Source organism: Hyperoodon ampullatus, assembly GCF_949752795.1.
Source record: "Hyperoodon ampullatus genome assembly, chromosome: 7".
Taxonomy (NCBI): Eukaryota; Metazoa; Chordata; class Mammalia; order Artiodactyla; family Ziphiidae; genus Hyperoodon; species Hyperoodon ampullatus.
Window position 1 is genome coordinate 105,544,579 of NC_136920.1, and position 288,358 is coordinate 105,832,936.

Consider the following 288,358-nt stretch of genomic DNA (forward strand, 5'->3'; position numbering starts at 1 on the left):
TCCTCTATTGAATTTTTCAGTTCAGTTAGTGTATTCTTCAGCTCTCTGATTTCTGTTTGGTACGTTCTTATATTTTCTACCTTCTTTGAAATTCTCACTTTGTTTAAACATTGTTCTCCTGATCTGTGAGCATCTTTTTTTTTTTTTTGTGGTACGCGGGCCTCTCACCGCTGTGGCCTCTCCCGCTGCAGAGCACAGGCTCCGGACGTGCAGGCTCAGTGGCCATGGCTCACAGGCCCAGCCGCTCCATGGCATGCGGGATCCCCCCGGACCGGGGCACGAACCCGTGTCCCCTGCATCGGCAGACTCCCAACCACTGCGCCACCAGGGAAGCCCTGTGAGCATCTTTATGACCATTATTTTTAATTCTTTATTAGGTAAATCACTTATCTGTTTCATTGAGATCTGTTTCTAAAGTTTTATCTCATTCTTTTGTTTGAAACATTCCCATTTCTTCATTTTCCTTGACTCTCTGTGTTGGTTTCTGTACCTTAGATAAAAGAGCCACCTCTCTCTGTCTTGACAAAGTGATCTTAGGTAAGAGAACCTTATACATCAGCCTGACCAGAGCTCTTTATCTCTTCAACATTTGTGATTTTCCATGCTGCCTTCTTTGTTCTTAGTGGCTCCCAAAGAGGAAGGCTGCAGTCTGTACCTAGATGCAAGCTGATTGAAAGCTGTACTTGTAGGCAGCAACTGGGAAAGTATGTAGTTAGGGCCCTCTCATGGAGAAAACTAGGAGATGGGCTTTTTTTCATGTTGCTTCTGCACTGGGCCCAGGTGTACCCTTGGGGGGTGTGGGCAGGGCTGCTATACCCATTAATGACTGATTCTTTGCTATAGTTCTGTGGCACCCATAAGTATAAAACCTGCTGGCTATCACAGCCAGGTGATCCAGGGGTCTCTCCCTTTGGTGGCAGCTGCAAAAGCTGGGGCACCAGATGTGTATAAGCTCCTTTTAGTGAGATATTGGTGATGTGTACTGGGCTCAAGTGAGAACATAGAGGTGGTATCTGCTGGCTTCCCCAATCTCCAGGGAGGATGCCAATCAGCTCCTAAATGCATGCTAAATTCTCATGTCATCCTTCATAAAAGCCACTTCTTCTATGACCCTCTTTGGTTTCTCTATAACTTCATTTTGTGTAATCTTCTTTACACGGAATAGTTCTTGTCCTATTTTAAAACTTTCTGCCTTGATGTCTAATAATTTGTGATATACACCAGCCATCTTTGACTTTGTAATTGGGTGGTTCTAATTGGGTTCTTCTAAGCTTTTATCTTCTAATTTAAAATGTGGACCTCCTTTTTACATTCCAATGGCATTTCCCTTTATTTAGCATATATATATATATATTTTAACCCGTTTCACCACTATCTTCCCTTGCTCCCTAGTCAGTCCTTAATCATTTTTTAAAAATTTAACTTTCACATTCCCAAATTCTTGATTATTCTTTCCATGTGCTGATAAACCTTTGTCATTTTTGGAGGAAACATCACAATGCTACATTTTCTAAGCTTTTGCATGCCTAGACACTCCTTCTAGTATCTTTATCACTCTTACTCCATTAAAAATATGTAGATGTGGGCTTCCCTGGTGGCGCAGTGGTTGAGAGTCTGCCTGCCGATGCAGGGGACACGGGTTCGTGCCCTGGTCCAGGAAGATCCCACATGCCGCGGAGTGGCTGGGCCCGTGAGCCATGGCCGCTGAGCCTGCGCGACCGGAGCCTGTGCTCCGCAACAGGAGAGGCCACAACAGTGAGAGGCCCACATACCGCAAAAAAAAAAAAAAAAATTAATTAAAAAAATAAATAAAAAATAAAAATATGTAGATGTTTGTCACTTGTCTTCTGACAGTTATAGAAATAAGGACTCAGGTTACCAATTTTTCTACCTAGCTGTTTGAAGAATTGTTTCCTTTACTGTCTTTTCCATAGAACATTAGTGTGATTCTGTTAATTCTGTTAATGAAATAAGGCCTTCTAAATCTGCACACTTAGTAAAAATCTGAGTTTTTCTCTTATATTGTAATTATTCCTTCAGAGTACCTTTTTTTTTCTTTTTAATAAATACCATTTACTTGGTTCTATGTCTTTTCTTTTTCTCTCTTCATTTTCTCCCAGATTTAAGTTTTCCAGATGTTTTCCAGACGACTGACTTTTGGATTCATTGTTAATTCTGCTTATCTTCAGTGAAGTATTCTAAATATTTGCGGTTGGATTTTTTTTTTCCCCATGTATTTTACCCAGTTCCTATTACAGTTAGGGCAGATACTTATCTGAGACTGAGAAGCCAAACATACTGAGTTAAGAACTTGGGCTCTGGAGTAAGACTGCCTGGAACTGAATCCATCTCAGCTACTCACGAGGTATTTGACCTTGAGAATTTATTCTACCACTCCACGCCTCAATTTCCTTATTTTTATAGGAGGGATAATAATGGTACCTACCCTATTGAGTTTTTGTGAGGATTAAAGGAGTTAATACAAATAAAGCCTCTAGGACAGTACTTAGCACATATGAGCTGCAAAAGGGAGCTGTAATTACTATACAGATTTTTTTGAAAGTAGTCTTTGAATCTTAAGAACAATTTTTTCCATATTATCTTTTTTTTTCCTTCAAAGATAAGGATTCACTGAATAATTCACTGAATTATTTGCCAGGAGACATATGTAATACCACTTTTCTGTCCCCTCTACTCCCCAACTATTGTCAACATCAACTTAAACAGGTTTCCCTTCTCAGAACTGCAGCTGAGGTTCGTGTGCATAGCCCCTGCCTACAGTGTGTTTTTTCTAGATGAGATGCAACTCAAGATACTTGTGCTGCATCTTCTGCTTAGGAACAGGCATTGTGGCATAATGAAAGTGGCGATCTCTTCCCTTCAGAAATCCATTCAGTTGAGCAGTTTAGTTTCCACCTTCTTTCCCACTCTCTGTGCTACTGTAGTAATTCAGAGCAAAAACCCTAACCCCCACCCCCAAACAAATTCTGAATGATGAGGTTATGAGAAAATGCACCCACTTCAGACCTGAGCACATGGGTTCCTCCTGTTTCTAGCAACACTACAGTCTTTGGCTTCTTGACTAATGATATGAGGCATTCCTAGTTTGCACAGAATAACTGCTCTTACTTTGAAGGGTCTATTAAATCTAAATTAGTGACAGATAACATTCACTTAATCTTTAACAGTCCTCAAAAATGTAAATTAAGATTTATTCTCTAAAATGGAAGCTTCTAGCTACTTATAAGTCAGTAATATTGCACAGTGGTATTTTAAACAGTACAGCCTTATAACAAAAATGTGTTCAAGATTAGAAACAATGTAAAGTAGAAGAAAAAATTACTGTGTAATCTCAAAAGGTTTAGGGATTTGATTTTTTATCTTATTTTTTTAAAAAGAGTTGAAAATAATAAAAAGTGAAACAGATTATTTTCATACAGGCTGACCCAGGGTAATCAGTCACCCTGATTACAGCAGGCCTTTCTGGCTACATAGGGTTGTTGCTTTAGACAACAAAAGTTGTCTACAGCTTTTGGATCAGCATGGCAGAAGCACCTCCTCCTCCGTTGCAAATACTGGCAAGACCATATTCTCCTTGCTTCAAGGCATGAGCCAAATGGACGACAATCCTGGCTCCAGACATCCTAGGATTAAGAAAGCATTTTGGTACTTTAATGGTTTATAGACTGTATGAATAACCAAATTAGCTATTACTTATAGCTGAATTTAACTACTTTAACTTGGGAGACTCGTTTCAAGAAGGGTTACGGCCTTTTTTTTTTTTTTGGCCGCACTGAGCGGCACGCAGGGCCTTAGTTTCCCAACCAGGGATCGAACCCATGCCCCCTGTAGTGGAAGCGTGGAGTCCTAACCACTGGACCACCAGGAAAGCCCCAAGAATGGTTACAGCTTTTTGAAAAGCCCAAGCATAGATTTTACTCTTAAATTATCTTCTTCAACATAAAACAATATTATTTTTCAAGGAACAGATGTGATAGATCTGTGTTCAATGGGGATCCTATCAGAAATGGTATTTGCCTTATGAAGAATGGGTGGGAAGAAAAACTGTTAAACCAAGAGTAACAAGAATTATCATGAAGCAGTTTAAGTTTTGATTGATAGGAATATACAAAGGTAGCCATTAACCTAGATATATTTTTCTTTATAATTTTACCTACCCAATTGGATGTCCAAGAGAAACAGCTCCTCCATTGATATTCACTTTTTGGGGATCAATCTCTAGCATTTTAATGTTTGCTAGTACGACCACACTAAAGGCTTCATTTATTTCCCACATTGTAATATCTTCTTTTTTCAATCCTGCATCTTTAAGAACCTAAATTTTTTAAAAATACAGAGTATGTTCAGGTAGTTAAGTCAAAAGTTATTTTCATTATCTTCTTGAAATTCTGCAATTTTCGTTTATATTTCCCTTTGATGTAATACATAAATATAGAGTTTCTTAGTTTCCAGGAGGAAGGGCCCTTTTATTTTCTGATTTTAATTTCTCATCTTTTGTTTTTGTTTTTGATTTTTTGGGGGGTGCTGCACGGCATGCAGGATCTTAGTTCCCTGACCAAGGATCGAACCCGTGCCCCCTGCAGTGGAAGTGTGGAATCCTAACCACTGGACTGCCAGGGAATGCTCTAATTTCTCATCTTATTGCATTGTAATCAAAGACTTGTTTGCATTATGGTATTTCTATTTTGGAGAGAGAAAACTTGATTTTCTTGAACATTCCATGGATAACTGAAAAACACGTACTCTATTTAGGGGTACATAGTTGACAAATATTCTTAAGATCTACTTTACTGATTATATGTTGCTTAGTTCTAGATTCTTTATCTATCAAATGAAAGAGGTATACTAGTCTCATACTAATTTTTCATTGTATCCCCTAGAGTTTCTGCTTTATAAACATTGCTGTGGGGTTATCTGGGGCACAGTTATTCAGAGCTATCGTATTTTCATTGTAAATGATTTATTTAAAGTCTTATTATATGATCTCTTGTTTTGATAGTTCCTCAGCTATTGCAGGAGGGTGTTTATCTTTAGAAATTTTTTTGTTCTGAGCAACAATAATATTAACATGAAACTTTTGTTCCTCCTTGCTCTCTTCCTCCAGCAGGCTCAGGTAGCTTTCTAAGCTGTACAGCCCAAACACCTTCCTCTAGTTCCAATGCCATGAGACAAAACATGGTACCTAAGTGTAGCCACTTTTCTAGCTCTCAGAATCTAGCTGAGAAATGTTTATCACCCTTCCTTTCCAATGTGATGCACATTCACTTTCAGAAGCTGTATAACTGTGTTGCTTTCTGAGATCTGCCACCTCTGGACAGATCATCACTCCCTGTTGTTTCTGATCCTTCTCTATCCTTATTCCCCACTGATTTTTTTTTTTTTTTTTACATCTGGGTGCCACCCTCAGACATTTTCTCTCAGGGTGAGGCCCTCTACTTCTGAAAGGGAACATTTGCTGGAGTCTTCTGAGATCCCTTAACCCCTAAACCAACACAACACTGTCTCCTTTCCTGGGACCCCTTAGTAACTTCCCACAAAGACTCAGACTGACAACTGGAGCAGATAGGTCCTCTCCATCTCCAGTTTTACTCTAAGACCAGCTTCCAGGAGTTCCCTTTCAGGATGAAGACTGCTCCTTCTAGTAATGAATATTTGCTTTGAATACTAGAACCCTGGACCCTCAGCATTCCCTTCTTTTCTCTGCTGCACCAACCTCCCACTTTGCGGTTGCCATTCCAGGTATGTGAGTTCCCACACAAGGAATTCAATCGTGTAGTTTTTATCTGCTCCACTGAAAATATAGTTTGTGGGTTGCCCCTTTACTTTTGTTGTTGTTATCCTTGTTGCTCTCTAATTGTTTTCGAGAGAAGTGAGAAGATTTGAAACTAAGCTACCTCTATGCTTTGGTGGATGAATAACATGTAAAATCTAAAACATGCAACCTTGGTATAAGCAAAACCAGAAATTGGCACAATGAGTTATGGTCTGTTATTTTGTTCTCACCTTAGGTACAGCATATGCAGGTGCAACTGGAAAATCAATAGGTTCTACAGCAGCATCAGCAAATGCTTTATTAAAAAAAAAATAGGTCGTTAAAATCTTTTTACAAGCACCCAAAGCTATATCTAACAACTCATATAATATGCAAAAATGCAAGTTTCCTAAACCTTGTAGTGTATTTAAATGTATTTGTGCCTTTTCTAAGATTCTACACTTTACAAGATTATACCAGTCATCTAAGCCATTGACTTTCACAGATAGGGAGTTAGGGGGAACTGCCTCCAGGGACACTGACATTATCTAGAGATATTTTTGGTTGTTGCACAGGTGGAATGCCACTTATTGTAGTATCTAGTGGGTAGAAGCCAAGCTGCTAAACATCTTACAATGCATAGAATAGCCCCTACAACACAGTTATTTGTTGTGAAATGTCAATGGTGCTGAGGTTAAGAAACCATGATCTAAACAAAACGGTATCTGTTTAACTCCTTATGAAGAAGGCAAGGCAGATTTTACAGCTAAAAAGTCTTAAGGAGACTGAGGACATGCCAAGACCACACAATTAATAATTAATGCCAGTACAATTAGATTTTTTGTATCTCTATACTCCTAAGCCCATAGTCTTTTTACTCTACTTGGCTACCTTTCCCCACAGTGCCAGGGGAAAACGTGTACCCTGTAGTCTCCCACACATCATCCAGGATAGGGAAAGATTTTTACAAGCTTTCTCTTATACAAATCAAATCCTAACGAAAATATTGAAGGAGGTTCTATCTCAATTAAAACATGTACTAGTTAAATTCTGTCACAAAGTACAACCTACAGACAGAAATAGCCAACTTCAATATTACGTATAATATTACTGGCAAAGAACCTCAATTTCAGGAAGAATATAGGGGTTTAGGAATAAACAAGTTCAGAACATTTTCTACCTGCTATTCTTGCCAGTGGTTTAACACTGAGCCTCTTGGCTGCATCTGCAGTCATCAGAACCATAGCAGCTGCTCCATCATTCAGTGTGCTGGCATTGGCAGCTGTTACTGTACCTGAAAGTATCAATGAGCATGACGTCAGAACATTCTTTCACAATGAATTCGTTTGGATCAATTTAACAAATTTCTGCAGAATACTGCCTGGGTTGCTAGATGCATGAAGATATGGATGGAGATAATTTCTGCCCTCAGGAAAATACACATAATTATATGTGTATGTGTATAACACAATTAATGTCAGTATGCCTTTTTATGTTAGATTTTTTAAAATATATTTTTATTTATTTATTTGGCTTCGCTAGGTCTTGGTTGCTGCCCCGTGTGGGATCTTCGCTGTGGCATGTGGGATCTAGTTCCGAGACCAGGGATCAAACCCGGGCCCCCTGCATTGGGAGCATGGAGTCTTAACACTGGACCACCAAGGGAAGTCCCCTTACGTTAGTTTTTTGTAACAGTTTATTCAAAGCTACCTCAAAAGGCATGTGTGATGGCACTGGGTAAATGCTGGTTCATAATTCCTCAAAGATAAGGACCACTTCATATTTTTCCTAACAAACACTAAGTATTTGCTTATTCACAGTAGAGCAGGCACTCATTATATATTTTGCAAATCAGTGTCAAAATCAGATATTTCTTCTTCTCTACAATCACTTGAAGTTAAATGAATACTAAAAGTCACTAAACTGTACATTTTAAACAGGAGAATTTTATGCTATGCAAATTATATGTCAATTAAGCTGTTTTCTTTTAAATACCAATGAAGACCCTAAAATAGACTGCTGCTAAAATTATAAAAATATACTTTTGCAATATAAATTTTTTTTTTCTTTTTTTGGCCGAGCTGTGAGGCTTGTGGGATCTTAGTTCCCCGACTAGGGATCAAACCCGTGCCCCTGCTGCGGAAGCACGGAGTCCTAACCACTGGACCATCGGGGAATTCCCTGCAATATAAATTTTTATATGATGCTTTAATAAAAAAGATTAATCCATTCCTATAGTTAGTATTGAGAAATTCAATCAAAAAAGGGGAAAAAGTTATTTCAGATTATTATCGCAGCTGTATACAGCCAATTTTAAAAGCAGAACTGACCTTTTTTCCTCAAAGGATTTAGTAACCTGGGATCCTATTTACACTAACATTCAACATTTATTTGTTGAGAACCAGGCACTAGAGATACAACAATGAAAAACAGCTAACAGCTTAGTCCTCCAGAGGCTTACAGATATTTAACATAATATGTAGACTTGACTTTCATATCACGGAAAACTTTCAAGATGAAGTGCATATGAAAAACTGTTCTACATCATTCTACAACCTGTTCCAGAGGCTTTATATATTGAAAGTATTAACTGTTTATATAAAATAAATAACTAATAAAAACCTACTGTATAGCACAGGGAACTCTACCTCAATACTCTGTAATGACCTATATGGGAATAGAATCTAAAAACGAGTGGATATATGTATATGCATAACTGATTCACTTTGCTGTACCGCAGTAACCAACAACATTGTAAATCAACTACACTCCAATAAAAATTAATAAAAAAACGTTCAAAGAGACACACAAAGAAAATATTAACTGTTAAGCAATTTTAAATATACTTTGGATAAATATCATATGTTTTGTTAACTTCACTTGAGCCTGATACATTGAAAATGTTAAATACCATCTAGTTTTCTAGAATTTTTAAAAATCCTTAGGCAGTTCCAAGACTAGATATGGTACACTGACTCTTTTTTCTTATGCTTCATTTCTTAATACTAACCATTTTCTTTTTGGAAAACCGTCTTCAGCTTTGGAACTCTGCTAAAATCAACACGTTTATATTCTTCATCTTCTTTCACCACTACATCTGGTTTACCTAAAACAAAAATCTTTTAAATTAAGTGATCTTAGCAGTGAAGATAATAATTAGTTGCTCAGTAAGAAATGGTACACAAGGTGCCTGGTAGTCTGTGCTTCCCTGTATGCCCACATACCTTAAACCATCCCAAGTAAATTCCACTCAAGAATCTACCATCAATAATTTCTGTTAGTGTCTTAAAGAAGAGTTTATTAAGTAGCCTGATGCAATTTAAGTCTTCTATTTAGCCACATCCCATTCTCTTCTCTCAGCCTCCTTCTATGATCACAGACCTCATTCTTCTAACCCCAGGGGTAGATGTCCAACCTAGGCTGGATAAGTTTTGGTACTCCATCATTCTCATCACAGTAATTATTGCTAGAATCGAAATGTAACCTAAACCAAGTTAATTGAGTCTTTACTGTGGATTTATTTTGCTGCAATTGGTGAGGAGGTCTCTTTCCTTTGTGACTGAGAGCCCTACAGATGTGACCCTGGAGATGGAGGCAGCACCACAGGAAGGCTGAGACAATAAAGAACAAAAGCAGCACGGAAAAGCCGAGACAGCACGTCCTAATGGTACTGACTACCCACTTCCAATCCCTGAAGTTCCCAGAGCTGACTGGTTGCTGCCATACATCTTTCAGTTCTGGGACGAATCCCCAAGTGGCCTTCTAATAAATCCCCCCTTTTCACTTAACTTAGTGTGTTGTCTGTTGCTTATATTAGAAAGAATGATATTAGAAATTAAATTATATTATATTAGAAATTAAATATTACCTCTGAATTAGCAACATTTCCCTTTAATAACCATAAGCAGCAGTGTCAGCGTCCTCAGTTGAAATGAACAAAGATAAAAATGGATAAATGCTGGGTAAATGCTGGTTCATAATTCCTCAAAGATAAGGACCACTTCATATTTTTTAATATGAAATTTTTTAAACATAAAATATTTAGCAACACGTAAAGTCTACTAAAAATTAAAATCTATTTATCCTTCAACCTTTTACTGTAATTGTGACAGGAACAACTTCATTTCCAAATTTTCCATCTTCCCATGCTGCTTTACTTCTGGTATAGGAGTTAATAGCGTAAGTATCCTGTTCATCTCGTGCAATATTCAGCTTCTTTGCAGTATTTTCTGCACAGTTGCCCTGATAGAAGTTGGAAGTTTTAAAAAACTAATTAACTTTGCATAACATAAAATAGTGGTTAGTAGTTAAATTTAGTTTCTTAAAATATACTTCTTTCTGTACTAGGTAACTTTTTTACTCATGTCTCATCCTCAAATACTTGAATTAGCCCAGAAGTTGCTATTTTGAAGACAAATAATTAAACACCTATGGAATCCATTATTAAATGTCAGAAAATGTCCTATTTCAGTGTGGGGCAATTTATTCAACAGTTGAACCAAGTTGATGCAATGAGCTTAGAAGAACATTTTCCTAAAATGAATGGCTCAATCAACATTTATATCCTTCAGTTCAGTTTCTGCGATATATATATTGGACTTTCCTGGTGGTGCAGTGGTTACGAATCCACCTGCCAATGCAGGGGACATGGGTTTGATCCCTGGTCCAGGAAGATCCCACATGCTGTGGAGCAACTAAGACCATGCACCACAACTACTGAGCCTGTGCTCTAGAGCCCGTGAGCCACAACTAATGAAGCCCGCGGACCTAGAGCCTATGCTCCACAACAAGAGAAGCCACCGCAATGAGAAGCACGCACACTGCAATGAAGAGTAGCCCCCGCTCGCCACAACTAGAGAAAGCCCACATGCAGCAACAAAGACCCAACACAGCCAAAACTAAATAAATAAATAAAATAAAAATCAATTAATTAAATTAAATATATATATTTTTAAAATCAAGCAGTATTTTATATACATGGCATTTCTCCATTACAAAGCAATAATTACCATATGAATTTTATTGTAGACATCAGTTAGCCCATCTTTTACAATCAAATCTTCAAGCTTTATGCCACCATATGGTGTTGCTCCTCTGTTCATTACGTAGGGAACATTGGACATGCTCTCCATCCCACCTGCCACCATCACATCCTGCTCAGCAACACACAAAAACCCAATGTCAATTCAAGTGGTACTGTTGACTTCTGAACAACACCAGGATTAGGAACGTCAACGCTCCACACACTTGAAAATCTATGTATAACTTCACAGTCGGCCCTCCCTATCCATGGTTCTACATCCACAGATTCAACTGTAGTACGTGTTTATTGAAAAAACTTTGCACATTAAGTGGACCCAGGCAGTTCAAATCCATGTTCAAGGGTCAACTGTAGTTGCAAACCCATTATACCCTTTACACAGCTACAACAAACAAGTATTCTCCATGGACTTTATTAAACATTTGCTACACAGTCACTATAAGAAGTACCCTCTTGACACTGGTAAAAGGAAATGGTCTGAAACGTGTAATGATAATTAAGATCAGAATCAGACATTAATAAGAATGCCAGGAATCTTTAATGTAGAACCGTCTTCTGAAATTCTTCTAACCCTTCATTTCACTGACACTGACAAAAATGTAATCTCAGTTCTTGGAAATAATCTTACTTCCTTGATTGTGATCCTCCCAATCAACTCTTCCCAGATAGCTATAGTAATTTTCTACTTGATCATCTGATATGCAGCCTGTCCTTCCACCCAAGTGTCATCTACACTCATCTGAGTCATTCTGGCTAGACTGTAAGTCTGGTCATTCCACTTCTTACAGGACTCACCAGCATAGCACATAAGGCCCTTTACAATCTGTCTTTCGTTCCCTTTCCAGTCTCATGCCTGGACCTACACCTGAGGTCATACAGAACTGTTTAAATATCTTCAAAGAGATTTCCCTGGCGGTCCAGTGGTTAAGACGCTGCACTTCCACTGCAGGGGGCACGGGTTCAATCCCTGGTCGGGGTACTAAGATCCCACATGTCGCGCAGTGCAGCCAAAAAGAAAAAAAGAAAATCAAGTCTTCAAAGATACTGTGCTAATTCACACCACCTTTGAACTTCTGACCTATCCACCAACATGTAAAACACCTACATTTCCTTTAAAACTAATCAAAACACAGCCACTTCATGCCTTCCCTGACCACATATTTGTATCCCTTTTTGGAACAGTTTCCCTTCCTTCTTCTGTGTCCCCCAATTACTGTGCATTGCTTTTATTAATAATATCACACTGTACTGTAGCTATATTTATGTGTCAAATCTTCTCATTAAACTAAGCTCCTGTGAGGCCAGAAACCCTTGTCATATCTATTTTTATGTCATTAGTGCCTGGCATATATAGTAGAAGTTTAATAAATCAACTAACCTGTAATTACAGATTAACAAAAGAAATTCATTTGCATTATAAGGGCTAATTTTTAAAAATAGTTTAATATAAAACATTAATGTAAATATAAAATCAAAGCCAATATTATATTCTCACAGTCTTTAATCAAGAATAAAGACACAGGGGGCTTCCCTGGTGGCGCAGTGGTTGAGGGTCCACCTACCCATGCGGGGGACGCGGGTTTGTGCCCCGGTCTGGGAGGATCCCGCATGCCGCGGAGCGGCTGGGCCCATGGGCCGTGGCCGCTAGGCCTGCACGTCCAGAGCCTGTGCTCCGCGGCGGGGGAGGCCATAGTGGTGAGGGTCCCGCGTGCCGCAAAAAAAAAAAAAAAAAGAATAAAGACACAGGCTTCCCTGGTGGCGCAGCGGTTGAGAGTCCACCTGCCGATGCAGGGGACACGGGTTCGTGCCCCAGTCCGGGAAGATCCCACATGGCGCGGAGTGGCTGGGCCCGTGAGCCATGGCCGCTGATCAGGCCTGCGCGTCCGTTGCTCCACAACGGGAGAGGACACAACAGTGAGAGGCCCCCGTACCGCAAAAAAAAAAAAAAAGAATAAAGACAAACAGAAGTTCTATACCAAAGAAACCTAAATATTTTGCCTGTTTTCAAATAATGGAGAGTCTCAAATAGTTCTCATATAAGTTTTATTCTGTTATCCTGAAATACTGAGTATTTTCTGGGGATGATGGCAATAATAAGTGACAGAAATTAAGTTATCAATTATTCTACAGAATATAATAAAATTGACCGTTTTCGAAAATCAGGTAATATTCAAAATAAGGCAATTCCTAGTATTCCTCTAAGTCAGATAATTTTATACATGCACAAATGAATCAAAGAACACTAACTGAAAGCATTTGCTAGAGAACCACAAAAAAATCAACTGAGACAAAATTTTCCTTGTCATTCAAACCGTTCTGAAACATCTAAACAGTCTCATGACCGTTTGACAAGGGTTTGGTAATACCTGATGTCAGTGTTACCTTGTGTATAGGCAAACAAGCTCTCATAAGCTTTGGAAAATATGTAACTGTGGTATAACTTTCATGGAAAGCATTTGAAAATATCAAAATTTTAAAATCTCTGACTCCAAAATTCTCCTCTTAGGAATTTTTCCAAAAGACAGACTTGCACATGATGACATTTTTAAATGTTTTGTTCACCAATCTCCAGTGAATGTCCACATAGTAGATCTTCAGCTAATGATGGGCAAAACCAGGATTTGAAATTAGTCTGGCTCCAGACTTTTTGTTCTTAACCACTACACTATACTGCTTAGTACAGTGAATTAACAAGAATTGATTTAAGTATTTATAAGTACACAAAGGTATATGCATAGGGGTACTCTCTGCAGCATTATTTAAAATAGTAAAGAACTGGAGACAACCTAGATGTCCATTCAATAAGGACCCATAAGTATATTATAGTTGTTCAGTTCAATAGAGTACTATCTTATGTGCTGATACAGAACGATCTCCAAGACATTACATGGGGCACTGAGTCTAAGAAACTTCTCCAAAGTTTCTCTGCTCTTAGGTGGCAGAATACACAAAAAAGTGATGAATAAGTCAGAGATTCAAAGTGGGGCAAGAAGAAAGAAGATTTTTCATTTTATACTTTTCTATACCATCTCAGTTTTTAGCATGTGTATAAGGTATCACTCTTTTTTTCTCTTTGGCTTGCCTTACAACTGGAAACAAAGCAAGGGAGGAGTAAAAGCAAGGGTATGCATAATTATGATTTTTGTACATGTAAGAAATAATCTGCAAACACTTCACAACTGATTTTTACCTTGGTGTGTTATACCCTGATAGGCTGGAATGCACTAGACAGGGATAGGGACACCTGTTTTCTAATTTTACCCCTGTAACTGTGTTTGTAGTCCTCTCAACCTCTTTCCTCAACTGAAAAAAAGGCTTGGATCTGATAAACTCTTAGGGCTACGTGTCCAGGTCTAGCCTCCTAACATCCAGCATATGTTTGCTGAGCAGCCTATCTCTTGCTCAGTCTCAGGTAAAGACAAGATCAAAATCATCAAGGCCAATAGAAAGCCTGCACAATTTTACAGCTGAACCTGAACATAAGGAACTATAAATTAGTCATCAATTTTGGGCTCAATCAATGATTTGATTCCCAGGGTCAGCACCTTATTCTCATTTATGATAAAAACCCTCTCATTCTAGCACAGACAAAACTTACGGTGTCTTAAATCAACCAGAATCTCTAAGTAAAGGGGCACCCAAAGACTAAAACATCCTGGCTGAAAACTACTTTTTAATACCAGACACTTGAGCTATCATTTTGACCTCTACTTCAAATGGAATTGGCAAATCCAGACACTCCTGAGTGTCTGAAACAACACAGCAACTGCACTTATGAGAAAGAATCTCACTTCTAGAGTATGAATATGCTTAGATTTGTAGTGTTTTTTAGCACTGCATATTATTTTAGCTATAAAATGGAAAAGAAGGTACTTCTTACCTGATGTCCACACATAAGATTCTGAGAGGCCAACATGATAGCTTTCATTCCTGAGGCACAAACTTTGTTTACAGTGGTACATGGAGTAGAAATAGGTAAGCCTAAAACCAATATAAATCATACTTTTGAAAAACAAAGATATTCTTCAAATAAACTGTAATAAAACAGAGCATGTTAAACTATAATCCGCAACATTTCTTCTGCCAATATAAGTCTATTATGCATTTAACGTTTTATTTAAGCTGAAATGACCTCCATTTTGCCATGTCAAACATTTAAGTGTAAAAGCAAAAATGTAGTCCTAATACCTGCACCCAGTACTGCTTGCCTTGTAGGGGCTTGTCCTTCACCTCCTTGTAGAACATTACCCATGTATGCTTCTTTCACTTCTTCTTTTGGAATCCCTTTTTTAAAAAATCACAAAGACATTTCCATATTTTATTCAATTTAATAATTAGTAATTACCTAGTAAAGTACATGACATTATATAGCAGGAATGGTTTCTTTTTCTTGTCCGTTTTGAGCTTCATTCGTAACACTCTAGTACAAGGACTTCTTTTCAAGGGAATTCAGAAATGTAGGCATTAATTCGTTTCTAAGTGTTACGTATATAGAAAGTGCAAAATAAATATTTGTTCCATTGAATCACTACCCCTCAACACAAAAAGTAAAGCAACTACTAACCTGCCTTTTCAATGGCTCCCTGAATTGCAATGGAACCAAGTTTAGTGGCTGGCAGAGAGGAAAGGCTGCCTAGAAAGGATCCAATGGGTGTTCTTGCAGCACTTACTATGACCACTTCCTGGCAAGACAGAAGATGGTAAAAATTATTATATTTAAATATTTTACCCACATCATCTTTCATAAATAAACAATTCATAGATATATTATCCAAGAAACAGACTTTTTATGAATGACTAATTACCCATCAAAGATGAAAATAATATTAGAACAGCACTAAAATCAGTTCAATGCTGGTACTTTATGATTTAAGACCTAATAGAAAACCTAAGAAAAACCAGTTCTAAAATAGGCATAGACCAGAAGCTTAAGGTTCAATTCTATTCCTTAGTCAAAATTTAAGAAATGATCAGTTTACCCTTGTTAACTGCATAAAAAGCCCTAATTAAAGGGCTTCCTTACTGAAGGGAAACTCTGGTCTAGGGTCAAGACCTGTATGTTAGTGGGGGCCATACCACTTAACTAGGACGCAGCCAGAGCCATAATTTCTTAAACTATTAATAAGACAATATAAAATTTAAGAAAAAGATAAAAGCTCTCTTAAATATTGCAAAACACTATTTTAACAATTCTCTCCTTACGCTTGCCTTCTACATGCTCTTAGATAAATACATACATACATACATACATAAATTCTCATAGATAATAAGAGAACCATTCCCTAGATTCTGGTCGAAGGCTATTACTAAGTCTTTTTAGGAACCGTTATGAAACAAAAGGAGGACCCCTCAGGAAGCACTAGGTGACCAGGTGATGGTCCTTCCTGTCTAATCCCCAGTCTCCTTCAGCACCTTTCTTCTAGTATCTTCCATGTGGCCTCTGCAATGTACCAACCAACACAATATAATGGGGGCTCCCAAAAGTAAAGGAAGAACATTGCCTAGTTTTAGAGATGGTTGTTTACCATAGACAATGATTGGGGAAGAAGCAGAAATTATGCAGGGCGCTAGACTGAAATTTTTTATGGTAATTTGGGAGTTTGACTTAATATTTCAATAATTAGCTATTCCTAACCACTGAATCATCCCAAGCTGACCCTCATCTATACATGCTTTAGAATATGCATTTTTAATAGACTACATTTCCTTTAAATTCTTGAAATTTTAAAGCACAATTTAAATTTATACTTACATTCAAAGTGGGTTTTGATACATAACTTCGTTCCACATATCTTATTTCCTGTAATATAAATATTTGTTATGATGTAAAAAATATTAATCTACATCACTTTATACTTCTCACTAATGGGATTATGATAATTTCTTTTTGCTGCATTATACTTTAATTTCCAAATTTTCCTGTTCGCATATATCACTGTTACAATTTTTAAAATTACTACTTTTGTAATATTCTCATCTGATTAACTGTTCATTGGAAATGTATGTTTTACCTTCTGATTAATTTATCATCTTAAAATTTCTAAGCCTTTTTAAGTATAAGCTTTATAAAATGTGATTTTAAGTTAAATCTAAGTTCTAAATTAAGTAAGCCCAAATTGGGCTGCTGCTTATATAACCTACTTACACTGAAGGATTCTAGCATATTATCTGTGACCCAGCTCTGAATTAAAATTTCCTACTTGTAGTAAACATGCCAGTCATTGCCTCTCCAGCTACACCCCTTTCTCCAAAGGGTCTGGAAGGGACGGCCCTAAGTACCTACAGGGTGATTCCCATCCTCCTCCCATTGGCCAGAGCTGACAGGACCACAAATTGAATGGACTTTGAACCAAGCTAGCACTCTGAGAGACCCGATCAACTGAATGATGATGGGCACTTGAAGTGAAAGGCCCAAGGGGCTGGAGTTAGTCAGCAACACCATGTAAAAGCAGAGGTTACAGCAAAGAGAAAAGCCACAAGTAAGCAGAGAAGCAAAGGAATGGAACATATACACTCAGAAAAGGAAGAAAAGACCATGTCACACTACAAGAGACAAAAGAAGATAACATAGTTAGTGATTTTCCAGTTAGGGTTCCAGCAAGGCCAGCTTTACTTTATTTCCTAACCTTGGATGTCCAAGAGCTTGCCTATTGTATATCTTCAAAAAAGCCCCTTTCTACTTAGCTAGTGTGAAATGGGATGTTGTTCCTTGCAATCAAAGGGCCTTTTCTAAACCACTTTAAAGTCTCTGGTTCTGTTTAGTTGAAGGTTCCCTGGTTTCTCCACTTTGCCCTGGATCCCATTCCAGTTGCCTTTTCAAAGATGCCACATCTTCCGTTATCCCTTCCCTCTCCCCAACATCATTCATCCCCTTTACTCCTGGATTATTCTGTAAGCATAGTAATAAGCTTCCTCCCACCTGAAAGAATTAAAAACAAACCTCTTAACCCAGACTCCCATTGAGCTTTCACCTCATTTCTTAGTTCCTCTGTACAAGAGAAGTTCTCCAACAAGTTACCTACAATTTGTTTCCTTGTCCTCACCTCCTATTTACTGTCCAACCCCACCCAATCTGGCTTTCATCTATCCTGTTGTTGTCTCTGAGCAAGATCAACAATGTCTGGATAGCAAAATCCAATAAAGACTTCACTATACTCATCTCATCCTCTCAGCAACCTGGGACTCACTTTTCTCCTTGGGGAAACACGCACAGTGGTTAAGAGCCTGGGCTTACAAGCTGAGTATTCTTGAGCATTAAGTTTTCTAAAATACTTTCCACAAGTTGTGAGAATCAAATGAGGTAATATGTGTAAACCACTACACAAACCCTCCCTTTTCTTGGCTTCCATTTTAACACAATCTTATAGTCTCCCTCTTATCTCTCTAGTTATTTTTCTCAGTCTTCTTTGCTGTTTCATCCTCCCTTTCCCAACCTCTTAAGTGCTGGAATGTCCCAGGGCTTTGTTCCAGGCCCCTTTTAATTTTCCATCTTCACTGTCTCCTTAATCATATCTAGCCCCATAGCTTTAAACAGCAACTATGTCCTGGTGATTTCCAAATTTCTATCTCCGGCCTTGACCTCCAGACTCATATATCCAAGTGCCAACTTGATAGCCTGAATTTAATGTCCAACTCATGTCTCTCAATTTCCACCCTAGAACACTAGTTGTTTTTTTTTTTTTTAATGGTGGGAGTGTGGTTTATTAAGCTGTGCCTTAGTACAGGTTCTGAGGTTTTCCCATAGTGTTTTTAATGTACAAAATGTTCTGCCAATTTCTTTCTTTTTTTAAAAATAAATTTATTTATTTATTTTTGGCCGCGTTGGGTCTTGGTTGCTGCACGCGGGTTTTCTCTAGTTGTGTCAAGAGGGGGCTTCCCTTCGTTGCAGTACATGGGCTTCTCCTTGTGGTGGCTTCTCTTGTTGCGGAGTACGGGCTCTAGGCGCATGGGCCTCAGTAGTTGTGGCACGCGGGCTCAGTAGCTGTGGCTCGCAGGCTCTAGAGCTCTGGCTCAGTAGTTGTGGCACATGCGCTTAGTTGCTCTGCGGCATGTGGGATCTTCCCAGACCAGGGATCAAACCCATGTCCCCTTCATGGGCAGGTGTATTATTAACCACTGTGCCACCAGGGAAATCCCCTGCCAATTTTCTTAAGCAATGACACTAGGAAGTTGACAGCTAAGTGGATGTTGTACACAGCTCATCATCTGCATGTGGCCAACAGCCACTGCCAGACACAGCACCTTCTTCATCTGGAACTTGATCGTGGACTTCACTTCATCAACTCTGGCCACCATGTTCTCATTGTGGGTCATCACAGAAGGGAACTTGCCAGCCTTATTCAGGCATGGGTCCAGGATTTGTGGGATCTTCTTGATCAGAGACTCTGAAGCCAAAAAGGCATCATGCTTCTTGACCAGTTTCTTATTCTTGTTGAGCTTCCTTAGCACCTTGATGCCAATGTGGGGTATATCCACAGCCTTGGCCTCATCACAGTGCTGCTGGTCCCCCAGAACACATATGGAGAACTTGGGGCAGGGGGTGGACTTAAGCCCAGAGCATCCACACTCACCAACAGCTAGTCTGGCTTCTCAAACTAGCTGGCAGGCTCAGCCAAGGCCTCCCCACACCTCCCCTCTTGTTTGTTTGTTTGTTTGTTTGTTTATTATTTCTTGGCTGTGTTGGGTCTTCATTGCTGTGCGCGGGCTTTCTCTAGTTGTGGCGAGCAGGGGCTACTCTTCGTTGCATTGCACGTGCTTCTCATTGAGGTGGCTTCTCTTGTTGTGGAGCACAGGCTCTAGGCACGCAGGCTTCAGTAATTGTGGCACATGGGCTTAGCTGCTCTGCAGCTTGTGGGATCTTCCAGGACCAGGGCTCAAACCGGCGTCCCCTGCACTGGCAGGTGGATTCTTAACCACTGTGCCACCAGGGAAGTCCCTCCCCTCTTGTTTTAAGACCCAGTGTGGGGGGTCTGTCCAGCCATACCTGCCTGGAGCAGGGGGTCTGAACTACCCGGGCACTTCAGTGCCACATGTGCCTGGCCATCTCAACCTCAACCAGAGCCTGAAGGGAGGAGACGGGCACAGGGACGCTGAGGGCTCGGTGGGATAAGAATGGTGCCAACCTGGCAGTGCCCAAGAAGCGTTTGTCCTTCTGAGGGTCACAGTTGTTCAGGCTGATCTGAAGCTCCACCATCTCCAAAAACTTCCGGGGCTTGTGCTGGTTCCCATGCAGGACTTCCCGTACCGCCTCATAGAGGGTGTCACAGGAGACTTTGCTGCTCATGGTGCCTCACGCTGTGATAACCGGAAAAGTAGAACACTAGTTTCTTTCCAGCTTTTCCCTCCTCCAGACATCACATCACAATCTGCCCAGGTGCTAAGTCAAAATCTTAGGACTCACCCTCCATCTCTGCCTAATACCTAGAGATACTCTATCACAGGTACTGTCAATACTGTGTCTAAAATATACCTAAATTCTTCCACTTTGCTTCATCTGCACTAATGCCACCTAGTCCCAGCCACCATCTCTTGCCACTGTAACAGCCTTTTACTTCATTTCCTGCATCCCCAACTTCCCTTCTTCAGTCCATATGGTTTTTAAAATGTAAATCAGGGAGTTCCCTGGTGGTCCGATGGTTAGGATTTGGTGCTTTCACTACAGTGGCCCAGGTTTAATCCTTGGTGGGGAACTGAGATCCCACAAGCTGCCTGGCGCGGCCAAAAAAAAAAAACACAAAAAAACACCCCCCCCCCACAACACACACACACAAATGTAAATCAGATCACATAGCTCCCCTGATTAAAATCCTTTGATGGGGCTTCCCTGGTGGTGCAGTGGTTGAGAGTCCGCCTGCCGATGCAGGGGACGCGGGTTCGTGCCCCGGTCCGGGAGGATCCCACATGCCGCGGAGCGGCTGGGCCCGTGAGCCATGGCTGCTGAGCCTGTGCGTCCGGAGCCTGTGCTCCACAACGGGAGAGGCCACAACAGTGAGAGGCCCGCATATCGCAAAAACAAAACAAAACAAAAAAAATCGTTTGATGGCTTTCCATTGTTCTTAGAATGATATCCACAGTCTTTCCGTTATCCTACAAGTTCCTGGCTCCTGGAACTGGAGCTCCTGATGATCTGCATGGTATGATCTGCCTCCTAATGTTCTTTCCTTTTTCTGCGTCCCCTGCATCGGCAGGCAGACTCTCAACCACTGCACCACCAGGGAAGCCCCTGTCTTCTTTTCTAATGTTCTTTCCAAACTCATGCCACTCTTGCTCTGTGCCAGGCTGACTCTTTAATATTCAGTTTCTCAGCTCCAGTGACATCTGGAGGCAGATCATACCATCTGGTGGCGCAGTGGTTAAGAATCCGCCTGCCAATGCAGGGGACATGGGTTCGAGCCCTGGTCCAAGAAGAGCCCACGTGCCGCGGAGCTACTAAGCCCACGTGCCACAACTACTGAGCCTGCACTCTAGAGCCTGTGAGCCACAACTAACTGAACCTGCGTGCTGCAACTACTGAAGCCCACGCGCCTAGAGCCCATGCTCCGCAACAAGAGAAACCACAGCAATAAGAAGCCCACACACCGCAACGAAGAGTGGCCCCCGCTTGCTGCAACTAGAGAAAACCCATGCGCAGCCACGAAGACCCAACACGGCCAAAATAAATAAATTAAGAAAAAGAGTCAGCCTGGGGAAGATCTAGGGAAAAGAGCATTTGATGCATTGGGAAGAACTAGGACAAAGGCCTTGAAGTAGAAACAAACTTGGCCCAGAAACAAACGGCACAAGCTAAGTATAGAAGGTGGAACAGCATAGCGGGAGCCACATACTCAGGAGAACACAGTCTGAGCTGAGACTAAGGAAGCAAGCAGGGACCAAAGAGGCCATGAGGACTCTGGATTCTATGTGCAATGAGAAGCCACTGAAGGCTCTTCTATTATAAAAAGACCACTCTGGCTGAAGTATAGAGAACTGATTGTAGGAGCAGGAGTAGAAAAAGGGAAGGAGAACAGGCAAGAGCTCATGTGGCTAGTGCTAGGGAGGTCATAGGAGGGGTGGATACAAACAGATGTACATGGAATATGTTTTAGATATAGAACCAGCCAATGGGTGGGTATTAGTATTCTTATTTTACAGGTACGGAAACTAAAGCACAGGCAGGTCAAGTAACCTGCCCAGAGTCACAGAGCCAATATGGGGCAGACCTGGGATTTCAAATCCAAGCAGCCTCACTCTATTATACATATAGTTTACATATTATACATATATATACATATTATATATTATGCATATTATATATTTGTTATACATATTATATATATTTTTTAAATAGTAATAAAATTTAGGAAGCTGAGGCAACTGCTCTTTCCAAAGTACTGCACTATTTTTGAATAACTAATGATTTGCTTATGATATTCTTCACTAATCAAGCGTGTCATCAGTGATACTAAGTTTTCATTATTTCTGTTCACAGGAGACAAATTCATGAAAACTATCCATATGCCAAAATAACTGTAAAAATCAGTAAAATGAATTAGAAATTGAGCCATTATCAAGGAAACATTTTGAGAAAACAGATTAATCATTTAAAAAATTTTTCAACTTCTTAGACGATTTAGCAGTTAGTACTCAAAATACCTTGTATTTATGCATATTATTGTCTGTATGAGGAAGCAAAGTTCCCTTACATAAAACTGATATCCCAAGTCTGTATTTCTTCAGGCCTTTATAAAGTTCTCCAAGTATTAAACAGTTATGCTAATTTCAATCAACACTTTTCATTTTATGTATATGTTCATTTTATGTATTTCATTTATACAATTCCTTTGTTAAAATCTTATATAAACACTGTTATATTAAATTTTTACATTGTTGAATGCTCCCTCTGTTATGGGTTGAATTGTGTGCCCCACCCAAAAGAAGTCCTAACTCCCAGGAACTTAGAATGTAACTTTATTTGTAAATATGGTCCTTACAGAAATAATCAAGTCAAAATAAGTTCATTAGGGTGGGCCCTTATCCAGTATGACTGATGTCCTTATAAGAAGGGGAAATTTGAACACAGAGACAGACGCAGGGAAGGGAAGTGAAGACACAGGAAAATTGCCACGTGCAGATAGAGGACTGGAGTGATGCATCTACAAACCAAGGAACTCAGATTGCCAGCAAACCACAAGAAGCTCAGACGAGGCACTTGATTTCGGACTTTCTAGCCTCCAGAACTATGCAACATATCTGTTGTTTTAAGCTGCCTGATATGTGGTATTTTCTTACAATGGCCCAAGGAAACTAATACACCCTCCTTCTTGGAAATCTCCCCTCCCTTGGCTTTCAGGTGACACTACATTCCTCTGGTTTTCTTCCAGAACACCGTCCTCTCTTTTCATTCACCTTCGCGGGTTCCCACTTGTCTGCCTGTCCTGAAATACTGTGTCTCCCAAAGGCCCTGTACAAAGCCCTCTTCTCTCCTCTGTCTACACACCTGCTGTAGCTGGGCTCATCAATGCCTGTGGAACTCCTCTCTCAGCCATTCACAGCCAATCAGTCATTAAGTTCAACAGATTCTATCTCCATGCTATCTCTTGAATCTATCCATTTCTCTCGGTGTTTACTGCCAATCAGATCACTATCACCACTTACTTGCTTACCAACACATTCTGTTCTTTTTTTCTGTATAAGAAAGGCCTGAGAACTGAGGTTCAAAACTCCACAGGATGAAAGGGAATGGGAAGGGAATGCAAAAACCATGAGTATACATCAGGATTCAACCAGGAAAATAAAACCATTCTATGTGAAACAGAATTTAATGCAGAGAATTAAATGCACAGGTGAGGGACTTCCCTGGTGGTACAGTGGTTAAGAATCCACCTGCCAACGCAGGGGACACAGCCTGGATCCCTGGTCCGGGAAGATCCTACATGCCGCGGAGCAACTAAGCCCGTGAGCCACAACTACCGAGCCTGCGCTCTAAAGCCCGCGAGCCACAACTACTGAAGCCCGCACGCCTGGAGCCCGTGCTCCTCAACAAGAGAAGCCACTGCAATGAGAAGCCCACGCACTGCAACGAAGAATAGCCCCCGCTCGACACAACTAGAGAAAGCCCACACGCAGCAACGAGGACCCAACACAGCCATAAATAAATAAATAAATAAATAAATAAATAAATAAATAAATAAATAATTTTTAAAATAAATAAATGTACAGGTGACAGAAGAGCTGAGAACAGGAGACAGCAGCACAGAGATTAGCAACAGGAAGCCACTAGCATGCTCAGGCTGTTAAGACAAAGGGAAGAAGCAGGGTTACCAAAGCCAAGGGGTCAGGGTCACCTGGCAGAAGCAAGAAGCAAAGGACTGGCAGACATTGTCAGAAACACAATCTAAGGCAGAGAGGAAAAACATAATTATCCTGACTTCTCCCTTCTTATCTCCCAATCTTCCACCAGTTTCTGAACCCAGCCAGAAGCCAGATGATGCTGGCACCTGCAAGGGTCAGCCTCACAGCAATACAGAAAGAGAACAGGAGATGAATCTGGGAACAAATAGGCTCAGAACTGGCACAATGCAGGATTTTTTTTTTTTTTTTTAAGTCTGAGTATTAAAGGAAAATCATCTTGGTTCAAAATAGCAAGACAGGACTTTAAAGGAGGGAATGGTCACAAGTGTCAAATATAGTATAAAGAAAAGTCAAGAAGAAGAAAAAATACAGGAAAAGAAAATCACTGGTATTCTTCTGTTGAGCAGTACAGAAATCTAACTGCAGAAGTTTAAGGAGAAGTGGATGTAAACGAAGGTGATGAGGAGGACTACTCTTGACCATAAGAAAAAAGCAATTCCAGCTGGAAAGCAACAAGCTCTGATAAAGTCCATAAAGGTTTCTTGACCGTAAGGGAGACCTGTGTGTATCTGAAGGCAAAAGAGAAAAGGCCAGTTTAATGGGTTAGAGATCAAGTTCCATTACACAAAATGGCACTGAATATTGAAAGCCTGTTAAAACAAACGGATTTCCATGGTTCATTAAATGACCACTTAATTCAAGTAACAACCAATACAACTAATTCCTAGAGTTCAATTAAATGAACACCACAAATCATATGCTACATAACCTACAACTTCATTTTTCTCATCAGCAACAATTGTGTTTGATTTTAAGCTCCCACTTAAACTATAAATTAAGAGGGTTCTGCACTTGGTTTATGTTTTGTTTTGTTTTTTACAAAATTAAAGTACTTATTTCACCTAATTCACTAGTAAATGTTGGTTGAAACTCAGGATGACCCAAGTACATTTTCGTGATTTCCAACATACTAACAAATATGCTAAGAACTCATGTTTCCTGGAAACCCACTCCTCCTGACTTTTTTATTATCTCAGTCACCCAGGATTAATTTTAGACTCTTCCTTTTCCCTTGGCTCCCACCCTCACTCTGCATTTGTCAAGTTCTACACTTATTCTTTCACAATCTCTTGCACAGTGCTCCTCCCTTTCAGCTCCTACTGCCAGCAGACCAGTTCAAGTTACATCACACCTAACAGACAATAGTTTTTTCCCCACTTCAATGCTCCTATACCTCTAATTATGACAAGAGCAAAAATATCAACGGTTCTCACTGACTTAAGTCAAATCCAAACTCTTACAAACTCTTACAATATGACTGGATTTCAAACTTTTTTTTTTTTTTTTTTTTTTTTGCGGTATGCGGGCCTCTCACTGTTGTGGCCTCTCCCGTTGCGGAGCACAGGCTCCGGACGCGCAGGCTCAGCGGCCATGGCTCACGGGCCCAGCCGCTGCGCGGCATGTGGGATCTTCCTGGACCGGGGCACGAACCCGTGTCCCCTGCATCGGCAGGCGGACTCTCAACCACTGCGCCACCAGGGAAGCCCTGGATTTCAAACTTTATTGCTCCAACCAAACTGGAAAAGTCACGCTTCACCAACCACACCCTGAACTTCTCTACCTACTCCTTAGCTTTTGCCAGACCCTAAACATGTGGTGCAAGCTAGCTTGCTTTGATGTACGGAAAATAGTAAATTCTTCCAGGGTGTCGCTCCTGTGTTCCCCAAACACAACAGCCAGAGGAGAAACACGGCTCTGGACGCCCTTAATACGTAAGCATTACTCATCAAGAAAGTGAGTAGCCATTTATTTCCCTGATAGGTTTGAAGTTGCTCCGAGTCGGTATATCTTTTTATTATCACCCTGTAAGCCCATCATGATTACCTATTGCATGAAATCAAAATCTCTTGACAATAACGCTCACAAACATGTTTTAAAGAAAAGCTCGAAACCAGTTTTACGGGCCTTCCCTACCCGTCGGGCAAGGTCAGAACCAAGCCCGCGCCTTTCTGCCTGTCAAAATACCTGCCCCACTTGACACACTGGAAAGCAATTATCACGATCCGGGAGAGCTCTGAGAATGGAAACGCCCTGTACGAGCCGGCAAGTCTGAGCGCGTGGCTTTCGGGGCGTGGGTCCCTCCGGGGGCTTCCTCAGGCCTGCACTTAGGGCTCCTTCCGGCCGCGAGGCCGCAGGCAGAAGACTTCCGAGGCGAGTCCCGAGTCCCAGTCCCTCTCACCTGCATCTGCCTCCGAAGCAGGGGGCTGCGCGCGCGGGCGCCACCGCGCAGAAGGGCGGCCAGCACAGCCATAGTGGCCGAGCGCGGAGCGGACAGTTACCAGCGGAGAGATGTGATCGCGAGAGGCGGGTCCCTGACCCTGCTTCAAGCGCCGACCCGGCCGCCCCCTCCAATAGCAGCCTCGGGCCGCGACGGCCGGCGGCCATTGGCCAGCAGCAGAGGAGGGGAGGGGCGGAGCCTGGCGCTGGGAAGCCCGAGCGGCGCGTGGCAGGAGGCGCTGGTTTAGAAGCCAGCTGATAAAGTGCCAGGTTCCCTTTCCACTACTCTGACCTTCTGAGACCAGTGGTTTATGTGTAATCTGGGCCTTTTCTGTTCACTGGGCCTGCTTCTCTCACTTAATACCCACAAAGCACAAAGGAAATTCATGAAAATATTTTCAAGCAATCCAGTTAGCTTTTCATTTATGATGAGATAATTTTGCAATTGTTTCTTAGTAGGAGGAAGAAGAGGAATAGGAAACATTAATGCCTAACTTTGAACAATTAATAAAATTATATTAACCTTCACAAAAACTCCATGAATTAGGTGCTATTATTATCCACCCCTTAACTAATGAGATAACTGAGCTACAAAGAAGTTAACTTATTTTTCCATGATTGCATGGAAAGTTGTAGAGCTGGGTTCTGAACTGATAGCATTACATGGCATTGCTTTCCTGTACCTATTTCCAGAGAATGATGTAAGTGTTAGGTATGGTATTCTCACGTTTTGGAAACCCACTGCTTAATTTTGGATCTTCAGCTGGAGAGAGCAAATTTTTGTGACTTTGTAACATTGTTTTCGTTTATATTTATTTTATTTTTTAATTTTTTTCTATTTCTTTACTTTTGCTTGTTGTTGTTGTTTTGGCTTTTTTTTTTTTGCCCAAGTGGCTTGTGGGATTTTGTTCCCCAACAGATATTGAACCCAGGCCCACAGCAGTGAAAGTCCGGAGTCCTAACCACTGGACCACCAGGGAATTCCCTATACTTACTTTATACAGAAGATAGGAGTGACAACATACAAAGTGAGCACTTTAACCCTACTTACTCCAAGCCAAACCCAGGTTTTTCCTAAAGTAAAATCCCCACCCTTAATTATGTTTTGTAACAAGTGGGAGATTGTATTTTTCAAAGTTGGCCACACCAAAAGTTAGTGAAGTCTCAGCAGGACTTCAAAGCTTGTAATTGCCCAGCCTCAAGATGGAAAAAATCCAGAGTTAGCGACAGAGACATCAATGGTTTATTGGATAGGGGATCTTACTTACACCCAAAGCAAAAGGGTCCTGGAGAGACACACCATTGTTGGCAGCAGATGGCAGGCTGGCAGTGGCAACAGTCTTCCCTACCGGAAGAAGAGGGAATTGTTACGGGGGAATTGATATCAGGTTGCCTCGTTCAGTTACCAGGGAAACCAGCAGAGGACCACAACCCTCACTGCCCCTTTGATAAACCATCTTTGTGGAGCTGTTCTGATTTAAAGATTACAACACTCACTAGCTGGGGCCAGGGCAGGTATGTAGGCATTTACTGATCAGGCTCTATGATTAAGAGGGAAGGTCAGTCAGGTGAATAGGGTATAGGTGAAGCAGGGTCTGGTTGAGGGATGTACAGAGAGCAAGAGAACAGCCATCTTGGGTGGTCTAATCAAACAATTAGCCTACTCTACAAGCTCTTCTTTCAATATGACTCATGCGGGCTTCCCTGGTGGCGCAGTGGTTGGGAGTCCGCCTGCCGACGCAGGAGACACGGGTTCGTGCCCTGGTCTGGGAAGATCCCACATGCCGCGGAGCAGCTGGGCCCATGGGCCATGGCTGCTGAGCCTGCACGTCTGAAGCCTGTGCTCCGCAACGGCAGAGGCCGCAACAGTGAGAGGCCCGCGTACCGCAAAACAAAACAAAACAAACAGTATTACTCATGCTCACTCCTCCAACCAGAGGTGGGGTCGGTGTTCCCTCCCCTTGAATCCCTTGAAATCCCTTGAATCCGGGGAGGGAATACTGACTGCCCTGACCATGGAGTATCACAGAAGTGAGGTATGTGACCTCCCAGGCTAGGTCTAGCCAGAAATATGGATTTAAAAAAGCTCTCTGATGATTTCCAGTCCCAGCCTTCAACCTTCCAGCTGAGACCCCAGCCATCATGGAGCAGAGACCAGCCATCCCTTCCTGTGCCCTGTCTGAATTCGTGATCCACAGAAAACGAGAGAAAATAAATGGCTATTGTTGTTTTAAGCCACTATGTTTTGGGGTCATTTTTACATAGCAATAGATAAATACAGCATCCCTATCTTTACTTTCCCAATCACCCTAGGTTGGTCCCTTAGAGTGGTGTGTAATACCTTCACCTACCAGATCCTCTATAATCAATAGGTCACCAAGTCCTGCCTACTTCCTTTGAACGTCACACTCAAGCCTTCTCTCTTGCTGACCCTACTAGGGCCCTAGGGCTGACCCTAGGCCAAGCACAAACCTTTTTGTACCTACTGCTTTAATGGTTGTGAAAGGAAATCATTACAATGTGTACCAGCGCTGAAATTGTGTTTGTGTGTGTGTTTGTGCATGTGTGTGAAATGTACAAGATATATCAGATCTTTATCTGAAAAAGTTGAATTTTAAAGAAATAACAGAAAATTAAACAGCTAGTCTGGCCTAATAAACAGAGGCCAAGGCTAATAACTACACTAGGTGAACAAACAGCAAAAGATGACTAGTTATAATAATAGCTCCTTACATAGTTCTTAGTATGGGGCATTTCTTTCACTGTTTAGTTCTTTTAATCCTCACAAAAACCCAATGAATTAGGGAGCTTTGTTACTCATATTTTATAGATGAGGAAACTTAGATTCCATAAATTGTCCAAGGTCACAGAGCAAGTAATTAGTGTCAGAGCTACAATTTGAACCCAGGCTGTCTGGTTGCCAGAACTAGGCTCTTAACCTCTACACTAGTTTTGCCTTAGGAGAGACTTGCCTTAGAAGCACAGAGGTTAGCTTTGGACAATTCTGCTGTCAAAAGCACTATCAGGAAATATTGCCACTATGTTGGACAGGATGACTTCTAGAGAAGTTCAAAGAGACTTAGGGGCAGTTGGGAGAGAAGGAGAGCAAATTTACTCCTGAGCTACAGCAGGAGTAAAACTAAAATTCAGAAAAATAAGAAGGCCAAAATGTAGTTAATAATTTAAGAATCTAGGAATTTGAAAAGTCACTTTTTTTTAAAGAAAATAGGGAAATTAACTGCAACAAGAATAATTGTAGCACTTGAGTGGCTTACACTTAGACTCCTAAATAAATAAAATCTAATTCTGATCTTTATTTACATTTATCCAAAAAATTTAATTAGGAATCCATTCAGGATTAAAGCATAGAATTGGGAGTTAGGGCAAAAAGGTAATTGTTGATGGTATTAAATAGATGAAATTACCCAAAGAGTCTACAGAGAAAGAAACTTGGGGAACACCTGCATTTAGGTGGAGGAAGAGGACTCACCAAAGTAGATGGAGCAAGAATTATAAAAAGGTAGCAGAGAATCAGATTATGCTGTGAGCTGTGTCATGCTGCACCCTCCACCTCCACTTCTTTATACATCTGTGATAATCCCCATTCACACCCTGGATGTGAAGCCATAACCACCCTGAGGGGAAGCAGAACCAAAGCAAACAGACAACAGGACACTAAACTTTTTATTCCAGAATTCTAAAGTCACAGTTCAGGTAGAAGACAACAAATATTTGAAATCCATTTTTCCTACCCCTACCCAATACTAGTTAAGTAGAACTCAGGGGAGAAAGGCTAGAGCTGGAGAGGAAACCAGAGGATCAGCCTCTGAGGAGTGTCCCTGATCTCTGTCTCTTCCTGCAGCCCAGCCACAGGGGAACGTGACATTAGTAGAATCATCCCCTCTACACACAAACACACACAGGATAAATTCAGTGGTATGACGGAGAGTAGATCTCAGTTCCCTGATTCAAACCAGCTTGTCTGAAAAGGTAGCCCACATGAGCACTCGAGGTTAAATGGAAGATTGCTTAGGGTGCTTGGATATGAGGAGCCTAAGGCAGCCTCACAGAAAGTCCCCATGACCCAAAGAGCCCCCCATACAGCTAAATGGGTGATTTTCCTGTTATAGCTGTGAAGAGTACAGAAGTTAGCTGAACTGGAGCTGGTGATCCTCAAGAGGCTCCACTGTTGGGAAACTGGGCCTCACCATACAAGTCATAGAGGCGTTACCACGCTGGATATCAGGCAGACCAGGACGATATGATACCCAGGATAGAAGGGGTGAAGGGAATAATCCTGAAAGTGACAAACCTTTAACTTAAAATTTATGAAAAGATAACTGAATTTGACTGAGTTTAGGTGAAAATGACTAGATTAAAATTCCTTCCACGAGATAGAAATGAAGTGTTTGAATAAAAAAAAAATTAAGTCCAGTTTAGAGAGAATTTAAAACTTTTTTTTTTTGCATATCTGAATTTGTAGCTTCAAGTTATCATTCCTATCACATTAGATAACACAGTGTCTGGACATAGAGTCATTAACAAAGACTACATCTTTCGAAATGTACCTCATCTTAGATTCTAAGTTAACTACATTTGTTAGAGACCTAGCCAATAAGTGTAAGTGGAGTCTTATGTCTTGCAAAGTATACTATCAGTATTGATAAAATAAGCTTTTTGGCCTCTTCCTCTTTATAAATGTCCATAACTATAGTCATAAGCCCCAGAGTGCTTTTCTAAAAGTATAAGTTAGTTTTAGGAACATTAGAATAATATTTTCATAGTAGAGAACAAAGTGGAAAACAAACAAGTTTCTTAAGAGTTTAGAAAAAATGTATGTATTAGATTCACAATACAAGGATATTTGTTATTCACTTCTAATTAAATTCTTCTATAACAAGTAACTTCTATCATAGTTAGTCTATTGGAATAACTCGTTGTACTAGGTTGACTAGTGTCCCCCACAAATCCTGCCTGTGAATGACTTTATTTGGAAATAGGGTTTTTGCAGATGTAATCAAGATGAGGCCATACTGAATTAGGGTGGGCCCTAAACTAAATACAATGACTGGTGTCCTTATAACAAGAAAGGACACACACAGTGACAGGGCCATGTGGAGGAGGCAGAGACTGGAGTGATGCACCTACAAAAAATGAACCACCAAGGAATTCCAACAACCACCAGAAGCTAGGAGAGAAGCATGGAGTAGATTCTCCCTTAGACCCTACAGAAGGTACCAACCCTGCCAACACCTGGATTTCAGACTTCTAGCCTCCAGAACTGTGAGAGAATAAATTTGTTTGTGGTACTTTGTTATGGCAGCTATAGGAAACTAATATACTCATCCTGAGTCACATTACATGTCAGTTCCTTATGTTTTCTAATTATATACCCCACAAAACATCTCCTTTCTTGAAATCCTGGTAAGGACAGTGTCAAGAGCTTCTTTAGCAGACATTTAGAAATGTTTGTACCCCATTGTTGAAATAATTTTCCAAGCCCAGGGTGAAGCTCCTCCTGCCTAGGGTGCCATGTCAGCAAACTGAAACTTAGAGAATTTTCATGTCCCTGTAAATGCTTCACTTGACCAGAAATAGAGTATATCAAACCAGCCAATCCCCAAATGCCAAGAATTTTTAATAACTTCTTTGTTCTAAGTAAGGTCAGATATGCAACCTCAGACAATTAACTTAAGCCAAATACTCTTTCCTTATTCCCTGATTTACCTGTTAGCCTTATAAGGAAATCCCTGACCTCCAAGCCAATCGTGCTGTTTCCACTTTGCCACTTCTAAAGCTCTATAAAACTTGCTCTTGCCCCAAATCCCTCAGCAAGAGTACTCCACTGCTTGTGAGGCACTGTACTCCCCCAAGTCCATGGGGAGTACAAGTTTCCCCTTGAATAAAGGATATCAAACTCGTTATTAAATTGTCCTATTTTTGTCATTTGACAACAGGTATTCAACAAGAAAATGATTACAAGAGGAAGATGGTGCAACAGAAGAGAGTTCCTAAAAATAACTTTCATATGATATATCTTGGGGTTTAGAACCAAAAGAAGATATCTTAGGAAGTTCTTAGTAAGTGTAAGACAAAAGTCCTACTTGCCCCAAGAATGACTTTTGGGCTTGTTACATGTTCCTCCACCTTTAGGAGGTCTGCTCAACAGTGGCTCCCAAGCCTTTCAATTCAATTTTACAAGTAGTGGGCCCCTAACTGAGCAAGGAACTGCACTAAAAAATGTGGGAATTTTTTTAAATGATGAAAGTCCTTTTCCTGCTTTTATGTTTTAGATTTGGAGTGGCTCCTCAGCCACAGGCTAAAAGGAATGACCCAATTCACATCTGCTGCTGTCTTAGGCCTCAGACATTGAGGTATGAGCTCAATTAAGAGAAAAATTAGAGCTAGGCCAGTGGTCCAGAAATGCCACAGATTTAAAGCAAACATAATCTTACTGACCACTACTTATCACTCAGTACATTTAGTCTACTTCCAAACGTAGGCTAAGAAGCAACCCAACAGCTAGTCCCTACCTACTTCACCTAGTATAAGCATTACTATGAAATGTTATTCATTCAGTGAACACAGAAGGCGAACAAAGGTCAGATTCTAGAGATAATACATAACTAGAATCAATAATGTGGTGTGGGGAGGGGGTCAATAGACAGTCAAATGGAGGTTGCTAACCTGGAAGATGAAGGTAGTTATTAAGTGGAGCAAGTCTGTGATGGATGATGAGATGTTCAAGAAATAACTGGAAATACATGTTGATCTTGCAAGCAGTTGCAGACAGTCCCGAGCATCAACATGCAGATGGTGGTTGAAGCCACAGAGGTGGATAAAATTACCCAGGCAGAGTATGTAACTCAGCAAGAGTAGAAATGGAGATGAAATTCTGGGATGTGCAGGCAGAAGAGCCAGAGAATGAGACTGAGAAAACTAAGAGAGATAAGTGTGGGACCAGGAAAGAATGGTATCTTTGAAGTCAAGAGATGAACCAAATTCAATAACCAGGAGTGTTCAAGGTGCAAATGCTGTAGGAGGTCAAGTAAGAGGAAGATTGAAAATGAGCTTCTGATTAAGCAATAGGAGGTCACTGATGACTTTGGCAAGAGGACCAGTGGGGACATAAGCCAATGAGTACTAAGTAGAAGACATAGAGACAGACTGTGGACTATTCTTTCAAGATGTTTAGCAGAAAATGGAGGAAGGAGGAAAACAAGGTCATAACTTGACCAAGGTAGGGGAAGGCATTTTTTTAAGAACGGCGGATACTTGAATGTTTGTAAGCCAGTGGTTCTCAAACTTTAGTGCATCAGCATCACCTGGAAGGCTTATTAAAATTCAGATCGCTGAGACCCCTCCCCCAAGACTTTCTGAATCAGTAGGTCTGGGGTGGAGCTCAAAAACTTGCATTTCCAACAAGTTCTCGAGTGATGATAATGCTGCTGGTCTGTGGACCAAAACTTTGAGAACCCCTGTTGGAGGCTAAGGAGGAAATAACTAATAAAAGGATGTTTGGAAGATATAGGAAATGTAGGTATTCTGGAGCAAAACACGGAAGCAGAAGGAATTCAGTGAAAAGATAAAAAACAACAGTTGGCCTCGAGTAAGAAGTGAGGCAGCCCTTCCTCTGAGATAGGTAGGCAGATGAAAATGGGCACTGTTAGAGGTAAAGTTTAGAGGTAGAGAAAGCAAGTTATGAAAGTGCATGCTTGAAAGTCTTATTTTATTTTCTCTGCTTATATTCCCAAAGTAAGGTCATCTGCTGAGAATGGAGGAGGTAAGGCAGAGTAGGGGGAAAGAAAATTACACACTTAGCAGCCATAGGAAAAGGGCCTTGTAAAGGTAGTCCCAAGCCCCACCCTTTCTTAGAGGTATGGTAACTGTGGTCTCTTAACAGGAGTGTTAATTTTCAAACCTGGCTTGTTGCAAAGTTGGCTCTTTCCTCTTTGCCTTCCTGGTTCCCACTGCTACCCTTCAACCATCAACCACTGTCAAAGTAGTATCAGTCTGCTTCAACAACCACAATAATAAAATACTGTATTTATCATTAATGAAAATAGCAAACCCCAATAACACCCAGGGAAGTCTCCTGTCATTCTTTAGATAAAAACAGCCAAAAACTAGTATAGATCTAAGTTTGAATCAGCACTTGTGACATTAGGCTGCTACTTACTCTCTTTACTCACTGTGGGATCTCACTATCAAAGATTTTTAATCTTGAGTGTTGGAATACTTAAAATTTATACACAGACTTGTTTGTATCTTTATATGCATGTCATTTTCTTTAACCAGATGCTCATAAGTCTGTAACTCCTCAACAGTCTAAGACCCCTGTTCCAGACTATCCATTGGTTAAAATAGAAGTTTAGTGACATGCAAAGTCCATATTTGATTTTACAGTCTAGAATAGGCAATTAGAAAATAAACTCTTCCCATTTAAAACAAAGTATTAAACTCTACTCTGTTCTCAGGCACACACACCTCATTCATTCAATCCACACGTGAATGCCTTCTGTGTGCCAGACACGTTTCTTTTTGCATTCAGTTTTAGCAGGACTGGATTCAACCTTGGATATTTAGGGGATTCTCTTTGAGAAAAATAATACAAATCACAAATACAAAACTCTTAGGGCCCCTCCCAGCGCCTGGGGAGCCATGGGCAAGTAAGGGGCCCAGGAGCTTCTCCCCGTTTCTATGCCTAACCTGTTTCTAGGTTCTGGGGAATCTTAAACTGAGGCCACACTTTTCTCTGCCTTCATTTCCAAGTCAATTTCCCCCCACCTCCAAGTCCCAGAAAGTCCAAGGTTGATTTTAGGGTCATTATGAAGTGCTAAAGACTGAATGTCTGTCTCTCTCCAAAAATCCTATGTTGAAACCTAATCCCCAATGTGATGTTATTGGGAGGTGGGGCCTTTACTTTGGGAGGTAATTAGGTCATGAGAGTGGAGCCCTTGTGAATGGGATTAGTGCCTTTATAAAGGAGACCCAGAGCTCTCTAAACCCTCTTTCTGCCATGTGAGGACACAGTGAGAAGTCAGCAGTCTGCAACCTGAAAGAGGTTCCTCACCAGAATCAACCATGCTGGCACTCTGATCTCAGACTCTGAGCCTGCAGAACTATGAGAAATAAATTTCTGTTGGTTTGTAAATCATGCAGTCTATGGTACTTTGTTACAACCACCAAGACTAAGACACAGTCCATCTTTGTAACCTTATTACAACTATCTCTAGCTCTGAAATTAAATATTCACTAACTTCCAAAAATATACAAAACATGAAATAATCTGTTTTATATTTTTTACTTTTCTGATATAAAATTTAAATTTTGGTTATGACATGACCTATCTAAACGGATGAATGAATGCATTAATCACTTTCAGGTTTGAAAATTTTGACCTCTTCCAGGCATGATAGCCCTATGCCATCATCAATGGAAAAGCTACATTCCTGTTAGCTTTCATTTTGAACTAGATTTTGAAATTTAAAAGAAATAAGTGGGTTACTTTTCATATTTCTGATTCCTAAGGCTGGCTAAGATTTACTATTTCACAATTAAATATATAAATATACCTATTATAAAAATTTTAACTAAACTCTTAGAAACTATTTTACAGTAGAACATCAACATTTTCTTGATAGGTGAAAGCTTTTATATTACATTTTTATTTTGCAAGAAAATAAATTATACAACTTAAAAAATAAAATCCAAAAATTAAGCAGTTCATCAAAATATTTCAGCCTACTGCATACAGAAACTGCTACCATTTAAATTGTACAGCATTATCATCTCAGTATGTAGTGGCACACATTCAAAATTGTATATACGAGGATAGATTACAACTTAGGAACTCAAATTTGTTCAACACTCCAGACAACATATATAGTGTAGATGACAGGAAAGCTCTCATTGTAATGTTTATTTCACAAACATGACATTGGAAGAGTTTATAAGATAGCATCCCAGTCATTTACATGAAAATAGAAAAAACAAGCTTGAGTTTAAGATAGCAAATCTTTCTGGAAAACTAGCAAAACTTTCACCCAAATTGAATTTTTAAAATTTGCCCTTTGAGCAGGGCCAGTGACATCCTACTGCAAATAATACAAAATACTTTTAAACTACTCCAGTCATAGTTTGTATTAAATTTAATAAAAGGTAAAAATAAGAAAGCTAACATTTCATTTTTGGAAATTTTAACATTTATGCATAAAATAAGAGAAAGAGACTTAAATAAAGTTTGCCAGAATGCAGGGACCCCTCCAATAAATGTAAAAATTGGAAGACTTCAGAATTTATTTCAAGATACTCATTAAATCATTAGAACAGTAATACTCTAAATATTTAACTCATTGTAAGCATTAAAGTTGTTCTGTATTTTCACTTTGTATGTTTTGTTTCATATCTACTTACTCTGGCAATGAGATGGCAATAAAGGTTAACATTTTCAAGATGGCTCCACCTTTACACTAGAAAATGAATGTTCAAATCTTAACCTCTGAAGTGTCCTATTGCCATACTGCTCATGAAAAAAATATATGCATATATATGTATATATTTTTCCCCTTAACTATGTCAGAGTTCATCCCTGCTCAGATAGCACTAATTTTAAGTGCACATTAGAGAAAAGGGACTTAGTAATAAAGGATACTAACTGTGATTCTGTATCTTGAGCAAATTGCTGGTAGTTTCTTTTCCAGATCCTTTTTTTTTTTTAATTAGCAAATCTGTTGTCAAAATATATTTAAAGAAAATTCAACAATGGTATAGGCACCTTGTCAACTAAATGGTTTTCATAAACACCAAAAAGTAGTCAGATAAACTTCTGTATACATAATGAACAAAATGATGAAAACTGTAAGTCTACAGTATTTGTTGCTGTTCTAGTCCCCAAAATACAATTAGGACATAATTATCAATTTAAAAATTTATAAAATTTAATAGAAAACTTTGCTATGGATTTAGAGTTACCCACTTTTGCATTAAATTTACCTTTATAAATCAAAACATCATGGCTCTCATTCTTAAATGACTAAAAAAAGATTAGAAATTCCAAAAAAAAGTTCTGAGAACTATTCTGGTTTAAAACAACAACAAATCTTAAACTTTAAGAAATGGCCTGTAATTTTTCTTTCCATTGCTTCCTCCTTTGGCGCTCCTGTATCGGATAAGCAAATATGCCAATACCAAACTACTTGTTAAACATAAGGACCACAATTATTACCAAATTATCAGTTTTTAAAAATTTTGAAGTTATCCATTGTTAACAGTCATCTAATCAGAGAAAACAGTGAGCGCTAATTTAGTTTAATCTTCACAATATACTTGGTCTAATAACTGACATATGCTACCTTAGAGCTCAAATGTAAGATTTTAAATTAGAAACAGAATTCCAATTTCTTATGAGTTTCAGAATAGGCCTTTGACTATAGCCAGCAAAACCTTAAATGTTTTAAATTTGCTGTCCTTCCTTTCAGCAGGCAGCTCACAAAGTCTCTTGGGATTGGGGACAGATTCCATGAAATGCTCTTGAAAGCACTCTGTAATAATACTGTATGCCTTTCAACACTCTGGCACTCCATTTCCTACTATCATCAAAATAATTTAAAATATTACTTAATATCAAATAAAATATAAAATAATTCGCAAGAAAATTTGAAATGTGCACCACAATGAATAAAATCCATGTTGAGCCATTCTTTCCCAATGGGGAGTAAGTTTTTCTCTTTTAAGTTGTTCATGTCCTCAAGTCCTAAAATCTCCATTATTCTGGGTATTCAGTTGCCAGCAACTAGTAAGTTGCTATTTTGGATTGACTAAAAGGAACAAGATAAGTGTTGCCTTCTGAACATTTTTTAAATGTTTATTTTTAAAATATATAAATATATATGTACATATATTTGGCAAGTTTACTGCTCATATTAAGATTGCAACAATTTGCTTATGCTTTTCAGGTCTATGTTGTGGTTTTTCTCTTCCTCCTAGGTGACTGATACTTAATTATTACTTTTTAAAACAGAATGTCTTCCTTTCCAGAAACCTGAGGTTATAAATCCCTAATCATGAGACTTTAAAATTTCAAAATATTTCTATGCTACAGATTAAGAGGTCAGTTACATAACTGTATTATATTAAAGCAGGAGATTTCTGTCTTGTTTTTAATAAATTTGAATATGGCATAATAAATATTAAGTATATAAATATTAAGTGTCTTGGTAAACACTTAATATGCTTGTTTTGCTGTTTTGACTCTGCAATCGACGAACCTATCTCCATACATTTTTTTAAACAACTAAAATAATAATATGAGCTTCACTTTTTCAAAACAAGCTCTCTTAGCCATGTAAGATTTTTAAAACTCCTCATCATTTAACAATAAACAACTAAGACAGTAGTCTCCTGCTTAAAGAAAGCCAACATTTTTTAGTTGGAAAAATTTAATACCATTTTTAAGTCACCACTAAAATCCAGTTGCTATACTGAAGCAGTGTTTGAACATATAATTTGATACTATTATAAACTTATCTTTTCACCTATATCTGCCCTGTCCCAATGTTGTGTAGACCAGCTCACTCTTTTGATCAAAAGAAACCAAGAGTGCTATTTCTAGTTTTAATTGCATTTTTTAAAACAAAACGTAACAGCATTTTTCAGCACACAAACATCTGAAGATCCTTCCTTGTGCAAGTACATTTTTGTAAGAGAGGAAAAAAAGAAAAAAAAAAGCAACAAGAACCCCACTTTCACCCTTCCCAACTGTATTTCTTCCGGTGGGTATAAATCAGATTTTTAAAAGTTCATAATGGGCTCTTCATGAATGCAAGTTTCTCCACAAAACGGCATGCTGTTAAAACAGAGTGTGCAACATGAAGGGAATGCCACCATGCTAACTAATGTGATTGGCAAAATGTTGTTTTGTTAGGTAAGGCAGAGATTTTCATATTTATGTAATCAAAGTCCAAATAAACCTTCCTCTAGCACAAACTGCAAGAACTTTCTGCCCAAGCACTCCAAAATTTTGGTTCTTAATACTGTCCATGATATTCAAAATTATGCCATATATATGAAAGTGTTGATATCAGATTCATCTCTTCTGATGTATTTGTGCTCTATTAGCCATTCTATTTGCTCTTTTATCATTTTCTTTTGTGGCAAGAACATGTTTTTCAAAATTTCTACTAATTCAGTCTGCAGCTGAGCATTACTAATTTTCTTTCTCATCTTCATTATTTGTATGATAGCTTCCTAAAAGAAAAAATAAAATATTAAATTATTTTAAGTAAAACAAAACAAAAGATGACTTTTAATGTATTTTATCCTCTATCCAATACCTATCCAAATGATTAGCAATCACTAGATTAATCTTGAGACCAGTTTTTTTCACTCTGAAAAATAAAATCTGCATATTATGGAGATTTTAAAAAATGAGGAAAAACAAAATTACCCATAACTTCTCTGATGAAAAGAAAATCACACCTAAGGTTTTGGTGTATTTCCTTTCATTCCTTCGTATCCACACTATGTACATTTAAAAAGCTTATTTTACCTGTGAACACAATATGTATATAACCTGATATTGTGTTAAGAATCAACTATCAACTAAGATACAACAAACCCCTTACACATACTTTTCCCCTTGTATTCACAGTTACTTCTTTGTATAGCAGTAGAGGCCAGTTGCTGTCTGTTTCAAAAATTAATAATTACTATTCTTTATAAATTTATCAGATTAATAAACTGTATTTGTTATAAGTATCTTCAGTTTGTATTGACTCAATTAAATGGTTTAACTTCCTGTAGGAGTAAGCACTTTTCATCTAAATCAATTTTATCAATAGCTTCCTTGATGATTTCTTCAATTACTATTATTCTTTTAATAAGGAAAATTAGAAAATTACTACATAGCTTCTCTTTTGCCTTTTCCAGTACAAGGTGTCTGCTTAGTCAACAAAAGGCATTCATCTGCCTTAATGGAGGTTAGAATTCATTATAAAAGAAATGTGAAAACAAAAAAAGGAATCAATATTTGCTTTTTAACATTGAAAATGGAGTTTGGCTACAAGGCAATAGGCTTGGGAGTCAGGCACTACTCAGTGTGAGAAAAGTATACCTTCAACTTCCCCTGTACAGATATGAGGATTCCTACACTGCCACTAGGAGGTCAGGTGAATTACTCCCAATGTCAGTATGTCCAGATCCAGACTCTTGATCACAGGGGTTTATGTTAAGGGTCCAGAGAGAAAGAAAGAAGATGGAAAAAGTCTGTCCCCCTACAGGCGCTTGTACATTACAGAAACCAGTAAGTAGGAGAGGAACAACTGTAAATATTCCAATTTCTCCTGTTCTAGCTTTGGTAGTGGTGAAGATGGCTGTGTTAGAGATGTTAAGAGAAAAACAGAGGGGTTCTTGCCCTGGTCCCACTTAACAGGTTGGAGGTCACTTGAAAAGTGGAATGATATGATGGAAGTAATTTGCACTCCTGAATTTCTCTCCGTTCCCATATGATGCAGATAGAGTTTAGAGCCAATGGACCTGCCACAGGGCCTTCAGTGTCAGGAGAGGGTGATCCTGTAACAGCAGATGATAACAGTGTGCCATGTAGGCCAAGGGCCGCAAAGAAGATGTAGCAGAGGCTCAGAGGGCTCAAGAGCTCAGTAAGAGCAGAGGACAGGCAGCCAGAACAGGAAAGAGGCCACGTGGTCCTTACCAACTAGAAAAAGAATAAACCATAGTTCATCTGCTACAGACATCAGCAATAGATAGCAATAGAAAGTCAAATTCCCATAGGTGACAGATAAAGCACTCTAGAGCTGACAGATAAAGCACTCTAGAGCTGACAAGACCAAAAACCCAGAACACTGTTACAACTGTACAGATAGGACAATCCCTTCACTGTCACTATGAAGTCAAGTGAATTTCTCTCAACCTCAATACATGCAGATGCCATCTGTGAAAACAGCAAAGAACAGGGATGGGTGGAGTAGAATCAGGGAGAAATAAGAAAGTCTGAGCATTACCTAAAGGGATAGCTTGGATTAGCAGATTGAGCATAATTATGAATCAGTTTTAGACAAAACAAAAAAACTTCATTTTCTTTGCACATCTTATAGTATGACTATACCTGCCCATTCCACTTCATATCTCAACTCTAATCCATCTGTATTTATCCTGGTGTAGCCATAAACTAAGACTATACCATGCTTTTTCCTCCCAGAAGTAAAATTTTCCAAAATCTCTTATTGAATAATACATTCTCTTTTCATGGGCCATGGAAATCATTTCCTTTATTGCAAAGTTCATCTACACTTATATAGGAAGTTTAATTCTGAGCTGTTTTCTTCTATTAATCTGTATGTTATGCTATTTTATTTTTGTAGATATTTTAATATTTGGCAAGGCAAGTTCCACCACCATTAACTCCTTATTTTTTTAAGGTTCTCAATTACTTTCATCTATTTGTTCTTTCTTATAAAACTGAGAATCAATTTTTAAAATTCCAAAAACATTCTTAGTTGAATTTTTGTATGAAATTCAGTAGACTTGTTACTAGTATGGGAAGTTATTCAGCCTTATCATTAAAAAATATGGTATGTCGGACTTCCCTGGTGGCACAGTGGTTAAGAATCCATGTGCCAATGCAGGGGACACAGGTTTGATCCCTGGTCCAGGAAGATCCCACACGCCATGGAGCAACTAAGCCTGTGCACCAAAACTACTGAGCCTGCGCTCTAGAGCCTGTGAGCCACAATTACTGAGCCCACGCGCCGCAACTATTGAAGCCCGTGCACTCTATGACCCACGTGCCGCAACTAGTGAGCCCGCGTGCTGCAGCTCCTGAAGCCCGTGCGCCTAAAGCCTGTGCTCCACAAGAGAAGCCACCACAATGAGAAGCCCGCACCCTGCAACAAAGAGTAGCCCCTGCTCACCGCAACTAGAGAAAGCCCACACGCAGCAACAAAGACCCAAAGCAGTCAAAAAAACCAAAAAAAACCAAAAAAAACAAACGAATGTTATTTCATGTTAACAAGAAGCCAGAGGGCTTCCCTGGTGGCGCAGTGGTTGAGAGTCCACCTGCCGACGCAGGGGACACGGGTTCGTGCCCCAGTCTGGGAAGATCCCACATGCCGCAGAGCGGCTGGGCCTGTGAGCCATGGCCGCTGAGCCTGCGCGTCCAGAGCCTGTGCTCCGCAATGGGAGAGGCCATAGCAGTGAGAGGCCCGCGTACTGCAAAAAAAAAAAAAAAAAAAAAAAAGAAGCCAGACACAAAGAGTACACTGTCTGATTCCATGTGTATGAAGACCAAGAACAGGCAAAACAAAGCAATGGTGATAGGAATCAGGTGGGTTGAAGGGGGAGACTGGTTGAATGGAGACATGGGGAAATTACTGGAGTGATAGAAATGTTCTGTATTTTAATTGAGGTGATGGTCACACAGGTATACACATTTAGCAAAACACACTGAAAACTATGAAATATGTATTCTATTGCATGTAAGTTATACCTCAATTAAAAAATTTAGTAAGAAAAAAAGGAACATGATCCTTCTGTTTATTCAAATCTCCTTTCGAATCTCTCAGGCGAAGGCCCCTCTCTTCATACAGGTCCAACACACTGTTTTTTAAAGAAATGCCTGTGAATTCTATGGTTTCTTCTTTTATTTTCTTAAATTTATTTATTTGTTTATTGCTAAATAGAAAAGCATTTGATTTTTATTTATCTTTTCTCTGTTCCTTTATCATATTATATGATCTACAAGAAGTGAAAAATTTTAATCTTTTCTTCTTTTTTGTTTCATGCTTGATTGCATTGGCCAATAGTTTCAAACAATATTAAATGAAAACAGTAAAAGTGGGACAACTTGGTTTTAATAAGACTATTTCTAAAGTTAAAACAGTCATACATTAGTTTGCAATAGGTATTCTTTATCATGTTCAGAAGGTATAATCCTAGTTTTAAAATACGTTTTTTAAAGTGTCCCTAATTTCCCATTACAATGGAATTAGAAGTGTTAAAATTAAATTTTAAATACTCAATCCTAGAATTGTACTTGTTGCTGATATACATTTATTCTCTTTGGCATGCAGTCAGAGAAGCATAACCTAAAACCAAGGTTTTTACCCAACCAATAGAACCTACCAGAGACCACCAAGTCATATAGACATCTCTTTGAGCAACTAAGAGAATGTTACTAATACAATTTTTAAATTTCAGTAAATTGAAAATTAGCTCTTCTGTACAAAAAGTGTGAGTACCTACATTCCTTTAATTTTAAAAAAAGATTTGAAGATTAAAAAACAACAACGTTTTTCAAAATTTAGACATTCTGTCTTAATATTACAAACCTGGGTTCTCAGTATTCTTAGTTGAACTATTCCTTCATTCTCTTCTTCCCTCATCCTTTCTGTAGTGAGCTGCAAGCGGCCAATCAAGTTGATTTTACCCCTTTTCTGAACTTTTGCATTTTTTCTATAAAAAACATTAAATCAAATATTTTACAGTGAAAGGCTTTTTAAACATCATATTATAGCAACAATGTCTAAGAGAAAATATTTAGAAATAGTCTAAAAATTAATATCTAACACTGTTTAAGGGAAAAGTAACAAATAACCAACATGTAGCTTTATTAAAATGAACCCTATGATTTCCCTCAAACATGATAAAAACTCTATTAATAAGTGTGACTATGCTCCCTGTAATAACAAAGTTAATATAATTTATATTGCCATGAAAGTGATTAGATAATTGAAGATATGTGGGTTGTAATTCAACATTATCTTCTAATTGGATCTAAAGGAAACAGTACTCCATGTGGATAAAGCTGCTTTAGAGTGCAAAAGGATGTTTACTTTAAAGATAAAAAGCAATATAGTATGTCAGACACCAAAATGTATCATGAAAAATACGTAAAGAAATAATAAACATCTCTAGTTCATTAATATGTTTAATAACCAACTAAATGGCATAAATCTAAAGTGATGACAGCATACAGATGTTTTAAATATCATGTAAGGAAAATTATTTTGCTAAAAATAAAACATTAAAATTCAAACAAGGTATTTTTATTTTAGATCAATCAACATAAACCTTACATTAAACTGAACTCCTGGTTCACTGAGAAGAGGGTACCTTCTGTAAAGTCTTTGGGTGAGTTGACTTGAGGTTCATACAATAATACTTGCCGTTTGAGCTTTGGGAAAGCTACTAAAGACTATGAAGAATAAAGAGAAAACAATTAGCTTCTATAAACACTATGGAATACCAAGATCAATTCTACAACATGACCAATATAGGTGAGAAAAAATTATGAGCACAAATTCATAATTCAAAATTTTATTTGGTACTTCCATGAATGTAACAATGTAAATGCATAATGAGGAGAAAAGAGTTGGTTATGAGGAAGCAATAAATGCTCTCTTTACAATAAGATAACAAAAAAAACACAACAACAAACTAGAGGGATTGGTCATATATGACCACAGCAAACATCATTGCCGGTTATAAACCAGCTGTTTCTCTCTAGGTAATAATTTATTTTGGAACTTTTAACAGGCATATGGAGTAGGGGATAAAATGTAGTTTTGAACAGGAGGCTAATAAGTACATTTTACAGGGCCTCAAAAGGACCAAAGTCTTCTTATTCTTAGAATTTTGGTTATCATAAAACTCTTTGAACACATTTTCAATATGAAATCTTTGGTCATGCTCTTCACAGGCAAAATTTAAACACCAACTCAATCTCTTTCTTTCTCTCTCTCTTGCCACTCTCTGTCTTAGTAACTTGCTTATTTTCAATTTTTTTTCCATAAATACCTCACTAGTATATTTTTCTTGCTTAAAAGTCATTTGAGTGTTATGAATTCATAAATTTATTATAACACAAGCCAACACATGTTTCCTGCTTTGTGAGAGGATGCAATGTTAAAAACAAAAAACATAAAAACAAACCAACCCATAAAGTCCTTCTAAGCTCAGCATCAGGGAGTTCAGTTGCAAGTTTTAGATTTTCAAAGCTGATTTTCTCTCTGGGTCTTTGGTTCCACGCAAACAATACAGCCAGCTGAAATGTTGTTACCTCCAAATCATATTGACCTACTTCATTCTTAAACGTTATCTATAATAGATAAAATAGTTAAAAAAATAACAATCTCTTCATGATGATTACCATCTATCTACTATAATATCTCTTATATGAGATTATATACAAAAAGACTGCGAGTTGTCTTTCAATATCCATTCTTCCTTTCTTACATGGTAATAAAAATTTTAGCAGACTTTAATGACTGTCCAGAATAAAGGCTCACCTCCCAGCTTTCCTGAGCAAAAATGTGGCCATGTGACTAAGGTCTGGCCAATGAGATTTGAGTGGAAATAATGGGGGAAACTTCTAGAAGTTGCCATTCAAGGAAGCTATACCCTCACATCTTTCCCTTCCTGTTGGGCTGGAAGACAGACATAGGGAGAGGATCATACTGGATTGTGCAGGCAAGGGAATACCTTAAGGATGGTGCTGTAACCAGAAGTCTATGTCCCTAACAACTTCATGGAACAGATCTACTATATCTGCTCAAACTTTCACTTGTGAGAGAAGGAAAGATCTATCTTGTTTAAACAAATCTTATTTGGAGTCCTGCTACTTTCAGCCAAACCAACATCTGAACTAACACACAATCTACTTACAATTCCATTTGACATGAGATGATGCCAATGTAATTTTCTACCACTATGGTTTTTTTTATAGAATTCTTCTACTTCGGGTATCAAATCCTCCAGTTCAGTAGGAAGTGAGACAAAGACTTTTTCAGAGCTTCTTGACCAGGCACCAGCATTCAGAATTTTTATATTAACTGAATCAGCTATAGGAAAGTATATCAGAAAATATAAAGCAAATAATCTTGACAATGGGTAATATTCAAAATACATACTCAGAGGATAAGCTTTGGTGAAAAATAAGACTCTAAAGATTTTGTTAAAAGTGTCTTTCTGTTTCAAAATAAGAATTAGTAAATCTAAATTCTGCTTTGTAGGATATTTTCAAGGAATGTGGACTTTGAAACATCTTTGTCTCTATTACTGCTTAGTTTTATTTTTAATTTACAAGAAAACAAAGATATTCTTTTGTAAAATGTTTAAAAAATGTATGTAATTATAAAATAATACCTGGTAAAGCCAATTTATTATTTTTGTGCATTTCCTTAAAAGCTTGGTTCAAATCTTCAGATACTTTAATGTCCTGAAACATTCTAGCAAGCTTGTTTACATAATCTGCTGGCATACCAACTTCCTATGAAAACCAAAGACAGAAGAAGTAATAAATAATAAATAATATGATATACTATTAGGAAAAATTTTAATGGAAAACTAAGTTTTAGATCCTTTAATACAAAATTCTTCTTCTCTCTTATATTTATAGAATGTTTATAATCTAATACCTATTAAATTTGATTCTTAGAACCTAAGCAGAATATACAGGCAATCCTGGCTTTCTGTGCATGATTCCAATATGCATGAATTTCAGTTACCACACTACAGTTAAAAGAACACCAGTACCCCAACAACACTGTTCAACTTTCAATTACCATTATATATTAAACGTGAGTTATGCATAAAGCACAAATTTCACTTCTAGCTCCTCAATCTACAAATCACTAACAAATAACAGAGCAAATCATATCAGTGACCAATCACAATATTTCTTTCAAAATCTGTTAGTCATCTGTTTATTCAATTCACCCCCAGACAGCAAAGCATGTAGCTTTGTTGCATCCATGTCTTCCACTGATAAATCCACATGACATTTTACAAAAACAGATAATTGAAAGAGGTAATTGGTCAAGAAAGATGATAAAAGTACACCAAAAAAAAAAAAAAAAAAAAGAAGAAGAAGAAGAAGAAAAGGAAAGGAAAGAAAAGGAAGGGAGGGAGGGAGGCAGGAAGGAAGGAAGGAAGGAAGGAAGGAATGTTGGAAATGAAAATAAAATAGAACATAATGTTGGAAATGAAAATAAAATAGAACATAAATGGAGTTTCTGAAGAAACAGCTAACTGTGGTTGTAATGTTTGTTGATAACGTCAATGCTGAAGAGTCTAAACATGCAGGTACAAGGAACTTAATGAAGGCAAATTATCGACATAAATGAGAAAAGTGGTAGTGACAAAAAAATTAAGAAGAACTGATGCCAGCAAAAACTTTCACGACTTTGAAAGACCAAGAGACAAAAGTTTGGAAGCTGATTCAAACTTACAGAGTATGAGAACTCTTCAAAGTATACAAAAGGTGCTCACTAAGTAACTTGTAAGTTACATGACAAGAAGTCAAGTACTAGTCAAACTACTCTTCATTTTAGTAACAGTGTTATTGAGATATAAATCACGTACCTCAAAATTTGCCCTTTTAAAGTGCACAATTAATCAGGTTTCAGTACATTTACAGAGTTATGCAACCATCACCACTATCTAACTTTAGAACATTTTCATCATCCCCAAAAGAAACTCCATACTCACTAGCAGTCACTCCCCATGTTCCCCCACTCCTCCATTCCTGAAAACCATTAATTTATTTTTTGTCTCTACAGATTTGGCTACTGTGGACACTTTGTATTAGGGAATCATATAGTATGTGGTCTAACTGGCTTCTTTGCTTATTAGCATAATATTTTCAAAGTACATCTATATTGCATATATCAGCACTTCATTTATTTTTATTACCAAAAATATTCCATTATATGAATAAACCATATTTTATCTATTTATCAGCTGACTGACCTTCTGGGTTATTTTCACTATTCAGCTATTATGAATAATGCTGCTGTGAACATTCAGGTACAATTTTTTGTGTGCTCATTATGTTTTCACTTCTCTTGAGTGGAATTACCTAGGAGTAGAATTGCCGGGTCAACTCTATGTTTAACTTTTTGAGGAACCGCCAGTTTTCCAAAGTGGCTGCACCATTTTATATTCCTACCAGCAATGCATGAGGGTTCCAATTTCTCCTCTTCCTCACCAACATATGTTATCGTCTGAATTTTCAGCTATCCCAGTGGTTTTAATTTGCATTTCCCTAATAACTAATGATGTTGAGCATCTTTGCATACACTTATTGGACATTTATATATCTTTTGTGAAGAAATGTCTATTCTAATTCTTTGCCCATTTTTAACTGAGTTGTCTTTATTGTTGAGTTGTAAGAGTTCTTTATATATTCTAGATACAATATCAGACATGTGAATTGCAATAGCAGTTTTTTCAAAGAAATACAACCCTTTAAATCTGAAAGTTTATGTTTTAAATTACAGTGTACTAAATACATATTAATTTTACTAATTTTTTCTTTCTCCTATATACTTAGATAATAAGAGGTTTTTAATATTTTGACAAAAACTTTGAAGTCACAAAGCAGTAATTTTTCCCAGTGATTTTTAATATTAAGAGCACCTGAACAGTAATTTTTACTATCCCACACTACCAGGCAAAACAGGGCTATCTGCAAATCTTTAATTTGAAATACACATATAAATGAAAAAAATATATAAAATACATATAATTATATATAATAGATGTTTTATTATCATATATTAATGCAATATTATATATAACACCATATATATAAATGAAAGACATTCATTTATGTTATACTAATATAACTCAAATTCCATTAAAATGGACTGAAAGGAACAGACGTAAAATATTTTAACATGGGAATTTAGCCATAATTAGCATTGATTAACCTAAATAAGCCATCACCTTTTACCTATTGGTTCTTTTTCCTTAATAGATGTATTTATTTACAAACATCTCTATGGCTAAATATTTAGTACTAAAAACATCTTAAAAATGAAACGATTTGTCCGTTAGTTAAGGTCAGTTCAAATGAGAGCAGAGATACAAAAGAGTGAAACAACAGAAGCAAAGCAAGAGCAAAGGTGCTTCACCAGAAGTCTTTATTAAGAAAATATACTTTATTTTATATAATTGATGCTATATTCTTCTAAAACGTTCCATATTTCTTCAATATTAACAATATCAGCAAAATGCATTACTTTAGCACACATATGAACCATGTGCTATTTTAAGAAAACCAAATATTTTTTAAAATTTTACTTACTCTTAGCCACTCTACCATATTCTCTTCAATTTCACTATCAGCAGAGATGTCTAATATAAGACGTCGTGTCAAATGAGCTTTGTGATATCTCATAAAAACGTCTTTGTTTTGTACATATTTAAGTACCAAGAGCTGTACAGAAAAAAAAAGTTACTTTCAATTTACATACACTCTTAGCCATCCCTCTCATTTAGACCTTTCTACATCCCCAACTGTCAAAATTCAGAAATTTATATAAGCAAATACAGACAGAGGCTTACTAAGTTGCCCATCTCTGAAAAATAACTAGTCCTGAAATACAATACTTTAATACTTTAGAAGTTAGCAAATTTGAGACTGTAACCAAATAACCTTTTAGTTCTTAGAAACATTAATTTTTGAGATTTTATATAAAATGTGATAAAACTTTACATGAAAATCAATGGTTCTTCCCCATTTTTTTCTTCTACATTTCTTCTTCACTTTATTCTGACAATAATCTTCTCTCTAACCACCCCCTACCCCCCCCCCCCCCCGCTTTGCTGGCTGCACCATGCAGCTTATGGGATCTTAGTTCCCTGACCAGGGATTGAACCTTGGCCCAGCAGTGAAAGCAGTCTTAACCACTGGACTGCCATGGAATTCCCCCCTCTAACCCTCTTTGTCTATACTTTCTCTATATCTTTACTTACTAATTTTTTCCTCTTTGATGTGATGTCCTTGGCTTATATCATATTACAATAACAAGCAGAGACAAATAAATATGAAAGCAACTAACTTTTTATCTACACTCATTTATCCCTGGCTATCTATTTTGGGCTCTCACAAAAAGAGACAAGTGAAAAACTCCCGGTCTCTCAAATATTACTCTAAATACCACCAGCTAGCTCCATTTTCCCATTTTTTGTCCTTTAATACAAGCTAGAATTTAACTGACTTTTAAAAATAATCAAGAAAGGGGAAGAATTAAATACTATTTCCCTTTCTGGCAGCTACAGAATAAAAAATTTCAGTAAGAAAAATAACTGCTCTATAGAGATCTTGCACTCGTAAAATTTCATAATATATTAGTTGCTTAGAGATATACGTTAAAAAAAAAAAACTGAGGCTATCACAGAAAGCCTTATAAGCAAAACACAAATTCAAAGATAATTTAAAAATTTCAAGTTAAAAAATTTTATGTACCACTTCTTTAAGCTTTGCTTCAATCTCTTCAGAGGTTAGTTTTTTGCTTAATGGCGTTTTTCTTAGCAACATGTCACAGTAATTGGCAAGCAGCTCAGGGCATTTTGATTCAGGCTGAGTTTTTAATCCCACCCTAAAAAACAAATTAAAAGCAGTTGATGAAAATGACTGAATCTACAAATATTTTTTCTAAAGCCAATTTTTCACAGATTTCTTATGTTGTATAGATCCAATGAGACTAGGGTAAGCAAGTCTACATCTAGGGTGCATAGTTTAAGGAGGCACTCACTCTTAGGTTCCCATAAGTGCACTTGGAGAACACTGAGAGTGAGACCTCCTTGTACTTTGTAACCTATGTGCCACCTTTCCTCACTCTAGTGGCAGCTTTGCCAATGATCTTTAAAAGATTTTATTAACATGCTTCTAAAATAGTTTTGAAAAACTGTGTAAATCCTTGCATATTTATAAGTTAACATTTAAAACTTTTTTTTTTAAAGCACTCAGTGTTCGAATTATTTGCAAGATGTCACACAAGTAGCATTCTCCCGTTTTTCACGATCTGATTCAGAACATCAATCAATATATGTTAAAACTGTTACCTCACTCTTTGAGACATATCCAATGTAACCTAAATTTCAGTGATATGATATATATCATCCTTCATTAAAAACAACTGCAAACAAACTTTCCTTAACCAATGAACTTACATCTCTATTTCACTTTCCTAACAAAACTTTAAATGAGTGTATCGTATTTTATGTTTGAAAGTCTTTCATTTATTCTTTATCCTACTTCTCTAAACTATATATGTAAATAAATTTAAATTCAACATTTTAAAACTTCTTATGTATAGATAAAATTCAACTGTTATCAGAAATGAGTTGTCCAAATTATTATAAGTACACGACTTAACAAAACAACATAATTATATTGTATGTGTGTATAAAACATATGCATATGCAAAATTTTGTCTATGAAGTGGATGAAACTTTTTCCCCTCCCAATTATGAATGCAGGAAATCATCAATTTTACTTCTACTTTTTGTATTTATAAATTTATGTCTTTTCCCTAAAAAATCTTATTCACATTAAGTTAATAGATAGGACTAGAAGAAGTTTTTCTTACAATGTTACTCAATTCATTGAGCACCTCCTGAGTTATTTGCTAAAAAAACACATACTGATCTAACAAAAAAAGTTATTTTTTAATAATGGATCAAATTAGCCATCAACTGTGTTGAAAGCAAATAATTAGAAACCATTTTGCAAAAGGATATAATATCTAGTCATTAGAAATTCATTTTCTGTACAATACCAATATTTCAAAATATTCCTTTCCTACACAACTTGGAGGCATTTTACAATTCAAGGCACATACCATAGTAAGAATAAAGAGAGATATGCCTTTCTTTACAAAATAGGGAGGAGTAATTCTGGAAAGGAAAAGGGAAAGGAGAAACTGCAATACTTCCACCAGAGGGCTCAATTTCAGAAAAAAGTAGATGTGGAAGTTGAGGATTTAGAAAGTGATTTCCTTAAAAGTATCTACACTGGCATACTCTTGGGAATTCTTTCTGTATCTCTCGAGGTAGATACAGCAAGTCTAAAGACCACTAACTTACTTCATAAGAATCTATCCATGTCCTCCAATCTATTCACATTGCCAATGCCTACCTTCTGTATGAACTGCTGTAATAACTGCAGTGGTCTATCTCCCTTCCTCCAATTCAACAGGTTGAGAAGACAGTTTTCAGTCTTTTATTGTTGTTTCTTTGGTATTGTGTCATTCCCCCGATCTCTGGCTTTTTGTGTTTTGTTTTGTTTTTTGCCAGTTTTTAGCTGTTTTACTATGATGTACCTAGGAATGGTTTAATTTGTAGTTATCATGCTTGAGATTCAAAGAGTTGCTTGAATACAGAAATTGGCATCTTTTGGCAATTTGGAAAAATTTTGGTCAATAGCTCATGCCTCCTTTTCTTTTCTCTATGATTCCAATTACTTATCGCTATAGATATTTTACCTTTTCTCAGGTAAAAATTTCCACCTATTTGTCTATTAATATGTATTACTTACTCATTATTATTCATGATCTATTTAAGATTACTGAGATATAATCCACACACCAATTTACCCATTTGAAGTGTGCAATTCAATGTTTCTTTAAAGTATATTCACAAGGTTGTACAACTATCATCAAAATAAAATTTTAAACATTTTCATTACCCCCAAAACAAACCCCATACTCATTAGTAGTCAAATCTCATTTTCCAGCTATCCTTCCCTCCCAGTCCCTAGTTATAACTAATCTACTTTCTGTTTCTATGGATTTCCTTATTCCGGATATCTCATATAAACGGAAGCATAAAATATGTGACCTTTTGTGACTGGTATCTCTTACTTAGCATAATGTTTTTATGATTCATCTGGATCATAGCACATATCCATTCATTCCTTAAAAAAAACTTATCCTTTAATCATGGTCAAAAGATTTAGCATATTAGCCATTTTAAATGTACAATTCAGTGGCCTTAAGTATATTCACAATGTTCTGCAAATATCACACTATCTATGTCCAGAACTTTTTCATTATCCCTATACTCATTAAACAATAACCTTCCATTCCCTCCTATCCCCAGTTCCTGGTAACATCTATTCTACTTTTCTGTATCAATAAATTTGCCTATCCTAGATACTTCATGTAAGTGTAATCATAAAAAATTTGTCCTTTTGTGTCTGGCTTATTTCACATCTCAAAGTTTCACTCATGCTGTAGCATGTATCAGAATTTCTTTCCTTTTATGACTAAATAAAATTCCATTGCCTAGATATACTGCATTTTGTTTATCCATCATCAGATAATGGACATTTGGGTTGTTTCCATTTTTTGGCTATTAAGAATAATGCTGCTATGAACATTTATGTACAAGTTTTTGAGTAGATATATGTTTTCATTTCTTTTGGGTATATACCCAGGAGTGGAGCTGGGTCACATGTTAACTTCATGTTTAACTTCTTGAGGAACTACAAAACTGTTACACAGTAGCTATGTACCAACTATAATGATCCCAATCTCTCTCTGCATCTTCACCAACACTTGTTAATGTCTTTTTAATTTTAGCCATCCTAGTGGGCGTTGAGTGATATATCACTGTGGTTAAGCTATTAATCTTAATTATTTTAAAGTCCTTATCTGCTAACTCCAATAGTGGGATCACCTGAGAGTCTGCTTCTGAAATTATTTTTCTCTTAGTTGACCATAAATTTCTCGGCCATCACAGGACGAGTAATGTACTGAATACTACGCACTGCATATAAAAGAATCATGAAGGGGGACAGGGATAAATTAGGAGTTTGGGATTAACATATACACATTATTATATATAAAAGAGATCACCAACAAGGACCTACTGTAGAGCACAGGGAACGAAACTCAATATTTTATAATAACCTACAGGAAAAAAGAATCTGAAAAAAATATACATGTATAACTTAATCACTTTGCTGTACACCTGAAATTAACACCACATTGTAAATTAACTATAGTTCAATTAAAAAAAAAAAAAGAATCACAGAGGCACCAGACAATGTCTATCTTCCGTTAAGAATGTGTGTTCACCCTTTGTTCTGCTATGGCAGAGGTTGATCACTTTAATCCAATCAAAGTATTTTGGTTCAAGGATGGGTTGTAGTTTTGGTAAGAATCAGTCTACCTCTGGTTACCCACTGAATCAAAGGAATGTCCCTCCTGGGCTTCCTCTTGAGAGCCTAGTGAGTTTTGTCATTCCAGTACTGTGTGACCACCAAAAGCTCTACTGTCCCCCAGCAGTACTGCTCAGCCTGAGCGAAACCTAGATTCTCAGTTACTTTTTTTCAGGGAAACACAGCTACAAAGCATCAGCTAACTTCTGAAAGGTTCTCTCTCATTTCTATAACTTCCAAATATTTTGTTCTAGTTGCTTCTGTAGCTCTTTAATAAAATTAAAATGACTATTTCCTAAATTTACCTGATTTTCCTGATTGTTCTCAGTGGAAGCACTGGCTCACCAAGAATTACTATATTCCTCCTCAGGAGTGAGTCTCCCAAATAACCTGGATGATACTAGCAGCTTTATTCTTCTAGAACATTACCTCTACCACCTCCAATAGCCACAACACTCATGTTCTGCTGCCTGAATCATCTAATAATACTCATTTTATTCCACAGAAATTTTCTACTTAATCTGGAGCTAAAGACAGACAGGACCTGGTCACCTTAGAATAAAAAAAATAAAGAGAAAGTAATCCCCACTTCTGGGAATTTAGACTGTAGAAACAGATATAAAATGGCAAATGTACAATATTATTCACTGGAGCACTATTATTAGTAATAGCAAAGTATCAGAAAATACTTAGTAGAAATAAAGGATCAATTAAATAAGCTATGGTATATGTACCAGACATAACATCATGCTGCTATTAAGAATAACAAAGTTATGAAAAAAACTCCAGCTAACATACTAATCAGGAATAAGACAAGGATGTCAACATTCACCACTAATGTTCATCACTATGCTAGAAGTTCTATCTAGAGCTAGAAGTTCTAGTTAGAGCAATTAGGCAAGAAAAATAAAGACATCCAAATTGGAAAGAAGAAAGTAAAAGTATCTCTATTCACAGATGTCATGACCTTCTATATACAAAGTATTAAAGAATGCACAGAAAAGCTACTAGAGCCAATGACTGAATTTATTAGCAAAGTTGCAGGGTACAAGATCAACACACAAGAATCAGTTGTGTTTTCATACGCCAGCAATGAACAATCCAAAAGGAAATTATATAAACAATTTCATTTATAATAACATCCAAAAGAAAAACATACCTAGAAATAAACTTAACCAAGGACATGAAAGCCCAAGCAGAGTAAAAGAGTCATCCTTGAAGGGTTGCAGCTTTGCATGGGGTGTCACAGCCACTAGAAAGGCCTGGCATCCAGGCATCAAAGACCAAACAGGTAAGGGGTGTGTTGACATGAAGGAGTGGCCATGTATGGAGTATGAGAGAAGAGACCAAATAGGTAAGGAGGGTGTCCATGCAAGGAGAAGGCACAACGGGAGGCATTAAGGCTCCAGTTGGATGAGGAAGGCATTCATGTAGGGGGTGGCCCAGTCTGGGGAGTCAGAGCCTCAGCAGGGTGAGGAATGCATCCACAAAGAAACAAGGCCAGGTATTGTAGTTGTAAATGCGTATGTGTACCTTTAGCTTGTCCACTGAGAGGCTCTAGGAGCAGTGACACCACAATAGCAATGAATACACCTAGCACCAGATTTTGTCCACTAAATACCAACGTCCACTAAAAGCAACTAGAGCTTTGTGAAAAAATGGCTAACCCTGAGACTAGGCAAGGGAAAGTACAAAATGAATCTGGAAATCTTCACATCCCAAAAAGAAATAAGAATTTACTATTAAAAGAACCCAGAAACCAGCTCCCATTAGTGAAATCTAGGATAATCTAAAAATCAAAACAAAGAATAAAAGTAAATTATGGGAGTTCCCTGGTGGTCTAGTGGTTAGGATTTGGTGCTTTCACTGCTGTGGTCCGGGTTCGATCCCTGGTCAGGGAACTGAGATCCTGTAATCCATCCAGCACAGCAACCCACCACCCCCACCAAAAAAAAAAAGTAAATTATAACCCATTGAATAAAAATAGTAAACTATGAGTTCATACTGAGATGATAAATCAATGTACAAATTGAAAATTTAATGAGCAATGATGGGATCTTTACATAGTTTTAAAGTACCTGTCAAAAAATATTTAATTACAAAAAGAAAAGGAATGAGTGAAGTCTGGCATACACCAACTTAATCAGGTAATCAAACTAAACTAAATCAGTACTGGGATAAATAAAAATCATGCACCCTCCCTCAGATAAGATGAAATGAGGGAAGCCCTTGGTGGTCCAGGGGTTATGACTCCATGCTTTCACTGCTACAGGCCCAGGTTCAATCCCTGGTCAGAGAACTAGGATCCAGCAAGCCATGTGGCATGGCCAAAAAAAAGATTCAATGAGAATAATAAACTTTCACTTCTGCCAAAGATGCAAACCTGAATCCAATCATAGAAAACATCAGATTAACTCACACTAAGGGACATCCTACAAAATAATTGGACTGTAATCTTCAAAATGTCAAGGTAATGAGAGTCAAAAGAGAGACAGTTCCACACCAAAGAAAAAGGAATATAAGAACTAAATGCAACACATGATTCTGCAATGGATCCTTCTGCTATAAAAAAAAAAATACAACATGGTCAATAAATTTAAAGGGATCTGAGGAGTAGATGGTTATTATGCATCAAAGACTATTTTCAGACTTTGATAGTTGTATTGTGATTATATTTGTAGAAAATATACACTAGTGTACTTGGAATAATGAGCAACTTACTCTCAAATGGTTCCAGAAAAAAATGTTTTAATGTATTTCCAAAGAGAAAAGGATAATAAACTTACAACTATATGTACGTTATTTCAACAACTGAGAAGAAAAGATTCCTTGTAAAGCACCACTTGACCAAAACTACAACTAGATTAAATTTAAAATTTTGAAAAGCCTGTGTCTATTAAAGAAATCGAACTTGTGATCAGTACCTGCCCACAGAGAAAACTCCCAACCCAAATGGTTTTACTAATGGATTCTACCAAACATTTAAGGAAGAAGTAATGTCAATTAAAATAATTCTTTTAAAACATACAAAAGGAGGGAATAACTCTCAATACTTTTTGAGGCCAGCATAATCCTGAAACCCTTTTCTGGTTGAAAAGGACAAATATCAAAAAAATGAAAATTGTACAAGGCACAAAGGCCAGAAAGAAAGTGGTAAATCCACAAATATAGACCAAAAAAATTTAACAAAACACTGGCAAATTAAATCCAGGAATATATAAAAAGAATAATACAACACGACCAAGTAGAATTTATCCCAAGAATTCAACCTTGGTTAAATGTTTTCTTAAAAAAATCAATGTATCCTGAAGAAGAAAAATGGAACTGAAGGAATCAGGATCCCTGACTTCAGACTATATTACAAAGCTACAGTCAACAAAACAGTCTGGTACTGGCACGAAAACAGAAATATAGATCCATGGAGCAGGATAAAAGCCCAGAAATAAACCCATGCACCTTTGGTCAATTAATCTATGACAAAGGAGGCAAGAATATACAATGGAGGAAAGACAGTCTCTTCAATAAATGGTGCTGGGAAAACTGGACAGCTACATGTAAAAAAATGAAATTAGAACACTCTCTAACACCATACACAAAAACAAACTCAAAATGGATTAAAGACCTAAATGTAAGACTGGACACTATAAAACTCTTAGAGGAAAACATAGACAGAACACTGTTTGACATAAATTGCAGCAATATCTTTTTTGGATCTACCTTCTAGAGTAATGAAAATAAAAACAAAAATAAACAAATGGGACCTAATTAAACATAAAAACTTTTGCATAGCAAAGGAAACCATAAACAAAATGAAAAGACAATCCACAGAATGGGAGAAAATATTTGCAAATGAAGTGACTTGACAAGGGATTAATCTCTAAAATATACAAACAGCTCATGAAGCTCAATATCAAAAAAAACAAACAACCCAATCAAAAAATGGGCAGAAGGTCTAAACAGACATTTCTCCAAAAAAGACATACAGATGGCCAAAAAACACATGAAAAAATGCTCAACGTTGCTAATTATTAGAGAAATGCAAATCAAAAATACAATGTCACCAGTTAGAATGGCCATCATCCAAAAGTCTACAATACAAAAATACAAAATACAAATACAAAAATACAATACACCAGTCAGAATGGCCATCATCCAAAAGTCTACAAACAATAAATACTGGAGAGGGTGTGGAGAAAAGGGAACCCTCTTGAACTGTTGGTGGGAATGTAAATTGATACAACCACTACGGAGAACAGTACGGAGGTTCCTTGAAAAACTAAAAATAGAGCTACCACATGACCCAGCAATCCCACTCCTGGGCACATGTCCAGAGAAAACCATAATTTGAAAAGATACATGCACCCCCATGTTCATTGCAGCACTATTTACAATAGCCAGGACATGGAAGAAACCTAAATGTCCATCAAAAGAGGAATGGATAAAGAAGATGTGGTACATATATACAATGGAATATTACTCAACCATAAAAAAGAATGAAATAATGTCATTTGCAGCAACATGGATGGACCTAGAAAGTATATTAAGTGAAGTAAGTCAGACAAATATTATATGATATCACTTATATGTGAAATCTAAAAAAATTAAACTTATTTACAAAACAAAGAGACTCACAGACTTCAAAAACAAACTTATGGTTATGAAAGGGGAAATGTGTGTGTGGGGGGAATAAATCAGGTGTTTGGGATTAACATATACACACTACCATATATAAAAAAAATAATCAACAGGACCCACTTTATAGCACAGGGAACTCTACTCAATATTCTGTAATAACCTAAATGGGAAAAAAGTCTGAAGAAGAATGGATATATGTATATGTATAACTTAATCACTTTGCTGTTCACCTGAAACTAACACAACATTGTAAATCAACTATACTCCAATATAAAATAAAAATTAAAAAGCAGAACTGAGGTTTCCCTCAGGTTTCTTTCTGAGAAGAAATTCTGCCCAAAGATGTATAATCAATTCCTGTCCAAGAATTTCCAGCCTGCTAGCCTGCCCTACAAACTTTGGATTTGCCAGCCCCCACAATTACATAAGCCAATTCCTTTAAATAAATCTCTCTTCTATCTCCCCACTCCCCTCCTCCAAATCAATGTATTTCACCACATCAAAAGAATAAGGAACAAAAACCTTCTGGTCATTTCAACACAGAAGAAGCATTTAATAAGTCAACACCCATTCATTATCAAACTTTCAGCAAATTAGGAATTTAAAAAAACCCAATTAAAGCCATCTATGAAAAACCCTCACCTAACTTTGTACTTAATGACAAAATATTAAGGCTTTTCCCCTAAGCTTGCCAAAAAAGGCAAAGATGCCCACTCTCACTACTTCTGTTCAACACTGTACTTATGATCCTAGCCAGTGCATCAATCCAGAAAAAGAAATAACTGGTATAAAGATGAGAAAGGAAGAAATAAAGCTGCCTTATTCAAAGATTACATGATTTTTTTACATAGAAAATCTTAAGAAATCTAAACAAGAACTACTAGAACTAATAACTTTAACAAGGTAACAGGAGGTAAGATCAATATATAAAAATCAACCATATTTTTATATACTAGCAAAATACCAGAATATCAAAAGCACTCAAGGAAAAAAAAGAACAAAGTTATACCAGCTGACTTAAAGATTTACTGCAGAACTATATTAATCATGGCTGTAATGGCCAAAGGATACCCATTTAATTCAATGGAATAGAACAGAAAGTCCAGAAAAACATACATATTTTTAAGTCACTTGATTTTTTTTTTTTTTTGCGGTACACGGGCCTCTCACTGTTGTGGCCTCTCCCATTGCAGAGCACAGGCTCCGGACGCGCAGGCTCAGTGGCCATGGCTCACAGGCCCAGCCGCTCCACGGCATGTGGGATCTTCCTGGACCGGGGCATGAACCCGTGTCCCCTGCATTGGCAGGCGGACTCTCAACCACTGCGCCACCAGGGAAGCCCAAGTCACTTGATTTTTCACATAAGACACCAAAGCAACCCAGTGGGGAATGGGAAGTATTTCCAACAAATAGTGATGAAACCACCTGCTATCCATACAGAAAAGAAAAAAATGAAATTTAATCCCTAACTTACACTATATGCAAATATCAATTTAAGGTGGCTCTTAAATGTAAATATGAAAGCTAAAAATTATAAAGCTTCTAGAAGAAAACAGAAGGTTATCTTCTTGTTCTAGTGTCAGAGGTAGACAAAGGTTTCCTAGACAAAACATAGAAAGCAAAATCCACAAAAGATAAGCATATGTCTTACAAAGGACCTACATACAGAATATATAAGAACTCACAGCTCACTAATAAAAAGGAACAACCCAACAGAAAAAAAAACAGGCAAAAAATCTGAACACTTTTTAAAGAAAATAAGAGTACCAAAAATACCAAAAAAGTGTTCAATATCAATAGACATGAGGAAAATGGGAATCAAAACTATACTGAGATAATACTACATATATCCAGAATGACTAAAATTAAAATGACAACACTAAACACTGGCGAGAACGAGTATTAAGTGGTATTCTTATACTTTGCTGGTGGGAGTGTAAAACAGTACAACCACTTTAGAAACCAAACCACTGTGATACAAAAAACATGGATAAATCTTAAAAACACTATGCTGAGTTGAAAAAAGCTGTACACAAGAAGTACATATTGTATGAATTCCATTTATATGTAGTCCTAGATCAGGCAAAACTAACCTATGTTGGGCTTCCCTGGTGGCGCAGTGGTTGAGGGTCCGCCTGCCAATGCAGGGGACACGGGTTCGTGCCCCAGTCCGGGAAGATCCCACATGCCACGGAGTGGCTGGGCCCGTGAGCCATGGCCGCTGGGTGTGCGCGCCCGGAGCCTGTGCTCCGCGGCGGGAGAGGCCACGGCGGTAAGAGGCCCGCGTACCGCAAAAAAAAAAAAAAAAAAACAAACAAAAAAAAAACTAACCTATGTTGAAATAATCAGAACAATAGTTGCCTTCTGGAAGGAGGTGGGACTGATTGGGAATGGACATGAGGTAATTCTCAAGGATGATGAAGATATTGTGTATCTTAATAGGGATGCAGGCATTTGTCAAATCTGACAAAATTATATACCTAAGATTTATGGATATGACTGTAGGTAAATTTTATCTCAAAACAAACACAAAATTCAATTAATGACTGCATGCTAAAGTGTTTAGGGAGCGAAGTTTACTGATGCTTGCAACTTCTTTTGAAATGCATTTAAAAGTTGACTGATGGATGTATAGGGAGATACATATAAATAAATATACATATAAATATACATATACATATAAATAAAGCAACAGAGTGACTTTACTCTTCAGTTTGAAAATTTTCATTAAAAATGCTGGGAGTAGAGTAGAATAAGTAAGACCTTTATGTATTCATATGAAGAGATCTCCAAGATGTAGTGTTATATGTTTCATATTTATAAAGAGCACACAATAAATGCCCTTCTAAACAATGCCAATAAAACTGTATGACCCAGGTGTCTTCCACTGTGACAGCACTCAAATAACTTACACGGTTCAAAAAAATACAAAATGAAAATGATTGAAAAAAAAAAAACAACAAAGCCCTGAACAATTACGTTTCCTTCTTGAGAAATGCTATTTTCGAATATTTTAGCATTGTGTATAAAATTTATTTAAGATTAAGAAAGAAGATTTTTCCAATTAACCTTTAGCACTACTTAGTACAACTCTGAAGATACTATAACTAGCTCAGATTAATTAATATTTCATTAACTTTTCATTTTCAGATTTTCTGTAATAGTAGTAGCACAAATAAATCTATCTTACTTGAGATGAGATCTCACCAATGAGAGATCAACTAAAAAAATATATAAAAATTTACATTAAAATTGATTTCCCTTAAAATCATTATGGCGAATAGAGTCATATTCTATGCTTTTGTAGGTTATAAAATAACTTTGGTGAATAACGAGGAGGGAAAAACAAGAAGAGATTCAAAAAGATTAAGAACAAAACGTTTTTTCACTTAAAAAAATAAGTTCAACATTCTTTGGTCATAAGAGGAGATAATATAAAATTTAAAATCAAGACAGAATTTTTAATAATCAAAGGCAGAAAAAATCATAAAAGTTAAAAAAATGAAAAACAAACCTGATAGGATTAGGGAAACAGGGCACTTTGCATATCCAATAACATATAATACACTCCAAAAAATTTAAGAATTTTAGTGTAAGAATTTTAAACATATGATTTAAAAGACTTACCCTTTCTGCTTCAAAGGTAATTCAAGTTTAAATATGGTAGCATCGTTAACAACTGCTTTATATGCCTGCAAATAATATAAAATAAGATATAAACATTATTTTTATACTTAAAATAGATAATTATAATTCTAAAAATACATAAAATACAAATTAGTTTTTATTTTTAATGATGTATCTGGCCTGATAGAATTTTTCAAGTCAATGATTTCAACATGCTCTTTCTCATGTTATGATTATCACTGTTCTCAAGTGAGGTCTTAATGCTGCCTGACAACTGTAACATTTTCTCTTGTCCACACATTCTCCTAGAAAACATTTTCATACCACCTCCTTTCTCTTCAAACCTCCAGTATTTCCTCTCCCATGCAAACTCTCACCTGATGATGTGGTTTCCTAATTCATTGAGAAAACCGAAGTAATCAGAATTCCCTCCTTTTTCTCCTGTATCATCAATTTCCCCCCCTCCATTATTTCTACAGCCTCAATATGCATACATATTATTCTTTAAATCTTAAAAATTCTCTCTTGGCTTTGTCCACCTTCAGCTACTGCCCCATATTTCTCTCCCTCTCTTTAAGCTAAACTCCTAGAAGAATTATCTAACTCACTGTTGCTAATTTCTCTACTACCATTCTTATCTGAAACTGTTCTAAACAGGCTTTCACACTACTACTCCAACTGATCATTCTTGTCAAAGTCACTCACAACCTCCATGTTGCTGAAGACAATGGTTAAGCCCCATCTTATCTGACCTATCAGCAGCATTTTAAAACAGCAGATCCTGCCCTCCTCCTGGAAAGTGCTTTTTCCACTTGTTTTCTAGCACAGCACTCTCCTGGTCATTCCATTCATTCTCCTCTCTCCTCAGGAAAGATGGCTGGTTCCTTATCGTTCTGATAACTAACTTTAAAATGCCCCAGACCAGTCCTTGGATCTCTTCTCTCTGCTATCTTCACTCTTACTTTGGAGATCATAGCCACTGTCAATGCTTTAAAAACCATCTATATGCTGAAGCTCCCAGATTTATTTTTGCAGGCCCGTCCCCTCCCTTAAGCTCCAGATTTGATGTTGCCATATGGATGTTTAATAAGCATTTCAAAGTTAACTTGTCCAGAACTGAGTTCCTAATCTCTCTTCAACCATCTCCCCAAAACCTGCTTCTCCCAAAGTCTTCATCTTCCCTCATCTCAGCAAGCATATACTTCTAATTGATCAGAACAAAAATCTGAGTGTCATCCTTGACTGATCTCTTTCTATCACATTCCACATCTGATTCCATTAGCAAGTCCTGTATAGCCTATTTTTACAATATAATCAAAATCCAACCACTTTTGACTACCTTCACCTACTATCGTTCTGGGCAGAGCTTCCGTCATTACTTAACTGAATTACTTAAATAGATTCTTAACCCATTTCCTTGCTTCCTCTCTTGCCCCCTTCAGTCTATTCTTTTTGCAGCAGGCAGGTGATCCTGATAAAATGTAAGTCAGATCCTGTCATTTGGTTCAAGATCTTTCTATGATTTTCTATCCTACTCAGAGTAGAAATGAAACTCCTTACCATGGCTCAGTCTTACATGATCTGGCCTCCTGTTATCTCTGACTACTTATCTCTGATTTCCTACTATTCTCCCCCTCACTCAATCCACTCTGGCCACAATGATCTCTTTCTTCTCTGGTTCTGGAACATGACAGGTATAATCCTGCCTTAGAGCCTTTGCATTTGCTCTCCCCTCAGGCTAGAGTATTATTCCCTCAGAGAGCCACATGACATATTCCTTAATCAACTTCAATCTTGATTTGAATGTCACCTCATATAAAGCCTTTGCAGGCCACTCAATTTAATATTTCAAATGACCTCATTACCTCCATACTCCCTTAACCCTTTTCCTACTTTATCTACCTATGTACCTACCTACCTACCTACCTACCTTTCTTTCTACCCATTTATTTACCTAAAGGTAGACAGACAGTAATTTTTTTTTTTTTTTTTTTTTTTTTTTTTTGCGGTACGCAGGCCTCTCACTGTTGTGGCCTCTCCCGTTGCGGAGCACAGGCTCCGGACGCGCAGGCTCATGGGCCATGGCTCACGGGCGCAGCCGCTCCGCGGCATGTGGGATCCTCCCAGACCGGGGCACGAACCCGTGTCCCCTGCATCGGCAGGCGGACTCTCAACCACTGCACCACCAGGGAAGCCCCCAGACAGTAATTTTTTAAAAATGCTACTGGAGAAAGTTGATTGTGTTTTTAGAGTCTAGAAAATAATTTCACTTGGGAAGTAAGGAAAGGTAGTTGAAGAGGGGGAAAAACTAATGGTAATTCTAGTGATAGGTTTATGATATTTAAAAAGATACGGGGCTTCCCTGGTGGTGCAGTGGTTAAGAATCCGCCTGCCAATGCAGAGGACATGGGTTCGAGCCCTGCTCCGGGAAGATCTCACATGCCACGGAGCAACTAAGCCCGTGCACCACAACTACTGAGCCTGTGCTCTACAGCCCGTGAGCCACAACTACTGAGCCCTCGCGCCACAACTACTGAAGCCCACACGTCTAGAGCCCATGCTCCGCAACAAAAGAAGCCAGCTCAAGGAGAAGCCAGTGCACCAAAATGAAGAGTGGCCTCCGCTCACCGCAACTAGAGAAAGCCCACGTGCAGCAATGAAGACCCAACGCAGCCAAAATTAAATAAATAAATAATAAAATAAAATAAATAAATTATTTTAAAATAATAAAATGATAATGACTCTAAGGATAATACTGTTTCATTATCATTATCCTAGACTATAATGATAGGAAAGAAGGTATGGAAAGAAAGGATAAACGTGATACAACTCTCACAAGAGCCCTGTGAAAGGAAACAGGGCAGAGAAATCAATTCTGCTTGGGATAGGATATGGGGGGAGGCCGAGTATCAAGGAAATTCCAGGAGAAGTATACTTTGAGCTGAGTCTTAAAGGAAGGATGAATAAGAATTCAATACTCAATAATATTCAAAAACAGCAAAACATTCTTGAAAAATTAAGAAAGCAACTTTCTAGCTAAATTCTGGTTCACAAGCATACCCAATGCTTACAAAAGCATATAAGAAACCAAATATAATATGGTTGTCCTCCACTGATGAAAAATCAGAGTTGCTAGGTTTTTTAGTTTGTAATTTAATAGCATAATGATGCAAGTTTCTTATTAACATTAAATTATGACAAGTGTTAACATACAGGAATATATACCTTGTCTCTTGCAGTAAGAAATCGTGGATCATCTTGAAAAGCTTCTTTGACAAGTCTACTAAATCTATTAAACAGTGTAAGTAACTGCTCAACATATTTCTCAGAGTCCTAAAAATAAAGTATTGTATATTAAGTTGAGTTAAAAAAACACAAAAAATGAGAAAATATAAACATAATTTTTATAACAAACTATAGCTTTAAAATTTGGGAACTTTTCTGAAATATTTTTTTCTTATTAAGAAAGGTGTTCCAACATTACTGTTTTGCCATCAATTTAAAATACCCAAGTTTAAATACCCTATCCTGCATTTACAAAATAACTTTGATATATATCTATCATTGTCACTGAGGAGAACTTACAGTAGTAATAGTTTCAGCAGCTGCTACCATATCTGCCAGGCCTGCACTGATGATATGTTCCTCCAAGTCTTTCAACATTGGCTCTATTCCATTAGGAACTTTGTCCATTAATGAAAACATCAAATGTAATTCTGAAACGATAGAACACACCCATGTAATCATTTCATCCATCAGAACAGACTATCTCTTTGATTTGTATCATGGATCTAGAATGCCTATGATAATAAGAGTGTGGGGAAATATTAGCTGGAAGTTGATAGCTTTAATAGTATTCTGTGGGTGCAATTAGCTTAGGAGTTGTTATAGTAAGTACTATAACTTCCTGATCTACCATCTCAGTCTGACAAATATTATTTTTAAAAGAAACTCTAATTAAAGTGATCACACACTGCAAAACCCAACTCCTCTTAAAAGGTGAGTCATTTGACCTTCAATGCAATGGAATATATTTATTCTAAGAAATACAAAAGTTTACACAGAAAATTAGTTACATTTCATAAAGTAGATGCAATGTTAAATACACAATACACAGTCACATCACTAAGGGGTAAAATAATGTCCTCAGATTGTTCAGAGTAACAAGGTAATATAAAACTGTATTCATAAAGAATTTTTCAGTTTGCAAAAAGCACTTTCTCCTATTATCCCATTTAACTGACCTTCACAATAATCTTACCTCACAGAATGGTTACCACTAAATAAATCCTTTTGAAGGGAGTCCACCTTGGATCAGACATAACTCTTAGTTTGGCATACAGAAATTCAAATTATTTCCTTTATGCCAAATGAGAAACTTGCTTTTACTCCAAAATACTTCTGAGGAGTGTATAGACTTAAGTGAACTGAAATACGTACTTGAAAGACAACTAGAGATTAAATAGAACCTTGCAATTTTATGCAATGAAATCTAGAGAGTAATACATCAAAATGTTAAAAGTGGTTGTCTCTGAGTAGTAAGGATATGGGTAATTTTTACTGTATTCTTTTTGGTATTAATGTACTTGCTACCTCCCAAAACAGAACTTTATCATATTTAAGTAATAAAAAAATAACATTTAAGTAATAAAAAATACACTTCAGAAATCTTAAATTATAAGATATCTAGGGGGAGAGGGATGAAGATTACCAACATAGAGTGTTTTATTACTTTTTTAAAATATTTGCCACAAGGTTCCACACAAAAGTCAAAATACCTAGTTCTATCCTATACCATATGTTTACCATTTAAATTAGCCTTTAAAAGCAGTGTCCTACTTTTGAGAACAAATTGAAATTCGCATGTGAGCGCACACAAACATACTGATACCTAAGGGGGAGAAATGCTTAAAACATAAGTTTATAAAGAAGATTTTCTTTACAGTGTTTCTAACTATGCTAAATATTTTTATCATTTTCTTTATGCAGTTTGCCATAACAAAAATACCTATGTATAAAAGAATGATCTAACAGCAATTTATTAAAAGTGATGTGCTTCAAAGATATCCTCTTAAAAGAGTATGAGAACTTTATGTGATGTTTTACCTACTTTCAGTTTCATTTCGCTTGATCATGCCTTGGCACTCTGCTAAGATAGTCTCTTTAAAGGATGTCACCAGGGCATTTACACAGCATTCCATGAGCTGAAATACATCAAAAATTGGTCAAGGCTATTATAAGCAACAGTAAGGCACAAATCTATTCCACTCCATTTTGCTTCATAGTCCCACAAAACCACAATGTTCAACAATAGCAAAAAACTAAGAATACTGAAAGTAGATTTTACTTACCTTTACTAGAGGATGTTGAAGATGGATACTCTATTTTAGTTTACCAAAGCATACTTCCCCCTAAGGAAAAGGCTATAGAACTTAGGTTCTCTTTAGAAATTTTAATGAAAGTCCCCAACAAGGGAAGGAAAAAAAACTTTTTAATCTACAAAACAAACTGAAAAACTAAACTTTAATGAACTCTTATCTGGAGAGAACCTGTATTGGAATTAGATTCTAAAATGCTAGAAGTATGAACATCCATTCAACACATAGTAGGTTTCATTGCTGTGAGCACCAAAGAAGTGTTAGGATACAAAGAAGAATAAGCTATAACCTCTGCTTTGGAGAAGATCACTGTCTTATTGAGGGTGGGGAGGGAAGCAAACTTCAATAAATACAACTCAGTTAAGTGACAAAACACACACAAACAGAAACAAAGGAACTACTATTTTTTTCTGGGTAGTTAAAAAGGTCTCATCCACAAGATGAAATCTAAATTGGATCTTGAAAAGTAAGTACAAATCTTAAAATGGATTGGGTATTCTAAGAAAAAAAAGCTGAATATGAAGAGACAGTGGGAGAGAAAGCTAGAAAGGTAGACTGGAGCCAGATTATGAATGAAAATCTATGGTTTGGAATTTTACTCTATAGGTAGGGAAGGTTTTAAACAGAAGGTAAATGTAATGAGCTTCTAGTCCCCCACCAAGTCATTTTTAAAAGGTCAGTCTAATGTCAGCAAGGTAGGTGGTACTGAGTGGTGGTAGGGAGACTGGCAAACATGGCTGTTCAAAGATTCCAAGTAAGATGGTCAGGGTCTAATGTTCTGGCTGGCTCCACTCCATCACTGCTCCTTTGTGTCATATATTTACTCTCCTTGCAGGTATCAAAATGAACAGGTTGTGATTACTAACACAAGGTACACTAAGGCTGATATCTCTCTTCTGAAAAACAGATCATCTGTCTGTATTAAGGAAGGGAATTGTGTGTGCCTTAAAAGTTCTTTGCTAAAAATTCCTCTTGGAATTGACATAATGTTGTTAAATTACTGAAGTTAAATTTAGGTAATGGAGATTCATTATGTCGCTGTTTCCACTTTTTAAAATGTTAAAAAATTTCCATAATAAAAGGGGTTTTTTTTCAGGTCCCTCCCTCTATGAGAATTACACTAATGACTTTAAAGTCCATGTATGTCAATTTCTCTCCTAAGAAAAACAACACACATATGAAGTGGTTGAGAAATTTCTGCCAAGGTGGGAAGCTCTGCCCCAGTTACTGAGTAATCTCATTCTATACCAGCTCTGGAATATGCACAATGGAACACTCCCACCTTCGACAGAGAATAGGTAAATCTAATTATATACAACTAATGAAGAAGAAAGAGAAAGTGCAATCAGATTAAGCTCTGTTTTCTAAAATAAGCTCTATTTTCTGTTTTCTAAAATAATCTGTTTTCTGTTTCACTGAAAATTTACACTTGAACATAATCTAGTTCAGGAGTAGTCCAAATTTTGCAGGCTCCAAAAATCGTGTGTCATGTGTTTCAAACTGTTGTGAAATGTTTTAATGGCTGTGACCAGCTTGGTTTTTTTTTTTTTTTAATATAGAACAGAAAAAAAAAATCAGAGTGAATCACATATAAAAACAACGAATATTATTTCATAACATTGTTTCAGATATGAGCAAATAAACAAAGCATATATTAAGTCACAATAAAAAATGTATTTCTTATTGTGGGTTACAATGAGGATTTAAAGGAGACTAGGGAGGCTAGGTGTCCAGTGGTTAGGACTCGGGCTCTTACTGCCATGGGTCTCGGTTCAATCCCTGGTCAGAGAACCAAGATCCTGCAAGCCACGTGGTGCGACCAAAAAAATAATATAACATAACATAACATAACATAAACGAGAGGCTAAATTGACAAGAGAGTTGAAGTAAACTGAGCAGAATTTGGTAACTGCTTAGATGAAAGGAGTTAGGGATATAAAGGTTACTGAAACACTTTCTTGCTTGAAAGGTTAAACAAATTATTATAATAACAAATATCTTTTAATGAGCACCTACTCTGTACGAAGCATTGTGCTAAATGCTTTACATACATTATCTGATTAACCAATATGTCATTTAACTCAAGAAAACCTTATGAAGCAGATACTTAACATATGAGGAAACAAGCTTACAGAGGCTAAGTAACTTACAAATGTTACACAATTAGTTCATAAGGTCTTGAGCTGTAATATGAGGCCAGGTATGTGACTCCAAGCCTACAACTTTTGATACTATATTAAGAGAGCAAGTATATACTTAGTAATGGCTATGTGCTCAGAAATGAGTTAAGTGTTGTAAAGAATAGAGAAGATAAAACATGGTTTATACACTCAATGCTCTTACAATCCAGTTGGGGATATGTAACTATAGTATATCTAAAATGTGTGCATACTTCATACATAACAGAGGTATATGAAAAGTTCAATTTCACCAATAAAGCAAAGAGATGGAAATAAACACATTATTACTACACTATAAATAAACTTCACAAGGACAGAGACTGTGTTCCATCCAGCTATATATTCATGGACTCAACACATTTGGTGCTTGATAAATAACACAACAAAGTAGCCTATAATATGCTACTAAATCAAGTTGTAGAAACAATTGGTACAGTGGGAATTCGAATAACAGGAAATGGATGAAGGCTAGAGTATTTGGGGAGACTCACAAGATGGGCTTTAAGAATTCCGAAGGATTTGAATAGGCAGAAAAGAAGAAAAGTAAAACATTACTTAAAAAGAATGAATCCAAGAAAAAAACAAATAGAATGAGGTATATGAATAAGGAAATATTCCTTATTGGGTAGAATGACTCTTACTGGACAGTATTAAGTTAGAAAAATAAGTTATGGCCAAATTATGAAGGGCCTTGAAAATCAGAGATAGGAAATCAAGATACTGTGGTTTTTTGAATAAAGAAGTAAAATAATGAAAGAGTAGCCTCAACTCACAAAAGAAGAAATACAAATGGTCCATAATAAGAATAAAGTAGTGGAAAATCCAATTTTCTTAATGATAGGAACTAGCAGATGGATATTCCCTTGAATTAAACTATTAATGTCAATCCTAAAAAAATAAAGATGCCCAGCCTCATTAGCAATTTTTTTTGGGGGGGCTGCGCCATGCAGCATGTGGGATCTTAGTTCCCCAACCAGCAATCGAACACGCCCCCCGTGCATTGGAAGCGCAGTCTTAACCACTGGACTGCCAGGGAAGTCCCCTAGTAATTTGGGAAATTGGCAAAATTAATAGACTGCCAATATGCCTGTTTATCTTTGCTGATCTGGGTTTTTTAATAGAAAAAACCCAGATCAGCAAAGATAAACAGGCATATTGTTAATGGGAATCAGAATTACAACATTTCTGAAAATCAGTTTGGTGTTATATAGCAATCTGTAAAAGGTGCATACCCTTTGCTTCAGCAATCTCATTTCCAGGAAATTCCATTCCAAGAGAATGCCACATGTAAGAAAGATGTATGCATAAAGATGTTAAAAATATATCAGGATATAAGATATAAAGATATAAGCATGTAAATACATTCCAGGAAGTACTATTAAAAAAACATAATAATAACAAATAATAATGAAAATTCCCATCATTAGAGAAGTAGTTAGGTATATAATAGTACATATATATGATGAAATATATACAGGCATTAAAAATAATGTTATAATATAGAAGTATTTAGAGTAAAAATGTACATCATAACTTCTTTAAATGCAAGAGGAAAGGAAGCAAGAGAGAAAAGAAAGAAAAGATGGAATTCCCTGGCAGTCCAGTGGTTAGGACTTGACATTTTCACTGCCAGGGCCCGGGTTCAATCCCTAATCAGGGAACTAAGATCCTGCAAGCTGCACAGCTCGGCCAAAAAAAAAAAAATTTTTTTTTAAATTTAAATAAAGAAAGAAAAGAAGGAAAGGGAAGGAAAGGAAAAGAAAGGATAGGAGAGGAGGAAAGGGAAAAAAGGAAAGAAAAGAAGAAAAGGATCAACCAAGCAAGTATGACAAAATGATGATCACTGTTGAATCTGCTGGCTAGGTTTGGAGGGTAGGGTTCATTACACTATTTTCTCTACTTCTGAAAATATTTGAAAAGTTTCATAACAAATATTTTTTTAAAAAATAAAGAGAAGGGCTTCCCTGGTGGCGCAGTGGTTGAGAGTCCGCCTGCTGTTGCAGGGAGCACGGGTTCGTGCCCCGGTCCGGGAAGATCCCTCACGCTGTGGAGCGGCTGGGCCCGTGAGCCATGGCTGCTGAGCCTGTGAGTCCGGAGCCTGTGCTCCGCAACAGGAGAGGCCACAACAGTGAGAGGCCCGCGTACCGCAAAAAAAAAAAAAAAAAAAAAAGAGAGAATCATGGTATAGATCCCTGTGTATTGAAAATCCTTTAGAAAACTATTTTATGTAGGCAAAAAGAAGTAAGGGAGGTTGCTTGATAGAGTTCCCTCCTTATCTCCAAAGAGTCTTGTCTTAACAAAAGGGTCAGTTCCTTGAGGGCAGGAACCATGTTATTCCTCTTTTGTATTTTTCTCCCCATCATTTACCAAAGTTCTACATACAGAGTCAACCCTGAATATATACTTGTTATTTGAAAAATACATCTTGAATGGAAAGGATAGTGATAAACCATCTCTCTCACCTTGTATTCCCTTTCTGTCTCCTTTTGCTAGCTTCCGTGAAGAAAAAAACTTTTTGCCATATGTCATCAACTCCTGTATTTTGCCTGAGATGAGCACAACTTCTAAATCCAAAGCAATCTCCCCAGAGGTCTGCAAGGTGAAACACTTTAACTATCAATGTGCTTGATGTTTTACCTTCCTTTATAGCAAAACTCTTCAAAGATGATGCCTGCCATAAAACACAGCAGGCACTCAGTATTTGTTGAATGAATGAATGCATAGCTCTGTGAAGATGAGAAAGGTGGGATACATAGGCTAACTGATGTACTAGAGTCTATTTTTAGTGGTATTCGATTTGCACAATTAATGCTACTTCACTGAAGTTTAATAAAAACAATAGGAACAGTTCTGATTTTTGTTAGTTATGTAATTTCCTATAAGTAATAGTTTGCTTTTGCCTTAGCTATAAAATAGGAGTTGAATTAAAAATCATCCTAGATTACTCCACCTTTTCTACTTTATCATTATCAGTTCTCTAACCATACAAGGATATGTGTATGTATTCAAGAATTCATTAATTCCATGTGTGGTAGGCTATTCTCAAAATTAACTTCTCTTGTTTTTTTTTTTTAAAGGTTTTTGTAAACCTTTATAACCAGTGTTTCTTGCTTCATTTCTCAACTAGTTACACAAGTAACTCTCTACATAGACCAATGGAGTCAGTTAGACTCACCCTGACTTTTTAAATACCACCCTTAATATACTTAAATACTGAAGGTTAACAAGTACTTTACTTACTTTAATGTTAACAACTTATGACTTGTGACCTTGTTGCTAATTCCATTCTTTATCAATATTTTGCACAGGTAGCAAAATAGTGTCTATCTGTCTGAGAATCAGTAAGCAACTTCTGTAAACCACAGCCCTAACAGTAAAAACTACCATGCCAGGCACAGCACTTAAATGTTTTGATATAGTAGTTCATTAAACACAAGTGGGTATTACCCCACTTTACAGTTGGGGAAACAAGGATTACAAAGGTTGAAGAACTTGCCAAAGGGCATACAGCTGGTAAAATGACAATGGAATTCAAATCCTCATCTTCTTCCAACATGTATGTCCCTAACCAGTGTAATACACTGCTTCCCTATCAGAGCTCTGGTCAATGAGAAGAAATGAAGACTTGCCATCACCATTTCACTCTCTATTCCATTATTCCACTGTATAAACAATCCATTTTATTCTAGTGTTACTTTGAAGATAGGAACCCATTTTATCTTCTTATCCCCACTAGCACAAGGCCTGACATAGTTTAGGTGCATAATAAATAATAAATGACTGCCTTCAGGTAAAACCAAGCTATACAGGACTATCACCTAAAATACTAATAGCCACAGAAAAAAAATTTTAAGTAATTTAAAAATATATTTTTTCTCATTCTTTTCTTACTGTTACCTGTCACTTTTCTGTCAATAATGCCTCTTCAAGCAGCACAGCTCTGAAGCCTCTTACCCGGTTTTACTAATATACCGTGCTCATCTGCTAGAGGCCCATCCAGTGATAATCAAGATCATTAGAATTGTGTTGGGGCTAAGCTGGATCTGGGTGGGGCTAAGTTCTTCTCCTGTAAGTAAAAGTTGAAGACTGGGCCTGTCAGACATCTAATGCAATGCAGCTGCTCAGAACTCTTGGCATAACTTTTTAAGTTCTCCACTGAACTTCAAGTAGCTAAAGGTGCTAAAAGGGTTATCTTCTGGATGAGTCAAGTATTACTATATCATACCTACTACAAACACACTGACAACTCAAGCATGCTTGCATATGTGTACAAAGACACACACACAAAGCATTTGATCCAAGTTTGGGCACTCAACCCAAGCTACGCCAATTAGAATTAGGCTAATTAAAACCGGTGGGACAAGACTCCTCTCAGGTCACAAACTGGAGGGACAAACTGGCAGCATTCATGGTCCTGACTTCAATTTAACACAGGTTCACTGGTGACTCAGATACCATGAGCAGTATCACTATAGATGATATAAATTTCCAACAGTGAAAAAAATTTAAGATTCCAAACAAAAAATATATTTTCATTGCTCAATTTACACAATAATATACTTAGAAAATGAAGTGTATTACTAATATCATGCAAAAATGTTTTGGTTTAAAAGTAAAATGAAATTGAATTCTAGACTCAGATATCTTAGTGTAAACAAGATTTTCATTTACATGAGTGGCTAGGGGACCACTGAATATTATTTTGGGGATATGGGCTAATTCTTATTTATGTGGGACAGTCTGAGCACTGTGAGATATGTAGCATTCTTGCACTCCATTCACTAAAAATCAATCATTGTGACAACCAAAAAAAAAAAAAAAAAAAAACCTCCACAAATTTCTATAACACTAGCTGGAGGTAGATACTATCTTCAGTGAAAATCTCTGGCCTAGAGATTTCAGTTCAAAATATCAATATATTAGCCTATCTAAACAACTCACAGCATAACTCACTTTTCTTTGATTCATCTCTATTAGAATCTGCTGTACTGACGACAAGCAAATCCAAATGAAAGTTGAATTAGGATAAATCTATAAAGCATCCTAAAAATATTGTGATTAATGCAGCCAAAAGTAAAATAAATTAAAAATGACTATCTTAAAAATATATATTGTGATTATATGCTAAACCAAACATTTAAACGTTTTATGTATAAAACCCAGAAATATCTTGAGAGTAACTTTTTTTTTTTTTTAAGATGTTGGGGGTAGGAGTTTATTAATTTTATTTTATTTATTTTTGCTGTGTTGGGTCTTCGTTTCTGTGCGAGGGCTATCTCTGGTTGTGGCAAGCGGGGGCCACTCTTCATCGCGGTGCACGGGCCTCTCACTATCGCGGCCTCTCTTGTTGCGGAGCACAGGCTCCAGACGCGCAGGCTCAGTAGTTGTGGCTCACGGGCCTAGTTGCTCCGTGGCATGTGGGATCCTCCCAGACCAGGGCGCAAACCCGTGTCCCCTGCATTAGCAGGCAGACTCTCAACCACTGTGCCACCAGGGAAGCCCGAGAGTAACTTTTATTGGCTATATAGTATATGTCAAAATCCCTTTGGGGTATAAATTTTTATCCATTAAAAATGGGACTTCGGGGGCTTCCCCGGTGGCGCAGTGGTTGAGAGTCTGCCTGCTGATGCAGGGGACACGGGTTCGTGCCCCGGTCCGGGAAGATCCCACATGCCGCGGAGCGGCTGGGCCCGAGAGCCATGGCCGCTGAGCCTGCGCGTCCGGAGCCTGTGCTCCGCAATGGGAGAGGCCACAGCAGTGAGAGGCCCGCGTACTGCAAAAAAAAAAAAAAAAAAAGGGACTTTGGGACTTCCCTGGAGGTCCAGTTGTTAAGACTCCACACTTCCACTGCAGCGGGCATGGGTTCAACCCCTGGTTGGGGAACTAGGATCCCACATGCTGCACAGCGTGGCCAAAAAAAAAAAAAAAAAAGGCAGGGGGACTTTCTGTTCTATCCTAAAATGAAAGAATGCTATTATGTTAGGAACTCTGTTAATGTGATTTCCTGAATTAGTTCAGCGGAGGAGAATGCCACATGATCATCTCCATTGATGCTTCCCAAATAATAAAGGCATTCTTCACAATATTCTTTATTTTTTTACATTTTATTTTGATTTCAGCCTTACATAAAAGTTGTAAAAATAGCAGAGTGCCTATACATCCATCACCCTATTTCCCACAATGGTAACTTTTTACGTAACTACAGCACAACTATCAAAACTAGGAAAATAATATTTGTACAGTATTAATTAACTACAGACCTTATCTGAAATTCACCAGTCTTTCCTATTCCAGGATGCTATCTACAAACCCAGATTACATTTTGTTGTTAGTTTTCCTAGTCTCCTCCAATCTGCGACAATTTCTTGGTCCATGTGTGTGTGTTACGATCTGGACACATTTATTTAATTTTTATTGGCATATAGTTGCTTTACAATGTTCTGTTAGTTTCTACTATACAGCAAAATGAATCAGCTATACATATACATATATTCCTTCTTTTTTGGATTTCCTTCCCATTTAGGCTACCACAGTGCATTAAGTAGAGTTCCCTGTATTATACAATATGTTCTCATTAGTCATCTATTTTATACACAGTATCAATAGTGTATATGTCAATCCCAATCTCCCAGTTCCTCCCATCCTCCTCTTTCCCTCTTGGTATCCATACATTAGTTCTCTACCTCTGTGTCTCTATTTCTGCTTTGCAAATAGATTTCATCTACACCATTTTTCTAGATTCCACATATGTGTGTTAATATACGATATTTGTTTTTCTGACTTCACTCTGTACGACAGTCTCGAGGTCCATTCACGTCTCTACAAATGATCCAATTACATTCCTTTTTATGGCTGAGTAATATTCCATTGTATACACGTACCACTAATTCTTTACCCGTTCCTCTGTTAATGGACATTTAGGTTGCTTCCATGTCCTGGCTATTGTAAATAGTGCTGCTGTGAACACAGGGGTGCATGTGTCTTTTTGAATTATGGTTTTCTCTGGGTATATGCCCAGTAGTGGGATTGCTGGGTCATATGATAGTTCTATTCTTAGTTTTTTAAGGAAGCTTCATACTGTTTTCCACTTACATGGCTGTATCAATTTACATTCCTACCAACAGTGCATGAGGGGTCCCTTTTCTCCACACACTCTCCAGCATTTGCTTGTAGATTTTTTGATGATGGCCATTCTGACCTGTATGAGGTGATACCTCATCGTAGCTTTGATTTGCATTTCTCTACTAATTCGTGATGTTAAGCATCTTTCCACAGGCCACCTGTATGTTTTTTGGAGAAATTTCTATTTAGGTCTGCCGCCCATTTTTTGATTAGGTCGTTTTTTTGATATTGAGCTGCATGAGCTGCTTGTATATTTTGGAGATTAATCCTTTGTCAGCTTTGTTTGCAAATATTTTCTCCCATTCTGAGGGTTGTCTCTGTCTTGTTTATGGTTTCCTTTGTTGTGCAAAAGCTTTTAATTAGGTCCCATTTGTTTATTTTTATTTTTATTTTATTTATTTTTTTTTTTGCGGTACACGGGCCTCTCACTGTTGTGGCCTCTCCCATTGCGGAGCACAGGCTCCGGATGCGCAGAATTAACGGCCATGGCTCACGGGCCCAGTCGTTCTGAGGCATGTGGGATCTTCCCGGACCGGGGCATGAACCCGCGTCCCCTGCACCGGCAGGTGGACTCTCAACCACTGCGCCACCAGGGAAGCCCCCATTTGTTTATTTTTGTTTTTATTTCCATTACTCTAGGAGGTGGGTCAAAAAAGATCTCACTGCGATTTATGTCAGAGTGTTCTGCCTATGTTTTCCTTTAAGAGTTTTATAGTGTCTGGCTTTACATTTAGGTCTTTAATCCATTTTGAGTTTATTTTTGTGTGTGGTGTTAGGGAATGTTCTAATTTCATTCCTTTACATGTCCAGTTTTCCCAGCACCACTTATTGAAGAGGGTGTCTTTTCTCCACTGTATTATATATTTTTGCCTCCTTTACCATAGATTAGGTGACCATAGGTGCGTGGGTTTATATCTGGGCTTATATCCCGCTCCATGGATCTATATTTCTGTTTTTGTGCCAGTTACATACTGTCTTGATTACTGTAGCTCTGCAGTATAGTCTGAGGTCAGGGAGCCTGATTTCTCCAGCTCCGTTTTTTGTTCTCAAGATTGCTTTGGCTATTCAGGGTCTTTTGTGTTTCCACACAAATTGTAAAATTTTTTGTTCTAGTTCTGTGAAAAATGCCATTGGTAATTTGATAGGGATTGCACTGAATCTGTAGATTGCTTTGGGTAGTATAGTCATTTTCACAATATTAATTCTTCCAATCCAAGAACTTGGTGTATCTCGCCATCTGTTTGTGTCATTTTGGTTTCTTTCATCAGTATCCTACAGTTTTCTGCGTACAGGTCTTTTGCCTCCTTAGGTAGGATCTTGACACTTTTAAAGAATAGTAGCCAGTTATTTTGTAGACTGCCCCCAAAATAGGGATTGTCTAAAATTTTCTCATTAGAATAAGAGTACTAATTTTTGACAAGAATACAACAGAAATGATTTTGTACTCTTCTTAGTATATCATATCAAGGGGTACATAATATCAATATGTCCTATTACTGGTTATGTTAACCTTGATCACTTGATTAAGATAAGGGTTTTTTGGGTTTCTCCATCCTAGTAACTATTTTTCCCTTACCAAATATCTTGAGGAAGATACTCTGAAACTGTCAATTCTACCTCAAACCTTTGGCCACTGATTTTAGTATCCATTGGTGGAGCTTGTCTGCAACAACTATTAGTGTGATCATACCTAATAGTGATCGTCAATTTCCCTCCACATTTTTAGAGAATTCTTCTCTAAAAATCTGAACATTTTTCATGTTTGATGGCCAGTATTAAGTATATATCTGCATCTTTTTTCCAACATTTTTCTACCAGATATTTATCATTTTTTGTTCCTCAATTTTTATAAGTTCTTTATATAGTAGAACTTTATATAGTAGGGATATAGGGCTTTTGTCTGTGACATATATTTCAAATACTTTTTCCCAGGTTATGAGCTGATTTTTAACTTTGCTGATTGTGCTTTTTACAATTACATTTTTTAATTTTTTTTTTCTTTGGTACACGGGCCTCTCACTGTTGTGGCCTCTCCCGTTGCAGAGCACAGGCTCCGGACGCGCAGGCTCAGCGGCCGTGGCTCACAGGCCCAGCCGCTCCACAGCATGTGGGATCTTCCCGGACCGGGGCACGAACCCGTGTCCCCTGCATCGGCAGGCGGACTCTCAACCACTGTGCCACCAGGGAAGCCCACATTTTTTAATTTTTAAAATTATTTTATTTTTATTGAGGTATAATTGCCATATAACATTAGTTTAAGGTGTGCAACATAATAGATAATTGTATACACTGTGAATTAAGTCACCACAATTAAGTCCAGTTAACATACACACATAACTCCATAGATAGTTAAAAATTTTATTTTCTTATGATGAGAACTTGTAAGATCGCAATTTTTTTAGTGTATAGTCACATTTGTCAGTCTTTTCTTTTACTGACTCTGAACTCTGAGTCATTAAAAAAAACCCTCTCTCTACGCCAAAGTTAAAGAGGAATTCTTCTAATACGTGTATGATTCCATTTTTAACACTTAGATCCCTGATCTATTTGGGGTTTATTTTTCTGAATGGTGTAAAATACAGGTTTAAAGATCTTTTTCCAAGTATCTGCTGAGTCATCCCATCACCATTTTTTAAAAAGTCCATCTTTACTGCCACTGATTTGACATCCAAGCTTTGTCATATATAATTCTGCACTTTCTCTTCCATTCCACTAGTCCACTATCTATTCATGGGTCAATATCACACTATTTTTTTTAACTTATGTATTTTTATTGAAATCAATTCATAGCTGATTTAAAATATTGTATTACTTTCAGATAGGTGTACAGTTAGGTATACAGCATAGTGATTCAGTATTTTTGCAGGCTATACTCCATTATAGTTATTATAAGGTAATAGATATAATTCCCTGCACTATACAGTATATCCTTGTTGCTTATCTTTTTTTTTTTTTTTTTTTTTTTTTTGCAGTATGCAGGCCTCTCACCATTGTGGCCTCTCCCGTCACGGAGCACAGGCTCCAGTCGCACAGGCTCAGCGGCCATGGTTCACGGGCCCAGCCGTTCCGCGGCACGTCGGATCTTCCCAGACCAGGGCACAAACCCGCGTCCCCTGCATTGGCAGGCAGACTCTCAACCACTGCGCCACCAGGGAAGCTCACTTATCTATTTTATATACAGTAGTTTGTATCTGTTAATCCCATACTCCTAATTTATCTCTCCCCTCTTCCCTTGCCTCTTTGGTGACCACAAGTTTGCTTTCTATATCTGACTCTGTTTCTGTTTTGCATATTTGTATCATTTAGATTCCACATGTAAGTGATACCATACTGTGCATGTCTTTCTCTGATTTATTTCTTTAAGCATAATAATCTCTAGGTCCATCTATGTTGCTGCAAATGGCAATATTTCATTCTTTTTTATGACTGAGTAATATTCCATCGTGTGTGTGTTTGTGTGTATGTGTACACATACACCCCACATCTTAATCCAATCGTCTGTTGATGGGTACCTGGGTGGCTTCCATGTCTTGGCTATTGCAAATAGCACTGCTATGAACATTGGGGTGCATGTACCCTTTCGAATTAAGAGTTTTCGTCTTTTCCGGATATATAACCAGGAGTGGGATTGCTGGATAGTATAGTAACTCTATTTTCAGTTTTTTAAGGAACCTCCATACTGTTCTCCATAGTGGCTGCACTAACTTGCATTCCCAACAACAGTGTACGAGAGTACCCTTTTCTCCACATCCTCTCCAACAGTTGTTATTTGTGAACTTTTTGATGATAGCCATTCTGACAGGTGTGAGGTGGTACATCAGTGTAATTTTGATTTGCATTTCTCTAATAATTAGCAATGTTGAACATCTTTTCATATGCCTTTTAGCCATCTCTATGCCTTCTTTGGAGAAATGTCTATTCAGGTCTTCTGCCCATTTTTTGATTGGGTTGTTTCTTTTTCTGATATTGAGTTTTATGAGCTGTTCCTACATTTTGGATATTAACAAATCCTTGTTAATCCCTGTCAGCTGCATCATTTGCAAATATTTTCTCCCAGATTGTTTTCGTTTTCTTGATGGTTTCCTTTGCTGTGCAAAAGCTTTTAAGTTTAATTAGGCCCCATTTGTTTATTTTTGCTTTCATTTCTTTTGCCTTGGGAGACTCATCCAAGAAAATATTGTTACAATTTATGACAAAGTATCCTGAATATATTCTCTTCTAGGAGTTTTATGGTTTCAGGTCTTACATTTATGTTTTTAAATTACTTTGAACTTATTTTGTACATGTGTGAGGGAATGTTCTAATCTCATTGCTTTACACATAGCTATATAGTTTCCCCAGACACCACTTATTGAAGAAAGTGTCAGATTGCTTTGGCAATTCAGGGTCTTTTGTGGTTCCATATAAATTTTAGGATTATTTGTACTAGTTCTGTGAAATATGTCACGGGTATTTTGAATAGGGATTGCAGTAAATCTGTAGATTGCTTTGGGTAGTATGGCCATTTTCAAAATATTAATTCTTGCAATCCATGCAAGCATGGGATATCATTCCACTTCTTTGAATCATCTTCAGTTTCCTTCATCAGTGGCTTACAGTTTTCAGAGTACATGCTTTTTATCTCCTTGGTTAAGTTTATTCCTAGGTATTTAGATTTTTTTTGATTTAATTTTAAATGATATTGGTTTTTACATTCTCTGATATTTCATTATTAGTGTATAGAAATTCAACAGAAATAGAAGTACATTAATCTTGTATTCTGCAACCTTGCTGAATTCATTTCTTAGTTCTAACAGTTTTGGGGCAGAGACATTATGGTTCTCTATACAGAGTATCATGTCATCTGCAAACAGTGACAATTTTACCTCTTCCCTTTAAATTTGGATACCTTTTCTTTTTCTTGTCTTACTGCTGTGGCTAGGACTTCCAATACTAGTTTAAATAGAAGCAGCTAGAATGGGCATCCTTATCTTGTTCCTGAATTTAGTGGGTAACCTTTCAGCTTTTCACCATGGAGTACTATGCTGAGGGTTTGCTGTAAATGGCCTTTGTTATGTTCCCTCTATACCCACTTTGATAAGAGTTTTTACTATGAACAGATGTTGAATTTTTTTCAAATGCTTTTTCTGCATCTACTAAGATGATACTGTGATTTTTATCTTTCCTTTCTTTAATGTGGTGTATCACACTGATTTGCATATGCTGAACCATCCTTGTGACCCTGAAATAAATCCAATTTGATCATGGTGTATGATCCTTTTTACATATTGTTGTATTCGATTTGCTAATATTTTGTTGAGGATTTTTGCATTTGTATTCATGAAAGATATTGGCCTCTAATTTTCTTTTCTTGTAGTGTCTTTGTTTGCTATTGGCATTAGGCCTCATAGAATGAATCTGAGTGTTCCCTCCTCTTCAATTGATTTTTTATCTCTGTGGTATCAGTTGCTCTTTCTCCTATTTCTTATTTTGTTTATTCAGATCCTATTGGTTTTTTCTTTGTGAGCCTGGCTGAAGATTTATCAATTTTGTTTATCTTTTCAAAAAACCAGCTCTTGGTTTTAATAATCTTTTCTTTTGGTTTTTTTAATCTTTTCTTTTTTCTCTATGATCTTTATTATTTCTTTCCTTCTCCTGACTTTAGGCTTTGTTTGCTCTTCTTTTTCTATTTCTTTTAGGCTGTAGGTTACGTTCTTTGAGATTTTTCTTGTTTCTTGAGGAAGGCTTGAAGTTGCTATGAATGTCCCTCTTAGAACTGCTTTTGCTGCATCCCATAGATTTTGGAAAGCAGTGCTTCCATTTTCATTTGTCCAGAGGTATTTTCTGATTTCCTCTTTGAGTTTCATCATTGACTCACTGGATTTTTAGCAGCATGTTGTTTAGTCTCCACATGTTTGTTATTTTCCCACTTTTCTTTCTATGGTTGATTTCCAGTTTCACACTGTTGTGATTAGAAAAAAAACTCGATATAATTTCTATCCTCTTAAATTTGTTAAGTCTTGTTTTGTGACCTAGTATGTGACCTATCCTGGAAAGTGTTCCATGTGCACTTGAAATGAATGTTTATTCTGCCCTTTTTTTTGGATGGAATGTCCTGTTGACAACAATTAAATCCAACTCATCTATTCCGTCATTCAGGATCTCTGCTGCCTTATTGTCTGTCTGGATGACATGTCCACTGATGTCAGTGGGGTCCTACTATTACTATATTAACTGTCAATTTCTCCCTTTATATCTGTTAGTATTTACTTTATACTTAGGTGTTCCTGGATTGGGTGCACATATGTTAACAAGTATAATATCCTCTTCTTGTATCAATTCCTTTATCATTATATACTGCCCTTCTTTGTCATTCATCACGGGCTTTGTTTTAATTTTTTCTGAAATGAGTATTGCTACTCCTGCTTTCTTGTCGTTTCTGTTTGCATGAAATAACTTATCCCATACCTACTTTCAGTCTGTGTGCTCTTCATCCTAAAGGGAGTCTCTTATAGCCAGCATACTGAAGGGTCTTGTTTTTTAATCCAATTAGCCTCCCTATGTCTTTTTTTTTTTTTGATTTATTTATGGCTGTGTTGGGTCTTAGTTGCTGCGCACGGGCTTTCTCTAGTTGCAGTGAGCAGGGGCTACTCTTTGCCGCGGTGTGCGGGCTTCTCATTGCAGTGGCTTCTCTTGTTGCAGAGCATGGGCTCCAGGCGCACAGGCTTCAGTAGTTGTGGCAGGTGGGCTCAACAGTTGTGGCTTACAGGCTCAGTAGTTGTGGCACATGGGCTTAGTTGCTCCACAGCATGTGGGATCCTACTGGACCAGAGCTCAAAACCATGTCCCCTGCACCAGCAGGCAGATTATTAACCACTGTGCCACCAGGGAAATCCCATCCCTCCCTATGTCTTTTGATCAGTGCATTTAGTCCACTGACATATAAAGTAATTATTGGTATGTGTTTACTTATGGCCCTTTTATTATCTGTTTTCCAGTTGTTTCTGTAGTTCTTCTCTGTTCATTTCATCTTCTTTTTGTTTCTTCTATTGCAATACCACACCACTTAATTACAGAGAATTTATATAGTATGTTTTATGTCTGGTAGGGCTAGTTCTCTTCAAAGTTTTTATTTTCCAGTGTTTTCCTGGCCATTCTTACATGTTTATTTTTCCACATGAACTTTTTTTCAACTTGTCTAATTTCAATAAATAGTTGTTGGTATTTTTATTGGAATTACAGGAAATTTAGAGAAGAACTGATACCTGTATCATTTCAAGTCATAGAATTTAAGAATAAGAGATATCTTTCTATTTTTTCAAGTCTACATCTGTGTCTTTGGAGTATCTAAAAGTTTTCCTCTTACAGGTTTCACACATTTCTTACTAGATTTTTCCCAAGTATTTAATTTTCTTTGTTGCTACTATAAGTAAGGTTTGCCCTAACCTTATATCCTCTGTTTATTATTTGTGTATATGAAGACTGAAATTTGTATGTTAATTTTATATCCTGCCACTTTCCTGAATTACTTTACTGTTTGAGTTTTATCATCAACTGTGGAGTTTTCCAGACAAAGTACTATCATATCATCTCTAAAATGAGACAGTTTTCCTTTTGGCTTACCCATTCTATGCCTCTAATTGATTTCTGTAGTTTAACTGAATGGGCTAATACTTCCAATGCGCTGTTCAATAGAAGCAGAAATAGTGGGTGTCCTTGCCTTGTTTATGATCTTCATGGAAATGCCTCTAATGATTCTCCATAAAATAAGATGGCTTTAGGGCTAAGGTAGATAATTCCTGATAATATTCTTAATAAAAGAAAAATAAGTGAGTACTTTCTTAGCATCATAAAATGCATTCATCAAGCCATAAAGAAGCATCATGCTTAATGGTGCTTTAGAAGCACCATTGAGAAGCACTCCTATCAAACACTGAAAGAAGACAAGGATCCCCAATATTATTAACATTTTTCTAAAATAAACCATTAACAGATTTAATCAACTGAAGGAAATAAGAGACATTAATATTAGAAAGATATAATCAGATGTTTAGAATACCCAAAAGAACAAAATAAAACTCTTATAAACAAGGAAGGAATTCAGTAAGCTGCTAAGCACTATATGAACATTACTTGAAATGTATATTTGGCCTTTATTAGGCCTGGCCTCACAACTGGGTACTACTTAGGTGAGACTTGCTCTATTATACAGAACACTGGTCCAGAAATTTGTTTTCCTAGGATATTGAAAAGTAATCAGGTTTAGAAGATTAAGATCAAGCCTTACAACATTCAAAAAAGGTAAGTGATAAATCATAATAAATTCCTAATTTTCAGAGAAAACACAAATGTCGAAAATGTACATACTTTAATATTAAATTCTGGTGTGCAACATTGTGTAGCCCCATATGAGCTAATTAGGTAACTGTCTTCCACTAGTAATAGCCTAATATGTAAGGAGAGATGAAACTATTATCAATAAAGCATTAAGATATAGCATAGCATGTTCTGATGGCTGATAATTCCTGTAAGACAGAATTTAGGGCATTAAGTCTGCTCTGAATAGTTTTCAATTATGGAAGTGACTTTACTTAGTAACTATTCAAATAATACTGTTTATACTTTATGCATATTAAATTAGAACCCCGGACTTGGTGATTTTTTGGTTTACTGTTCCTTCCATTACAACATACTTCACTTTAACACACCATTTCTCTTTGGAAACAGAAACTGTAAATTAACAAATATATAACAAATATTATGTATATAGTATAATGGCCTTAGCTTAGTAAGGTATATAATACAGTAGTGTATCTACATTAAGCCTTAAATTCCCAATGTTACAGTTAATTCTATAGTTTTCATGCTTAATGTCTTCTCTGCACCAAATTTTGCTGTACAAACTATATAGTGGTCACTGATTAACATTAATCTATGCTCTTAAGAGATAGGAAAGTGATAATCTTTGGAAAAAAAGATGGCAATAATACTGTGGAGGGAGCATGATGGAAGGTTTCTTACTTGCTGATAATTCTTTTTCTGGTAATTTCACAGGTATGTTCACTTTGTGATAACTCACTTATACTTGAGATTTTTGTACACTTTTCTGTATATGTTATACTTCAATCAAAATAGTTGATTTAAGAAAAATAAGCAGAAAATCAAAACAAACCATACAAACAGACCTCTTACTTCCCCAATAAAGCACAATTTCTTTGCAAGCACATTATATTGCACTTAGGGTCTTTGTTGAAAGAAAACAAAAACTTATCTTTAAACTCTAGAATCATTCATCTTGGTAAGATGTTCACACTTGGTATCCATGGAAGAGCAAATTCACATCTTCTATTTCAAGTTTTTCCCAAAATGTGTGTGTGTATTTTAAAGTAGAAAGGGAGACTTAACTGTTCTATACAAGTTTTCATGTGTATTTGTTTATGTCTACCTTTCTCATTCTCTTTTTCTTGCTCTCTCTTATTCACTGTATTAGTTGGACCTCTATAGTTGAATTTCTTTAAGTTTACTACAAATATGATACAACTAAGATGTATAAAATAGAGTATAAGAATAGAAGAACAACTCTATCTTACAAACTTACAACATCCCCATCCAGGTGGTATAGGCCCACCAATCAACTCAAAATATTCAAATCCCTCTAACTAAACTTATCTTTCTCCCTCACTATGAAGATTTATTCTTATACCTGATCCTCCTGCAGCAGCACAATTCTCCCAAGCCAAAACCTTAGAAACACTGTTAACTCAATTCTCTCCAATATCAGCCCCATTCATATTACCATGTTCCACCTCTGGGAAGTCTGTCTCTACCCTCTTTCTTTCCATTCCCATTGCTATAATCCTACCTGGCACTCCTAATATCTTGCTTGAATTATTGCAAAAGCCTCCCACTTCCTATTCCAAGCTATTCCCCAATCCAATTTTTAAAAATGTATTTATTTGGCTGTGTGGGTCTTAGTTGCGGCATGCAAGATCTTCAGTTGTGGCATGCGTGATCTAGTTCCCTGACCAGGGATCGAACCCAGGCCCCATGCACTGGTAGCACAGAGTCTTAGCCACTGGACCACCAGGGAAGTCCCCCCCACTCCAATTAATCTCTCATACTGACACAGGATTAATTTTTCTGATGGATAAGTTTGAGCGTAGCATTATTTGTTTAAAAAATATTCAATGGCCTCCCTACCTTCTGAATGAAGTTCAAGCCTGGCTTTAAATCTCTATAGAGAATTTCTATAAGCAACCACTAAATCTGCCCCTTCTCTGGCCAATATCAGAGTTATATGAAAGAGGATATATACGGCACATAAAAAAAAGCAAAACAAACAAAAAAGGGAAAAAAGATCCAACTCAGTCCAATTTCTGAACAAATAAATATGACTATCACTCAAGAGGGAAGAAGCCAAAGAAAAATCAGAAGTAAGAAAAAAAGAAATCCCATCCATAGTTGAAAAATGTCTGGTTGTAAGCAAACTGGAATGTTACTTCTTTGAATGTGAATCTAAATCTAGTTTGTAGGCTCCAAAGACTGAAAGGAACTGGAAGAAATATTATTGCTATATTTGAGCAATTTCTAAGACTCTATCCAAACTTGATTCTTAAATTCCTTAACAAAGCACACTAAGGTCGTCATCCATGTAAAAGAAAACACCAGAATAGACACTGTAGCATGGCTACTACTACCTCTGATCATTTCTTTCTTTTAATGAGGAACTTACAACATAAAATAAATAAAAACTATTTAAAAGACTGATGTTCTCTTATCAAGTAATTAATACTTTATCTCACGGCAAGAAAAGTTTGAAAACACCCTCCCATAAAAAGAAGAAATATCCCCTAGTAGTAATGGTTTGGTGCTCATTCATTCAGTGTTTGCAGCCACTATTTTACAGAATGTAATTACCATCAATATTAAGAATCAACTGTATCTCTCAGGATCATACTTTACTTGATACCTGAAAATCCCTAATATGGTTAACTTTAGGTAGGCACAAAACATAACAGAAGGAGATTGATTAAGAATTAAGTACATTAAATATAGAAAAGTCTAGAGCAGGGATGGCAAACAGATTTTATCTTGCACATTAGCTCTGAAGAACAATGAGTTCTGAGTAAGGTGCCTTCTGAAGTTGTACTTTGGTTCACTGGGAACGAGTACTAAAATCAATTAGTAATATTGGTCACAGAAGTGAGAAAGGACAAATAATGTTACCTGCTTCATGTATATACCACCCCTGGGCTACTGTACTTCAAATAATCTCAAAGAATAAACAATTACAAAATTACTTACTGCTTCAACAGAGTTACATTCTCGCCTTGTTTCTAAATAACGTAGGGCTCGTTTTTCTTCTTCTTTTAATTTAGCATCTGCCTGTCCAGAAGCAAAATAGCAATCATTTTAAGAAAATCAAGAAAATAGCTCAAATTACCACATATACTAAGTTCTCACTTACATATTTCATATAATTCTGTACACCATTTTGTTGTAAATACGAGGGTGCCTGTGTTCTATAAAATCTCTCTGTTGAATCCAAGTATGCCTTCTCAAAATTGTCCCTATAAATTTGAAGCTTATCCTCTGGATTAGAACAAAGGTTAACTGAAAAACAGAAAATAAAATTTTACTCTAATTATGATTCAAATCAGTATTTTGAGTACAATAAATGAAATAACAAATATTGAGGAGTCATGTTCAAGGAACTGTGACAATGCTCAAGAGAACATAAAGCCATGAAAGACAAAATCCTTCTCTATAAGAAACTTAAAAAGATAACAGTACAGAGTAGTAAAGTGACAAATAGTATAGATAACATGAACTATTTTATTTTTGAATAGGAAAGAGACTGATTTCAAAGTGGATGATCAAGAAACCATTCACAGAAAAGATGGGATTTGAATTGAGTCTTTAGGAACAAAGTAGGATTTACACTGATTAGTAAAGGAAGTAAATATTCAGAAGTAGAACAACACAAGATCAAATCGAGGTATAACAATGAGTTTGTCTGCATGGATTGTAAGGTTAATAGAAGATAAGGTAGAATAGTAAGTTAGGAATGGTTATGGAGAACCCCAAATCTCTGGCTAAGTAACCTGAATTTAGCATGGCCTACCACTAAGTGGGTAAGAAAAACACCAATAAAATTATACTTAAAAATTAATCTTGTGAAAGTATAAGGGCTAAATAATAGCAATAACATCACTATAAGAAGACTGTTTGAAAAGTCTAGAAGTGGAATTCAAAGAAGTCTTAACTGGTGGCAGTTGAAATAAAAAGGAATAAATTTCAGGGACACGGCTAATGAAAATCTAGACTTGATACCTAAAGAAACACAATGGCAATGGAGAAAGCAAGTCAAAGATCAATAAAGGTTCATTTATATAAAACTTTCTTATCGGCAACTATTTTGCGTCAGGCATTCTATGCTCAATAAAGATGCGTTCTATGTTCAGTAAAGATATAGTGTCAAGAACATAGTTAAATACACTGAGGTATTATGAGAGGGAAGCACAGGTACTATGAAGCACCTAACCTACTCTGGGAATTAGGAAAGGCCTCCACGAGGAAACAGAGAATGAGGATGAGTTAGCAAATAAAAGAGGAGGAAAAGTATTCTGGTCAGAGGAAACAGCACATTTGATTGAATGAAAACTGAGAGTATCACTATCAGACACTGAAAAGTTTAGACATTCCAGAATGTACACATGGAATAAACTGATGTCCTAAAAATATAAGTGCAAAACCAGTTACCTTTCATAAGCTAGAGACTCAAATCTACATTTCTCTAATATAGGTTGCTAAAAAGATTCACTAGCCAAGAAATGAGTGAAATGGAGAAAATAAATATTAACCACACGAATATGAACTTTTGTAGTTTTCATTAAAACAGAATATCTTTTATGTACTCTTAATTTCACGTGGCACTAAAAGTAGATGTGACTATATTCTAATAAACATAACTTTGAGACTACTATTCTATAATTGTCTTAATTTCCATGAAAAGGAAATCTGATCATAAAGGTTCAGAACATACCATAGGATTCTCTTACTCCAATGACAAGCTGAGAATCAAAAGCTTCTCCTAATCTTTCAGCATGTACCAGCTTCATTGCACTATCTTGAAGTCTGTTTTTTATATTTGAAAAGATTGACTCATTCCATGTATCAAGCATAAGCTAGGAAAAAAAGAAGAAAATATGCCATCATTTCAATTATTAATATAACAAGTACCATAAATACACACAAAAAAATTTAAGTACAAATACTAAAAAAGGAAATAAAATTCTTAGACCTACATTCACTTGAATACTACAGGAAAGCAACTTTTTATTTATTTATTTTTACATATATATATATATATATATATATATATATATATATATTTTTTTTTTTTTTTTTTTTTGGCTCCTTTGGGTCTTCGTTGCCGGGCGCAGGCTTTCTCTAGTTGTGGTGAGCGGGTATTACTCTTCATTGCGGTGTGTGGGCTTCTCATTGTGGTGGCTTCTCTTGTTGCGGAGCACGGGCTGGGCGCACTGGGCTTCAGTAGTTGCAGCATGCGGGCTCAATAGTTGCGGCACTCAGGCCCTAGAGCACAAGGGCTTCAGTAGTTGCAGTGCATGGGCTCAGCAGTTGTGGCACGTGAGCTCTAGGGTGCGCAGGATTCAGTAGTTGTGGGACGCAGACTCAGTAGCTATGGCTTGTGGGCTCTAGAGTGCAGTCTCAGTAGTCGTGGTGCAAGGGCTTAGTTGCTCTGCGGCAGGTGGGATTCTCCCGGACCAGGGATCAACCCGTGTCCCCTGCACTGGCAGGTGGATTCTTAAGTACCGCGCCACCAAGGAAGTCCCAGGAAAGCAGTATATTTAAATTTGGTAACTATCATGTGGTAAATACTGACAAAAGAACAAGTGTTTCAGAATCAAACACAACTGGATTTGAATTCCAGCTGTTACTTATCTGCCTGCTTTCTCATCTGTAAAATAGTGAAAATAACAGTACAAATTTCAAGTGGTTGTTGTAAAAATTAAATATCGTAATACACGGAAAATGTTACTTTCTCTGTAGTTCCAAGGTTGTATTTCAGAGATACTGATATGTGTTTGGGATGGTCATATGCATGTTTGTACAAATATATGATAAATGTGAAAAGGACCAAATGAAAATATGTTTGATAATGAATCTCAAAAAGAAAAGAATATACAAATCCACCCTACAGATGTTCTGTTTAAATGATGAAAATGGCACATACATATTCATGAGTATGCTGTCAGCATTAGTACAAATTTTAAGGCTGGGAAGGGGCAACAAGGTCCAAGACACTAGTTAAATGCCTGAGCTGATTGCTAGAACCATCACAGCAAGCAGTGAGTTGTTCAAAGTTCAAATGGCATTTTTTACTTTTCACATCTGTGGTTCCATTTGATTCTTACAAGTAGAAATATGTGTGTGTATATATGTGTGTATATGTGTGTGTGTGTGTGTGTGTGTGTGTATTTATGAATATGAAAAATGAGGACAGCAAGGTTAGGGCATTATTGACTGAAGAACTGAAAGGGAAACCTGGGACTCTTCAATTTTAGAGCTGAGTTCTTTCCATTAATTCATGAGTTGTTACTGGGCACAGAGCTTTTAACTAGAAACTATGCAAAATAAGAAAATAAACATGGTACATACTGAGTTTATAATAACTAGAATTAAGTAAAAAATTGATAAAGATGACAGCAGTTTAGCCACAATTAAACACAAAGATACCAGAAGGTAACCTAATAAGGAAAGACTTTTTGAACAGAAAAAAAGTAATGGAATTTATAGAAAGGTAAAAGTACAGAGAAAGAATAATGAAATAAAATTATGAAGATAAAACTAGGAAAAGGAGAAAGTGAAAAGGAAAAGCAAACGAGGTAATGTTTGAAGACACAGATTTACAGCTTAAGATCACATAAAAGAAGAAAGAGAACTGAAGCTAAAAAAAGGCGAAAGAAAACTAATATTATTCAATAAAACCCGGTAAAAGCTGAAAAGGAATTTATATGTGAAGTAGAAAAACTCATTTCAGTGTAAATTTCTTTCAGAAGTCTTCAACTCACCCTATTTCTGAAGAACATAAGGGAAAAATGGGAAAACTAACTTACCTTTCGAACAATACTGTCTTCTACATTTGATTTTTTATTGCTGCCCTGTTTACCCATTAAAGTAATCTCTAGTTGACAGAAAGGCTTCGGTAAAATATCACACTGTGTAAAGAATTTTCGCCATTCAACAATATAAGCCTTTAGCAAAGCTGTATCATCTTGATGGCTCAGTACTCGCTGAAAAAGAAAGAATCATACCAATTTTAAATAAACACAGGTGCTCAGAGAATAATGGAACATATTCATGCCATAAATTTAAAATATTTTATTTACTGTATAACCTATATTATACCCAAAAGAAATTAAAACATATATATATATCAAAGAGAAATTAAAACTTGTTCACATAGCCTTACTGTAATGAACATTTCACAATATATACATATATCGAATCATCATGTTGTACACCTGAAACCAATAAAATGTTATATGTCGATTATACTTCAATTAAAAAAAACCCTATATCCTTTAGCTATTACCTTCCTACCTTCCTCCCTTCCTAGTTCCCCCCCTCCCCGCCCAGCCCTAAGCAACCACTTATCTGTTTTCTGTGTCTACGTATTTGCCTATTCTGGACTTGCATATGAATGAGATTACATAATATGTAGACTTTTATGACTGACTCCTTTTATATGGCATAGTTTTTCAGGGCTTGTCCAAGTTGTAGTATATGTCAGTACTTTATTCTGTTTTACTGCTAAATACTATTCCATTTTATGGACATACCACACTTTTTTTTATCTGTTTGTCCACTGATGAACATTTGGGTCATTTCCACCTTTGGCTATTATGAATAATGCTGCTATAAACGTCTGTGTACCAAAAAAAAAAAAAAAAAAAAAAAAACCACAAAAAACTTGTGCACACTCACCAAGAAGGGGACACAAATAACTAAAATCAAAGATGAAAGAGGAGACATTACAACTGATACCACAGATATACAAAGGATCATGAGAGACTACTACAAACAATTAAACACCAACAAATCTGACAACCTATAAGAAATGGATAAATTCCTGGAAACATATAATCGACAAAACTTAATGGTGAGGAAAAAAAAATCTGATAGATTACTGGTAAGTTATCAAGACTGAATTCATAATCAAAAAATTCCCAACAAATGAAAGTCCAGGATCAGATGGCTTCACTGGTGAATCTTACCAAACATTTAAAGCAGAACTAATACCAACCCTTCTTAAACTCTTCCAAAAAACAGGGAACACTTCCAAACTCATTTTATAAGGTTAGCATTACCCTGATACCAAAATCAGACAAAGATGCCACAAAAAACGAAAATTACAAGCCAGAATCCCTAATGAATGCAGCTGCAAAAATTCTGAAAAAAATACTAGCAAGTCAAATTCTACAGCACAATAAAAGGATCATACACCATGATCAAGTGGGATTTACTCCAGGGATGCAAGGATGGGTCAACATTCACTAATTAATCAGTGTGAAACACCACATTAACAGAATGACTAAAAATCATATGATCATCTCAATAGATGCAGAAAAAGGATTTGACAAAATGCAATATCTATTTATGATTAAGAACTCTCAAAAATGTAGGTATAGAGGGAATGTATCCCAATGTAATAATGGCCATATATGACAAGCTCACAGCTAACAACATATTCAATGGTGAAAAGCTGAAAGGTTTTCTTCTAAGATGTGGAATAAGACAAGGATGCCTACTCTCACCACTCCTATTCAAAACAGTACTTGAAATCTTGTCCAGAGCAATTAGGCAAGAAAAAGAAATAAAAGGCACCCAAATTGGAAAGAAAGGAATAAAACTGTCACTATTTGCAGATGACATGATATTATATACAGAAAAACACTAAAGACTCCACCAAAAAATAACAAATGAATTAAGTGAAGTTGCAGAATAGAAAAATCAATATACAAAAATCTGTTGAGTTTCTATACACTAATAACAAACTACCAAAAAGAGAAATTAGGGGGAAAGAATCCTGTTTAAAATCACATCAAAAAGAATAAAATACCTAAAAATAAATTTAACTATGGAGGTGAAAGACCTACACTGAAACACTGATGAAAGAAACTGAATAAGACACAAATAAATGAAAAGATATTCTGTGCTCACAGACTGTTACAATGCTATTGTTAAAATGTCCACACTGGGACTTCCCTGGTGGTCCAGTGGGTAAGACTCCACACTCCCAGTGCAGGGGGCCCAGGTTTGATCCCTGGTCGGGGAACTAGATCCCGCATGTATGCCACAACTAAGAGTTTGCATGCCGCAACTAAGAAGTCCACACGTTGCAACGAAGATCCTGCATGCCGAAACTAAGATCCAGGGCAGCCAAAATAAAAATAAATAAATAAATACATAAAATGTTCACACTACTCAAAGTAGTACAGATTCAGTGCAATCCCTATCAAAATTCCAATGACATTTTTCACAGAAATAGAACCAAGAATCCTAAAGTTTGTATGGAACCATAAAAGACCCTGCATAGCCAAAGCAGTCTTGAGAAATAAGAACAAAGCTGGAGGCATCACGCTTCCTGATTTCAAATTACATTACAAAGCTAGTGATCAAAACAGTATGGTATTGGCATAAAAACAGACCAAACAGATCAATGGAACAAAACAGAAAGCTCAGAAATAAACCCACGCATATTTGGTCAATTAGTTTATGACAGAGGAGGCAAAATATATGTGGGGAAAGAACAGTCTCTTCAATAAATGGTGTTAGGAAAACTGGAGAGCCACATGCAAAAGAATGAAACTAGACCACTATTTTACAAAAATTAACTCAAAATGAATTAAAGACTTGAACATCAGACCTGAAACTATAAAACTTCTAAAAGAAAACATAGGTAGCAAATTCCTTGATACCAGTCTTGGTGATGATCTTTTGGATTTGACACCAAAAGCAAAGGTACAAAAGCAAAAATAAACAAATGGGACTTCCTCAAACTAAAAAGCTTCTGCACACCAAATGAAACCATTAACAAAACAAAAGGCAACCTATGGGAGAAAATATTTGCAAATCATATATCTGATGTGAGGTTAATATGCAAAGTATATATAAAGAACTCACACAACTCAATAGCAAAAATTCTGATTAAAAATGAACAGAGGGACTTCCCTGGTGGCACAGTGGTTAAGAATCCACCTGCCAGTGCAGGGGACATGGGTTTGATCCTTGGTCTGGGAAGAACCCACATGCCGTGGAGCAACTAAGCCCCTGTGCCACAACTACTGAGCCTGCACTCTAGAGCCCATGAGCCACAACTACGGAGCCCGCACGCCTAGAGCCGATGCTCCACAACAAGAGAAGCCACTGCAATGAGAAGCCCGAGCACCACAGCGAAAAGCAGCCCCTGCTCACCACATCTAGAGAAAGCCTGTGCTCAGCAACGAAGACACAACGCAGCCACAATAAATAAATAAATAAACTAATTTTTTAAAAAATGAGCAGAGGATCTGAATAGGCATTTTCCCAAAGACACAGAGATGGCCAACAGGTACATGAAAAGATGCTCAACATCACTAATCACCAGAAAAATGCAAGTCAAAACCACAAGAAGATATCACCCCATCCCTGTTAGAATGGCTATTATCAAAAAGACAACAAATAAGTGTTGTTGAGGATGTGGAGAAAGGAAACCCTTGTACACTGTTGGTGGGAATGTATATTGGTGCAGCCACTATGGAAAACAGCATGGGATTCCTCAAAAAATTAAAAACAGAATTATCATATTTTCCAGCAATTCCACTTCTTGGTATCTATCCAAAGAAAACAAAAACACTAATTCAAAATGATATATGTACCCCCATGTTCACTTCAGCATTATCTACAACAGCCAAGACATGGAAACAACCTAAATGTCCAACAGTGAATGAACTGATAAAGAAAATGTGGTATATAGACACAATAGAATATCATTTAGCCATACAAGAGAATGAAATCTTGCCATCTGTGACAACATGGATGGATACCTTGAGAGCATTATGCTTAGTGAAATAAGTCAGAGAAAGACAAATAAATACCTTATGATCTCACTTACATGTGGAATCAAAAACCAAACCCCCCAAAACCCAAAAAACCCAACAAAAAAAAATCCCAAGCTTACAGATACAGAGAACAGATTGGTGATTGCCAGGCAGGGGGATGGGGAGGAGAGGGATCAAAATGGGTGAAGGGGGTCAACAGGTACAAACTTCCGGTTATAAAAATAAATTAGGGGGGCTTCCCTGGTGGCACAGTGGTTAAGAATCCACCCGCCAACGCAGGAGACACGGGTTCGAGCCCTGGTCCGGGAAGATCCCACATGCCACAGAGTAACTAAGCCCATGCGCCACAACTACTGAGCCTGAGCTCTAGAGCCTACAAGCCACAACTACTGAGCCTGCATGCCACAATTACTGAAGCCCGCGTGCCTAGAGCCCGTGCTCTACAACAAGAGAAGCTACCGCCATGAGAAGCCCATGCACCGCAACAAAGAGTAGCCCTTGCTCTCCGCAGCTAGAGAAAAGCCCACGCGCAGCAATGAAGACCCAATGCAGCCAAAAATAAATAAATCAATTAATTAAAAAAATTAAAAAGTCACAGAGGTGTAATGTACAGCATGGTGACTACAGTTAATATTATTGTAGTACACATTTGAAAGCTGCTAAGAAGAGTAAATCTTAAAAGTTCTCATCACAAGAAAAAAAATTTGTGACTACGTATGGTGACGGATGTGAAAGTAGACTTACTGTGGTGATCATTTTGCAATATATACAAATATTGAATCATTATTGTACACCTGAAACTAGTATAATGTTATGTGTCAATTATACCTAAAACAAAACCTGTGCACAAATGTTCATAGCAGCATTATTCAAAACAGACAAAAAGTAGTGAGAACCCAATGTCTATCAATGACAAATAGGTAAACAAAATACAGCATAGTCATACAACGGAATATTATTCTGCCATAAGAAGGAATGAAATAGTGTTAAATGCTACAATATAGATGAACCTTGAAAACATTATCCCAAGTGAAAGGAGTCAGTCATAAAAGGCCACATATTGTAGGATTCCATTTATAGGAAATGTCCAGAATAAACAAATCCATAGGGACAGAAAGTAGATTAGTGTTTGCCAAAGTGGGGGGGAGGGGAGTCATGCGGAAGTAACTGCTAACGGGTACAGAGTTTCTATATGGGCTGATGAAAATGTTCTAAAATTAGTGGGTGATGGCTGTACAACTTTATGAATATACTAAAACACACAGAATTATACACTTTTTTAAAGCGTGAATTTTGGTATGTAAATTTATCTCTTTTTTTTTTTTTTTAAAGATCCTATAGTCTATTTCTCCACCACTGGACTTTAGCTGGTCCTGTGACTAACTCTGACCAACAAAATGCTGTAGATGTGGCATTGTGAGGCTTCTGAGCCAAGACCTGAAGAGATTTGCAAGATTACACTATCACACCTCAAAGACTGGTTTCCTTGAGAACAAGAAACCATGTGAGGGGGAAAAAGCCCCACAGGGAAGCCAGGTTAGTACCAAACACCAGGAATATGAGAAAAGCTCTCTTAGACCATCCAGTCCCTGCAGAGCCTTACTGCTGCCATATTAATAAGCTCAGGCAAAATCAGGTGAGCCTAGCCCAAACTGGTAAGCCACAGAATTATGTATTGGGTTGGCCAAAAAGTTTGTTCAGGTTTTTCCATATGTTGTTACAGGAAACCCGAACAAGCTTTTTGGCCAACCCAATACAAATAGAAGGGTTACGTTAATCTTAAAAACAAAACAAACAAAACAAAAACACAAGAAAAAAATTCAATATCCTAATAACTTTCCAAGCATTGCATATTTATTTTTATTTCTTTTTGTCATTTTAAATAATGCTATAATAAACATTTTAATGCTGACTGTCCTATTTGGGAGATTTGGTCCTTCCTAACAGGATAAACTCAATTAGTCTAGTAACTGACTAGTAAACTCACGAAGCTAGATCTTCTTAAAAGTTTTTAAATGTTTTAAAATTATACACCCATGTCTGGCACTGCCAGTCCTGCAATTTAACTGCTCTGAATTAGTGGCACTAAATCCCATCCTCGAGTTCTTGCTAAGGTCTACATTCCAAACTTTCCTGGATCGTTCCAAACATCATTCCAAACCCTGAACATACTTTGTTTTCTAGTGTGAAGTATATTTCTAAATATTTCTAAGATGATTCTTTATGAGCCCATTTCCAGAAACTAAGGAATAATGCTCTATCAATTTGAAATAAACATAATTTATCTTCACCAAAAGTCATAAATAGATAAGCTGATATGCTTTCCACCAATGCAAGCAGAAACTGTTTTCCTAAATCAGTTCTAGAAAATGTATGTTTTGATTAAACTGTGATATTGAAACATTTAATTTTTCTAAGCAAACCTGGTGATTTATTTTCATTAAAAGATAATTTCCTAAAAAGAAAGACAATTTCCTTATAAAACTCTAATTTTAAAAAAATCATTGACCAAGACAGCAGAATTAACGGTGTCATCAATAAAACATTTCATTTTGTAAGTAATATCCTATGCGAGATCATTCTTATTTTATCATGGCAGTGGCTACTAACAGCATTAAATATATACCAAGCATATTCAATTTCAGTATCTTCCTTTAAGTTATATATTCATTTTTAATTTCTAACTGCTAACACTTATTAATATTCAACAAGATTTCTAACAGACTTTTACTAATGTTGTACAAGACAATGATGTAAAAATTCAAATAAAGAATAACAAATTCTAGCTCTCTAGTTTTCAAACTTCATTTTATAGAAAGGAAAATAATCTCATGTCTTTAGGCCCTTCTTCAAAGTGGTAAAGGATGCATTAGTGATGCCAGAGTTGATCTGAAATAATACTTTACCTCTGCATTAATTTTTCCCAAAAGACAAAGGTGTTAATAAAGACAAAAAAAAACTAGCTCTTACATAACTGACCTAATGCCTAAATGAGCCCTATCTTCATTTCAATAATATTAAACACTTATACATATCATCAACTCAAGAGTGCTGAATTTCAGCTCAGCAACAGAAATGCAAAGGACAGTCCAAGAATTACAGTCGGAGAAGTATTTAGAATTGAAGAAAACTGCTGTCAGCTTGAAAAGAGGTATTAATTGTGAGGAAAAAAAATGATTTATGTGAACTGATGTGTGGCCAAAAAATAATGGTGGTGGGGATTTCTAAAGAATGCATTAAAAATGAAATTCTTTTTATAGCACCTTTTAATTGAGGATAATAATATATTCTTTTGAAAGAAATGTCAGTGGGGGGGGAAACAACAAATGACAATCATTTCATTAAAATGACAATCATTTCATTAAAAAATTTATTTAGCCAAGTGTGTCAAAAGTTAATGTGATATTTTAAAATTACTTCAGGAAGCCCTACATTCAAAATCAGAAAATAAGATATTCTCTGAGTAAAGTCTTAAACAATATATAGATGCAAAACTTACTGCCTGTGCTTGCTTAATAAACTCAAGAATATCTTCTTTTAAAGCCTGATGAATTTTTGCTGGGCCTTTATCATCCCAGAGACAGACTGCATGTACATCCCTGTAAAAATAAAGCAGGTAAACAAACATTAACACTGGAAAAAGAACAAAGATCTCTGTTCTGTTTCAATACAGTTTCCATGGACCATGCTAAGGGTGCTTGAATCCATTCACGTGAACCAAGCATTCTTTGTAAGCTGTCTCATACACAAACATTTGTTTCTATTTTCTTTGTCATTGCTTTCCTTAAATCTTTGCCACTTACTGATTAAATTTTTTAATTATAAAAGGATCTCCCAATCAGACTCCCAAAGTTAAATACTATCAATATTTTCTTGTGCAAAGACAAGTATAAATCCTTTAATATATAACACAATATATATAAACTATCCTTTTTTAGAAAATTTGTAATTTAAATACCATTACAGCAGAATTCCTAGCTTCCCCCATACATTCATCACATTTACACATCAATTACCACTGTGCCTCCTTTATTTAAAATAAACAGAAACAAAAGCTCTTTAAACTATAAAGCTGACATATTTTACCCAAAGGTCATTCATTATAGAAATATATTTAATATTAATACATGTTCACAGAGTGAATTTTTTAATTACTATATTGTAGAGCAGGGAAACATAACAAAAGGATAGAGTCTTATACTGGGGATTCTTTTATTCAAAAAATGTTCCCCAGTACTTTAAAGAGCCCCTACCATAAAAAATGTCAAAAAACCCCCAAAAATATCTCTAGAATTGTAACATTATAACAATGGCCAAATAGTCTGTTTTACATTCAGATTCTTAGGGACATAATTATAATCCAAAGTTCTGTCTGCATATTAATTTGAACTTGCTTTCATCATTTGTTAAATTCAGCTTAATAGTGGTATCTGGCCCAGAGCAGATGTACTAAGCACACAAATATTTGTTAAATAACAAGATAATAGGTAACAGCTAACTGCTTACTATATGCCAAATACTATTCTAAGCTGTTTTAACTCACTTAACCTTCACAGCAACCCTGAAGTAGTACTATTTTATTGCCATTTTACAGATGGGGAAACTGAGCCAAAGAAAGGTTAAGTAACATTCCCAAGATTACCCAGCTAGTATATGGCAATTACACGGGCAATTGGGCTCTAGAGCCCACATCAAACCATTTCCCTTAATTTACCCTTGCACCCCTCTAATCCATCCAACAGTAGTTAAAGTGATCATCATAAAACTCAAATTACATCTTACTGCCTCTGTATTTCAAATCCTCCAACGGTTTCCCATTGCCTTTTGAATAAAGTACAAAATGGTTAATTGACCCCTATAATACCTCTGCAATCTCACCTCATGGCTAAAGAAATTTAGAGTCTAAAAGAAGAAACTGATACCAAAATTGATTATATTTAAGTATGTTTATGACTACTAAGCCTATAAACATAAGATGGTTTAGGAACCCAAGGAGAAGGAAAGGATGGAAGTGACAGGTAAAGAGAAAAAGGGAAGACTATAGATCACTAGGGTGTATGCAGTGAACTATTAACAAATCAATTTGGCTTGGCTGTCAAGTGTGAAGTGGGGAATGATAAGCAAGAAACTGGGCAAACTAACCCTTTTATAATTCAATCACAGTCCTACTGTATCCATCAGCTAAATGTCTCTCCAATTTGGACATTTCCATCCATCACCACTACCACAGTCAAAATTACCATCATCTCTTACTTAATTTACTATAACACAAACTAGCATGTATTGACTGCTTACGATGTACGAAGCACTTCACACATATTGACCCATGCAGTAGTTTAGGTTTTCCAAAAAAGAGATGGGATCAGGCATGCAAGAGAGATTTATTGAGGGTAATGCCTGTGAGGGACAATGGGAAGTGAGCTACAGGAAGCTGGGCAAAACATAAGCTCACAATGCTGGTCTGATCCCTGTAAGGAAGAGTAGGAAGGATGAAGGTTGGGTAGCAAGAGTCTTAGACTACACAGCAGTTCTAAGAAAGTTTGGTAAAGCTATTTAAGAGTTTTAGAGCAAAAGTCACCCATTAAAGGAGTTCCATACCTCCCCAAAATAGGACTACCTTAGTATCCCTGCCTACTCAAACCCACTGCAGGTACATGTCAGAAGGACTCAAACGTGACTTGAGTCTCATAAGGCAAGAGGGAATGGTGTTGAGTTGGGTACCCAGGAAAGAGTCAAACTTGTGATCAGTACCTCTTCTCCAGCTCCCTTTCCTCAACCTCCAGGTGCTCCTATATGTTGTTACATCATGGAAGAATATCTTCAATACACTCTTATTTGAAACACAATACTTCTCACCACCACACAATAAAACATGTCAAGCCTCCTGGTCAATTTTCATACACATTTTGAGGAATATATTATAATACACTTGAGGACTGTATGATGATAATACCCTACAAGACCTCTATGTTCCTCTCCCTAATCCTACTCTCATCCATCCCCAGAAGTAACTAAGCCTGAATCTGTCATTTTATTTTCAAGTTTTACAACATACTATGAGGGTTTCTGAACGTTATAGAAATTATATCAAATAATAATTTTTTAAAATAATTTTTTTACTCAACACGTTTCTACTATTTACTCATATAGGTGGATGTAGTTCTCGTTCATGCACTTTATCTTTTTTTTTAGATATATTTATTTATTTGTTTGTTTATTTATTTATGGCTGTGTAGGCTCTTCGTTGCTGTGCGCGGGCTTTCTCTAGCTGCGGTGAGCGGGGGCTACTCTTTGTTGCAGTGCGCGGGCTTCTCATTGTGGTGGCTTCTCTTTGTTGCTGAGCACGGGGTCTAGGTGCGTGGGCTTCAGTAGTTGTGGTTCACAGGCTCTAGAGCACAGGCTCAGTAGTTGTGGCGCACGGTCTTAGTTGCTCCGTGGCATGTGGGATCTTCCTGGACCAGGGCTCAAACCCGTGTCCCCTGCACTGGTAGGCAAATTCTTAATCACTGCGCCACCAGGGAAGCCCCATGCACTTTATCTTTTATATAAAATGGCACTTCAACATAAAAGGGAAGGAGTAATGGATGAGCAATAAATATCTGAAATTAAATCTGGATAAGAACACAGTCTCTTGGATTACATAACTAAGTGTTTTTAAAAAGAGACATGTTGTTAAGGGAAATTCTTTTTATTCATTTATTTTTAAATATTTATTTATGTATTTATTTATTTGGCTGCACCAGGTCTTAGTTACAGCACACTGGATCGCTGTTGCCATGTGCAGGATCTTCGATGTGGCATGTGGGATCTAGTTCCCTGACCAGGGTTCAAACCCAGGCCCCCTGAATTGGGAGAGTGGAATCTTAACCACTGGACCACCAGGGAAGTCCCAGGGAATTCTTTTTATTTTTTATTTTATTTATTTATTTAAAAAATATTTTCTTGATTTGTTTATTTATTTATTTATTTTGGCTGCGTTGAGTCTTCGTTGCTGCGCACAGGCTTCTCATTGCGGTGGCTTCTCTTGTTGTGGAGCACAGGCTCTAGGCGCACAGCTTCAGTAGTTGTGTCACACAGGCTCTAGAGTGCATGCTCAGTAGCTGTAGCACACGGGGTTAGTTGCTCCGCGGCACGTGGGATCTTCCCGGACCAGGGCTCAAATCCGTGTACCCTGCATTAGCAGGCAGATTCTTAACAACTGTGCCACCAGGGAAGTCCCCCAGGGAATTCTTTTTAAATACTTAACTATATTAGAAAAATCAAGGGGTTGGGGAGTGGGAGAATGATGAAGTAAAAACTTTTTAAAGGTTTCAAGAGGACAGACAGAAGGGATGAGAGAAGAAGAGGTAAGAAGTATTCCAAAGGTTTCAACTTCCTCAAGTTAAACAGGAAGTAAAAGAGAAATAGTGTGACCCTGGTACAAAAAATAGGTATTCTGGAGACTTCCCTGGTGATCCAGTGGTAAAGAATCTGCCTTCCAGCACAGGAAACGCAGGTTCAATCCCTGGTCGGGGAACTTAAGATCCCACAAGCCGTATGGCACAGCCAAAAAAAAAAAAAAAATACAATTAATGGCTATGATTTATTAGGTAGAGATTCTTGCAACTCACAAAAATATAATTTTTTCCTAAGAGCACATGCATACATACAAAATTTTAAAAAGATAATTTTATAGGCTATTTCTCTGATTATAATCCATAAATAAATAATTAAAATTTTCACTATCTAGAAATTTAAGCTCCTAGATAATGCATGGATTAAAGGAAAATGAAAAACAAAAAGAAAAATTACTAACAATCAAGAAAGAAATAAAGGGACTTCCCTAGTGGCGCAGTGGTTAAGAATCCGCCTGCCAATGCAGGGGACACGGGTTCGAGCCCTGGTCCAGGAAGATCCCACATGCCACGGAGTAACTAAGCCCGTGCACCACAACTACTGAGCCTGTGCTCTAAAGCACAAGAGCCATAACTACTGAGCCCGCGCGATACAACTACTGAAGCCTGCGCGCCCTAGAGCCCATGTGCCACAACTACTGAAGCCTGCACACTCTGGGGCCTGTATGCTGCAACTACTGAGCCTGCATGCCTAGAGCTATGCTCCACAACAAGAGAAGCCACTGCAACAAGAGACGTCACACCAATGAGAAGCCCACACACCACAACGAAGAGTAGCCCATGCTTGCCACAACTAGAGATAGCCCATGCACAGCAACAAAGACCCAACGCAGCCAAAAACTAAATTAAAAATTTAAAAAGAATAGAATCTGTAAGAAAGAAATAAAAAAGGAAAACCCTGAATACCACAGAAACTATGGTGACAATAAAAGCAATATTAAGAAAAAAATGTGTAGCTTGAAAGCTTTCATTGTAAAGAAAAATATTAAAAAGAATTTTAAAATTAAGAATTCAATAAAAGAACTAAGAAATCAAAAGACAAAATAAATTGAAGACAGCAGGAAGAAAACACTGATAAGGAAGCAAATTATAAACATAATAATAAACAAAAATGGAATAAATATTATTCTTTCCAAATAACAAATTTTTACCTTTTTTCTTTTCTCTATTCACAATTATTTTGTATTTCATTAATTTTGTCTTTTGTCTTTCCTTCCTCCTACTTTCTTCAGGTTTACTTAGACCATGCACTTTTAGCTTTTTTTGTCTAATATATGCGTCAAAGGCTATGAACTCCTTAGCATTTAAGCACTGCACAGTTGGATCCAATACGTTTTGATGTATCATATCAAAGTAATTTTTATAGCTTGATTATGTGAAAAGACCTATAAAATGGATCAACTCCTTAATATGGATATTAAAGAAAATATGTAGGATTAGGGATAAAAAAAAAAGAGATATGACCACATATAAAATAAGTATACTACTTATAATTCTATGGCAACAAATTTCTAAACCTAGAGGAAATTAAAATGAAGTGTGCAGATACTTTGTCTTATTCCCTATTTTATTTCTTTTACTGTTTTACATCAGTTTTAATGGGAATAAAAGAGAGTAAAAACAGTATTATTTATTAGTGGTTTACACACCTGCCAGGATGGCAAAAGTGATTGTAACCTGCATAAATAATATACTTGAGAACATTTCCACACTCCTTTGTGGTTAGAGCAGTGCAGTTTATAAAACAAAAATGTGACTATTCCTGTTGAAGTAGGCATCAAAAATTCGTTTTGAGAAAGAAGATGAAAGGAGCATTCTCTAACTCCTGGATGCCAGGAAGCAGAGTTTTTCAGAATCAAAAACAAAGAGAGCCCTAATTAAGAGAAAGGCCCTACCCCTCAGGGGTCACAGAGTTGGTTCTTTTGCTTTAAACTAATTCATCATTTTCACGTATCAAAGGATTTTTCTCTACCCAAAATTAAAACTAGAAGAGACATCACAACACTTTTCAGAAATGCAAACACCCTGAGATAGATCAATACCAGGATCTACTCAAGGATTTGCTATTTAGGTATAGTTAGTAGAATTCATATTTAAAGTCACTTCATAAAAATAACTGTCCCAATCTTCCAAGTTCCATTTTCTCCTATCATGATCACCAAAGCAATCTCTATTGTTAAGATTCTTCTTCATTACTTGAATGTAGAAACTGCTTAGTAAAATTCTCCTGCTTGTTTTCAAGTTGAACAGCTTTATTTCTTAAGCACTTTGAATTGTTTTATATTTTCTCCAATTGATCTATTTCTTTGGATAATCTAGCAATTTCCTCTCCTAGATGTCTTCGTGTAGTATCAACTTGTTGGCACAGGAGAGCAAAAGTGGTTGCCATTTCGTTGTACTTGATGGCTGTGGTTGGCGCTTGTGAAGCTAACAATCATTTGCAGTTTTTCAGTTTCATAATTCAGAAATTGCTGTTTAAAGGCTCTCTCCTTGGCACGGTGGTCCAAGTCAGCCTTTCATAAAGATACAAAGCTCCATACATACTTAATGAAACAGATATGAGTTTCCAGCCTACAGTTTTCCAAATCACTCCTCCAACAACAATGATGCCCATAGAAGTTCTAGACGTAAGAGAAGCTAATGCTGTTATTAAGGTAACCATGAGTTCTTCCTGTGACGCTGGATTGGTAGGAGCAGTGGGAGTAGAAGCTAAAGATCTGGGAAGCTGAAAGATAGGCTCTGATAATCCTATAAGAAGCCGCTGAGCATTTGTAGGGCCCAAGAAACGATGGACAAGGGAAGACCAGCCCAAGGAAAAATGAAATACAATATCCTCTTGAAAATCTGAACATAACTTGTGGCAATTTAGGTCATAGCTGAGATCAAATTTCTTGCAAGGAATCAGTGTATGTAGTTTATTCTGCATACCAGCTGGAAGTAATGGCTTCAAATTTCCAATAATTTCTTGCTGGGATTGAAGCATTGAAGCATTGACTTCATTGGTGCACTGATCAGCCAAATTTCTTCCCATTCCATCTTCTATGTGCTTATTTAACTCATTTTTATATACTTTCAATACACTTGGAGTAGGATGAAACTCAGAACAAAATTCATCAACAAAAACAGAGTCAACAAATTTCATCTGTCATTGCACATGAAACATTTGCAACCTCCTCTTGAAACCTCCCTGATAATATTCTTAACATTCAGTGTTAAAAGGTTCATCTGGTTTCGGAGAAAGTCCAGTCTATCAATTTGGTCTTCCCTCTCTTCTACTGAATAAACCCCTTTCTCTGCTGCTGTCACGTTTATTGAATCCAGTATGTTTTTCACAGTTTCTAGATCTGTTTAGCTCTGATAGTGTGCTGTTCAAACTTTGTTTTCACTGCTGACTGCGAGATACACTCCTCAAAGATTTGTTCAAAATTCTGAAACTCCTGTAATCTTGCCTGAAATCCTTCTGCAAGTGCCCCACCACCTTCTGGCATCCCCTGGGCTTTGTGCTTTCTGGCACTAAGAATTTGCTTTGCAGAAACAAAAAAGTTACGATTCCATGCTTCTAAAGGATTCACAACTTTGAGCTCCTCCACCAAGAAATGTAGGCATCTTTCCATGAGCTGTCTGCGTACATCTTCCATATATTCTGGCTCTGATGCAGAGGCATCCCAACGATTATTCAGAATAAAAATATTAGGCTTGGAAAGCCATTCATTTACCTTGTGAAAAAACTGTTTTTCCGTGTTCATTAGAGTTGATTTGGAGTTTACAACCAAAATGAAGACATCAGCATCTAAGCAAAACTTATCAATCCAGCTATCCAGCTCTGTAGTGACATCTGTACCTGGACTATCCACTAAAACCAGGTCATTTCTCAAGAGGGCACATTTTGCCTTTGGCCAGAACACATGTACAAGACAGCCAGCTTTCAAGTCTTTGTCCATATGAAGGGCATGGGCCAGCTGATTAACTGTCTTCACATTCTTTTTTTCATGTGACCCTTCTGTCATGAGACAGGCTTTATCTCCATCCGTCTCTTCAACACTCAGGAAGCAATTGGTTTTATGTCCAATTCCACTAGGGAGGACTTTATCCCACAACATGGCAATGATAACAGAGCTCTTCCCACTGCTTGTCCTGACAAAAAATGCCACTTTCATGTGTCTCCTCACCAATGATGGAAAGTTTATTTTTATACCTCTGTATTTCTATCAGATGATCCTTAGCAGCTACTCAGTCAAGTTCTGGATTCTTGTACATTGCTTCAACAAAATGTGATCCTTCTGTAACAAACTCCAGTAACTGGTCAAAGATTGCTGTAATTGCCTTCTTAGCCAGCACAAAGTGCTTCACTGGAGAAGCAGTTTCTGCCATTATGCCTGTCCCGGCTCCGACTTGTCACCCAGCAACCGCAACTCAGCCACAGCCCTCAAGCTGCCTCATTCTCCCAAGAGAGGCTGGGAGACTGGGCTCTTATTCCCAATTTAAATGGAATGCTTCCAACATACTATTACTGGGATGTTGCTGCTAGATTACTTACAGATGATCTTTATCAGTTTAAAGAATAATATTTTCATTTTTCTGTTTTATTTTAGAAAGATTATCTCTTTTTTCTTCATCTACTGAGATGATCGTTTTCTGATATGATTTTGTCTTGTTCTTTTTGTTTTCTGAGTTCAATTTTCATTTCATTATTTCCTCCACTTTTGCTGATTTCTCTCCTTAGCTTTTGAATTTTCAGTTCAAGTTTGTTTTATAACCCCACATGGTTGTGTGAGGATACTGAACTCAGTTCGGAATGCTGTATTTGTGTTCTACTTCATAGTTGGTTTCTGTGGGACAATTTTTATAAGCTAAAATGTTTCAATTTGTACTTTTTTATAGTTTTGGATAGATAGTGTCTGCTTTTTTCTATTCATATTCATTTCATGGTCAGGATTCCCAGTTCAAGAGTACCTCCTTCAGTTTAGTTCAGTAAAGTTCAATTTCTTTAATGGTCAGTGTTGGTAATAGTGGAGGAAAGGGTATCTGTTTCATTTTTGCAGTATCCTTATATCTTCTAAATACTTACTTGTCTGAAAACATGTTCATCTCGCCTTAAACATGATTGAAAATTTGACTAGGTAGAGAATACTAAGTTCAAAATAATTTCCCTTTAAATATTTAAAGAAAACTGCGTCAGCCTCCTGCATCCAATTTGGCCAATGAAAAGAGTGCGGCCAGTCTGTTTTGCTTGAAAGGTAACTCTCCCTCCAACAATTAGATTATTTTCTTTACCCTTGGAATTCTGAAATGAAGGACATGTGTAGGCATGGTTTTTAGCACTTTCAATATGAAGATCTGGAGGGTTGGGTGGAAACATACAAGATTTCAGCCCCAGGAAATTTTCTTCTTATCCTTTGGGGCTATATCCTCTCCTCTACTTTCTGTCCTCTCCTTCTGGAACCCCTTTTAAGTATAAGTTAGCCCAATTCTAGAGCTGTCCTCAATATGTCTTCATTTTTATTTAATTTTCCATACTTTGCTCTACATTCAGGGAGAACTCTTTGGTTTTATTTTTTGTATTACTAATTCAATCTTTTTTTATTTAGCTTTTTTATTTTTTAATTCAAAGGTCTTTATTTTGACTATTTCATTTTCAAAGTAGTCTCTTTCATTTTATTCCTCTCTAATGATATAACTAGAATGCTTTTTGAGCTATCTTCTAAACCTTGCATCATCTATTTCCTCTGAAGGTACAGTCTCTAGGATGGCCCCCAATGATCCCTGTCTCCTGGATGGTATTCATACCCATGTATAGTTCCCTCCTACAGTGTACAAAGCATTTGTCTGTGTGATCAACAGCATACAGAAGAAATGAAGGTCTATATATAAGATAGATAACTAATAAGAACCTGCTGTATAGTACAGGGAACTCTACTCAATACTCTAAAATGGTCTATATGGGAAAAGAATCTTAAAAAAAATGGATATATGTATATGTATAACTGATTCACTTTGCTGTACACCTGAAACTAACACAACATTGTAAATCAACTATACTCCAATTAAAAAAGAAAAGAAAAGAAATAATGGTTTGTAACTTCCAAAATTATGTTATAAAACACCATGACTTCTGTGACTTCTGTCTTGGGAACACTCTCTCTTGCTCTGGGGAAAGCAAGCTGCCACACAGTAAACAGCTTTATGGAGGGTTCTACACAGTGAGGAACTGAGCAGCTAGTGAAGAACTGAGGCCACCAACAATCACATGAGTAAGCTTTGAAGATCATTCACTCCTAGTTGAATATAGGCCTAGTTCTTTTGCCTAGAGCTTGACTGCAACTTCTTAAGAGATCCTGAGCTAGAAAGACCCAATTAAGCTGCAACCAGATTCCGGACCTTCAGAAACTGTGAGATAATAAATGTTTGTTGTTTTAAGCTGCTAATCTTCAGGGTAATTTGTTGTGTGGCAATAGATAACTAGAAATACAACAAAGAAGGTACAGGACTACTGTAATCATTCAGGCAAGAGAGTGGGGGGAAAAGACAGATGGGATGGAAAGAAATTCAAGAGGTACTTAAAAATCTATGAAATCTAGTAATCAAGCGGATATGAAGGAGTGAAAAAAACAGGAGGTTGATGGTAGCTTCCAGATTTTTGGTTTGAGACTATAAATAACAGATTTTCATCACTCTAAATTTGGAGTACTTATGGAACTTAAGTATGCAGGAAACAATAGGTCACATGGGTATGGAAGTTTGGAGAATAATCTGGATTGCTTAAATAGATGAGAACTCAGGTAAAAGAATAAGAAAAAAACAGAACTCTGAAGGAAACCAACACTTAACGGGCATAAAAGGGATGGATCAGCTTAAGATGACTGAGATGATGTAGATAAGAGATCGGAGAAAAAACAGGAGAAAGTGGTATCATAAAAACCAGCTTAGGAACAAGAAAAACATTAAAAAAAATTATTTGTAGTAGAGATGAATTTTCTTAAAAATAAAGTCTCACAAGTTGAAAATAATTTATTTTTAAATTTTAGCCTCAATTTCACAAACCAGAGTCAAACCAAACAACATGTATCTAAAGCAGCAGTTCTCAACCGAGGGAGGTACTGCCTCAGACATTTGGAAGTGAGAGCTTTTTTTCTTTCAATAATGAGGGGTAGGGAGAGGAGTACACAGAAAGTATCCACTACTAGAGTTTATGAGGGTAAAGGCCAGAGGTGATAAACATGCCACAGTATGCAGAACAATCTTGTAACCACCCAAAACACCAACAGTACCCCTGCTGAAAAATAATGATACAGGTTATGAGAAAAGGGCAACAAATAGTAAATGTCATTTAATACCAAAACATTATTTTAGTACCTCAGATTTAGAAAGATATAACTAACCTAAAGGTTATTAATTAATATGGCTAAATAGGCTAAAATTTGGAAAGATTTTAATTAATGTAGGTCTTATAATTTTGGTGTGGCATGATAAGACATACAGGAATCCTTTAACTTAAAAGGATTACATATTGAGCAGCCTTGGGTAACTCCACGGAGATCAAGGATTTTTAGAAACAATGTGCTGAGGCCACTAACTGTAGCAAGTACTATTTCTGCTTAGAAGTATACTTTAAGCAGGAAACACCATCACACTATGCTTCTTTTTCCAGTCAGGAATGTACAGAGAATAAGCATTACTCTACATGATAAATCATATTATTAACACAAACTGGCAAAAACAAAACAAAAAAACCCACCACATTCAACACGTTGTTCATAAAATACATTTAATCAAATAATTTAAGAAAAATATACGTATACATGAATGCAATGAAATTTTTAAAAGGTCTCAGCTGCTTTTTATTGAATTCTAATTTCTCAAAAGGCAGAATCATGGATATAAGTTAGTATTATGCAACAAGTTCTATGTTATTTAGGATTAGACTATTTTCTTCCGTGATAAAGAGAAAAAATGAGCACAGCAGCTTAATGTGTATAGATTATTCAGTCATACATCTTCAACTCATTGATACAGTATTTTACTAGTGCACACACACACACACACAGAAATTATACCAAGTCTGAAACTACTATCTTTATGAAGACATGGTTGCAAGGTTGGCCCTTGGCTGACATATAGGAACTTGGGTTTTGTGAGAGTTCTCACCATTTCCTGATAAGAATGGCTCACTGTGCCTAAACTGTTATGTAAAAATTCTGATTTATGTTCAACACTTGCTTTTTGTCTAGGATCTGGAATTTTGGTTCACGTCAGGCAGAAGCTGCCTTTGTGACCAGCTCTCTCAGTAAAAACCCTGGGCACTGAGTCTTTAAGAAGCTTCCCTGGGTCTTCCCTGGTGGCGCAGTGGTTGAGAGTCCGCCTGCCGATGCAGGGGACACGGGTTCATGCCCCGGTCCAGGAAGATCTCACATGCCGCAGAGTGGCTGGACCCGTGAGCCATGGCCGCATCCAGAGCCTGTGCTCCACAATGGGAGAGGCCACAACAGTGAGAGGCCCGCGTACCGCAAAAGAAAAAAAAGAAGCTTCCCTGGGGACTTCCCTGGTGGCACAGTGAATAAGACTCCACGCTCCCAATGCAGGGGCCCAGGTTCGATCCCTGGTCAGGGAACTAGATCCCACATGCATGCCGCAACTAAGAGTTGCATGCCAAAACTAAGGAGCCAGCGTGCCACAACTAAGGAGCGGGCCTGCCACAACTAAGGAGCCTGCAAGTCGCAACTAAGACCGGGTGTAACCAAATAAATAAATATTAACAACATCAAAAAAAGAAGCTTCCCTGGTAGATAGCATTTCACATGTGTTGTCCCAATTAGTTGTTGGAGGAATTAAGTGGATATGTTCCACTGGGAGAAGATGCTTGGAAACTTGTACCTGGTTTCCCCTGGACTTTACCACATGCACCTTTGTTGCATTTTGCTTTGTATCTTTCACTGTAATAAATGATAGTCATGAATACAACTATATGCTGAGTCCTATGAGTCTTCCTAACAATCATTGAACCTGGGGGTGGTCTTAAGACCACTGACATGGTTGGTGTCAGAAGTGGGATTCATTAAACATGGTGAAAGCACTGTTTGAGAAAAGGAAGGATTAAGTGGTAGTATGATGAACCTCTGCTACTTGCATGGCTATGAAATCAACCGTGGTATGAATCAGCAGCTGAGTTGCTATCTGCTGTGAGAAAGGTAAAAGTTACCTATGAAATTTGAAAATGACAGATCTAACCCCAAGAGAGTTGGCTCATTAAATCTTCTAGCTGCTTTGGCCATGCTGACCCAAGTGAGGAGAGAAAAAGCCCAGTACGGATGATGACTTTGGTTTTTGTTCTTGCCTCCAAATAAGAGGAGAAAAGGCCCAAAAGTTCTCAAACATAAGCTTTTCAATGGACCAAAAATGTTAAATGTTTGTGCTGGTCTCTCCTCCAAGCAGGAGGAATTAATAGTTATATTAGGTCACAGGGTTGGAGAAAATTTTAGATAACCAAGGGAGAGGAAACTATTCCAGCTGTTTCTTCAGCCTAACTACTGCTGCTTCAGCAACCTCTCCATGCCTCCTACATTCTGGTCAGGATCTCCCAGCAACTGTAATGTTAATATTGTAAATGCTAAATTTATTGCTAGGAGTTTGAATAAATCTGTAATAAGAAAAAAGAGGCAGGGAAAGTTTTAAAGATGGTTTTGTATTCTTTGGCTATTGCACCTGGATATATGATAAATAAAGATATAAAATATTATATGCTTGTACTTTCATAAATGCTAGAGGAATCAGGAAAAGTTGCAAAATAAAAAGTTAGTGACAGACTTCCCTGGTGGCACAGTGGTTAAGAATCAACCTGCCAATGCAGGGGACACGGGTTTCAGCCCTGATTCGGGAAGATCCCACATGCTGCGGAGCAACTAAGCCCATGTGCCACAACTACTGAGCCTGCGCTCTAGAGCCCGTGAGCCACAACTACTGAAGCCTGCACGCCTAGAGCCCAAGCTCCGCAACAAGAGAAGTCACTACAAGGAGAAGCCCGCACACCACAATGAAGAGTAGCCCCCACTCTCCTCAATGAAGATCCAATGCAGCCAAAAATAAAATGTAAATAAATAAATAAAATAAAATAAAAAGCTAGTGAGACACAATTTCCTTGCTTTTTACTGCTGGTGAAAGGATTAGAATTTGAACTGTTTGAGTACTGGAAACAGAATAAATAAATCTCCATAATGGATACTATTATTTCTACTTATTGCCATCTCAGAGAAAAGGGAGACAACATGAAAACATAAGAAATTTCCAAATAGATATACACTTCTGGAGTTTTAAAAAGCAGTTTTTAGTTGCTACTGAGCTCTTGTGAAAGCAGATGTCTGACCCTGAAAGGCTGATGATTTTCCAGCATGATGTGCATACTACTGAGTGGATTAATCTGAACTCTAAGACTGACAAAAATAAAAGGGTATTAGAAAAGTCTTGCTTGTCACTTGGACTTAGAACACGACTGGTCTGTAACATCTTGGCTTTGCCACTGCTCGAGAAAAGTCAGTGGCTTTTTTGGAATCCTGAATTCACAAATCCTAATTGCTTGGATCTAACTCTAAGCTGAAACCTGATATTGTCTGACATTGGGCTATTTAAACCTCAACACAAGCTGTGCTGAACTAAAGCAGGCATATGCTCAGTGAACAGGACATTGACTTGTGGACTGTTGAAGATTTGAGACCTCCTCTGTGAAGCCATAAACTGAAAATGTCATGGATTCTGGCTGGAAGATCTAAATCACTTGCAGATGCCCACAGAAAAGGGCTCATTCTCTGATGGGGCCATCTGAAATCAAGCTGCTGATAGCCTCTGTATCAGATATACAGACCTAAAGTGCATTCCTAACTTGTGGTTATTGCTAAAAGCTGCAAGTTGGGAGAAAGCATACTCACTCCTTACAGACTGGATTCATGATCCCCTCTCAGGGATGTTTCACTGCTATGGACTTGTGTCCAGCTTTCTGGATTAGTTGCAGTTTTCAACAATGAATTAAAAACCTGATATTATTTCCCTCACCTTCGCATCACCCTTCCTTGAACACACACCTTAGTAAGGCAACTTCATTATTAAACACAGCTATCTCCAGAAAGGAACTGATCTCTTCCAGGCTGCTCACTAGGTAAATAGTCAGGACAAAAGGGGTGGGGGTGTGATGTAAACTTATTATGAAAATTTTTGAAAATTTGGGATTTCATCCAGACCAATTCCTAAACATATGTCTTTCTAGTTAAGTTGTATAAAAATGTTTTTCTGTAAAAATGTTTTTGTTCCTCCTCCAGGTCTGAGTGACTGGGAAAAAAATGAAAAGCTTTCATTACTGAATGGGACACACTGATTTTATAAGGGAGAAAAAATAAAACTCAGCACCTGGTGAGGCACCAGGGAGAAGGACATGAATGATTTTTGTTTTTCATAAGTATTCTTGAAAGCTTTCCCAGCTCCTGGTGTTGGCTTTCCATGCTGTTGTGAGTGCTTTGAATTCAAACTGAATGCTGCACTTCAATCACACCTAGCAGTACTCTGAGAAGGCTGCGAGTAGCCCCAATTCCTATACCTTCCACAAAGAACACCTCTAAATGTCATCCACACTATGAAGCAAATGAAATGGTGTCGTGGATAAACAAACTGTTTGGAACTAATTGCCTTCAGGTAGTCTGTCTGAAAACAAGGCCTGAACTGAATTAAATGAACTAGACTGAGAACTCTAAAGTGAAAGGGAGGACACACTGAGGGCCCTGTTAACCCATACTATCTAATTTATGTCTTGCTTGGAGTACCCTAAAAAAGTGCAAACTCTTTGTTTCCAGGGTACCATGTGGGTCCTCTGAAATTATACTTCTTTTTGTATGTACCCTATCGTGACACTGCTTCAACCGTGGAAAATTTTCAGGTCAAATTCAACTTTATGGCTATAGTTGTGCTTTGCCTGAATTGATGCCTCAGGCCATGTCAAAGGTCCATACAGAAACTGAAAGAGAAAGCCACCTGCTTTTCTAAGATAAACCTCATGGTTGGCAGGATTTATTTTAACTAACTAAATTTAGGGCCTCTAAAAGGCATAACTGAGATCAATACTACAAGTTGGTCTTACCTTGCTGCACACGGGGGGGTGGGGATGGGGGCAGGGGTGGTGTCCTACTGGTAATAGTTTTGCTGTAAAGACATTCTGGCCAAAGGCTAAGAGTTAACATAACAGATCTGAGACTGTATTCCTTAGAAAAGCCTGTTTGGCTGGGATCTGAGAACTTGAATGTCTGACAGTTTCCTACACAAATAGAAAATTTTCCTGAAATTATGAGAATGGCTCACTGTGCCTAACCTGTTTGTACAAACAACATGGTTTATACTGAACACCTGCTCTTTCTGAGAGTCTAGAATTTTGGTACATGACAGGCAGAGGCTGCCTATGTGAGCAGCCCCCAGTAAAAACCCTGGGTACTGAGTCTCCAAAGAGCTTCTTGGTGACAGCATATCACATATGTTGTCAATCTTGTTGCTGGGGAAATTAAGTGCGTCCTGTGTGACTCGACTGGGAGAGTACTCTTGGAAGTTTGTGCCTGTTCCCCAGACTTGACCCCATATACCTTTCCCTTTGCTAATTTTGCTTTGTATCCTTTAGCTGTAATAAATCACAGCTGTGAGTATGACTTTGTGTTCAGTCCTATGAGTCCTCCGAGCAAATCACCAAACCTAGGGGTGGTCTTGGGGACCCCCAACACAATCAGTAATAATTTCAAACAGGTAAACAGTCCAATCTGGAGCCAATATTCCATTTGAATATAGCCACCGAATTTTCCTTTATGTTATCAAAAAGGTAGAATGAATGGATTACTTACGAAAACAGATCAAACCACTGCTGTTTTGTAACAGATTCCTGGCGTAAAAGCTTCAAAACAATTGGACGCATGAAGTCCCATTTGTCTTCAAACTGAAGAGAACCTTTATTCTTAAAAAAAAAAAAAAAAAAAGTAATTTAAGTGCAGTTAAATCAGAAGTGGCTGTTATTTTTATCTCTTAAGAAACAACTAAAGAAATTTAAAAGAACCAATTTTCCATAATGGAATCCCTATAACTTAATCTGGTATCAAAGAATCACAGGAAGACAACCATAAAAGAAAAAAAACAGTTATGTGAAAGTATGTAGCAAAGAATTTGGCCTTGTCCAAAGAGCCGGTCTGGCCTTTGCCCTTGGCTTCTAGTAGGTAATATCCTTGGGCCCTAAGAATGTTATATCTGATAAGAGAGTCTTTGTTAGCCTGGGGCCTTGGGTCATACTGGATAACCTAACAATGTGATTCAGGGAGGGGACTGGCAAACTCATATAGTCTTAGGGAGCAGGCCAATCCAGAAAGCAACAGTATGACTTAGGGTAGGGGGTTTGGGTCAATCAACCTGGAGACTGAGATTATCCACATGAGCAATGCCTACATGATGAAGCCTTAATAAAAATTCTGGACACCAAAGGTTGTGTGAGCTTCCCTGGCTGGCAGTACTTATATGCCCTGTCATTTAATGAGGGAAGGAGAGAAATGTGACCTGACAACACCAGAGAGGACAAGGGAAGCTCTGTGTTTGATCCTCCTGGACACTGTTTCTTCCTTTAGCTGATCTTAATCTGTATCCTTTCCCTTAATAAACCATAACCATGAGCAAAGCAGTTTTCAGTAAGATCTATGAATATTTCTAACAAATTATTGAACCTCAGGGTTTTGGGAACCTCCCAAATTTGCAGCTGATGTCAGAAGTGAGGATGGTCTTGTGTGTAGAGACTGTGCCTTAAACTCCTCACAAAAAGTATGTCAAAAATCCATATAAACTCTGAAAGTTGAGGAAGAAAAAAACCCAGAAAGATACTCATCTCATTTTATAATGCTAACAAAACCCTGATACCAAACTGGTGAGGAGAGAACAAGAAATGGTAACTGTAGACCAATCTAATTAGAACATACAGGTGCAAAAGTCTTTAAAAATATTAGTAAATTAAACAATTAAATAATACCTCATAATCATGCAAGTTTATTCCAGTGATTTGAAAGTGGTTCGATATTAAGGGGAAAAAATCAATTCATTACTAATAAGAAAAGGGGGGGCACCCCACATGTGTTACTCATGAGTATTGTTCCTTTTCAAGTTAGGTATGGCCATGTGACTTGCTTTAATCAATAAATTTCAACAAAAATCATTAATTTTCTAATACAGCAGCACCAAACACCCCTATGAATCTCACTGTTTTCACCATACAATTGTTGAGAATGTTGTTCACTCGTATGAGATAAGATCCATGTACTGAATGTAATGTTCGAACTCCCTGAAATTATATTCCGGAAGCAGTTTCTAAACATACGGTCTGACAAGAACCTACATCAGGATCACCTAGGATGGTGCTTACACATACATTTATAAAACCTACCACAGACCGGCTGGATCAGAATCTCTTGAGTTCAGAATTTATATGTTTAGCAAATTCACAATAAACTACATAAAAATGTTACAGGGTCTATGACCCCAAAAAGGTTAAGAACCACTGACTAACATTAAACTCCTGTGAAAGCAAATGATACTTCTTACATCTACAAACACAGCTGATCCTAAAAGTTACTGTACTTTCTTGCCCCAGGTACCTAACTTTTATCACAAAGTATTCTTATTATAGGGACCCATGGGAGATACTCAAAATTTAGTACTGGGATTAACTGTGCTTCTCCCCTGAAAAACTAGTTTGTTTTTACCTTATGAACTTAAGTGAATCACGTGGGTAACTTTGCTTTCCTTAGTGTTGGCTAATGAGAAATTCAGTCAGATTTGAGATCCTACGGTATATACTTCGTGTACTAATCTTATGGCTGGCTACACTTTTTCTGTTAATATCTTCCTACAACCATCATTTCTTCATTTACTCTTCCCTCTGAGAAAAGGGTGTGCAAATAAACAAATATGGAAGAACCACAAAAAGGACATGCAAATCTTTTCTTGACTATGACATGGAGAAACATAATACCCTCTTAATAAGAGAATATTTTATAATGTCAACTAGGTCTACTTCCATAAGCGATTCTGGCAACTTACAAAATGAAACCTAGTGTAAATCCTGCAATTAAAAATCAAAAAGGGGGGGCTTCCCCGGTGGCGCAGTGGTTGAGAGTCCGCCTGCGGATGCAGGGGACACGGGTTCGTACCCCGGTCCGGGAAGATCCCACATGCCGTAGAGTGGCTAGGCCCGTGAGCCATGGCTGCTGAGCCCACGTGTCCGGAGCCTGTGCTCCGCAACGGGAGAGGCCACAACAGTGAGAGGCCCGCGTACTGCAAAAAAAAAAAAAAAAAAAAATCAGAAAGGGGGCTTCCCTGGAGGTGCAGTGGTTAAGAATCCATCTGCCAATGCAAGGGACAAGGGTTCGAGCCCTGGTCTGGGAAGATCCCACATGTCGCGGAGCAACTAAGCCCGTGTGCCACAACTACTGAGCCTGCGTTCTACAGCCTGTGAGCCACAACTACTGAAGCAAGCCCGCACGCCTAGACCCCATCCTCCGCAGCAAGAGAGGTCACCACAATGAGAAGCCTGAATGCCACAACGAAGAGTAGCCCCCACTTGCTGCAACTAGAGAAAGCCCTCGCGCAGCAACAAAGACCCAGCACAGCCAAAAATAAATAAATAAATATATTTTTAAAAAAATAAATAAAAAATCAAAATCAAAAAGGTACATAATACTAAATAAGTATGAGATAAATACTGGTTAGGCTCTGAAATCTATCAGCTATGGTAAAATGACAGGAAACACTGTCTCTTAGTTGATGAAACATACAAGATTAACTACAGAAATATTTTCCTCTAATACTCAGTTAAAGGAGAAATTAAATAATTGAATTTTCCTATTAAGCTTTTATAATAGATTCCAAAAATGATGTTCAAGCAGTTCTTTGACCTATTCTCTGTTAAACTGAAAAGCATATAATTAAATCAAAACTAAGCAGCATGACACCAAACCTACTATCTACAAAAGATATTAATAGGCGAAGACACCTTCAAATTACGAACCCTGATTTATGAATTTTTCCAATGGCTAACTAAAGGCTGCCTCATCTTTACTGATGTGCTACAAGTCTCTCCTGCTTAAGTCTTTCATTACCACTCAGAATAGCTAATAAGTCTAGGATTATCTCACCCACCGGCTCTCTTTCACCAATAGGATTTCAACATTTGCCATATCCTTGTCCCTCTATCCTTCACTTTTTACAGCACAACTAATTCCCTCAGAGGCACTCTTCTCAAACACACAGATGGACCATGGGGAAGCTGATGGGAGATTGACCATGGGGGATAACTGGGAGAAGAATATTCCAGGCAGAGGAAGCAGCCATTGCAAAGACCCTACGGTAGAAGCATGCCTGATGTATTCAAGGTAGAGCAAAATAAGGACAGAGGAGAGTGGATGAGGTCAGGGAAGCAACATAGGGCTGGATCTTGTAGGGCCTTGAAGGCCATTGTAAAAAGTTTGGCTTCTATTATAAGTGAGATAGGGAACCATTAAAAGATTCTGAGCAAGAAGTGACATGATCTGACTTATATTTTTAAAGCTTCCTGATTGCTATGCTGAGAATACAATAAAGGGGCAAGTGTTAAACCTGAGTGTAGGAGGCAAGGTTAGAAATAATAGTGACATGGACCAGGGTGGTAGCAGTGTAGGTAGTGAGTAGTAATTAGATTTTATATGTTTTAAAGGTAGTGCTAACAAGATTTCCTGACAGCAGGCATCTGGGATTAGAGAAAGGAATAAAGCCTGACTCTCAGGTTTTTGTCTGGTAAAGTTAATTTGTATATTGGAACAGCAAAACGGAGGCCACCCCATTGGCCCAGCCCACATCAAAAATCTAAACTTAAATCAGCCTGCACATATGGGAAACACCTCACTGTCAAGGAAACATAACACCAATCACAACCCTCAGTTTCAGCTAGTTAACCTTACCTAAAAAATAGGACCTGCTTACCTTATAAGGAAATCCCTGACCTCCTAGCCAATCATGCCTTATTTCTGTATTGCCTCTTCTAACATCCTATAAAACTCGCTCGGACTTCCCTGGTGGCTCAGTGGTTAAGAATCCGCCTGCCAATGCAGGGGACACGGGTTTAAGCCCTGGTCCAGGAAGATCCCACATGCCACGGAGCAACTAAGCCCGTGTGCCACAACTACTGAGCCCACGTGCCTAGAGCCCACAAGCCACAACTACTGAATCCCATGAGCCTAGAGCCCGTGCTCCGCAACAAAAGAAGCCACCGCAATGAGAAGCCCACGCACCGCAATGAAGAGTAGCCCCCGCTCGCCGCAACTAGAGAAAGCCGGCACGCAGCAACGAAGACCCAATACAGCCAGAAGTAAATAAATAAATAAACTTATTAAAAAAAAAAACAAAAAACACCTCACTCGTCCCCAAAATCCTTCAGGAAGAGTGCTCCACTGCTTGTTAGGCACTGTACTATTCCAATCCACGGATTATTTCCCCTTGAATAAAGGGAAACTCGTTACTAAATTGTTTTAGTTTTGTAATTTGACATGTCCAAGAAGTATGGCATTGCTATCAACTGAAATGGAAAAGACTGTAGATGTAACAGGCTTAAGAAGGAAAGCTCAGGAGTAAAGCTGTAGAGATGTTACATCTGACACATCTATCAAACAGCCATTTGCAGATGTTGAACAGGCAGTTCAATAAGCAAATTTAGAATTTAAAAGAAAGGTCTGACCAGGAAATAAAAATTTGGAAGTCATCAGAGTACAGATGGGTTTTAAAACTTGTTATCGAATGAGATCAATAAGGGAGTAAATATAAATAGAGAAGAGCCAGGCCTGAGTCCTTAGGTATCTAACATTAAGAGTAGGGGAGAAGAGTAAGAACTAGGAAAGAGAAAGCAACCGAAGAGGTGGCAAGAAAACCACGAGTGTGGCATTCTGGAAACCAACTAAACAAAGCTGATCAGGAAAGGAGGAGTAATCAACTTTAGCAAATATTACTGATAGATCATGTAAGACAGTGGTCCCCAACCTTTTTGGCACCAGGGACCGGTTTCGTGGAAGACAATTTATCCACGGGCGGTGGGGGGGAGGGGGAGGGGCTGGTTCAAGCAGTAATGCGAGCGATGGGAAGTGATGGGCAGCGGCAGATGAAGCTTCGCTCGCACGCCCGCCCACCACTCACCTCCTGCTATGCAGCCCGGTTCCTAACAGGCCAAGGACCGCTAACAGTCTGTGGCCAGGGGGTTGGGGACCCCTGATGTAAGACAACCACTGAAATAGCAATATGAGGGTCACTGAGATTTTGTCAATGGCAGGTTTTGTAGGGTGTCAAGACAAAAGCCAGACTGGAATAGAATTAAGGGGGGCTGGCAAGTGGGGACTGGAAAAAGTATGCACAACTCTTGACAGTTTTTGCTATAAAAGGGAGCACAGAAACAGCACGATAACTGATAGAGTGAGAGGGAATAAAAAAAAAAATTTTTTTTTGGAGTATAATTGCTTTCCAATGTTGTGTTAGTTTCTGCTGTACAGTGAAGTGAATCAGCTATATGTATACATATATCCCCTCCCTCTTGGACCTCCCTCCCCCCATCCCACCCATCTAGATGGAATACAGTATGTTTGTATACTGATAAGTATGTTCCAAGATATAATACTGATGATGTAGGAGAAAAGAAGGAAATTGTTGGAGAATTTTAAATGCCCTGGACAGGCAAAAGGGAATGGAATCTAATGCACAGATGGAGGAACTGACTATATGCTAAGAGGAGAAGGCAAAGTACATGGTATGTGCAGATGTGGGTATGAGGGTAGATGTGGCACCACTGTGAGAAGTTCCTTTTTGATTGCTTCAGCTTCTCAGTGATATGGAAATAAGGAAAATGCCATGGAAGATGGGGGAGGAGGTGCCAAAATTTTGAGAGAAAAGATGTGAAACAGACATCTAGGAAAGTGGAAGAATAAATGACTATGGAAGTACAGTGTGACTGGGCTCAATTATAGTTTGTGGTCATGAATTTAAAGTGAAAATAGCATGTGTGTATCTTTTTCTCCTGCAACATTCAACTGCATAGCTGGCACTAAAAGGTGAAGAGGTGGATCCAGGGTTGTGGTTTTCCCCAGTGAAACAAGAGAGGAGCAGAGAAGTCAAAAGTGTATTCCAGGGAGAGATTATAATGATTGAACAGAGAATTTATGCTGGGTAAGGGGAAGAGAAAGGACAACGGGATGATGAAAGACAGAGACCTCTGCTTCCAACCAGGATAGAATAACAGATGCCAGATTTCTCCTCCTGCTTGAACAACTGGAAAACCAAAGGGGAGTACAGGACAGTGTTTCCTGAGAAAAGATAAACAAATGAGGTGAGCCCTACAAATGCCCAAGCATACTGCCTAGAGTTTCCAGGACTGAGCATAAGCAGAGGGACCCCAAACAGCCTGGTGGTTTCACTAAGTTTAGGAGACAAGAGCTCAGAGTTTGCAGAGGCCAAGGTAATGAAAATGCATAGCACAGAGTATCAGAAAAAAAAAGGGAATTGCACACACAGGGAGCTCTGGAGATATGTAGAGGACTCCCCTCAAGCCTTTGACTATTAAATATTAACCTATACATGTGAGTGAGAAAACTGTCAGAGACTGGGGAAATAACCATTTGAAAGGAGTAGACAAAACAATCACCAGAGTCCACACAGGGCTAGTAATAGTTCACATTCTGCCAGCCAGAGTGGAAACACTCCCTAATATGCTAGGCATCTGGCAGTCTTCAGAAAGGTATTGCATCTATAATGACACCAAAGTAGCCGTACCTTCGGTGCTGTTTGGACCCACTCTAACTTTAAAAGCAAGCTTCAGAAGGATCAAACTGATTCCAAGTAACTTAACTGTGTCACAGCCAAAATATTTAAATATTTAAAGGAAATTTTAAAAATCCAGCCCCTAAAACATAAAACACACATCTGGCATCAATCAAAAATTATCAAGCAGGCAAAGAAGCAGGAAAATATAAACTCACCATCAAGAGAAAAACCAAACAATGGAAACTGACCCAAAAATGACGTGGATGATAGTTTTAGTAGACAGTGATGTTAAACTAGCTATTATGAATACACTCCACACATTTAAGACGATAGCAGAAAGCATGAACATCACAGAAACAAAAGTTGTTTAAAAACAAGTATCAGGGAGGGATAAATTAGGAGTTCGGGATCAACACATACACACTACTATAAATAAAAGAGATAACCAACAAGGACCTACTTTATGGTACAGGTAACTATACTATAACTATATTTTGTAATAACCTATAAGGGAAAAGAATCTGGAAAAGAATATATATATATGTATATGTATGTATAACTGAATCACTGTGCTGTACACCTGAAACTAAAGCAACATTGCAAATCAACTATATGTCAATAAATAAATAAATAAAATTAAAAATAAAAAGAATATCAGTGAGCTGTGAGACAACATCAAATGACCTCATCTACATATAACCGGAATCTTGGGATTCAGAGAATATTTGAAGAAATAAAGGCTAAAATGTTTCCTGATTTGGTGAAAACTATAAACCCAGAGATTTCAGACATTAAACAATGAGGCAGAATCAATGAGCTGGAGACCATAGTGGAGCTGGATGATCAGAATAAGAGCACTAGAATGAGTTAGAAAAACAGGAGAGGGTAATCAGAGTAGGATGCTTGAAACTGGAATGATAAAAAATTTCTGATTATATTTTTGCTTAATCATTCCACTGCAAGACTTTCTACTATTTCTTTCATTACCAATATACGGCATTTGGCTAATTCGGGGTTATAGAAACCAATAAATTTTGTACATGTGATAAATGTGGTACAAAAGAGCATTTCCTTTTATCTTCAAATAGTTTCCTTTACATTTCCAAGGGCAGTTTAAACATTTGAGATCTGTGAAAAAATATGAGTTCAGCTATTTATACCCTCTATTATTTAACTTCAGTATAGATCACTCCATCACTTTGATCATTTCACCTTATAACATCTGATTGCCAATTATGTGTCAGGTTCTATTCTAAATATATACCTACAAATATTAATTTATTTAATCTTTACAACTACCCTATGTGTTAGGTGACATTATTATCATTTTAGAGGTGAAAAAACTGTACACTGTAATTAGGTTACTTCCCTAAGGTTACAAGCAGTAAGTGGCAGGGCAAGGAGTCAAATCCAAACAGTTTAGTTCTGTTAGAGCCACATTCTTAAATACTCCCTGGACCTTTCCTGGAAGAGGAATGGTAGGACTTCTAACCTATGGGCCAGATCCAGCCCTTGGCTTCACCTCATCAGGCTTATAAACTGAAGGAAAAAAAAAATCTATGATTATAAAAATTTAGTGGCAATTATCTAGAAGCCATAAGGTGGAAGCATCACTACATAAAAGACATATTTCTCTTTAAACATAGTGGGGGAGTGGGAGGACACATTTTTCCATTGAAATGAAAAATTTCACATTCCACTTCCCTTTAAAACTTTTAGGTTTCTTTTGACCCATAAATGAGGAGTCCAAAAAAAAAAGCTTTTAGGTTTCTTTTATAGAGGTAAAAAAAAATTTTTTAACAAATTCTGACAATGCTTGTACTTTTAAAAACCCAAACAACTAATTTTAAGGAGAAAAAAATAACTACTAATGAAAGAGTTTGAACTTATTTTGGGGGTGGGATTCTTAATCATTCATTACTACACTTATTCATTCAACAAACATCTGACTACCTGCTGTACATGAAGAATTATGTTAGTCATTGGGACACATAAATGAAAGGTCCTCAAGTAATTCACTTTCCAGTATAGTATTTCTTAAATTGTGGATAATGGACATGTGCTTGTTCTGCCTGTTGGATAATACAACATGGCTCTCAGATTTCTGACTTGAATGAATGGCTGGTGGAATCACTGACCATAGAAAAAAATGCCAGGGGCATAATGCATTTGAGTTGGATGGTTTATAAGAGGTGATGCATTTTGGATGTATTGTCCAATAAAAGCAAATGTTGAAGTTATAACTCTTGGGGTTCATTTCTTTTTTCCCTGCGTTCTCCCTTCTTCTTTCTTTATTTTAAATAAGATAAAAGCTTATCTACGACTGAATTGCTTTTTACTTAATGTAAAACCCCGAGGGCTGAGGGGGAAAAAAATCAGTGTAGGAACTTCCCTGGTGGTCCAGTGGTTAAGACTCTAAGTTCCCCATGCAGGGGGCCTGGGCTCCATCCCTGGTCAGGGAACTAGATCCCACATGCATGCTGCAACTAAGAGTCCGCATGCCACAACTAAAAAGATCCCGCATGCCACAACGAAGATCCCACGAGACACAATTAAGACCCAGTGAAGCCAAAAAAAAAAAAAAAAAAATCAGTGTAAAGTTTCTCACAAACAATTAGGAGAGGATAAAAACGGTGAAGAAAAATGAAAAGAAAAACAGGTGAACAAAGGTTCAGCTCCCTTTCCCTGCTCCAATCAGTACAAAGAAATCAGGACCTCTTAATATAACATGTTGGTTGCCCAGACCCAAATAAAATACATTCAGCTTTACCTGAAAAATATTCCCTAGTAGAAGAATCAGTTCTAAAACAGTTTTGACAGTAAAGTCCCACAATCTCTTATTTATAGCCCTGGTGGTTGTTTCAAAGAAAAACAAACGTGCACTAGGAAGAAGGTAAATTACAGAAAAAAAATATTTTTTTGTAATATATTGGAGTGGAGGGAGGTGTTATAGGCCAGTAATGAAAGATGCTATATAGATCTTTCTAGAATATATCATTAATTTAAAAATCTGCACATCTCCCACTGAAATTCAAAAGTGCTTTTTCAAGCAATGAATTCATCTACAATAATTCCATGTTACCTGATCCCAAGAAAGAGTAAATGTATAATTGCTTATGTGTAAATATAAAATTTGGTACTATGGGGCTTCCCTGGTGGCACAGTGGTTGAGAGTCTGCCTGCCGATGCAGGGGACACGGGTTCCTGCCCCGGTCCGAGAAGATCCCACATGCCGCGGAGCAGCTGGGCCCGTGAGCCATGGCCGCTGAGCCTGCGCGTCCAGAGCCTGTGCTCCGCAACGGGAGAGGCCACAACAGTGAGAGACCCGCGTACCGCAAAAAAAAAAAAAAAAAAAAATTTGGTACTATGTTAAAAAAGAGGAGTGCTTAAATAAACACATGAGAAACAGAAAATCCTACTGGCTTGCAAAATGTTTTAAAAGTAATAGAGTCATTTTTAAATTACTCACTTACTTTGCAACAATATAATACAAATATTGACCTATTAGTTTGCCCTGAAAATGTCCAGAAATCCCTATACTACAGGACAAAACATACCCCATCAAATTGTGGGAACAATATTACAACAATATTTTATAATGATGTCAAATGTTGCATATTTAAAAGGAAACAAAGAATGTAGTTACTATTACTGTAGGTCTTCTTGCTACATCTTCATGATGACAAAAGTACAGAAATGTTAAAGGACAAGCTGTAAGCAAGACAAGAAATAATAATACTCACAATTGATAGCAATTATTTTTTGTCACCTGTATTCTTTCATGTCCATAATATTTTACCACGACACAAGGACTTTAGCTGTTTAAGATTTGTATTTGTTCCTTCTTTGAAGTTCCCAATCAGGAATTCCCTGGCGGTCCAGTGGTTAGGACTCCGAGCTTCCACTGCAAGGGCCACAGGTTCAATCCCTGGTCGGGGAACTAAGATCCCGCATGCTGCTGCACAGTTCCTGGTCTATTGATTATGGATTATATCCAATGGTGGCATTCTAATAACTTTCAAAGAGAAACCAATTTGTATATTTTAGGTCTTTGGTGTAAATTATGAGGTTGGCTATTTGAATGTGTGGATTCCCATAATCTCTACGAGCCACTAGTGTTCCAAGTTATGTGATTTAAAACCATATTTGCAATCCCCATTAAACAAAAGAACCACAAAACTACAGTATATATTTGAATACTGGCAATTCTCAATATGTTCCAGCCACACCACCCTTTTAAAGGTGTTACTCAAATATGCCAAGCTCACCACTGCACCTCAGACCTTTGCCTAGAAAGCAGATCATTTGGGTCTCAGTGTCACTGTCACCTCAGAGAGGCCTTCCCAAGCCAACCTAAGAAGAATGTCATTCCCTTTTCCTTTCTGCAGATCCAGAGCCAAGGTCTTGAGCAGGTAGGACAGTTACTTTGATTGGCTATGAGAATGAAATTTTAATTCAGACTAAACAGTACTTTTTTAAATTTTTGGCTGCACCGCTCAGCTTGCAGGATCTTAGTTCCCCAGCCAGGGATCGAACCCAAGCCCCCCGCAATGGAAGCATGGAGTCCTAACCACTGGACCTCCAGGGAATTCCCTAAACAGTACTTTAAAAAAAAAAACCCAGAAAACTATGGGATCTGGCTGAAATGTCATCAAATAGCAGGGAAGGAAAATTCAACAGAACATAATTGAAAGCTGTATTTAGGGGAAAAAATTATTTTCTGCTGTAAATAAGTAAGTAAAATAGTGGCACCATCTTCTGAGCACTCTTGATTATACTGTTTTCATCACAGACCTCATTACTATAAAAACTTCCCAATGTGTTAACTTATTTCTTTGGTGTTAGTATTTATGCATTAGCATATAAGCTCCAAACACTAGGGACCTTGTCTGTCTTATTCACTGCTGTATCACTGACACTTAGAATAGGATTCAGCACAGAGTGGATACTAATGTATCTGTGGAATGAACAAGCCCAGTTATACAGATCAAATATCCTTGATGTTACTTACCTCTATGTACTCCATGTATAATGACCAACGTTTTAACCTGAGCTGTAACTTGTTTACTTGTTTACAGAGCCTATCAGGCACCAATTTACTCTATTACTATACCAAGGCAAGAGCCATGACTTTCTGGATACAACTTAGGTTCACTGGGACCCTAACAAAATACCTAATAAGAAACACCTGTCTGTCTCTCTTTTCCACCCTTCTCTGTCCACCAGATGGATGCCTAGTGTCCTCCTGAAACCCTACTGCAGTCTGAAATTCCTCTCTTCTAATCCATTGATAAATGACTGATCTCTAAAGTGTATCTTAAACTGTCACTTTCTGTTAGTAGCTTTAATTTACATATATCACCTCCAGATTATGGTAACTGCCCACTCATTTATATTTTCACAGAACATGAAAGATTTTCACATTTACATTTATCACAGTTTTATAATAAGTGATGATTTAGTCCTCTATTCCCACTCCCACCTCTAGTGATGGCCAATATACACACCCTCGAATTGGTTTTCTCCCTCGGCTGTGAGTGTCAAATGTAACCAGGTCTCTAGGACAGGCCAGTGGAGTGAAGGAAGGTGGCCCTAAGGATCACATTCCTCTTAGATGTCCATTCAAAAGGGCAATTTCCATCAACCCAATGAAAAGTTAGGTTCTAAATAAGGCTCTCATTTATGTTTAAATAGACATTAAAAAGAATTATCCAGTTGTGTATCTTAACCACATTCACTGACACTATTCAAATCTTTGTATCACATCCATATGCTTTGCCAAGCATGTTCTACCAAATTTTCCCCTAATCATCACCTACAAAAAGTCCAGCCATTCTTCAAAATCCAGCTCCAATGCTTTCTCCATAAAACTTTCCTTGATCATCCCACCAGAAGTGATCTCCTATGTCTATGAGGGACCAATACAACACATGGTAGCACTCCTAAAGTTCTTGCCTTAAAACAAATCATTAGTACTTTATCTCCTTTAGTATCTGGTTAATTCCCAAAGAGCATGGACATTGTTCTGCATTATCTTTGCATCCTGGTGCCTTGCACATGTGTCTATAAAATTATTTAAATAAAAAATAAATTATACAAACACTTTGAACCACTCCTTTGTATTTCCATTTTCTTTCCTCTCAAAGGGTAAAAAAGTTTCCACTGAAAAAAGTAGTGTCCTTCATATTTCAGTTTTAAGTTTGGATTGCCTTGTGGGTCGGTTTTATACCTCTACTCCCCTCTCTCCCCCTCTCTAGATCTACTTAGAAGGGAATAAAGGCAGAAAATTCCTCCCTTTAACCAATCAACACTCATTTACTGAGCATCTACAATGCATGCACTAGACTTCTCTTTTCAAACAACTATCACTCATTTATGGAGCACCTACCATGAGTAATCACTGCACTAAATGGTTAAAGCATCAACGGATTATAAAGTCCCTAAACTAATACTGCTTACAATCTAGAAAGGGAGTTAGATATATATGTAAACATATCCTGTAACTAATACAGAAGGCAAAATGTTAAGTGCTAGAAGAGATTGATGCAGTGCTATGCCTGTGCAGAGTAAGCAACAATTAAATTCCAAATGAGAGCACTAAAAAGAAAGGAGGGGGACTTCCCTGGTGGTTCAGCAGTTAAGACTCTGCGCTCCCAATGCAGGGTGCCCAGGTTCAATCTCTGCTCAGGGAACTAGATCCCGCATGCTGACACTAAAGATCTCTCACACGGCAATGGAGATTCTGCATGCCGCAACTAAGACCCGGCACAGCCAAATAAATAAATACATTAAAAAAAAAAAAAGATGAAGAAAGGAGGTATCTAGGCTGGGTCTTGATGACTAAATAGGATTTTGACAGGCTAATACTGAGGGGGGGATTCCTGACAGGAGAAACAGCAAACAGAGACTTCCCTGGTGGTCCAGTGATAAAGAATCTGTCTTCCAATGCAGGGGACACGGGTTCGATACCTGGTCGGGGAACTAAGATCACACATGCCACATGGCGACTAAGCCCGCACACCACAACTACTGAGCTCGCACAAGAGAGCTTGAGTGCCACAACTACAGAGCCTACGTGCCCTGGAGCCCATGCACCACAACTAGAGAGAGAAAACCGACACACAGCAACTAGAGAAAAGCCCGCGTGCCCATAAATAAATATTAAAAAAAAACAAAACAGCAAACATAAAAAGTCTTGAAGACTCTGGTATGCAGTAAATCAAGAAGTAACCAGCCAGGTAGAGGGAGGGGTAAGGGTGTGTGTGTGTGTGTGTTTGTGTGTGTGTATGTGTGTGCGAGAGACAGAGAGAGAGAGAGAGGAGGGTGGGGGGAGAGGGAGGAGAAAGTAATTAGGGAGAAGACCCAGCTAGAAAGATCTCAAAGAACTTGAACTATCAAAGATATATGAGCGGGACTTCCCTGGTGGCACAGTGGATAAGAATCCACTCCCAATGCAGGGGGCCCAGGTTCGATCCCTGGCCAGGGAACTAGATCCCACATGCATGTCGCAACTAAGGAGCCCACGTGCTGCAACTAAAGAGCCGGCAAGCTGCAACTAAGGAGCCCCGGAGCAGCAACTAAGGAGCGAGCCTCCTTGCCGCAACTTAGACCCGGCGCAACCAAATAAATAAATAAATATATATATTTTAAATGAGCTGGAAAGTGATATGGTCAGCACTGTGTTTTGGTCTAGTCCTCAGATCAGAGTTAAGAGATAAAAATAGGGAAATTATGGGAGTTAAGACTGACCCAGAAAAAAAAAAGTACAAAGACAGAAAAAGGATGAAGATTAAATCCTGAGAAATAATTATACTGGGGAGGAGAGGTGAAAAACACATGAGATTTGAGAGATAGGAAACCAAGGAGAGAATGGCATAAAACCAAAAGGGAAGCATTAAGTAGCAAGCAAGCAACAATATCAGAATAGAGGATGAATGTATCCGGGGAGAATCTCCTTTGGCAATCAGGAGGTTGCTAGTGATCTTGAGACTGACAGTTTTAATATAATTGGGTGGGGGTACAGGGAGAGCCAAGTCATAATAAATTAAGGAAAAAGGTGAAGAATTATAAAAGAAGCAATTGGGGGCTGCTTTTCTAAGAACTATGACAGTGAACGGAAAGAGAAAAGGGCAGAGGTTTGAAACCAAAGCAGAGTACAGGTTAAGTTTATATGAGGGGGATAGGTGAACTTTCTTATCCTCATAGAAGTGAGAATAAAGGAGACTGAAACAAAATAACAGGGGACATGTTGCTAAGTCCTGGGGGAAAAAAGAAGACTGAACAAGAACAAGTGGAAGCAGGCAATGTAGCAGGTGCCTTGGAAAAGAGGAGAATATAGGGGAAACTAGAAAGGGTTGTGGTATTATTGACCAAGAAAGTTAAGGGCATTCAAACAGCTGGATAAAGTAATGTGCTAAGAATTAAACAGGGTTAGGCTTAACAAAATAAGATTTCAACAACAGCTATCTGGAATAGGACAATCACTTGGAAATGAAGAAAAGGTGCACTGAAGGCCTAGACGGTAACGGCAAAAGTAAAGGAACGAGGAGAACTATATGTTAAAACAGCAAACTTAAAGTACTAATACTGAAAGGTTTTGGGAGATATAAACCCCCAAGCAACCGATAATTGTATATGTCGAATTGTACAATACAAATATTTGTATATCCAAAAGATTTCCAAAACCCAGCAATAGCCCACTTACTTTAGTAAATATAATTATTATTACAATCAAATTCCAATATGAAATAAGTAGGTGGTTTTTATCGCATTGTGTTCTGATTTTCAAGTTTCATGGCAAAGTTCTAAACCTTGTTACCTTTCATAAACATATTAGCTATCTCTTCGAACTCTTCATCCACAAATTCAATAAACTTCACTCCAACCAGGTTACTGGTACACAGGAAGAGGACATATTTTTTCAGCAGGACACTAAAGGCCTCCCTTCAGGATTGATGATTTATTACTCATCATTCTTCAGGTACAGCTGTTTACCTGAAAATCAAACTCTAACTGTATTCTCATCTAGCCCACATCCCTCCATTTTGACCATAAGACATGATAATTCTGTCAAATATGCTCTGATGAAATCTAACCATGCAATGTCTAAGGCATTTGTCTACTGAACTAACTTATTAATCCTGTCAAAAAAGGAAATGAGGCTAAGTTGGCCACTCCCCAGCCAGCTCTATCTCTATTCAAGGTACTACCAGACTTGAATTTATTTATTTATTTATTTATTTAAATTGAAGTACAGTTGATTTACAATGTTGTGTTCATTTCTACTGTACAGCAAAGTGCTTCAGTTCTCTCTCTATATATACACACACAGACACACACACATACACACACATACACACACACACATTCTTTTTCATATTCTTTTCCATTATGGTTTATCACAGGATATTGAATAGTTTCCTGTGCTATATAGTAGCACCTTGTTGTTTATCCATTCTCTATATACTAGTTTGCATCTGCTAACCCCAAACTCCCACTCCATTCCTCTCCCACACCCTCCTTCAGACTTGAATTTAAATGATCCTATGAATTCTGTTAGGATCTTACTGCATTTCTCCAAGAAGGCAAACTTCCCCACTTTTTAATTAACTACTTCTAAATGTAGAAACACAAGGCAATTCCCCTCCAGCCTCCCACCCCCGCAATGAGGAGAGAAAAAAGAAAAAAAAAAAGGTTTTCTGGCCACCTTGAACACATAAACTTTTGGTGATACAGATAAAAGAATCAAATGTCTACTTATAATATCCATTTTATTATGTTAGTTGTATATATTTAAAATCACATACTATATAAAATATTTAGAAATTCTTTTTCCCCCTTTTCAACATTTCATTAAATAATTTTGTTGAAAATTTTCCAGTGTACCTTTGGCATCTCTTGCTGTTCACTAAAGAGACTGGGTCTTTTACCAGTTTGTCAAAGCATTATCACTTTCCTTTCATTTATAAAAGTTATTTGAGTTACAGAACTGTTTGAATTACGATCTTTTTAACCTAAGTCCTAAGTGCCGATTTCTAGACATTCAGGGAGTTTTTTCCTTCTATAGGTAGGTGTGTGCTATAGATGTCGATTCACAATCTCTACAAGGTAACCACTTACTAGTACTGACTGAAGTAGCTTCAGACTTGTATCTCCTCCAAACAATCCTTTGTAAGGCTTTGTATGGAGTAGAATAAAGTGACTCGCTCTTTTCTGAGAGAGAAATCAGGGAGGAAAAAAGACCTTGCTTTATATCCAGGTAATCAACAAGGCAAAAATTCACAAAGAATAAGGAATTCAATTACTTCTTAAACACATTTCAATTAATAACATACACTACTGCTTATGTAAATACACGGATGCATTAACAGGAGTCTTTCTGAATTAACAAGTTAAAGTTTTCTTTCTGAATTAACACATTAGAGCTCTGCTATACTGTTAGAAGAGTAGAAAATGGGTTACTCAATTCCCATTAATTTGTTTTCTTAGAGAAGCAGCAGAAATAGTAACTCTAGCACTTTATGTGTATTGGGTACTAATTAAGTTCCAGTCACTGTTTTAAGATTTTATATATATTAACTCAATCTTCACAATGCTCCTATGAAATAGGTGCTATTGATAATGCCACTGTACTGATGAAGAAGCTCAGGCACGGAGAGGTTTAGAAACTTGCCCAAAGTCCTACAGCTTCTAAGTGGCAGAAATTCAGTCTAGTTCGAGGTCCCTCCCCCTTTTAAAAGATATATTGCCTCTTAAATTAGAAAAATTAGGTCTACATTTTAGGAGACAGTCCCATGTATTAAACAGTTAACAGTGTAGCTAACAGTGTAGTAGTCTAAAGAAGGTATGAGTGAGGTTACAGTAAATTTTAATATATTTTCTGTTCTATCCTTTTCTATTATCGATCCACACTGTCTGAAGGCCTAATGATGGGTTTGAGGGAGGAGTAGTTCATGCTTTGTATTTATGTTCCCTGAGCTAATCACTACCCCCATTTCAGTCACTACTTTTAAGGCAAAAGGTTCCTATTACAAAGACAGCATAGCAGAAACTAGTGCCATGTCTTCCTCCTTCTCCTCCAAACTTTTTAACTGATGGTAGAGAATCTGCCTCTCTGGGCCTGCATCTCCCTTGCTTTCCCAAATACATAAAACTAAGTTTAACCGTTTTCTTTGATAAGGTAACTATCCTAACCCATAAAACGATGGTAGTGCTTCCACAGTAATCATCTGGTTGTGTGCTGTAATGGGGCTGAGGAACAGTTTCCTAAGGAAAAAGGGGTAAAATACGAACTTAAAAAAGGGAGAATAGGAGGGAAGGAGTCGCATGCAGATACGGGAGGGAGTGGGGTGACAGGCACTGCTGTCTGACTTGTAGTTTCGTGCAGGCAGAATGAGAACAGAAATTGAGCAGGTGAGGGTCCAGTCATTAAAACCTGTTAGGGAACATTTTCTCGGATCTTCCTTTTATGCGCCTTAGGCTCTCATTTCAGAAGAAACTGAGACCCCAAGAATACTAACTGCCCTATCCTTCAGGACCCGGCAACATGCTTCTCCTGCGGCCCCAGGCCAGAGCTGGTCCCTTGAAAGCACTGCTTCCCTCCAGCCCTCGGCAGGGCCTTTCACACACCGGTCAACCGGCAAGAGGCACAACCAGGGCCTCTCCACCCCAAGGCCGGAGACCCGCGTTCCGGTCCTCGGCGGCAGCCTCCCTGGCTTCCTTTCCGGTAGGCAACCCCTGAACACTCCCACATTTTGCCGCTGAACCTGGGCCGAGCCATTCCCTAAGAGCTAAATCCAGCGCCCCCGGGGTAAAAACCAAGCTGAACTGAGGGTCTTACCTTTAACAGATTAGACGTCGCCATGTTCCTTCAACTTAGACTCTCGCGAGACGGCGCGAGATTTCGTGGCGCTCCTTGCCAGGCCACAACTGCAGGCCGGAGTTTCCACCTGGGCTGACGGGGCCACCGGCCCGCAATGGAGATGTGGGGGGAGGCGGGGCGGCGTGCCAACAGCGGTGACCTCGTCCCAGGCACCTGGAGCTTCCTCACTTTTCCCCCCTACATGGTCACCGAAGCCTCCCCAGACGAAAGAGCTCATGCAAACGCTCAGGAAGATAGCAACGGCGAATGGTGAGAAGGTAACGGGAGCCGACCTGAATTGGAAGAGGAAGCATCGACTTCGCGAGCCTCCCCACTCCTTCGGATTAGCCTTTGTGGTTGCACCCGCAGAGGCGACCGGCAACGAACTTAGCCCGGTTTGGGCCCTGCAGCTCTGGTTCGGTGGCCGAGTCACGTGATGCGGCGGGCGGGGCCGCGCTAGGGAGCGAGCGTGGGAGCCTGAAAGCCTCGTGGGCCGGGAGGCTGCGGAGAGTGCGAAAGCACGCCCTCTGCTGGCGGGACTAGACGTATTCCCTCAACCCCCGCCTGGGGGATTCCCGAATGAAATGCTTGTAATAGCTGTCTTCAAAAAGAAAGGGCACATAGAAGGCACCCACTAAATATTTGTTTGCATGAATGAATGAATGCATGCACGAAAGTGTTAACTATTAATATTTCTACTCAAGAGTGCCTGTCAGTGAAATAACCTATAAGAGGTTGTTCAGGTAATGAATATAAATCTTGGATTACCTGAAGGCACATTGTCCTAGAATATCCTAAGCCATAAACCCCTAAGCTTTATCCCTTCAGACCTCAAACCACTGGGAGAAGAAAGAGAATATATTCTATATATAGAACCTATATAGATACAGAATATATCTAGTATTATACACGTTTCCAAACTGTGTTCATTGACACATAATATGTTAGAAATAAAGAGAAGTACAGAAATAAATAAGAGCTATAGGGTAAAATAAAGCAGGGAAAGGTAATTAAGTTCGCAGGGGTTTGTTTTTTGTTTTTTGTTTTTTTGGCTGCATTGGGTCTTCGTTGCTGCGCGCGGTCTTTCTCTAGTTGCGGCGAGCAGGGACTACTTTTCATTGCGGTGCGCGGGCTTCTCATTGCAGTGGCTCCTCTTGTTGCAGAGCACACGCTCTAGGCACGTGGGCTTCAGTAGTTGTAGCACGTGGGCTCAGTAGTTGTGTCTCGAGGGCTATAGAGCACAGGCTCAGTAGTTGTGGCACATGGGCTTAGTTGCTCCGAGGCATGTGGGATCTTCCCAGACCAGGAATCGAACCACGTCGGTTGCAATGGCAGGCGGATTCTTAACCACTGCGCCACTAGGGAAGTCCCTAGTTTGCAGTTTTAAATAGAGGGATCCAAGTTGGTCTCACTGAGAAGATGGCATTTGAGCAAAATGACTTGAAAGAGATGAGGGAGAAGGCCAGGACATAGGCAGGAGAAGAGCATTCCAAATCGGGGGAAACACAGGTGGCAAGTTGCCCAGAGTGTCAGAGGAACAGTAAGAAGGTTGGTATGTTCAGAGCAGAGAGAGTAAGAGCCTAAGGGCTTATAGGGCCTCGTGGACCACAGTAAAGACAGACTTTTATTCTGAGTGAGATGGGCAATCATTGCAGGCTTGTCATTGCAGGCTTGTGAAGAGGGGAGTGGTATGATCAAATTCCCATTCCAACATGATCATTCTGACTACTGTGTAGTGAATAGAAGGAGAAGGGTAATTTAGAAAACTTTTGTACTGTCTCATTAAATCAGCACAATCATGCCACCTAGTTACCCCACATTTTACAGTGATTTATTAGAGAGTAATCTAGGCATGATTAAACAATGACTACGTGGTAGAACAAGGATTCAGAGCCACTAGGCCTGTAATGTCCTGCCAGAATATCAACATAGGGATGACTCTTAGAGGTCATCTTTGTTCTACAGATGGGAAAATGGAGGCTTCTCTCTGGTCAAGGTCACAGCTGGGTCAGAGAAAAGGCCCAGTCCGGAATAAAGTTTATATAATTATGGTTCCCTTTTCCAGTGAAACTGGGTTGTCTTCAACCCTAGTCCAACTCTACTGCTTAATTTAAAGTGTAAGTTGATTGAATTATAACCAACTTTATGTACCATAAAAAAAAAAGTTAGGTGACAAACTGTGATATAACAATTGAATTAATTCATAAATTAATGACCCTGCTTAAAGAATCCAATTAAGTATTCAATACTTGTTTGAGTACCTATTATGTACTAGGCACTGGAAATATAAGATTAAATGAGACAGACAAGACCTCTGCCCTCTTGGAGTTTACAGTCTAATAAGGGAGCTAGATATTAAGCATAGTTATACAAACCAAATGTTGCTTAATTGGAGTTGTGGTAAATACTGCAAGGGTAAAATACAACGTGCAGTTCAGAGCATATGGTTTGGAGGGGACTACTGTCCTATGACAGTACTATTCCTATGATCACGCTCTGAACTTATGATTACTTTTAAAAACAGTTTCAAATATCCCACTGTCTAACAAGACATTCCTTTCTCCCAACTCGCTTGTTCTGGAAACACCACGGCTACAAAAGTCTGATCTCACATGAGTTCTTCTTTCCATTTACCCCACCACTTCCTTGTTACCTATCATCCCCTCCTGTTTTCACTTTCTTCCTCATCCAGTTTAGACTCTATAAACCATCATTATTAAAATGTTTAAATATTTTAAATGCTTAAATATTTAATTTATTTAAAGATAGAGAACAAGCACATAATATAAAATTCAGAAGGTGCTAAAAGGAATACAGTTAAGAGTAGGCCTCCTTCCTCTTCCAGGGGTAATTTAATGTTCTGTATTGTGGTAGGTATTTGGGTTATTCAGGTGTATGCATTTGTCAGAACTCAGCCAGTGTACCCTTAAGATTTTTGCATCTCATTCGAAAGAAAAAAGGGTAAACAAAATTTGAGTTTAGTTAATGATATTCATGCTGAAGAATTCAGGGATAACTTATGTTTACTATTTGCTTTGAAATGTATCCAAAAAAAGGATGGATTTTTAAAAATATTTATTTATTTATTTGGCTGAGCCGGGTCTTAGTTGCAGCACGCAGGATCTTTAGTTGTGGCTTGCAGGCTAGAGCTTTAGTTGTGGCATGCAGGATCTTTAGATGTGGCATGCAGGCTAGTTCCCTGACCAGGGATTGAACCTGAGCCCCCTGCACTGGGAGTGCGGAGTCTTAACGGCTGGACCACCAGGGAGGTCCTAAAAAGATGGATTGATGGTTGCATAGAAAGGGGACAAAGCAAGTATAGCAAAAATGTTAATGACAGAATCTGGGGGTGGGTTTACTAGTGTTCTCTATGTAAAATCTTTCAGCTTGTCTATATGTTTGAAATTTTTCGTAATGAAGTGTTGTGGGAAATTTATTTTAATAGGCCCCCTTCCTCCATAGTCCCTCAGGCATCCATTCTCCCTTACTCAGAGACAACCACAATTATAATAAATTTCTTGTGAATTAAATTAAAAAATTAAAAAAAATACTCTTTAACATCTTTTTTTCCCCACTCAGCTGTATGATATAAATCTCTGAAAAATATGTTTGTGCTTATTTTTTTCACACTTCGTTATAGAAATCCAAACAAGACTAGCAGACCCTAAAGCACCTGTTGCTTCCACGATGTTTGGGATTGTTACTTCCAAAATAGGCTCTTGAAGTCCATTTTTGACACAATAGCTATAAAGTCAAAGCTTTTCATTTGTAAGAAGCAAAAAACAAAGCTTTGTGCATATAGTATGTAAAGTGTAATCAATAAACAAAGAACTGGTGAAAAACTAGATGGTGCATCAAGGGTTTTCAAGATTTTGGAGTGGGAGAGGGAGGAAGATGGCTATTGGGGCTTCCTAGACCTTTGGGTACTACATGGAGAAAAAGAAGAGTTCACCTCGAAAGACTGTACCATTGCCTGGCACCAGGAAGACCCACAAATCCAGCCCTAAGCCTAACTGTAACTGGAATTGAACTGTATCCCTATATCAATTTCTACCCTTATTCCTAATCCAGAAGATCCTTCTTTGCTGTGACAGAGGATGCCACACCTTGCCAGTGATGATAGGTGTATTACTTGCCTTTCTTGGGAGAGAGTATCTCAGAGGCAGCTGCCTTCTCCATATTGCATAAAAGCAATCATCTTAAGTCTGCTCAGCCCATGGGACTATATTTGGATGACTTCCTCTTCCATGGCCCCCAAACACTCCTAAGCTCCACTTCCATCTCCAGAAAGTGGGACCCTGGACAAGATGGGTGACTGGGGGATGGGGAGATAAGGAAGTGGAATCCCCACTAGCAACTTATGAAACTGAAGGGAACCATCCTAAGGTTTCCACCCATAGGACAAGGTCAGGAGTGAAATTCCCTCAGTCTAATTTATACACGTTAAGTAATCACTTTCTTGAAAAATATCTACAACCTAGCCCCTTTTCTCCTCTGTGGTACATAAGTAATAAAATCACAACCTTCAATAAACCCTCTCTGTCTTCTTGATGCCTACACCCAAGTAGCTGAACATTGTTGGACAAAGGCCAAAACCAGATTGAGTGGTTTCTCTTTAAACTCAAACTCAGACCTCAAATGGGAACTTAACACTACCCAACAATCCTGTCCTATTTTTCTCTGGTGGGCTTGCTCTTCCACTGCATTCCCTTGTTCACCTATTTCATTTCATAACCTCTTACTCCCCTTCCTCCTCCATAGTGGATTACTTCCATCCATACTTCATTGCAAAAATAAATGGCATCTTTCTTTTTTTTTTTTGCAGTACGCGGGCCTCTCACTGTTGTGGCCACTCCCGCTGCAGAGCACAGGCTCCGGACGCGCAGGCCCAGCGGCCATGGCTCACGGGCCCAGCCGCTCCGCGGCATGTGGGATCTTCCCAGACCGGGGCACGAACCCGTATCCCCTGCATCGGCAGGCGGACTCTCAACCACTGCGCCACCAGGGAAGCCCATGGCATCTTTCTTTTCCTCTCCCATGAAATCTTCAAACTTCCGTCCTTCCATCTTTTAATCCCTTTCTCTTACTGTATTATTGGCCAGGCCCCTCCTCCAGCCCAGTACTTCTACTTATATTCTGGATCCCATCTCAAGAACTAGCCATCACCCACCTCTTTTGTATCATCAGTTTTTTTACCCTCTCTCCTATTTTATTTCCATCAGCATGAAAAACATGTTCAGAAGCATCTTTCATCTTAAAAGAAAAGAATCCTTCCTTTAATTCCCTCATCAGTTTTAATGGTCATTGCCCTGATTTTAATTCCCCACATACTTCAGTGCACTTCTCCACTTTCCCTTTCCTGAAAGGCTCTCCTCTCTTGGCCTCCATGACACCAAACTCTCCTGTTTCCCACATCATGATTATATCTCTCTCATATTGTGCCCTTCTCCTCTACTTAACGTTTATGGTTATAGTTCCTTGGAGCTCTATCTTAGACCCTCTTTTCTCTATATACAATTTCTCCTTTAGTGATCATACCAAGTCCCATAGTGTTAACTATCACCCATAATGTTGAGAACTTTCAAATATATATTTCCAGCCTTGAACCTCTCTCCCAGATTCCTGACTCATATATCCAGCCACCTGCTTGCCATCTCTACTTGGGATCTCACAAATATCTCAGGTATAACATACTGACAGTGTTGACTTTACATGAGCCCTGTGCTCCTAGAAAACAATGACAGGTAATCCCCCATACCAAACTTTGTTTTCCAGAAACAGCTTACTACAAAGAAAGACCCTTCTCCATATGACTTAGATTGTCCATTCTTTCTCATGACTCCCTGAAGACTCACTCACAAGTGACTATCTCATTTACCTGTGATAAGGCCAGACACAGACCCGCCAAATTCACATTCTTGGTCTCATAAATGATTAGCTGAACTAATCTCTAGACATAGAGATTCCCTGATTATAAAAACAAGCCCCCCCCCCAAAAAACAACCCCAATAGTAAAATTGTTACTGAACCAAACTTGGGTCTGCTCAACTGCAGCAGTAAAACCAATCTACTAGTACTGGGTTGTGATGAAGAAATTGCAGCATTTATTTCAGGGCACCAAGCAAGGAGTTAGGGATAGCTAGTGCTCAAAAAGCCCGAACTCCTGGATGAGTTTCAGCAAAGCATTTTAAAGGCAAGGTGAGGGAGGGGTGTCCCAGGGTATGTGATCAGCTCAGGCACAATTCTCTGATTGGTTGATTGGTAACAGGGTGGTGTCACAAGGGTTAATATTATCAGTTGATAGCCGCCAGTAGGCCTGGGGGCTACATGCTCATGTCATCAAGTAGTTAACTTTTTCCATTTGGTGAGGGTTTTAGCATCTGTAAAACAACTCAAATGTACATCAGATACTATTATCTAGACACTTCAGAGAAGAGCTAAAGCAGAGGATATGGGGGAGGGGTCTGTTCTGGGAAGGCCTCATAGGGTTCTGTTCAGTTACAAAATCACCCTGTAACAGGGAAGAGCCAATTTTGACTCCATGTTGGATCTGTTTTTTGACTTTAACCTTTGCTTTTCGTTGTTTTTGTTATTATAATCATACATAATGGCCTGCCTCAGGGAATCCTGCCCCTCTGCTTGAATGTTAAACCAAAGTGCCTTTGTTCAGGGAAGTATCCTGACCCTGTCCACCTGTGGATGGCTGCAAGAAAGAAGAAATTAACACATCCCCTCCCCGAAGCTGGCCATTCCAAGAGATATTTGCAAGAGTTATGGCCTTTTTACTTTAGTTCCCCACCTCCTCCCCCTCTCTGTTCTATAAAAGAAACTGGCACCCAAGCCCTGATAAGATGGTTTTTTAGAGACATTACTCTGCCATCTTCTCAGTCTTCCAACTTTCTGAATAAAGTCGTATTCTTTGCCTCAACACCTCGTCTCCTGATTTATTGGCTTGGACTCAGTAACATTTTTACCTTCGACAATATGCAAAACATAACTTCTGATCTTCTCTATCCTTTAACAGCCATTTCCATGCCTTTTGCTTGTCCAAACGTGTTTCTCCCCAAGGCGTCCTCATCTCAGTTTAAACAACCACCCTCCACCCAGTTGTTCAGGCCCAGAACCTTGGCATCATCATTGCTCTCTTTCCCTGTCCCCTAAACCAATGCATCAGCAAATCCTCTTAATTCTGTTTCCAAAACATAATTTGAATCTGTCCATTTTCACTCTATAACCACTGCCATCACCTTATTACAAGTCAGGATAACTTCAACAGATCCCTAAATACGCTTCTCTAGTTCATTCTCTATGGAGTAGATGTGGATCGAAGCAGATGGAAGAATTAGTGACCATCTGATATGTTGTAAGGCTACCAAATTATACTTAATTTGGGGTACTAAAAGATTATTCTTTCCAATAATTACTTTATTATTTTAAAATAAAATTCTATATATTCCTTGTGAAAAAATGTTTATCTCCATTATCCTATCTCCTTTGTAAATCATATGAATCAGTTAGCACTTTGCTAATTTGCTTTTTTTAAAAAAAAAAAATCATTATTGAATCTCATTTTTATTCAGCAGAGAAAAGAAGTTCACAAATATCTTTTCGGGGTGTCTAAAGTACTGGCCAATCCTTTTGATCAGTGAGGAGTTAGTTTTAAGTTTCAGAGAAAGGCTAATTCACAACCTTGTTGAAATTTTTTTCCTTCCAGTTTTATTGCGATATAATTGACATACAGCACTGTATAAGTTTAAGGTGTACAGCATAATGATTTGACTTACATACACCATGAAATGATTATCACAGTAAGTTTAGTGAACATCCATCATCTCACATAGATACAAAATTAAAGAAATAGAAAAAAATGTTTTTCTTGTGATGAGAACTCAGGATTTACTCTCAACAACTTTCATATACAACATACAGCAGGGTTAATTATATTTATCATGTGGTACTTTACATCCCTAGAACTTATTCATCTATTATCTGGAAGTTTGTGCCTTTCGACCACCTTCATCCAATTCCCACTACCCTAACACCTTGCCTCTGGTATACACAAATCTGATATATTTTTCTTATTTATTTATTTTTTTTTTGGCTGCATTGCATCTTCATTGCTGCATGCAGGCTTTCTCTAGTTGCAGCGAATGGGGGCTGCTCTTTGGTGTGGTATGCGGGCTTCTCACTGCAGTGGCTTCTCTTGTTGTGGAGCATGGACTCTAGGTGTGCAGGCTTCAGTAGTTGTGGCATGTGGGCTCAGTAGTTGTGGCTCGTGGGCTCAGTAGTTGTGGCACACATCACCAGGGAAGTCCCTGGTATATTTTTCTATGAGTTATATTAGTCCCTATTACACAATTTTGTATTTCTATACATTTTTAAATGATCACCACAATAAGCTTATGTCCCAATAAGAAGATATTACATAGTTATTTACTATATCCCCCACACTGTACATAGCAATATGTGATTATTTTAAGTTGCTTCTCTCTTAAGTTCAGATGCATTTTAACAATACTGCATTCTTCACTCCCCACCCTACCCTGCCCACCATTTATTGTTTTTGACATTATATTTTACATCTTTTGGTTTTATGTATCCCTTAACTACTTATTGTAGGTATAGATAATTTTACTACTTTGGTCTTTTAATCTTTCTACTAGCTTTATACATGGCTGATGTACTACCTTTACTATATATTTGCCTTTACCAATGAAATTTTTCCTTTTATAATTTTTATACTTTTTTTTTTTTTTTTTTTTGGCCACATCACACCGCATGTGGGATCTTAGTTCCCTGACCAGGGATTGAACCTGAGTCTCCTGAATTGGAAATGCAGAGTCCTAACCATTGGACTGCCAGGGAAGTCCCCATCCTTTTGTAATTTTTGGCTGCATTGGGTCTTCATTGTTACACACGGGCTTTCTCTAGTTGTGGCGAGCAGGGGCTACTCTTTGTTGCAGTGTGCAGGCTTCTCTTGTTGAAGAGCAAGGGCTCTGGGCATGTGGGCTTCAGTAGTTGCAGCACGCAGGCTCAGTAGCTGTGGCTCATGGGCTCTAGAGTGCAGGCTCAGTAGTTGTGGCGCATGGGCTTAGTTGCTCCACCGCGTGTGGGATCTTCCCAGACCACGGCTCAAACCTGTGTCCCCTGCATTGGTAGGTGGATTCTTAACCACTGCACCACCAGGGAAGTCCCCTTTCATAATTTTTATGTTTCTATCTGTAGCCTTTTCTTTTTTGCTTAGAGAACTCTAGCATTTCATGTGAAGCTGGTTTGATGGTGCTGAACACTTTTAGCTTTTGCTTGTCTGTAAAACTTTTGATATCTCTGTCAAATCTGAATGAAAGCATTGCCAGGTAGAGCATTCTTGTTTGTAGGTTTTTCCCTTTCATCACTTTAAGTATATTGTGCCACTCCATTCTGGCCTGCAGAGTTTGTGCTGAAAAGTGAGCTGATAGCCTTATGGGAATTCCCTTGAAGGTAACTTGTTGCTTTTCCCTTGCTGCTTTTAATATTCTCTTTACCTTTAATTGTTGCCACTTTAATTACAATGTGTCTTGTGGTCCTCTTTTGGTTGATCCTGTTTGAAACTCTTTATGCTACCTGGACCTGGATATCTGTTTCCTTCCCCAGGTTAGGGAAGTTTTTAGCTCTGAAATCTTCAAATATGCTCTCTGTCCCTGTTCTCTCTTTCTCTTCTCCTTCTAAGACCCCTATAATGTGAATGTAAGTACACTTGATGTTCTCTCAGAGGTCTTTAAACTATCCTCATTTCTTTTTTATTCTTTTGTCTGTTCAGCATCAGTGATTTCCACTACCTCTGTCTTCCAGCTCACTGATCTGTTCCTCTGTGTTATTTAATCTACTGGCTGCTACAGCCAGCTATATGATTTTTTTTAAATTTTATTTATTTTTTTATACAGCAGGTTCTTATTAGTTATCTCTTTTATACATATTAGTGTATATATGTCAATCCCAATCTCCCAATTCATCCCACCACCACCACCCCCCTGCCACTTTCCCCCCTTGGTGTCATACGTTTGTTCTCTACATCTGTATCTCTATTTCTGCCCTGCAAACTGGTTCATCTGTACCATTTTTCTAGGTTCCACATATATGCATTAATATAAGATATTTGTTTTTCTCTTTCTGACTTACTTCACTCTGTATGACAGTCTCTAGATGCATCCACGTCTCTACAAACGACCCAATTTCGTTCCTTTTTATGGCTGAGTAATATTCCATTGTATATATGTACCACTCCTTCTTTATCCATTCGTCTGTCAATGGGCATTTAGGTTGCTTCCATGTCCTGGCTATTGTAAATAGTGCTGCAATGACCATTGGGGTGCATGTGTCTTTTTGAATTATGGTTTTCTCTGGGTATATGCCCAGTAGTGGGATTGCTGGGTCATATGGTAATTCTATTTTTAGTTTTTTAAGGAACCTCCATACTGTTCTCCATAGTGGCTGTATCAATTTACATTCCCACCAACAGTTCAAGAGGGTTCCCTTTTCTCCACACCCTCTCCAGCATTTGTTGTTTGTAGATTTTCTGATGATGCCCATTATAACTGGTGTGAGGTGATACCTCATTGTAGTTTTGATTTGCATTTCTCTAATAATTAGTGATGTTGAGCAGCTTTTCATATGCTTCTTGGCCATCTGTATGTCTTCTTTGGAGAAATGTCTATTTAGGTCTTCTGCCCATTTTTGGATTAGGTTGTTTGTTTCTTTAATATTGAGCTGCATGAGCCGTTTATATATTTTGGAGATTAATCCTTTGTCCATTGATTTGTTTACAAATATTTTCTCCCATTCTGCGGGTTGTCTTTTCTTCTTGTTTATGGTTTCCTTTGCTGTGCAAAAGCTTTTAAGTTTCATTAGGTCCCATTTGTTTATTTTTGTTTTTATTTCCATTACTCTAGGAGGTGGATCAATAAAGATCTTGCTGTGATTTATGTCAAAGAGTGTCCTTCCTATGTTTTCCTCTAAGAGTTTTATAGTGTCCAGTCTTACATTTAGGTCTTGAATCCATTTTGATTTTATTTTTGTGTATGGTGTTAGGGAGTGCTCTAATTTCATTCTTTTACATGTAGCTGTCAAGTTTTCCCAGCACCACTTATTGAAGAGACTGTCTTTTCTCCATTGTATATCCTTGCCTCCTTTTTCATAGATTAGTTGACCATAGGTGTGTGGGTATATCTCTGGGCTTTCTATCTTGTTCCATTGATCTATGTTTCTGTTTTTGTGCCAGTACCATATTGTCTTGATTACTGAAGCTTTGTAGTATAGTCTGAAGTCAGGGAGTCTGATTCCTCCAGCTCCATTATTTTCCCTCAAGACTGCTTTGGCTATTCGGGGTCTTTTGTGTTTCCATATAAATTTTAAGATTTTTTGCTCTAGTTCCGTAAAAAATGCCATTGGAAATTTGATAGGGATTGCATTGAGTCTGTAGATGGCTTTGGGTCGTATAGTAATTTTCACAATATTGATTCTTCCAATCCAAGAACATGGTATATCTCTCCATCTGTTGGTATCATCTTTAATTACTTTCAACAGTGTCTTATAGTTATCTGCATACAGGTCTTTTGTCTCCCTAGGTAGGTTTATTCCTAGGTATTTTATTCTTTTTGTTGCAGTGGTAAATGGGAGTGTTTCCTTAATTTCTCTTTCAGAATTTTCATCATTAGTGTATAGGAATGCAACAGATTTCTGTGCATTAATTTTGTATCCTGCAACTTTACCAAATTCATTGATTAGCTCTAGTAGTTTTCTGGTGGCATCTTTAGGATTCTCTACGTATAGTATCATGTCATCTGCAAACAGTGACAGTTTTACTTCTTCTTTTCCAATTTGTATTCCTTTTATTTATTTTTCTTCTCTGATGCCGTGGCTAGGACTTCCTAAACTATGTTGAATAATAGTGGTGAAAGTGGACGTCCTTGTCTTGTTCCTGATCTTAGAGGAAATGCTTTCAGTTTTTTACCATTGAGGATGATGTCTGCTGTGGGCTTGTCATATATGGCCTTTATTAGGTTGAGGTAGGTTCCCTCTATGCCCACTTTCTGCAGAGCTTTTATCATAAATGGGTGTTGAATTTGTCAAAAGCTTTTTCTGCATCTATCGAGATGATCATATGGTTTTTATTCTTCAATATGTTAATATGGTGTATCACATTGATTGATTTGTGTATATTGAAGAATCCTTGCATCCCTGGGATAAATCCCACTTGATCATGGTGTATGATCCTTTTAATGTGCTGTTGGATTCTGTTTGCTAGTATTTTGTTGAGGAGTTTTGCATCTATATTTATCAGTGATATTGGTCTGTATTTTTCTTTTCTATTTTTTAACGTTTTTATTGCAGTATAATTGAGTTACAATGGTGTGTTAGTTTCTTCTTTATAACAAAGTGAATCAGTTACACATATACATATATCCCCATATCTCTTCTCTCTTGCGTCTCTCTCCCTCTCACCCTCGCTATCCCACCCTTCTAGTTGGTCACAAAGCACTGAGCTGATCTCCATGTGTTATGCGACTGCTTCCCACTAGCTATCTATTTTACATTTGGTAGTTTATATATGTCCATATTTACACTACCACTCTCACACTTTGTCCCAGCTTACCCTTCTCCCTCCCTGTGTCCTCAAGTCCATTCTCTAGTAGGTCTGAGTCTTTATTCCCGTCTTGTCCCTAGGTTCTTCATGACCTTTTTTTTTTTTTTTTTTTAGATTCCATATACATGTGTTAGGGTATGTTGTTTTTCTCTTTCTGACTTACTTTGCTCTGTATGACACACTCTAGGTCAATCCACCTCACTACAAATAACTCAATTTCCTTTCTTTTTGTGGCTGAGTAATATTCCATTGTATATATGTGTCGCATCTTCTTTATCCATTCATCTGTCGATGGACACTTAGGTTGCTTCCATGTCCTGGCTAGTGTAAATAGAGCTGCAATGAACACTGTGGTACATGACTCTTTTTGAATTATGGTTTTCTCAGGGTATATGCTCAGTAATGGGATTGCTGGGTCGTATGGTAGTTCTATTTTTAGTTTTTTAAGGAAACTCCATACTGTTCTCCATAGTGGCTTTATCAAGTTACATTCCCACCAACAGTGTATGAAGGTTCCCTTTTCTCCACACTCTTTCCAGCATTTATTGTTTCTAGATTTTTTATCATGGCCAATCTGACTGGTGTGAGATGATATCGCATTGTAGTTTTGATTTGCATTTCTCTAATGATTAATGATGTTGAGCATTCTTTCGTGTGTTTGTTGGCAATCTGTTGTAATTTTCTTTTTTTGTAGTATCTTTGTCTGGTTTTGGTATCAGGGTGATGGTGGCCTCATAGAATGAGTTTAGGAGTATTCCTTCCTCTGCAATTTTTTGGAAGAGTTTGAGAAGGATGGGTGTTAGCTCTTCTCTAAATGTTTGATAGAATTCACCTGTGAAGCCATCTGGTCCTGGGCTTTTGTTTGTTGGAAGATTTTTAATCACCGTTTCAATTTCATTACTTGTGATTGGTCTGTTCATATTTTCTATTTCTTCCTGGTTCAGTCTTGGAAGGTTATACCTTTCTAAGAATTTGTCCATTTCTTCCAGGTTGTCCATCTTATTGGCATACAGTTGCTTTTAGTAGTCTCTTAGGATGCTTTGTATTTCTGCAGTGTCTGTTGTAACTTCTCCTTTTTCATTTCTAATTTTATTGATTTGAGTCCTCTCCCTCTTTTTCTTGATGAGTCTGGCTAATGGTTTATCAATTTTGTTTATCTTCTCAAGAATCAGCTTTTAGTTTTATTGATCTTTGCTATTGTTTTCTTTGTTTCTATTTCATTTATTTCTGCTCTGATCTTTATGATTTCTTTCCTTCTGCTAACTTTGGGTTTTATTTGTTCTTCTTTCTCTAGTTCCTTTAGGGTGTAAGGTTAGATTGTTTGTTTGAGATTTTCCTTGTTTCTTGAGGTAGGATTTATTGCTATAAACTTCCCTCTTAGAACTGCTTTTGCAGCTTCCCATAAGTTTTGGATCATCGTGTTTTCTTTGTCATTTGTCTCTAGCTATTTTTTGATTTCCTCTTTGATTTCTGCAGTGATCTCTTGGTTATTTAGTAATGTATTGTTTAGCCTCCATGTGTTTGTATTTTTTACGTTTTTTCCACTGTAATTCATTTCTAATCTCACAGTGTTGTGGTCATAAAAGATGCTAGATATGATTTCAATTTTCTTAAATTTACTGAGGCTTGATTTGTGACCCAAGATGTGATCTATCCTGGAGAATGTTCCATGCGCACTTGAGAAGAAAGTGTAATCTACTGTTTTTGGATGCAATGTCCTCTAAATATCAATTAAATCTATCTGGTCTATTGTGTCATTTAAAGCTTCTGTTTCCGTATTTATTTTCATTTTGGATGATTTGTCCATTGGTGTAAGTGAGGTGTTAAAGTCCCCCGCTATTACTGTGTTACTGTCAATTTCCTCCTTTATAGCTGTTAGCAGTTACCTCATGTATTGAGGTGCTCCTGTGTTGGGTGAATATATATTTATAATTGTTATATCCTCTTCTTGGATTGATCCCTTGATCATTATGTAGTGTCCTTTCTTGTCTCTTGTAACATTCTTTATTATTTTTTAAAAAATTTTTTATTTTTTTTGCGGTACGTGAGCCTCTCACTGTTGTGGCCTCTCCCGTTGCAGAGCACAGGCTCTGGACACACAGGCTCAGCGGCCATGGCTCACGGGCCTAGCCACTCCGCAGCATGTAGGATATTTCCAGACTGGGGCACGAACCCGCATCCGCTGCATCAGCAGGTGGACTCTCAACCACTGCGCCACCAGCACAGCCCAACATTATTTTAAAGTCTATTTTATCTTATATGAGTATTGCTACTCCAGCTTTCTTTTGATTTCCATTTGCATGGAATATCTTTTTCCATCCCCTCACTTTCAGTCTGTATGTGTCCCTAGGTCTGAAGTGGGTGTCTTGTAGACAGCATATATATGGGTCTTGTTTTTGTATCCATTCAGCAAGCCTGTGTCTTTTAGTTGGAGCATTTAATCCATTCACGTTTAAGGTAATTATCAATATGTATGTTCGTGTGACCATTTTCTTAATTGTTTTGGGTGTTTTTGTAGGTTCTTTTCTTCTCTTGTGTTTCCCACTTAGAGAAGTTCCTTTAGCATTTGTTGTAGAGCTGGTTTGGTGGTACTGAATTCTCTTAGCTTTTTCTTGTCTGTAAAGCTTTTGATTTCTCCATCGAATCTGAATGAGATCCTTGCCAGGAAGAGTAATGTTGGTTGTAGGTTCTTCCTTTTCATCACTTTAAGTATATCATGCCTCCCCCTTCTGGCTTGTAGAGTTTCTGCTAAGAAATCAGCTGTTAACCTTATGGGAGTTCCCTTGTATGCTTTTGTCATTTTTTCCTTGCTGCTTTGGGTAGTTTTTCTTTGTCTTTAATTTTTGCCAGTTTGATTACTCTGTGTCTCAACATGTTTCTCCTTGGGTTTATCCTGTACGGGACTCGCTGCGCTTCCTGGACTTGGGTGGCTATTTCCTTTCCCATGTTAAGTAAGTTTTCAATTATAATCTCTTCAAAAATTTTCTTGGGTCCTTTCTCTCTCTCTTCTCCTTCTGGGACCCATATAATGCGAATGTTGGTGCATTTCATGTTTTCCCAGAGGTATCTTAGGCTGTCTTCATTTGTTTTCATTCTTTGTCCTTTAGTCTGTTCCACAGCAGTGAATTCCACCATTCTGTCTTCCAGGTCACTTCTCCGTTCTTCTGCCTCAGTTATTCTGCTATTGATTCCTTCTAGTGTAGCTTTCAGTTATTGTATTGTTCATCTCTGTTTGTTTGTTGTTTAATTCTTCCAGGTCTTTGTTAAACATTTCTTGCATCTCTTCGATCTTTGCCTCCATTGTTTTTCCGAGGTCCTGGATCATCTTCACTATCATTATTCTGATTCTTTTTCTCGAAGGTTGTGTATCTTCATTTCATTTAGTTGTTTTTCTGGTATTTTAGCTTGTTCCTTCATCTGGTATATAGCCCTTTGCCTTTTCCTCTTTTCTATCTTTCTGTGAATGTGGTTTTTGTTCCACAGGCTGCAGGATTGTAGTTCTTCTTCCTTCTGCCTTTTTGAGAATTTTGATACACATTGCCAAATTACCATCCAGAAATGCTATGCCAACTTGTAGTCCACCCCAACAGCAGATGTGAAGCATGCCTCACACTAACACTGTCTTGTAGCAGTTTTTTTTTTTTGCGGTATGTGGGCCTCTCACTGTTGTGGCCTCTCCCGTTGCGGAGCACAGGCTCTGGACGCTCAGGCTCAGTGGCCATGGCTCACGGGCCAGGTTGCTCCACAGCATGTGGGATCTTCCCGGACAGGGGCACGAACCCGCGTCCCCTGCATCGGCAGGTGGACTCCCAACCACTGCGCCACCAGGGAAGCCCTTGTAGCAGTTTTTAAAAAGTGTAAAACTACAAAAATGTGTACCTCTCCCTTTTTCATGCAAGTGGGATTACTCCAAATTTTATAACTTTTTTCAGTTAATTTAGTATGAGCATCTTAGCAAGTCAGTAAATTTGCATCTACTGCATCATTTTTTGTGACTGTTCAGTGTTCCATTATATGAATATGCCACAGTACACATAGCTTATCCATTCTTGTATGTAAGCTATGTCCAGTTTTTCACTTCCAAATAGTACTCTGATATGTATCCTTGCCTATATCTATGACTATTTCTTTTGGTTAAATATTTAGAAAGAGAGTTGTTGAATCAAAAGGGTATACACATTTTAAAGGCTTGGCTTAATCTGATAGGAGAATGACCACATTTTGTTTTATTTTGTATTCATTTGATTTACTGGTGGGTTTACTGGCTGTTTGTATTAATTTGGCTAGTTGCTTAATTATTCTCTGTGTTCATTCTTCTGTAGTGAGAGTTTGTAACGGTTGTATCCTATCCTGTCAGATCCATATGTCTGACTTTCTATTTCTGTGTGTCATGGGGTGTTGAAAGACTCCAGTTATTTTAATATGATGCTCCACACAATACTTAAAAAAATGACTCATGATAGTTGCCTTTCATGTAATATTTTTTAATACCTGTGCTTTTGCGATGATCCCTTTAGTTTAAGGGAGTAAGTTGCTCAGCCCCAGAACTACTAGAATTCATGATCATTTGTTCTAGTTTTTGTCTGATCTTTTACTGAGAGAGTTCTTGACCATCATACTTTAATGATAGGTTTTTAGTATGTATTGTGTACTCACACATTCTTTGAATTTATTATTTGTATCCTCTTAGACTTGTCTTTTTTGCTCTAAAACTAAGAGTTATTACATTTCTTCTCTTTCATTTTCCCCTTTTAAATAGTTTTGAGTGTGATTTGAAGCTCAAGATCATGATCAAAAGAATGCAGTGCACTTCTCAGGTCCACCAGTTTTTGCTTCTGAGGTTTACATGACACTGCCACCCTTACTAATTATGAACTGAGATTCATTTTGTGATTTTTTTTCTCATAGGTTATATACAGTTATTCTTCAGTTCTGTAATTGTAGAATATGTTGGTTGATTTATTGGTACTAAAGGCAGGGTTATCATTGCACATCCAAAAAGAGGTTTTGTTTTGTTTTGTTTTTTGCTTTAAAGGAGTATAATTGCTTTACAATGGTGTTAGTTTCTGCTTTGTAACATAGTGAATCAGCTATACATTTACATATATCCCCATATCTCCTCCCTCTTGCATTTCCCTCCCAGCCTCCCTATCCCACCCCTCTAGGTGGTCACAAAGCACCGAGCTCATCTCCCTGTGCTGTGCTGCTGCTTCTCACTAGCTGTTTTACATTTGGTAGTATATATATGTCCATGCCAGTCTCTCACTTTGTCCCAGCTTACCCTTCCCCCTCCCCGTGTCCTCAAGTCCATTCTCTACACCTGTGTCTTTATTCCTGTTCTGCCGCTAGGTTCTTCATAACCATTTTTTTAAAAAAATTCCATATATATGTTAGCATATGGTATTTCTTTTTCTCTTTCTGACTTCCTTCACTCTGTGTGACAGACTCTAGGTCCATCCACCTCACTACAAATAACTCAATTTCGTTTCTTTTTATGACTGAGTAATATTCCATTATATATATGTGCCACATCTTCTTTATCCATTCATCTGTCAATGGACACTTAGGTTGCTTCCATGTCCTGGCTACTGTAAATAGAGCTGCAATGAACATTCCAAGAAGAGGTATTTAAATTGGATTATGCATTATGTGTGTGCATATACATTTCTGTTTTTTTCCATACCCCAAATTACAAACCTGCCATGGCTGGTCTTGTGTAGGACTCTTCCACACGTGAGAAAATGAGAGTTGTCTATATGTTAAATCTGTATAGACTTCGCAAATGAGCTTTTGTCTTTCATCGAAAGCACTTGACCTGAAGCAGTGTGGCCTCACCAGTGAAGGAGCAAAGGCTTTACTAAAGGCCCTTGAAACAAACAGAACTCTGGTCATTTTGGATACAAGAAAAAACCCACTTGTTGGTATGTGGTCACTTTTTTAAAAAAACCGATTAACACATAGCAAAACAAAAGGAGTTTGTTCACATATTGACAGTTTTTAAAATTAATGTGTTTAACTTTCCTCATCACATACAGTTGACCCTTGAACAACCTGGGGGTTAAGGGTGCCGCCCCCCACACAGTTGAAAATCTGGGTATAAGTTTATAGTCAGTGGTTCCACATCTGTGGATTCAACCAACCTTGGATCGTGTAGGACGATAGTACATATTTATTGAAAAATATCCGTGTGTCACTAGACCCGTGAGGTTCAAACCCATGTTGTTCAAGCTTCAACTGTACTTTTCTAATGTTGCACTTCCCTTATGTTTTTAGCAGATAATGTACTAATTAAAGTGAGTTATACCTTTAAATTGTTCTTATCTCTACTCTGAATAAAGGTGAACCTAGATACTAAGCCTGTTTCTACCAAGAGCATTATTTCCTTGTTGTGCAACCTCTGAATTCTTGCAAGGAGTACTTTACTCATTTGTCAGTTTCACAAGTAATTTTTTTAATACCTTCTGTGTGCCAGATACGGGTCAGGCACTAGGGATAAAGCAGTGAACCAGACAGACAAAAGTCTTGCCCTCGTGGAGCTTACCTTCTAGTGAAGGAGTTCAGATAGAAATGAGTAAAGAGATAAGTAATATAATTTCAGATAGTAGGAAGTGCAAAAGTGTTTTAATGTAAGGAGATTGAGGGGGAGCAGGTAGGACCCCATTGGATAGGTTTGTTAGGGGACAGCTTTACTGGAGAAGTGGCATTTGAATGGAGACCTGAATGAAGAGAGGAGCAAGCCATGGAAGATCTGGGGTAAGCACATTCCAGGACAAGGAGGCCATGAGTATGCAGGCATGTAGGTGGGTGGAGTATTTAAGGAAAAGCAAGGAGGCCAACATGGCCAGAGTACTGAGTGAACAAGAGTGTGGTATGACATGAGGTCAAGGAGCTAGCCAGGGGTCTACTCTTGTAAAATCTTGAAGGCCAGAGTAAAGATGTGGATTATTCTAAATGAGTAGAGGGTTTTGAAGTGGAAAAGGCATGATCCAAATAGTACCTGAATAAGGTGACCTGGTATAGAGAAGAGACTTGGGGGGATAAAGAAGAGAAACAGGGAGACCAGTTAGGAGACTATCACAGTGGTCCAAATAAAGAGATGTTTATGGCCTAGCTTATGCTGGAAGTTTGGAGCAAGTGAAAAGCAGTTTAAGTCAGGTTGTGTTTTGAGGGTGTAGCTAACAAGACTTGCAGATAGATTAGATGTGGGGTATGAAGGAAATAGTAACAAGGAGACAAGTTGTTGATGATTATGTGTGCAACTGGGTGGTATCACCTAGCAAAAGGGTGCTGATGGGAGGAGCAGCTTTTGAGGGAATATCAGGACTTTGGTTTGTTATCTTGGATGCCCTTTAGGTATCTAAGTGTCTGGACAGTGCTCAGACTGTACTTTCTATCCAAAGGTATCCAAAGATGCAAAATGTTTAGATGCAAAATGTTTAAAGTTGACCTTTGCTGCTGCCAAAATAGTAGCCACTGGAGGCAGTCTGCAAGGTGGCATCTTAGGTTTTTGATGAAGAAATTAGAATACACAAAGGGGGAAATAAGTGTATAATTACATAATGTAGATTTCATATTTAATTTTATGGGAAAAGCAATAATTAGTTGGCTTTTGGTTTTAAATGGAAATAGCCACTCACTGGGAAAGAATTACTCTAATTTCAATTTATTTTACTTTAGATCATTCTGTGATGAAAGCAGTTAACAGAAAAGTTCTCCAGACAGAAGGAGTGCCAAGTCAGAGGTATTTAACATGTTTTAGTTTTCTTGGAAGAGTTTCTCTTTAACGGCTTGTTTTTCTTTATTTCTTAAAAGAAAATTATCAAGGTACTTTCTGCCATCTTAAAACTAAGTTTTTAGTCAAATGAAATGCTTTTCTGTTTTTGAAAATGTTGTGTGATGCTTTAATTTAGGTTCCCAGAAATGCAGATTGAAAACCTTTTATTAACTTAAAGTATCTTAATTTCCAATGAAGATCAAACCGTCATAAATTACCTGTAAATTAAATGGCATATTTATCATTTCTGTCTCAGTAGCAGTGGATAACTTCTCCATCTGTGAAGCAACCATCCAAAACTGGTAGACAGAAAAAGAGAACTATAATTTTGGGAAGTGGTCGAAAAGGAAAAGCTACTATTAGAATTGGTAATCTTTCTTGTTTTTTTGTTTTTTCCTTTTGCGGTACGCGGGCCTCTCACCGTTGTGGCCTCTCCCGTTGCAGAGCATAGGCTCTGGACGCGCAGGCTCAGAGGCCATGGCTCATGGGCCTAGCCGCTCCGCGGCATGTGGGATCTTCCCGGACCAGGGCACGAACCCGTGTCCCCTGCATCGGCAGGCGGACTCTCAACCACCGCACCACCAGGGAAGCCCCCCTTTCTTGTTTTTAAGGCTACTAGAACTTATACCTCTTATGTTTTCCGGTGTGCTAAAATTAAAACAGCCAATATTAACCACATGCATATTAGGAGGCTTATAATTATTTTGATACTTATGAGAATTTACAGAATATAGATATAATAAATGAATTTAAAGAGATGTTAATATTAACCAACATTATTGTTTGGATCTCATAAAAACTTTGTTACTTTGAAAATATTTCCTGGTGGATGATTACTTCTAATACTTTGCAATTGAAATTTGGGGTGCACTTTGATGATAATTTTAGTAGTGGTGCTTTTGAGGAATGATTTTTTTTAATGCAGAATTACCTTTTGTGCCATAAGAAACAAAATTTCTTCCCAGTTGCAACCTTCCCATTTTTCCCTGCTTCTTTCTTCGAAATTCTTACCTAAATTTTTTTTTTTTTTTTTTTTTTTTTTTTTTTTTTTTTGCGGTATGCGGGCCTCTCACTGTTGTGGCCTCTCCCATTGTGGAGCACAGGCTCCGGATGCGCAGGCTCAGCAGCCATGGCTCATGGGCTTAGCCACTCCGCGGCATGTGGGGTCTTCCCGGGCCGGGGCAAGAACCCGTGTCCCCTGCATTGGCAGGCGGACTCTCAACCACTGCGCCACCATGGAAGCCCAAGATGTATGTTTTTGATTCTCTATTAATCAACTTGCTTGGACAATAGTGTATTAAATAGAAGTTGTTGAGAGCGTTTATGAAGTCAAAAAAAGCTTATGATTCTCTGCCAATTGTTATTTCAAGAGAGTGATATTTTAATAATCAAATAGTACATACAAAGAAGTTAAGATTTGTGATATCATACTAATTAGATATTTTTCTTAAAAATTTACATCATATGTAAAGCATTCTTAAAATACCTAAGTTGACTTTTGCTTTGATATTAGAAATGGAAATATATATAAATAAAACATGTATATGTAAAACATATTAGGAATTCTGTAAAATTAGTACCTGGTGGTATATAATAGGGCATCATGGAATGAGAAGAAAACAATTAAACCTTTTTTTTTTTTTTTTTAGCATGATTAAACAAAGTGGAAATGTAACTGAAGTATACAAGCTCATTGAGCTATTTTAAGAGTAATTTTATTGCTTGGGGTTTTTTTTTTTGTATTTGCCTCAGTTATTTGGAGACATAGAAGTCAGCCAAATCAGCATCTGGGTATATACCTAGATCCAGGTGAGTATAGGGGTGAAATAATGGTGTGAATTGTGTCACATTTATATTGTAATTACGTATGCCTAAAAAGAGATGGGAACTTTCATTAGAAATTTTTTTTATCTCCTAACAAGAAAAGTGTAATTAAAAAAAATTTTAATACAAATGTATTTGCATTTGTTTCTGAAAGTAAAGGAAGGGTATACACATACAAACCACATGCATACAAACATTTTTTTTGATGGTAGTTAAGTTAAAAAACACAATAAAATAGCACAAAATGAACTGAGTTCCTATATATATATATTTTTTTGATTGTCAACATTTTTTTATTAGTCTCTGCTTTACAACAAAGTGAATCAGTCATACATATACATCTGTTCCCACATCCCCTCCCTCCTGCATCTCCCTCCCTCCCACCCTCCCCATCCCACCCCTCCAGGCGGCCACAAAGCACCGAGCCGATCCCCCCGCGCCACGTGGCCACCCCCCAACATCCATCCACCCCACGCCCGGCAGTGTATACACGTCCACGCCTCTCCCCCGCCCCGTCACAGCCCCCCTCTCCCCATATCCCCAAGCCCACCCCCAGTAGGTCTGTGTATCTATTCCTGTTTTACCCCTAAGTTCTTCATGACATTTTTTTTCTTAAATTCCATATATATGTGTTAGCATACGGTATTTGTCTTTCTCTTTCTGACTTACTTCACTCTGTATGACAGACTCTAGGTCTATCCACCTCATTACAAATAGCTCAGTTTCGTTTCTTTTTATGGCTGAGTAATATTCCATTGTATATATGTGCCACATCTTCTTTATCCATTCATCCGATGATAGACACTTGGGTTGTTTCCATCTCCGGGCTATTGTGAATAGAGCTGCAATGAACATTTTGGTACGTCTCTTTTTGAATTATGGTTTTCTCAGGGTATGTGCCTACTAGTGGGATTGCTGGGTCATATGGTAGTTCTATTTGTAGTTTTTCCAGGAACCTCCATACTGTTCTCCATAGTGGCTGTACCAATTCACATTCCCACCAGCAGTGCAAGAGTGTTCCCTTTTCTCCACACCCTCTCCAGCATTTACTGTTTCTAGAGTTCTTGATGATGGCCATTCTGACTGGTGTGAGATGATATCTCATTGCAGTTTTGATTTGCATTTCTCTAATGATTAATGATGTTGAGCATTCTTTCATGTGTTTATTGGCAGTCTGTATATCTTCTTTGGAGAAATGCCTATTTAAGTCTTCTGCCCATTTTTGGATTGGGTTGTTTGTTTTTTTGCTATTGAGCTGCATGAGCTGCTTATAAATTTTGGAGATTAATCCTTTGTCAGTTGCTTCATTTGCAAATATTTTCTCCCATTCTGAGGGTTGTCTTTTGGTCTAGTTTACGGTTTCCTTTGTTGTGCAAAAGCTTTGAAGTTTCATTAGGTCCCATTTGTTTATCTTTGTTTTTATTTCCATTTCTCTAGGAGGTGGGTCAAAAAGGATCTTGCTGTGATTTATGTCATAGAGTGTTCTGCCTATGTTTTCCTCTAAGAGTTTGATAGTGTCTGGCCTTACATTTAGGTCTTTAATCCATTTTGAGCTTATTTTTGTGTATGGTGTTAGGGAATGATCTAATCTCATACTTTTACATGTCCCTGTCCAGTTTTCCCAGCACCACTTATTGAAGAGGCTGTCCTTTCTCCACTGTACATTCCTGCCTCCTTTATCAAAGATAAGTTGACCATATGTGCGTGGGTTTATCTCTGGGCTTTCTATCCTGTTCCATTGATCTTTCTGTTTTTATGCCAGTACCACACTGTCTTGATTACTGTAGCTTTGTAGTATAGTCTGAAGTCAGGGAGCCTGATTCCTCCAGCTCCATTTTTCGTTCTCAAGATTGCTTTGGCTATTCGGGGTTCTTTGTTTTTCCAAACAAATTTTGAAATTTTTTGTTCTAGTTCTGTGAAAAATGCCAGTGGTAGTTTGATAGGGATTGCACTGAATCTGTAGATTGCTTTGGGTAGTAGAGTCATTTTCACAATGTTGATTCTTCCAATCCAGGAGCATGGTATATCTCTCCATCTATTTGTATCATCTTTAATTTCTTTTATCAGTGTCTTATAATTTTCTGCATACAGGTCTTTTGTCTCCTTAGGTAGGTTTATTCCTAGATATTTTATTCTTTTTGTTGCAATGGTAAATGGGAGTGTTTTCTTGATTTCACTTTCAGATTTTTCATCATTAGTGTACAGGAATGCCAGAGATTTCTGTGCATTAATTTTGTATCCTGCTACTTTACCAAATTCATTGATTAGCTCTAGTAGTTTTCCGGTAGCATCTTTAGGATTCTCTATGTATAGTATCATGTCATCTGCAAACAGTGACAGCTTTACTTCTTCTTTTCCAATTTGGATTCCTTTTATTTCCTTTTCTTCTCTGATTGCTGTGGCTAAAAGTTCCAAAACTAAGTTGAGTAAGAGTGGTGAGAGTGGGCAGCCTTGGGAAGACACCATATCTTGAACAATATGCCACTGGGAGAACTGGGGATGGCTTAATGGCGGAGGCGACTGGGTAACATCAGCTGGAGCCTTAATTTGAACATAGTTCTTTAAAAAATATGTTAGACTGCCTTAGATTTAAATGCATCAGAAATTCAGGAGTATTTTCCCCGGTGTGTTTTACAGCAGAATTGTTCCTACCTGAGGTTATTAACCTGCTCACCTGTCATTTCCTAAGAACTCCTAAAGATTTCTGCTTCAACCCCTGCACTTTCAATCTAAGGAAACTATGGTTTTAAACTGGGGGAAGGGAAGAGAAAAGAATGATTCAGCCTCTGGCCGCTTTTTACTGTGCTGGATAAGATAATTATTTTTTTCCCCCAGAATGACCTGTAACTTCCTACATTTCTTACATTTCAACTTCAAGTTTCATTTCTTGGGATGCCTATGGCTTTTCACCTGGCTAGATGGAAGCCAAGATTTTACTTTTCTCTTGGGGGCTATTCTGCTAGGCTAGAGTCATTAGAAGCAACTTTAACTTTAGGTTGTTATATATATCACATTTTTCAAAGCATAATCAGGCTCTGTGGTTCATGATCTGGTTATTAGATTAAAGGTCTGTGTGGCCAAAGGGCTGTACTTCTAAAACTATTGAGAAATAAACAAAGTTGACTAGACAGGGAAGGAAAAGTCTACAAGTTGGTTGCTATATACTGATCAGTGGATTCTTTTCTTCCTTCCCTGGTTCACCAGAAAGCACACTTGCCCATACTGTTCACAATTCTCAAAATATGTTTGTTACTCTCAGGGCTCCTGGAATATATATCCTCCAACGGTTGCCTTTTGACTTCTCAATGAACTGTTCTGCACACCTCTGCTGCTTATATTTTAGGATTTTTTTTTCCCTTTGGGAGAGAGAAGAGTGGCTTGTAAAAATACTAGTGGAAAATAAGCATTAAGAATCACTTCACCTTCTCCATCAAATAAATCCACCTGAATTACCAGTTCTATGAACCAGACATGTAATTCAAAAGTTTGATGAAAGAACAGAATACTTTGAGTCTCAAAATATCTCTCCATAAATTACTTATTAACTACAAAGGGACAAATAATAACTTGACAGTGGAGAAACTTCGTGGGCAACACCTTAACCAAGATACTAATGAGACAGATGACCACTAGGTGGCACCTGTAAGGATGCACAGAGAGACACACTGCCACCTCTGTGGAACGCCCATGAAAAGCACATAAGATGAAACAACGATGAGGAAACAGAGCTCAAACCCAGACTGAGGATCATTCTACACAACAACCAGCCTATACTCTTAACAAACTCTCAATAATATGAAGAACAAAGAGGCTGAAGAGTTATTTCATATTTAGGCCAAAGTGACACGAGAACTAAGTGCAACACATGATTGTAGACAGGTTCCTGGGCTGAAAAGATTAGCCATTAAGAATGTTACTGGAATAAGTGGCAAAATTTGAATATGGACAGTAGATCAGTCAACAGTATCATTGTTAAATTTGTGTCTTAGACCACTGTGTTGTGGTTTGGTAAGAAAATGTTGTTTCACTTAGGAAGTAATCACTATTTACAGGGAAAAGGGCACAACGTCTCCTTACCCTTAAGGGGTTCAGGAGAAAAAAAACATGTATATATGGAGAGACAGTGAATGCCAAAGCAAATAAAGCTAAATATTAATAATTGGTGAATCTAGGTAAAGCATATACAAGAGTTCTTTGTACTTATCTTGCAACTTTTAAGTTTGAAATTATATCTATAACTATATATCTACATCTATATAGATATATAAAATCAACACACACCATTCAAAATAAGTGCATCAACCTAAAATCCAGCCTATTCTTCAGGTATTGTTAGGCAATCTGAAGAGAGACAAAGGCTAGGATACCAACAGGGATTGGGTCAGTAGATTCATTCATTAGGACCCTGAGTACATTTCTACTAACTTAAATTATGCTTTCATTTGAATAAAACATTTTGGACTGCCTTAAACTTAGTGCCAATTACTTATACATTTAAACACTCAAAGTATGGATTCCATACTTTTCTCCAAGTGAGGCCCAAGGCGGTCAATATTCTCGTGTGCTAACAAGTAAGCAAGGCCAATTTCTATAACCTAACTATAGGACTTTTTTCTAATATGCCCAGTTCCCTATTTTCTTAGAAAATCCAATTTGCTCTGGGATTTCAAATACCACAGGTTCTTGTTTTTGTCACAACAAATGAAATATTTTATTCTTTAGCTTCTTAAAAAGAAATTCAAGAAATCTTTGCTCACTGCTAGCTTTCCTAGCTCTCTCCCAATATCTCCTTGATCAAGCTTTTCCACCCACTCTGGAATAATCCAGGGGTAATTAGAACTTCTTACCTTCTTTAGCCCAAAAGGAGCCAATTTATCACAAACTATCATGGATTGATTCTAAATTACCAAGAGCCCAATTACTAACAGAGGCAGGGAATCTTCTTTGCAATTAAAGTGATTGACTTCTTTGCAGACGCAGTAGCATTTCACTTTTTAATTATGTTCATTCGGATCAAATGTGAGAAAATTCTTCCTCATTTTATTTTCCTTCCAACGAACACGATACAACAAACATTAATCCCCAGAGTGATACAAGGCCAGACCTGCAAGGGCCTTCGGCAGGGCTGGACATCTATCAATGGGTCTTGTCCATTTTATGGGGTCTTAGTGGCTCCTTAAGCTCTAAAGGGAAAAAAGGGACTAATTATTTGTTACATCACATAGTTCACCTAAGGGCTTGCCAAACCTTCCAGCATCTGCTAAGTTGTGACGAGACAGCATTAGATATTTAGATAAACATAGACTACCGCGGAACAGAACAACTTTGTTTCTTGTGCAGGCAAAGAGCAGAGCCGCAGTGCTGGGGATGAAGCAGTGTGTGGAGGTAAACATAAGCAACGTGGGAACAAATCTGTTTTTTCTCACTTAGGTGGTATTAACATGATTATGTGTTGTCAAATTTTGAAAGAGAAAAATAGTCAAAATCAGTCTGAGAGAAGAAGGACACTCTGGAGGATATAAAGGAACATGAGGTCACCAAGACTTACACAGATTTCCCAAGGCCTGAAAGACAAGTGTCTGTCCACCTTGCTTTTTACCTTAAAGACTGGCCAGTTGTGGCTGCCGCAGCCTGTTGACCCGGGGCCTGCATCCTTATCTCCCCTTCCCCTCTCTCCACGTGGTCAGCAGACTGGCGTCCGTTCACTCACTTGAGACATTCAAAGGTCAAGGTTTTTGCTCAATGAGTATCTTCCAGCGATCTGTGCTGCAGACAACAGTGACTATCCTTTGTCCTGGTATCAACGCAGTTGCTCACCGTTTTCCAAACACTTTCACACATATGTAAAGAAGAGTCTGGGAGCCCTCCAAGATTTTAAAGTTTAGTAAAAAATGAAATTACATAGTAAGCTTTTGAAAAATTAAAACATCCACGTATGTGAGATTGTACCTCTGCCTTTACCGCAGGCTGTTTGCCAAATTCAGGAAGCCCTGCCTTTCCATTCATTAAACGGACAGTCGTTGAGCACCTCCTAAGGGCAAGGCAGGATGCCAGGTGATGGAGGTGGAGAAACAGGGCTTGTTCCTTGCTCTGATGGGAAAGGCACGTAAGCAGACATCCTCAGCACAGGAAAACACAGAATGGAGGTGCTGTGATGGGATAAAAGGGTCACGCTTATAAGAACAAAGGAAAAGCACATCCTTCCAATGCAGGAGACACAAACAAGGTCAGGACGTTAGCAGGTGTCTTGAAGGAACGTCAGTCTTGCTGAGCGGGGGCAGGAACTCCAGGCTTGCCCGACGTAGCATGGGCATATATGCGCGCCACATTCCAAGAACCAGAAACACAAGAAAGAAGAAGCCAGACCAGACACCACAAAGCTGTGACCATTGGGCTAAGAAGCCTGGGCTTTTTTATGAACCAAGGAGGAGCATGAAGGGGAAGTGATGGTCCAACTGGCTGTGCTGGTAGGAGCAGGGGGGCAGATGAGGCTGCTGAAATGATCCGCTGAGGGCTGACAGAGCTGGCTGTGGCAATGGGAATGGAAATAAGTGGACATTCAAGAGATCTGGGGCCGGTACAAACCACAGGGACTTGTACCCATCCTATGAATGGATGAGGAAGGAGGCAAAATAGACTCTGAGCACTATTATATGTGAACACTTGGATGGCGTCCATGGACTGGCCAGCTTTTGCTGTTTAAACATTTACTGTGTTTAAACAGTCACATTCTGCATTGAGCCCTCGTTTTAAGCTCTTCAAACATCCCTGAGATAAATGGGGGAGTTATTTCAATCCTCCTTTTTACAGATGAGAGAACCAAGACTGGCAAGGCTTAGCCCTAAGCAGGAAACCCAAGTAACTCAACTAATTGGTGCAGAGCTGGGACGAAAGATCAGTATAGTCCTCATTACACAATCCAACGAAACACGAAGATAGCTCAAAACCGTCCTAGCATGTTTCCAGCCTAAGTGGGACAAAGTTCATACAACTTTATACTGTGAGCTGTGTTGTAAGGTGGTTTGTTGATAATGGCCATTCCAAAAGCCAACAGAAAGCTACCAGTATGCTGAATCATTAAAAACATGGATGTACAGGACTCAAGTCTTACACCTTTTTGAACAAAATACCCTTCACAGATGCTATTTTTAGACTCAAGTTTTCCCAACATAAAGTTTTTAAAAGAACAATCTGTCTACAAAGCATGTAAAGAAATTCACTGACAAAGGTTTAGATGTTTTAGGACTTTAATGTCCTTCACATGGACAACATACAACGCTGACAATGGATGAACAATAAGGGAAAAGACTCTTCAGCAAAGATCTTCCCCAACTCACAGCATCACTGGTCAAACACCATAAAGAGAACAGTCACGTGAACAAACAGTAAGGGAATTTAACACAGATTTTTGGTTTAACAGCATAACTGAAACACAAAGAACCAACCAACCAACCAACCAACCAACCAACCAACCAACCGTTCTTCTACCCACTGAAAGGAACGCAAAGGTGACTCAGGGAGCTTCCAAATCTTGTGAAGCAGCTTAAGAAGGGAAATGGGAGGCGGGAGGGGAGGCACACAGCTGTTGAGAACCGAACGCTCTAATGCACAAGGTCAGGGCCTCCAACATTCTCAAAGTCTCAACATAGACCAACAAGAGCCATATTCTTAGAAATATAAAGGCACAGAGATAGAAACTATGTGGTATTAAAAACAGACCTTGCTAGATACACATATGTCACTTTCATCGCTTTATGAGAATAACCGTATAAAGAAGGAATCCAGAAGACCCCACTGCTGTCATCTTGCAAAGGATCAAAACTCAGCACCTAGAGGGCCCCACCCACCCTCCATGCTGTGTGTCTGTGTGTCTCTAAAAATAATAACCTGCAAGTTGCAAATAATTAAACCCATAGGCAGCTTTGAATACGAGATCTAGGCAGAAAAAGTAGCAGCAAAGACAACAGTAGCTAGAATTTGGTAGAAAAGCAAGAGAAGATTTTTTAAAAGCTTCCAGTTCAAGTCAGAAGTAAGGTTAAGTTTCAACAGCTTGGGATAGCTGTGGCTGTTTTGCTGTTCTCCGAAAAAAGAAGAAAATCTATCATAAGCATGTTCATTCGAGAAAAATACTGTGTTTCTTTAGTTTTTTTAGCTATGCCCAAGTGACTTTCAATTTTGTACATTGTTCAAGGGCAGAGTGTATATTGGTTAGGATGTGCTCATAGTTGGTGCATCTCCAAAAAATGCTTCATGAAGGCTGCCAGCTTCTGGACATCTTCGATGGTGACAGCATTATACAGAGAGGCCCGAATGACTCCCACGGACCCAGAAGAACCACCGATGCAGCTGTTAAGAACAGGAGCATCTGGTTGAGCATCAAGATGACCCTCCTTCCCGTCACCAACTCCTTCAAGAGTCACAGCACCTGAGGCCATCGTGTCCACCCTCTCACCTGAAAGCCCCCGCAGGTGGCCAGGAGCTTCAGACATCTCAGTCACTAGAAAATTCCTTTCCAACGCAGTGAAGGACCGTCATGCTCACAGGTAACCTAGGTTAGCTCAACTCTTCGATGAGCCTGCCGTACAGGGGGCAGGGAGCGGGCAGCTATTCTCATGCGTGAGAACATACATTTTTCATGGAGCTTACAGAATTAACTACTCTCTCTGATGTTCAGGGGAGCAACAGTGATCTGTTCTTACACCGAACAGGCTTGTGCCAGCTGCACCAGAGCTGGGATGGCACCCTTTGTGCTCTCAGAGCACATTTTCAAAGGAAATTTTGACCAAAGCTCCTAGAAGGTGTGGCCCCACCATGCTCTCGGCCGTGGAATCGTGCTAAGGGGTCTGTAAGCAGCAGCAGGAGAACCCCCGTAACAAATGGTCTTTCCCAACTAGTTACAATAACTGCTGCTCCAGGATGGGCAGGCTCCTAGATGTGTTTCCTTCAGCGTCTGAAAACTAAACTAATTCTCTGACAAGCTTCTGGATGGGACAAGTACTCACCACCTATGCCCTTTCAGGGAGATCATAGTGAGTTCAAGAGCTTTGTCGAGAAATCTTTTTTCTAAAGCATCGTCTCCTTTGGTGTTGCCAACGCGGAATGGAATATTCATCTTGCTTCTATTGGGGGCTCCGCTGGACATCTGAAAAACATGTCTTTTGTTCCAGCTATTTTTATGCAATGTGCAACTGCCATTAACAAAGCAACAGAAAAGTTTTAAAAACCATTTTCCAGATGCAAACAAGAGATTAAAAAAAAGATCTGTGCCAGGACATTTATAATTTACTTAGGGAGACCACTCTTGCATATGGAACAGTGAGTTAACATTCTCTTATACGACTCATACTTAATTTCCAAGAGTCTCAGTTTCCTCATCTGAACAATGGGAATAATAATAATATCTCCATTTCATACTAGTTATGACAGTTCAGTGGTACAACATATATGAAACTTCCAACCCATGGCAGCCACACAGCAATGTGAATGACCTTTTCTCTACAAGGCTGCAGAGAAAAAAAATAAGTTGGTCCAAATAGTGGCTGTAAGATTTAAAAATAATGAGCAGCAGCTTTCAAAGCACTTAAAACACTGTACTGTCCCAAGCTGTGTGACCTTGAACAAGTTACTAAGTCTCTCTGTTGTGCCTCTCCGATATGAGGACTAAATGGCCACAAATTCTCTGCACCCCTCCCAGCAAGAGGTGGGGTGTAGGCCTCCACACCTTTTGAATCTGGGCTGGTCTTGTGCACTTGCTTTGACCAAGAGACTACAACAGGAGTGATGTTTTGCAACTTCCAAGCTGAAGCCTCAAGGGGCATGAGGCTTCTATACCTGCCCTCTTAAAACATCACTGCCATGTAAGCAAGCCCAAGCTAGCCTGCTGGAAATAACAGGCCCAGCCCACAGCCAGCACCAGCTGCCAGACAGGTGAGCGGGGCCATTTTAGACTCTAGGTGAATCACCAGATGACTTTGGTTGAATAAGTGATCTCAGATGAGACCAGTAGAAGAAACCACCCCACTGAGCCCAGCCCGACCTGCTGACTGAAAAGAATCCTGAGCAAAAGAAATGGCTGTGGTTTTAAGTCACTGTCTTGAAGTGTTCTATGATGCAAAAGTAGATAACTGACAGAATTTAGAACAGTGTCTGGAACACATTCAATTCTATGTAAATATCTATTGAAGTCAATAAATTTTGTCTTTTTATTCTCAGCACCTTGCACAGGGCTCATACAGACTCTCAAAAATGAATGGGTCAAGTTTCATCTAGGATACGTTAGTATTGGACTTCAGTTTCTGATTTGGAAAGTAAGCAAGCCAAAATTATCTTCCACTGACAACCAAAGGAGACAAACAGAAGAGCTGACATGCTATTCTGGATTACAAGGAAAATATGTAATAACTCTCTCCATTTTCTCAAGCACATCTTGTTTTATTCTTCCACTTCTACAGGGTGGGATTCATTAAAAGTAAACAACAAAGAAAAGCAGTGTGAGGAAGCCCCCATTAAAAGCTATGCTCACCCCTCAGGGCACACACATAATTCCTGTTAAAGTTGACAGGAGTCAAGTGCACGTTGACAGACAGAAGAGACGCAAGCAGGGAAACCAAGTGTCTGGTAATAGGCTTTGAGCCTGAATTCTGGGCCCCCCTTTGCACAGGTAGTAGGTATCCTGGTTGACATTTACATTAAAAATTTAGTGTCTACCCTCTTTGATATTCTGCTGCCTCAGGCTCCCCAGGTGAGAGTCCAATTATAGAGCTGGAGCAGCAAAAAGGACATGTGATTTAAGGGGAAAAAATATTAAAAGGGGGAAGAATTAAGAACCTGGATTTACAAAGAATCTGTATTTACAGTCGTCCCCCACACATTTACCCATACTACTGTGAACATAGGTGGTACCATGACAGCAACAATGTCGTAACAACTAGAAACTGAAGATTAAATTTGCATGGTGCCCGAGAGTGTCCCTGGTGTGGGGCTGAGGGAAGGAAGAAAAAGATGAAGGGGAATTGGCTGCTCCCAACCTAGCAAGACGGCTGTGGAGGGAATTCAAATTCCACAGGACAAGCGGTGTGGAAGCACAGAGCTGAGCAAGTAACTCTGCCCGAGAGAAGGTTGAAGGTTTCAGAGGAAGGGAGGTGGGAGCGGTCAGGACAGGGGGAGACGAAGGGAGGGCATCTGGCAGAGAGCTGTCTCTGCCAAGGCATGGGGGACCCCAGCAAGTTCTCTGCAGCACCTGGGGTGCTGGGTGCCTGGCTGGGGGCAGGACTGCAGACCGCGGAGGGTCTGTGTATGCTGTGATGCAAATATCTAATTTCTGTTTAAATGAATTATCAATGCTTCCATCAGTTAATTAGACAAAAAGTCAAGTCAGACTTTAAAATTGTCTAATTTAAAATGCAATTCTCAAGTAAACATGGACCAGTTGCTGGACTTTTCCACCAATCTGTGTTTCTCCTTGCCAGTGGCTTTATATGTTGATAGTTCATATGTTAACATTACATTTTATTAATGTTAACATATATGTTTAAAATGTTTCATCTATCCTTCTGCACTAACTTTTTCAGGTGAACACTGAACTGACTTCTAGATATTTACTAATTTTTGTGACTACTGCAAATGGGATCTTTCCTTGTTTTTTATTGTTATTTCTGGAGAATGGGAAAGTAACTGACTTTTACATACTTAGACATAACCGATCACAATTCTGAACATGATCATTTCTAGTTTTTCCACTGATTCCTGCATTTTGAAAAAACAGTCATTATCCTCTGTGATTTTTGTTGTCTCCTTAGTAAAGGCTCTGGAACCAGCCCCCCGACTCTCCCCATGTTCTTATCCTGCCTGATCCCACTTCCCCGCTGCACCTGACCCTAACCTGTCTGCGCTGCTGTAAAACACTGTCTGTTCACAGGGCTGTGATGATAATAAAATGTATTAGTATCAGTAAAGCGCCAAGGGCTCTGCATATTTTATTTTATTTTGGGGTTGTCACTAGACACATCACATGCTTCCCTCTTTTTTTTTTTTTTTTTGCGTTACGCGGGCCTCTCACTGCTGTGGCCTCTCCCGTTGCGGAGCACAGGCTCCGGACGCGCAGGCTCAGCGGCCATGGCTCACGGGCCCAGCCGCTCCGCGGCATGTGGGATCTTCCCGGACCGGGGCGCGAACCCGTGTCCCCTGCATCGGCAGGCGGACTCTCAACCACTGCGCCACCAGGGAAGCCCCTTCCCTCTCTTTCTTAAGGCCTGGACCTCCATGAAAGTGAGAAAAGGTGACCTCAGATATGGATTTGATCACTTCAACAGCTTTATCATATTAAAATTAATATCATTAATATCTAATACATATTAAGCACTATGTGTCAGGAACATCCTAGGTGCATTCCATAAGAACCACAAATAATATTAACAGCTAACCATTAAGGAAATAATTAACCGTTAAGGCTATTTTAATTTTAGCATACCGGAAAACATAAGAGGTATAAGTTCTACTAGCATTAAAAAAAAGAAAAAGTTACCAATTCTAATAGTAGCTTTTCCTTTTCGACCACTTCCCAAAATTATAGTTCTCTTTTTCTGTCTAGCAGCTTTGGATGGTTCCTTCACAGATGGAGAAGTTATCCACTGGTACTGAGAGAGAAATAATAAATATGCCATTTAAGTTACAGGTAATTTATGAGGGTTTGATCTTCATTGGAAATTAAGATACTTTAAGTTAATAAAAGGTTTTCAATCTGCATTTCTGGGAACCTAAATTAAAGCATCATACAACATTTTCAGAAACAGAAAAGCCATTTCATTTGGCTAAAAACTTAGTTTTAAGATGGCAGAAAGTACCCTGATAATATTCTTTTAAGAAAGAAAGAAAAACAAGTGATTAAAGAGAAATTCTTCCGAAAGAACTAAAACATGTTATATACCTCTGACTTGGCACTCCTTCCATCTGGAAGACTTTTTTGATAACTGCTTTCATCACAGAATGATCTAGAGTAAAATAACTTGAAATTAGAGTAATTATTTCCCAGTGAGTGGCTATTTCCATTTAAAACCAAAAGCCAACTAATTATTGCTTTTCCCATAAAATTAAATATGAAATCTACATTATGTTATTATACACTTATTTCCCCCTTTGTGTATTCTAATTTCTTCCTCAGAAACCTAAGATGCCACCTTGCAGACTGCCCCCAGTGGCTACTATTTTGGCAGCAGCAAAGGTCAACTTTAAACATTTTGCATCTAAAGTGGCTTTGGATACCTTTGGATAGAAAGTCCAGTCTGAGCACTGTCCAGACACTCAGATACCTAAAGGGCATCTAAGATATCAAACCAAAGTCCTGATATTCCCTCAAAAGCTGCTCCTCCCATCAGCACCCTTTTGCTAAGTGATACCACCCAGTTGCACACATAATCATCAACAACTTGTCTCCTTGTTACTATTTCCTTCATACCCCACATCTAATCTATCTGCAAGTCTTGTTAGCTACACCCTCAAAACACAACCTGACTTAAACTGCTTTTCACTTGCTCCAAACTTCCAACATAAGCTAGGCCATAAACATCTCTTTATTTGGACCACTGTGATAGTCTCCTAACTGGTCTCCCTGTTTCTCTTCTTTATCCCCCCAAGTCTCTTCTCTATACCAGGTCACCTTATTCAGGTACTATTTGGATCATGCCTTTTCCACTTCAAAACCCTCTACTCATTTAGAATAATCCACATCTTTACTCTGGCCTTCAAGATTTTACAAGAGTAGACCCCTGGCTAGCTCCTTGACCTCATGTCATACCACACTCTTGTTCACTCAGTACTCTGGCCATGTTGGCCTCCTTACTTTTCCTTAAATACTCCACCCACCTACATGCCTGCATACTCATGGCCTCCTTGTCCTGGAATGTGCTTACCTCAGATCTTCCATGGCTTGCTCCTCTCTTCATTCAGGTCTCCATTCAAATGCCACTTCTCCAGTAAAGCTGTCCCCTAACAAACCTATCCAATGGAGTCCTACCTGCTCACTGTCACTCTCCTTACATTAAGGTATTTTTGCACTTCCCACTGTCTAAAATTATATTACTTATCTCTTTACTCATTTCTATCTGAACTCCTTCACTAGAATGTAAGCTCCATGAGGGCAAGACTTTTGTCTGTCTGGTTCACTGCTTTATACCTAGTGCCTAAACCTGTATCTGGCACACAGAAGGTATTAAAAAAATTACTTGTGAAACTGACAAATGAATAAAGTATTCCTTGCAAAAATTCAGAGGTTGCACACCAAGGAAATAATGCTCTCGGTGGAAGCAGGCTTAGTATCTAGGTTCACCTCTATTCAGAGTAGAGATAAGAACAATTTACAAGTATAACTCACTTTAATTAGTACATTATCTGCTAAAAACATAAGGGAAGTGCAACGTTAGAAAAGTACAGTTGAAGCTTGAACAACATGGGTTTGAACCTCGCGGGTCCACTGACACACGGATATTTTTCAGTAGATATGTACTATCGTCCTACACGATCCAAGGTTGGTTGAATCTACAGATGTGGAACCACTGACTATAAACTTATACCCAGATTTTCAACTGTGTGGGGGGCGGCACCCTTAACCCCCAAGTTGTTCAAGGGTCAACTGTATGTGATGAGGAAGGTTAAACACATTAAGTTTTAAAAATTGTCAATACGTGAACAAATTCTTTTTGTTTTGCTATGTGTTTATCAATTTAAAAAAAAGTGACCCATACCAACAAGTGGATTTTTTCTTATATCCAGAATGAGCAGAGTTCTGTTGGTTTCAAGGGTCTTTAGTAAAGCCTTTGCTCCTTCATTGGTGAGGCCACACTGCTGCAGATCAAGTGCTGTTGATGAAAGACAAAAGGTCACTTGCTAACTCTATACAGATTTAACATATAGACAACTCTCATTTTCTCACGTGTGGAAGAGTCCTGCAGAAGACAAGTCATGGCAGGTTTGTAATTTGGGGTATGGAAAAAAACAGAAATGTATACACACACACATAATGCATAATCCAATTTAAAAACCTCTTCTTGGATGTGCAATGATAACCCTGCCTTTAGTACCAATAAATCATCCAACATATTTTACAATTACAGAACTGAAGAATTACTGTATATAACCTATGAGCAAAAAACATCACAAAATGAATCTCAGTTCATAATTAGCAAGGGTGGCAGTGGCAGTGTAAACCTCACAAGCAAAAACTGGTGGAGCTCAGAAATGCACTGCATTCTTTTGATCATGATCTTGAGCTCCAACTCACACTTGAAACTAGTTAAAAGGGGAAAACAAAAATATAATAAATGTAATAACTGTTAGTTTCAGAACAAAAAAGACAAGTCTAAGAGGATACAAATAATAATAAATTCAAAGAGTGTGTGAATAGAGCATACTAAAAAACCTATCATGAAAGTATGATGGTCAAGAACTCTCTCCGTAAAAGGTCAGACAGTTTCAATTTCAGTGCTTGTGATTGGTCTGTTCATATTTTCTATTTCTTCCTGATTCAGTCTTGGCAGGTTGTGCATTTCTAAGAATTTGTCCATTTCTTCCAGGTTGTCCATTTTATTGGCATAGAGTTGCTTGTAGTAATCTCTCATGATCTTTTGTATTTCTGCACATATGGTCACCTTATCTTTGATAAAGGAGGCAGGAATGTACAGTGGAGAAAGGACAGCCTCTTCATAAGTGGTGCTGGGAAAACTGGACAGCTACATGTAAAAGAATGAAATTAGAACACTCCCTAACACCATACGCAAAAATAAACTCAAAATGGATTAGAGACCTAAATATAAGGCCAGACACTGTCAAAGCTTTACACAACTGGAAGGTCACATCTTTATATCTTATTGCAGGAACACGACTTCTGTAAACTTTATTTCTGTCAGAACCTAAAGCAAAATTATTGTAAATGAGTGATTTAAACCATACATTTTATCATCATTAAAAAGCATCTAAAAAAAAAAAAAAAAAGCATCTGCTCTGTGCTAAGGATTAGAAACGACTCCTGCCCTTAAAGCCTTCATTAAGGAGGGACATGTATAAACTCAAAATTTCAATCACATGAGATAAAGAACCATAACCTTTATGCACAGAGGTTCCTATGGAGGCAAAAAGTTATATCTAAGTGATGGCTTCATGATAACCCTGAAGTACAATCTAGAAAGATGAGGCTATGCAGAGTTGGAGGAGGAGGTGCCTTAACTGCAGAGGGAGCACCTGTGCAAAGACACTCAAGTCTAACAACTGCTGCGCACTGTAAATACTGCAGGTGGGGATGACTAAAAGCCAGGGGTCCAAGTGTGAGAAGAGACAGAAATGAAAATAGAGATGTTGGCCGAAGCAAGCCTGGGAGAGAGCATGGCTTTTATCCCACAGGTGATGAGGCCTGGGGCTACCACTGGCTGAGTAAGGGTGCCTCCGCTGATTAGAAAAAGGCACCCCGCTGCTTAAGGACCGACTAGATAAAGGGAGTGATCACAGAAAGCTCCCCTTCCTCAGGGCCAAAGAGCCCCATGAGGCTTGGCCAAGCACAATTCAGACTCACGCCTCCGTGCAGAGCACACGCTGGGCGGCTAGTATGCACTAACTCTGTGTGGGCAAGCCATTAGCAGCATTATTTTAAGCACATCTTTTTATGTTAGCAGGTCACTCAACCGGAGTAGGCAAATGAACTTAGAGGAACTGAGCCCAGGAGCTGTGAAACTACCCAGGAGCTTCTGCCATAGTTTCTGCCGGGCAAAATGTAATATGGATGAAGAAGCAAATTTAGGAGGAGGCCAAAATCACAAGCTAGACCCACTGGATGCAAGACATAAAGAAGGTTCAGTGAAGGAACTCTGAAGAGAATGGGCTCTACAATAAATTTTTCTTACATTCAATGTAAAACATTAGGCAAAATTAAGTACAGTGGCCTTTAGGGTCCCTTCCAGCTCTAATTTCTTTTGATTTCTAACTTATTACTCTGGTTAAGTAAAGTCCCTTCAGAGGTACAGAACAGTTCTTACACCTGAATGGGACGCAAAGAATAATCTGACTTCTCTTCCCCAGGGGATGAGTTGAACTGTCCTTGCAGAAGAGATAACAGATGGTGTGAACCCCAGATCCTAGAAAAGGGCCAGGCACGTGATAAGTATTCAGCTTTTTGAAAACAAATGAACAATCGTTTCCTCTCCTAGATCTTCACACCCTGCCTCTGCTGGCTACTTTCTCTCACCTTATAAACATCCTCAAATATACCCACTTAAAAAACTCTCAGACCTATGATTCTTTGGACCTTCTTGTGGGTAACCTAAGTCTCTACCATGCCTTCAAACACCTGTCCTCCCCAAAAGCCCAGATCTGTACCTTGGGCCCAGACCTGTCTACCAGGCCTCTCTAAAGCACTGAAAATTCAGTAAGATCCTCTCACCACCCCCAATCCCTTCCTACTGCACTCTGTATCTCACAAAAAGATGCAGCTGTAAACTGTCACCCACGCTTGCTGCCGTCCCTTTTCTAACTGGTCACCAGGCCCCACCCATTCTCTCTCAGATCTGCAAAATCCAGTCCCACCTTTTATAACTTAAGTGTGACCCTTAGATTACAATTCACCCTGCACCTAATCAACTGCCTTCCACATGGAGGTCCGAGTGAGCCTCTAAACCAGAATTCCATTTCACTGTTCTTTGGTGTTTCCCACAGCCTTCAGGATAAACATCCAAAGTTTTGACATGACAAACAAGGCCCCTTTCTGTTTGTCCCCACTAGGTTTCCAGTATCAACTCTCATTTCTTTCCCAAACCCTGAGTTCCAGTTCTGTACCTCAGTTTTGCCATATTTTCTTACAATTTCTCAAACTTTGACACACACTGCTCCCTCCTGCCACCCCAGGAGCTTCTACATATCCTTAGAAAGGATGACACCTCCTCCAAGAAGCCTATCCTGAACTTTCCCTTCCAAGATTCTGTGCTCTGCAAAGGGGAAAGGTTGGGGGGAGGGATAAATTAGGAGTTTGGGATTAACATATATACATGACTATATATAAAATAGATAATCAACAAGGACCTACTGCATAACACAGGGAACTCTACTTCGTATCCTGTAACAACCTGTATGGGAAAAGAATCTGAAAAAGAATGGATATATGTATAAGTGAATCACTTTGCTGTACACCTGAAACTAACACAATATTGTAGATCAACTATACTCCAAGATAAAATAAAAATTAAATTAAAAAAAAAAGATTCTGTGTTCTGTAGCACCAGAACTCACTTCTTCCAGAGCACTGACTACTGTGCTTGTGTTTACCTGCCGCCCAGTAGAAGGGAAGATTACCTAGGGCAGAAGCATCGTCTCCAGCAGCCCTTGGTTCTGACAACTCATTCAAGTGCCAGGCTACTTTACACACATAACCTGCTTAATTAATTCTAAGAACCCAAAGAAAGAGTGGTTTTTAATGTCATTTTACAAGTGTGGGGATTGTAGTGCAAAAGTAACCTGCCCAGGCCACAGAGAGCATAAGCCCTGGAATTTAAACCCTAAGCTGCCTTCACACCTGTGCTCTTTCCCCTATATGATACGACTATTGAAAAAAAGATTTTTTTTTCCTGAGCCCTGTTTTAACGGAAAGGAAATGAAGCTGGGATATATCAATTTCCTAATCGCTTTGGTCTGTACCAGACAACGTCATTCAACAGACCAGGTAACATCTGTGGAATAATTAACGATGCTCCAAACTGTGCTAAGTGTTCTACATTGTAGACTCTACGAGCATTAACAGAGTGAGTCCATGCAACCGCCACAGAGGGCGGGTCCTGTTAAGCCCATGATACAGATGAGAACACTGAGACCTAGAAGCTTTAGGGCACTCGGCCAGGGTCACGGAGCTGGTAGGAGTCCTAGGCCGCACGCCCCGTCTAGTGCACGCAAACCCGGGCACTGGGCGCCGGTTCTAGTGCCCACCCTCCACCTTGCACCATCTAAAACCCCGCTTCGCAGCGCCCACACGAGAGACCACGGAAGCGGGAATTACAAACCTGTCTCGCCAAGCCGTGGCTGGAAGAAGCTCTGGATACAGATCAGGGGCAGACGGTGCTCAGGAGCGGCGCCCAGTCCACCCCGCGGAGGCGGTCGGCGTTGAAGTCCAGCAGGCTCTCCCGCAGGGCGGCGCGCACGGCGGTCAGAGGCACCGAATCCTGCAACGCGCACAGGTCCTCACAGCGCCAGAAGTCGGCCGCGCTGTCGCGGAGCAGCTTCACCGAGTGATCATGGCCCGAACGCGGCCTCGGGGACGCTGGCTGCGGATACGATGCCCACACCCGCCTGGGGGCCACGGCTCGCCTCCCGGCCCCTTGGGCGCCCACCGCCCGGCGGCTGCGGCCCCGCAGCATGCGTAGGAACGGCGTCGCAGCCAGAAGACACAGGGCCACGGGCCCCCCTAGGCCGGCCCCTTGATGCCGCGCTCCAGCTCCGCCTCCAGCCGCAACATCTGCAGTTCACGCCGACCTCAACTGCTTCCACGCCGCCTGGCTGCAACTGAAGCCTGTGTGCGACCCCGTGGAGGCGGGGCTCTAAGACGTCAGCGAACTCGCCGTGCGTCACCACGCAGCCACGCCTCCCATGGGGACGCGGCCTGAGGAGCAGGGGCGGGAGCTCCGAGACTAGGGCGGTGCGAAAGGTAGGGGGTGTGGAGAATTTGGGGTTTCCAAAAGGCGTTTGCTGACTCATCCAAACAAAAGTGAGACATGGTTGTATCAGCGCATTTTAAAAGTAGTTAAACTCCCGATAAGTGTCTGTGCTCGCCCCGCCCAGGAGAGAGCGTGCACTCCGTGAGGGACACATGAAGAGCTGAGTGAACGTCTGCCTGTGGTCCGTTACCTGGTGCACGGCTGTGTGAATTTCTGCGGAGAGCTCTTAATTTCTGTAGTTTCTGCTGACTTGACACGGTGGTTGGCAAATGGTGACGTGTTCTATGCATTCAGGACATGATCGTGGTTACTAATAATCACTTTGTTTTGTACTGACAACTCCACAGAGAATTTACTACTGAATATCCACTTTACAGAAGAGAAACTGAGGCGTAGGAAGTGAAGTGACTGAGTAAGAGGAAGGACTCAGACAACTGGTGTTAGTAAATTAACCCTGCAAGGAGGCCGTTAGCCTGTGATGGCTCTAGTGATGCAGCCGCCTACGTAAACCAACCAAAATCTAAGCCTGTCAACGCCTGAGGGTGAGGAACACCGCTGAGGACAACCAGTCACAAACCACCAACTAGGCTTTAAAGCTATAGCAAATCAGTAATTTCCTTGCTTTGCTTCTGCCCTTTTAAAATAAAAATCTCTGCAGCTCCTGTGGCTGGAGCGCTCCTCACCACTTCCGCTTTGGTGGTACCTGAATTGAATCTATTTTTGCTCAAATAAACTCTTAAAATTTTAAATATGCCTCAGTTTGTCTTTTAAGATTGGCCGTAGAAGTTGGATTTGTGTCCAGTTTCTAGAACAGTGGTCGTCCTCTGGTCAGGCCTTAGGCGTTACGTGTACAACGTTCCTCTTCTACCACCACCTTCTGGATGCCTCCACCCACTACCAGCTCCCGCGCATCAGGTCCCCTAGATGTGGTCAGCAATGGCTTTCACATGCAGCGTGCTCACATTATAACATCGCAGACACTCCTCCGTCCTCCAGCCGGTGTGTGAAGTGGACCATTACCATTCCTGTTGAAGAGCCTGGTGTGACAACTTTCCCAAACACAGCTACTCCCCAGCTGACCCTGGGTAACCACTCCTCTGAACTTGGTCTTCATCACTGCCATGGATGTCTTTCTATTTAGGCTACATTTTTAAGTATTCTTAAACAGCATATAGTATTCTACTACGTTTTCTCTTGTTACTTGCTTTATTTAGTGTTATCTTTGCTTGGTTCATCCATGCTGACACCTAAAGATCTGTGTAGTTCATGTACTTTCCTTGCTATGTAGGATTCCCATGTAGGGAAATACAATAATTTATATGTGTATTTTCCTGTTGATGGACATTTAAATTGTTTCCAATTTTCAGTATGATTTCTGTTTGAAAAAAATTTTATATAATTTTTAAAGGTTACTTTACATTTACAGTTATTGCAAAATTTTGGCTATATTCCCTGTGTTCTACAATACATCCTTGAGCCTATCATACACCCAGTAGTTTACACTTCTCACTTCCCCACCCCGTATTGCCCCCTCCTCCCCCTCCGCACTGGCAGCAATTAGTTTGTTGTCTATATCTGTGAGTCTCCTTCTTTTTTATTATATTCAGTAGTTTGTTGTATTTTTTAGATTCCATATATAGGTGATATCCTACAGTATTTGTTTCTCTTTGACTTATTTCATTTAGCATAATGCCTTCCAAGTGCATCTATGTTGCTGCAAGTGGCAAAATTTCGTTCTTTTTTATGGCTGCGTAGTATGCCATTGGTTATATGTACCACATCTTCTTTATCCGTTCATCTCTTGATGAAACTTAGGTTGCTTCCATATCTTGGCAATTGTAAATACTGCTGCTGCGAACATTGGGGTGCATGTATCTTTTCAAATTAGTGTTTTTGTTTTTTTCAGATATATACCCAGGAGTGGACTTGCGGGGTCATATGGTAGTTCTATTTTTAGTTTTTTGAGAACCCTGCATACTGTTTTCCACAGTGGCTACACCAACTTACATTCCTACCAACACTGTACCAGGGTTCCTTTTTCTCTACATCCTTGCCCACATTTGTTGTTTGTGCTCTTCTTGATGATAGCCATTCCGACAGGAGTGAGGTGATACCTCAGTGTAGTTTTGATTTACATTTCCCTGATGATTAGCAGTGTTGAGCATCTTTTCATGTGCCTGTTGGCCATCTGCATTTCCTCTTTGGAAAAATGTCGATTCAGTTCTTCTCCCCATTTTTTAATTGGGTTGTTAGTTTTTTTGATGTTGAGTTTTATGAGGTGTTTATATATGTTGGATATTAATCCCTTATTGGTCCTATCCATTGCAAATATTTTCTCCCATTCAGTAGGTTGTCTTTTCATTTTGTTGATAATTTCCTTTGCTTGCAAAAGCTTTTAACTTTAATTAGGTCCCATTTGTTTATTTTTGCTTTCATTTCCTTTACTTGAGGAGATGGATCCAAAAAAAATATTTTTGTGATTTATGTCAAAGAGTGTTCTGCCTATGTTATCTTCTAGGAGTTTTATCGTACCCAGTCTTACGTTTAGCTCTTTAATCCATTTTGAGTTTATTTTTGTATATGGTGTTAGAGAATGCTCTAATTTCACTCTTGTACATGTAGCTGTCCAGTTTTCCCAGCACCACTTATTGAGGAGACTGTCTTTTCTTCATTGCATAATCTTGCCCTCTTCGTTGTATATTGGCATAAGTGCGTGGGTTTATTTCTGGGCTTTCTATCCTGTTCCATTGATCTATATGTCTGTTTTTGTGCCAGGACCATACTGTTTTGATAACTAACTTTGTAGTATAGTCTGAAGTCAGAGATCATGGTTCCTCCAGCTCTGTTCTTCTTTCTCAAGATTGTTTTGGCTATTCGGGGTCTTTGGTGCTTCCATACAAATTCAAAAATTTTTTTGTTCTAGTTCTGTGAAAAATGCCATTGGCATTTTGATAAGGATTGCATTGAATCTATAGATTGCCTTGGGAAGTACGGTCATGTTAACAATATTGATTCTTCCAATCCAAGAACATGGAATATCTTTCCATCTGTTTGTGTTATCTTCAATTTCTTTTATCAGTGTCTTATAGTTTTTGGAGTTCAGGTCTTTTGCCTCCTTAGGTAGGTTTATTCCTAGGTATTTTATTGTTTTTGATGCAATGGTAACTGGGATTGTTTCCTTAATTTCTCTTTCTGATAGTTCATTGTTAGTGTATAGAAATTCAACAGATTTCTAAGTATTAATTTTGTATTCTGCAACTTAACCAAATTCATTGATGAGCTCTAGTAGTTTTCTGGTGGCTCTTTGGGATTTTCTTTGTATAGTATAATGTCATCTGCAAATAGGGACAGTTTTACTTCTTCCTTTCCAATTTGGATTCCTTTTATTTCTTTTTCTTCTCTGATTGCTGCAGCTGGGACTTCCAAAACTATGTTGAATGTAAGTGGTGAGAGTGGGAATCCTTATGAGTATGATTTCTGTGTCGCTACATCCATTTGTTTTAGTCTCCAGCATCACTTAATGTAGTTGTCTCCTATCTTCTTAAAGCTCCCTCTTCTGTGTTTTCCATCAAGTCAGTTAGTGTTTTTATCCCTCTCTACTTCCTTCTTCTCAGTCTCACTCTTGGGTGTCTCTTGCTTACCCAGTTTCAATGTAGGTGTTCTTTAGGTTCCCATCCTCAGCATCCACCCCTTCGGACATTTCACAGTTTCTCTGGGCGATCTTATTTCCTGTTCGGGCTTAACTTTCCGCCTCCAGGGTGATGTCTTCTAAAAAAGATAACTGTCTCCATACATCAAACTGCCTCCTGGAAAGCTGCATATTTCTCATTGTCCTCAGCATCAGATCTGTGTTCCTTAGCTTGGCATATGAGCTCCTTCACGATTTGACTACCTCTTTTGTCTGCCTTCTGGCTACATTCCTTCCTGAATGTCTTCCCTAGGCATGTGGACCAGCTTGTAGTTTTTGATGTTCTATCATTCCTGCCTGGGCCTTTACAGATGCTGCTTCTTTACTTAAGACCCTCCTCTTCTGCTTGCTCTTCAGTGAGCTGACATCTGCTGCTTTCCCAGCCTCAGGTTGGGGGCCAGCTTCCCTAGAGACCTTCTTTCCCTAACCCTTATCTCTCCTCCCCTGCTTCTTTTTTTTTTGTGGTACACGGGCCTCTCACTGTTGTGGCCTCTCCCGTTGTGGAGTACAGGCTCCGGACGCGCAGGGTCAGCAGCCATGGCTCATGGGCCCAGCCACTCCGCGGCATGTGGGATCTTCCCAGACTGGGGCATGAACCTGTGTCCCCTGCATCGGCAGGCGGACTCTCAACCACTGCGCCACCAGGGAAGCCCCTCCGCTGCTTCTTTAGTGCCTCACTACTCTGCTCCCTGACATCCCTGTATCATAATACTTAGTGTCTCCAACGATAAGCATCTTTTTAGATAGTTTTCCTTCCATAGACTATAAGCCCTTTGAAGGCAGGGACCGTGTCTCATTCATCCTTATATTCCTTATGCCTAGCACAATGTTGGTACAGAGCAAGTGCTGATTTTAGTGACTCCTGGAACTTTCTCATCTATTCTCCATATAAGTCATGACTAGCACCTTGTGGCTACTGCCTACAGATGAAGCTTAGTGAAGCTTCATCATATAAATAATCATCTAACATGTTAATTCAAAATGTGTTTTCCTCGAGCTTCCCTATTTTCTGGCTGGCAGTCAAGGCTTGCCTGATCATCTCTTCCCTCCTTACATTGAATTATGGCTTAATAGTGGCTTTGGTTCTCCTTTCAGCATCTGGTGTGTTCTAGCTTCCCTGAACATGGTGAGCAAAAGCTGCCTCCCCACAGCACCTCTGGGACCCTCTGGCAAGCCAGGTGCATGCCTGGCCCAAGACAAGATGCCTGGGCTTCCCTGCTGATACCTGAGCTGGGAGGGACATGGCTACCGGGCAGTACAAGACACGGGCTCTCCTCCTTCCAGGCTATGGTGAGTGTAAGTTTGACTAGAATACAGTTTATCATTTTACCTCTGATTCCCTGTACTTGACTGCTGGTTCATCATGACAACATTATACCCAGACTGCCAAGCCATTTTACCTTCCCATGGAACCTCAGTGGGGATGTTTTTTGCTCATCTCTAACATTCGTCTTCTCTGGACCTGCTTTCAGAGCAATGCGTTTTGTTAGATGCAGTCACAGAGCTATGTCAACAACATAGGCTGTTTTATTTTAACTGACATGTGGTGCCCATTTCTTTTTTCTACTCCCTTACTTATGGCTGTTAACAATGACTCTTTCTCCATGCTTTTCATGTCCCACTAGACTCTGTTCTGTGTCCTTGCTCTCTCACCTGAAGAGGATACCTCTTCTTTCACCAGGAAAGTAAGGGTTCAGACACACACTTCCTCGTCTTCTTTCTGCTGACTCTGGCTGCTTTCCAATCCATGTTCCATGATGCAGGCACCACCACCTCCTCTTCAAATCCTTCTGTGACTGTCCACTGCTCTTAGGATAAAGACACACCTCCTCACAGTGGTCTAAAATGTGGAGTCACAGCCTAGCTGCCGGTGGAGAACTGTTGCCATTGTGTAAGATAAGGTGCTTGCTTCACAATGTAAATCATATGTCCACTAGATATACTGTTTGGTTTAACAGGCAAGACTTTCTGGATGAATAAGCAGGGTGTTGACTTGCATTCTAGAGCAAGCTTCTCATCTTGTTGTGCACTGGCACTCTGGGTGCGCTAGTCTGCAGGTCAGGGCATCCCCTCGGCATGATGGAACATGATCTCTGCAGCCTCGTCTTGCACCTCCTTCCTTTCATTCTCAGTCATCCAGCCCACAGTGGCCTCCTTTCAGGCCTGCATACTTACAACGGCACATTGCCCATGCTGCCCCTCTGCATGAAATGTCCTTCTGTTTAGTTTGCAACTGATTAATGCCTCCTCATCCTTCTCATCTCTTCTCCTGTGTCACTTTGTCAAAAAAGTATCCCCTTACCTACTCAACTCATGACATCCCCCTACCTTAGCTCACATAGCACCAGGTACCTTTCGCTTATAGCCTTCATTACATTTCACATTCAGTTTTAGATAGGTGTTTACCGTATGGTCCGTAAGAAAGAGATCATGTCTGTTTTGCTTACTCTTGCATCCCCAGCGGCTAGCACAGTTACTGATAACCTTTGTTAAATGGAGAAATGAATGTATCCAGTCAATGACCAAGCCCTGACAGTTTTTCTTTATAGTGTCTCTTTACTCCTCCCTTCCATCTGTGTTGCCATTACTCCGATTCTACCATTTATTATTTTTACACCTGGATTACGATGATTGCTTCGGAGAATAGCATGTCTTCCTATGTTCCTCCCTATGACCTCTATTACACCTCCCAAGGTTCTTGGATTATGCCATTGCCCTCTTCCAAACCGTCCATGACACCCATTGTCAACACAATACAGCCAGACTCTTAAGATTGACCTTCAAGTCCCTCCATAATTTGGCTTTAATTTCATGTTCTAGACTTTTAAAGAAATAACTGGGTCTAATTGTCTCTGCATCTTTGCTCCCTTTCATATCTACCTATGACGTTAGTTTTTTTTTTTCTAGTCAATCTATCTTACACCTTCTCTGGGAAAACTTCACTGAGAGTCCAAGCAAGATATGGATCCCTTCTCTCCCCTTAACTTGTAAACAGTTTAACAAGACATATGTGGAACTGCCATAAGGCATCTACATCTTATCTCCCTCTGTGGTATCTAACCTCCCTGAGAACAGGGGTACATCTCTGTGTTCTGTGCAGTTCTTAGCACAGTATTATACACATAGTAAATGTTTGGTAAATGAACGAATAAGTGAATGAGTCACCATGAGAAGGGTATTTATTCTCTCATTCTTTCTCTTTCCACTTTCAAGTTTCTTTAGTTAGTTTCCTTAGACAAAAGGTTTCTTCACAGCTACACAGTGTCCAAGCTCAAAGAGTGTTGCAAAGAGCTGCTAAGAGCATCCTTCCACCACTTTAGAATAGCTTGCTCTCCCTCTCAAGTGGAGAGAGCAGGATTCAATATTTATTAAGTGCCTTTGTCCACTTGGCATTTAGAGGCACTAGGGGCATCAGTGCTCTATACTCAGTAAAATGCCTATTTTGTTTTTAATTTTCCTTTGTGAATAACAGCTATCCACAAAGATGTTTCATTCGAATTTTCCATCCTTTTAGATTCATAAAAAGCATTTTAACTACGTAGAAGCAGAAAATGAATAGAAAGAACTTTGCATTACATTTAATAAAAGTTTAGGGAGATCTTTGTGGTATATTAGTGACATTATTTGGGGAAACTTTAGCCATGTACATTGTGTTGGAGAGGCACCAAGAGTTCAAGAATTCTCAAAATTTGAGTACACAGTTGCCTTACATGTAGGCATGGTGGCAGCCATGTACATAACAAAGCTTTGGAGGATGTTGTATTAGTCAGCTCTTGCTGTGATAATGCTTTGGAACAAATCGCCCCAAAACTCAGTTACATAAACAAGAATTTGTTTTTCTCGGACCTATGGGCTAGCTGCAGTGGCTCTCTTTTAGACCTCTAGATGGCTGCTTTTGCTCTGTGTTTTGGGTCAGTTTGAGGTCTGTCCCACACATCTTCCTCTGGAGCCCAACTGTGAGGCCGCAGCTCCCAGGCCCTGTCTTCTCACAAAATTCAGTGAAACATAAGAGGTGAGCCCAACTGCACAAGCCCATTTAAGGCCTCTGCTGCTCATTTAAGGCCATCATGTCTGCACACACTTCATTGGCCAAAACATGTCACAGATCTAAGTTGTATTTAGAATATGTGTATTTGTTTAAAGTTGGGTGCTCTCACAGAAGAATATTGCATTTTGGACAGTGTTACCTTAGCATTTTCATTGGCATTTGCAAACGTGATAAACGTCGTGTGCACTTTTTCACCTTTGAGCACTTTTTGAAATTGTGGGACAATTTCTATGGGAAAAGAGGAAGGTACACTTTAGAAGTCAACTCTAGTTATGGCATTGTTGGGAGAAGAGTTAATGATGATAAGGTCAATACAAATGAAAGATTTGGGATTCACATATTCATCATTAACATCAGCATTCTACAGAACATTCCTGGAGAATTGTGATGCTAGCTTTAGGTGATTTCTATAATAAATCATTAGAATTTGACAAAGCCACCTCAGTAAAACATACATCATACAGTACATAGCATTTTAGTTTTTCCTACCAGTCCACAACTTATTATTATCAATACTGTACCATAACACAGAAACAGAAACAGAAACTGAGTGAATTCATTGTTAGCAGATGGGCATCACAAGAAATACTAGTGGAAGTTCTTCAAATGATAGCAAGCATGAACTCAAGCCATAAAAACAAAACAATGCTGACTACAGCAGTTGTGTAGGGAATTATAAAAGATAATGTAATTTCAAATTTCTTCTCCTTTCTCCTCTTAACTAATTTAAAAAGTAAGTGCATAAACAATATGACTATATTTGGATTGTCCTGTATATAACATAAAGAAATATCATATATTTGATGATAAGGCACAAAGAAGGCAGTGAAAACAAAGCTGTATTAGAATAAAAATGACACTGCATGATAACCTGAATCCGCAGAAAGACAGAAAGAGAACCATAAATGGTAAATAAATAGATTACCCCAACAAACTCTATGAATATTTATTTGCTCTACTTTCTTCTCTAAGTTCCTTTAAAAGATAAGCTTGTGTGAAGTAATAATTATAATAATATTTTGTTAAGTATGTAACATATATAAATGTAATAAAAACAAAAAAGAGGGAAAGTAATACAGCTCTATAAAAGTACAGTTTCTGTTTCTCACTGGAATGAAGCTAGTATGAAGCTGAAGAGATTGTGAGAAGATGTATTACATAATCTCTAGAGCAGCCATTACTCAGAAAATGTGGTTAAAATCATTAAAGGAATTAAATGTTACAGTAGAAAATATCCACTTAATATAAAAGGAAAGTGGAGGAACAACAACAGTAACAAAAAAACAAAACCATGAGACATGTAGAAAATCAAAGGTAAAATGTTAGACTTAAATAAATTCTACCATATCACTAATAAAAACTAAATGTAATGAATTAAACAATACAATCAAAAGGCATATATTGTCAAACTGGGTTTAAAAAAATGTTTTCTACAGGAGACACTCCTTGGATTCAAAGGTCTAATGTGAACAAAGTAAAAGGATGAAAAAATATACATCATGCAAATAGCAACCATAAGAATGCTGAAGTGGCTCTACTAATACCAGAAAAAATAGACTTTAAAACAAACAAAAAATTACTAGATATGAAAAGGGACATTTTATGATTAAAAAGGGAAGATACAAAAATTATTAGCATATGTGCCCTGAATAAGATAAAACAAAAATACATGAAGAAGAAAATACCAAAATACATGAAGAATTGAAGGAAGAAATAGATAATTCCATAACATTAGGTAGAGGCTTCAGTACTCCACAGTCAATAATGGATAGAACAATTAGGCAGAAGATCAATAAGGATTTAGAAGAATTGGACAACACTACGAATTATCAAGACCTAATAAATGTCTAGAGAACACTCAACCAAACAGTAAAATACTCATCCTTCTCAACTACATGTGAAACGTTTTCCAGCATAGATGACATGCTAGGCTATAAGACAAGAGATTGAAACCCACATACATTGCTGGTGGGAATATCAAATGGTGCAGCCATTTTACAAAACACCTTGACAGTTCCTCCAAGTGTTACACATAGAGTTACCCTATGACCCAGCAGTTCCACTACTAAATATATTCCTAAGAGAAATAAAAACTTCTGTGTGCACAAAAGCTTGTACGTGAATGCTCACAGAAGCATATTTCTAAAAATTCAAATATCAATCTGACAAATGAATAAACGAAATGTGGAATATCCGTACAATAGAATAGCATTCAGCTATAAAAAGGAATGAAATATTGATGCATGTTACAACATGGATGAGCCATGAAAGCATTATGTAAAGTAAAAGTAGCCCTCACAAAAGATCACATATTGTATGGTCCCATTTATATGAAATGCCCAGAATAGCAAATCTGTAGAGACAGAAAGGAGATGAGTGGTTGCCTAGGGCTGAGAGGGTTGAGGAGAATGAAAAAACCTTGTTAATGTGTAGTGGGTTTTTTTGTGGGGGGACAAAAATCTACAGTTGGAGTGTTGTGATGGCTACACACGTCTTTTAGTGGTTACACTAAGAACCACTGAATTGTATACATTAAAAGGTTGAAATTATGGTATGTAAATTACATCCCAATAAAGCTGTTAAAATTATGATAATTTTATATTTATAAATTTGAAAATTCATCCAAAATTACGCATTCTTAAAAAATGCAACCTAACAAGACTAACCCAAGAAGAAAAAATATCTAAAAAATCTATATCTACTCAGAAAGTTGTTTGTATACTTAAGTACCTTTACAGAAAATGATTTCCAGGGATAAATGGCTCTCCAAGTAAGTTCTTCCAAATATTTAGGGAAGAAATCATGGTAATCTTACATAAAAATCTTCCAGGAAACAGAAAAGAATATATTGCTCCAAATTTTTATAAGCCCAACATAAGCTTCAGATGAAAACTAAAAAGAATATTACAAGAATAGAATCACAGGCCAGTTTCTCCTTTGAACATGCATGCAAAATGTGTAAACAAAAGCACAAACTGTCTCCATGGTATGTAAAAGAGTAATATATCACAATCAAAGTGGTTGTATTCTAGTAATGCAAGGTTGGTTTAATGTTCAAACATGAAAGTGATCCCAGGAATGAATTAGAATGGGAAAAAAAGTCATTTAAAAAAGAAGTCTTGGGAATTCCCGGGTGGTTCAGTGGTTAGGAGTCAGCGCTTTCACTGCTTGGGGCCTGGGGTTCAATCCCTGGTCAGGAACTAAGATGCTGCAGGCCATGAGGCAGGGCCCAAAAAGAAAGAAAGAAAGAAAATAAGAAGTCTTAACCAGGAGAAGCACAAGATTGAATAAACATAACAGATAAACGCCTTATGAAACGTACATGAAGATTATAGAATATTCTAAAATTTTTAAACAAAAAGAAATTGTTAAAGATTCAAGAGGATGTGACAAATATTGTACATAGGCAAAAAATAAAATGCACAAATGATGAGAGCCCAAAAATCCAGAAGCCCAAGTCCCGTCTCTGAAGATTCTCATTCAATGGGTTCTGCCTTTCCTCTATGTTTAAAAACCTACAGGTGATTCTGATACGATTCATAGACACAATGTAAAGCTTCTGCTTTACAGGAAATAATATCAGATTATTTTGTTATCTTATAGTTATATTAATAGGCTGTACTATTGACAGATAAGTCTGATGTCAAAATGCACTCCCCACTAGGGATAAAAAAGGAACTAGTACTCTCTTCTGTTACTTGGTGGCAGCATGCATATATTGCAAGGGCAATTATTTTAGGAATCCAAATTAGTGGAACATTTTAGAACTGGAAGACTACATAGAGATCATCTAGTCAAGCTTCCAACTATTATAGTTGTGAAAACTAAGGCCCATATAAATGAAATGATTGATCTCCAAAGAGCGTTAGTGAAAGAGTATGAAATAAAAAATATCTCTGAACTTTTAATTTAGTGCTATTTTTATCAATCTCAAGTATTAGCTCAAAGTTCAGTGTGACAGCTTTGGGATTGAATTCTTGCTCGAATTTACTGGTTCTGTGTCTTTTAGTAAGTTACTACAACACTTTTAACTTCGCTTTTCAGATATGTAAAATAGTGAGCCTTGACTGATACAGTGTATGAGATAGCCTAGCACTGTTCTAAACACATACAAGTACTTAAAATATTTTGGCTCTCATCCCTCTTAAACAAGTTCTATCCTCTTAACAATAAAAGTGTTTTTCAGCTAGCAAAGCACTCCAGAGATGACCACATTCTGGCAAGAAATATAGAATTCTTTTTCTTACTGGGGAGTTCTTTATACCTGATATTTGAACTGCACTGAAACATGAACTTCTCCTGTTTATACTGTATTAATGGATTTGATAGATGAATTTTAAAAAGTAATATGCAGGAATTAAGCTGCATTACTCTCAAGAAATATAATTCGATAGTGGTGGCTAGAATGATAAACAGTGTTTGGACAGGGAGTCCATACTGGATATGAACAACCTGTACTCCCATTCGCCTATTAAGAATAAATAAAATCCTTTCAAAATCTGTTTTAACGGGCAGTTATTTTCTTCTGACTCATTTAGGTTACCTTTTAATATAAAGCAGATAATTTTTTGCAACATTTCCCAAACTTTCCATTATCAAATTGGCTGAGGCTTCTCAACGACTATCATTTCACAACAATATCTCCACCATTTTTACCTTCTTTAAAGAATTGGCCTAGACTTCCGGGTAAGATGGCGGAAGAGTAAGACGCGGAGATCACCTTCCTCCCCACGGATACACCAGAAATACAGCTACACGTGGAACAACTCCTACAGAACACATACTGAACGCTGGTAGAAGACCCCAGACCTCCCAAAAGGCAAGAAACTCCCCACATACCTGGGTAGGGCAAAGCGGAGAGATTCCCGCACAGAGGATTGGTGCCGAGCGGCACTCACCAGACCGAGAGGCTTGTCTGCTTGCCCGCCGGGGCGGGCGGTGCTGGAAGCTGAGGCTCGGGCTTCGGTCAGAGCGCAGGGAGAGGACTGGGGCTGGCGGCGAGAACTCAGCCTGAAGGGGGCTAATGTGCCACAGCTAGCCAGAAGGGAGTCCGGGAAAACTCTGGAGCTGCCGAAGAGGCAAGAGACTTTTTCTTCCCTCTTGGTTTCCTGGTGCGCGAGGAGAGGGGATTAAGAGCGCTGCTTAAAGGGGCTCCACAGACGGGCGCGAGTCACGACTGAAAGCACGGAGCCCAGTGACGGGCGTGGGACGCTGGGGCTGCTGCTGCCGCCGCCAAGAAGCCTGTGTGCGAGCGCCGGTCACTGTCCACACCGCCCTTCCGGGAGCCTGTGCAGCCCGTCACTGCCGGGGTCCCGGGATCCAGGGGCGGCTTCCCTGGGAGAACGCACGGCGCGCCTCGGGCTGGTGCAACGTCACGCCGACCTCTGCCGCTGCAGGCTCGCCCCGCACTCCGTGCCCCTCCATCCCGCCCGGCCTGAGTGAGCCAGAGTCCCCGAAGAGGCTGCTCCTTTAACCCTGTCCTGTCTGAGCGAAGAACAGACGCCCTCCGGTGACCTACACGCAGAGGCGGGGCCACATCCAAAGCTGAGACCCAGGAGCTGTGAGAACAAAGAAGAGAAAGGGAAACCTCTCCCAGCAGCCTCAGAAGCAGCGGATTAAAGCTCCGTAATCAACTTGATGTATCCTGCATCTCTGGAATACGTGAATAGACAACAAATCATCCCAAATTGAGGAGCCAGGAGCCAGTGCTGTGCCTCTGAGGTGGGAGAGCCAACCTCAGGACACTGGTCCACAAGAGACCTCCCAGCTTCACATAATATCAAACGGCGAAAATCTTCCAGAGATCTCCATCTCAACACCACCACCCAGCTTCACTCAACGACCAGCAAGCTACAGTGCTGGACACCCTATGCCAAACAACTAGCAAGACAGGAACACAACGCCACCCATTAGCAGAGAGGTGGCCTAAAATCATAAAAAGTCCGCAGACACCCCAAAACACACCACCAGACGTGGACCTGCCCACCAGAAAGACAAGATCCAGCCTCATCCACCAGAACACAGGCACTAGTCCCCTCCACCAGGAAGCCTACACAACCCACTAAACCAACCTTAGCCACTGGGGACAGACACCAAAAACAACGGGAACTACGAACTGCAGCCTGCAAAAAGGAGACCCCAAACACAGTAACATAAGCAAAATGAGAAGACAGAAAAACACACAGCAGGAGAAGGAGCAAGATAAAAACCCACCAGACCTAACAAATGAAGAGGTAATAGGCAGTCTACCTGAAAAAGAATTCAGAATAATGATGGTAAAGATGATCCAAGATTCTATTTCCAAGATCCAAAATCTTGGAAATAGAATAGACAAAATGCAAGAAACAGTTAACAAGGACCTAGAAGAAACAAAGAAGAATCAAGCATCGATTAAAAACACAATAAATGAAATAAAAAATACTCTAGATGGGATCAATAGCAGAATAACTGAGGCAGAAGAACGGATAAGTGAGGTGGAAGATAAAATAGTGGAAATAACTGCTGCAGAGCAAAATAAAGAAAAAAGAATGAAAAGAACAGAGGACAGTCTCAGAGACCTCTGGGACAACATTAAATGCACCAACATTCGAATTATAGGGGTTCCAGAAGAAGAAGAGGAAAAGAAAGGGACTAAGAAAATATTTGAAGAGATTATAGTTGAAAACTTCCCTAATATGGGAAAGGAAATAGTTAATCAAGTCCAGGAGGCACAGAGAGTCCCATACAGAATAAATCCAAGGAGAAATACGCCAAGACACATATTAATCAAACTGTCAAAAATTAAACACAAAGAAATCATATTAAAAGCAGCAAGGCAAAAACAACAAGTAACACACAAGGGAATCCCCATCAGGATAACAGCTTATCTCTCAGCAGAAACTCTACAAGCCAGAAGGGAGTGGCAGGACATAATTAAAGTGATGAAGGAGAAGAACCTGCAACCAAGACTACTCTACCCAGCAAGGATCTCATTCAGATTTGATGGAGAAATTAAAACGTTTACAGACAAGCAAAAGCTGAGAGAGTTCAGCACCACCAAACCAGCTTTACAACAAATGCTAAAGGAACTTCTCTAGACAAGAAACACAACAGAAAGAAAAGACCTACAATAATGAACCCAAAACAATTAAGAAAATGGGAATAGGAACATACATATCATTAATTACCTTAAATGTAAATGGACTAAATGCTCCCACCAAAAGACACAGATTGGCTGAATGGATACAAAAACAAGACCCATCTATATGCTGTCTACAAGAGACCCACTTCAGACCTAGAGACACATACAGACTGAAAGTAAGGAGATGGAAAAAGATATTCCATGCAAATGGAAACCAAAAGAAAGCTGGAGTAGCAATTCTCATATCAGACAAATAGACTTTAAAATAAAGACTACTAGAAGAGACAAAGAAGGACACTACATAATGATCAAGGGGTTGATCCAAGAAGAAGATATAACAATTGTAAATATTTATGCACCAAACATAGGAGCACCTCAATACACGAGGCAAATACTAACAGCCATAAAAGGAGAAATCGACAGTAACACAATCCTAGTAGGGGACTTTAACACCCCACTTTCACCAATGGACAGATCATCCAAAATGAAAATAAATAAGGAAACACAAGCTTTAAATGATACATTAAACAAGATGGACTTAATTGATATTTATAGGGCATTGCATCCAAAAACAACAGAATACACATTTTTCTCACGTGCTCATGGAACATTCTCGAGGATAGATCATATCTTGGGTCACAAATCAAGCCTTGGTAAATTTAAGAAAATTGAAATTGTATCAAGTATCTTTTCCGACCACAATGCTATGAGACTAGATATCAATTACAGGAAAAGAGCTGTAAAAAATACAAACACATGGAGGCTAAACAATACACTACTTAATAACGAAGTGATCACTGAAGAAATCAAAGAGGAAATTAAAAATACCTAGAAACAAATGACAATGGAGACACGACGACCCAAAACCTATGGGATGCATCAAAAGCAGTTCTAAGAGGGAAGTTTATAGCAATACAATCCCACCTTAAGAAACAGGAAACATCTCGAATAAACAACCTAACCTTGCACCTAAAGCAATTAGAGAAAGAAGAACAAAAACATCCCAAAGTTAGCAGAAGGAAAGAAATCATAAAAATCAGATCAGAAATAAATGAAAAGGAAATGAAGGAAATGATAGCAAAGATCAATAAAACTAAAAGCTGGTTCTTTGAGAAGATCAACAAAATTGATAAACCATTAGCCAGACTCATCAAGAAAAAAAGGGAGAAGACTCAAATCAATAGAATTAGAAGTGAAAAAGGAGAAGTAACAACTGACACAGGAGAAATACAAAAGATCATGAGAGATTACTATAAGCAACTCTATGCCAATAAAATGGACAACCTGGAAGAAATGGACAAATTCTTAGAAATGCACAACCTGCCAAGACTGAATCAGGAAGAAATAGAAAATATGAACAGAACAATCCCAAGCACTGAAATTGAAACTGTGATAAAAAATCTTCCAACAAACAAAAGCCCAGTACCAGATGGCTTCACAGGCGAATTCTATCAAGCATTTAGAGAAGAGCTAACACCCATCCTTCTCAAACTCTTCCAAAATATAGCAGAGGGAGGAACACTCCCAAACTCATTCTACAAGGCCACCATCACCTTGATACCAAAACCAGACAAGGATGTCACAAAGAAAGAAAACGACAGGCCAATATCACTGATGAACATAGATGCAAAAATCCTCAACAAAATACTAGCAAACAGAATCCAACAGCACATTAAAAGGATCATACACCATGATCAAGTGGGGTTTATTCCAGGAATGCAAGGATTCTTCAATATATGCAAATCAATCAACGTGATACACCATATTAACAAATTGAAGGAGAAAAACCATATGATCATCTCAATAGATGCAGAGAAAACTTTCGACAAAATTCAACACCCATTTATGATAAAAACCCTGCAGAAAGTAGGCATAGAGGGAACTTTCCTCAACATAATAAAGGCCATATATGACAAACCCACAGCCAGCATCATCCTCAATGGTGAAAAACTGAAACCATTTCCACTAAGATCAGGAAAAAGACAAGGTTGCCCACTCTCACAACTCTTATTCAACATAGTTTTGGAAGTTTTAGCCACAGCAATCAGAGAAGAAAAGGAAATAAAAGGAATCCAAATTGGAAAAGAAGAAGTAAAGCTGTCACTGTTTGCAGATGACATGATACTATACATAGAGAATCCTAAAGATGCTACCAGAAAACTACTAGAGCTAATCAATGAATTTGGTAAAGTTGCAGGATACAAAATTAATGCACAGAAATCTCTGGCATTCCTATATACTAATGATGAAAAATCTGAAAGTGAAATCAAGGAAACACTCCCATTTACCATTGCAACAAAAAGAATAAAATATCTGGGAATAAACCTACCTAAGGAGACAAAAGAGCTGTATACAGAAAATTATAAGACACTGATGAAAGAAATTAAAGATGATACAAATAGATGGAGAGATGTACCATGTTCTTGGATTGGAAGAATCAACATTGTGAAAATGACTCTACTACCCAAAGCAATCTCCAGATTCAATGCAATCCCTATCAAACTACCACTGGCATTTTTCACAGAACTAGAACAAAAAATGTCACAATTTGTATGGAAACACAAAAGACCCCGAATAGCCAAAGCAATCTTGAGAATGAAAAATGGAGCTGGAGGAATCAGGCTCCCTGACTTCAGACTATACTACAAAGCTACAGTAATCAAGAGAGTATGGTACTGGCACAAAAACAGAAAGATAGATCAATGGAACAGGATAGAAAGCCCAGAGATAAACCCACGGACATATGGTCACCCTATCTTTGATAAAGCAGGCAGGAATGTACAGTAGAGAAAGGACAGTCTCTTCAATAATTGGTGCTGGTAAAACTGGACAGGGACATGTAAAAGTATGAGATTAGATCACTCCCTAACACCATACACAAAAGTAAGCTCAAAATGGATTAAAGACCTAAATGTAAGGCCAGACACTATCAAACTCTTAGAGGAAAACATAGGCAGAACACTCTATGACATAAATCACAGCAAGATCCTGTTTGACCCACCTCCTAGAGAAATGGAAATAAAGACAAAAATGAACATATGGGACCTAATGAAACTTAAAAGCTTTTGCACAACAAAGGAAACCATAAACAAGACCAAAAGACAACCCTCAGAATGGGAGAAAATATTTGCAAATGAAGCAACTGACAAAGGATTAATCTCCAAAATTTATAAGCAGCTCATGCAGCTCAATAACAAAAAAACAAACAGCCCAATCCAAAAATGGGCAGAAGACCTAAATAGACATTTCTCCACAGAAGATATACAGACTGCCAACAAACACATGAAAGGATGCTCAACATCTTTATTCATTAGAGAAATGCAAATCAAAACTACAATGAGATATCATCTCACACCAGTCAGAATGGCCATCATCAAAAAATCTAGAAACAATAAATGCTGGAGAGGGTGTGGAAAAAAGGGAACACTCTTGCACTGCTGGTGGGAATGTGAATTGGTACAGCCACTATGCAGAACGGTATGGAGGTTCCTTAAACAACTACAAATAGAACTACCATATGACCCAGCAATCCCACTACTGGGCATATACCCTGAGAAAACCATAATTCAAAAAGAGACATGTACCAAAATGTTCATAGCAGCCCTATTTACAATAGCCCAGAGATGGAAACAAGCTATGTGTCCATCATCGGATGAATGGGTAAAGATGATGTGGCACATATATACAATGGAATATTACTCAGCCATAAAAAGAAATGAAATTGAACTATTTGTAATGAGGTGGATGGACCTAGAGTCTGTCATACAGAGTGAAGTAAGTCAGAAAGAGAAAGACAAATACTGTATGCTGACACATATATATGGAATTTAAGAAAAAAAAATGTCATGAAGAACATAGGGGTAAGACAGGAATAAAGACACAGACCTACTTGAGAATGGACTTGAGGATATGGGGAGGGGGAAGGGTAAGCTGTGACAAAGTGAAAGAGCGGCATGGACATATATACACTACCAAACGTAAGGTAGATAGCTAGTGGGAAGCAGCCGCATAGCACAGGGAGATCAGCTCGGTGCTTTGTGACCGCCTGGAGGGGTGGGATAGGGAGGGTGGGAGGGAGAGGCAAAAGGGAGGGGATATGGGAACATATGTATATGTATAACTGATTAAATTTGTTATAAAGCAAAAATAAAAAATAAAAAATAAAAAAAAGTATTGGCCTAATAGATGTGCCGTTAAAACAGAGCTTCACTCTCAACATATTTTTAAGTTTGTATTCAAACAGTATGAAGAAAACAGGCTCAGGGAATTCAGCCATAAAAGTGAATGGATTTCTGATACATGCTACATCATGCATGCAACTAAGTGAAAGAACTCAGACACGAAAGGCCTCATATTGTATGGTTCCATTTCTACGAAATGTCCAGCAGTGGCAAATCCATAGAAACAGAAAATATTATATATTAGTGGGAAAGAGGGAATGAGGGAAAGAGGGAATGCCTGCTTAAAATGGGTTTAGGTTTCCTTTTGGCGTGATGAAAATGTTTTGCAACTAGGCAGTGGTGATAGTTGCACAACATTGTGACAGTACTAAATTCCACTGAATGGTGCAGTGAGTTGTAAAATGATCAAATGGTGAATTTTGTGTTATGTTCATTTTACTACAATAAAAAGTAGAAAGAGTTAGGGAAAGACTTTGAGTTTGGGAAAGTAAGGTGAACTGGGCAAGAAAAAGACAGCTCTATTATTCAGTTTTCTCGCAGCTCTCCCAGTGCATTAATCCTCAGCAGAAAGTAGCCTGAACTTGTAGATGATAGTCATTCAACACAGTCCAGGGAAAAGTAAATAAAATAAAACCCAACTCTTCTTCTTTAGCACATCTATGACAGGTTACCTTCCTGCTCAGCCACATGGACATTCACGAGGACTTTTCCATTTAGGTCTCCTCTACTTCACTACTTTACTCACAGCTCATTCACACATGTAGGCAACAGCATTCCTTAATTCCATGGACACTGCAGTGCTGATTGTGATCAGTCTCATGAAAAGAAAAGGAAAGGAGGAAAAAGCCTCCACATTGGCTTGGTGGTCTTGAGATGAAACGGATGCAGAAGACAGCTTGATTGTGAAACTGGAAACTTTTATTTTCCTTTTCCTTTTCTTTTTATCTGTCCTATCAGGTCTTCTGCCACTTCCCACCCCCTTCTTTCAAACAGGAAAGACATTAATTAGCTGCTTTTTTTTTTTTTGGTAAAACAACTATTGTTTTAGATTTCTTGTGTTCGGTGAATGTTATTGTTTTTGCTGCCAAATGAGCTTCGGTGTTTGATGTAGGGGGTCTCTTGGGAACGTAACTTTTTCAAGTTTAAGTGGAAAAGCTTTTTTGTTTGAATTGGCTTTTACTGGGTGCTTCAAGATTTGCCCTTGGTTCTTTGACAGGGGACGTTTTATTCTCCCATACAATTCCATGAATACTTTTACACTGGCACTTAGTTTAATGGCATTTTCTATTTATAAATGTCTTTGAAACACATACTGTCAATTATTTGAGGGTAATGACCATGGCCATTGTTGGCACATCTTAAATGTGCATCGTGTTAATTTTTGAGTGTCATCTGGTCTACCATCAGTGCTTCCCTCTTTCTTTCACCCAGTTTTCTCCCTCATTTCCTTCTCCAAATTTGTCTCATTTTTCTACTTTCCCTTTTACTTCTCTATTCTTGCTTTCTCTTTCCCATTGCATCTGTCATTCTTCTTCTCCTTCTGACTTCATTATTATGGCCAACGGAAACCTTTTCTAGTATGTTCTCTATCTTCCTTGACACTTTATTGCCATCCACAAACTCTTACAGAATATTCTTGGTTGACTCCCTTACTTCCTAGCATACCCATGTACTTCATGATCATTTTAGAACATTGAAAAGGGTTGGAATTTTTAAAAATAGGTAATTATAATCAGTCTTCTTTCACCTCTGGCATAAGACTCTTCTTCCTCAATCTGACCATTCTTAAATCTAGAAGTACTCCAGCTCATTGGTCCTCCTTACCCGCATGTCTAGGCCAAAGAACTTGTGAAACCTTAGCCCTGTTTAATACTTGAATTTATCAAAACATAAGAGAGCTAATTCTGCCTAAGGGCACCAAAGAAGAATAAAAATGCCACAGATAAACATTTAGTCCAGTTTTATAATGGACTCTAAATGCCTAGTTGAGTGCTAACCATTAACTCACTTGAAGAACAGGGAGCTCATGACACAAACTAACATGTTAATTGTATAGACACTTCACTTCACCATTCCTCAATGTAGCTGATAAACTGCATCCAGTTAGCTTAAATAACATGAATGATGGATTTCCTTGTGTACATAAATTGGGAGTTTCTAAAGTTTTCTTTTTCCCCTTGTACAACTACTGACTACCACCTCGCTTGGTCACTGCAATAGAAAGTGATGACTAAAAAACACATTGTCTCAATATCAGTGGACATAATGTCCTAGTATTCTACAAAAATCTCAAAATTCTTAATCTAAAAGATAGATCTGCCAATATCTTATTCCTTATTCTTTGTTAGTATAAATATCCAATCTATGAAGTTCTCAGTTTCCTTACTTAGAATATGAGGTAGATAGATTTGCTAATATCTAGGGACCTTTCCAATTTTAATATTCCCTGGGTATAAGGGCTGAGCCACACACGATGGCTCCCTTAATCATTAACCTTGCTCATGATGAAAGTTATCAGCAAGTTCTACTTGTAAGAGATCAAAGATTCATATCCATATATATTGTAGCACATTGACTTTTACAGAACTCAGAGTAACACAGCACAGTTACATTCATAGATTTAAGGTTACTGTGGTATACTTTACAATTTTTCTTTTCCCTAGGAAGGAGATGTAGATCTCTAGGAAGGAATTTCTTTCTCTGCCTTTTAGTAATGTAAGCCTTATCTCTTGGATCCTAAAAGATGGGTAGGGTTTTGGCAGGTGGAGCTTAGGAGGACCTTCCAGGTGGCGGGGACAACATGAGAAAGGGCAGAAGAATGGATTTTGAGAAAGACTTGTTATCTTACATGATGAGAGCAGTGTTTCACAATCTCTGTCCTGAGGAACACTGGTTTTAGATGATGTTAATGTAGTTACAAGACAAAAACATTTGGGAAGAGCCGTACTCTACATCCCGACATGAAATTCAAGTTTCACTTTGTTACATTATATATTCTGAAAAGTTTTGGAGGAAGGAATTGGTTTAATTTTTTTAATTCAGTCTTACTCACATTTACTTGACAAACCTATATTCAGCTGATGGGACTGTATTTTGTGAAAGGCCAATCGGAGAAATGCTGAGATGGAGCTTAGGATATTTCTGTGTTGGGACAGGCATGTGATTATTTTTCTTATAATTCTTTACTGTTTGTCCTAACAATTGTTACTTTGCAGGGTTCAGTTTTTGTTTTTCTTTTTTACATCTTTATTGGAGTATAATTGCTTTACAATGTTGTGTTAGTTTCTGCTGTATAACAAAATGAATCAGCTATATGTATACATATATCCCCAGGTTTCAGTTTTAAGCCTTCTGTTTTTACTTGAGTCATTGGGCCTCTTAGAAAGCTCAACAATTCTGGGGTCTTCATCTCTTATGTAGTTTCCAGGAGCTCCTGGCACTTACCACTATTTCCTCTTGATTCTTTTCCTCTGACTTCAAACTCCTTACGATTATGAGCTGATTGTTTTCTCAGCCTCTAGTGTCAAAACCAGGTACCTCGCTCATCTTCATTGTCTCAGTTACAAGGTGCAATATTTCCCATGTTTATATGTGTCAAAATATAAGTCAGGAATTGATACATAGCATATGCTTAATAAAAATTTTATTTCTATTTTTTCTTTGTTCAAAGGTATCCAAACACTGGCAAACTTCTTAAATTGAAAGGCGAGTCATCTAATTTATTCAGCTCATTCAACCATCAATATTGAATATTTGTCTTTTTTCTTACACATATTTCTTGAATTCCAATCGTGACATTCTAGAGCACAGTGAGCACATTTATAACTTATTACTGCATTACTACCTTGGCTATTCCTTGACCAAAATTTACTTCATACAACTGACAGCCTAATTAATGTACTGGAGTTTTTTTTTTAATGTATGCATACAAACAATAAACACCAATTGCATTGCTAATAACTGAATTTTTACATCTCTATGCACCCATGTATCCAACACCAGGTCAAGATATTATAAAATATTTCTAACACCCTACAATGTTCTCTGTTACTTCTTTCTGTTCCATACTCCCCCAGGGCAACACCTAAACTGACCTCTATCACCATATATGACATACATGGAAACACACAGTGTGTATTCTCTGGTATCTGGCATTTGGGCACATATCATTATATCAGTAGTTTATTCTTTTATTGTGTTTCCCTGATTTTTTAAACCTAGACATTCATATAGTGTCAAAGAACCACTGATTTTTTAATATTATTATGCTGACCTCCATCTTCAGAGGCTTTCCACATTCTTCCATGTGTCTTTCCACCTACTTTCTCTTCCATCTAATTATGTTTTGTTTAACCCACCTCAGCCAGCCTTTCCCCCATATTCCCCAACACGTAGCACTCTTGTGTTCAGCCAGTTTTGTTCCCTATTCCGTAAGCCCTCTGTGCCGTTCCTGACACTGTGCCTGTTCCCTGCCCGGAAGGCTTGTTCCCTATCCTCTGCTCTTCTTCCTATATACTTGTTCAAGACTCAATTTAAATGCTACCTTTTCTAAGAAGTCTTCTCAGAAGCAGCCAGTGCTTTTTGGAATACTTCTTTAATGAAATCCCATAGCAAGTGTAATCTGTCCTCCCTGATCTGGTAATCAATTATCCATTGTTCCTATCATATAGTGTTTGCTTTTCTTATGTGCTGTTATTGTTTATTTAAGCTGATTATAGTGACTTGAACCAGGAACTCGGTCATTTTCCTCTTCATTTTAGTGCAAGTTTCTGTGATATGGAGGTAAACTCCTTTTCCCTCACTTCCCATTCACCCTCAGCACTGTTAAACATAAAGTACAAGTGGAACTTATTGGTTAACAGGTTTTTGTGGTCCTTGATTCTGGTCCCTAGAGCTAAGCTGCACTTCTGTCGTGCTAATTTGACTGATTCCTTATTGTCACATAACTCAGGAATTAACTAAATCATTACAAATTTAGATACATATAAGATATTATAAAGAAGACCAGTGGATATCACAAGTTTAGGCCTGGAGCAGAGTGTTGTATGAGTCCTAGTTTGGTGGGGCTCACACTTAATGATCGAGCCTTCCAATATTCCATTGTAAGTGAGAAAGAGGTATGCAAATATATGGTTAATACTTAACAGTGTTGATAAAAAAGAGAAGAGAGAAAGGGACGACAGGTACTTTGAGGGCTTTTTGGAATTCATGAACAATTATGATTGGATGGGGAAAAAGAAAAACCGAGGGCTAACCTCCCACAAATGAGCTCAGGAAAGAGAGAAGGGCTCATCTGGTATGCAGGTAGAGAGGTTTGACCTACAGAAACTTAGAAAACCTCAACAATCTGAGCAGTGTTGGCAAGAGGCAAACTAAAGGGCTAACAAAAGTCTACAAAAGTCTCACACAAAGAACTTTGCATGGTGTTCATCATCTAGCTAATCTTAACATGCAGACATTTATGAGAGTAAAGTCAGGTCTTTGCCAGAGTGGGTTCCTTATTTGGGCAACTGGGTCAAATGAAGAAAGGCAAATGTAGGCTGCCAAAGTAAATAAGGAGAGGAAAAACAAAAAGGATGAGACATACCATTCATCAGTGATTTCCTGCCAATATTCTTAGCCTCCACCTTATCTCCGTCTTACTGGTAACACAAGAACTAGACTGAACAATCAGGTAAAAGGTCTCTACAGAAACTGAGGTAATATAGAAAATAAAAAAATAAAACATAAAATTGTAAATTTTGTTCCTAGGGGTAATTGAGATGATAGTTCAGTAATAACATAAGATCAGTTGAAGTCTAAAGAAATTTTAGAAAACCTGGATAAAGTAAGAAAACACCTGTTCGCTGGCATCAGAATGTTAGAGAGACACCAAGACATGTGGGCCAAGTTCTGGAGAGAAGGGAAACACAAATGCAAGCTAGACATTTGGTGCAGCTTTTCTCCTTGGGGGCATTTGCTGATTCAATTCACACAGCCTAGGAGCTGAAAAGCCAAGGAGATCAAAAGACTCTAACCACAGAAGCCAAATGGCAAGAGCTAAAGCTAAAGGCAACAACTAACGGAATGACAAGCTAAGTGTATCTTTAGTCTCACAGGGCTGCAGGAACCATTACATTTAAAGCCTAACAAATACAAGGGTAGTTGGGAATAGGGAGAATCCAAACGTTCACATGGTAATCCCAAAGGGCAACACCCGTAGAGGAAGGACAAGACAGAAGTAGACCAACCTTCACACAGACTTAAAAACAGCTTTGAAAGAGCTCAAACTGAGAATGGACTAAGGTTACCAGTCCCTAGAGTAACTGTCTGCCATGGGCAAAAGTAAATCTTTTCAAGAGAAAGATAACAACATGCAGAATGTGGAGGTATCTTTATAGTTTCCTAAAATAAGTTGAACCCAATTTTAATATAAAAAATAATTTGACATACCAGGAAAAAGATGAAATGATCAAAAGCTCAAAAAAAAAAAAAAAAAAGAAAGAAAGAAAGAAAAGAGACAATATAAATAGACAAAGGAGTACAAGAGTTAGCAGGCCTTGGTTAAAAAAAAAACAACTATGATTAAACAAAGAAAATATACACATGGCAAATAAGCGTATGAAAAGATGCTACACATTCCATGTCATCAGAGTTTTAAATTAGAACAATAATGAGATACCACTACACACCTATTCAAATGGCTAAAATCCCAAAACTGAAATACCGAAGTTGGTGATGATGCAGAACAATTGGAATTCTCATTTGTAGCTAGCAGGATACTTGGCACTTTCTTACAAAACTAAACGTACTTTTACCATACAGTGATCTAGTAATCATGCTCTTTGGTATTTACCCATAGGAACTGAAAAGTTATGTCCGCATAAAAACCCGCACATAGATGTTTATAACAGTTTCTTGCATAATTGCCAAAACTTGAAATCAACCAAGATGTTTTTCAATAGGTGAATGGATAAACAAACTATGGTATATCCGTACAAAGGAATAGCATTCAGCAATAAAAAGAAAAGGCTATAAAACCATGAAAAGACATGGAAGAAGCTTAAATGCATATTGCTAAGTGAAAAAAAGCCAATCTGCAAAGGCTACATGCATATTCTATGATTGCAGCTATTTGAAATTTAGGAAAAGGCAAAGTGGGGAGACAATCAAAAGATCAGTGGTTGCCAGAGGTTGTGGGGAGGGAGGAAAGGATGGGTGAAGCCTGGAATTTTAATGGCAGAGAAATTCCTGTGTATGGTTCTGTAATGGTGGATACAGGTTATTGCACATTTGTCAAAAATCATATAATATACAAAACAAAGAGTGAAGTCTAAAGTAAAGCATGGACATTAGTTAGTAATAATGTATCAATATTGGTTCATTAACTATAACAAATATATTACACTAATTTAAGATGTTAGTAATGGGGAAACTGGGTAGAGAGGTAAGGAGGTATGAGAACACTCTCCTTTCTGCTTAATTTTTCTGTAAACCAGAAACTGCTCCAAAATAGTCTATAAATTTAAAGAACAAATCTAGACCTGCATACAAAACTTGCACATAAATCCAAGCACAGCAGCATTATTCTTAAGAGCCCCAAAGTGGAACTAACCCAAATGGCCATTTACTGTGAATGGATAAATGAAACACAGTAATATCCACACCATGGAATATTATTCAGCCATAAAAAGAAATCAAGTACTGATACATGCTACAACATGGATGAACCTTGAAAACATGCTAAGTAATTGTATGATTCCATTTGTATGCAATGTCCAGACTAGGCAAATCTGTAGAGACAAAGTATATTAGTGGCTGCCTAGGGTTTGGGGAAGTGGGGGAGTGAGTGACTTATAATAGATTCTTTTTCTTTGGGGGGGTGGATGAAAGTTTTACGATTGATTTTGGTGGTAGATGCATAATACATTAAATTGTACACTTTAAATAATATGGAAAGTAAATTATATCTCAATGAAACTATTATTTAAAATTATGATTAATGTATTCAAAAAGGACAACATATACAATTTAAGCAAAAATTATCTGTGAAATGCAACCAAAGGTTCTAGAATTTAAAAAGCTGAAATTAAGCACTCAGAAGATCAGTTTAACAGTACCTTAGTCAAACAAAAGAAAGTATTACAAATGTCAATTAAAAAATAACTACACTAAAATTTCGAGGGAAAAGCATGGAAAACAGAGAAATAAGTACATAAGACATATGGAGTATATGTAAAACACTGTGTCTAGCCAGGCCCAAGTCACACAGCCTTGGGAGGAGACACACCACCTACCTGAATCACAAGGACTTCTCCAAAGGAAAAATGAGGCTCTGATGCCAGAAGTGGAAGGAATGAATTGCAAAGAAAACGAACAACGGTACACTATAATCTAGATATACATCCGTAAATACATAGGTTCCCTGGGGTTGTGATCTGGTACAAACAATAAAAAAAAGATGAGACTCATAGTAGAGGCTGCTAGCTTCTGCTGAGGAAAATGTCCAGGGAAGAAGAGTTGATTTATTTCGTTATTTTGTTAGAGTCCACATATAAGTGACATCATGTACTATTTGTCTTTGTCTTATTTCACTTAGCATGGTGTCCTCCAGTTTTATCCATGTTGTCTTAAATGACAGGATTTTCTTCTTTTTTAAGGTTGAATAATATTCCATGGCATATATATACCATATTTCCCTTATCCAATAATCTACTATGGACACTTAGATTGTTTCCATACCTTGGCTCTTGTGAATAATGCTACAATGAACATGGGAGTACAGATATCTCTTCAAATAATGATGATGTTTCCTTTGGATATATATTCAGAAGTGGGAAGGAGGAAGAGCTTATGACACAAATTGACCATGTGTAAAAGATGTTGTAGGAATGAAAAAGTCTGAACACCTAGGAAGAAAGGGGGAGCATGGAGTATTTGGAAAGGACATTGTTTAAGGTCATACATAGTTTAAAATTATGACATTTCAGTGAGCCCGTATGCATGAAGGCTTGCTTATATTTCAGGATTTGAATACAGTGCAAAGAAGTGCTAAATTTTTGATCAACATCAAAAAAAAAGGGTGGAAATGCTTTTTCTTTTATTATGAAACTGCAGGAAAGGCAAGCCTTATAAGCAGCATGAGGCCCAGTAGAATTTTCCCTGATGATAGTGGTAATTTAGGAGAAGAAGAAGGATCCAAGGCCATAGAACAATTTTGAAAGCAAAATAAGACTGCTGAGTCTTCACCCAGTGTATGAGATTAAGTTTTAATGGCATATGATGAAGTGGCCATGACACAGCCAGCAGAGCTCGTTGAGTTGTTGAAAATGGCTCTTGAAGCTACAGGAAATGGACAGTAGACATAGAACAAGAACAAGGTAAATCCAAAAGAATGGAAGGACAAAATTAATCAAGAGAAAAGTCAAAAATAGAGGAGAAAAGCAGTAAACTTGACAAATAAAACCAAAACGTTGTCCTTTAGAAAGACCAGTAAAATAAGCAATATTTGGCAAAAATGATAGAGATGGGACTAGCTATAAAACAGAGAGAATTTTTTTTAATTACAAAAGAATACTATGCTAGCTTTATACCAACACATTTGAAAATCTGGACAAAATGGCTTAAGTTTTTCTTGTCTAAATAAGGACAGTATACTATAACAACAAAACATTTGCTGATAGTGATCCTTCATTTTTATTTTTACAAATATTTGCAATAAAACCCTTTGCTTGGATCCTTAGATATCATTATAAAACATAAAATTTTCAGGAGCAATAAATCAGAGAACAAAAATTAATATAAAACTTATCTTTTCATATTCAGACAAAATTAAGGGAGAATAAATATTTCAGAGAATGGTTAAAAACCTGGTACCTTAAACAAGGAATTGTTATTTTAGGCCTAGTTAATAACTCTGTGATTGTTTACTTTATAAGTAAACAGTGCACTTTTAAATCCACTTTACTATTTAATATTAATTAATTAACACTAGAGAATGTAATTCCTGGTAAAATCTTTTCAATCAGATTATATATGCACAAAACATCCATTTCAAACTGTCAAGAAAAATGAGTAATATTGACATATTTGGATATTATAGTCAGTTATATGCTAACAAAGTGAGAATGGAGGTAATTATGTAGATACTCCAGTTTCCAGAAATGCTCTGAATCAAATACCTTACAAAATAGTGTTAGCATGGGTTTATAACTTTTTAAAATGCTTTCATTACATCATTCTGTTGTTAATGTTGGTATTTATCCTGAAATGACACCCGATCTGTTCTTAGTTCTTTGGCATGTATGAAGTCAGCAGAAGCACTCTTTCCTGGGTTTTACTGCTTCCTCAGAAGAATGCACAGTATTTGGAACAAAACCACTTTTAACCCCTTCCCAGCCATCCTGAATACAAATTTCTCCCCTTTTAATAAGCTCATATATGTCTCTTGTCAAGATAGTGAAGGATTCCTCAACATTTGTAGCATCTTTTGCTGAGGTTTCTATATACTTCATTCCACAGTCTGCTGACAGTCTTTCAGCTTCTTCCCTTGTAACTTGACGTTGTGAAGCTAAATCACATTTATGTCCCACTAGCAGAAATACAATCTGAAATGGCTGTACATGCATTTTTGCTTCTTCTAGCCAATCTTTCACATGTTCAAAAGATCGTCGGTTAGTAATGTCAAATACTAAAAATCCACCAACCGAGTTGCGGTAATAAGATCGAGTTATTGATCTGAAAAATAAATAGAAAAAAAGGTTGTAATTAATGTGATTTAACTAGAGTTTATAAGTCAAATATGAAGTGTCAAAGTGAACAAAAAAATTCTATGAAACTAATATGCAAGCCAGTTTCATCCACTGACATTAAAGTAGATATTTTAAAATAGACAAATAAGCACTTACATGTCATCTCACACTCAGGATTACTTTTTATTTTTAAATATCTGATAGAATAATTATCACATTACTGTGGTTAAAAGTAGGCACACAAGAAGATTTGGTGTGGGGCAGAGGTTGCACAGCAGACCAGATCTTAAGAATCTCTCCCTATCATTTAAATCAACAGGCTTCTCTTTCTGTCAGTTAAGGAAGAAGAAACAAGGGCAAACTTGTTATAATGTCAGTTACAGGTTTAGTCCTGGGCTATACCTATTCAAGAAACAGGAAATTGTTCAGACCTGGGATATGAATCTGAGATGTGCATACTTATGATCGTTTGCCTCTACAGATCTAGTCTCTTCTTTTTTTTTTTTTTTTTTTTTTTTGCGATATGCGGGCTTCTCACTGTTGTGGCCTCTCCCGTTGCGGAGCACAGGCTCCGGATGTGCAGGCTCAGCGACCATGGCTCACGGGCCTAGCCGCTCCACGGCATGTGGGATCTTCCCGGACCGGGGCACGAACCCGTGTCCCCTGCATCGGCAGGCAGACTCTCAACCACTGCGTCACCAAGGAAGCCCCAGATCTAGTCTCTTCTGATCAAGGTTCCTGTTGGGTAGCCCCTCTCCCATGGCTATGGCTTTCACCAGGTTCTGGCAATCTCATTTCCTTTCCTTGCCCCTTCTGGCCAGGTCGTTAATGGCTTCCCACTGTTGCTATTACTGAATGCATCACCATCCTTTGTTGGTGCCCTTGACCTTGCCCGCATTTCTGGAAAGTCACTTCATTAAACTCTTTTCAGTTAACCTTTCAAGTGTGCCATTTGTTTCCTGACTGAATCATGAGGCAAGGGGCCAAGACTATACTGTTTTATATTTTTGCCTTTACATATGTTGTTTTCTCTACCTAGAATGTCTTCTACCCTTTTTTTTTTTGCCAGCAAACTCCTATTTCTGCTTTGAGTCAGTTCAAAAATCCTGTCATATAAGAAGCCTTCCCTGTCACTGTCTTCTCCCCCTCTACCTCTCTTAGGCACTTCTCTCTCTTATAATTCCATTGAACCTTTGGCCTACCGCCATTATATCAGTTTTCATAATGTGCTGATTGGGTTTGTTGGTATGTCTCCTACTCAATTCAAAGTTCCTTGAGGGTTAAACATATTCTGTCTATGTATCTAAGAACTTCCTGGCAAGTGATGGATGTAATTTAATATTTGCTATATTGGATTAATTAATCTTATCAGAGAGGGAAAGTGTTAAATGTTGTATTAGCCAGAAATCACATGTGTCTCAGTTTCCAAGTTGTCAGTGATCTTGTTTTTTTTGGTCGTGCTGCGTGGCTTGTGGGGTCTTAGTTCCCTGACCAGGGATCAAACCCGGGGCCCCCTGCAGTGGAATCGCAGAGTCCTAACCAGTGGACCGCCAGGGAATTATCCCAAGTTGTCAGTGATCTTAAGCATTGAGATCATCCTTAAGCAAGTTCATCTGTTACTTGCCTGAGGCACCAAAGATCTTTGTGGAGGGCCAGTGTGTTATTTGGTACTTTCCAACTTTTACATACCTTCTTTATCCTTATTGCTGAAATCACAGCTCAGTTCAGTGACCTGATACCACAAGTACCACTTGTTGAAGAAAGTTTACCTCCCCTTTCCGTATCTCCTGCTTCCCGTCTCAGAATTCATGGTAGAGAGGTTCTCAAGCGACTACTTAAAAAAACAACCTCTCTCAAGGACTACTGTACCGTACAGTTGTTGACAGCAAGAAAAAAATCTCCCACTATCACTGGCAGGCTACAAATAATGCAGTTCATTTAAGTTCTTGCTTTTTTTTTTAATTTTGAGGGATAATTTGTTATTGTTTTGCTACTCATCTGTATATGTGTGAATTTAGACAGATGTGCAGTGTCTTAAGAGAAACCTAATTAAGGCTGTTATTAGACTGAAAGCTTTCATTTACTCAGCATTACCACCCACCCCCTGCAATTAATTTACCATTAGTATAATTTAAAACAACATGGTTTTGTGTTTAAAAATTCAACATTGAAATGCTTGTCTATTAGGCAGAGGCATATAGGAAATACCATATTTTCTAGCACTTTGTATTTAATTTTGAAAACATATTTGGAACACAGTTTCCAAATCATTCTATAGAATAAAATTATAGCAAAGTATATGTAACATATTCTGTAAAATAGCCCTTATTAATAATTAGTCAGAATAAAAGGTCTTAATAGGACATCTGCCTTTTTCTGTATAATAATTTGATCTCCAGTTTGTGTCTGGATATTAGATTTAGAATTCTGATATGGTTAGCCTTCAGATTCATAATTAGTTGTCCTAAAAGGCAGGGTTTCCCCTAAAACAGCTGGGCATCCCTGCTGTCAGTTATTTAGGGGAAGAGACAGGCCTTCAAGACTGAAAAATGGAACTTGAAAGGCAGGTCTTACAGAGATGATGAGGGAACATCTATCTTTCTCTGGAACTTCCTCTCTTGGGTCGAGACACTTAGGTCTTCAGAAGTTCTTGAAGGTATTCTAAGGAGGCAGGGAACAGACCCTAAAAGAACAAGGTAGATAGGCCTCCCTGTAAAGAATCCAAGAGTTGTAAAGAATGATGAGTAACAATTCTTTATAAGCAACATCTTTTGCATGTTATTTTATATCTATTTCCTTCTGGGCTTTGAAAGTCTCACTGAATGAATAAATGATTTAAAGAAAGCCTGGGAAAAGTTCCACTGGACAATTACAGATGTGACATTTTAGAATACAGACATGTCCTCTTTGTCATGAGCTATTACACTTTTGAGAAACGGTTCTTGGCTTAAAACCTGGCTTTGAGACTAGACACCTGAACATCAGGTGACTGTGCAATCTGAGTGCTCATCAAGAGCTATGTTCTCTGATTCACCAGGCGGGAACTTTGTCATCAAGCAGAAGTCATATATGTAGGCAGGAATAGGGGTGGGACCTGAGGGGACCCAGAGTAACAAGGCTCACACACCCAGCATGTCTACTTCAGCAGCACCCTCTCAACCTATGGCCTTATGTGGATTTCCCTATAGTTAAAGGGGGAAAAAAATTCAAGTGTGCCTTACAGATGGCTCTAAATAATATGCTGGCATCAGACTACTCCACTCAATAGTGGAAACGAGAAATCCTTCCATTTGTGGAACTTTTAGTGGTACTTTTTCCAGAGGAAGATATGGGGAGATGAAGGTTAAGGATCTACACCAATTCACGAGCAGAGGCTAAGGGTTTGGCATGTTGGAAAAAACAAAATCAGAAGACTGATAATAAGGAAGTTTGGCATGTGTGGGTGGGTCTTGAGTATGCAAATACTGTATCCTATGTGAATACTCACCAAAAGCCCCCTCTTTGAAAGAGTTCCTAATAATTGGTGAAACAAAATGTTCTGTTCTATAGTCATCAGTCAGTATTTTTATCCCAGTTTGGACTCACAGTAATCATGATAGGAGGCTGGGACTGGGCTGAGCAGAGACTTTCTCTTGCCTCAACTGTCACTGCTTAATACCCAATTTTCCAGCAGTTACTGACACCTTGGATATGGTACCTTTCTCTGGGAAAACCATCACAGAGGAGACACTGATATGTCCTCCCTGTAATAGACATTTAACGTGGACTCAAGCCATGCTAGCACCACCATCCATGAATTTATGGAATACGTTATACAAAGTCATGGTATCCCCACACTTTGCTATAGAACAAAGGTTTCAGTTAACAGAGGAAGAAATGGGCTGATGCCATAGGATTCATTGATCTTTTGTCACTATCACCTAGAGGCATACACCTATAAAACTGTGGAATGGGTTATTAAGATTCAGTTATGTTAACAGATACACACACACACACACACACACACACACACACATATATATATAAAAGCAACAAGGACCTACTGTATATCACAGGGAACTATATTCAATATGTATTACAATAACCTCTAATGGAAAAGAATCTGAAAAAGAATATATACATATATATAAAACTGAATCATCCTGCTGTACTCCTGAAACTAACAGAACATTGTAAATCAACTATACTTCAATTAAAAAAAAAAGATTTAGTTATGCTCATGTCCAGGAGTTGACACCCTGTAAGATTTTAGCATGATTCTTCAGGATGTATACATTCTAAGCTAGTGAGTAATACAGTAGGTGGTGTTTTTTTCCCCATGAATAGATGCTGTGGTATGGGAAACAAAGGGTAAAAGTGGGGTGATGGTACCTCTTGCAATTACACTTAATGAGTCACTAAAATTTTTTGTTGCTTCTAATTCCTGTGACTCTGAACTCTGCTGATATAAAGGTTTTAGTATCCAAGGGAGAAACGCTTTCACTAGAGAACCTCGTGATGCTTCTATTGAATTAGTAGCTGAGACTGCCAATTGTCCATTTGGGGCTTCTTATGGCAGTGGGTGAACAGGCAAAAAAGGGGCAACAGTATCAATCGGGACCACACTGGCCTCCTGTGGTCCTTGCTGCCCAGAACTTCTGGGATCTTTTGGTTCATTTCAAGCCTGGTCCCTCCAGCTATCCTGTCCAGTCTCTGGCACGTAGACATGCTTCCAGTAACTTTCGTTTTTGATTAATGTCCTCAAGTTGGTTTTGCTGCTGGCAACCAAAGACCTGATAGACGCTACAGATATTTTTTAGGAAAAGAATGATACAAAACAAAGTCGCAAACATTTTATAAATTTCAACATAGCTTTATGAAGCCAAAATTCCTTCATTTAAAAAAATTGTGGTAAAAAACAGATGAGATTTACCCTCTGAACAATTTTTAAGTATACAGTATTATTAACTATAAGCACAATGTTGTACCACAGATCTCTAGAACTTTTTCATTCTGCATGACTGATACTCCCATTCCCATTGATCAGCAACTCATTTCCTACCCTCCCCCCAGCCCCAAGCAACCACCATTCTACTTTCTGCTTGAGTCTGACTACTGTAGTTACCTCATATAGGTGAAATCATGCGGTATTTGTCCCTCTGTGACTGGCTTATTTTGTTGCAGGAAAATGGGGAGCGAGAGGACAGTCCTGTCCCAGGTCTCAGGTGAGTCCCTGGGACAGGCCGCCAAGCAAGGGTCCTTGGCTTTGTGCAGGAAAGAATTCAAGAGCGAGCCATAGTAAAGTGAAAGCAAGTTTATTCTGGGAGATACACACTATATAGGCAGAGTGTGGGCCATCTCAAAAGGCACAAGGCCCTGAAATATGGAGTGGTTAGTTTTTATGGGTTGGGTTATTGCATAGCCTAACGAGTGGGAGGATTATTCCAACTCTTTTGGGGAAGCGGCAGGGATTTCCAGGAATTGGACCACTGCTCACTTTTTGGCCTTTTATGGTCAGCCTCGGAACTGTCATGGCACCTGTGGGTGTGTTGTTTAGCATGCTAAGGCATTACAATGAGCATATAGTGAGGCTCAAGGTCTACTGGAAGTCAAATCTTCTGCCATCTTGAGCCTAGGTTGGTTCTAGCCAGTTTATGTTGTATAGTCAATGTCATTCTTTTAAAGGTTGTGACCTTTAAAGTGTGTGCCCACTTCCCTCCTGTCTCAATTTCACTTAGCATAACATCCCCAAGATTCATCCATGCTGTAGCATATGACAGGATTTCCTTCTTTTTTTTATGGTTGAATAATTTCCAACTGTATGTATATAACACATTTTCTTTATCCATTCATCTCAAAGTTTATTCTTACATGTATATTCGCTTTAGAATAGAAAAGAAAAATGGTTGCCTTGTTTATGTAAACATTTTAAACTGTTTAATTTTTCTAATTCTTTTTCCTGAAATAATAATATAGACAAGTGAAATTGAGAGCACTGGAATTGGCTTATATTTATAAAGAATTACTTAATATATGGGCAATGCAACCAAAAAATGTGAATGAGATCTTAGATGTTATTATTATGAACTTTATAGGATGTGCACTGGTCTCTTAAAAAAGCAACAAAACATAGAGCACTTGCTGACTTACCTGGGTAAAATGAGCCAGACGGTCCACTGGAAATGCCCTTCTTGTGGCTTTGCCAATTGCCAAATAGGTATTTAGAAGATGGAAGGAAGTACTTTGATGACAAAGGCTGTTGGCAGCAAGCAGCCTATGAATGCGTTAGCCTTGTGAGTGCCTTTTTTCACCATGACATTACATTCCTACTGCCCTTCTGGGAATAGTTACTGTGTTGATTCTTTATTTACTTGCTTCACTTGCCTTGTAATCCGGGCCCTTAGAACTGCTTTCAAGAAACTAAAACACAAGTCTCCCCGCTCCTTGTATTATTACTGACTCTAACAGTCCCTGCCTTTGCCTTCTGAAACTTGGGGCTTATAACTTAGAATATCTTTTTTCATACATACAAACATTAAAATTCTCTATGTATAATTCCAGGGTCTTTCCATCAAAAATCAAGTCTGTGGTTGTAGAGGCTATATGTAATACTGACAAGACCTAATGGCCATATTCTGTCTTTGAATACGTGAATCAATTCCCCTGTGACCATCTTTTATTTTTCTTTTACCACAGATCATCATTTTATGATAGTGAGGCCTTCTTATCACCCCCAGCATGCTCTATTCACCTTTTATCCTCTATTTTCCTCTATAGTAATTAACACATTCTAACATCCTATATAATTTTTCCAACTTATTTGGTTATAGCCCATCTCCCCCCATTAGAAGATAAGCTCCACGAGAGCAAGAATTTTTGTCACTTTTTTTGGAACACTGTATCCCTAGTGTCTAAAACAGAATTGGGCATGCATGAGGCCTACTGAGAGTTGTAAATAAATAAACAACTGAATTGATAAGTTCAGACTCTGTAAGACTGTACCCAGGCAGCATGCAAATGCTAAGCAAATGGGAGAATAACAGAGGGAAATACAAAAAAGCTTATCTCCTTTTGATATTTATAGTAGAGATTCATGAAATGGGCTAAATAACAAAAAGAGAAGTGGGCTGAATAACAGTTCACACTATAAACATAAAGGTGATATCATCCACTTTTTCTAAAGAACTACTGTATTTAAATTGGTAGTAATTCAAATTGTGTTTTGTAGTGGATTCTGGAAGGCAGAACAAGTTAATATGAAAATCCAAATAATTTAGAAATTAATGAGAAATGTTTCTAGCTTCACTATTTGTCTGTAAGGTGATAATGAAGGATGCTTATTTTCTATTTGGTATGGTACCAGAAAGTGTATAAAAGATTTTAGCACTTATTCTGACACTTTCTGGCATCCTTTTGCAGAACAAAAATGAGATGATGACCAGCTTCTCATGATTATTTTATTTTCCATACAACATAATACATTATGTGATTTAACATAATTAAAGAACATTTTTTCTTGGGTTATAATCCTCCTACCATTTTTGTGACTTCTGTTTCCATACAACTTTCTCAATATTGCTTCATTTCATGTGATTTGTATATCTCTCCACATTTATAATTTATACTGGTGTTTATCCTTTTCTCATTTCATTCTATGTATGAAATTATGCAGCTTTTATTTTCAAGTCATTTGAATAGACTGTTCTTCTTTTTCATTCTTTTTCTAAGTTTGTGTTTTCATCAAAGTTACCTGTGCACTTACCACACATTCTTATTTTTCCCATTCCCCAAACTTGCCAAAACTGTACTGTTATAATTTTAGGAAGATCATTTCTTGGCATTTGTGTTATTCTGACCATGTATACTTTTCAATGCTGAGCCCTGGAATAAACTGATTTCTTTTCCTTAGAGTTAATAATTATCTTGCATATTAATCAAGATAGGCCAGGCTATGCTATAGTAAGAAACAACCCACCTCTTGATAGGAAGAACGTTAAAATATCTGGGCTGTATTTTAAAACTACCACATGTGAGTTCTGCTCAAATTCACTGGTTAGAATTAGTCAAATGATTCTAAGTGCAAGAGGGAAGGGAAATATATTCCTCCCGTGTGTCCAGAAGAAAAGAAGCATCAGATATGAGTGAGCACTCTCTACCACATCTTTTTCTTCCTTTCTTTTTCTTTTTGCTAAATTTTCCAAGTAGTCTTCAATAACCTAACCCCAAACTCTGCCAGTTGCCATTTTTTAAAAAGTTCATTCCTGTTAGCTTTTCTGCCAATTTCATCTTCCTGAGGAGGTCTCTCTTATAATCTTCTGCCCTGCTCCGATCGGGCCTGGTTGTCCTTGGTATCTGTGGCAGAGATAGCATCCTATGATCTCCCTTCACCATTTTCTTGGGCATTTCCTTTGCTTTTCTTCAGGGGTAAATCTCCTGTTCCTCAGAGCCCATGTCTTCTTCATTCTTGGTTTATTCTTTTATGCACGTTATGTGTTTGTCTGTGTCTGTGTGTGTGTATATAGAGCACATCCTCAAGTAGCTTCTTAAAAAAGATTCATGAGGGGAAAAAAAGATGCATGAGGTAATATTTTGAAATCTTGCATGTTCTTATTCTGCTTTCATAGCTGAATGACAGTTTGGTCAGATACAAAATTCTTTCAGAATTTTGAAGTCTCTCCATTGCCTTCTAGCTTCAACTGTTGTTTTCAGGAAGGCTGAAGTCAATCTGATTCCTGATCTTTTTTATGTGACCTTCTATCCATGTCCCTCCCCCAACCCACCCCACCCCAGAAGTTTGTAGGAACTTCTCTGTGGCCCCAGTGTTTAGAATTCCACGATGATGTCCCTTAGAATGTGTCTACTTTCATCTATTGTGCTAGACCCTTCCAATCTTAAAACTCAGGTCCCTCCCTACATCTAGGAAATTTTTTTTGAATTGCTTCACTGATGATTTCTCCCCTCTGTTTTTTCTGTTCCATTTTTCTGGAATGCCTGTTACTTTTTTATTGAACCTTTTGGACTAGTCCTCTAATTTAAAAATATATATACATTTTCTAAGTCTTTGTCTTTTTGTCCTACTTTTTGAGAGATTTTCCCAACTTTATATTGTTTTATTTTTTTCTATTGTGTTTCCAAAAGCTCTTTTGTTCTCAGAATAGTCTTTTGAAAAAATAGTATCTTGCTCTTCTTTTATGATTTAAATACTTTCCCACTGTCCATCTGAGAAGATTAAGGACAGAGTTTTTTTGGGGGGGTTGTTTTTTTAAACATTCCCTCCTCCCTTATTAACTTTGTTTTTCTGGTTGCTTTTGGTTTCTGTTTATTTTGGTCTCTAGGTTTCATGTTACAGATTTCCTAGCATTTCTTGTAATCTTTCATTGAGACTGAAAGCCTCACTCATAAGATGATCAGGCTGGATCATTTAGTTGAGGAAACCCTAATGTTGGCCTCTTAAGTCTTTCTTCTTGGCCTGGTCAGATTCATCAGAAATGATTTCACCCATGTCCTGTTTGAAGGGTGAAGGTCTGATTACTAGCATTCTGGGAGCTAAGTTGGGGAAGAGGGCTAGACAGTCTTAGCATACAACATGCATACATTCACTTAAAGCCCTTACTTTTAATAAGGGACCCCAACCTCAATTATGCCTGATGCTTCCAGTAAGAGACTCTATGTTTAACTCTTTTCAAAGAATAAATTTCTAGTTTTTTGCTAATGTGGGGGTAGAGGAAGTCACCTGGTGTGTGGAATGGTGGAGGGGATGTGAGGATCCAGTCTTTCTTAAACAGACTGACAATCAATGATCTTTATTTTAGCATTCCCACTTCAGAAGTATCTGGTGTCACCATTACCTGAATCTTTAGGGGATTCAATGATATATACTGGTTTGGTCTTTAGCTTTTTCCACCCCTAGCTTAGAAGCCAATTTTCTTTAATCTGCTAATTCATTTACCATTCCTCCATCTGCTTTCTTACTTCCAAAATTTTTTTGCTATCGTCTCCTTACCTATTCTCCTTGCTAGGATTTATGGTTAAAAAACAAAACTATTGTCAATTTAGTGAGGTTTCAGGAAAAAAAAAGCTAAAATAGGCATAGGTGTTCAATCTGCTATCATTACTGGAAGCCACTTCTTTTTTAATTGTTATTATTTCCTATTGTTATTTCTCTTACTACTGACATATCCTTCATGTCCCAGCATCAAGGACCACGTTCTTTCTGATACATCCTCTGAAACTAGCCCTAACCCTACACACAGATGACAATTCCTCCCTTTGTTCTGCCACCAGAACTTATGTTAGTACTTACTAGCCTTTATTCCAATTATTTATTATCTTTCTTTGCTGTGAGTCTGTGAGAAAGATCTCTAATTGTCCCCCAGTGTCTATTCTCCCTGTCTTCCTTTAGTAATAGAACTCCATGAATTTTAGCTAGTACATAGCAACTCATATAGAAACTATATTCCCCAGCTTTCTTACAGTTAGTTTTGGCATATCACTAAGTTTGGATCGATGGGACATGATAAGTTATGTGTGCAGTCTGAGGTTCATCTGCTTGAAGATGCCATTTGCCCTAGGCTTCCTCTTTCTCCTTCTTGCTTATTAGGAAATGGCAATGACTGGAAAACCCTGGAAACTGATGTTGAGGCACAGCCACTTGGATAGTCCAGAACTGCTCACTCTGGACTATTAACATGGGGAGAAAGAAACAAAGTTCTGTATTATTTAAGGTAATATATTTGGTCAGTCTCTGTTATAGCAATATAGTCTGTACTCTACCCAGTATAGAGACAGCATGGACCTTGAATGTGAGACTATATCTTATTTATTTTTATATCTATTTTTGCATCTAGTGCCTGGTATACAGTTAATCTAAATAAATGCATAGATTTCCACACATAAATCATAATCCTGATTGATTTCAGTTTCTCTAGAAAAAAAATGGAAAACTACCTCACAGTACTTTTGAAACTTTACAACACCATAGGCAGTATTTGCTTGTAGCTTTGCTTAATACCCAACATCTCTCCTTGTCTAACAAGGCAAAAGACTTCATAAAATTCCTCCACTGCAACGGGCTGGGTTCATTCCTGTTACTAAGTGTAGCAGTGCAGTCACTGAGTACTGCATGGAGGGGAGAATTGATTGTCATTGCAGCCACAAGTGTTTGCTGTCAGTTATCAGTACCGCTTCTATTGTGTAAAGCTATTTCTCCTTTTGTTTCTGAATATAGCCGAAAAATAATGGTTTGAGCAGACACAGTAATTAACTTGGATCTACAGAGATGGGAGTGGGGGTGGGGTTGTATGCAAACAGAATATTTTTCAGGATAGAAACTACACAATGTGCCAATAAAACTCTTTTCAACCATGCCAGGAGGCCTGATGCAGCAGAAAGAGCACTGAACAGAGGAGTTAAGAGAATTAGGCTCTTATGCAAACCACTAACAAATGATAAGGCCTGGGGCAAGTCAAAGACTCTCTGGACATTAAATCTATCATTTTATAAATGAGACTGTTGGGACTTCCCTGGTGGTCCAGTGGGTAAGACTGCAAGCTCCTGGACTTCCCTGGCGGCACAGTGGTTAAGAATCTGCCTGCCAATGCAGGGGATATGAGTTCAAGCCCTGGTCTGGGAAGATCCCACATGCCGTGGAGTAACTAAGCCTGTGCGCCACAACTATACAGCCTGCACTCTAGAGCGCGCGAGCCGCAACTACTGAGCCTGCGTGCCACAACTACTGAAACCCTCGTGCCTAGAGCCCGTGCTCTGCAACAAGAGAAGCCACCGCAATAAGAAGCCTGCACACCACAACAAAAAATAGCCCCCGTCACCGCAACTAGAGAAAGCTTGCATGCAGCAATGAAGACCCAACACAGCCAAAAATAAAATATAAAACAAATAAATAAATTTATTTAAAAAAAAAAGACTCCATGCTCCCAATGCAGGGGGCTGGGGTTCAATCTCTGGTTGGGGAACTAGATCCTGCATGCATGCCACAACTAAGAATTTGCATGCTGCAACTAAGAAGTCCACATGTTGCAACTAAGAATTCCGCATGCCACAACTAAGAAGCCCGCACACTGCAACTAAGAAGTCCGCATGCCGCAACTAGGAGTCCGCATGCCGAAACTAAGAAGCCCACACGCCACAACGAAGATCCTGTGTGCCGCAACTAAGACCCAGTGCAGCCAAAGTAAGTAAGTAAGTAAATAAATAAATATTTTTTTAAAAAAGGGACTGTTGTACCAGATCCATCTGTTTCTTCCCAGTCCTATGGTTGTATCAAAATGGCCAGAATGTTGATCTCTGTAGCTTCTTTCATGTGTCTTCTCCCCCCTCGCTTTCTTGGATTCTGTTCTCAATTCGTCTTTCACTAATCTTCCTCGCCTCCAATAGTCCTCTCCTATACAATTAGTTATACCTTCTCTTCCACTTTTAATTCTCTTTTTAGAGTCTGTCCATCTGTCCTATCATATATGTCTTAAATTTCACCTCATATTTGTTTCATTAACTTTTGATTTCCTAATCCCATAGCCTTTCTGTAGCCCTTAAAACAAGTACTAATGATATTGCATGATCTGTATAAAACTGTGACAAGTGCCTAGAAGTAAGGCAAGAGGAGAAACCTTTTAATTTTGAAGGAGGGGACAAAAACCAAGGGATTCTCTAGAGTCTATTGATCTGATTAGATCTTGCCCTAAAATATAGCAACCAAGTGTTTTAAAAGGGAGACCTGACGGAGTCATTCAGAAGCACCGGCAAAAGAGACAGAGAATCATATGAGAGAAGAAAGCATGAGAGGTTCTCCAATATACTCCTAAAATTTAAGGAATTGCCTACAATTTTTCTTTGAAGTATTGGCTCCTAAAGTGCTCTAATCTTTCCATCTAGGTTCCTAAAACACTCTATGTAAAAGGACTCTGGGTTGGGTAATACCATATCTGTCTTGGGCGTTTACAAAGTATATTAGGATATTAGTATATTAAAAGCTCTGAGAAATCTGGCAACAACCCAGTACTTCCAAAACTATTTGATCAAGGAAACTTTTACTCAAATTACAGCTATTAGTTTGAAAAATGCTACTTTTTTTTTTTTTTTTTTTTTTTTTTTTGCGGTACACGGGCCTCTCACTGTTGTGGCCTCTCCCGTTGCGGAGCACAGGCTCCGGACGCGCAGGCTCAGCGGCCATGGCTCATGGGCCCAGCCACTCCACAGCATGTGGGATCTTTCCGGACCGGGGCACGAACCCATGTCCCCTGCATCGGCAGGCGGGCTCTCAACCACTGCGCCACCCGGGAAGCCCGAAAAATGCTACTTTGAAGAAAAATGATGGGCAATGCCTAGAATTTGAGAATCTATAATCTTTCTTCATAATGCCTTCTCTTATAGCCAGGAAGTTCTTAGTATCTAACTCCCATTTGCAGTATTCTCTCTTGATCTCTTCTTAGAGAAGAGGGTTCAGTTTGGGCCACACACTATTCTTTTGTATTTCTGAGGCAGGAGTCTGTGATTAAGGCTGTCCTTCAGCCTTATCCATTTGAAGCCATATCACACTAAGTCCTACGAGATGGAAATACATTTGGAAAGGCTAAAGAATCAGAAGAAAAACCACTTTTAACATTCCTAGTACAGGAAGATAATTTAAGCAGAGATTTTGACCAATTATACAAAAAGCAGAGGAAAGAATAGGCATAGAGAAGGATAACATTTTGCCAAGAAAAGTCACTGATGAATTTTGGGGCATGGTTTGATAAAGACCTTTCTCAGGTGACTCTGATGCACTCACTATACCAGTGAAGTAGAAATAAACCTACGAGAGAAGTCTCTGTTCCCTTACCTCAACATTTTTTTGGCATTGAGATATTTTTGATGGTTTCTTTATATCCTAGCTATTGATATCAGTGGATGGTCTTAAGGACTTACTGCCAGTAATAAAATAATTTTATTTAGCATATTGTTCCTAAATGAAAAATGAATTATCACCATAGGAAGGAAATAGAAAAAAACTTCAGTACTTTTTAAGAATGTTTAAAAGAACACTAAGATTTTAAACCAAAATAAAATAATATGCCAGCTAGCCATCGACATTTACTCAGTCATGCTTGTATACAGAACTACTATCTGTATTTTGAAACTCTTTCACAGCTTAAACTAAAAATATACTTTTAAATTTAAAACATATTGGACCTCTGTTCTGGAACTCCTACAGGTCAGAACAGTACTTCATTACACAAAGTGATTCTTTTCAGAAAACAATGGGTTTTAATAATATTTGTTTCTTGATAAGCTAGGAAGATTGTGTGGTGTAATAATTTTTAAATGGACTTCCCTGAATTATATATTGTCAGAATTGATTAAAAGTTACTGACATTTGGGGGCAGATATATTAGTATCATAAAGTACAGACTTTGTAGGTATTTCACTTTAGAAAGAATGAAAATATCTTAATAAAGTAAAATCTGATGTTCTCTGGTGTGTGTGGGTGTGTGTGTGTATACCTCAGTATTAGTTGAGTAGTTCATCTTTTTTTTTTTTTTTTTTTGCCGTACGTGGGCCTCTCACTGTTGTGGCCTCTCCCATTGCGGAGCACAGGCTTCGGACGCGCAGGCTCAGCGGCCATCCCTCACGGGCCCAGCCACTCCGTGGCATGTGGGATCTTCCCGGACCAGGGCACGAACCCGTGTCCGCTGCATCGGCAGGCGGACTGTCAACCACTGCGCCACCAGGGAAGCCCCACCTTTCTTTTTCACTGCTTGACAGAGCAGACTGAAAGAATGCAGATTCCCTTCTAACTCAGCTAGGATAATAACTGGCTCTTAAAACACCAAGATAAACATTCTCAGATCATTCCAAGAAGTTGTTCTTTAAACTTTAACATGGCTATGGAGGCTAAGTTGTTAAGAAATCTTTGTATGCTAACCAAACTGACTGATAATGGCTAGAAATTTCTTCTCTCTTTCTCTCAGACTGAGCAAAGCACTTTTCTTCATGTGAAAACTTTACTGAGTGATTCATGTACTAGCAACATTATCTCTAATTTTTTTTTCTAGCCCTTTTTTTGAAAGCTAAATGTGGAGCCAATGTGTCCGAATAGGTGGTCATCAATGCAGCATGATGAGAGGAAACTCCAACACCCATCAGCCATAGATCCATAACTCTTCCAACAGGGAGATGTTACTTCAAGATGAGGTGTTACCTCCTAGGTGGTCATCCTCTTTTAGAATAGAAATACTCCTGTCAGAACCCTTATTAAGTTTTAATAATTTTGTGTCTCTTGGTCATCTAGCTACTTCTCTCTCTGAAGCTAAGATGGAGTAGTAAGGGATGGCTTTTCAACTGAGATGTGAGGGAAGATAGAAGTGAAGGATAGGTCAAGGTCCTACTATCCAAAAACAGAAGGAAAGAAAAGTAGGAAAGCCCCAAAGTCCCCAAGAATGAGCTTTACCTACTTTACAATTTTGCCTGCTGCTGGCCTAGGGCCTTCAAACATTGGAGTACAATATTTAGTCTACTATATTTACAATATTTAGTTACTAAATAGTCAGAATGTAAAATCACTTTCATATAGCAATATGTCACTGAGGCTCTGACTATACATGCGAAATCAATTGATTCATTGAAGAAAAAAGACATTAAGAAAAATAATCACAGGTTTTTGAAATTACTGGCTGCTTCTTAACTGTGCTGACTATACAATCACTCAAAATGGTCTGAATGCTCTGAGTGGACAGTGAAAATAACTTTTATCATATAAAAATACATTTGGCTACACAGGTCATCTTTCCACATTCTGCTACACTTTTTAGAAAAGATGCTGGCTCCTTCTTACATATAGTTTTACTCTGAAACTCCATAAAGTAGATACTTTTTGGGGTGACTGCTCACTTCCTTCTTCTGTGAATTTCTCTTTCCCAAAAAGTAGACCCTTACGGATTCATTTGCATTGGATGACCCATAATGCATACCTGGGATGTTTGTATTATAATCCCTTTGTGTTTTATGTATATATTATCTTAATAACTGGACCCTGGGGGAGCTGATTCACTGGCCAATCAAATAGCCAATGAGATTCTTTCTTTCAAGAATTTGAATAAGAGGCTCAGAGACTGAGACAGTTGGGAGCTGACAGCACTGGATAATGGAAATAGACTAGAGAGAAAATCCACAAACTCTTGTTATTAGAGCTTCTATATTTTTAGACACTTGTATGTTCAGTGAGTTTTTTGTCTCTCATAAGACCTGTATCATTTATAATTTACCCCTTATATCCAAACTAATTTGGTTATATTTCTGTTACTTACAACACAAATAATTTTAACCAAGACAGTATATTATCAGATTACTCAATACAAGTATAGTCTAGCTTTCTATTGTTTCTAATAACTTGGAACTACAGTAGACTGCAATGATTATGGGACTTAATTGTGGACAATCTCTGCTCTGTTACCTATGCAATATGAACCCACCAATCCACTATCAGAAAATCTTTTTCTATTGAAGATCATGAACCACAGTAAGGAGAGTGGGGATCAAGTAAGGGTGTTTAAAAAAAAAAAACCAAAAAACAAAACCTATTTAGTTTAGGAATCTTAAAAGATACCTTAAGGAGAAATATAAAATGTTCATGTTGCTTACTTCTAAAATTATGAATGGAGAACATAAATTAAACCACTTTTAAACATTTACTTCATATGAATGTTTTGAAGGGGAAGAGAAGAAAACAGAGACAAAAGGGAGGCAGAGGGTAAATAAGGAGAATAAGTTAAAAAGAAATGAGAGCATAAAAGACACATTAACATAAAAAGGAAGGAGAGGAAAAGACGGAAGGTGGGAGGAAACTATGAGTAGGGACTGATAGATGAAACGGATAAAGGAAAAATAAAAAGAAGTTTAAGGAAGGGTAAGACACATAAGGAAGAGAAAGATACACAGTAGAAGAGGAGCTAGAGGAAAAGAGATTAAGAGGCAGGCAGAGAGTTAGGGAGAGGCCCAGGACGTTAAGTGGTATTAGTTACAGGTCACCTTCAGATTTTTAGGGGGGCAGGGGAGGCTGTCCCTTTTATAGGAATTACTGCTTACAGTCCTTTAGCTGTAACCAGCCCATTAGCTGGTTAACTAATGTCTGCACGTTTTCCATTGCTCCAAACTTCAAAAGTTTAGTTGGTTCTGCTCAAAGAATGTGACTAAAGCAACTCATCAAGGAAGCTTTCCCCAAATTATACTACTAAGAACACTAGTTATCAAAGATTTTCATGTTTTAAGAATAGCCCCTCAAATAAATGGTGGAAATGCTAGTTTAATCAAAGTTAAACAGGTTTCTTTGCTCAATACTTCTTGGAGTCTTTGATATGAATTTCTAAGAGAGAAATGGAATATAGGGATTTCCAAGCTTATTTGATTACAGAACCCATCCTTTAAAAAGAATCAGAAGGTTCGCAGAACACGCTTTGAGAAGCACTACACTAGGAGGACATTATTCTCTGAACTTTACAACCAGTGGCTATACCTGTAATACCCCCAAGGCCAGACAACACGAAATAAAAGGCCAAATCTGGCTTGAAGCTTCAGGTTTTCTATCCCTACAGCTAATGTTGCTTTTCTTTATCTGATTTTTATCTTCATATTGCTTTAAGTGCTTTTCATGGGAAAAATTCAAAATTTATATTCTTACATTCTTACATTTGCTCTCTATACTTCTAGCTTTATTTACACTTACTTATCCTTATTAACGCTGTTAAGCAATATTCTTGTTTCCTTTCCTGCTAAACTTCTTCCACTATGATGATTAAAAAATAAAAGTGGTGACTGCTAGTTTCCCCCCAATGCCCACAGTGCCAAATCCATCTTCCCTTTTTCCTAGGCACATGGTAGCCCCATGTAAGTGTGGCCTTGTAACTAATTTCTCTTCACTGAATTGAGAGCTGAAGTGATCTGCAACACATTGGCCTCACTTGCTTAGAAGAAACATTACTTGATTTAGATCTTTACTTTCCCCTCCTCTGGAACTGGCACACAGTGTGCCTGCAACCCAGCTTTGTTCACACAGAAGAAGATAATGTCCTAGGGATGGCAGAAAACTAAGAGAGAAGGTACTTGAATGATGGCCTGGAGCAGGCCACTCCAACAGCTTGGACTACTTACCTTGAGACTGTTACACAAGAGAGAAATAAACTATTGTTAATGAAGGCACTGTAATTTTAAGTATCCTTAACACAGCAATTTAACATTTATCCTGACTAAAACATAGTGTTAATAATAAAAACTTAACAATTGAGTGTTAAGTTACAATTTACAGATGCTCACATATTCATCATTTTTCTAAACCTTCTTCACTTTGATTTTGTTCCTTTTTATTTTTTGTAAGTAGTTATTGACTACTAGCATGTATTATCTGAACTTCGAAAGCTAAGGCTTTATTTGTCAATTATACCTCAATAAAGCTGGGTAAAAAAAAGATAACTAAGGCTACTTATGGTCATAATCATCAGCTCACTATTTTGTTGTTCTGTAACATATTTGTTTATGCTTTTAAGCTATACCCTGAACTGTCTAAAGTAGGTTTCTTTTTGCTAGTTTATATCTAATCACCAATAAACCTCCAAATAGAATGTTTTCCTCAAATTCCTAATGGTATAATTATAACTAATGACAGAACTATATATTCATGAACTATTTAGTACCTTTCTATGAAACAAATGTGCTTACTCAAAATAAGTATCTATATTTTCTTAGAGGAAGGTACAGAATGATTTAACATTAATTGTTTTAAATGCAATTTTATGGAGAAACATTCTGCTAAATGAGAGAAAAGCAAGTATTTGGAGGCAGCTACTGAAATATGTATGTATTTAGGAATACATTTTTGGTAAAGAGCCAAGCAAAATAAAGTATGACTCATTGTCAGTAAACATTCCCTAAATGTCCTTGCATTATTATGAGAGAGTTACTGTCTGGTTTTAATAGTGTATATAAAATCAATTTACATGCTTCTTAAAGGCAATAAAAAAAGATGTATTTAACAGAAAAGGTCTTTAAAATCTAACAAATTAATCATCCCTTACTTTCTTGTCAATAAGTTTTTAAGGAAAGAATTTTAGACACAAGAAGATTTTACTACCTATGTTTCTTTTCTTTCTTTCTTTCTTTTTTTTTTTTTTTTGCGGTACGCGGGCCTCTCACTTCTGTGGCCTCTCCCGTTGCGGAGCACAGGCTCCGGACGCGCAGGCTCAGCGGCCATGGCCCAGCGGCCCAGCCGCTTCGGGGCATGTGGGATCTTCCCGGACCAGGGCACGAACCCGTGTCCCCTGCATCGGCAGGCGGACTCTCAACCACTGCGCCACCAGGGAAGCCCTACCTATGTTTCTTGTAGCTGCAATTATCAGTAGTTGCTAGAGGTATAAAGAACACGTTTTTATTATTTTCACTTTAGAGGGTAGAGCAAGAGCTATTAGTAAATGCTTTTTTCTGACCATGAAATATCTTCAAGTTCATCTCTGATTGAGATCACAAGTGAATGAATTTGCAGTCTACCTTATAATGGTAAAACTGCAATGAGTCTTAGAGATCATAATGACTCCATTTTACAGATGAGGAATCAGAGTTTGAAAAATTATTTTAAAGGAGGCTTCTTGAAAAAAAATTTTCTTCATGGAATTCTGGGTATTGTACAATTCAAATCAATAACCTTTAACACTTCTCTAAAGGGCAGGCCTTACTATCTTTCCACTTTACACATTGTAAAACTATGGTATAAGCAAGCTAAGCAGTTCACTTATCTCTATGAATCAGTGTCATAGCTGGGAATGGAAGCCAAAACTTTAAAGTGTTGGAACATTCTCACAGAAGTAGAGTCATCTCATTCCGAATAGATGCTGGCTGGGGTGAGGGGAAGCCATGTTTGGGAAATCCGGTCAATAAGTACTCTATTTCACAAACAGAGTACTTGCTGAAGACTACAAAATGCTTGCTTTAATGAGTTCCAGTTGATAATGCAACCTTAAAAAAGCCCCAAACACTACAATATATCAGGTCCCTAGTTTCCTCTAAAAAAATTCCTTGAATCCTAGAAATTTTAAATGTGCTTCATATCTGGTTAAATCTTAAATATCTAGGAAATGCATACAATTTACGTTTAGTTTTGGATCCCTCCTCTATGCAGAAAAGTATTTTCTGATCTATTATCACTCTGGAACGTTAAGTACCTATTATAAATAAAATAAAGGAAAAGTTCCTAACAAATCTCAGTATGTACATCTCTCTTTTCTTCACCAAAGCACCAATGATGACAAACTTCTAAAGACAACTCAACCCTTAAAAACAACAAAAAACTCCTCTGCTGTGCCTGTGTCCCTGATGTTACATCTAGTTGCTGTACAAGACACATCCCACGGGTCCTGGCCCAGTATTTCTGATGACCACATTCGGTGCTGTGAGGTGTTCAGACCATTACCGCATTCATCATCTCCCTCTGAACGATGCCCAATGAGCTCATGCAGTAATCTGTGTTGGAGCACTGCTTGCTGTGAAGCTAAATGGATCAATCACGAATCTGGGAACGCTTCTATGCAGTTCTCCTGGGCCGCGTAGATGGGAAGCCGCTCCGTCAGGGGAGGAAAACGGGAGCTTGGAGGAGGGTGGCCAGGTCAGGGTGTGTACAGCGAGGGACACTGAGTTTGGGGAGAAGGCAGAAGGGGAGCCGAAGAGTTGGTGATAAAAATACTAGCAGGGGAAGAGGGCGCTGGTGAGGGTGACCTGGGCTCAGGCGGGAAAGGAAAGACGGAAAGGGGGCGCAGGAAATGGGAGCCAAAGAAAGAAGTGAGAAACTGCGGAGGAGGAAGTCGTCCCTGGAAGAGGAGGGGCAAAGGGGAAGCGAGAATGGAGTGTTTGCACTTTCGAGAGGGAAGGGCCAGAGCTTCTCCCGACACTGGCCTGTGCGGCCGACGCTTGGGGAAGGTGCCCCAGGCGGATGGAGGGGGCGGCGCGGTCCCTGGGGTCCCGGCGCCGGCGGCCCTACCTGAACCGCTCCTGTCCCGCCGTGTCCCAGAGCTGCAGCTTGATCCTCTTGCCCGGCTCGATCTCCAGCAGGCGGGAGAAGAAGTCCACGCCGACGGTGGGGTCGCAGGCTGGGGAGCGCAGGCCGGGAAAGCGGCCCTGAGTGAAGCGGTGCAAGAGGCACGACTTGCCCACTGTGGAGTCCCCGATCACGATGAGGCGGAACTGGTAGATCCAGATGGTCTCCATCGCTCACGTGCCCAGCTGGCTCTAGGGCCGCCCCACCCACCCACCCGCTGCGGGGCAAGTAAGGCGGCGGGAACTGTCCCTTCAGCACCTCCCGGGCTCCCGCTTGCCGGCTTCCAGCATATTCCTGCGGCTTCGGCCGCCGCCTGGTCCCCGCCCTCTCTGGAGGGACAGGCGGGGCCCGGCAGGGCCAGGGGCGGGCCCTCGGGCCAGTGGGCGGAGCAGGGGCCGTGGTGAGACGTGGGGGGAAATAGTCTAGTTGCTCGCGGACTCCCGCCCCCGACCTTTGTAAATCACTTTCCCCCAAAGCTCACTGGGCGCCGACGGGAAAGTGGGTGTGGTGAAAGGATGTGACAGCAGCAGCAACCAGTGAAAGTGAAGCAAGGTCTCAACTCTTGGAGGGTCAGCCAATGAAAAGTGAGAATCATTTTCTTACGGGCGTCAGGGCGGGCTTGTCCGATTCCGGCTCTAATTTTGGAAAACGCGGGGGCCGTAACCTGGGTCACTGTTGTGGTTTCCTCTTTTATCGATTTGACCAGTTCTGTGACCACCGTTATTTAAACAGATTTCTGTTGGCGGCTTTCTGCTCTCTAGCCTTGTTGATTGCCACCTCCGAGGCGTTCTAATGTGAAGGAGTTGAGAGCAGAATCGAAATCAATTTGCAGAGAAAGTTCTGGATGCTTCTAGCAGGGGCTTTGGCCATTGCTCCTAACACCACCATTTCTTCCTCACTGCTTTCAGTACTACGGAAGAGTGAGAAAAATGCCAATCGCCTCCATTGTCTCTAGGGCCCTTCAGCGAGGGGAAGGAGAGGAAAGGAAATGAAATGTTGAGATCTTCATAAAAGCTCCCTTTCTTCTCGGAAGAATGGGAGCTTCCGTCTCCGTTATACATGCCGGAAAAATCCTGAAGTGGTCTCTCCTTAGCTTATGCCTGGTCAGGGATCTGAATAAAGCACAGCTGAATTCTGGCGAGATCGACTGCTTTCTCATGCCTCTCTTCTGACTGGTTAATAGTGAATTCAAGATTTGTCTTTTAAAAGTTAAACAGTTTTAAAGTGTGTTTTTGCCAAGGTAGAATTTTAACAATTCCACTTTTTTACATGCCCACATGCAAACTTATACTTTTGTTATTCATCCTTACTTCCTTTCTTGTTTTGGAGGAAGAGGTATTGTTTTGAAGGATGTGTTTAATCCCCTGACACCCATCTTTTTAGAACTTTTTTCTAACAGTTATCTTTATTTCATACCATTCATACCTCAAATCTCCCCTTTGCTAATAGTTTGTACTGCTCAGCCAGTGGAAATACTCGAGTATCCACAATCCTGAAACCAAGCAAAACGTCTCTCCATTATGCCTCTCCTTTAGATTTTTGCCTTTTCCATTATTTTCCTTTTCAAACATTAAAAAAGAACCATCTATTTTCATTTCTAACCCACCAGTTAGTCTTCAGCCCTCTCTATGCCTAATACACCCCTGACATTGCTTTTGATAATGTTGCCAGGGACTTTCTAACTACCAAATCTGCTCCTCCCCTACCCCATCATCTATCTTTGGTTATTCTTCTTGCCCTCTCAGTAGCTTTTGTTGATTAAACTCTTCGGTTGAAAGCTGATTGGCTGACCCAACTCTTAAAACCACAGTCCTCTTTCTTCCAGTCCTCCTCCAGTTAGGAATGGCCAAATGACAGACTTCTCACCAACTCTACTAGAGTTGGTCAGAAGCATTACTAGAAGTAGTGCTTCTAGTAAGGCTTCTGTTTTTCTGATAAGGGACCGGCTCTCTTACTGCCCATCACCTTGCGTCCTTTCTTTTTCCTTCCTACCCGGATGGAGTAACAACGATCTTGTGACCATAGAGGTGAAGACTAGATGCTAAAGATGGTGATAGGAGAGAGAGGAACAACCCGAGTCCCGATGGACTTGATCTGTGTTACCAGCTCTGGACATCTTGTTGTTTGAGGCAAGTAAATCAGTACCTGCTTAAGTCACTGATGATGGAGTTTTCTATAAGTATAACCTAAATACTTTTATTTCTTGGTTTCTACAAAAGCATTCTCTCCTATTTTCCTGTTCTTTTTAACTTTCTGCACTGACTCCTCTTCCTGTGATCCATATCCTATATATTAAAGTTCTTAAGAGATCCGTAACTCTCCCCTTCTTTTCCTTCACTTTGAGCTGTTTCTCATGACCTTGTCTACTCCAGTTACTCCCTTACCCAAATCATATGTCCTCCATCCATATGATTTGGGTAAATTTGGGTAAATTGGAGTTTGCTCTGTATTCAAACTCATATTTCCAACTACCTCTCCTCTTAGGTGTTAGATACACATTGCAGACTCGACACAACTGTGTTGGTTAGGATTCTTTGAAAAAAGCTTTAGTTAGGGTGATGTAAAAAGATGAGTGCACTTATCATAAGGATACAGAGGTATTTTCACAGAATCCATAGGCTGGAATGCAGCTGGTATCAGAAAGGGGTTGGAACCGGGAAAGGGAAAGCTCTAAGGAACCCAGGCAGCATGTGTCTCTGTGTCTCTCATACTTCTTTCTTTCTGACATCTGCTTAGTCATTTTATCTCTGCAAACTAGCTTTCCCTGCTGCTTAGTCCATATGGAAGACTATAGTTGCTTCAGTTTCCAAGTTAGATATCTAGACACATATGGAAACCAATTTCCATTTTTCTGTAGACAACAATTTAGTTGACCCAGTTCAGAAAAGGTGTTCATACCAAAGACATATGGCCAGGGGAACAGGAACATGCAGCAGGTCAATCGTTTTGGATGGGGCATGTGGGATATTAGCAGTCCTGGAGAAAAGATGGGTCAATGGCTTCCCTTTGTGTCAAAAATATATTCTTTATAATGTCCAATAATGAACTCAGTAGCTTTTTTTTTTTTTTTTTTTTTGATGTGGACCATTTTTAAAGTCTTTATTGAATTTGTGACAATATTGCTTCTGTTTTATGTTTTGGTTCTTTGGCGGCGAGGCATGTGGGATCTTAGCTCCCTGGCCAGGGATTGAACCTGCACCCCCTGCACTGGAAGGTGAAGTCTTAACCACTGGACTGCCAGGGAAGTCCCTCAGTGGCTTTTTTTTTTAATTAAAAAAATATTTTTTATTGGAGTATAGTTGATTTACAATGCTGTGTTAGTTTCAGGTGTATAGCAAAGTGAGTCAGTTATACATATACACATATCCACTCTTTTTTGGATTCTTTTCCCATATAGGGCATTACAGAGTACTGAGTAAAGGTGAACTCAGTGGCTTTCTTACCATTTTCTTTCCCTGTGTTTTACAGTTCGGTTAATGGCATTAGTATCTATCACAGCTCCTTAGACATATGAAAGCTTGTGGTGCTGAATCTGGAGGCTGGGGGTTTCTGTTGTATAAAGGGGAGAGGTGGAATTGGTCTAAAGGTGGCAGAATAGAGAACTAATGATAATCTAATAGATAGTAACCAGAGCAAAACTAAAATGGAAAAGAACTTAGGAAGGTCAACTGAAGCCTCTTAAAAGAAATGAGTAGAGGAGCAGATATAGCTATAAGGGAACAGAATGAAAACTGGGGAATCCATCCCAAAGAAAGATGTGAATGAGAGGTCAGAAGCAAGGCTTGGTTAGATACCATTAGCCAAGGGAAAAGGCATGGGACTTTTTATAAGGTCCCTGACCTCAGGAGAGATCTAATGAGGACACTAAGGAAGTTTAGACACTACATTCAGTTGATTAAGACCCAATACAAGAGCTTCCCTGGTGGCGCAGTGGTTGAGAATCTGCCTGCCAATGCAGGGGACATGGGTTCAAGCCCTGGTCTGGGAAGATTCCACATGCCGCAGAGCAACTAAGCCCGTGTGCCACAACTACTGAGCCTGGGCTCTAGAGCCTGTGAGCCGCAACTACTGAAGCCTGTGCACCTAGAGCCCGTGCTCTGCAACAAAAGAAGCCACCGCAGTGAGAAGCCCGTGCACCACAACAAAGAGTAGCCTCCACTCTCTGCAACTAGAGGAAGCCTGTGTGCAGAAACAAAGACCCAAAGCAGCCAAAAATAAATAAATTAAATAAATAAAATTTTTTAAAAAGACCCAATAAAAGCTTCATCCAGCTTGGACTCTTCCTTCCCCTTTGGCATATTCTGCCAATCATTAAATCTTGTGGCTTTTACTTCAACAGTATCTTGTAGATTTATGACATTTCTGAACTTCCTACTCTCACTGTCTTTGTTCATTCTCTTATCACTTTAGACTATACTACTCAATAGCCTCTGTATTAGTTTCCTAGGCCTGCTGTAAAAATGTACCACAAAAGGAGTGGCTTAAAATAACAGAAATTTATTGGCTCATAGTTCTGGAGGCTAGAAGTCCAAAATCAAGATATCAGTAGGGTTGGTTCCTTCTGAGGGCAGTGAGCAAGACTGTGTTCCATGCTTCTTTCTTAACTTCTGGTGGTTTACTGGCAATCCTTGGAGTTAGTTGGACTATAGATGTATTACTCCAGTTCTCCACCTTCACATGGCATTTTTCCTGTGTCTCTTCACATAGTCTTCCCTCTGTACATGTCTGTGTCTGTGTCCAAATTTCTCCTTTTTTATGAGGACACTAGTCATATTGAATTAGAGCCCACCTGAATGGCCTCATCTTAATTTGATCATCTGCAAAGACTGCTTTCAAATAAGGCACTTCTAAAGTACTGGAAGTTAGGACTTCAAAACGTATCTTTTTGCAGGGGATACAATTCAACCCACAGCAGCCTTCTCTTTTGTGTCTACATTGCTTCCAAAATTACTGTATTAAACACCTTTGATGACTCATTCATCCTAGGATAAAGTCTAAATACCTAATCATGTCATGTATGACCAATCATAATCTAGTCAGTAATTCCTCTACGTGACATGCTATTCATGTTATACTAGTTGTTTTTTTTTTCATGCTATTCTCTCCTCTCCTTATATCTTTTTTCACTACCTGAAAATATAGTCAGCAAATTTCTATTTATCTTCCAAGGCCCAGAGCAAGGCACCTTTGTAGTCTTTCTAAACCTTTTATACCTTCAAGAGAATCAGTTTCTTTCTAATCTGTGTTCCTAAAGCAGGTACACAAAGCATACTCTGTACTTGTATGATATCTCATATCTTCTATAAAATATCTCATTGAATTATGGCTATTGGTTTGAATATTTCTTGCTAGGTTTTAAGTTCCTTAAGGCCAGAGGGACTTATTAATTCATTGTTATTTCCCCAGCACCCACACAACTAGAACATAGTAGTACTCTATAAATGCTCATTGAGTGAAAATTAATTGTTAACCATAATTCTCATGAACTTGAACTTCTATACATATGTAGTGTGCACACAATCTGATGAGCTTCATGATGAACTAGAATTGATTAATTTTATCATTACTAAAATTTGTCTTTGAATAATCCCTGAATAACTTCAATTTCAAGTATATTTGAATTATGTAAGCTGAATACAAATAATTTAATACTTTAATAAAAATACTTTGTTATGTTTGTATTTGTAGAAGTTTAACCTTAGAAAATAAGGCAGGTAGGTAGGGCACATTTAATTTAAGAAAGCTACTTAAGCTGCTACTCAGGACATTCTGCTTTTATATATATATATATATATATATATTTTTTTTTTTTTAAGAGAAAATATGGGAAGTGCTGGAAAGGAGGCACTCTGTTGTTTATTAACCAGGAGTCAAGAGACCTGTGTTCTGGTCCCAGTGTTGCCACTACGTTTGGGGGACTTTTTATAAATCACTTACTCTCTCTGGGTCTCTGTTTCCTCATCTGGACACCAGAAGGGTTGAGCTGCATCAGTGTTTTTCAAACTAGGGGTTGTAAAATCAATTTGGTGGGAAACTACCAGAATTCAAAACAAAACAAAACACCAGAGTACATCATGCATATTAAGGATGTTTGTTTCATGAAACTTTTCTTTCAGTGATATGTGTGTGTGTGTGTATGCATGTGTGTGTTCATACTTGTGTGCACTGGGTCAAGATGTAAAATTTATTTCTTTTGGATCAAAGTAAAAATTTTCAAAAGCTAGGTGATCTTTAATGCATCTTCTGGCTTCAAGATTCTCTTAAAATGCTCAGAAATTCTCCATGCAGTCTTTGTGTTTGCTACATTAAACCTATATATGGGTGCTATGAGTTACAAGTGAGAAACAACAACAAAAATTCTGTTCCTCCCTCAGTCTTCACCACCTAAGTAAATGGAAGCATCATTCTTTTAGCTGTCCAGTTCAAAAATCTCAGTCTGATTCCACTCTTTCTTATTTCCCCCATAGGTATTCCACTAACAAATTCGATAAGCTGTATATTCAAAATATATTCAGATTCTAACCATCTCTCACCACCTCCACTTCTGCCACCATGATCCAAACTACCATTATCTCTTGTCTGAATTATTATAATAGTGTCTAACTAGGCCTTGCCATGGCTAGTTTCAACCTAGCAGCTAGAATGATCTTGTAAAAATTTAAGTCAGATCATGTAACTTCTTTGCTCAAGAACCTCTAAATGGCTTCTTGACTCACAGCAAAAGTCGAAGTCCTTGGTCTTTCCTTATCTCTTAGCCCTCATCTTCTACCATCCTTTTAATACCTCCACAGCAAACATACTGGCTTCCTTGGTATTTCACAAACATGCAAGGCAGGCTGTCACCTCAGAGCCTTTGCACTTGCTATTTCTTCTGGAACAGCTCTTCGCCTTTGCCTTGCATGGCTTGCTCCTTTACCTCATTCAATTTTCACTAAAATATTTCCATGAAGTTTTCCTTCCCTCTAATATGTAAACCTACCTGTCTGCTTTATTTTTCTCCATAGTACTTATCACCATGTAACATAATATGGAATTATTTATCTTGTCTGCATCTCACAAAAGAATGCAAGCTCCATGAGTATGGGGATTTTGGGGGCGGGAGTTGTTTTATTCACAGCAGTATCCTAGTGCCTGGCACAGTACCGAGAATATAGTAGACAGTTGATAAATACCTGTTAATAAATTTAAGGTTTCAAAATGGCAAAATCAGGATAACTGAAAAGGACCTTTAAATAGATAATGATATTTGATTTCAGACATGAAGATAGAAGGCTTTGGATGGGAATTAAAGAAAAAAATTCTAGGTATGGAGAGTAGAGACAGAGTGTTACCAGTTACAATTTTGTGTTTATGAATTGAATGTTTCATAATCTTTTCCTACCAAGGATTAATTTGATAAATGATTAAATTTGATGTCAAAACTTGATATTTTCCTAGTGGTTCCACCAGGAAGTCATGAGATAGACTACTGAGGAGTACATATGAAGTGATTAAGATCTTCGGTATCCTCAATATCCTGATCCTCACAATCAGGGACTGATTAAACTGGAACTAAAGTTCTTATTTGAACTGGTTAACTAGTCTCATTTAACTCTCCTTGAACTATCTAGAGAGACTGCTTGAGTCAAATACAGCTTTCCCGGAGTATGAATAGAGTGGATAGGAATAATTGCATAAAGTTAGAAGTCAACTTGGAAAGTATGTTCCTGCCATTCTCAACACTTAAAAAAAATTATTGTGCCTTTACAATTATTTTCTGAATAAGACAGTCCATCTAAAGTGAATTAGGGGGCTTCTCTGGTGGCACAGTGGTTAAGAATCCACCTGCCAATGCAGGGGACATGGGTTCGAGCCCTGGGCTGGGAAGATCCCACATGCTGCAGAACAACTAAGCCCATGCACCACAACTACTGAGCCTGTACCCTAGAGCCCGCGAGCCACAACTAACGAAGCCCTCATGCCTACAGCCCATGCTCTGCAACGAGAGAAGCCACTGCAATGAGAAGCCCAGGCACCGCAGCGAAGAGTAGCTCCTGCTGGCCGCAGCTAGAGAAAGCCAGCGTGCAGCAACGAAGACCCAACGCAGCCAAAAATAAATAAATAATAAATAAGTAAAGTGAATCAGAAGTCAGTTTACACTTTTAAAATGTAATAATAATTTTCTAACTTTTAGAAAATAATAATTTTCTAACTTTTGGCATTATTTTAATTTTGTTATATTTGCAGTGAAGGACATCCGAGTGGTAGAATTTCCTCTATGTACTACTACAGTCATTGCATTAGTGAAGACCTTTGTTGTCTCTCAGTTAGACCAATGACCAATTCCAATCCCCACCTACAATACAAAGAGCTCATATAAACCTCCAGGAGTTTAAATGACCTCAACTAAAATGGGGAGGGAGAAAAAAATCCTGAATTGACAAGAGTTTAAATCTACAATGGCTGGGGAAAAAAATCCTAAATAACTACATTAGGCTATTAGGTGGAATGGGAGCTCAAGATAAAGACTAAGTTGAGTTGTAGAAAGACAAAGTTATGGTTCATTTGCATGCCTGAGGCAGTAGACCGGAGGCATCTTGTCTGCTAAAAGAGGAAGAACTGATCCAAATAATAACTGACATGTAATAGTGATTTAAATATGTGTGCATTCCAATAAACTAGGCACATTCATTCAGACACAACATGCGTGTGAATCTCAGGACTTTTGTGAGTAATAAATACATGAGAAGCGAATAAAAAATCTACATGAAGAGCTGCTTTTTTTCATGCCATATCTCTGGAATGCTCATTTTGAACCTCTTATATCAGCTGGTTGTAGTCTTATAATAGTGCCTATTTGCCTTTAATGCTTCAGAAGTCATTCACGTTGACCAAATTTGGTCAATTCTGCCTTGTAGATATTTTTCAAATCTGTCTCCTCTTTGCCATCCTCAATGTTGTTACCCCAATTTTGATCCTTATCTCTCACTAGAGTTGCTACAAGCTCTATTCCTCTGATCTTGCCCACATCCAAAATGTCCATCATATTATGCCTAGCTCAAACTATTTCATATTCCCTCTGTATACACACACACACACACACACACACGCACACAGTTTAAAGAATAAATTTAAAATTTATTTGGATGATATAAAATACATACTTTGATCACCATTGGATTGTCCTTCACTTCCTACTTCTTTGTATTTGCTCTTACATTATTATACTATATGTGGCTCCTAAAATGCCATGGTCTATTTCAACACCATACACTTTGCATGGATGAGGATTAGATTAGTCTGTGAGTGACATAAAAAAGAAAAATAACAAAATAACAATGACTTAAATATGGTGGAAATTTATTTCTCTTTTGTGTAAAAGAAGTATATAGTTGGGCTGCCCAGGACTATTAGGACAGCTTTACAAAGGTAAGGACCCAGATTCTGTCTATATTGCTGTACTGCCATGCTCTACATTTGGCTTTAACCTCCAAAATGGCTTAAGCACCAGCCATCATATCCAAATTGTAGCAAGTCAGAAGAGGGAGGGGTGGAATGTGCATCCTCTGAGTGAATCTTAGTGAATCCCAGGACTTTAGTGAAAGCTATTAATAAAGAGAATCTCTTTTTCAGTTAGATTTGGAGTTTTGAGGCCAATGAGTACAGCCTCCTTGCCATCATGAGTAGAGAGCTTGCCTGAGAGTAGAACAAACCTGAAGGAAGCAGAGACTCTTAAACCCAGAAAGGAAACAGTTCTTTTGTCATTGTTTGATCCCCAGCATCAAGCTATAGCTAAAGAAAGATGTACCCTTGCGTTTTAATTTTTTTTATTTTTATTTTTTTTATTAGTTTCTGCTTTATAACAAAGTGAATCAGTCATACATATACATCTGTTCCCACATCCCCTCCCTCATGCATCTCCCTCCCTCCCACCCTCCCCATCCCACCCCTCCAGGCGGTCACAAAGCACCGAGCTGATCTCCCTGTGCTCTGCGGCTGCTTCCCACTATCTATCTACCTTACGTTTGGTAGTGTATATATGTCCATGCCTCTCTTTCCCTTTGTCACAGCTTACCCTTCCCCTTCCCCATATCCTCAAGTCCATTCTCAAGTAGGTCTGTGTCTTTATTCCCGTTTTACCCCTAGGTTCTTCATGACATTTTTTTTTTTTAAATTCTATATATATGTGTTAGCATACGGTATTTGTACCCTTGCGTTTTTAAATTACATGAGTGATTATAAACCTAGGCCATGGTACCTAAGGTGCATAAGGAAGAAAGTGAAGACAAGAAAACCTTGATAGATTGAAAATTCATGAAATGAGTCATGTATGCTAGAGTTGGTCTTGATTTGATGCATTTTTGTGCTTTGCAGAATAATTACAAGTTGAGTACATAGAATTTTTTCCCCAAACCATTTTGAGAATAAGTTGCCAGCTGGATATGTTATCATGTCCTAATATTTTAGTGTCCCTTTCCTACAAACAGGGACATTCTCCTACATAACCACTGTACTAGCAGGAAATTAACATTGATACTTCACTACCAGCTAATCCTCAGATGACTCAAGTTGCACTGAATGTCCCCAGAATGTTCAGAATTGCACATTGTCTTTAGCTGTCAAGTCCTTTTTGTCTCCTTTACTCTGAGACATTTCCTCAGTCTTTCCTGGACTGCAGTGACCTTAACAGTTTTAAATATCCAGCAATTAAATTGTGTAGGGTGTCTCCTAATTTTGGATTGTCTGATGTTCGTCATGTTTAGAGTCAGGTTATATATTCAGGAATACATATATTCCCATATATATTAGGTGCATTACAGAATTGAGAAGATGCTTGTTCCTCTTGTTGCATCCTCTTAGGTGACATACAATTTAAATTGTCTCATTGCTGATGATTTCATTTTGTTTTTTAATTAAGGTGATGTCTTGTGAGGCTTCTCAATTGTAAAGCTACTTTTGTCTTCCATTTGTATTTAATACGTATGTTCTTTTTCTCCACATCCTCTCCAGCATTTATTATTTGAACACTCCTACACTGTGAGAATGTACGTTGGTGCAACCACTATGGAGAACAGTATGGAGGTACTTTAAAAAACTAAAAAGAGAGCTACCATATGATCCAGTGATCCCACTCCAGGGCATATATCTATAGAAAACTATAATTTGAAAAGATACATGCACCTCACTGTTCATAGTAGCACTAATTACAATAGCCAAGACATGAAAGCAACCTAAGTGTCCACCGACAGATGAATGGATAAAGAAGATGTGAGATATATATATATCTCACATCTTCTTTGTATAGTTTGTATGTATGTGTATATATACATACAGACCATACAAACAAACAGTGGAATATTACTCAGCCATAAAAGAAGAAAAAAGTAATGCCATTTTCAGCTACATGGATGAACCTACAGATTATCATACTAAGTGAAGTAAGTCAGACAGAGAAAGAACAACATCATATGATATCGCTTATATGTGGAATCTAAAAAATACTATACCAATGAACTTATTTACAAAACAGAAATCGATTCACAGACATAGAAAATAAACTTATGGTTAACAAAGAGGGAATGGGGGAGGGATAAATTGGGAGTTTGGGATTAAAATATACACACTACTATATATAAAATAGATAACCAACAAGGACCTACTATATAGCACAGAGAACTATAGTTAATATCTCGTAATAACCCATAATGAAAAAGAATCTAAAAAAGAATATATATGTATATAAAACAATCACTTTGCTGTATACCTGAAACTAACACAACATTGTATATCAACGATATTTCAATAAAATTTATTAAAAATTAAAAAAATATCATATATATGTTCTGAGGAAGTTGAAGCTATGTAAATATCCATTCCTCATCAAACTTTTGTTTTATTTATTTATTAATTTGCATTAATATAGACTCAAGGTCCGTATCCTATTTTATTTAAGGGGTTATAATCCACTACTATATTTTGGTATTCATATTGACCCAGTTTTGACCAGTTGGAACCTCTGCATACTGGCTCATGTGTACTTTATTATATCCCATTATTCTTTGAGCACTTTCATGCTTTGGGACACAATAGAATAGTCCAGATCAATCTTATGATTTTCCTGCCTCAACCCCTATTTAAAAGATTTCAGTGCTTGATGTACTTACAGCTGTGGGAGTGTCACTACCAGGCTCTCTCAATGGAGAAAGTTAGGGTATAGTTTTATATCTATTTATAAATGTTGAAATATTTGTACCACTACCTTCATGCCCAATCCAAAGTTACAAAGCTAATTCAAGTTTATTTTCTGTGAATTATCTTTAATACATGTATATTAATTAACAAGCAGTATTTAACCAATCTCCCATTGCTACCACTATCCCCCTCGCTAGGAATAGCCCCCTTCATCACATTGGTGTTTTGACTATTTATGCTAGGCCACCAGTCTCATGGGACATACCTGCTCGTTTTGCTCTAGCGCTGACAACCCACGCCAAGACTGCCATCTACATGAACACCACGCAGACACAGCTCAGACTCTGAAAGCCTTGGCCAGGCCAGCTCTCCCATGTGACATCTGCCTCACACCTCTCAGCCCTGAGAGGCCATGCTAGGGTGTCCCCTGTAGAGATACGCTCCCCAGCATAATTGAGCTCTGATACCCCAGGCTGGTTTGGTCCTTTCCATGAAGGTCCTGCTTGCACTTCTCAAATGTTAAGACCCCACTGTCCTCCTGCGCCACCTCCAACCTCACGCACCCACCCACCCACATACACCCACACACACTGCACAGCTAGCCTCCCTTCTCTGCTCAAGCACTGACGGCCTGTGCTAGGTAAGCACCTACATGGACACGCTTCTTGCCCCACCACAGCTCCTTCCCACTGTTTCAGCCATGGATGCTCACTTTGTGCAAACAGTTTTAGGGCTGAATTATTCAGAAGTAGAAGGTAAGAATAAAGAGAGACAGATGGAAAACTTCTGTTTGTTTAAGTTAGGTGCAGAATGCTACATTAATTATACTCTTCACTTTATGATATATCATCATCCATGGTAGAAACTAAGCCCACATCTTGTTTTACTTAATTTTAATAATTTCATGATTCACTTTGTGTGTTAATCTGTTTATATTTTATTTTATTGAAGGTTATATTTAAATTTTATTCCAAATTATGCATTTTCTCCATCTCTTTCTGTTTTTTTTTGTCCCACTATTTCTTGTGGCTTTTTAAAATATTGCATTCTATATTTTAATTAACTGATAATTAAAATTTTAAATCTGTTTTTAATACTCAAATGTTTCCTCTGTTGGCTTGGAAGTTTACTCATTTATTCTTTTCTCATAGTGATTATAAAATTGTACAATGTTTGTGTATCAAAGTATAAGGTTACACTTTAAACTTCCTTCCACACAATACATTAAAAACTTTGTTCCTCCTTCCAAACTCATTTGTTATTATTTTTCTTTACGTTAATTATATTTATGTAGCTTCTTTAAATACCAGTTATTATTATAATTATATAATTATGATAATTATTATAATATAATTATATAATAATTATATTATTATATTGCCCTTATATTATATTAAAAATTTTATTTAGAATGACCTTTATTTTTTATTTATTTACGTTTTTTTAAAGTTCTAGCAAGTCTTTTTTTTTTTTGGTTAGTTTCTGCTTTATAACAAAGTGAATCAGTCATACATATACATCTGTTCCCACATCCCTTCCCTCATGCCTCTCCCTCCCTCCCACCCTCCCTATCACACCCCTCCAGGAAGTCACAAAGCACCGAGCTGATCTCCCTGTGCTCTGCGGCTGCTTCCCACTATCTATCTACCTTACGTTTGGTAGTGTATATATGTCCATGCCTCTCTTTTGCTTTGTCACAGCTTAACCTTCCCCCTCCCCATATCCTCAAGTCCATTCTCAAGTAGGTCTGTGTCTTTATTCCCGTTTTACCCCTAGGTTCTTCATGACATTTTTTTTTTAATTCCATATATATGTGTTAGCATACGGTATTTGTCTTTCTCTTTCTGACTTACTTCACTCTGTATGACAGACTCTAGGTCTAGCCACCTCATTACAAATAGCTCAGTTTCGTTTCTTTTTATGGCTGAGTAATATTCCATTGTATATATGTGCCACATCTTCTTTATCCATTCATCCGATGATGGACACTTAGGTTGTTTCCAGCTCCGGGCTATTGTGAATAGAGCTGCAATGAACATTTTGGTACATGTCTCTTTTTGAATTATGGTTTTCTCAGGGTATATGCCTAGTAGTGGGATTGCTGGGTCATATGGTAGTTCTATTTGTAGTTTTTTCAGGAACCTCCATACTGTTCTCCATAGTGGCTGTACCAATTCACATTCCCACCAGCAGTGCAAGAGTGTTCCCTTTTCTCCACACCCTCTCCAGCATTTATTGTTTCTAGATTTCTTGATGATGGCCATTCTGACTGGTGTGAGATGATATCTCATTGTAGTTTTGATTTGCATTTCTCTAATGATTAATGATGTTGAGCATTCTTTCATGTGTTTGTTGGCAGTCTGCATATCTTCTTTGGAGAAATGTCTATTTAAGTCTTCCGCCCATTTTTGGATTGGGTTGTTTGTTTTTTTGCTATTGAGCTGCTTATAAATTTTGGAGATTAATCCTTTGTCAGTTGCTTCATTTGCAAATATTTTCTCCCATTCTGAGGGTTGTCTTTTGGTCTTGTTTATGGTTTCCTTTGCTGTGCAAAAGATTTGGAGTTTCATTACGTCCCATTTGTTTATTTTTGTTTTTATTTCCATTTCTCTAGGAGGTGGGTCCAAAAGGATCTTGCTGTGATTTATGTCATAGAGTGTTCTGCCTATGTTTTCCTCTAAGAGTTTGATAGTTTCTGGCCTTACATTTAGGTCTTTATTCCATTTTGAGCTTATTTTTCTGTATGGTGTTAGGGAATGATCTAATCTCATACTTTTACGTGTCCCTGTCTAGTTTTCCCAGCACCACTTATTGAAGAGGCTGTCCTTTCTCCACTGTACATTCCTGCCTCCTTTATCAAAGATAAGTTGACCATATGTGCGTGGGTTTATCTCTGGGCTTTCTATCCTGTTCCATTGATCTATCTTTCTGTTCTTGTGCCAGTACCACACTGTCTTGATTACTGTAGCTTTGTAGTATAGTCTGAATTCAGGGAGCCTGATTCCTCCAGCTCCGTTGTTTGTTCTCAAGATTGCTTTGGCTATCTGGGGTCTTTTGTTTTTCCAAACAAATTTTGAAATTTTTTGTTCTAGTTCTCTGAAGAATGCCAGTGGTAGTTTGATAGGGATTGCACTGAATCTGTAGATTGCTTTGGGTAGTAGAGTCATTTTCACAATATTGATTCTTCCAATCCAGGAGCATGGTATGTCTCTCCATCTATTTGTATCATCTTTAATTTCTTTTATCAGTGTCTTATAATTTTCTGCATACAGGTCTTTTGTCTCCTTAGGTAGGTTTATTCCTAGATATTTTATTCTTTTTGTTGCAATGGTAAATGGGAGTGTTTTCTTGATTTCACTTTCAGATTTTTCATCATTAGTGTACAGGAATGCCAGAGATTTCTGTGCATTAATTTTGTATCCTGCTACTTTACCAAATTCATTGATTAGCTCTAGTAGTTTTCTGGTAGCATCTTTAGGATTCTCTATGTAGAGTATCATGTCATCTGCAAACAGTGACAGCTTTACTTCTTCTTTTCCAATTTGGATTCCTTTTATTTCCTTTTCTTCTCTGATTGCTGTGGCTAAAACTTCCAAAACTAAGTTGAGTAAGAGTGGTGAGAGTGGGCAGCCTTGTCTTGTTCCTGATCTTAGTGGAAATGGTTTCAGTTTTTCACCATTGAGGATGATGTTGGTTGTGGGTTTGTCATATATGGCCTTTATTATGTTGAGGATAGTTCCCTCTATGCCTACTTTCTGCAGGGTTTTTATCATAAATGGGTGTTGAATTTTGTTGAAAGCTTTCTCTGCATCTATTGAGATGATCATATAGTTTTTTTTCTTCAATTTGTTAATATGGTGTATCACATTGATTCATTTGTATATATTGAAGAATCTTTGCATTCCCAGAATAAACCCCACTTGATCATGGTGTATGATCCTTTTAATGTGCTCTTGGATTCTGTTTGCTAGTATTTTGTTGAGGATTTTTGCATCTATGTTCATCAGTGATATTGGCCTGTAGTTTTCTTTCTTTGTGACATCCTTGCCTGGTTTTGGTATCAAGGTGATGGTGGCCTTGTAGAATGAGTTTGGGAGTGTTCCTCCCTCTGCTATATTTTGGAAGAGTTTGAGAAGGAAGGTGTTAGCTTTTCTCTAAATGTTTGATAGAATTCGCCTGTGAAGCCATCTGGTCCTGGGCTTTTGTTTGTTGGAAGATTGTTAATCACAGTTTCAATTTCAGTGCTGGTGATTGGTCTGTTTATATTTTCTATTTCTTCCAGATTCAGTCTTGGCAGGTTGTGCATTTCTAAGAATTTGTCCATTTCTTCCAGGTTGTCCATTTTATTGGCATAGAGTTGCTTGTAGTAATCTCTCATGATCTTTTGTATTTCTGCAGTGTCAGTTGTTACTTCTCCTTTTTCATTTCTAATTCTATTGAATTGAGTTTTCTCCCTTTTTTTCTTGATGAGTCTGGCTAATGGTTTATCAATTTTGTTTATCTTCTCAAAGAACCAGCTTTTAGTTTTATTGATCTTTGCTATCGTTTCCTTCATTTCTTTTTCATTTATTTCTGATCTGATCTTTATGATTTCTTTCCTTCTGCTAACTTTGGGGGTTTTTTGTTCTTCTTTCTCTATTTGCTTTAGGTGCAGTGTCCGGTTGTTTACTCGATATGTTTCCTGTTTCTTAAGGTGGGATTGTATTGCTATAAACTTCCCCCTTAGAACTGCTTTTGCTGCGTATTTGGGTCGTCGTGTCTCCATTGTCATTTGTTTCTAGGTATTTTTTTATTTTCTTTTTGATTTCTTCAGTGATCACTTCATTATTCAGTAGTGTATTGTTTAGCCTCCATGTGTTTGTATTTTTTACAGATCTTTTCCTGTAATTGATGTCTAGTCTCATAGCATTGTGGTCAGAAAAGATACTTGATACAATTTCAATTTTCTTAAATTTACCAAGGCTTGATTTGTGACCCAAGATATGATCTATCCTCGAGAATGTTCCATGAGCACTTGAGAAAAATGTGTATTCTGTTGTTTTTGGATGGAATGTCCTATAAATATCAATTAAGTCCATCTTGTTTGATGTATCATTTAAAGCCTGTGTTTCCTTATTTATTTTCATTTTGCATGATCTGTCCATTGGTGAAAGTGGGTTGTTAAAGTCCCCTACTGTGAGTGTGTTACTGTCGATTTCTCCTTTTATGGCTGTTAGTATTTGCCTTATGTATTGAGGTGCTCCTATATTGGGTGCATAAATATTTACAATTGTTATATCTTCTTCTTGGATCGATCCCTTTATCATTATGTAGTGTCCTTCTTTGTCTCTTGTAATAGTCTTTATTTTAAAGTCTATTTTGTCTGATATAAGAATTGCTACTCCAGCTTACTTCTGATTTCCATTTGCATGGAATATCTTTTTCCATCCCCTTACTTTCAGTCTGTATGTGTCTCTAGGTCTGAAGTGGGTCTCTTGTAGACAGCATATATATATGGGTCTTGTTTTTGTATCCATTCAGCCAATCTGTGTCTTTTGGTGGGAGCATTTAGTCCATTTACATTTAAGGTAATTATCGATATGTATGTTCCTATTCCCATTTTCTTAATTGTTTTGGGTTCATTATTGTAGGTATTTTCCTTCTGTTGTGTTTCTTGCCTAGAGAAGTTCCTTTAGCATTTGTTGTAAAGCTGGTTTGGTGGTGCTGAACTCTCTCAGCTTTTGCTTGTCTGTAAACGTTTTAATTTCTCCATCAAATCTGAATGAGATCCTCTCTGGGTAGAGTAATCTTGGTTGCAGGTTTTTCTCCTTCATCACTTTAATTATGTCCTGCCACTCCCTTCTGGCTTGTAGAGTTTCTTCTGAGAGATCAGCTGTTAACCTGATGGGGATTCCCTTGTGTGTTATTTGTTGTTTTTCCCTTGCTGCTTTTAATATGATTTCTTTGTGTTTAATTTTTGACAGTTTGATTAATATGTGTCTTGGTGTATTTCTCCTTGGATTTATTCTGTATGGGACTCTCTGTGCCTCCTGGACTTGATTAACTATTTCCTTTCCCATATTAGGGAAGTTTTCAACTATAATCTCTTCAAATATTTTCTCAGTCCCTTTCTTTTCCCCTTCTTCTTCTGGAACCCCTATAATTCAAACGTTGGTGTGTTTAATATTGTCCCAGAGGTCTCTGAGACTGTCCTCAGTTCTTTTCATTCTTTTTTCTTTATTTTGCTCTGCATCAGTTATTTCCACTATTTTATCTTCCACCTCACTTATCCATTCTTCTGCCTCAGTTATTCTGCTATTGATCCCATCGAGAGTATTTTTCATTTCTTTTATTGTGTTTTTAATTGATGCTTGATTCATCTTTCATTCTTCTAGGTCCTTGTTAACTGTTTCTTGCATTTTGTCTATTCTATTTCTAAGATTTTGGATCATCTTTACTACCATTATTCTGAATTCTTTTTCAGGTAGACTGCCTATTTCCTCTTCATTTGTTAGGTCTGGTGGGTTTTTATCTTGCTTCTTCACCTGCTGTGTGTTTTTCTGTCTTCTCATTTTGCTTATGTTACTGTGTTTGGGGTCTCCTTTTTGCAGGCTGCAGATTCGTAATTCCCGTTGTTTTTGGTGTCTGTCCCCAGTGGCTAAGGTTGGTTTAGTGGTTTGTGTAGGCTTCCTCGTGGAGGCGACTAGTGCCTGTGTTCTGGTGGATGAGGCTCGATCTTGTCTTTTTGGTGGACAGGTCCACGTCTGGTGGTGTGTTTTGGGGTGCCTGTGGCCTTATTATGTTTTTAGGCAGCCTCTCTGCTAATGGGTGGGGTTGTGTTCCTGTCTTGCTAGTTGCTTGGCATAGGGTGACCAGCACTGTAGCTTGCTGGTCGTTGAGTGAATCTGGGTGCTGGTGTTGAGATGGAGATCTTTGGGAGATTTTTGCTGCTTGATATTATGTGAAGCTTGGAGGTCTCTTGTGGACCCCTGTATTGAAGTTGGCTCTTCCACTTCAGAAGCACAGCACTGACTCCTGACTGCAGCACCAAGAGCCTTTCATCTACCCGGCTTAGAATAAAAGGGAGAAAATGTAGAAAGAAAGAATTAGTAGAAGAAAGAAAGAGATAAAGAAAGAAAGAAAGAAGGAAAGAAAGGAAGGAAGGAAGGAAGAAAGAAAGAAAGAAAGGAGGGAGGCAGGGAGGGAGGAAGGAAAGAAAGAAGGGAGTGACGGAGGGAGGGAGGAAGGAAAGAAAGAAAGAAAGAGAGAAAGGAAGACAGGAGGGAGGGAGGGAGGGATGAAGGGAAGGTAGGAAAAAGAGAAAGAGAGAAGATAAAGTAAAATAGAATAAAGTATGATAAAATATTGTAGCGTTATTAAAATTAAAAAGTTATTATTTTAAAAAAATTAAAAAAAAAACGGGCGGATAGAACCCTGGGACAAATGGTGGAAGCAAAGCTATACAGAGAAAATCTCACACAGAAGCATACACATACACATTCACAAAAAGAGAACAGGGGGAAAAAATCGTAAATCTTGCTCTCAAAGTCCACCTCCTCAATTTGGGATAATTCGTTGTAAAAAGAGGAAAAGGGGAAAAAGTTTTAAATCTTGCTCACAGAGTCCACCTCCTCAATTTGGGATAATTCGTTGTAAAAAGAGGAAAAGGGGAAAAAGTTTTAAATCTTGCTCACAGAGTCCACCTGCTCAATTTGGGATAATTCGTTGTAAAAAGAGGAAAAGGGGAAAAAGTCTTAAATCTTGCTCTCCAAGTCCACCTCCTCAATTTGGGATGATTTGCTGTCCACTCATGTATTCCACAGATGCAGGGTACATCAAGTTGATTTTGGAGCTTTAATGCGCTGCTCCTGAGGCTGCACAGAGAGATTTCCCTGTGTCTTTGTTCTCACAGCTCCCGGGTCTCAGCTTTGGATTTGGCCCCGCCTCTCCATGTAGGTCGCTGGAGGGCGTCCGTTCTTCGGTCAGACAGGACGGGTTTAAAGGAGCCGCTGATTCGGCGGCTCTGGCTCACTCAGGCCGAGGGGAGGGAGGGGCATGGAGTGCGGGGCGAGCCTGCGGCGGCAGGGTCCGGCGTGACGTTGCACCAGCCCGAGGCGCTCCGTGCGCTTTCCCGGGGAAGCCGTCCCTGGATCCCGGGACCCTGGCAGTGGCGGGCTGCACAGGCTCCCCAGAAAGGGGGCGTGGACAGTGACCTGCGCTCGCACACAGGCCCCCTGGCGGCGGCAGGAGCAGCCCCAGCGTCCCACGCCCGTCTCCGGAGTCCGCGCCTTTAGCCACGGTTCGCGCCCGTCTCTGGAACTCCTTTAAGCAGCGCTCTTAATTCCCTCTCCTCGCGCACCAGGAAACAAAGAGGGAAGAAAAAATCTCTTGCCTCTTCGGCAGCTCCGGACTCCCTCCGGGCTAGCCGTGGTGCACTAACCCTCTCAGGCTCTCTTCCTGCCGCCAGCCCCAGTCCTCTCCCTGCGCTCCGACTGAAACCCGATACCCGAGCCTCAGCTCCCAGCCCCGCCCGCCCCGGCAGCCGAGCAGACAAGCCTCTCGGGCTGGTGTGTGCCTGAGGGCACCAATCCTCTGTGCAGGAATCTGTCCGCTTTGCCCTCCGCACCCCTGTGGCTGCGCTCTCCTCCGCTACTCCGAAGCTTTCCCCCTCCGCCACCCGCAGTCTCCGCCCACGAAGGGGCTCCTAGTGTGTGGAAACCATTCCTCCTTCACGGCTCCCTCCCACTGGTGCAGGTCCCGTCCCTATTCTTTTGTCTCTGTTTATTCTTTTTTCTTTTGCCCTACCCAGGTACGTGGAGAGTTTCTTGCCTTTTGGGAGGTCTGAGGTCTTCTGTCAGCGTTCAGTAGGTGTTCTGTAGGAGTTGTTCCACGTGTAGATGAATTTCTGTTGTATCTGTGGGGAGGAAGGTGATCTCCGCGTCTTACTCTTCCACCATCTTCCCCCAGGATCCTTACATAAATTCTTGATTCCCTTTTCACAACTTTTCCATTCCCCATCTACTGCAATCAGTCACTCATGATAGAAAATTATTCTCTTTTCTGTTTGCTAAAGCTCTTTTTAAAATACCAAGTTTCAAATTATCATCAATTCAAGAAACTTTGGAAAATGAACTTCATAATTTCCAGAATGAATATTTTGTTTCACTGGCTACCAGGACACCATCCTCTCCTAGATTTCTCCCCTCCTCACTCACCATTCCTTGGCAGTCTCCCCTGGTGATGCCTCCCATCCCTCAACGTCTGTTAGAACGCCCTAAGGCTCATTCCTGGCCCCCTTCACTCTCCATGTGCCTTAACTACTCATGAGCTTTAATCTAGTCCCATTACTTTAATGGGAAGATGACTTATGACTCCCCAATTCATACTTCTAGCCCTAACCACTCCGCTAACCTCCAGACTCCTAATTCCAACTTCCCACTAAATATCTCCAATCTATGCATAATAGACATTTCAAACTTAGCAAATAAAACTAAATATTTTGCTTTGATCCATCCATTGCACTCCAGTTTTTCCTGGCTCCATAACTCATCCAGTTGCTCAGGCCAAAAATGTTAGATTCATCCTTAAAGTCTCGCTTTCCCACAATTCCTATTTCCAGTCCATCAGAAATTCTTGCCAGCTCTAACTTGAGAATACATTCTGAATCCACCTACCTCTCACCTTACTCTTGCCATCTTTACTTATTCCAAGCCATCATTGCTTGCCTCATCTAATGTAATAGGCAGCCTCTTCCACAACCTCCTTGCTTCTTCTCCTCTTGCCCCAATCCTTATAATCTATAACCAATACAATAGCAGAATAATCTTAAAAAAAAACCCATAAATCACATCACATTATTTTGCAAAACCCATTCCCATCACTTTAGAGTAAAAATTAAAATTTTACCTGTCCTACATACTTTATTCAATATTTCTTCTGCCCTACTCTCCAAACTCGTTTACTACTACTATTCTCTCACACACACATCCAGATTTTCTTTCTGCAGTGGCTTTCCCAACATCAGGGCCTTTGCACTTGCTATTCCCCCAAACCTGGAAGGCTTAAAAAATCTGTAAGATTCCTCCAAGCAAGATCTTAGAAGGTATTTACATTTCATTTTGTAGAGACATTTGGTAGAAGACATTTTTGCAAAAGATAGATACATTTTACTTTGGCAGCTATTCACACATCTATCAATTTCCAAGTTGTTTAAATAACAAATGTGAATTGATGAAGCTAAAATAAAAGAACTGCAGTTGGTGACACCTATGTGTTTTAAACCGTGAACTTTGAGGAATTGTAGACATACAAACTACACCATGGTTTTTGTCAATGTGTGAGAATTAGCTAAGGTATTTTCCAAATGCTCATTACTCTCTAACGAGCTTCTGAGCAGGAAATCAGAACAGGGCCTGTGGACTTGAATTTTATCAAGTACCTCAGTTGATTCTGTTTGCAAATGGTTTTCCGTTAGCCCTTTGAGAGACACCAAGCTGGGGTATTTGCCCAGATATGATTACCAATGGTCACGCAAGTCACCAAGGAGATACAATCGGGAATCAACAAATGACTGAAAAGAGTGACAAAAGAAGAAGGGTATCCAGTAAGGACCACTAGAGAAGCTATCCCAAGCACTCTTGGCTAGGAGTTTTACAAATCCATTCGTATAAATGGACTGATAGTTAACAGCCAAATGGCACTGCATATTTTTTAAAGTTGCTGAGTATTAAAGTGTATGGCTAAGCATCATAAGTTTTGTTAAATTATGTTTTGGTTGCTGTAAAATTAGGTGTACATTGTGTCATAGATGTCGGGATATAGATGCGTAAATATATGTCGTTGTTTCAGTTCTTCAGCTGATACTTCATAATGTCTTTGTAACTTCTAAATGAAGGACCTCTTCCAATATTGTTTAAAAAATATATACCTGTTCATCCCTGTCCACCTCCCTTTCTTCATCCCCTTCCTTGTCCCTTCCCTTCTTTTTTTTTAATCTTTATTGGAGTATAATTGCTTTATAGTGTTGTGATCCCTTCCCTTCTTGAACAAATTAGTCCATTAAGTGAGGTAAAATAACCCTTTGTCAGCATGGGGGAGGTGGGCATTCAAGGAACCACATGACTTGGCATTGGGTCTCAGAGTCTGAGAAAGGGGAGAGGATGTCTGCATAAGGGAACCTGGAGTTGACTGCAGAAGTCTGATTCGTGTGAAAGGGCACCCACAAGAGGAAATGGCCTTGGCATCCACTCCGTACAGATAGTCATAACCCGTGCCAGTGGAGAAGATGTGTGGGATGGGAAAGTGGCAGCTACAAGAATTTACTTAAATACAGGAAGATTGATCAAATAACTAAGGATATTAAGGATATGGTAATCAGTGTTATTTTAATATCTGTGGAGGGAGTTAAAGTATGAAAAGGGCAAAAACTAGAATGAAAGGGTGTTGAAAGGGAATGGAGGATGTTAATGTGAACGCATGATTTTCAATATAGAGACATTATAGAAATAAACATAGACAATATGTATGCATATGTTTATGAATATGTGTAAATGGTTATGAATATGTGTTTTCATATGTGTGTATGTATATATGTACATAAATCCCCTAGCTCTGCCTCCTGAGAGTACCTGGGACCACTACTTCCCAAGAGCAATGAATACACCTAGTGTCCAGATCTTGGTTTCTAAATACAGCTCTCCAACTGAAAGAACTAAAGCTCTTTGGAGAAATGGCTGATTCTAGAGCTACTACAGGGAAAATATAAGATGACCCTAGAACATATTACTGTTTCAAGAAGTAAGAGATCAGCCATAAAAAGAAATGAAATTGAGTTATTTGTAGTGAGGTGGATGGACCTAGAGTCTGTCATACAGAGTGAAGTAAGTCCGAAAGAGAAAAACAAATACCATATGCTAACACATATATATGGAATCTAAAGAAAAAAAATGGTTCTGAAGAACCTAGGGGCAAGACAGGAATAAAGATGCAGATGTAGAGAATGGACTTGAGGACACGGGGAGGGGGAAGGGTAAGCTGGGATGGTGTGAGAGAGTGGTATGGACATATATATACTACCAAATTTAAAACCAATAGCTAGTGGGAAGCAGCCGCATAGCACAGGGAGATCAGCTCAGTGCTTTGTGACCACCTAGAGGGGTGGGGTAAGGAGGGTGGGAAGGAGGGAGACGGAAGAGGGAAGAGATATGGGAACATATGTATATGTATAGCTGATTCACTTTATTATAACACAGAAACTAACACACTATTGTAAAGCAATTATACTCCAATAAAGATGTTAAAAAAAATAAGAAGGGAGATATCAAAGAATATTTGGGAAACATCAAAGGATATAGAAGCCAAATTGAAGGGCTTCCCACTGGACAAATCTTGAAAATCTAAGCCTCAAAATAAATAATGGTAGAAACATAATATAGTCAATTGAATAAAATAGGAGTCTATGAGTTCATACTGATTTAAATAATTAAATTGAATTAATTATGTCTGATGAGTAACAGGATACTTACATAATTACAAAGTGCCTTACCACAAAAATTATTAATAATGAAGGAGAAAAACATAACTTTACAATGGAGAAGACTGGATGATACACCTTGATCAAATGAGTAAAATAATATTCCAGTAAGGTTACAAGTTAAAAGTTTCCCGAAATTGCTTGATAGGAAGCAGTGAGAAGAACAGAGCTTCACCACTGTGTTATTCCTGCCAACTACACATATCCTGAATAATCATGAGACAAATACAAACAGCTAAATTCTACAAAATAACTGATCCATATTCTTTAAATTTTTCTAGTTCATGAAACTCAAGGGAAGCCTGAGAAAATTTTCCAGATTAAAAAACTAAAGAGACAGGACAACTAAATGCAACATGTGATGCTGGGCTGATCCTTTTATTATAAAGGACATGATTGGGATAATTGACAAAACTTGAAAAGGGTCTGAGGATTAGTAGCTCTGTAGCAATGTGTCAGTGTTAATTTCCTGATTGTCATGATTATATTTGGATATACGTTTGTAGGAAATACTAGAGAATTTGAGGGAGACATTACATTGTGTTGGCAACTACTCTCAAATGGTTTGGGAAATAAATTATTTTTATTGTCATTTCAACCTTTCTTTAATTTTCGAGATTGTTAAAAGAAGGCAAAGAAAGAGGAGAAGACCCCCTGAGTCAGGTAATTCTCCTTTTCCTGGCGACTCCCATAGTTAAAAGCTCAGTTTACAATGGTGGTCAGTTTTTCAGTCTATTTGTGCTAATTTCTGTTACTAACAACATAGCATCTTATTTTCTATTTGAGGTTTTTGGATTGTTCCTAATTATGCTTTTGCTTTTTATTCTATCAAATGTCTATGAATTTGATAAAGTCCTTGGTATTAAAACAAAATCAGTAAGATTCATAAAAATAAAAATAAGTTCTTGGGCTTCCCTGGTGGTGCAGTGGTTGAGAGTCCGCCTGCCGATGCAGGGGACACGGGTTCATGCCCTGGTCCGGGAAGATCCCACATGCCGTGGAGCGGCTGGGCCCGTGAGCCTTGGCCGCTGACCCTGCGCGTCCGAAGCCTGTGCTCCGTAACGGGAGAGGCCACAACAGTGAGAGGCCCGCATACCACAAAAAAAAAAAAAAAAAAAAGTTCTTGGAGAAATTTATTAATTTCTACCTGCATTCAAATTGGAGTAAGTTGACAAGAAATTTATAAGGGGAAAAAACTATAAGGAGCACTCACATTCAGAAACTCAAAATGGTTGCGCATGTTTATCCTGTAAGAGGTCTGTGATGAAACAGCAGGATGAAGGCTATATGTCCAAACTTAAAAGCAGTCTTTTTTTTTTTTAACATTTTTTTTTTTTTTTTTTTTTTTTTTTTTGCGGTACGCGGGCCTCTCACTGCTGTGGCCCTTCCCGCTGCGGAGCACAGGCTCCGGACGCGCAGGCTCAACGGCCATGGCTCACGGGCCCAGCCGCTCCGCGGCATGTGGGATCCTCCCAGACCGGGGCACGAACCCATGTCCCCTGCATCGGCAGGTGGACTCTCAACCACTGCGCCACCATGGAAGCCCAAAAGCAGTCTTTTAAATCACCTTTCATGTCAGGCCATGTAATAACTGGACAATTCAATAAGTAAATTAGAACAATTCTTATTTTCAATAATTTCTTAGATCAACACTTAGAATAATGAAAAACTTATCTTTAACTCCAAGAAAGCTGGACAGTTATTAAAGCAAATGTGTTGTCCTACTCGCCTACACCTGGTTATAAAAGCAGTACGACTTCAGAAAACCCTGGACACTGAGTGGACTTTCTAAATATAGCTTTTTCTTTATATAAAGGTGTTTTACAAGAATGCTGTCTTTTGTGAAAATGTGGCCTTTATAAAGGGTACACAGACACTAAGGTCTGTGACTTTTAGACCTAGAAAAGATTCGAAATATTTTCTTAGCCTGGGAATCCACATTTTAGAGGCATAGAAAGAGAAACCCAATGAAATTAAACATTTTGCCCACCATCTAATGGCAAACAAGTAATAACGACAGCACTCAAGCCTCTGTCTTCTAAATCCATTGAATGCAGCATAAATAGATTGCAATAACTGCTTATTTTCATTGTCCTCAACACTGCATTTCTTCTGTGCCTTATCCCTCTTCTTTTAAGAGGGATGACAACATCATCTGCAAACTTTATCTATAACTAATTTTTTTAATTTTGCTGTTTTGTAACTCATTTTTGAAAAATGCTGTTTCTATGTTGAAAATGTGTAAGGACATTTACCTTCTTTCTTGGAACACCTTTGCCTGCATTTATCACATTTTATTGTTGAACTATTGTGTAGCAATAAGCACAAAAGCACGTCTAAGTAGAGGAGATAATATCAGAGGGAACAAGGTGTGTGTATGGGGGGGGCAGGGTTAGAGTTGACATACCTTAAGGGAGATGAGGAGAGAGGGAAGAGAGTAGAAATTTTATTTATTTGAAAAAATACGATGGCATGTTAGACAATGTTTGGCTAAACTTAATACAATATAGTTTTCCTTAACTTAAGTTCCGGGTTAACTTCCACTGTTTACATTGCCACAGACTAGGGAATAAACAAAGCAAAAAGATTTTTGGTACCATCATTTTGTGTAATTTCATAAAGATTTCTACAAGACATTTTATAAATAAATTGAAAAACGAACGTTTTGTCTTTAGCTTATTTTCCCTGCATGCTTGCACCTTAATAAGTTGTCAAATAACATTTAAACTCAATAGTTATGATTAATTCTGTCCCACAATTTTTAAAAGTACTTGGGATTGTGTGAGCATGCATGCGCACACCTTTACAACCAGTAAAATAAAGTTCTTGATCAAAAAATTATTATCATTTAGACTATTGAATAAAATCAGATATGATAGAGGGGTCAGCTGTTGGTAGGTTTAAAAGTCACCCTAGGTGATTAATTCATGCAACAGTGTTGCAGGTTTCTCTTTAGATGAAGCACTTAGAAGTATAACCAAGCATGGTTCTAATTTCATATCTGAGACTTGTTTTATTTAGAGTTCTTTGGCAAGTGCTTGCTTTATGTGTTTTTATAGTCTTTGGTTGTGCTATAAAAATATCAAAATTATGAATGAACAGATATGCAAAAGTGAAATCCTAGAAGATAGGATAAACATGAAGTCCTCTAATTATCACTCAAATAAGTTTGGTTGACACTGAACTGGGAATCAGATAAAGACATTAATAATTCATAATACTGAAATTAAAATCTTCTAGTTACAGTACAAAAGAAATCCTAATTTGTACCACAATGTAATGAATTCAGTACTTTTCATTTGTTAAATATTTGCTTATTACCCTGCACCGTGCATATAACACTGTTCCAAAATTTGGAGGGCAAACAAGAAAAACAAAAACTCTCTACCCTCAAGTTGTTTATACTGCGGTCAGTGAAATTTCTCTACTCTGAGATCTTTTAATTCCTCAGTTCATTGTAACATCTTCTTCAGATGAATTGTTTTTTATTTGTTAAAACCAATGTTTAGCACTTTAAATAGTTTTTCAATGTTCCTGATAGTGAAATAGTCATAATGCTAATTTACAATACTAATTATAGAGTTGATAGGAGAAATGCTCACGACTGATAGTAAAGTGATTTCGATAATCTACAAAATGTCTTGAGGTTTCCCAGATAACAACTTGTCTCCCAGACAAAAATGCACTTATTATTTATATTCCAAGCTTATAAAAATATTTGTATTTTAATCATACAGAGATTTTACAATATCTTTTAATTCACATTTTAAGATATTTTATTCAGTAGATTATCTCATTTTGAAACTATTGATTTATATATACATACTATGTAAATATTAGTATATATTTCTCAATGGCTAAATTAGTGATTTCTTAACTAGTTAAATTTGTTTAATTCATATTGTTATTCTTCAGCATTTCTTTTACTCACTGGAGCCTATCCTACTGACTACAAAAAGCCTGAAAAATCTGAAAATCCCATTTAAAGTAACTGTATGGAAAATCTTTAAAATAACATATAATAATGGTAGAGAAGAAGAGTATTTAACATTGTGCTGAAGATCATTCCATTAATAAAGAGATTAATCAATAATTCTAACTTTCAGACATATAATAAAAATGAAAAACATTAATCATAATACTGAGCAATGACATTTTCAATAAATGGAGGTATTAAATATTGTATAGGAAACTAGTATCTGCAAAGCAGATAAGTTGGCAACGATTATACATATATTTAAAATATGTTGAAACAGTCATAGACAGTTTTTCTTTTTGGCTGTAAAGAGGCTTATTGAAGTGTTTAAGCACTACTTCAACTGGAATACATATTTAGACACTATACAGAAAACACATGATTGCAGAAGAGCAAATATTAGCAGGTGTATGAATGTGTAAGTCTTTAATTAATGCATTTTCATTCATTCAAAAAGCAGAAGAATGCCAAATTTACTTTAAAGGAGGCATTGTGATATGTTAAAATTCCACTCTTAGACTTTGCTGCTGTTGCTGTTCCTTTAGTATTCACCAAAGAGTACTGTCCTGTCATTTATCCAAGATAGGAATCTAGAAGCAATCCTAGGAGTCTCATTATAGGGTCCCCTACCTTCATGCTCCCCACTCAATAAGTAACAAATTCTTGGCTCTCCTATATAGGAAAGCTCTCTCCAATGTATGTCTGCTCTGTCACTCTCCAGGTCCAGCATCTCTGCCTCAGCCTCCCATAGAAGTCACTTCTAGTTCATTCTGTGCAGGGCCATTTTTAAACCTTCCTCAGTCCTAGGCAATTGCCCTTTTAGAAGCTTTACCCTAAATGTTATCAAATGCATTAAAATGTGCCCAAGTCACATGTCCAATATAAGTTATAGATAACTATATGAAAGCTGAGTAACATTGCTGTTGTAGTAATAGTAGTTGAAAATATTAATTACACAAGTTTTTATATCAATTTTTTTTCATATTCTGGAGCCATTTTTTTCAGGTATCAAACAATTTTCTAAGTCTTTCTCAAACTCCTAGTCCCTAGTGAGTGTGCTTTTACTGTCACAGAACAGCCCAGACAGCAAGATGTCTGAAGATGAAGACCATCACATGGATGAGTAAATCAGATACGTGGAAGTTGGAATGCAAAGTGTTTGTAGAAAAAATATTCAAATCAGGGAAGAAATTAATATAATGTATATCAGATGATAGTATTAAAAAGCCAGGTTAAAAGAAAATAATTTATTTTAATAATGTACATATTTGTCTGATTTTTCACTAGTGATATACTGCTTAGTGTAAGGTGAGAACCACAGATATTATCTTCTGGAAAAAAAAACCCTTTAAGCGCTAACAGATTCAGTTTATAAATTTCCTCTGTAATAAAGGAGGAATAAAATAATTTACAATAAATTATATCCTCTTCTGAAGGTACTAATACCACAAATTCAGTCAGAAAATGGATCAAGTTTTTCATACATTTCTCTCATTTTACATATTTTTAAATAAATGAGACTCTATTTTGTCTAATGACTACCAGAACAACTATCTGGAAACTCTGACTTGATTATATGTAAGACAGTATTTTAGGAGATATAGATGTATATTTAGATGGAGATATAAATACATAGCATATATACACAATATTTAATAAGACACAGGAAATGTGGTATAGCTCCAGAGTGGTACACCCTATGTTCTGAGATGCTCCGAATTGCAGTTCCTTCTTTTTTTTTTTAACATCTTTATTGGAGTATAATTGCTTTACAGCGGTGTGTTAGTTTCTGCTTTATAACAAAGTGAATCAGTTATACATATACCATGTTCCCATATCACTTCCCTCTTGCGTCTCCCTCCCTCCCACCCTCCCTATCCCACCCCTCTAGGTGGTCACAAAGCACCGAGCTGATCTCCCTGTGCTATGCGCTGCTTCCCACTAGCTCTCTGTTCTAATGGGAGTTCTCTCGGCACAAATGGCATTATTTTTTGTGATGAGATTAGAAAAAAGGATTTGCTAATAATTGCTTCTATAGCAACTAAAAATCTTGGAATCCCACCTTTCAGCATTTAGAAAATCTTAAAGGGGATGTTGTCAGTAAAAAAAAAATGAAGATTGATAATTTATTTAAATTAATCATTCTTTAAATTCATCTGCCCATTCGCCTTTTAAATTGATTCATGCTTCTCAGAAAATAAAATAAGCTAATCCGTATATTTTTCCACTGCTTAGAGTAACTATATCTAAAAACAAAAATAGTATAATTTTACTTTCCTTTACTATATTCCTCCACAACTTGTGTTGTGTTTTCATATTTTCTTTTCATTCTGCTAAGGATATATATATATACATATATGTATATACACACATAATATTTAGAAATTAAATATTTGCATTATGCAGGACAATCAATAAAATAGATAGATGTTTAATTTTAATACCATTGAATATAATTTTTATAATTTTATACTTTATTCTTGGAAGCACAAACCAGAAAGGGTGAAGCAAATTTTGAAATGAAAAAAGATGACCAAGATGGCATTTTTCATTTCAGACTTTATATTTGGACTACTCAATGGGACAGATTATTTTATAATAACAAAATTTTGCCTTTGCAGGGAGGTCAATCTTGCTTCTGCATTGCCTCATCTCTTTTAATCCCATCTAGTTTATTTTTCATCTCAGACACTATATTTTTTATCTCTAGGAACTCAATTTGAGTTATTTTTATATCCTCTATATGTCTATTTAAGATGTTGATGCTTTCCTTTAACCTTCTTGAACCTATGAAAATTAGTTATAATAACTGTTTGAATGTCTTTGTTTACTGATTGTACCATTTTCCAGTCTGTTTTCATTAATTTTTCTCCTTGTTATGGGTTATATTTTCCTTCGTCTTTGCATCCCTGGTATTTCTAGACTGCATGTCAGATATTGTGAATTTTACTTTACTGGTTGCAGGGCGTTTTTGTATTTTTTTAAATATTTGTAACTTTGCTCAAAGAGGTAGTTAAGAAATAGTTTGATCATTTTGAGACTTCTTTGTAAGCTTTATTAGGCTGCAACTGAAACAATTTAGTCTAGGGCTAATTTGGTCCCACTACTAAGGCTATACCCATTGAATACTCGGTGTATTGAATACTCTAGTTGATGCTGCATGTATTAATTTATATCAAAACATATTTATATAATATTAAAGCAATAAATTCAACACATACAAATATAAAATAATTTTAAAAACTTTTATTAAATAAAACAAAAATGTTTCCTTTTAGTAATTATAGTATTTTAACATATTTAAATGCTGCATCCCTATGAAATTCATTTTGTTAATAAATATGTAAAGAGAATCCACCTTTATTTTTTACAGGTGACCAGGGACTTGCTCAAACACCAACATTTAACTGTATTACACAGAACATTATGCCACTGGTTTTTATGGTTATCATTATAATTAACAGCTTTATACAACTGTTGTGCTGTTTGTAGTTCAATGTCTAAAATTATTGTTTAATATATATATATATGTTTACTTTTAGCAGTTTAAGACAGGAGAGTAAATCCAGTTCCTATTACTCCATCCTGTCCAGAAGCACAGGTCTTAAGTGAAATTTAATATCAAAGAAACAGTTCAAAATTTTACAACGGATCTATCACTGGTTGTTAGCATATCTCCCCACACCCAAGACACAAAGAAAACTTCTACTCACTGTTAAAGCTTTATGATGAGCAAAACTTCCACCACTGTGCTTTTTAGCATGTGAGTATATTTTTAATTTACTGGTTATATATATTCTCTAATTATCCATTATTTTGTCCTTCTTTTTGATTAGATATTGATATCCACATTTTTTTCTAATAGCTCACAGAAATGTCTCTCATTAACAACACCAATAGAAATAACCATAAAAATCGCCTTGGGGGACCAAATTTATATCACATTACCAAATTTTTATTTTGCTCGCATAAAACTTCTGTAAAATACAACCACTATCCATCATCAGTATCATTAGAACAAAAACAAGGCATTCTAATCTCAAGAGCAAAATATTTTATTTAACTTAATAAATTTCACATTATAAAAATTTTCTCATAGCATCATCCTTAATTCCTGAGTATTCACTAATATTGGGGGATTTTTCTTTCAGTTATTTGAGACTACGGATGATTTTATTCATCTCTACAGCCTGGTACATATATGTACAATGTTTGTCAAAAGGTGGATATTCAAAAAAATTCTTGACTAAATTATGGTAATTCTGCAGTTCTTAAAACTTTAAAGTACTTGTTAATTCTAAGAGAAAGTCAGATAATTTTTAGAAGAATTTCCAAGACGTGTTAAAGTGTCAGCCTTCATTTCCTTGTCTGAGGGAAACAGGATAGAAATAGATGGTTTTAAAGTTCTCCAAGCTTCTGTGTCCTTTATACATCCACAATTTTAATCCTTATCATTTTCAAGATTTGCTAAATTATTTGAGGTGATCCATTCTCTTATTAAAGTTACATATTTTATGTCACATACTGAGCATACTAACAAATAACTTACTGATAAATGACAATGCCCATAACATCAGGTTAATCTGATTTCCATGAAATGAGTTACAACTTCAAGAATATTAATTCATCTAATAAGGGTGATGATTTACATAATGTTGCCTAAAATATTTCTCTTGATTATTTAAGAGAGTTTTCCTAGGGGAAAATAGCTGAGAAGTCAATAGAAAAAAAAATACAACCATGATTAATTAAATTCTAGTCTAAAGGACTCCATATATAATGTATTTGAGAAAACCAAGTCACTATTATAGATTCAGATAAATGGCTGTATATATGAGATATTTTTAATGTAACCCAAATTATGAGAAATAGTTTTTTGGTATAGAAGCAACCACTCTTTTAGCTAAAGGAAAATATAAAATCTGAGTTCATTGAAAATTTGCCTCATTGCCCTCTGTTAGTTTGTGCCTGCCCCATCCATAGGGGCCCAGTTAAAAACTATTCTATCATCCATACATCAGAAGAGATTGTGCTCTATGTTGATAGTCAGTCTAAACAAATATTTATACAGTTGAGATCAGAGATATAAAATGTCAGTACCAAATCCACCCATGATGGCACACATACCAGACAGATGACAAAGGTTATAAAGGCCTGTGAAATTCTTGAATCATATTTTGCAACCGTTGAAAGAATTCAAGTTGGAGATTAGCAGAAACCAGGCTCCGTTCTGTCCATAATCCCCTTTATCTGTCTTCTAGCCAACAAAATGAAAACATGAGGCCAAGCTGACAAATAGAGTGTGAAGGGCCTTCTACTGCATTTAAGAACAAACTGAGACTTGCTATAGGTAGAAATTATCTTTTCTATTACTATTATTGTTGATGTTGTTGTTATTCATAGAAATAATGAAAAAAAACCCTAAATAACCTTATTCTGCTTGATTCTTTATTATATGTAACACAATAAATTAACTCACTTCATATTACACTGGGCATATAACATGAAAACATGTGTAGAGAACAGAAATCAGTATCTGTAAAGACAAATGCCCCTGTGATACAAAAATCTATTATTTTAAGTCCAATTAGATCTATTAAGGTGTAAGGGTGTTTCAGTACCCTTCAGTCCTGCTAAAAGTAAAACTTAAAAGTAAATCGAAAAAAAAAAAAGGAAAACTGATGCCAGTTAGATACAAAATATAAGATTATGTTATGTATATGGGACAGGATAGAACTCTGAATGAGGTCACATGTGGGAAAAGCAATATTAATGGCAAATCAAATAATGTCCTTATTGAGCATAGACATTCCAAGAAGGGTGAAGAGTACTGTATATTAGATGGAAGACTCATAATATTCAAGTTACTTGTAAAAGAAACAAGGTAAATGCTTTCAGTCAAAAGGATAGGCTGAACTGATATTGAGAATCCTTTCTTCCAATCTGAACACACAGTTTGTTATACTTGTGTTTTCTTTTATATGTTGCTTTTACATGTAGCAACACATAAAAAGCAAATGAACAAGCAATAAATGAACAAGCTTACAAAAAAGGGGGGGATCCCCAGTCTCAGGATTTAAGGGGAAAAAACAAATTCAACATTAGAGTAGTGAGGAGGAGTTGAAACCAAGAAATTCAAGGGTGTCCTGGAAATAATAAGCCTTGTTTTTGAGGGCTGGCTTTAAATATCTGCTGTCTTATCAGAAAACAGGTAGATGCTGGAAAACAATAGAATAATATCTTCAAAGTACTGAGGACATATAGCTATCCAAATTAAAATTCTATACTTCATTTTAAAAAACTACTCAAGAACAAGAAGTAAAGAAATTTTCATTCATAGACAAAGAGGAATTACCACGCACAAACTGTAACAACAACAACAAAAAATGACTAAAGCAGTAGCAGCAGCTAGTGGAATTGTCTGAAGGCATTAAAAAGAATTCTGATGCCTGAAGCCAATACTTGCAGATTTTTTTTTTAAACCAAAGTGATCTAGGCAGTGTTTCAATAATGGGAGGTTTAAAAACTTCTCACATAATTCTCATGTGTTTTAGGCAAGATTGGAGACCATTGTACAAAGAATGTTCTATAGTAAGAAAGAAAAAAAGCATAAAAAGAAGTAGGAGGGTGCACTGAACAGTGACCAGCAAAGAAATTTGTAATGTTGGAATTAATCTGAATAACGGTTGAGTGTAAAAAATAATAGCCAATGGGGGTATGTACAAAGTAAAACTAAAACATTAGATAATATACTGAAATACTGGAGATCAGAATTAAAATTTGAGGGGTCCATGAACCGCTTAGGAGGAAGATGAGATAATTCGTTTTAGACTTTTTTTTTTTTTTTTTTTTCTGGAACCACTGGCCCCTGAGTCCATCTCCCGGAGCAGGGCTTATTTATTTATTTATTTATTTGCTTTATAACAAATTTAATCAGTTATACATATACATATGTTCCCATATCCCCTCCCTTTTGCGTCTCCCTCCCGCCCTCCCTATCCCACCCCTCCAGGCGGTCACAAAGCACCGAGCTGATCTCCCTGTGCTATGCGGCTGCTTCCCACTAGCTATCTACCTTACGTTTGGTAGTGTTATATGTCCATGCCGCTCTTTCACTTTGTCACAGCTTACCCTTCCCCCTCCCCATATCCTCAAGTCCATTCTCTAGTAGGTCTGTGTCTTTATTCCTGTCTTACCCCTATGTTCTTCATGACATTTTTTTTCTTAAATTCCATATATATGTGTCAGCATACAGTATTTGTCTTTCTCTTTCTGACTTACTTCACTCTGTATGACAGACTCTAGGTCTATCCACCTCATTACAAATAGCTCAATTTCATTTCTTTTTATGGCTGAGTAATATTCCATTGTATATATGTGCCATATCTTCTTTACCCATTCATCTGATGATGGGCACGTAGGTTGTTTCCATCTCTGGGCTATTGTAAATAGGGCTGCTATGAAGATTTTGGTACATGTCTCTTTTTGAATTATGGTTTTCTCAGGGTATGTGCCCAGTAGTGGGATTGCTGGGTCATATGGTAGTTCTATTTGTAGTTTTTTAAGGAACCTCCATACCGTTCTCCATAGTGGCTGTACCAATTCACATTCCCACCAGCAGTGCAAGAGTGTTCCCTTTTCTCCACACCCTCTCCAGCATTTATTGTTTCTAGATTTTTTGATGATGGCCATTCTGACTGGTGTGAGATGATATCTCATTGTAGTTTTGATTTGCATTTCTCTAATGAGTAAAGATGTTGAGCATCCTTTCACGTGTTTGTTGGCAGTCTGTATATCTTCTGTGGAGAAATGTCTATTTAGGTCTTCTGCCCATTTTTAGATTGGGTTGTTTGTTTTTTTGTATTGAGCTGCATGAGCTGCTTATAAATTTTGGAGATTAATCCTTTGTCAGTTGCTTCATTAGCAAATATTTTCTCCCAATCTGAGGGTTGTCTTTTGGTCTCGTTTATGGTTTCCTTGGCTGTGCAAAAGATTTTAAGTTTCACTAGACCCATGTGTTTATTTTTGTCTTTATTTCCATTTCTCTAGGAGGTGGGTCAAAAAGGATCTTGCTGTGATTTATGTCATAGAGTGTTCTGCCTATGTTTTCCTCTAAGAGTTTGATAGTGTCTGGCCTTACATTTAGGTCTTTAATCCATTTTGAGTTTATTTTTGTGTATGGTGTTAGGGAGTGATCTAATCTCATACTTTTACATGTCCCTATCCAGTTTTCCCAGCACCACTTATTGAAGAGACTGTCCTTTCTCTACTGTACATTCCTGCCTGCTTTATCAAAGATAGGGTGACCATATGTCCGTGGGTTTATCTCTGGGCTTTCTATCCTGTTCCATTGATCTATCTTTCTGTTTTTGTGCCAGTACCATACTCTCTTGATTACTGTAGCTTTGTAGTATAGTCTGAAGTCAGGGAGCCTGATTCCTCCAGCTCCATTTTTCGTTCTCAAGATTGCTTTGGCTATTCGGGGTCTTTTGTGTTTCCATACAAATTGTGAAATTTTTTGTTCTAGTTCTGTGAAAAATGCCAGTGGTAGTTTGATAGGGATTGCATTGAATCTGGAGATTGCTTTGGGTAGTAGAGTCATTTTCACAATGTTGATTCTTCCAATCCAAGAACATGGTACATCTCTCCATCTATTTGTATCATCTTTAATTTCTTTCATCAGTGTCTTATAATTTTCTGTATACAGCTCTTTTGTCTCCATAGGTAGGTTTATTCCTAGATATTTTATTCTTTTTGTTGCAATGGTAAATGGGAGTGTTTCCTAGATTTCACTTTCAGATTTTTCATCATTAGTATATAGGAATGCCAGAGATTTCTGTGCATTAATTTTGTATCCTGCAACTTTACCAAATTCATTGATTAGCTCTAGTAGTTTTCTGGTAGCATCTTTAGGATTCTCTATGTATAGTATCATGTCATCTGCAAACAGTGACAGCTTTACTTCTTCTTTTCCAATTTGGATTCCTTTTATTTCCTTTTCTTCTCTGATTGCTGTGGCTAAAACTTCCAAAACTATGTTGAATAAGAGTGGTGACAGTGGGCAACCTTGTCTTGCTCCTGATCTTAGTGAAAATGGTTTCAGTTTTTCACCATTGAGGACGATGCTGGTTGTGGGTTTGTCATATATGGCTTTTATTATGTTGAGGAAAGTTCCCTCTATGCCTACTTTCTGCAGGGTTTTTATCATAAATGGGTGTTGAATTTTGTTGAAAGCTTTGTCTGCATCTATTGAGATGATCATATGGTTTTTCTCCTTCAATTTGTTAATATGGTGTATCACGTTGTTTGATTTGCGTATATTGAAGAATCCTTGCATTCCTGGAATAAACCCCACTTGATCATGGTGTATGATCCTTTTAATGTGCTGTTGGATTCTGTTTGCTAGTATTTTGTTGAGGATTTTTGCATCTATGTTCATCAGTGATATTGGCCTGTAGTTTTCCTTCTTTGTGAAATCCTTGTCTGGTTTTGGTATCAAGGTGACGGTGGCCTCGTAGAATGAGTTTGGGAGTGTTCCTCCCTCTGCTATATTTTGGAAGAGTTTGAGAAGGATAGGTGTTAGCTCTTCTCTAAATGCTTGATAGAATTCGCCTGTGAAGCCATCTGGTCCTGGGCTTTTGTTTGTTGGAAGATTTTTTATCACAGTTTCAATTTCAGTGCTTGGGATTGGCCTGTTAATATTTTCTATCTCTTCCTGATTCAGTCTTGGCAGGTTGTGCAATTCTAAGAATTTGTCCATTTCTTCCAGGTTGTCCATTTTATTGGCATAGAGTTGCTTATAGTAATCTCTCATGATCTTTTGTATTTCTCCAGTGTCAGTTGTTACTTCTCCTTTTTCATTTCTAATTCTATTGATTTGAGTCTTCTCCCTTTTTTTCTTGATGAGTCTGGCTAATGGTTTATCAATTTTGTTTATCTTCTCAAAGAACCAGCTTTTAGTTTTATTGATCTTTGCTATCGTTTCCTTCATTTCCTTTTCATTTATTTCTGATCTGATTTTTATGATTTCTTTCCTTCTGCTAACTTTGGGATGTTTTTGTTCTTCTTTCTCTAATTGCTTTAGGTGCAAGGTTAGGTTGTTTATTCGAGATGTTTCCTGTTTCTTAAGGTGGGATTGTATTGCTATAAACTTCCCTCTTAGAACTGCTTTTGATGCATCCCATAGGTTTTGGGTCGTCGTGTCTCCATTGTCATTTGTTTCTAGGTATTTTGTAATTTCCTCTTTGATTTCTTCAGTGATCACTTCGTTATTAAGTAGTGTATTGTTTAGCCTCCATGTGTTTGTATTTTTTACAGCTCTTTTCCTGTAATTGATATCTAGTCTCATAGCATTGTGGTCGGAGAAGATACTTGATACAATTTCAATTTTCTTAAATTTACCAAGGCTTGATTTGTGACCCAAGATATGATCTATCCTCGAGAATGTTCCATGAGCACTTGAGAAAAATGTGTATTCTGTTGTTTTTGGATGGAATGTCCTATAAATATCAATTAAGTCCATCTTGTTTAATGTGTCATTTAAAGCTTGTGTTTCCTTATTTATTTTCATTTTGCATGATCTGTCCATTGGTGAAAGTGGGGTGTTAAAGTCCCCTACTGTGAGTGTTACTATCGATTTCTACTTTTATGGCTGTTAGTATTTGCCTCGTGTATTGAGGTGCTCCTATGTTTGGTGCATAAATATTTAAAATTGTTATATCTTCTTCTTGGATCGATCCCTGGATCATTATGTAGTGTCCTTGTTTGTCTCATCTAGTAGTTTTTATTTTAAAGTCTATTTTGTCTGATATGAGAATTGCTACTCCAGCTTTCTTTTGGTTTCCATTTGCATGGAATATCTTTTTCCATCCCCTTACTTTCAGTCTGTATGTGTCTCTAGGTCTGAAGTGGGTCTCTTGTAGACAGCATATACATGGGTCTTGTTTTTGTATCCATTCAGCCAATCTGTGTCTTTTGGTGGGAGCATTTAGTCCATTTACATTTAAGGTAATTATCGATATGTATGTTCCTATTCCCATTTTCTTAATTGTTTTGGGTTCGTTATTGTAGGTCTTTTCCTTCTGTTGTGTTTCTTGCCTAGAGAAGTTCCTTTAGCATTTGTTGTAAAGCTGGTTTGGTGGTGCTGAACTCTCTCAGCTTTTGCTTGTCTGTAAATGTTTTAATTTCTCCATCAAATCTGAATGAGATCCTTGCTGGGTAGAGTAATCTTGGTTGCAGGTTTCTCTCCTTCATCACTTTAATTATGTCCTGCCACTCCCTTCTGGCTTGTAGAGTTTCTGCTGAGGGATCAGCTGTTAACCTGATGGGGATTCCCTTGTGTGTTATTTGTTGTTTTTCCCTTGCTGCTTTTAATATGATTTCTTTGTGTTTAATTTTTGACAGTTTGATTAATATGTGTCTTGGTGTATTTCTCCTTGGATTTATTCTGTATGGGACTCTCTGTGCCTCCTGGACTTGATTAACTATTTCCTTTCCCATATTAGGGAAGTTTTCAACTATAATCTCTTCAAATATTTTCTCAGTCCCTTTCTTTTTCTCTTCTTCTTCTGGAACCCCTATAATTCGAATGTTGGTGCGTTTAATGTTGTCCCAGAGGTCTCTGAGACTGTCCTCTGTTCTTTTCATTCTTTTTTCTTTATTTTGCTCTGCAGCAGTTATTTCCACTATTTTATCTTCCACCTCACTTATCCGTTCTTCTGCCTCAGTTATTCTGCTATTGATCCCATCTAGAGTATTTTTTTATTTCATTTATTGTGTTTTTAAACGATGCTTGATTCATCTTTGTTTCTTCTAGGTCCTTGTTAACTGTTTCTTGCATTTTGTCTATTCTATTTCCAAGATTTTGGATCTTGGAAATAGAATCTTGGATCATCTTTACCATCATTATTCTGAATTCTTTTTCAGGTAGACTGCCTATTACCTCCTCACTTGTTAATTCTGGTGGGTTTTTATCTTGCTCCTTCACCTGCTGTGTGTTTTTCTGTCTTCTCATTTTGCTTATGTTACTGTGTTTGGGGTCTCCTTTTTGCAGGCAGCAGGTTCGTAGTTCCCGTTGTTTTTGGTGTCTGTCCCCAGTGGCTAAGGTTGGTTTAGTGGGTTGTGTAGGCTTCCTGGTGGAGGGGACTAGTGCCTGTGTTCTGGTGGATGAGGCTGGATCTTGTCTTTCTGGTGGGCAGGTCCACGTCTGGTGGTGTGTTTTGGGGTGTCTGCGGACTTTTTATGATTTTAGGCCACCTCTCTGCTAATGGGTGGCATTGTGTTCCTGTCTTGCTAGTTGTTTGGCATAGGGTGTCCAGCACTGTAGCTTGCTGGTCGTTGAGTGAAGCTGGGTGCTGGTGTTGAGATGGAGATCTCTGGAAGATTTTCGCCGTTTGATATTATGTGGAGCTGGGAGGTCTCTTGTGGACCAGTGTCCTGAAGTTGGCTCTCCCACCTCAGTGGCACAGCACTGACTCCTGGCTCCTCAATTTGGGATGATTTGTTGTCTATTCATGTATTCCACAGATGCAGGGTACATCAAGTTGATTGTGGAGCTTTAATCCGCTGCTTCTGAGGCTGCTGGGAGAGGTTTCCCTTTGTCTTCTTTGTTCTCACAGCTCCTGGGTCTCAGCTTTGGATTTGGCCCCGCCTCTGCGTGTAGGTCGCCGGAGGGCGTCTGTTCTTCGCTCAGACAGGCCAGGGTTAAAGAAGCAGCCTCTTCGGGGACTCTGGCTCACTCAGGCCGGGCGGGAGCGAGGGGCACGGAGTGCGGGGCGAGCCTGCAGCGGCAGAGGTCGGCGTGACGTTGCACCAGCCCGAGGCGCGCCGTGCGTTCTCCCAGGGAAGCCGCCCCTGGATCCCGGGACCCCGGCAGTGGCGGGCTGCACAGGCTCCCGGAAGGGCGGTGTGGACAGTGACCTGCGCTCGCACACAGGCTTCTTGGCGGCGGCAGCAGCAGCCCCAGCGTCCCACGCCCGTCTCTGGGCTCCGCGCTTTCAGCCGCGACTCGCGCCCGTCTGTGGAGCCCCTTTAAGCCGCGCTCTTAATCCCGTCTCCTCGCGCACCAGGAAACCAAGAGGGAAGAAAAAGTCTCTTGCCTCTTCGGCAGCTCCAGAGTTTTCCCGGACTCCCTCCCGGCTAGCTGTGGCGCATTAGCCCCCTTCAGGCTTTGTTCTCGCCGCCAGCCCCAGTCCTCTCCCTGCGCTCTGACCGAAGCCCGAGCCTCAGCTTCCAGCGCCGCCCGCCCCGGCGGGCGAGCAGACAAGCCTCTCGGGCTGGTGAGTGCCGCTCGGCACTGATCCTCTGTGCGGGAATCTCTCCGCTTTGCCCTACCCAAGTATGTGGGGAGTTTCTTGCCTTTTGGGAGGTCTGGGGTCTTCTGGCAGCGTTCAGTAGGTGTTCTGTAGGAGTTGTTCCACGTGTAGCTGTATTTCTGGTGTATCCGTGGGGAGGAAGGTGATCTCCGCGTCTTACTCTTCCGCCATCTTACCCGGAAGTCCCATTTTAGACTTTTTAAAGTTAGAAATATATGTCGAATTTTTCAGAAACCACTACTAAAAAATTAAAATTTGAGGGGTCCATGAACCGCTTAGGCGGAAGATGAGATAATTCGTTTTAGACTTTTTAAAGTTAGAAATATATGTCGAATTTTTCAGAAACCACTAAAAATGAATACTTCATATATGATTCATAAAAAGGTAGACCATAAAAAGAGAATGAAAAGTGTGTTTAAACGAGGTTAGTAAGGAAGGGATAAAACATAGAAAATAAAGGAGAAAGAGATCAATAATCACAATATATTTGATCAGAGAGACAATAAAAATAAATTTAAAAATTCCAGTTTGTGCTGCTTACAAAAGACATATATAAACTATTTTTAAGATACAATGCCATACTTCACTTGAAATAATTAATTATATACATAATAAATGATTTTCAAGATTACATATTTGGCATGATGACATGTATACAAATTTTTAAAACTCAAAGCAATCATGTATTTTTCATGGATTCATTTGAATATAGTAAAAAAATTCAAGCATGGATTCAAAGTATTTATATTAAATTCATGATACCAGTTATCTAAGAAAAGGAAAAATGGGACTGGAATGAGAATAGAGAGGAGAAAAAGGAAATGTGTGTGTATCTGTGTGTTTGTGTGTATGTGTGAACACATGTACAACAGTCAAATATGTGCTTCTTTCACAGCATGATTCACTGTATTCCATCACAATATTAATAAGATTTCATACAATATGGGCATTTATGCAGAAATTAAATTGTCACATGCTTATGTGTATTGGGCAATGAGATCACCTTACTATTTCCATGCATTTTTCAGTTAAAATCTAGAAATGTGAATGGGCTGTTAGGATTTAGTTAATGAGCCAATTATCTTTACAGAACATGCTAGTTATGCACAGCTTTTCTTTGGCTTAATTATGTTTTAAAATAGCAGGCATTCATTTTATGTCTTTAATTGATAGCTATCACACACAATTAGTTTGAAAATTCTTATCAGTATGCTTGAAATATATTTGGTTGAATCATTGGAGTAATCTTTTTTGAACTTACCCAGAAGTATGTGTTTAGCCTTCCTAAACACAGTGGCATATTTCCAAATTCAAACTAGTTGCATTTGAATTATTCCTAATATGAATACATTCAATATTTGTGGAAACAAATTTTCTCTTGAAAACTTAGCTTCCAGATGGAAGAAAAATAAGGGTAGAAATGTACTTAAAGGCAAATTTGAAGATGAGAAATCAAAATTCAAATTCCATAGTGAAAGAAAAAGTGTTAGTAATTACAGAGAGAAAGGCAAACACAATGCAAAAATTATTAGAACATATTTTGCTCAATTACAAACAAACTTACATGGTAAGTTGTGGCTTCCATTATTGCACAAAAATTTTTAGCATATTTTAATATTTTCATTTTGAAATGAAAAATTTAAAAAGTCATCTACTGTTTTTTTAGAAAGTATCTAGAGTGGTTGAAGTGAAATAACTTTCAGAAAATGTGTTAAAATGGAGTTACAAAAGACTTAGGAGGACATAAGCTTGCTTCTTATTATTGACAGTTTGCAAATCAGCCATGGGAATATGCATTATTTCCAATTTAAAATGAATGATGATTCTATATACATATATATGCATCTTATCATATTGATTATAAACCAAGTAAAATCTCATGAAATCTAAGTATGGTTGAAAAACAAACATATTTTTATGTTTTTCCAAACACTAGAAAATGAAAGCAATTTCTGTTGTCATTTTCTTTTGAACTCTCTTGGCTTCCTGAAAATGATTATGTCAAGATATTGGAGAAATAGTCATAGGAAGCAACAGAGGCCATGAGAATAGAGACCTTCACTGCTTCCTCATTAGAAAAAATAAAATAAAAATTCCTGTCTATCCATTTCAAATTACACTCAGGGATGCTTATAATATAGAATTTGAAAATTGAATACATACTAATTGTCAAGTAGTCAGCCCCTTTGCTTACTCATGCATTCCATCCTAAGTATGTTGTTCTTAGAATTCAGGGGGGTCCTTTAATCACACCCCCCCATCTTGACCACTCACATCTCCAGACTTTCCTACTTCATGGCATATTGGTGTTTAACTTATTAAACAAATATTTGTTGAACAATTATATGCATGCTAAGCAATGGGGATCAAAGATGAATGAATATTCGTCTTTAAGGAGACACAGTCTACTGGAGAGAAGCAGAACTGTGAACAGATGACTGCATAAAGAGGCAAAGTCAAGTCTCACTTATTCAGAGGAAGAAGTCCCCATGATCAAGCAACAGGTAAAATCATTTCATTGTGCAAGGCATGGATTTGTGATTGAAAATGAACAAGCATATTTATCTTATTATCCATCATAGATGATCACCTAATATAATCAGAGAGATTTCTTAATGGCACAGCATCTAGAGAAGGACGTCATGCATGAACCTGTCGTATTCAGAAAGTAAGGAAGTGGCACAGTGGGAACAATACAGGAAAGTAAATAAACATGACAGTAGATTTAAAATCTACTTTGATTGTTCTTACTATTATAAATCTATTTGGGCAAGTAGTAGTTTTCATTGACATTAACATTTTTTCATCCACAACTTGAAATCAGACATTAAATATTAATATTATAAAAAATATTACTAATTGAATTCATTCACAAATTTATAAAAATAGATCAGCACCAGAGACCTATTTATTGGAAACAAAGTAGATGGAACACTTAAACTCATTTATAATTCCTTCTCAACCAAAGTGGACAGAAGTTTTATACGTAGAGGTCAATCCTGGGCCAGAGTCTATTTAATATTTTCATCAAGACTAGGATGATAGAAAAGCATGTGGATTTAGTAATTTACAGTTCTCTTTAGTCGATGAGACTGATTAATACTTTGTCAAGATCAAAATTCAACACGACCATAATATGACCTTGACAAATTGGAGAAGTGGTTTAAAACAATGCAATTTAATAAGTCTAAAGGTCAGATACAGGCTTTAAAGGGATTGGGAAGGAAATGGAAATTATAATAATGTAGGTGATACCATGCTAGTGAGAATGTATTTGTGTGTGTAATATAATATGTAACAAATAATATTGAGTATTACTTGAGTCAAGATTATAGCAATAGCTTTTATTTTTTTCCTCTCTCTCACCATGGCATAGTGCTTACTCACTCAGAAATATTTTTAATACATTTCATCAAAATTTAGTTATTAAATCCTGTATCCCTGCTGACAAAATTAAAAGTAATTCTAAGATATATAAATGAAGAGAAGGGTATAAAGGTACAAATAAGTGGGTGAATATTAATGAAATTACTTTGTATTGTGCTTTACAAATTTATCTTTTTACTAACACATTCATTCATTCATTCATTCATCAATCATTACATATTTATAGAACTCCTACTGTGTCCCAGGCACTGCATTAGGTGCTGGTAATACAAGGTGAGGAAAAGCAAGCATTGTCCATATTTCTTAGAGCCTGCAGTCTAAAGGATAATTACTAATTGTAGTAAATATAGACAGGGTACTATGAGCCATGGAACAGGGAGCCGTTCTTACCTGGACAGATGAGGAAAAGCATCCCTTGTGAAATGTCTTCTTAACTGATGTATGAGGCAGGTAGCTTAAGGGGACAAGGGAGTAAAAGAGTAAGTATTTCTTGCAAAGGGGAAAGTAAATATTAAGAATTTGAGCTTCAAAAAAGGAATGCTTCACATTGATATTACAATCTCAACAAATACAATTAAATTTCTGGTTGTTAATACACTGCATAGAAGTGGAGGAGTGGATTTCTGCCAAAATTAGGGCATATAGTTAGGATTAGAAATGTGCTCTGTGATATCAATGACTTTAACATTGCACTGAGACTGGGAGAAAAAATGTACAAAGAGGTTATCCTCTGGACCCAATGGCACTGATGTACATCAAGGCTTTTGCTGAAGTAGAAAATCTATTGATATTGAGACACTCTTGAATGAAACAATGACTTCAAATAAGAGTTCCAAACTGAAACTCAGAAAGACAACCAATCTGACATGACTTAAACTTGAACTGCTTCTCAGATAGGCAATTTATACTTTGGGATAAATGGAAACTGGACTTGGTTTCACTAATGATATCAATGACATTTTGCTATTAAATTTGGTTTAATATTTTCATTTTACAATCCCTAACTTCAAAAACTCTCTAAGGGAAAGTAAGGGGAAAGGGATAGGACTAACTTATTTAGTTACATTACCTTGAATTTTAAATTGAAATTGAGCTCCGCTATCTCCACCAATGCTTGACTAGAAGCCTGCACAGTGAGTAGTTGTAATGGAGGAGATTGGCTCATTTTAATGGCCACATCTGATGGATCTCAAAGAAATTCAGGTAAAACAACTCTTTGCATAGTTCGTAGTCAATTATTTATACTTACAGAAAAATACCAAAGCCTAGAAAACTTTAAATGGTGGATAATCAGCAGCATTCACATATTTCCTTGAGGTTTCCCAGGATTGTACACACTCATTTAGGCTTTGAAAGACATGTTTTGGAACTTTACTGAAGGTATTCTAAGAAATACCTTCATGTTAAAACAATCTCCAAATATTTTAGGAATAACTAGAATCTCTCCATAAATAATTCATGCCTTAATTAATTATTATAATTGTTAGAAATTAATACTGAAGTATTTCAGAAAAAGATGCCATATTAAGAATGTGAAACTGCTTCCATGTCATATAAGAGCATGAGGATATCTCTATTATGAAACACTGCATTTTGCTACAACATATTGGTCTATCTTCTCTTCCAGATTACAAGCTTCTTAAAAAAATAGACTGTGCACAGATCTAACTTTCTGGCCTACATTTACAGCACTGGATACTACTATTGAAATATTAATTAAAAGGATATTTTAGAAAACATTATAGACAGAACTCTACCATAAAAGAGCATATATAAATATAGCATATTTTCTGATGTTATTGAATCATCTTAAATATTGGTTAATGCAAATTTCAATATCTGAGGCACTTCAACATACCTGAAAAATGATCGTCATCTTGTACTTGAATGTCCTCACTGAGAAAGAAACTGCCAACTCAAAATAAGTTTATTTCATTTTTAGGAAGCTCTAATTGTTAGAAAACTCACTCTTAAAATAAGTTAAAATCTCTATTCCTCAACTTGTATGCATTTTCTGGGTGTTTAAATTAGGGGCAACTTGAATATGACTTGAAGAGTCTGTTTTTATTTCAAGATATATTGGCTTTGCATTTACAAGTTGAGATAACTGACATTAAATGTCAACAAAACTCATATTTAAAAGAAAAAAATGGAATGGCAGGGTATGAAGTAACTGACTTAAAATGTCAGTTCTCTGTTCGGGCAAACGTTATCGAGCTGATCATTTGTTCTATTTGCACTCTTCATGTTTATAAATGAAACACAGGTACTAATAGGAATCCCCAAAGTCACGTTAAAATTACATGAAAGTCAAGTAAGGGGAATGAAGAACTTACTGCCAGTAAATTTTTATTACAAAACTTAACATATATCTGGGAACTTCAAGTGAGAGAGTGGCTTTTGTTGTTTAAAAAATTACTGGTATTAAGACCACTTAGACGATTCCAAAGCACTCTGTAAAGTGCTCTTTATAAAAATGTTACTCATAGTCTATTTGTAATACAAAATTGTTGCCCTGTTTTTTTTTTTTTTTTTTTGCATTACGTGGGCTTCTCACTGCTGTGGCCTCTCCCGTTGCGGAGCACAGGCTCTGGACATGCAGGCCCAGCAGCCATGGCTCACGGGCCCAGCCGCTCTGCGGCATGTGGGATCTTCCCAGACCGGGGCACGAACCCGTGTCCCCTGCATCGGCAGGCGGACTCTCAACCACTGCGCCACCAGGGAAGCCCTGTTGCCCTGTTTTTTTACATGAGAAAGAGACAGCTATTTAGCAACTTTCTAAGTGAGAGTCAACAGTAAGTACATGAGGCATGAGGGATAAAAATAAGCATGCGGGATAAAAATAAACAAGTTATTTAATTTCCAGTCCACATTATGAATCACAATTCTCTAGACAATCATTAAAATACTACGATTTTGACTAAATCTATACAAATGATGGAGGTTCAGGAAATTATTATAATAGACATCATAGAAAATATTTCTCTAAAATTTTTATCATTTATAAAGAAGCAGCATTGTATGAAACATGTTTCTATAGATGCAGCCTGGTAAACAAAGGGCATCTCAATCACAACTGGTTTGTTAGGCAGCCTCTTAGATGAACCCTGTGAGCCCTGCCTCCTGGTATTAGTGCCCTTCTGTTATCTCCTCACCTTGAGTGAAAGTTGGACTTTATGACTTGCTACTAGAGAACAGGAGGCGGCAGAGGTGATGGAATGTCATTTCTGCCATCTTGTTCATTGCTCTACGGAGACACCCTTGTGACGAGGGAAGCCTTCAGACAACGTTCAGAAAGCCTCTGAGACCCTCAGTCTGGAGGAACTGAATCCAGACAACTATGCTAGACAGTTTGGAAGTGGACTTCCCTCAGGAAAGCCTTTGGAAGAAACCTCAGCTTTGACTGACGATCTTTGACTGACGTAAGAGACATTTAGCCAGAGGCGCCCAGCTAAGTAAGTCATGCCCAGATACCTGACCTTGAGAAACTGTGAGATAAAAAATATTTGCTGTTTCAAGCAGCTAAATTTGTGGTAGTTTGTAGCACAGCAATTGGTAAAGGACACAATGGGTCTCCTTTAGGTCCTTCTCCAGCCTCACTTGGCGAATAAAAATTAAAGGCTCGAGGATGGAGAAATGAAACATCTTGGTTCGGGGCTATTGTAAAACACACTGAAGATGAAACAATGTTTTCAGGGGAGTTCATAGCATGTGTAAATAAAGGCACAATGAAATCAGATGGACAAGGTCAGATGGTGAAAACCTAGCATGAACAAATGGGGACAGAAACACATTTTATTCCTTCTTCAGACAGAAAGTCCTATATTATGCTGCTCTGGAAGGAAAGGTCCTATGATATCATTCTGTCCCTAAAAATATTTCATTCTATTTATAAACCAAAGTGATTTAAATGAGAAAAAGTAATAATCAGAAAGATGTTAAATAGAATAGTGTTTGATTTTTAATACCAGTTACATACAATACTATGCTCTTTTCTTTGTAACAGTGAATCCAAAATTATGTTGTAATAATATTTTAATACAATAATAATTAGCATTCATTAATCACGTGATAAATACCTTTTAGTTATTAAGTGAGCCATTAGTATGTCCAGTAATTCTGGGAGATAAGAATTCTTACCATGCTAAATTTAAAGAAAAGGATATTAAAGTTCTAGGATATTATGTGATATGCCAAAGTCAACAGCTGGAAGCTTGTGGTCCTGGGATTTGAACACAAATTTGTTGTTAGAGTGCCACTCCCTAACCACAACACTACAGTTTCTCTCTATAAAGTAGAAACATAATTAGTACCACTTAGACGTCAGCCTTAGCTTTTTACATATGAACTGCGTGTCACTGATAAAACTGGCGTGTTATAACTGCTACTCTAGATACTCTAGTGAATGCAAGAGTAATATAAAAATGTCTTTAAAAGTCTTCGGTCAACTTTGGGAGGAACAGAATCAGTAAGGGAAATCAAGCTCATGTATTAGCAGTTGGTAAATCATCAAGATTTAATTGACTACTAGAATCTAAAAAGGAAGGCAATCATGAAGAAAATGGTCTAATAAGACGAGGTCTCTGGTATAACTGTGGAATTTAAGCTAGCATTTAATAATGGTTATGAGTCTGTTACGATTCAGAAACGGAAATAAATATCAAGATCATTTTCAGGTTCATAGCAGTAGTCATAAGAATATAACTTCTATCTCTCTAATGAAGTAAATCAGGCAGATTTTCCATAAGTGACCTAATCAGATATTGAGCTATAATTTATGGCAGATATTAGAAACTCCAAGATCAATCTTGGGGTTGTTGTTATTCTGGAACAAACAGAAAACAAAATTTATGATAAACTTGAAGAAGAATTTTTTATTAATTAGACCCCCTCCCCTAGAAATTCTGAAAAGCTATCTGAAGAACAATGTTCTTTAGTAAAAATTACTCTCTGAGGGTTTCTAGTAAAGTCTTCTGAGTTTGAAGATTGCAGTCCAAATCTAGAAGTGACCCCTTGGAATGACTGAATATCTGAGGGCAGAAAATAAACCAAATTGATCCTGTATGTCAGGACCTTTGAGTTTGGAGTAATATGCTTAATTGTTCATGATTTGAGAAACAGCTAAAGTCAAACACAGGCACCTTTGCCATCACTGAAGATACTAGCATGCCTATCTTAGATTGAGTTCTCGGAAACAGACTCACACAGAGAGGTGTATTTGGAAGGTTTGTTGGGAAATGCTATTGGCAGCTACACTGTTAGGAAATGAGGAAGGGAGGAAGAAGTTGACCCTCAGTACGGTAGAATGGAGGACGCTGCCAATCATATGGAGAACTGGATGGCTCTTCAGAATTATCCCAACTTAAAGCAACGGGGCTCTCTGTTCCATCATCAGCCAGACAAAGGACCTAGCCTTGGGCAATACAGTTCTCTGCTTCCGAGGGCTGTGCCCAGTGAAAAATGCAGCCATGACATCAGCAATCAACTTACCCAGCATCTGGTGAAAGAGTGATGTCACTCTTTGAAGAGGGTATCTGGGCAAAGCCCTACGGGACTTTCTACACACTCTCTGAGGACTGATGGTAAATTCCAGTGAAGGAGATTTTAAAAGGTGGTAAAAGAAGGATCAAAATGGAGGAAAGCTAAAGTGAGAGATAACTCTGTCTCAGTAGCCCAGCTCCTTAGTTCTGCAGGTTCCCACACAGCATTCTGTAGCCGGGGGCTACAGAAACACTATCACCTACTGCACCGTTTATTCTTTTGCCATCTTGTTCCCACCAGCAGTAGTAATAATAGAAATAATAGCTTCTCATTCTTTTTCTCCTCCTTCTCTGGCCCACTCTAAGAAGTAAGTCTTCGTCGAAACTGCCTCTGATCTCAGGAGACATGAAAACTCTTTTTCTTTTGTGCAGTGGGGATCCACCTTAGACAATGTATTAGAGCCCACTTTTATTCATCGCAATTCTGACCCTGGATTTATCTGTCCTAGTCCACTTCAAGTCAGGCAATACCAGACTCTAGACCACAAGCGCAGGAGTTGCTAAGGGTTTTAAACTGTGGATCTGACCTGTTCCTATAATGCACTACGTTACCTTAAAGATGAAGGAAATAATAGAAAAAAGAAAATAAAGAAGAGCTGTACATATATCTGTCTCTATTATTTAGGGCTATCATTTGTGGTTTGTTTTCACATTTCTCTTACGCCAGTGTGATTGAGTAGATAAGCACATGTGTCTTTGGCAAGTGGCGAGAAGAAGCCCATGAGTTCTGATGACATAGATATACAAAATAATGGAATTAATTCTAGATAGGATTTTTTTTTCTTTACAGGAAAACTCCAGATAAATTTTCTTAGATTGATTTTTCTAGTAACCGTGGTAACAGCAAAAGTAAACTGCATTCATTTTAAGGTATATTATGTAATTTGAGCTTCAACAGAATCCTGTGAAGCACTCCTAACTCCATTTTATCAAACTGAGGTTTAGGAAAATACATTATTTTTATAAGGTGATACAACTAGATAATGTAGACCATAGGTTTAACTACACGTCTTCCCTTTCACAGAAACCATACTACCTTGCAAATTTCTTCCTTTGTTTACATTGAGAGTCACAGACACTTTATGAATGTTGTGAAAGAAATTTAAAGAGTAAATATTAGGGAGTACAATAAGTACTAGATACAAACAAAATTCACTTAATTTTTGAATAGCATTGCATTTATAAAAAAACATGGAATGTAAAAAAGGTCCACAGTGTAAATTTTTTTTTTTTCGGTACGCGGGCCTCTCACTGTTGTGGCCTCTCCCGTTGCGGAGCACAGGCTCAGCGGCCATGGCTCACGGACCCAGCTGCTCCGCGGCATGTGGGATCTTCCCGGACCGGGGCACGAACCCGCGTCCCCTGCATTGGCAGATGGACTCTCAACCACTGCACCACCAGGGAAGCCCCACAGTGTAAATTTTACTCTCACTCCATCCTCCTTTCTGTCCCCATCTCCTCCAAAATTATCATTTTTGTTAGACTTCTAGTGTGTCCTTCCAATGCAAATACATACAAATATTCTCTACATTTGACACCAAGTCCTACTCTTCTATGACTTCTCTTTTTTACATAATATTTTATGGAGAATTTTTCATATCAGTACATAAGAAGTGTTTCCATCCTTTAATTTTTTTTTCTGTTGTAGCACAGTAGTCCATTGAATGAATAAATTATAATCTATTCAACCACCCTCACTGATGGACTTTTTTTTCCCCAATCTTTTCCAATTACAAATCATGCTTATGTGTAAATCATGCTACACTGCATACAAGAAAATTGGATCATAAATTAACAAACTGATGCATTAATGTGTAAATCACTACATATTAAATGAATAAAAAGTAAGTATGATCTATGAAAGAAATTTTTCAGTTTACCTTTGTTTTAGACTTTTTTGGTTGAATTATGAGGAGAAGAATTCTGAGCTTTCCAGAATTATCCAAATGTAAGTGGATCAGAAGATAGTTTCTTATGTTTCAACCATACTTCCTTATAGATCTATGCAACTGGAATAATTCATGAATGTCAATGAAAGTGCTGACAGTCAAAAAGAATACCTATGACTAACAATTGTGTCTATTTCCAAGAAGAAGTTCACTTTCCTGTTAAGAAAAAAACAAAAGCAAAAACAAACAAACAAAAAACAATGAAAAGGTTTGTTACAATTGTATTTAGTATTGGCATTTGGTGAGGGCACAGAACCATAAAGTTTCTGCCCTGAAACTGGATCTCAATCCTTAGGACTAAATGCACAGGCAGTTGAACAAGGTAAAATGACACTTCATTGCCACCTGAGCCATTGCACATCAGATCCTAAAGCATTCTTTGGATAGTTTAAATTAAACCTCACAGGAGACTATTTTTCTATACTAGTGAAAGTCAAAAGTCTAGAAGAAAGGGGGACTTCCCTGGTGGCGCAGTGGTTAAGAATCCGCCTACCTGTGCAAGGGACACCGTTCGATCCCTGGTCCGGGAAGATCAGGAATCTCTAAATCCATTCCTCTCTCAGACACATCGAGAGACAGAGTCAGGTTCAATATGCCATTTTTCAGGAGATAAAATATTGCTTAGCTTCCCTGAAATAAGCATTGAAATGTATACATTTAGAAAGTTATTGCCCAATCCATCCAATTAACAAGGAATTTCAGCAAGCCGCGTGAAAATAGGTAATCAGAAAGTAACACTTCCAAATATTAAATAGATATTATTTATCCTTGCTATATTTTTCAAAGGAAAATATGACAGTTTAATATTTATGTTTACACGATTCAGAAATGACAGAGTAGAGTCAAGCATAAAACCAAGGTTTTCCCCCTTTGGGACCAGTGCTATGAGTGAATTGCCAACTTTCAGTGTGATGGAAGAGTGTTGATCGACCTAGGGACAAGATCCAATCAAAAGGAATTCTTCCTTATCTGGATTCAACTTTCGAAAACTTTTGGCGATTTCCCCACAGTAAGTCAGTCAGCCAAATAAACAGATCCACTGAAAAGAACTTGTAGAATATTTCTTGAAGTGGAGCGAATGATCTGTACGTCATCTACATGGATAAAGCTGAGCAGAGTGTCTGTCTTCCAGAGCTGTGTGCATGTTAATGTATAAATCTCTACAGCATTTGGATCTAACCCTGAAGGCACCTTATTATGCAAGAGCCAATAATCTGTTTGATGAGTCCTGACTGAAGAAACCTGGAATTAAATGAGAAACAAAAGCAATGCCAAATAGACCTTTGTAGGACTGAAATACATTTTAATAAATTTCCTCTTGGAAGGCAAGAGCCACCCAGCCAAAAGGCCTAAGCTCAGCAGCTCTATAAAGAGCCTGAGAGTGTCAGGGAGACCATCGGACCAGTTCTAACGTTAAAAGTGCAATTTATGTGCTATGAAAGGACAAAAATCCTGACTGAAATTCATTCTAGATCTGATGACAGTTAAGATATTCCTAGAGCTGATCGGCAGCGACTTTCTTCCACTGCTCTTAGTTAAAATTAAAAAAAAAAAGGTGATATAAATTCGTCATGTTGTCCTTTGTGCGCAGGATTTTTTTTTTTAAGAAAAGAGTTACAATTGCGGATTTCAAACACGATGGCAATTTACCAGAAGTCAGAGATTAACTAGGAGGGTTAAACTGAACCAAGAAAACTGAGAATAGCCTTTCACCAGTGAAGAAGGCCAAGGATTAGGGAATGGAAGTGGTTGGCTAAAGCTTCAGGATAATATCATTTAAATCCTCAACAGAAAGCAAATTAAACTGAGAGAAATCCTGATTGCCAGATTTATATGGACTAAAGGATACAAAGTAAATTCAAAACTACTAAGAATTCCTATGTGTTGAGAATCACAAAACGTCATCAGAGTAAATATTGAAATCTCTTAGAATAAGGAATTTCAGAGAATTTAGGGTGACAGATCCAAAACTAATTGAAAGAATTCCAGAAAAGAGGACCAGATGATTTTAAGAGCCAAGGAGACAAGAAAATGCAAACGATAGAACATTTAAAGGGAAAACATCACATTTAGTTTAATAATATGTATTTTTTTCTTATAATTTATAGTAAAATTTGTATTCAGATGAAAATGATCTCAATCTGCTCTATCCTTTTGTAGTTGGAAGAAAATTGCTTAATCTACCATTCTATATTTTTCACCTACAATTTTTAAGAGAAAACAATAACTTTGTTTACCTTTCATTTGTTCTTATCCTTCCCATAGAGGATCTCAGCATTACATAACCCTACCAACCAATCTTTTTTCATAGCTCAGTCAAAGCAGCCTATAAAATATTTTAAGTATTGCAAATAATTATTTTAAAGGTATGGAAATTACTAGTGACAGAAAACTGGATTTTTTTTCTCAGATGATGTCTAGTATATAGGATCTAATCATCACCATCTGACATTTGTAGGTAAGATATACATGGTGACCAAAATACTTGACAGATTTTCTTTTAAGTGTAAAATAAAAGCCTGGTGTTCAAAAGAGCCGTGAGGACTAATAGAAATCTGACTGATTTTTTTTTATACTGGAGCAAAAGAGATCTGTGAGGCTGTCACCTTTACCAGCTCTTCAGGGGACACAGAAAAAGCCAGAAAACTCTTGGGACAAGCTTCAGGACAAGCTAAACATATCACCCCAGGTTATCTGAATTTCAGTCAATGCTAAAAGTCAGTCTTTTAAGTTAGAATGGACGACAGTATTGCCATCCTAAGCAGGATCCAGAGACCTTAGTGATCAGGGCAGCGTACACTTGGCTCTCATTAATTAGGCCACAGTCATCGAAATAGGCACATCCATTACGGATGAATTAAAGAAAAGATATGGAAATGGATATTCAAACAGGTTTGAAGTTACTCCTGCCTTGATCCCACTTTATTTCGTCAAAAAGAAGACATTTGAGGGGGCCTGCAGAATGCATGGAAGAAAAGGGTATGGTGTCCAGAGGAAGGCAAAATAACCACAATAAACTCTTCTAATCTGAGATCTTCTCTGAAACTATGCAATTTAACCCTGGGTGAACTGATATAGAACCATGAGTGCACATGTGAACCTGTTCGAGGCTCTTGGCTGAGAAAAAGTATGCTTTTTTGTGGCTCTTAAATTTCAAGTTGCAGCTGCTCACCAGAGGCTGACTTATTGTACATAATCTGCAAAAATCGCCAGATGGAACAAAATGTCAGAACATGGGCATGTGCGCATGCATGCGTGCACGTGTGTGCTCTCTCTCTCTCTCTCTCTCTCTCTCTCATCATAATGCTCAGACATGTGCATTTGAGATGGGCAAAAGAAAAAAGAATATTTAAAAAACCACCACTTGCTTTCATCCCTGTGGAAGAGAGCAAGAGGGAGAAGTAGAGAGACTGTCCTGCAACGGGCATCCCCCATCCAATGCGACTCACAGCTCTGAAAGAGTAGCAATGAGAACCATACAGAACTCCCCCCATGATATCCCTTTCATCTGCAGTTTAAACCCAGATTACAGAGTGAGGCAAAGCCCAAGCAAGGGTTAAATAGCAATCCCAGCTACTCGCCAAAGGAGCACTGGGCCCAGAAAGAAGGGGGCCGCAGGTCCTAATAGCTTCTGCTCTAAAGCCACACTATACAGAACCTCATTAGACATTCCTGTCATAATGACAAGGACGAATCAGATCAAATTAAAACCCAAATCATCTGGAGCTTTTGTTGTTTCAGACAGAGTTTACCACTGATATGCTCTCCTTTTTTATTTCATTGTGTCCTTTAGGGCTCTATCATCCCAATAATAACTCTCCCTTCCCCTGGGGTATTTCTGTTGCTTGCAGTGACATCTACTGGTAGAAACAGAGACCTTCCCAAGCAGGCTTCTTTGGCAAGACTCAGAACAAATTAGATGTGGACTTAAGGAAGGATTCCCCCTCACCCCAACCCATCCTGGACCCTGCCCCCCTCCCCCTCCTTTTTTGCTTTTTAGCTAATATAATACAAAGGCTAACATTAGAAAGAATCATAAGATTTCATTATAAAGATCTAAGAATTTGTGAATTTTGCACTATCTTTCCTTGTCATAATCTTTGCCACAAGAATGACTACATTCTGAGAAATGTTCTGTCCTCAGCCCAGTCACTGTCATATGAATGAGCTATCATTCAGTCTTAATGCGTGAGATGTTTTATTCTTACTTCCATGACATTTGTTTTGTAGTGACAAAGGCTACAGCTAGAAAAGGAAATGATACAAATTCCATTCAGGCTTTATCATTTTATATTCTCATTTTGTGCTTCTTTCGTGTCTAGCTACTAAAAACTAGTTTTCCTCAAAAAAATAAAGAAAAAGGAAGGAGCTGGAAAAGAAAAAGAAAATAACGAGTTTGTGAAACTAAACCTCTGGTGTACCCTTTTTTAATGGTTTACCTTCACGTTTAACACACCAGGATAAGCTGCTACTGGAGACATCAAAGCCAAGAAAGTCAGTCAGTGTCATTTCACCTCACAAATCTGTGGCGGGAACAATGCTTTGTTAAAGTTACAGTGTAGTGTCGACTTAAGTGGCACCCCAGTGCAGAATGTATTACTAAATATAGCATACCTTGTATCAAACCTGAGAGCCACGAGTGACTCCTATTTTAACCATCTTCGACCCACCCCATTTCTGCTTCCTCAGTATTCTTCAACATGTAAGACAATATTTCAAATCATTGAAAATTCCAGATGTTCAATTATATTGCCTTTTTCCCTCTCTTCTCAAAGCATTTTTGGAGTTCTAGTAGGTTGGAGATGGAAAGAGAGTAAAATAGCAATGCTTTAAATAACAGGTTTTTAAAGATAAAACATGCTTTAAGAGAATACCTTTTAAATAAAAATAAAGCTAAGTGATAAAAAATTGTTTCATATGTATCACACCTACTTTCCAATATAGGTTTGTTATAAATAAGTACTTTTTCTTAAAAATGAAATATTTCTATAAAAATTCATAAATGTTTCATGTTTAGGAATATATTCTCATAGATACTTCCATTATCATCATGTGGCTATGGTTTGGAATACAATATTTTAGTTTCTGTAAATTTTTCTAATTTTTTCTTTCAATTCAGAGAAACATTCATTGAATTCATATGTAATACAAATGAAATCTATATTTAAAAATAGAAAATCTAACCATAGGGCTGTTATTTAAGAAAACAAATATCTAAGGTAAGAGATAGGTGAGAATTAATTTACAAAGAAGAAATAGAGGCACAAAGGATTCATTTCCTAATCATTAACCTCATACTCAGTATTTCTCTTACTAATAAGTATTCCATGTGCAGAAGAAGCCATATTTCCTAAAGTCATATTTAAGAATTAAAATTTCTATTGTAAAACATTTCAGAAAAATGAGGCTCTACATTTTTAGTCACATGATTAATACTATTTATAGCTAAAGATTTTCTAGCTTCAATAATAACATGACCAGTGCAAGAGTATTTAATTGTTAAAGTTAGTTCATTTTCTCTAAACAATGATCTTAGAAATTGAACCATGATATTGAAGTGTGAAACTAGGTTGAATGCAATAACCAGGACAGAACATCTAAGTCAAAATTTTAAAAAAACAAAATGAAATAGATATATCTTACTGTATCTTTAGTGTTAGCACACAGTAAGGGATTTGATCCTGCAATGAATTGTTGCCCGTACATCTCTATAACGTTGTATATCTCCATCTCAATTCAGTTTGAGCTTAACTTGCAGTTTCTTTTGGTTCTGGAAAACATAACAGTTAGTAGCAATTTTGTGGGGTTTTGCAGTACACACATGAAGGGGTAAATTATCATAGCATCCCAAATAAAACACTCCTATTTTCAATGTTGTATTTTGATGACTTTTCATTGCTTTTTCTTCCAAAATTATGGTTATAAAATAATCGCTCTTCAATAAGCAATTACTCTACTCAATAACTGTCAAATGTTATTTAGCTAGCCAAATGTAAAGCAAGTGTCTAACAAATAATATTAAGAAATTTTGGTATATTTAGAGAGATGAAAAATTTTAAGTAAATGTCTTACTCTTTGTTTTTACAACAAAGAAACTTCTTTCATTTTGTTTTTGTATCATCTGTGAAGAGACTTGTATTATTATCTTTTTTTTTCTGTGTGAATGGGCAAGCACTGTATATAACTACAGATTTCACTTCTAAAACTAAAAGTTCTCTTTTTTTATTTTCAGAAGTTATAAAGTTTTAATATCAACATGCAGTCTCTGAAAGTAATATTCATTTATCTAGTCTTTTATTTGGTAGAACAAAGAGTATTTTTTTAATTTTTAAAACTCTGTTATTCAGGATGCATGCTTTCCTTTAAGCACCACTCAATATCCTTCAATCGATAGTCTTCTGTGTGTGTGTGTTTGTGTGTGTATTTCCTAATGTCAAAATATACTGCTCTCTGTTTCACAAAATACATAGATAAATAGATATAGATATAGACGCAGATAGGTACAAGCTTTTATAAACATCTATGTATTTTAAATTCTCACTAAAAATGTCCTAATACTTGATTTTTATTTTTCACAATTAAAAACAAAAAATGTTGTATAGAAAATGAAACTTATATATATATATATATATATATATATATATATATATATATATATATATTTTTTTTTTGTGGTACGCGGGCCTCTCACTGTTGTGGCCTCTCCCGTTGCGGAGCACAGGCTCTGGATGCGCAGGCTCAGCGGCCATGGCTCACGGGCCCAGCCGCTCCGCGGCATATGGGATCCTCCCGGACCGGGGCACGAACCTGTATCCCCTGCATCGGCAGGCGGACTCTCAACCACTGCGCCACCAGGGAGGCCCTATATTTTTTATTTACCCTTTTTCACCTACACATTTTTCCATTTTTTGAGGCAAGAAGAGGAACAACAGAAAAACGTTTTACAGAAAATGAAACTAATATGAAATTTTTATTCACCCCTCTTCACCTACACATTTTTCCATTTTTTGAGGCAGGAAGAGGAAATCCTTTCTATTTTTGTATGCCAGCATTTACCTACTTATTTATCTATCTATCTATTTATCTATCTACTTATCTATCTATTCATTTATTTTGATAACTTACTTTAACATAAAAGCAAGGTAAAGCAAGACCAGTGATCATTACAGCAATATTCAAGGACAGTGCTTTGTGATGCAGCACAACATGAGAAAATGGAAAATCTGCCTCCCTCAAGCACTAACAACCATCTGCAAGACTAGAAGTCAGTATTTCTGTCACAAGAC

At 38.1% G+C, this 288,358-nt stretch overlaps 3 protein-coding genes and 2 pseudogenes across 5 annotated transcripts; all 5 read right to left on the reverse strand.

Annotated features, from left to right (window-relative positions):
* Positions 1–3,294: 3,294 nt before the first annotated feature.
* On the reverse strand, positions 3,295–26,460 carry ACAT1 (acetyl-CoA acetyltransferase 1). The gene is made up of 12 exons (XM_079709281.1): positions 26,383–26,460; positions 16,567–16,614; positions 15,379–15,496; positions 15,003–15,098; positions 14,695–14,795; positions 10,783–10,926; positions 9,865–10,015; positions 8,784–8,879; positions 6,954–7,067; positions 6,025–6,089; positions 4,179–4,336; positions 3,295–3,644 (listed from the first exon to the last, which is right to left on the reverse strand). Exons 1-12 carry the CDS (start codon positions 26,452–26,454, stop codon positions 3,524–3,526), a joined length of 1,284 nt encoding a protein of 427 aa, XP_079565407.1. The 5' UTR covers positions 26,455–26,460; the 3' UTR covers positions 3,295–3,523.
* LOC307055861 (large ribosomal subunit protein uL1-like) lies at positions 18,193–20,097 on the reverse strand (annotated as a pseudogene). Its single transcript has 2 exons — positions 19,937–20,097; positions 18,193–19,395 (listed from the first exon to the last, which is right to left on the reverse strand). The product of its transcript is annotated as a large ribosomal subunit protein uL1-like (transcript).
* A 13,013-nt stretch (positions 26,461–39,473) lies between the features above and the next one.
* Positions 39,474–120,055, reverse strand: CUL5 (cullin 5; the record flags this gene model as incomplete). The annotated part of the gene is given in 23 exon segments (XM_079707856.1): positions 39,474–39,668; positions 43,766–43,889; positions 44,513–44,631; positions 45,373–45,534; positions 46,101–46,276; positions 46,581–46,704; positions 49,525–49,656; positions 50,689–50,821; positions 62,650–62,714; positions 65,875–65,982; positions 66,235–66,365; positions 67,760–67,853; positions 72,670–72,681; positions 72,683–72,788; positions 72,790–72,878; positions 88,613–88,693; positions 88,776–88,921; positions 90,354–90,495; positions 92,449–92,625; positions 99,935–100,034; positions 116,690–116,799; positions 119,030–119,107; positions 120,014–120,055. Coding segments are annotated over 23 exon segments (2,646 nt in total).
* Positions 106,006–108,200, reverse strand: LOC307055832 (mitofusin-1-like; annotated as a pseudogene). Its single transcript has one exon. The product of its transcript is annotated as a mitofusin-1-like (transcript).
* An 86,683-nt stretch (positions 120,056–206,738) lies between the features above and the next one.
* On the reverse strand, positions 206,739–228,508 carry RAB39A (RAB39A, member RAS oncogene family; the record flags this gene model as incomplete). The annotated part of the gene is made up of 2 exons (XM_079708384.1): positions 228,169–228,508; positions 206,739–207,165 (listed from the first exon to the last, which is right to left on the reverse strand). Exons 1-2 carry the CDS (start codon positions 228,393–228,395, stop codon positions 206,739–206,741), a joined length of 654 nt encoding a protein of 217 aa, XP_079564510.1. The 5' UTR covers positions 228,396–228,508.
* Positions 228,509–288,358: the final 59,850 nt, after the last annotated feature.

Bases quoted from the DNA above. Each gene is read 5' to 3' on its own strand.
- ACAT1 (XM_079709281.1), bottom strand. From the start codon at position 26,454: ATGGCTGTGCTGGCCGCCCTTCTGCGCGGTGGCGCCCGCGCGCGCAGC. The intron at 14,796-15,002 runs GTATTAGGACTA...TATTGGTTTTAG, and splicing joins GCAAGCAGTACTGGGTGCAG to GCTTACCTATTTCTACTCCA. The intron at 4,337-6,024 runs GTGAGAACAAAA...TAAAAAATTTAG, and splicing joins CTGCATATGCTGTACCTAAG to GTTCTTAAAGATGCAGGATT.